The sequence below is a fragment of the Lutra lutra genome, chromosome 17 (genome assembly GCF_902655055.1).
Source record: "Lutra lutra chromosome 17, mLutLut1.2, whole genome shotgun sequence".
Classification (NCBI taxonomy): Eukaryota; Metazoa; Chordata; class Mammalia; order Carnivora; family Mustelidae; genus Lutra; species Lutra lutra.
This window is the reverse complement of record NC_062294.1, coordinates 50,046,582-50,323,504: the sequence shown is the minus strand read 5'-3', so window position 1 is coordinate 50,323,504 and position 276,923 is coordinate 50,046,582. Positions and strand designations below refer to the sequence as shown.

The 276,923-nt window shown below is 52.8% G+C and overlaps 14 protein-coding genes, 1 long non-coding RNA gene and 1 other non-coding gene across 27 annotated transcripts; 12 read left to right on the top strand and 4 right to left on the bottom strand.

Moving 5' to 3' along the window:
* Positions 1–7,317: 7,317 nt before the first annotated feature.
* Positions 7,318–7,421, top strand: LOC125090049 (U6 spliceosomal RNA). Its single transcript, XR_007124159.1, has one exon. It is a non-coding gene; the product is annotated as a U6 spliceosomal RNA (small nuclear RNA).
* Positions 7,422–22,955: 15,534 nt separating this feature from the next.
* PGLYRP1 (peptidoglycan recognition protein 1) lies at positions 22,956–27,016 on the top strand. Its single transcript, XM_047711531.1, has 3 exons — positions 22,956–23,426; positions 25,879–26,000; positions 26,768–27,016. The coding sequence occupies exons 1-3, from the start codon at positions 23,137–23,139 to the stop codon at positions 26,944–26,946; spliced, it is 591 nt and encodes a 196-aa protein (XP_047567487.1). The 5' UTR covers positions 22,956–23,136; the 3' UTR covers positions 26,947–27,016.
* Positions 27,017–27,515: 499 nt separating this feature from the next.
* Positions 27,516–50,407, bottom strand: CCDC61 (coiled-coil domain containing 61). Of its 5 annotated transcripts, none has more exons than XM_047711527.1 (14): positions 50,358–50,407; positions 43,285–43,443; positions 42,949–43,031; positions 38,169–38,326; positions 36,953–37,114; positions 30,771–30,981; positions 30,597–30,679; positions 29,773–29,942; positions 29,585–29,660; positions 29,116–29,258; positions 28,946–29,024; positions 28,715–28,769; positions 27,940–28,018; positions 27,516–27,840 (listed from the first exon to the last, which is right to left on the bottom strand). In XM_047711527.1, exons 2-14 carry the CDS (start codon positions 43,430–43,432, stop codon positions 27,743–27,745), a joined length of 1,545 nt encoding a protein of 514 aa, XP_047567483.1. In that variant the 5' UTR covers positions 43,433–43,443; positions 50,358–50,407; the 3' UTR covers positions 27,516–27,742. The 5 variants fall into 5 exon arrangements, with proteins under 5 accessions (XP_047567483.1, XP_047567484.1, XP_047567486.1 ...); XM_047711528.1 differs by lacking the exon at positions 50,358–50,407 and adding an exon at positions 50,321–50,341; XM_047711530.1 differs by lacking the exon at positions 50,358–50,407 and adding an exon at positions 46,629–49,387 and having other exon boundaries at positions 29,116–29,254; positions 29,584–29,660.
* A 14,348-nt stretch (positions 50,408–64,755) lies between these two features.
* On the top strand, positions 64,756–89,220 carry NOVA2 (NOVA alternative splicing regulator 2). The gene is made up of 4 exons (XM_047711998.1): positions 64,756–65,522; positions 74,207–74,350; positions 79,508–79,674; positions 87,719–89,220. The coding sequence occupies exons 1-4, from the start codon at positions 65,246–65,248 to the stop codon at positions 88,799–88,801; spliced, it is 1,671 nt and encodes a 556-aa protein (XP_047567954.1). The 5' UTR covers positions 64,756–65,245; the 3' UTR covers positions 88,802–89,220.
* Positions 89,221–118,521: 29,301 nt separating this feature from the next.
* Positions 118,522–118,938, top strand: NANOS2 (nanos C2HC-type zinc finger 2). The gene has a single exon (XM_047710284.1). The coding sequence runs from the start codon at positions 118,522–118,524 to the stop codon at positions 118,936–118,938; it is 417 nt and encodes a 138-aa protein (XP_047566240.1).
* Positions 118,939–129,747: 10,809 nt separating this feature from the next.
* MYPOP (Myb related transcription factor, partner of profilin) lies at positions 129,748–137,368 on the top strand. Of its 2 annotated transcripts, XM_047711555.1 has the most exons (3): positions 129,748–129,858; positions 130,603–131,154; positions 136,126–137,368. In XM_047711555.1, exons 2-3 carry the CDS (start codon positions 130,656–130,658, stop codon positions 136,758–136,760), a joined length of 1,134 nt encoding a protein of 377 aa, XP_047567511.1. In that variant the 5' UTR covers positions 129,748–129,858; positions 130,603–130,655; the 3' UTR covers positions 136,761–137,368. The 2 variants fall into 2 exon arrangements, with proteins under 2 accessions (XP_047567511.1, XP_047567510.1); XM_047711554.1 differs by having other exon boundaries at positions 129,765–131,154.
* A 2,955-nt stretch (positions 137,369–140,323) lies between these two features.
* On the top strand, positions 140,324–143,146 carry IRF2BP1 (interferon regulatory factor 2 binding protein 1). The gene has a single exon (XM_047711553.1). It carries the CDS (start codon positions 140,977–140,979, stop codon positions 142,729–142,731), a length of 1,755 nt encoding a protein of 584 aa, XP_047567509.1. The 5' UTR covers positions 140,324–140,976; the 3' UTR covers positions 142,732–143,146.
* Positions 143,147–150,713: 7,567 nt separating this feature from the next.
* FOXA3 (forkhead box A3) lies at positions 150,714–158,044 on the bottom strand. The gene is made up of 2 exons (XM_047712559.1): positions 157,814–158,044; positions 150,714–152,465 (listed from the first exon to the last, which is right to left on the bottom strand). Exons 1-2 carry the CDS (start codon positions 157,880–157,882, stop codon positions 151,479–151,481), a joined length of 1,056 nt encoding a protein of 351 aa, XP_047568515.1. The 5' UTR covers positions 157,883–158,044; the 3' UTR covers positions 150,714–151,478.
* Positions 158,045–158,794: 750 nt separating this feature from the next.
* On the top strand, positions 158,795–193,978 carry SYMPK (symplekin scaffold protein). Of its 3 annotated transcripts, XM_047711058.1 has the most exons (27): positions 158,795–158,946; positions 161,322–161,445; positions 161,591–161,656; positions 163,116–163,169; positions 163,260–163,333; positions 165,812–165,938; positions 166,851–167,100; positions 169,177–169,347; positions 170,572–170,811; positions 174,124–174,278; positions 177,186–177,336; positions 178,692–178,896; positions 179,734–179,884; positions 180,694–180,929; positions 181,797–181,878; positions 182,073–182,186; positions 183,242–183,389; positions 184,437–184,597; positions 185,954–186,062; positions 186,317–186,417; positions 187,013–187,103; positions 187,903–188,004; positions 191,594–191,781; positions 192,615–192,791; positions 192,963–193,058; positions 193,298–193,630; positions 193,802–193,978. In XM_047711058.1, the coding sequence occupies exons 2-27, from the start codon at positions 161,341–161,343 to the stop codon at positions 193,934–193,936; spliced, it is 3,822 nt and encodes a 1,273-aa protein (XP_047567014.1). In that variant the 5' UTR covers positions 158,795–158,946; positions 161,322–161,340; the 3' UTR covers positions 193,937–193,978. The 3 variants fall into 3 exon arrangements, with proteins under 3 accessions (XP_047567014.1, XP_047567015.1, XP_047567016.1); XM_047711059.1 differs by lacking the exon at positions 158,795–158,946 and having other exon boundaries at positions 161,373–161,445; positions 163,105–163,169; XM_047711060.1 differs by lacking the exons at positions 158,795–158,946; positions 161,322–161,445; positions 161,591–161,656; ... (3 more) ...; positions 166,851–167,100; positions 169,177–169,347 and adding an exon at positions 170,026–170,166.
* A 352-nt stretch (positions 193,979–194,330) lies between these two features.
* On the top strand, positions 194,331–213,204 carry RSPH6A (radial spoke head 6 homolog A). Of its 3 annotated transcripts, XM_047711062.1 has the most exons (7): positions 194,331–195,026; positions 198,303–198,540; positions 205,661–206,425; positions 207,649–207,793; positions 208,516–208,633; positions 212,590–212,858; positions 213,136–213,204. In XM_047711062.1, the coding sequence occupies exons 1-6, from the start codon at positions 194,350–194,352 to the stop codon at positions 212,825–212,827; spliced, it is 2,181 nt and encodes a 726-aa protein (XP_047567018.1). In that variant the 5' UTR covers positions 194,331–194,349; the 3' UTR covers positions 212,828–212,858; positions 213,136–213,204. The 3 variants fall into 3 exon arrangements, with proteins under 3 accessions (XP_047567018.1, XP_047567017.1, XP_047567019.1); XM_047711061.1 differs by lacking the exon at positions 213,136–213,204 and having other exon boundaries at positions 212,590–212,960; XM_047711063.1 differs by lacking the exons at positions 208,516–208,633; positions 213,136–213,204 and having other exon boundaries at positions 212,590–212,827.
* Positions 213,205–214,750: 1,546 nt separating this feature from the next.
* On the top strand, positions 214,751–222,005 carry DMWD (DM1 locus, WD repeat containing). Of its 2 annotated transcripts, XM_047710279.1 has the most exons (5): positions 214,751–215,275; positions 216,551–216,733; positions 218,903–220,195; positions 221,046–221,120; positions 221,456–222,005. In XM_047710279.1, exons 1-5 carry the CDS (start codon positions 214,835–214,837, stop codon positions 221,501–221,503), a joined length of 2,040 nt encoding a protein of 679 aa, XP_047566235.1. In that variant the 5' UTR covers positions 214,751–214,834; the 3' UTR covers positions 221,504–222,005. The 2 variants fall into 2 exon arrangements, with proteins under 2 accessions (XP_047566235.1, XP_047566236.1); XM_047710280.1 differs by lacking the exon at positions 221,046–221,120.
* Positions 222,006–222,901: 896 nt separating this feature from the next.
* Positions 222,902–233,687, top strand: DMPK (DM1 protein kinase). Its single transcript, XM_047710281.1, is given in 17 exon segments — positions 222,902–223,509; positions 225,793–225,884; positions 226,163–226,246; positions 226,337–226,432; positions 226,988–227,136; positions 227,465–227,558; positions 227,856–228,062; positions 228,146–228,394; positions 229,112–229,197; positions 230,675–230,786; positions 231,512–231,675; positions 231,766–231,863; positions 232,026–232,072; positions 232,365–232,382; positions 232,384–232,419; positions 232,422–232,454; positions 232,791–233,687. Coding segments are annotated over 17 exon segments (1,878 nt in total). The 5' UTR covers positions 222,902–223,349; the 3' UTR covers positions 232,944–233,687.
* LOC125088797 (uncharacterized) lies at positions 231,074–232,700 on the bottom strand. Of its 2 annotated transcripts, none has more exons than XR_007123789.1 (2): positions 232,511–232,700; positions 231,074–231,931 (listed from the first exon to the last, which is right to left on the bottom strand). It is a non-coding gene; the product is annotated as an uncharacterized LOC125088797 (long non-coding RNA). The 2 variants fall into 2 exon arrangements; XR_007123788.1 differs by having other exon boundaries at positions 231,074–231,820.
* Positions 233,688–234,480: 793 nt separating the features above from the next.
* SIX5 (SIX homeobox 5) lies at positions 234,481–238,687 on the top strand. Its single transcript, XM_047710278.1, is given in 4 exon segments — positions 234,481–235,371; positions 236,341–236,848; positions 236,851–237,154; positions 237,355–238,687. Coding segments are annotated over 4 exon segments (2,232 nt in total). The 5' UTR covers positions 234,481–234,568; the 3' UTR covers positions 237,972–238,687.
* Positions 238,688–239,124: 437 nt separating this feature from the next.
* MEIOSIN (meiosis initiator) lies at positions 239,125–259,787 on the bottom strand. Its single transcript, XM_047709363.1, is given in 19 exon segments — positions 239,125–239,357; positions 239,893–239,982; positions 240,690–240,832; positions 240,834–240,863; positions 240,866–240,903; positions 240,906–240,921; positions 241,005–241,073; positions 241,075–241,136; positions 241,139–241,177; positions 241,909–241,986; positions 242,325–242,480; positions 243,147–243,247; positions 244,044–244,152; positions 245,107–245,352; positions 246,180–246,314; positions 247,649–247,760; positions 252,115–252,205; positions 258,196–258,266; positions 259,549–259,787. Coding segments are annotated over 18 exon segments (1,755 nt in total). The 5' UTR covers positions 259,549–259,787; the 3' UTR covers positions 239,125–239,188.
* A 1,380-nt stretch (positions 259,788–261,167) lies between these two features.
* On the top strand, positions 261,168–276,316 carry FBXO46 (F-box protein 46). The gene is made up of 2 exons (XM_047711497.1): positions 261,168–261,258; positions 273,320–276,316. The coding sequence occupies exon 2, from the start codon at positions 273,398–273,400 to the stop codon at positions 275,216–275,218; it is 1,821 nt and encodes a 606-aa protein (XP_047567453.1). The 5' UTR covers positions 261,168–261,258; positions 273,320–273,397; the 3' UTR covers positions 275,219–276,316.
* Positions 276,317–276,923: the final 607 nt, after the last annotated feature.

Sequence of the window (276,923 nt, the reverse complement as noted above, 5' to 3'; positions counted from 1 at the left end):
TCTTTAACAACAACAAAAAAAGCTGCAGAAAGATAGGCAAAGAGGGGCACCTGGCTGGTTCAGTCTGTAGAGCTTGCAACTCTTAAGGATTTATTTCATTTATTTGTAAAAGAGAGAAAGAGCATGAATGTGTTAGGGGCGGGTTGGAGGACAGAGGGAGAGGATCTCAGGCAGATTCCGCACAGAGAGTGAAGTCTGACGCGGGCCTCGAGATCGCGACCCTGAGATCATGACCTTGAGGTGACGGCCCAAGCCAAAATCAAGAGTCCTATGCTTAACTGACTGAGGAAGGAAGGAAGGAAGGGAGGAAGGGAAGGATGGAGTGACAGGAGAGAAGAGTCACAGAGGATGGAAAGAGACAAAGCAATGAAAAATCCGGATGGAGAGAAAGGTGGGGGTTGGGGGCAGAGGAGACAGGAGCTTTCATTTTTAGCATCGGCAGTGGCTGGCCTGGGCTCTGGGGTGGGCCCTGGAACAAAGCTCTCTGTCCCCACTCCTTGCTGGGGACAGTCAGTAATAGGAATAGATATTCTCAGTCCAGGGGCCTGTTGCCCCTGACCACCTGCTCTATGCAGAGCTGACCGGACGGCCTTGCATTTGCTGCCTGCTGTAGTGGAGCTGGAACCCAGCACGACCCTCAGCCAAAATCCAGGAACGGAGGGAAGTTAGGTCCTTCCATCCTAATCACTAGTGAAATTGTCCCTAGATGAGGACCCACCTAGCTTGAGTGGGCCCTTAAGTCAGTCGGACAAAATGATGTAGGTCCCCAGAGCTCAGAGTTGACGGGCCTTCCCGAGCACCACCCTGATGGGCCCTGAGGCCAGCTGCGTCCGGGGATGCCTGAGCCGGTGGAAAGCCTTCCTCTTACAACACACACTGCCTCTAACCGCAGTCACAAAGAACTAGACTGTTTGTCTGGAGTCTTCCCAACAGTCTCCCAGGAGGAAAGCCATAGGCAAGACAGGCCATGCAGAGGCAGCCCTCCGCCCCCTAAAATGCACCACACACCCTTGTTCCAAAAACCAGCAAAGCAGGAGAACAATTAAGGAAAGAGTTCGGATCTGGTTACCTTATTCCAAACGCGGCAAGCAAAAAAAAACAACAACAAAAATTCTAGCAAGAAGGGTTCTTTGCAATTCCGCACATGATTCAGCATGACGTTCGTGTTCAGCCTTGATTTGGGGTGGTATCGTGATGAGAGAGCGCGTGGAGGGCTGTGGTCTCCAAAGCCTTTGGTGTGCCCCGCACGCCGGGTTATCCCAGGCTAGGCTGACCCCACGCTCCACTTTCAGCTGCTGCAGGAAACATCAGCTCCAGTCCCTCTGGCAAGCCGTTCTTCAGCTGGAAAGAGGAAGAAAGGCGCGTTTGAGACTAGGGATGACAAGCATCTAGGATAAGAGGTGGAGAGAGGGAGGATGAACCAGGGTGCCCTATCAGAAGACCCACGCATGGAAATTCCCTCCCCTGCTCTCTCCACTCCTGCCTCCAGCCCAGAGGCACCTGTCATTTCTTGGTGGCAGGAACAGACATAGAGTCAGAGGTCCCACTTGGCACCTTTTACCTCAAAGTCACCTTCCCCAAGAAAGCAACTATCTCAAGGCATGAGGCCAGAAACAGGACCAGTATTTGCGACAAAGGGCACTAGGGTCTTTTTGATATAGCCGTTCTCCGTGGTGGCATGGATCTAGTTCCCATACCTGGCTCTCTGGCATGGCCCAGGCCCAGAGTTCGAGGGGAAGCCTCAGCCTGAGCAGCTGGGGGCCCCAGGAAGCGCTAAACCTGGTTCCCAGTTGGGATCATATAGACGCCCACCCCACCGCCCCATGAATTGCTTCCTCCTGCCTCCTTATCCTCACCTAGACTCTGAGTCTCCACACAAGTGCAAGAGGACGCGGACCAACTTGTGGGACAGGAACCAGGTTGGCAATGGAGCCGATCTATTGTCGTTTCCTGCCTGGTGTAGGCTCTGCAGAGAGTTGGGCTTCTGGCTACAGTGTTAGTTTGAAGCAGATTCTTTGGGATCTGGTTCTGGCAGGAAGTGGGCAGTGTGCCCAGAGCTGGCCTTGGGCTCCCTGGGATCCTGAAAGAATCCCCAACTCCCAAGTCCATCTGAAGGGAACCAGATTGGACATGGGGAAAGCTCGTCTGAGCTCTCTGGAGGGTGGGAGGGGCTGGGATGGTGCACCCCATCAAGCTACAGCTGGTCCAAACAACTGTTCCAACCAAATGTTCCAGGGATCAAGTCTGCTCAACTGTCTCCGTTTCACCCCAGTAAACCCTATTATATATATATAATTATACATTATACATATATTATACATATACATTATACATATATTAAATATATATATAATATATACATTGAATGTGTATATATATATATATTCAATGATACCGGTATTTGCATCCACAAGCACATAGCATGACGAATGTGTTTAATTTGTGAGACACTCAGAACAATGCCCCCTGGTAAATATCCAAGTGTTTGCAAAACATTGGAAAGCAATCCTCTCAGGGATATAACTTTATATATCCTCTACATCAGTGAGGAGTCCAGATTTCAATCAGGATAAACACACTCGGAGCAATTCAGTTAGAAAAGGAATTTATCGAAAGGGTACAAGGGAACCCTAAGAATCAACTGGGAGCCTGGAAAAATGGGCACAGAGCCTAGCTGTCCTAGCTCTTTTCAAAACCATGCTATGGGGACACCTGGGTGGCTCAGTGGGTTAAGCCTCTGCCTTCGGCTCAGGTCATGATCTCAGGGTCCTGGGATGGAGCCCCTCATTGGGCTCTCTGCTCAGCGGGGAGCCTGCTTCCTCCTACTTGTGATCTCTGTCTATCAAATAAATAAATAAAAATCTTAAAAAAAAAAAAACAAAACAAGCTATGGATCAAAAACCGGGAATGACTGCTACCCCCAATGTATGTGCCTGAAACGGGGGTCTCACTGCAGTTGCTACCGCCCACCCCGCACCAGAAACACTGTGTTTTCTGGCCCCAGAGTGCTCTGCTCACCCACCAGAAACAGGGTCAGCTGCAGCCTTCATGTAACCAGAGAGACAGCAGCTCGGGGTGAACTCCTGGAACCCAGAGCTTTCCCAGGACCTGCTGACGTCAGGTGATACCTCAGATGTCTTCCAGGTGAGGAAATCCTGGAGAACATTGGAGCCTGGTCACAAATCTTGAGGGTCCCTCCCAAGCCACAGTGTTGACATTTTTTTTTTCAAGAACTATGATCTCCAATATGGGAGCCACTGGTCACAGCAGATTTTTAATCAGTTAAAATTAAATAAAATGTTGGGTTTATTTCCTCAATTTCCAGCACAATGGAGAATGTGTTTGCCATGGCAGAAAGTTCTGTTGGACGGTGCTGAACGAAATGCTTTGAGAGAAGAATTCAAAGAGCCTCTCAGTGATGAAGTGTATAAAACCAGCAAAATGAAGAAAGATTCCAATTTCCTAACTCTTGTGGGTTTTCTCCCACAATGTAACCCGCTGTGGTTGGGTTGCCTGGGCGGCTTGCCACTGCCTGGTGGGAATTGTCTTCTCCCAGAACATGTTCCTGGAAAGTCTCTGACTGTGCCCTTAGACACAAAATGGAAAATCTCAAAATGAAGTCTGCAAAAAGTCACCGAATCATGTACACTTGCAACTGGTAAACTTCATGACGTGTAAACTAGATCCCAATAAAGTTGTTCCAAAGTAGGATAAATTCTGTGCAAAAGACAAAATCACTTATGTAGAGTTTGTCTTTCTTTTTGTTTTTAAAGATTTTATTTTATTTATTTCTTTGAGATAGAGTGCACACAAGTATCAGGGAGGGGCAGAGGGAGAAGCAGGCTCCCCGCTGAGCAGGAAGACTGATACGGGGCTGGATCCCAGGGCCCTGGGGTCATGATCTGAGCCCAAGGCAGATGCTTAACAGACTGAGCCACCCAGGAGCCCTGAGTCTGTCTATCTTTCCCCGTGATGGCCAACAGCAGCACAGTACATATAAGGCTCTTCAGAAACGGCGAGGTAAAAATAAAGACAAACATGAAAAAACCACTTGTTAGAAACTAGGAAGGGACTGAGATGTTAACCTCACTGCATCCTGCCACATCCTACGGTTCCTCTCAGAAGACACAAGACTTCTGGGTCAGAAACAAAGGACAGATTTGCTTCCAGCAGTAGAGAGTAACCAGGTATCAGCATTTGCACCTGTCCCCTGAGCCACAGCACCTACAGGGCAAGGGAGGAGGTCCGGGGGACAGCAGCGCACACAGTGGGTTGCATTACAGGAGATGTACTTGTATCTTAAGTAAGGAAATCTGAATTTTTCATAAGGGGTGGTAAGCCTGCCTGGCTTTTGTCTTGGAAGATCTTACCACTATTACACAGGACACTAAACAAATCCATCCTCCCCCTGGAGGGAGATACTCCGTCTTATCTTTCAAGGCTCTTCACACTACAAATATTCTTTTTTTTTTAAGATTTTATTTATTTATTTGGCAGAGGGAGAGATCACAAGTAGGGAGAGAGGCAGGCGGGGGGGTGGGGTGGGGAGCAGGCTCCCTGCTGAGCAGAAAGCCCGATGTGGGGCTCAATCCCAGGACCCTGAGATCATGACCTGAGCCAAAGGCAGAGGTTTAACCCACTGAGCCACCCAGGCACCCCTCTTTTTTTTTTTTTAAGAAGTTTTCACACTACTTGAAAGGAACTTGGAAGAAAGAACAGTCAATACCTCCTGGCAAGACAGGCAAAAACGCAAGAGACGCACGGAGAATGGTCACCAACACCAACAAACAATATTAAAACAAAGAAACACCTACAGTAGTCTCCCCCCTTCCCTTATCCATGGTGGGCTATTTCCAAAATCCCCAGTGGATGCCTGAAACCGTGGATAGTATCTGATCCCATAAATACTATGTTTTTTCCTATAGGATACCATAGGTGTCCACAAATACCTATAACAAAGTGTAATTTATAAATCAGGCATAGTAATAGATTAACAGCAATAACTAATAATAAAAGGAGAATTATAATAATAAGCTGTACTAAAAGCTCTATGAGTGTGGACTCTCTCTCTCAAAATATCTTGGTGTAGTGTAGTGCACTCATCTTTCTGGGGATGACCCGGGAGGACGTGATGAGATGGAGTGAGCGGAGTGACAGGCATTAGGACACAGCATTAGGCTACTATCGACCTGGAGACAATCCTTCAGAATGAGGATTATCTGCCTCCCCCCCATGGCAGGTAAAGCGGGGACTGCTGTAAATAAACGAATTAAGAATAGGGAGCAGGCGTGTGGTCTGGGAAGTTGTTGTCTTTGCTAAGATGGTTGTGACAGCCCTGAGCAGGAGGGAAGACACTAGGATCACAGAAACGTGACCTGGTTTCCATCTTCAAGGTTGCTTAAAATCAGGGAGCGACTCCCCACCGTCTCTAGGATGAAACCCAACCCAGTCTGCCCAGCATGTCCAGCAAGGTCCTTCCTGATCTGCCCTGCTCGTTCTACAGCACCTTCTCCTCCAGCACTGCTGGCCTCTGCGATACACCCCAACACTCGCTCCCCATGGTTCCCCAAACAGGCTCCCAAACCTGGTTCACCCGGTTCACCTGTGGGTCTCTGTGGATCGTCCTCCTGGCCCTTCACAGGAGTCATTCAATTTTCTTGCAGGGCTTGGCTCAGGCCGCCCCTCCTCCCCACCCTCCCAGCACTGCCAATTCCACCCACTGATAATGGGGTGCATGGTGGCTTAGTGGGTTAAGCAACCAACTCTTTTATTTTATTGAGATTTTATTTATTTATTTGACAGCGATCACAAGCAGGCAGAGAGGCAGGCAGAGAGAGAGGAGGAAGCAGGCTCCCCGCCGAACAGAGAGCCTGATGCGGGGCTCGATCCCAGGACCCTGAGATCATGACCTGAGCTGAAGGCAGAGGCTTAACCCACTGAGCCACCCAGGTGCCCAGCAACCAACTCTTGATTTAGGTTCAGGCCAGGATCTCAGGAATCTGAGATGGGGCCCCTGCCTGGGGCTCCATGCTGGTATGGAGCCTGCTTAAGATTCTTTCTCTTCTTCTCCCTCTGCCCCGGCCCTTCCCACCCCAGCTCTGGAGCACTGGGCAGGCACTCGCTTGCTCTCTCTTAAAAAAAAAAAAACAAAAACAAAAACAAAACCCATAAATAAAAGCACCCATTCTTTCTGTCCCCCATAGCGCCCATGCTTATTAACACCATCACTGGCTTATGGGCCATGTGGAGACTGTCCAGCCCAGGCTCCTTTTAAATTTTCAAAGGCATGCGTAGATAGGGTAAAACTTCCAGCTGATGCTTTTTTAAAAATTAAAAATAAAAAATCGCACTCCGTTCCTTTGACCTTCCTCCCCATCAGCACTCCTGAGTCCCATGCTTTTACCAGTTTCTGGCAGTAGCCCCTTTGTGGTTTTAAATAATATGCTTGCAATTCTCTTTGATGATTTTAGGGACCCAACTGTACCATCTCCAAGCAGTGGGATTTTTTTTTGTCCAGTGACTTAACATTTCGGACCTTCGGTGTGCTCTTCGCATACAATGAAATAACCACACTTCCCCTGGCTGGTACTTATGTACAATATAAAGCAAATGCCGTTGTAATTATCACGGACACTGGAGACTCCAGCATACATGATCCTTGAGTCCATTTCTGGAAACATTTTGGATAGACATGTTTCAGGACATAAGAATTTGGACTCTATTTTTTTTAAGATTTTTTTTGGGGGGGGTAGCTGGCTTGGTGGCTGAGTCAGTGGAACGTCCGACTCCTGACCTCAGCTCAGGTCTTGATCTCAGAGTCCTGTGTTCAAGCCTCGTATTGGGCTCAAAACGTGGGACTTGAACTGACAACCTTACAAGACCAAGACTTGCATGCCGCCCAGACTGAACCAGTTGGGCGCTCCAGCTTTTGGGGGGGTTTCTACTGGCTGAATCTACCAGACTTGCTTCTTACTTGACAAGAGGTTTCATGAGGTTTCTATGAAGATAACTTAATTATAGGGACATTAATTCTTCTACTAGTAACTTTTATGATTTGGCTTTATAGTTGGTTATACTGTTTATCTATAGCGTTCTCCTTCCCAAGGCCAGGAATTCCTCCGTTGTAAGTTCAGAATTATGACTGAATTATTAATTCATTCATAAGCTAATTAATTTAGAAGACAAGAACCTTGTTCTTCAGGTCTGTGATCCCATCAGCGGAGGGGTGGGTGTGTCTCCAAGGTTGGGTCTCCTGTTGGGATGCCTTGGGCTTGAGGAACAGTGTGGAAATCTGCTATGCCAATACCAACCCACACAGTGCCTGCTGAGACAGCACATACAGTAAAACTGGAAGGATACAGAAATTAGCATGGCCCCTGTACAAGGAGGACACGCAAATCTGCAAAGCGCTCCCTTTTAAAACAAACAAACAAAAGCAGAAATATACACCAACCCACACAGACTTCTGCCAAATTAGGGGAGGAGGGCTCATATATATGCGAGCATCCTCAGACTCTAACAGCCCTCCAGGCTGTCTTAACTTGCTTCAAGTAACACATGCATTGTTTGCTGACTTAATGCCTTTGGTCTCTAACAGAATTAACTTGCCTTCTTTGAAATGTACAGACAACTGGCCTTGGGCAATAAGGGATCAGAACTTCCGCAGGCCACAGAGGTGGGCAGGTCCACTTGAAGTCCCCTGGGCTTTCTGACTCTCAAAACTCTTTTAGCAAATGAGTCTAAGGTCATGCACCACATTACCAACCCCCCTTTGCACATCTGTAAAACTTGTCCTCCTTGGCAGAAAGAACAGAATACTCTTGCACAACGACAGGGTATGAAAATATCAGACCTTCTTATGCACCCCACCCAAACCCAGGGCACCAAGGAACTGGAATTTCTGGAACAATCAATCTCCCAGCACAGAGATAACTCAGGAGCTGGCACCAGCCAGAAAGGTCACTGATCCCAGCACTTCCTTAACGGATTCAACCCCTTTGAAAAATCTCCAGGCCAGGCAGAAACTTTGGAGTTGGCCTTTGGACAAAAGCCCACCCTCTCCCCAGGTGGCCAGCCTCTTGAGTAAAGCTCCTCTCCCCAGTCAAAACTCATCTCTTGAGTACTGACCTTTCCAGGGAAAGGCTGCTGAACTTGGCTTTTAGGAACAAGACCACTCCTATTCAAAATTACTCAGGCACTTAGAGAGGAGAGAGAGGAGTCCCTCCCACCAACAATGCACTTTTACAAGGATGTGAATAAAGACTCTGCTTTCTCTTTCTCACGCCTTTCCCATCTTTTTCTTGTGCCGTGGGAATGAAGCCACCAGGAGACAGAGGGGCACAACTAGTAATAGCCCACGTACTTATCTCTTCACACAATTAACGTTCATGGTGACAGTAGAATCCTAGGAAGGAGCATGGATGGAATGTTCCTTTGGACAAGGCACTCTGTAGTCTGCCACCTTGCAGTCTGTTTTATGAACTCCGGAAGCCTATCCTGTGGTTGCCTATTCCTTTCTGGTTCACTCCAGTGGAGTTTCTGCAGCCCCCACTCTTCTTCTAGATCATTCTGCAGCTCCATCATTTCCCACAAATGAGTCTGAAGAAGACGCACAGGGTGGGTCTGGAGGTACCTTGCAGGGGAGGCGAGAACGGGGACCCCTTGAAGCCTCCAGGGCAGGGGAACATGGAAAGTCTAGAAAAAGTGGGCCTCTGGCCGGTGACTTGACAAGCGATCATTTCCAGGTGGGCTTTCCCTGGAGGCCTTCAGAGAAAGGCACTTGCCAGAGTCACCACTTTGAAAGTATCCGTGGTCATACTGACCCTGAGGTTTGGCAAGTGTGTCTATCAGAGTCCCAGGATAAAGACCCAGCCCCAGCTCTGTGGCTGCTCTGCCCACAGCTGCTCTGGAGCCGAGATTCGAGAACTATGGTGCCCAGGATCTTTGGTAAGGATCCACGGGGCACTCCCCGCAAGCTTCTGTCTTGTCGCATCCCGAATGGACCCCTGAACCTCAAACGTAATGCTCTCTCGCCTGCTCGGTTCTTGGCTTCCTGCTTGGTCAACAACCCCAGACCAGCTCTGGCTGCAGCTCAGTCTCCGCCTGATCAGCAACTATTAGACCTGACCCTTCCCGGAGCCCTTCCTGCCACCCTGAGTCCGTGTCAACATCCACTCTGAGCTGCGGCCCACGCTGAATGCAGCTCAGTGACGTCATCTGCTGTACCCCGGTGCTGACCGGATGCTTACGCTCTCTCCATCGCTCTCCTGTCCCTCTGCTCCTCAGCTGCTGCCTCCCATTCTGAACTCGTGAGCTCAGGCTCCGAAGGAATCGCAGGTGAGAGCAGGTGGAGTGTGGAGGGAGGAGATGGTACCGTGGATGGAGGTGGGTGTTAGGGTCCGTCATCAAAGGAGCGAGACTGATAAAAAGCGAAGGTCAAGCAAAGATTTATTTCCCGCCAAGCATCGAGAATCAAACTGACCGGTCAGGGCCGTCACTTGCAAAGAGGCGACCCCTCCCAGCCTCACAGACTAACTTTTATAGAGGTAGTTTCGCAGGGCTATACACAGGTGGCCAATGAGATTGCAACACACAGAGAAAACTGCACAGTCATGCTAGGTCTGCCACACACACACACAAAAAACTGCGAGGTAACACACGCGCGGCCAATTGAATTTCAATTTACCCTAGTAGATATATGCGCGCCCCATTGGTTGGATGTCTTCCCCTGGCCTGACCCGCCCTTGTATTAGATACTAGGCTTTGCAAGTAAGTTCCTCTCGCAGGGGCGGGGTCAATCTAAGTTCACTGCATAAACACGAAATGACTCCCTCTGGCTAACCAGGCCCTTACAGTGGGGGCTGCAGAGATCCTAGTCTCGTCCTTGGAGCCCATTCTCCAGTGACTCCCCCAGACGTAGGACTTTGGCTGTGCCAGCCAGCGCCCACGTGTGGGGACCAGATCTACAACCCCTTGCAGAAGTGCTGCGATGAGGAGACCATCCTGCCTTGAACCAGACCCACCTCTGTGGCCCCAACTGCAGCTTCTGGCCCTGCTTTGAGCTCTGGGGTCCTGAGTCCTTGGGATCTCAGGCCCAGGCTGTTGGGGCGCCTGGGTGGCTCAGTCTGTTAAGCGTCTGTCTTCAGCTGGGGTCATGATCGCAGGGTCCTGGGATCAAGCGCCACACAGGGCTCCCCGGTCAGCGGGAAGCCTGCTTGTGTTCCCTCTATCACTGTGTCTTTCTGTGTCAAATAAATAAATAAAATTTCAGGGGGGAAAGTACTAAAATAAAGGTTTTTCCTTTAAAATTATTTCATTATTAAACACCAAAGAGGAACTTCTGCTTCAAGAAAAATGGAGTAGGGGCACATGGGTGGCTCAGTGGGTTAAGCCTCTGCCTTCGGCTCAGGTCATGATCTCAGGGTCCTGGGATCAAGTCCCACATCGGGCTCTGTGCTTGGCAGGGAGCCTGCTTCCTCCTCTCTCTCTGCTAGCCTCTCTGCCTACTTGTGATCTCTCTCTGTCAAATAAATTAAAAAAAAGAAAAATGGAGTAGACACACTTTTCTCTATTGTTCTTGCCAGATAAAGCTAACAGTCCCAGACATTATACAGAAAGCAAACACAAGAAGACTCCAAAAGGCAGAGAGAAGAAGGTACGACACAATCATAAATTCTCCGGGCTTCCTTCAAGCATCATACGCCCCAGAGAGGTTACTGAAGAAGCCAGCAACCCAGAAATACCAATGAAAAGAGTCACATACTTTTGGCCAAAGAACTGGGGCCCTGCCCCTACCCAAGTAGCAAAGGCTAAGCAAAGAACCAAGAGTTTCATTTCACCTGCTTGTAAGAAGGAACCCCAACTCCCCCTCAGGGATTCTGTTGCACAATATGGAGGGGAAGGCCCCCACCCTGACAGTTATGGTGTCAGGATTTTATCTAATTTAACCAAAAAAAATTTAGATTCAGGTGACAGCTTGGTTGATTATAAGATTTTCCTAGCTTGCTCATCTGAAAATTGCTGGCGTCCTTAAAATGTATATTTGAGGGTTCCTGGGTGGCTCAGTTGCTAAGCGTCTGCCTTTGCCTCAGGTCATGATCCTATCGTCCTGGGATGGAGTCCTGCACTGGACTCCCTGCTCATCAGGAAGCCTGCTTCTCCCTCTCCCACTCCCACTGCCTGTTTTTCCTCCCTCGCTGTCTCTCTCTGTCAAATAAATAAATGAAATCTTTAAAAAATATTTAATTTTTAGAATTAGCTTCCTGCTGTTCCAACTGTATGAGGCTCCTGCTAGGACTTTGCAGACCCTGACATCATTGTAAATTTCGGGTAAGTCCATCCTGAATGTAAATTTCCGTAGTTCTGGAGCTGATGATTCTCTCCAGACAAGTTCTCTAAAAATATTTAACTTTACAAATCGGTTCTGTGTAGTGTGGATTTATTTAAATGCAAATATATCCAAGGGTATTTTGCTGTCTCATTTGACATTTCTTGTAACTTGTGAAATTGTCTAAGAAACCAAACGGGGCTTCATAATTTGTATATAACTCAAATGTTTTGGGTTTCATCACTGTATCTTCAACTATAAGGAAAAATGACTTTTAAAATTACATTCCTGGGGCATCTGGGTGGCTCAGTGGGTTAAGCCTCAGCCTTCGGCTCAGGTCATGATCTCAGAGTCCTGGGATCGAGCGAGCCCCACATCGGGCTTCCTGCTCAGTGGGGAGCCTGCTTCCTCCTCTCTCTCTACCTGCCTCTCTGCCTACTTGTGATCTCTCCCTCTGCCAAATAAATAAATAAAATCTTTAAAAAAATAAAATTACCTTCCTGGAGGGGTGCCTGGATGGCTCAGCTGCTGAAGCGTCCAGCTCTTAATCTTAGTTTTGTAAGTTCAAGCCCCACACTAGGCTCCATGCTGGGCGTGGAGCCTACCTTTAAAAAAAGAAAAAAAAAAGAATTATTAAACATTTTCTGAAGGCAGAAGTTTGGATAGGATCATTTGAATATAATTTTCCTTGGGTTTTGTCTTTTGGGCTTTTTTGGTAGGGGAGGAAGGGTCTGTGTTCCATAATTCCTGGTACCCTAACCACAAGCATGGTGGACCCATTGGTCACTCACCACTTGAGGAATTTTCCTTTGTTTTCTGATGATTTTTTTCTTAATATATAGCGAACTTTGCCAAGTACCTTTCTGTGTCTATTGAAATGACCATACAGGTTCTTCCTTACTCTGACGCCATGGCAAACTATACAGATCTTTTTTTTTTTTAATGATAAGTCATTGCACTTAACGTTATTTTCTTAGAAACCAAATCATCATATTCCTTGGTATTGTATCAATATCAGTTCAAATTAGAGGAAATACATGCCAATACCAGCTTCTGACAATAAAACTAAGGACATTTCAAGTCCCGAAGTCTGGCTACTTGAGGTCAGGAAATCATGGAAAAATTCCAAAGTATATTTTATCGTTCTGCACATTGAAGGAGGGCAGGAAAGACAGCGGTGTTCTCTTGTATCACAAGGTCACGTCTTCCCCTTTATTTCTAGAAGCACTAACTTGAAGAGGTCCTGGCACATTCCAGTTATAATAATTTTTCTCCCATGAACAATTGTCTCATATTTGCAGTATATTGAAAAAACTGTCATCTTGTAAGTCTTTTCTTTTCTTTTGAGTCTGAACCACTAAGACTCCCGGGTACTTTGGGAGAATCCTGATGGGTTGGGTGGCTTGCTGAATGCGTCAAAAATAAAATTTGCAGGGGCACCTGGGTGGCTCAGTGGGTTAAAGCCTCTGCCTTCAGCTCAGGTCATGGTCCCAGGGTCCTGGGATCGAGCCCCACATCAGGCTCTCTGCTTGACGGGGAGCCTGCTTCCTCCTCTCTCTCTGCCTGTCTCCTCTGCCTACTTGTGATCTCTGTCTGTCAAATAAATTAAAAAAAAATCTTTAAAAAAAAAATAAAATTTGCAGGGGCACCTGCTTGGCTCCGCCAGTGGAGCATGAGGCTCAATCTTGGGGTTCTAAGTTTGAGCCCCACATTGGTTGTAGAGATTACTTAAAAATATTTATTTTTTAAATCAAGTTTTGTACTCTGAAAATACTCTCAAATACATACGCACACCAGGGACATGGAGCTCAGATCTCTCTCACTGGATCTTTGACATCTGAGGAAACGTGTGTGATGGAAGTTGCACGTTAATTCTGGTTTGTTCCTTTTCCCTGAGTGGCTGGGCTTCCTTTTCCATGTTCTTTGTTGTTCTCTTGCTCTCTTTTCTCCCTTTGCTATTTTCTGCTGCCTCAGAACATCTGCTGGCCAGGCCAGTTCGCATCCTCTTGCCATGCCCTGGTACTTTCTTGCTATGTGTCTCTGTCACCTAATTCAGGAAACTGATGGGAAAAAGCCAAATTTGCGGAGATGTCAATCAACCACAGAAACCATCTGGAAGTCCAAAACCTAATGGCCCATTCCCCTCCTCCTCCTCCTTCTTTTCCTCCCCCACCTGCTGCCTCTCCTCCTCCTGCTCCTTCTCCCCACCCACCATCTCCTTCCTCCCCCCTCCTCCTTTTTTTAAAAAACGTTATCTCTACACCCAACATGGGGGTTCAAACTCACAACCCTGAGATCAAGAGTCACGTGTTCTGCTGACTGAGCCAGCCAGGCGCTGCATGACACACTCTTCTTAATAATAGTTTCCTGAGGGGCGCCTGGGTGGCTCAGTGGGTTAATAAGCCTCTGCCTTCGGCTCGGGTCGTGATCTCAGGGTCCTGGGATCGAGTCCCGCATTGGGCTCTCTGCTTGGCAGGGAGCCTGCTTTCTCCTCTCTCTCTCTCTGTCTGCCTCTCTGCCTACTTGTGATCTCTCTCTGTCAAATAAATAAATAAAATATTAAAAAAAAATAATAGTTTCCTGAACTTTCCTTACAGTTGCTGTCTCGTCCTTAAAACAGCTAGATCCCAGTTGTTTCAAAATGTTTTGTGCTGTGGCCACATTCCCACCTCACCCTGGGTCTCTACCCCTGTGAGTGCCTCTCCCTCTCAAGCAGCCCACTCTTCGTCATGCATCTGCTTAGGAACTGATGAACTATCAGCTCTGGTTGCAAAATTATGCAAAATTATGATGGCCAGGTGACTTCTGTCCTCTGCCAGATCTGCAACCTCAATCTCCTTAGGAACAAGAATCCTGCCTCGAAGCAGCTTTAAGCTTTAAGTCACTGACTCCCTGATGGCCAATGGGGAAAATCACAACTTGCCCTTCCCCTCCACTCTGCTTCGGGCGGCCCCGGACACAGGATACAAAGGCTCATGCTTCACCGACTGGGTTTTGAATGTTAAGCACACGCAGAGCTGCTGGGTTAAACCTCATTTGCTCTTGTTACATATTTGTTGGATTCTGTCTGCTTGTACTTTGTTAAAGCATTTTTGTATCCATGTTCTGTTTTTGTTTTTGTATTTTTTTAAGATTTTCTTTATTTGTCAGACAGAGAGAGCAATGGGGAGCAGGAGGTAGAGGGAGAAGCAGGCTCCCCTCTGAGCGGAACCCTAACCCAGGACCCCGGGATCATGACCTGAGCCGAAGACAGTCGCTTAACCGACTGAGCCCCCACTAGGCGTCCCATTGCCTCCATTTTCATGAGGGATATCGGTCTGTGATTTTTCTTTTTCTGGAATATCTTTCTTTCTGGCTTTGATATCAGGATTACACTGATGTCATAAATGAGTTAGGGAGTACTTCTTTCTTTGATTTTCAGAAAGAGTTTGTAGGAAACTGTCCTTTATTCCTTGAATGTTTGAATCCACCAATAGAACTGTCAGGCTCTGGGATTTCACTCTCCTTCACAGGTCGACGAATTATTCCATAATTGTTGCACAAAAATTGGCAGAAAGCTCAAAACGCCTGGGTCAGAGACAAAGGACTTTGGTATTCAGAGCGTATCAAAAGGAAGAGGATTAGCGTGTCCATATTGATGCATCTTCCCCCCCACCACCACCACCCCTGCAAGTACCATGGGGCACGCAGGGGGAGTCAGAGCCTGGCCTGCTTGCCTGCGGTCACATCACAACACGGAGCTTCAGGAATCTGAGCAGTAAGCAAGTCTCCTCTTTATCTGGGATGAAATGTTACCTTACCCTTCGGGGCTGCTGGCTGTAACCACGATCTTAAGAAATACATAAACAGCCATCTGAGCTTGGATTCCTTTCTCGCCCAACAAGAATGTTCAGGGATGCTCAGTTCCTTCTGTGGATTGCCTCTCTCTGGGGGCTCGAAAGGAGAATTCTTTCTGTGTGTTCTATTCGTTCTTTCAGCTTCTGGTGGAAGCTGGTAACTTTGGCTGTGCCTGCATTGTTCTAATCTCTGCCTCTGTCTCTGCACGGCTTTCCCTTCTGTCTCTAGTCAAACATCCCTCTCTTTCCCCCTTCTAAGTGTGATTGTATTTAGAGCCTACCTGGGTAATCCCGGATAATCTCCCCATCTCAAGACCCTGAGTATAATCACACCTGCAAAGATTTACGGGGGAGGGGGTCTTTTTGCCAAGTAAAGTAACACTCATAGGTTCCAGCATTAGGATGTGGGTTTCTTTGAGGAGGACCACTTTTCAGCCTACCACAGCCATTATATTACACAACCTTTCAAAGACACAATAAACACAACTGCCCTAATCGAGAGGTTGGAACAAGGAATTAGTAAAAATCTCTCTAATTTATGGGGCATCAAAGGGCAGAAGAATTTGGTAAGAGGGCTGATCTTAGGTGAGGCTCAGCAATATTATCACGGATACAGATTCTCTGTATCTTCTCTGCCTTCAGAAGAGCTGACCACACTAATTGTGGCTTCCCTCATGGTTGAAATCAGGTTTCCAGAAGTTTCCATGGGTATAGTTATAGACCTCCAAGAGGGTCTGCTATCTTTCACTCCCTCTCCCTCTCTGCTCCTCAGAATGACCTCTTAAAAATGCAAAGTGGTGGGCAGTGCCCAGCTGGCTCAGTTGCTGGAGCAGAGGTTTCCAGCCCCACAGTGGGTGTGGAGATTATTTAAAAATTAAAAAAATTTTTTTAATTAAAAATAAAAATGCAAAGTGGGTTAGCATCACTCCTTACATGCTCTTCCGTGGCTTCCCAGTGCTCACAGCACAAATCCAGGCCCTTACCAAGCCAGACAAGCCCCAGGAGAATCTGGTTCTACTGACCTGGCTCCCCACACACTCTGGTCCTTTCCAGTCCAGCAACAGCAACCTTCTTACAGCTCCAGAACATTACCCTGCAGCTTCTCTTCTCCACACCTCTACTCCGGCTGGTCCCTCTGACACAAAAGCTCTCTCTCTGGACCCTGGCTGATTGTGCCTATAGGTGCTGTGTGATCAACACGAAACTCAGTAACTCTGGGCTCTAGTTCTCCATGGCATGGTTGCCATTGCTCTTATTAGGAGCAAACCACTCCCTGGGACAGAGAGACCCCCAGGAAAATCACAGAACAGGACCCCTGAGAGGCTGAGGCTGTCTCCTTACTATTAAGATTGGGGAAGGGGTGCCTGGGTGGCTCAGTGGGTTAAAGCCTCTGCCTTTGGCTCAGGTCATGATCCCAGAGTCCTAGGATCAAGCCCCGCATTGGGCTCTTTGCTCGGCAGAGAGCCTGCTTGCTTCCCTTCCTCTCTCTGCCTGCCTCTCTGCCTACATGTGATCTATCTGTTAAATAAATGAAAGAAAGAAAGAAAGAAAGAAAGAAAGAAAGAAAGAAAGAAAGAAAGAAAGAAAGAAAGAAAGAAAGAAAGAAAGAAAGAAAGAAAGAAAGAAAGAAAGAAAGAAAGAAAGAAAGAAAGAAAGAAAGAAAGAAAGAAAGAAAGATTGGGGAAAAGCGCGCCAGGGAGGGCAGGGACAGCTGAAGACCGCGCGCCCTCTGGCGGTGGAAGGAGGGAACCGCGGAGAAGGATGCTTTTCCCCCTCGCCGAAACCAAGCCCAAGGTCAGAGTTGATGATGACGTTCTTTAGGGGCCTGCTACCTGCCAGGCCTAATGCTAGCCGCGCCACCCATGTGAAATATAGTATATCTGGAGTTATTTTAAATAGGAGTTTCTTTGTTTCTGTGTGTCTTCCCCACTAGAAAGTGCGTAAAGGGACGCCTGGTTTTGTTGTTGTTTTGGTTTGGTTTTGGTTTTGGTTTTTTTTAAAGATTTTATTTATTCATTTGACAGAGAGATGGGGAGCGGGGGAGCGGCAGGCAGAGGCAGAGGCAGAAGCAGGCTTCCCGCCCAGTGGGGAAGCTGACGCAGGGCTTGATCCCAGGACCATGGGATCACGACCCCAGCAGAAGACAGACGCTCAACCAACTGAGCCACCCAGGCACCCTGGGACTCCTGTTTTATTTACCATTGAATCCCCAGGACCTGCAATAGGTAGAACAGGGAGCCTGCTTCTCCCTCTGCCTGCCGGTCCCCCTGCTTGTACTCTCGTGCTCTCTTGCTCTCTCTCCTATGCTTTCTCTCTCTCTCTCTCTCTCTCTGGCAAATAAGTAAATAAATAAAAAATTTTTATTTATTTGACAGAGATCACAACTAGGCAGAGAGGTGGGGGGGGCGGTGACAGGCAGGCTCCCTGCTGAGCAGAGAGCCCAATGTGGGGCTCGATCCCAGGACCCTGAGACCATGACCTAAGCCAAAGGCAGAGGCTTAACCCACTGAGCCACCCAGGCGCCCCAAATAAAAATTTTTTAAATAAAAATAAAATCTTTTTTAAAAAAGAGGAACAACAAAAAAAAGGTATTAATCGCATGACTTAATGTCAACTGACTGAGAGATTCAACAAATGTGCGAGAAAGCTGTTTCCTTCCCCCTCCTCCCCTCCTCCCCTCCTCCCCTCCAATGGCCCTGAGTGAACCATGGTCTCTGGCAGGGGAAAAAAGATCCATTTTGAAAGTGCACAGTCACGCTTGGTGTGGACTGTTGCTTTGCACATAATTTTCTATGTTGTCTTTCTGAAGGTGTTTTTGCGAAGAGGCAAGACCGTATTTTGCCTAGCAGCTGTTTGCTTAATGTATAACTTTTCAGTATTTAGCAATAGGGTATGTAGATCGTCTATCTGTACTTTTTTAAAAGAAAGCCAGGGGAAGGGCAGAGAGAGGGAGGAGCAGACCTGCTGAGCATGGAAACCAAGGCGGGGCTCGATCCCAGGAGCCCAGAACCCAGGACCCTGAGACCATGACCTGAGCCAAAGGCAGAGCTTAACCCACTGAGCCACCTAAGTGCCCTGGGCCTCTATCTGTACTCTTATCCAGGAACATTCATCTGAGGGGCAGTCCTGATGCTTACGACAGCTCTCTGAGGGCAGAACTGTCTTTAAACACATTCACAGATGGAGAAGCTGAGGGTAGCTTCCAATGTGATCTTCACATGTATCTGCCACCCGCTGTATGCAAGGAACTGGGGATATAATAGTATGCAAAAGGGGGAAAATGATAGCCCCTTCCTTATCTTTAAGTCGGGTGATAACACGTCCTCAGTTGTTTGGGACAGTCCATGTTTGCCTGCTGACCCAGCAAAACTATCAGTAGATCCCTCGTTCTCAAGTGCCACGGTCTGGACTACTTATAGACCCCACTGTATACGAGAGACAGAAATTCATCAAAAAATTGCCCAGGTAAGTTAATAACTATGCTTGTGATAAACACGAAGGAAAGGAAATGATGTGGGGAAAGCAACTGGGGGAATTCGTCACCTCTGAGGAGGTGACACGGAAAGAAGAGTGATAGGATGGGACAAGTGAGGGGGGTAAACATTCCAGGCTTGGGAATGTCAAAGAAAAAAAAAGATTCTGCATTGTGTTTTAACTTTGTTTTTGCTACAATCAGCATTTAGTTTGACTTTCTCTCATTGTTGAGACGACAAAGAAAACCAGTGTTTTTTGCTAACTGCAAGAGAATCTGAGGAGTTTTTATAATGGCTGACTTAATTATAACAAGATCAAAGAAAAGCAGTTGATGAATTAAATATTGAAAAAAACCCAACTTCCTAAAGCATACAGGGAGTAGATCTAATTCCCTATTTAGAAAAATACACCAGTAATACAGTGTCAGGATTAAAGATAATACAACAATTACCCATTGAAACTCTTGCAAATGCTTACAAGGGTATGTCTCAATTTTAGGCTGACAAGAGACAGAATAAATAAAATTCTAACAAGGGAAGACTTCACACCACCTGGCTAACGATGCTGTTCATAGTACCGGCAAGCAGTCTGATGTGTAAATATCCCTGTCTTGTTACAAAACGCAAGCTGAATGTTTTGTCATCTTAAAGGTAAGGTACAAAGTTCCCGAATTTTTTAAGGTTCCTCTATTTAAAAGTTGTACACAGTGTGAAGAAAGTCCCCTGGGGACAGGGTATCAAAGTATCCTTAAAGGCAGCAAGAAGGGCAGGGAAGCTTGATGTCTCCAGAGTGAGCCAAGCGAGGTTAGGCTGATGTCAGGTCATGGTGAGGTGCTTGGGACTCATCCTAAGGTCATGAGAAGCCACAGAAAACTGTGACTCACTTTTGAGAGTGACCTGATCAGATTCAGAGCTGTGGTCTCACGGGAGCCAAGGTGCATGCTGGGAAGTCACCGAGGAGGTGGGAGCAAAATCCAGGGGCAAGACTATGGTGACTGGACCAAGGTGGGGAGAAGGGCAGTAGCCAGGACCAGCCTAATTCATAGGACATTTAGGAGATAACAGCAACATGACCTGGGGGTGACTGGATACTTATCAGTCATTCAGGATTTATTGAACACCTGCTATGTGCCGGCTGTTGTTCTGGGGGGCTGCTGGAAACAAGAGGAGACAGAGTAGAGGTTGGTCAAGGATGGTAAGCTCATGGGTGGCTTTTGTAACTGGAAGACCATCATAGCATCCCTTTAGACGGGGACTCTTGGAAGAGGGCTGATTACGGAGGAGCACATCCTAAACCATTCTGGGAACCTTGCATTTGAGTTCCCTGTGGGACACCCAATTAGCGATGTCAAGTAGGCAGGTGGATATACAGATGCAGACGTCATCTGAAAGCTCCAGAATGGACATAAAAAGTATGGAAGTCAGCTGCATTTCAGGGGCAGCTGAAGCCATCGCATAGATGAAATCGCCCAGTAGAACAAGTATAGGAAGATGGTCAAGGAAGGAAGACTGAGTCCAAAAGGGAGAGAAAAAGACCAGCTAGAGAAGCAGAAGGAAAATCAAGACAGTCTTGTGCCGCAGAGGCTGAGGAAAGTGAACGTTTCAAAAGGGGATGTGGTCGACTATGTCAAATGCTGCCTAATTGCCCAAGGGTGCTGATCTGGGTGCTGGATACATGGTGTATTCGTGGCGTGAAATTAACATAGTTCTTCACTCTATTAATTCTAATAACCCTATTTTAAAAGTACAATTTTCTATATGTATGTTTTCCCAGATCAGGAAATAGAGCTACATTGAAAATTTTTTTAAAGATTTTATTTATTCATTTATTTGACAGAGATCACAAGTTGGCAGAGAGGCAGGCAGAGGGAGAGAGGGGGAAGCAGGCTCCTTGCTGAGCAGAGAGCCCAGTGCGGGGCTGGATCCCAGGCCCCTGAGATCATGACCTGAGCCGAAGGCAGAGGCTTAACCCACTAGGCCACCCAGGCACCCCTTGATTTTGTTATTTAAAAAAATACATATAGGGGCACCTGGCTGGTTCAGTCGATAGGACATGAGGCTCTTGATCTTGGGGGTGTGGGTTCGAGCCCCATGTTGGGTGTAGGGATTCCTTAAAAATAAAAAAATCTTGAAAAAGGTAATAAAATACTTAAAAACTAAAATACACACACACACACACACACACACACACACACACACACGGTCTTATATATGTTTGTAGGAAGCAGACCATGGTCTAGAACTCCATCTCCGGGGTCCTAGAAGCCTGTGGCTAAACCCCAGCATTCCCGTCTTCTCCCCATACGTGATAACCTCTCTGGGCCTCAGTTTTCTTGACTGTAAAAGGGGTTAATTATAATATCTATCTCCCAGATCCGCTGGAAGAAAGTGAAGTGGAAAAAAATGCTTAGCGATGCCTGGTGGGCCAGTCCAGATCACAGAGGTAAGCATGCTCTTGGGACCACCGACAACACCATGGAGGAAATCCTACCACACTGTGAGTGAGCTCTGGCGGACAGAGCAGGAGGGGAGTGGCACACAGGGGATTAACATTTTGTATCAGTTTGACTGGTTACAGCCAGCATGGGTTACTTGTGTAATTTTTTTTTAAATCCACTAAAGTGGAAGGAAAGGAGGAAGAGCAAAGGAGGGAGTCAGCCCTGAACTTACCAGCTCTCTGAGAAGTGGTGGGAAAGGGGGCTTGGGCAGGACAGAGGCCCCACGACACCCCAACAGGTGATCTTAAGCCACCGAGTGGCCCTGGGCAAATGGCTGTTCTTCTCTCGACTTCAAAAGTCCCTTCTGGGCAGAATGGAGCTGCCAGCGTCACCCAATGCAAAACATGCTGCTGACTACCAAGAACAGGTTTGAGTTTGAGTCCCAGTGGCCCTTATGTGACACTAGGAGCCGGACCTCTTGTAAGGGCTCCACTCTTATCCACCCACTTGCTTCCTTAGTTCACATCAACCTTCTGAGTCAGGTACTTTACAGTATCCCCATTTCGTAGGTGGGGGAAACGGAGGCACAGAAAACTCACTTGCAGGAGCTCACACACCGAAATGTGGCCAGAATTCAAATGCAGGTTCTGAATCCAGCCTGTGGAACACCAAGCCCTCCTATGTCCCCCTCTCCCAGCCTCAGTTTATTCAGCTGCAAAATGGGCTTCTCGACACTCAACATCTTCAGTTCACTGTAAGGGTTAAATGACCACGGGACTGGGCTTAGGAGAAGTGTTTTTTAAAATGGGAGCTTTCCCTCTCTCTCTGCCTGCCTCTCTGCCTACTTGTGATCTCTGTCTGTCAAATAAATAAATAAAATCTTTAAAAAAAAATTAAAAAAATTAAAAAAAAAAAAGGGGGGCGCCTGGGTGGCTCAGTGGGTTAAAGCCTCTGCTTTCGGCTCAGGTCATGATCCCAGGGTCCTGGGATCGAGCCCCGCATCGGGCTCTCTGCTCAGCGGGGAGCCTGCTTCCTCCTCTCTCTCTGCCTGCCTCTCTGCCTACTTGTGATCTCTGTCTGTCAAATAAATAAATAAAATCTTTTTAAAAAAATAAATAAATAAATAAAATGGGAGCTTTGGGGGCGCCTGGGTGGCTCAGTGGGTTAAGCCTCTGCCTTCGCTCGGGTCATGATCTCAGGGTCCTGGGATCGAGCCCCACATCAGGCTCTCAGGGAGCCTGCTTCCCACCTGCTCCCCTCTCGTCCCACCTGCCTCTCTGCCTACTTGTGATCTCTGTTAAATAAATAAATAAAATCTTAAAATAAAATAAAATGGGAGCTTTTGATTCTTAAATACAGAGATTAAATGGGCAAGAGAAGGTTGGGGGGGTGGGATGTGGGTGAAAAAGACAAGAGGGATTAAGAGATACAAACTTCTAGTTATAAGTCACAGGGGTGAAAAGTACAGCTTAGGGAATGTGGTCAAGATTGTCATTGCATAGTTTGGGGACAGATGGGGGCCACACTTATCACCGGGAGCACTGAGTAAGGTACAGAACTGTCCAATCACTATGTTGTACACCTGAAACTAACATGTATCTTAATTGCACCTCAATTTTAAAAAAGAGGGGAGGGAGCCTTTGTTACCCAGGACCCTCCAGGAGGAAGACAAAGGCACACACAGGCCTCCAGCTCCTGTGTTAATGTTCCGGGTGAGTTATTCAAAGCCCCGCTCAGAAGAGAAACAAAGCTGGGCAGGGCGCCAGGCCCTTGCTCTTCCAGAAACCACAGGGCGAGGTGACCAGAGGCCTGTGCACCCCTCCCCACACTGCCCCTCAGCCGGGAGACAGGCCCCTTGGCTTTGCCACGGGCTCCCCACTTCCCCCACCTCACCACAAGACATCCTGTTGCGGCCAGAGAAGGTAGCGGAATCTGGGGTGTAGAGAGACCCGCCTGTTCCGCCAGGGTGTGAAGCAAGGCCCTCCCCGCTGCCCGGCCCCAGCAGATAAAGGTGGCCTGGGCCAGCCACGAGCTCCTAGCCGTGCCTGTGTGCCTCACCTGCCATGTCCGCCCCCTGTGTGCTGCTCACCTGGGCCCTCCTGGCTCTCTTTGGCCTCGGGCTCGGGGTGCCTGGAGAAGACCTCCCATGCTCCTGCTGCCCCATAGTGCCCCGGAGAGAGTGGAAGGCCCCGGTATCCAAGTGCGTGGATAAGTTGAAACTGCCCGCACGCTATGTGGTGGTGTCGCACACAGCCGGCAGCCCCTGCGACAGCCCGGCCTTGTGCCTGAACCAGGTCCAGAACGTGCACAACTACCACGCGGGGATGCTGAACTGGTGTGACGTGGGCTACAAGTGAGTGCGGAGCAGGGGCAAGGGCCTAGGCCAGGCCGGATGGAGGGAAAGGGGTGCAGGCGCGAGGGACCCGCCCTAGCCATCGGTTCTAGACTGCCCCTGGCTGACGGGCAGGCTTGCTTTCTCCCCAGGGCGGGCACATAAGACTGCATATGTGCGCGCTGCACTCAGGTGCTAAGAGGGGAAAGGGCTGAAGTCCACGCTCTGCTCCCCCTGTGGGAGGGAAAGCCTTTGCCAACACAAAAGAAACTGTCCTCTACACTGCAGTCATTTCATAAAGTCCGCCGCCTCTGCTGGGAGGCAGATAAGCAGGATGGTTCATCCCAGAGGACAGGGGATGGTGGCGGGGGGGGGGCGGGGGGGTGTCACCAACGCTTTCCCCATTTTGGTTTCCTCTCCCTTCTCTGCAAAGTCAGCTTGTGGCCCCCACTGGGTCACTAAATCAGCCAATACATACGTGCAAAGCCCTTAGGACACCACCTGGCATGCAGTACGAACCCCCAAGTTCATGGGCTCTTGCCCTTAGGCACTTACTATGTGCCAGGCCCTGCCCAGGTGCTGGGACAGGGGACACATAAACAGTGCGAATCTGGCCCAATGGGATTTAGAGACCAACAGGGAGGAACAAGTGGGAAACAAGCAAAGGCAACCAGATGAATTCAGCTGGTGACGGAAGCAATAAGGCAGGACGGGGAGTTGTGGGGGGAGACTGAGGTGGCTCTGGGATGGGGGGCAGCAGGAAGAGTGGTAAGCTGCAAGGTCCAGCAGGGGTAAAGGCTAACAGGACAAGTGAGAGGGTCATGCTTGGAGGACAGAGGTCAGGATGTCTGGAGGGAGCTGGGAAGAATGACATGAAACGAACAGGGAAGACCGGGTGGGCAGCGCCTTGTGGACCACCCTAAGAAAGACTGGAGCCATGGGAGGGGCGTGAGCCCGCTGGGTGTAAGAGCTCCCTCTGGCGGCTGTGGGGAGAACAGACTGCAGGTGGGTGACTGCAGAAACAGACTGCTAAGATCTCCATCTGGGGTCCGTGCTCCCCCCGCCCCCCCACCCCCCCACCCCCGCACTGCGCCGAATAACTTTGAACCCTACAGGTTCTCAGACCTTGGTAAGCAGCAGTCACGGTACTGGAAATCCAGGTTCCTGGCTTCCAATAGGGCTGGGGAAACCTGACATCACTGTAATTCTAGCCGACGAGGGTATCCCCAGCAACTCGGTTCAAGCTTTTACAATCCCAAGGCTCCATCTTCCAGGATTTGTCTCCAAGACTCAGGGGCTCCGATCCTAAGTGTTTCCATGAGGTAGTGAAAGCTTGGCTCCCCAGCCTCTGGCCTAAATCGCCTCACAGAAAAGCAGACTGAAGTCTGTTTCTCAGATTTTAGGATTTAGAGTCTGATCCCAACATTCTGGATCTCTCTTCCTGTCCCTTCACATTTTTTGGGTCTCAGTGTCTTTACTGAGAAAAAGGGCTCCTACTCGACCCAGCTGGTGGTGGTGCTGGAGGTTTAAACTAGACGCTTCCATTTCACAAACACACAGGGAGTCCCAATTGCCCGTGCCAGGTGCTGAGGCTGTGGCAAGGCCAAAAGCAGCCCAGTCCTGGGGGCCATCATCACCCTGGAATTTCTAGTCTCTCTGGAGCCAGATTCTTCTGCACCTGGCTTCCTGCATGGGAGGCTCAGGACCCAAAGATTCTGAACGTCCAACGTTCTTTACATCGTTGGTGACTGTGAGAGCTAGAGGTCGGAGGCAGCGATCTCGCAACTCCAAAATGCTGATCTTCTAGCTAATCCCAATGTGCCAAAATCAGACTCGTTCCATCAAGATGTGTCAGATGAGTCTTGAGGATCTGATGCCAGGACTGGAAACTTCCAAGAGCCAGATGCCAAGACTCCAGGGTCTGTATCTGGTTTTGATGCCAATCCTTGAGTCTCAGATCCTGTTACTCAGTGTACCCCAGCAGGGAACAGAAAGCAGGAAGCAGGCTGGGCCAAGGGAAGAGCTTCTCGGAGGAGAGTTCTGAGAGGCAGGGGTCTACGGGGCATGACCTTGGGGTTGACAGTGTATCTGCCTCAGAGGACTGCATGAGAGGACTCAGCAAATCAAGAGTTCAACAAATCCTCCTGGGGGGCTGGAGGAAGCAAGGAATCACCTGGGTGGGAGTCTCAGGGACCCAGATGAGAATTTGGACTCCCCTCTCTGGCTGTGTGATTGCAGGCAGATGTCCCTACCTCTCTGATTCTCCACCTGCAGAATGGGGGCGGTACTGGCTCATGGGTGGCTGTGAGGGTGTAGTGTGGTGCCTAGCATGTGGCAGGGGCCAGAGGCATTGGATTTCAGGAAAAGAGGGAGGTGTTGGGGGGAATCGTGGGTGAGTAGCATGGGGCAGAGGAGGAGGGGGGGAGGAGGCCCTCCCTTACTCATCAAGTCCACCCCCCTGCCACCCACACAGCTTCCTGATTGGAGAAGATGGACTCGTGTATGAAGGCCGGGGCTGGGACACCAAGGGCGACCACACAGGCAAGATCTGGAACCCTATCTCCATTGGCATCTCCTTCATGGGTAACTATATGGGTGAGTGTCCAGCTGCTGGCATGGCAGGCCGGCCTGGGATCTGGGGGATGTGGTCCTTGGGAAGTTCTGCCACCTCCAAGCTCTGTGACCTCGGGAAGTGAGTCGGCTTCTCCAAGCCTCACCATTTCTTTCGGAGAATGACCGTTTCTTTGCAACTGCGTGGTCTGGGCCAGGATGAGTTCATCTGTATAAAAGTTCTTCGGCCAGTCTGTGGCTCATAGAATATGAGCCTGAGACACAGCCACCGTCATGGGGAGGACCCAGAGGTCTGGGGACAGAGGAGGGAGGATAAGCTCTCATCTTGATATTTGCTGAGGGTTTAACCTGTACCAGGCACTGTTCTGTGAGGGCTTCACATAAAAAAACTCATTTTCGGGGCGCCTGGATGGCTCAGTGGATTAAAGCCTCTGCCTTCGGCTCAGGTCATGATCTCAGGGTCCTGGGATCGAGCCCCGCACCGGGCTCTCTGCTCAGCGGGGAGCCTGCTTCCCCCGACTCCCACTTCTCTCTGCCTGCCTCTCTTGTCTACTTGTGATCTTTAAAAAAAAAAACTCATTTTCTTGTCCCACAGCCCCATGGGCACATGCCATCACTCCCTCCTTTCGCCGATGAGGAAACTGAGGCACGGCAGGATTAAGTTCCTGCTAGGGGACTGGCAGACCCCGTTCTGGGCTAGTGGGGCAGGGTGCACAATTGGAACCACCGCCCCACACTACCTCTGCCCCTCAAGGAAGTCCCAGCCTAACTCCTGATTCTGTCTCCCCCAGAGCGGTCACCTCCACCCCGGGCCCTCAGGGCGGCCCAGAGTCTGCTGGCTTGTGGTGTGGCTCAGGGGAAGCTGAGCCCCAGCTATGAGGTCAAAGGACACCGGGATGTGCAGCGGACACTCTCTCCAGGTGACCAACTCTATGAGATCATCCGGACTTGGCCACACTACCACGAGTGAGACCCTGTCTACCTCCTCCACACCCAGAAACCCCACCACCGACCCTCCAATAAAGGTGCAGCTCAAACTGCGTTCCTGCGTCCCACCACATATCTCCCCTCCCTCTCGACCTCCCACAAGACCCCGAGCCATTCCCACCCACCCCAGGGCCCAGCACTCTGTCCTCGCTGGTGCTCAGAACCCAGAGGCCCCGACCCTGAACCAAGACCCCAGAGATCCCAGCTTGGAAGGAACATCACAGCTCAGAACCCAGAGGTCTCAGGTCAGAGCGCAGGAATCAGCACCAAGTTGGCCCAGATGTCACTGACGGCAGCTCAGGGGTCCCGTGGGACCGTGAACCATGCTCCACGACACCCCTCCTCTAGCACTCAGCCAAAGATACACTGTGCAACATCTCTGCTTGGACCCCTTTGGAGATGAGCTGCTCACTACCACCCTTCGTTACTTTAGAGAGTCAGCAAGTTTTTCCTGACTCTGAACCCAAAGTGCCTCCCAGAAAGACACCAGGCCCCATTTACAGCCACCACCCAATCCTCATGTCTTCCCCACTCCAGCCCACCCTTCAGTCATAAGCTGAAGGATCCCAAAGGCAAATACGTTTATTTACAAAATGCACATACCCTCCCTCCCAGCATGCAGTGCATGGGGGGGAAATCAAGGCTTCACACACCTGAAACCCCCTGTGAGCACCAGCAGGGGAGGAGCCTGAGCGGGGCTGGAAGGACACGCCCACCAGCGCCCCCACTGGGAATCCAGCAGGGGGTGGGGGATGGAGGGGTTGTACTCCCTGTGGGGGTCACGACCGTGTGTCCAGTCGGTTCATATATTCCTGCAAGGCCTTCAGGCGCGCGTCTATTTCGGCCATGTCCGCCGCCTGGTGGTCGGAGCTGTATTCTGTGAGAGCGGGTGTGGGTGCAGCGGCTGTGAGGGCCCAGCACGCTTCCCTTGGGCCCAGGGGGCTGGAGAGGGAGAGATGTGGAGTCCCGGGCTCACCTTTCATAGGGACCCAGCCTCCTGAACTGGTCAGGCGTCTCTGATGGTGGCCGCGTTCCAAAGGGGTGGACTTCTGCTGCTGGGGAAGACGGGAAGGAGGGGTTCGGTATCCTCCCTCCATTCCTGTCCCCCAGATCCCACTGGAAATTTTGAACCTAAGGGCCTCGAAGAACTGGGGCTGACACCGACTGGGCCCTTACTAGACTCAAAATCGCCTCCTGGTATCTCCACCGGAGCCCCCTGGGATGAAAATTACTACCATCCCCTTTGAACAGTTTACAAAACTGAGGCTAAGGGACACTTGGGTGGCTCAGTGGGTTAACGCCTCTGCCTTCTCAGGTCATGATCCCAGGGTCCTGGGATCAAGCCCCGCATTGTGCTCTCTGCTCAGCGGGGAGCCTGCTTCCCCCACCCCCTGCCTGCCTCTCTGCCTACTTGTGATCTGTGTCTGTCAAATAAATATATAAAATCTTAAATTTAAAAAAAAAAAAAAGCAAAGAAACTGATGATAAGAACTACCAGGAGTGACACAGGTGACAGGAAGGCAGGGCCATGTTTTAAGAGCTGGTCACTTGAGGCCAGGTGCCATCAGCGGGTATCATCTCCCCCACCCCAACTCCACACTCCCCTCCAATCCAATGGTCTCAAAACTTCTGCCTCCAGACGCATTTCAAAAGATCCCTCGGCAACCTGACTGCCCCAGAATGGGAATGATGGGCTTCTGGTGGTTTCCTGCTACCCCCACCTCCTTCAAGATCTGGGGAAAGACACTCACCATGTTGGGCCCACCCCAGGTTGTGGGGCTGGGAGGCTTCCCGCGGCGGCACAGGCTTGACAGGAAGAGAGTATTCAGGAACAGCAGGAGGAGCCTTGGGCACCTCCCACCTTGCCCACCTGGGTGGTTTCAAGGCTCTTGTCCCCATCACCCAATCTCCCCGCAAAAGGCTGTTTCCAGACTCCCCAAATTCCGTTTAGAAGCGGTCCTTTCCCTGGGCCCAAGTTTTACCCTCTAGGAAGGGATTCGGAGAAATCCTCCAACTCGCTGCAGGAGCTGGCGGACGAGCAGCGGCTGCGGAAACTGTCCACTAGAGCGGGGAGAGGAGAGTGAGCCTCCCGCGCTCGCCCGCCTGGGGCGCCCAGCCCGCCGGCCCGCCCCGCGCACTGCAGCCCAGTTACCCGAGGAGCTGCGGTTTCGAGAGCGGTGAGCTGCGTCCCCTCGGCCGCTCACGGCAGCGGGGGGCCGAGTCTGGCGAGACCAGGAGAGGGACGGACCGTCCCCGCTTCCTCCGCTGCCCAGTCGGTTCCGCTGCTGCTGCTGCCTAGGGAGCGGAGGAGGAGACACCACCTTGTGTGCCCAACTGATGCTAGGAATGGCGTCGCTGGGATCCTCTCTGGGTCACAGCCAGGGCCAGTTATCCCAGCTGACGTCACACAGGAAAGGGAAGGAAAAGGCATGCGGACACATAGACCTGGTGGCGGGGGTCAGGAGAGGAGGTGGAGGTCAGGTGGAAAGCAGGAGCAGGTAAAGGGAAGGGGAGAGATGGAGTGGGTGACAGATGATGGCGACAGATGGGAGACCGGATGGACAAGCGCACAGGCCCGGAGTCCAGGTAAAGGGACAGGTAAAGAGGAAATGGGCACTAACTTCATTTTGATCTCTCTCTGCTTCTTCTCTTTGGCTTTCACAAAGGCTGTAGGGTCGAAACGTGGCGCGCGACTACCTAGGATGGGGTGGGAGAGCGTGGAGAGAAGAGGATGGGGTCACAGGACCACGCCCCCACAGCGCCAGTCCACCCCCCACCCTCCCACTGGCAGGGCAGGCAGGGCAGAGACCTGTAGGCGAGGGTGAGGGGCGGGCAGGGCGGCCTCTACCCCGGGCCCCCCGGCCACTCTCCCGGGAAGAAGAGCGGGTCGCACCGCGACCACGCGATGTGGAGCGCTCCCGCGATGATGAAGCCCGATCCTCCCGCGCCCGGGGCGGCGGCACCGGCGGAGTCCGTCTCCTGCGGGCACAGGGCCCAGCGTCCGTTTCCCACCCACCAGCTCCTATGTCAACTCCTATCTCAAGCCTCTTCTCGGATCACACAATCTCCGAACCTTCAGGTCCATCCCCATCAATTAGACATTCACGCCCTTGCACAGACCCTCACAGATACCTTGTCCCAGGCTCCGCCCCTCTCGGAGCCACAGAGAACCCCCCCCTCCCAAAAGAACCTGTCATTTCCCTACATCCGAACAAACTCCCTTCACCGGACCCTTCTTCCTGAGGTCTCCCACAGCTCCCTAGAAATCCTTTCCAATACTCCACCAGCCATCCCAATAAATAACATCGCACATCAACCAGATCCCCACCAGCTGGGCCACGCCCTTTTGCTCCACAAGATCCATAGGTCCCACCCCTCCCCCCCTTATCTCCAGCCCCAGTCTCCTGACTGACCCTTCAAGCCCTGTCCATCTTGACAGTATCCAACTTTCCGCCCCATGCAGTCTATCAGATTCCTTCCAACCCTCTATCCCCCACTACTCTAAGCCTTCGTTTCACTCAGGCCCTGACCCTATGGCCTGGGCCCCGCCCTCCCACCCACAGACTCCATGCCTGCTCCCCAGGCCCCACCCATCCAGTCCCTGGCCCCGCCCCTCCAGACCTCCTCTCTCACCCCCTCTTGTACACAGCCAGCTCGGTGTTCACCGTCCTAAGCCGGGCGCGCAGGCTCCGCTCCGAAGCCTTCACCTCCTCGAGCTGCCAGAAGTGAACAGGGGCGTAGAGAACCACACTGAAGCCAAGGTCCAAACGCCACCGGTCACCCCTGCCGCCCGCCACACCCCCTCACCTCCTTGGCCAGGCGCCGGCAATCCTGGCTGCGGCGGCCGACCCCGCGGTGTCCGAGGCCCCGCTCTTGCCGCAGCTCCAGCTCCAGGCCCCGGACGAGCCCTCGCAGGGCCTCAGCCTCCTGGCGCGCTGCCCTCCCGGCCAGAGCCTCCTCGCGCGACTGGCCCAGTTGGGCCTCCAGTTCTCGCTTCTCAGATGCCAGGCGTGAAACCCTAGGGAAGACAAGGGGGAAGACAAGAGTAGGGAGGGGGACTTGCAGGATCCCATCATTGTCATTTCTCCATGGGGCTGGGCACGAACCACTTCACCTGCTCCACGAAGGTAGGCAGGTACCCCCACCACTCCAGCTGCCCCCAGGGTCCCATCATCTCTCCTTCGCCTCCCACATGAGGAACACCGCCACATCACTCCCACTCACCCCACCAGGAGAACACAGCCCTGTGAGTTCCAGTGCCAAAATAAGTCATTGATCTGTCCTTCTCTGTACCCTGAAAGCCTAGCCCTGAGGTAGGTCCTGACCTTGGACTTCCTCCAAGCCTCTCAGTCAGCTCACACTGCCTCCTACTCACCAGAAGACTCTTTATAAAATGCAAATCCAATGGGGCACCTGGGTGGCTCAGTTGGCTGGGCTTCCAATTCTTGATTTCCGCTCAGGTCATGACCTCAGGGTCCTGAGACTGAGCCCTGCATGGAGCCCCTCATCTGGCTCCACGCTCAGCCTAGGGTCTGCTTGTCCTTCTCCCTCCCCTGCTTGCACTCTCACAAGATCTCTCTCTCTCTAAAATAAATACATAAAATTTTATTTATTTATTTTTAATTTTAAAGATTTTATTTATTTATTTGACAGAGAGAGATCACAAGTAGGCAGAGAGGCAGGCAGAGAGAGAGGAGGAAGCAGGCTCCCTGCCAAGCAGAGAGCCCGATGCAGGACTCAATCCCAGGACCCTGAGATCATGACCTGAGCCGAAGGCAGAGGCTTAACCCACAGAACCACCCATGCTCCCATAAATAAAACTTTAAAGATGCAAATTCAATCAGGTCATTACTATGCTCAAAACCCTCCTTGAGAAAAAGACGTACACACAAGGCTATTCGTTGCAGAACTCTTTGTAATAGCAAAAAGAGTAGAAATAACCAAAATGTACACCAACAGAAAATAAGTTGAATTTCTACCGTATATCCACTCAATGTCCTAGCCAGTGCAATAAGGCAAGAAAAAGAAATCAAAGGGAAGGATTAAGGAAGAATGAAGAAAACAGTCATTTGCAGATGAAATGATTATAAGTACTGAAAATCAAAGGAAATCTATAAATAGTCAAGATCTCAGGGTCCTGGGATCCAGCCCCAGGGTTCCCTGCTCAGCAGGGAGTCTGCTTCTCCCTTTCCCACTCCCCCCCACTCCTGCTCTCTCTCTGTCTCTCAAATAACATCAACATGGTTTATATTTAAAGTAAAGAAACCATTAGCAAAATCATCCAAAGATGGAAAAATCTAACAAAATATAGACCTACATAAACACATAGGTATACTGTTTACATATTAGAATACATACTGGGGCGCCTGGGTGGCTCAGTGGGTTAAAGCCTCTGCTTTCGGCTCAGGTCATGATCCCAGGGTCCTGGGATCAAGCCCCATGTCAGGCTTTCTGCTCAGCAGGGAGCCTGCTTCCCCCTCTCTCTCTCTGCCTGCCTCTCTGCCTGCCTCTCTGCCTACTTGTGATCTCTCTCTGTCAAATAAATAAATAAAATCTTTAAAAAAAAAATGCTTTAGAATACATACTATTGGGGACCTGGGTGGCTCAGTTGGTTAAGTGACTGCCTTCAGCTCAGGTCATGATCCCAGAGTCCTGGGATTGAGTCCCGCATCAGGCTCCCTGCTCCATGGGGATTCTGCTTCTCCCTCTGACCTTCTCTCCTCTCATGCTCTCTCTCACTGTCTCTCTCTCAAATAAATAAATCAAATCTAAAAAAAAAAAAAGAAAAGAAAAGAATACACACTATTTATACAGATTTCAGCTTTTCAGCTTCCCCTAAATTATTCTATAGATTCAATGCAATACCAATAAAAATCCCAACAAGTTTTGGGGCACCTGGCTGGCTGAGTCAGTGGAGCATCCAACTCTTGGTCTTAGGGCCATGAGTTCAAGCCCCATGGGTATAGAGATTATTTAAAAAGAATAATATCTTAAGCCTATTATTAAAAAAAAATTCCAACAAGTTTTATGTTTTTGTATTGAAAAACCTATTGATTCTAAAATTCATAAAGAAATGTAAATTTCCAGGGCGCCTGGGTGGCCGGGAAGTCTGCTTTTCCCCCTGCTTATATTCCCACTTTCACTGTCTCTCTCTCTCTCTCTCTGTCAAATAAATAAAATCTTTTTTTTTTTAAGATTTTATTTATTTATTTGACAGACAGAGATCACAAGTAGGCAGAGAGAGAGTGGGAAAGCAGGCTCCCTGCTGAGCAGAGAGCCCAATGTGGGGATCGATTCCAGGACTCTGGGATCATGATCCGAGCCAAAGGCAGAGGCTTTTTTTGTTTGTTTTTTTAAAGATTTATTTATTTATTTATTTGACAGACAGACATCACAAGTAGGCAGAGAGGCAGGCAGAGAGGGAGGAGGAAGCAGGCTCCCCGCTGAGCACAGGGAGCCCGATGCGGGGCTCTATCCCAGGACCCCGGGATCATGACCTGAGCTAAAGGCAGAGGCTTTAACCCACTGGGCCACCCAGGCGCCCCAAATAAATAAAATCTTTAAAAAAAAAAAAAAAAAAAAGGAGTTTATCAAGTAAAGAAAAAAAGCAAGAGAGAGAAATGTAAATTTCCGGGAAGGCTGGGTGGCTCGGTTGAGTGTCTGCCTTTAGCTCAGGTCGTGATCCCAGGGTCCTGGGATCGAGCCCCACATTGGGCTCCTTGCTCAGCTAGAAGCTTGCTTCTTCCCTTACCTCTGCCGTCTATGCTCTCTTTCTCTCTCTGACAAATAAATAAAATCTTTTTTAAAAAATGTAAATTTCCAAAAATAACCAAGAAATATTCTTAAAATGGAAAAACAAAAGTCAGAAGACTTCCTCTACCTAGTATCAGCCTAATTATAAAGCTACAATAATTTTAATAGTGTGGTGGTGGCACAAGGACAGACAAAACAATGGACTACAGAGCCCAGAACCTCACCTGATGTGTGATACATATATAAACATTATTGGTGATAAAGGTGAAAATGGCTAGGGAGTAAGGAAAGGATACTCTTTTCAATAAATGTCATTGGGCTGATTGACTGGTCATGTGAAAAAAAACATGAAAGGACTCCTACCTCCCCCAAAATCAATTTCAGGTAGGTTGTAGACATAAATGTGAAAAGCAAAAGACAAAGAATTATAGAAGATGATACAGGACAACAGCTTCATGATACTGAGAGAAAAGGATTCTAAAAACAGACATAAAAATTACTAACTTCACAGAAAAAATTTATGAACTAGTCTACATAAATGAAGAACTACATAAAGGTGCCTGTTTATCAAAAGGCACTATTAAGAGAGTGAAAAGGCCAGCTACAGAGGGCAAGAAGGTTTCTGAAATACATAAAATTAACAAAGGGCTCATATCCTGACTATATAAAGAGTTCCTGGAAATCAATAAGAAATAGATGACAGCAGAAAAATAGGCAGCTCACAAAAGAGGAAGTCCAAATGGCTACTATTAAATATATGAAAAACTGGTCACTCTCACTGGTAATTAGCAAATGAAAAGTACCAAGGATGCTAGTCTGATGGAAACTTAATAAGAAGGAACCAAGTCTCCGCATCCAAACTCATCAGCCCCAACACCACCTGACAGTCAGCAAGCACACAGCACCATCACGGTTTCTTGCCAGAAACCTAAATCTGACGAGCCTATAGGTTTAACAACTACTTCACAGGAAATACAAGGGATGGGGAATGCATTAACCACAGAGACAGAATGAAGTATTTACAGAGGAGATACAATGTCTGGGATTTTCTTCTGAGGGAAAGGGGAGTACACAGATCAAACAAGATGGGCAAAATGTAGATAACCATTGAATTGGAGGCAAAGGACGTGGGCATCATACTATTGTTTACTTTTGTGTGTTCTTGGAATTTTTCCTAATAAAACACTTCTTGGTGCCTGGGTGGCTCTGTCAGTTAAGCGAATGCCTTCAGCTCAGGTCATGATCCCAGGGTTCTGGGATCCAGTCCTGCCTCAGGGAGCCCGCTTCTCCCTCTGCCTGCTGCTTCCCCACTTGTGCTCTCTCTGTGTGTCAAATAAATAAATAAAAATCTTAAAAAAACAAAAAAGTTCTTAAAATTTGTGGCTCCCCTATATTCTCCAAGGAGCTTCCCATTCAGCCCCACCTATATGATGTCCCCCTTCCCTTCCTCTCCCCCCACCTTCCCCTCCAGCCTAGCTTCTCTTTGCAGATACAAGTCTTCCTTCTGGAACACTCTCTCACCTTCAAACGTCACATCCCCTGCCCGTGGCCAGGCTAGGTCACGTCCCTCTCTTCTCTGCTTTTGTGGTTCTCTGTACATTTCCTTCCTAAAGCTGACATTTATCAGTGTGATTATCTGTTTTCTGTCTGGATCCTCACTCCAGCCGTCTGGTCACTGTGAGGGACCCGAGTTCTCCCGCCAGGCTGACTATGTTTGACTCTACCCCACTTATTACAAGCTGGGTGACCTTAGGCAGTTTGACCTCACATCTCTGCAAAGTGGGATGATAACAATAATAATTCCCACCTATAAGGTTGTAAGAATCTATGAAGAGTGCTTGGGACCATGTCTGACACTGAGTAAGGGCTCAAGAAGCATTAAGTAGGGCTGGGCAGCGTGCCTGGCACACAATACGAACCAGGAAAATGTCCGACGGATGAATGAATGAATTTGGAGTCTTCCGGAACTCCCTCACTCCAGTTAGGAAGAGGAAGTTGGGAAGAGGAAGATAAGAAGCCTTTGACCAGCTATAGGATCTCAAGCTACCCTTGCTAGTTCTGGCTGGTTCTGAAGGGCAAAGGGCACCACGCTGTGGCCAGTCTGGGAAACACATACATCCACACAAACCAGAGTCCTGAGGCTGAACTGAGGACAAAGCTTGTGCTGCTTCCCAGCAACGCACAGCCAATCTCTTCCAGGAGGACCCACAAGGCTCTCCAGCTCCGTAAGCTCCCACTCCTCCCCCGTCAGCCCCAACACTCAGTCCTGGCCCAGCGGCTAGCAGCTGCCAACAGAACAGATAGCAGCAGCTAAAGGAAACAAAGGGGGCTTGGTGCTGGCTGCCCGGATTCAAGGTCTAGCCTGGCCATACTACTCACTGTGACTGGGGCAAATTCTCTAATCTCTCTGGGCCTCCACGTTCCTCCCCAGCAAAACAGGGATAACAGCAATGCAAGGATTAAAGGAATGAAGTCATAAACCACTGAGCAGAATCCCTGGCACACAGTGAAACCCTCAATAAACGTTAGCTGCTGTAATAATTATTATTGTTATTTCTAAAAATATGGGGGCGCCTGGACGGCTCAGTCAGTGCCATGTCTGACTCTTGATCTCAGCTCAGGTCTTAATCTCAGACTTGTGAGTTCAAGCCCCATGTTGGGCTCCATGCTGCGTGTGGGACCTGACTTTAAAAAATAAAAAATAAAAAAGATAAACAAATAAATATACTATTTGCCCTACCCAATGGATGGGCCCCCCAAGTGGGGATGGAGTCCCTGATTCAGCATCCCACAAGGCACAGCACACGGTAGGTACTCAGTAAACATGCCAAAAAGACTTTGCTTTCTTCACTTTACTCTCCTAGTCCCCTTGTTCTCACCACATCCTACCAAATACAATGCCTTTGCGCATGTTGTTCCTTCTGCCTAGAACACCCTTCCCTTACTGGGCAGGCTCCAGTCTCCCCTCTGGGCTTCCCACGTTCCACCCACCGTGAATCGTAACTGTCTGCAGACAGAGCTATCTCCCCCCACTGGACTGGGAGTCCCAGGAGGGCAGGGCCAGGACTGTCTCCGTCATTGCTGTGTTCCCAGCACCACCCGGCCCGAGGCAGGCACAGAGGAGGGGCTCAGAATAAGTACCTGGTGAATGAGGGCCCACCACCCTCCCAGTAGCATGGAGCACGGGGCCCTGCGGCGCCCACCCAGCCCCAGCCGCCCTCCCCTCCCAGACTCACTGCTCCCTCAGGTGCCAGATCTCCGTCTCCCGCGTGTCCCGAGCATCCGGGCCGTCCAGCCCTCGAAGGCGGCCCAGCTCCTCCTTCAGTGAGCGGATGATGCCCTGCAGGACCACAGGGTCTGGCTTGCCCTGGTACGGGAGGGGCAGCGGGTAGTGAATCCTGGGGAGGATTAGAACCATGGCAGCTCAGAGGCCAAAAATCCACCCGAGGGCAACTACCAGAACCTGAGAGCCTTCGAGTATGAAAACCCCCAATTGCAAAAACCTCACATTCCTAGAGGCTTAAGTTCCCAATGCAGCTTCGAGCCCACTCCCTGCTCTCGCGCCCACTTGCCGGCCCGCAGACTCCCTTATCTAGCAGTCTTGGAACCACTGGCACAGACAGGCCTGGTGGAGTCTGAGCTGACTTCCCTGTCATTCACTGCTGATGGGGTGAACCTGCCGCCAAGCACAGTCCTAATTCAGATTCCACAGGGGTAGATTCTAAATGGCCCCACCTGTATCACCTCTTGGCTGAGGAAAGGTAAGTGACCTCAATCTACTGCCCCACCAGATGCTATGCATCTGGGACTGACAACCTCCCGCTAGAAAATCCAGGAGCTATTATCAGATGCAGCAGACACCATCCCCTGGCTCCCAAGGGCCATTTCTGGCACCCTTTTGCCTTGCTGCCTCCCAATATATAGGCTAAAAAAGCAAACTTATTATCCTAGCATCCCCTGCATGTGACTGCTTGTGGCCAGGTATTCAAGACCATTTCTGGCCAAATATTATAGGAAATCTGTTGGGCATCTTCTAAGAACACTTTTGCTTTCCTGATAAAAATGGTAGATGCCATAACAAGTACAGCCCCGTTCTCTTCCTCTTGCTTTGATATAGAATAAGTGCCTGGAGGGCCAGCAGCCATTTTGTGACCATGAAGAGGTAAGTCTGGAGGTCAAAAAGTCAACACATCAGGGATGACAAAAGGAAACAAAACAGCGGGAGCCTGAGTCCCTAATGAAACTTTTTGTGTCATAAACTATTGTTTGTTTCAAGCACTAATAATAGTTATTCTGCTATTTATAGCCCAACACAGTATTAAATGATACAAATCTCAACCCTGAAGATTCCAAAGGCAACACCCCCCGCCCTTGCCCTCAGGGGTTCCTGAGTTCTAACCACATCCCCACCTGCCCACCAGCCTGAGCCTAGAGCCAGTCCCTTATCCCCACCTGTCAAACTCCACAGAGTAGATGAGGATCAGGTAGCGCTTGGAGTTGAGCTGGGCCGATCTGGAGGCCAAGGGGCCTGGGCGGCCCCCCATCTTGCGATTCCGCAAGGACTCCAGATCTGTGTAGGTCAGTAGGTCAAGGGTGACCGACTCACTGCTCTGTTGGAAGAGGACGAGGACGGGAGGAAATGCTGGGAGACCCGACAAGGCCATACCCAGAGCACACAACCCACCTACCCGGGCCACACCCCATCCATTCTTTGGGCTCGCTGGGCTTTTCCTACACTGAGGAGGATGATCAAGATGGCCCTGCCTTAGGGCTGGCACAAGGATGTCAGAGGGAGAAACGGGAAAGAACCTAACTGCTCACCCATGGGAGACAGCTTAGTGCTGTGGCTCTCCAAGCACTGCCTGAAGACCCCTGGGGGTCCCTAAGACCCTTTCAGGGAATCCATGAGGTCAAAACAATTTCCATAATAATACTAAGATGTCATGTGCCTTTTTTTTGCTTTTCTGACATTTATACCAATGGTGCAAAACAATCGTGGGTAAAAGCGATGGTGCCCATTAGCACAAATCAAGCCAACGGCATCAATGTAGTAATAGTCACTGTATTCTCTGTTGCCCCGTAGTCCCAGTGGGGGGCCAGGAAGGAAGAAGAAAGGAACGAACATAACACAGGAAATCAAACCTAGAATGTTCTTCTTTTTTTTTTTTTTTTTAAAGATTTTGTTTATTTATTTGACATAGAGAGAGACCGCACAAGCAGGGGGAGCAGCAGGCAGAGAGAGAGGGAGAAGCAGGTTCCCCGCTGAGCAGAGAGCCCAATGTGGGGCTGGAGCCCAATGTGGAGCTCGATCCCAGGACCCTGGGATCATGATCTGAGCTGAAGGCAGACACTTAACCAACTGAGCCACCCTGGTGCCCCAAATCTAGAATGTTCTTGGTGAAGCAGTAAAAATCATTAATTTTATTGAATCTCCATCCTGGAGAACATGGCATTTTACTACTCTGTGACACGATGGGAAGCACACATTCTGTGGCATTCCAAAGTATGACAGTTGTCTCAGGAAGAACACTTCTGTAATCGAGCCTGGGTCTAAATTAGCCGCTTTTTCATGGAAAACTATTTTTACTTGAAACAACGACTGACAGACATAACTACAGTTATTCAGACTTGGGTGTCTGGCAGGCATTTTCTCAAAAATGAACAAAGTCAGCTTGTCACTTCAAGAAAAACAGCTACCGGTATTTGTTGCCAATGGTAAAATTCAAACTTCACAGCAAAAATTAGAATTTTGGAAAACTTGGATCTGACACTGGGTGCTTGATAGCTTCTTGATGTTGAAAGACTTCCCTGGTGAGATCAGGGAGGATATTAACAAATGTGACTTCCTGATACTGTATAAAAAAATGTGTCAACATTTGGAAGATCTATATAACTCAGTGAACCATAGTTTCTAAATGACCATCGCATGACATCATAAGATGGGTAAAAGATCCAAGTAAAGTTCAAGATACATCCATAGATTTTAATGTAACATGATCATGTTCATGGACAGGCTTTTGGACTCCACACTGCAACAAATCTTTAAGAAATTACCACCTGCCCACTTTTAGTATGTTAGCAAAGAAGGATTTGCACAATTCCCTGATTAAGGGGCTCCCTTTTCCAACTACATAGCTATGTGATGGAGATTTTTCTGCATATACTTCAACCAAAACAAATCACAACAGACTAAATGCAAAAGCACATGTAAGAATCTAGAAGTTGTTTTTTTTTTTTGTTTTTTTTTTTTTTTTAAAGATTTTATTTATTTATTTGACAGAGAGAGATCACAAGCAGGCAGAGAGGCAGGCAGAGAGACAGGAGGAAGCAGGCTCCCCGCTGAGCAGAGAGCCCGATGCGGGACTCGATCCCAGGACTCCGAGATCATGACCTGAGCCGAAGGCAGCGGCTTAACCCGCTGAGCCACCCAGGCGCCCCTAAGAATCTAGAAGTTTTGGAGGTCCCTGAGTGGCTCAGTCGGGTAAGTGTCTGGTTTTGGCTTAGATCATAATCTCTGAGTCCTGGGATTGAGCCCCACCTCAGGCTCCCTGCCTGCTTCCTCCCTCTCCCACTCCCTGTGGCTCCCCTGCTTGTACTCTCTTCTGTGTCTGTGTCTGTGTGTGCGCGCGCGCGCGCGCGCGCACACACACGTCAAATAAGTAAAAATCTTTTAAAAAAAAGGATCTAGTTTTCTATTAAGAAAGACATTAAAGAGATTTGCAGAAATGTAAAATAATGCTGTATTTCCCTCTAATTATTTTATTTTAGAAAATGTATTTTTGGGGTGCCTGGGTGGCTCAGTTGGTTGAGCGACTGCCTTCGGCTCAGGTCATGATCCTGGAGTCCAGGAATCGAGTCCCACATCAGACACCCTGCTCAGCAGGGGGTCTGCTTCTCCCTCTGACCTTCCCCCTCTCATGTTCCCTCACTCTTTCTCTCTCAAATAAATAAAATCTTTTAAAAAATAATGTATTTTTCTGGGGCGCCTGGGTAGCTCAGTGGGTTAAGCTTCTGCCTTCGGCTCAGGTCATGACCTCAGGGTCCTGGGATCGAGCCCCACATCAAGCTCTCTGCTTGGTGGGGAGCTGGCTTTCCCCCACTCTCTCTGCCTGCCTCTCTGCCTCCTTATGATCTGTCAAATAAATAAATAAAATCTTAAAAAAAAAAAAAAGAAAATGTATTTTTCATTAGAATGTTCTTTAATATGTAACTGGTTTATTATGGTGATTTTTAAGTGAATTCATAAATATCTTTAAGTTATTCTCAGTTTTAATTTATAAGACAACTTAATCTATAATATAGCAAATATTGATAGGTAAAGCCTACATAAACAAAAGCTCTTTGATGTCCTCAATAATTTTTTTTAAAAGATTTTATTTATTTATTTGAGAGAGAGAGACACAGCAAGAGAGAGAACACAGCAGGGGGAGCAGGAGAGGGAGAAGCAGGCTTCCCATGGAGCAAGGAGCCCAACATGTAACTTGATCCCAGGACCCTGGGATTATGACCTGAGCCGAAGGCAGATGCTTAATGACTGAGCCACCCAGGCGCCCCTTAACAATTTTTAAGAGCATAAAGAGATCATGACACCAAAAATCTTGAGAACCATTGGGTTAAACAAATCATGCCACCTGGGTATAACGGAATACTAAGCAACCACTAATAAGGATAACAAACTCAGAAATTGATGACAATAATAAAAAGACAGTATCGGGGCACCTGGGTGGCTCAGTGGGTTAAGCCTCTGCCTTCAGCTCAGGTCATGATCCCAGAGTCCTGGGATCAAACCTCACATCGGGCTCTCTGCTCAGCAGGGAGCCTGCTTCCCCCTCCCTCTCTGCTACTTGTGATCTCTGTCAAATAAATAAATAAAATCTTTAAAATAAAATAAAAAGACAGTATCTGTAAAACACTTACGAGCCAGACACCATTCTAAGCTTTTTATAAAGAGGTCATTAATCTTCACCACGTTGTGAAATAGGGACTACTGTTATCCCCACATTACAGTTAAGAAAATTAAGGCATGGGGTGCCCAGGCAGCTCAGTCAGTTAAGCATCTGACTCTTGACTTCAGCTCAGGTCATGATCTGAATTGAGCCCTACATTGGGCTCCACACTGAGTGTGGAGCCTGCTTACGATCCTTTCTCTCCCACTGCCCACCCCCCTTGCCCTTGTTTGTACACTCACTCTCTCTCTCTCTCAGAAAAAAAAAAAGAAAAGAAAAAGAAAGGGGGAAAAAAGAAAAGGAAAGGAAAGGAAAAAGAAAAGAAAAAAGAAAACTAAGGCTTGGAGGGGAAGTAACTGGCCCAAGGCTCCCAGCTAGTAAGTATCAGTGATGAGTATGAGTTCAGAATTCATGCTTGGCCATTATGCTACACTGCCTACACATGCTAAAATGTTAACAGTCTAAAGTAGGGGATAGACAGGATTATAAGAGACTGTCACTTTCTAACTCACACACTTTCACTGTCATAATTTTACGAGTGCAAATTCTCTCTATAATCAGAGAAATAATGTAGCTCATAGTTTTAAAATGATGTCTAAGTAGCATCCCTACCACTCTAACTTCCAGCCTGCTTTTTTTTTTCCTATTAATACTTTTAACTATTTGCCATTATAGATTTTTTCAACTTTTTGTTTCTCCCACTAGAATGTCAGCTTCATAAGGACAGGAATTTTGTCTCTTCTGTTCACTGCTATATCCCAATGTCTATCACAGTGCCTGGCACACTGTAGATACTCAGTAAAAATGACACGAATGAATACTTATATTCACTGATATGACCAAATGTTTATGAAATAATGTTGAAACTTTTAAAAACAGGTTAAAGAATACTTTGGGAAGTATATCCACTATAAAATTACACATCTACAAATACACACACATACACACACTTTCACAAGTAAACAAAGAAATAGAGAAATGGCTGGAGTGATTTTCACCAAAATATTAATAAAATATCATCAGGAATGAGTATTTGGAGTAAAGTGATTTTTACTTTCTTCCTTACATTTCTTTGTGACATGATTTTTACTTTCTTCTTTACATTTCTCTGTGACATGAATTTTCTACATGAGAGTATCTATCACTTACATTTGGGAATGAAAAAGATAGCCCTCTCCCTTTAAGGAAAGACAAGGTAGAGAGTCTTGCATATATCAGTTGGATATCTACCTCCCCAGGGATCCAGAACACAGAAACCTCCCCTGGCCCCCAGCCCTGGCCCCTACCTGGGTGAGAGCCGACTCTAGCATGTTGCAGAAGATGTTGAACTGTTTGAAGTTCCCCGTCTTGTGAGTCAGATCTTCGATGACTGGGTAGAGAGAAAAGTCCTTCCTGAAGTCTGACCACTTGCCCAGCCCAAGAGCAAAACATCCAAGCTTTTCAACTTTCTCCACCTCCCGTGCCTCTGGCCAGAGGGATGAGCCCTCCACTCCCTCCCCATGTTAGAGAGTCTCTGGTCAGGTAGAAGAGGCAGATGGGCAGGTTCCTGGTTGGCCTCATCTTCAGGGAGAAGGTGATCCTGAGGAAGGACAGGTGAACCCACCCCAGGCAGGCACACTCACAGCTGGCATCAAACTCGCCCCGCCACTGGTCAGCCGTCATCCGGTCCTCCACTTCCAGCTCTAGCACCTGCCCAGACACCACCACCCGCACGGCATGCTCCACACCCCGGAAGACGTAGTCCACCTGCAGGCCAGCTGGCTGGTCCATGGCCAGTGTCACTGAGGAGAGGGATGAGACAGAGACCCAGAGGGGCTGAGAGCCTGGGCTCCAAAGCTGGAAGGCCAGAATTCATATCCTGGCTCTGCCATTCACCAGCTTCGGCACCTTAGGAAAAAGACTCCCTCTCTGTGGCTCATTGTCCTCATCTGGAAAATGGGTATAATAATGGCATCGACCTCATAGAGCGGTCATGAGGATTAAACTGGACAATACACATAAAAGCATGTAGAACTGTGTCCATACCCAACACGTGCTAGCTAACAGAATACATGGTTTCTGACAAGAGAACCATGATTAACCAAGATTAACCATTATTAATCCTCATACTCATTATATATTAGTCATTCATTCATTCATTCATTCAAACATTTATGGAGAAAAATCAAGCTGCAAAGGGGGGCAGAGAGTACTGAGGTCAGGAAGGGCAGATTTTAAGTCAGGCGTCAGGGCCGGCCTCCCTGAGGAGGTAACCTATGGGCATATGGCTATCTAGCGAAAAGTGGTTCGAGAGAACAGCAGGACTGTATATTATCAATGACACACTTAAATCATGTCTAGTGAACTCATAATCAACTTTATTAATTGGTCTGTTCTAAGCTTAAGTCCCTTCTCTTAGCCAATGGGTTACCACTCGCTGTTAATTCTATGAGGTGGAAGAGAGGGGCAGATCTCTGCCTTCAGCCTGGATTTTAGGGGCTGATGCAGAATGAGAGGCCCGGGCTGCCTGAGTTCACGTGTAGCTTCAGCTATGTGCACATACGCAGGCAAGTTACCTCAACTCTCTTGGTGCCAGATTCCTTATCTTTAAAGTACATGCCATCCTGGGTGCTGGGGATATGATGACAAACCAGATTATGCCCCATTCTCAAGAGGGCAGCAACAGTCAGAGGTATAAAGATGTCTGAAAAAGGGAGGGGAAGTAGTGGAAAAAGGAGATGCTGGGGGTAAGGGTTGTTCTTTTAGCTAAGGTAGCCAGGGAAGGCCTCTCTGAGCAGAGGCCTGGAGAGGGGTAAGGCGATGGGTTATTATCTCGGAGAAGAGTATCCAGGCAAAGGGAACAGCCAGGCAAGAGCTCCAAGGTGGGATGTTCCTGATTTATTCCAAGAACAGCGAGGTCAGCATGAGGGAGGGACAGAGATGAGATCTAATGGGCCAGATGGCGCTCACACAGGCCTTTGTAAACCCACAGAAGGAGGACAGTGCTCATCTCCTTGGGCTGGTGTAAGGATTAAAAGAGTTAGTCATGTTAAAATCCTTGGACAAACTGAGCAATGTCCGACACACGGCAATCACTCATACGCATACTGGCATCATCATCATCATCATTATTTGTTGTTGTGTCTTGAAAGGCAGTACAGAAACAAGGCAAGCCCATTTTTCTTGCTGGTGGACAGATGGGGAAATTGAGGCTCAGCGGAGTCCCAAAGCTGCCCCCAGAACAGAGCTAGCCAGGGCTGCCCCAACCCAGATCATGGGGATCTCTCCAAAGCCTGGTCTCCTTCTCTCCCCTACATCCTTCGCTCCTCACACTTTCCCCAAGAACTCCTCCTAAAGGCTGATACAGAAAATATAATATTGTGAGGCCAGAAAATGATGAGCCCCAAAACTCTAATAAATCAGTGGTTTTTAACCTTTTAAGAGTCTTTGCACCTTTGATAGTCTAATGAGATCTCTGAACCCTCCCCAGATAAATGAATAGACCCATAATCCTTTTCAAGTAATTTCAGGGGCTCCCAGAACACCACCCCGAGGCCCATCTACAGATCCCCTCTCTCAAAAGCCCAAGGACAACCAACAAAGCCCCAGACATTCTGGTAGGCTCCTCTGTCTCTAGGCCTAAGCTCTTAAGTTTATTCGGGGGGGAGGGGTCTCTGGTCTTTGGAAGCGGCTGATGAAATCGAGACCTCTTCCCCTTGCAAATCCACTCTCACAATTAGCCACTCTCACAATTAGCCACTCTCACATTCCCTGGAGGCGCAGAGGTGGGGTTAATAATCTCTGACCTATGGGCCAACAAATGGCTACACGTTTCAATACATCCTTTCATTCATTCAATTCATTCAATTCATTCAATACATCCCCTGGTCCTCTGTGCGGGTGCCAGGCAGCGCTGGCCCCGCCCCACCGGGTGTCCTAGACCTCGCCCCCGACCCCGCCCCTCCAGCTCCGAGGGCCAATCAATGGTTGCGCCGTTCTGGTTACCAAGGCGTTGGAGGTACCCGCAGAACGCCTGAGGAGCCGCACAGCTTCACTTTCCCAATTCACCACCCCACTCGTGGTACCCAACTCCGGGGGGGTGACAGAGGAATAAAGGGGCCCGTTCCACCCCATCTCCACCACCAACCCACCCCTGCTCTCCTCCTTCCCCACTCCCCCGCATAAGCTCCCCATTCTCTTCCAGAGAATAGCAGCCCTTCACTAAATCACTGGGCCCTTCCGTATCCAACTGCCCTGATGTCATCCGCCTCCACCTCAGTCCCCAGATATTAAGCCCCTGAATATTCTCGCTGAATTCCATTGTCCCCTTACACACACCTGCCTCCCACACTTCCACAAACTTCGCCCGCTCCCCGCCCCTCATCCGTTCTTCTCTGCTGCTTGTGAGCGCCCAACAATTGCTGATGAAATAAACCCACACCCCTGCCCGCTCCCCGTCGCTCATGCCCCAGAGGGCCTGGAGATTCGGACTTCCCTCCCCTCCCCGCTGCAGAACCTCCCTCCTTACCTCCATATCTCAGCCTCACCCCTTCTACCACATTCGTGAAACCAGCCCTCTCCACTCCCTTCCCCAAGTCCCTTACTGCCATTCTGCTCTCCCAGATTGGGGGGGGGGGGGGCATTCCCCTTCTCCGTACAGCAGCCCCCATGTTCTCCAGGGGTTTCCCCATATTCTACCTAAATTTTGCTCCCTCCTATTTTTCCACCTGGATTCTGCAATATTTGCCCAATGTCCTACTCCACACTGGGGACCTACTCCATTTTCAGCCTGTCTTAGATTATCCCCACATTTCACCTGGATTCTGTTCCCTCCCCAATTCTATGTAAAACCTTCCCCCTCCCCAATATTTTCCACCTCTCTTCCCTGGAGAGCCTTCCCAGAACACCCCTCCTCATTCCCCCCCAATTTGGGGGGGGGTTCCCCAGGCCCCTCTCCCCTTCCAATCTCCCCACCATGTCCTTCTACCTGCATCCTCCGTCCTTGCTCTGTGACCAGTGGCCCATCCTGGTTGCTGGTTTGGTTCCAGTCCCAAGACTCTCCTAGCTCTTCGCCTCAGCTTCCAGACCCTGCATTCCAGGCCCCGCCCTCGCCAACCCGTGACGTCAGCCCTTCAACCTTGAGCGCTCTGCGTGCACACCCCAGCACCCCACTCTGGCCCACACACCTGACCCCATTTCTCGGGCCTCGTGACATCATGGCTTCAGCGCACACGCGCATATACGTACGCACACGCACGCAAGCACACACGCACAAGCACACTCAGCTTTCCGACCCTGGGGCCTTTCCCTCTCATCTTTCACTAAGGTGACTCCCCTCTCGGTTTCCAGGGTTACATCACTGTCCCTGGCTCCTCCTCCACCCAATAGCCTCCCTGGATATCTCCGATTTCACAGTCCTCGCCCTAGGGTGGAAGCTGAGAATCTTCCACGCTGGGCTCCCGCACTGTCTGCGGCAGCGTCTTCCGCCAACATCACATATTCCGGCCTGGCCAGGACCTAGCTGGCCTGTCCTACACAGTATATGCCCCCCAACACCTCTCATACACACACTGGCTTGGCCTGAGTGACTACTCCCCGCCAGGTGAGTTTTAGCTGGCTAGAATCCCCCTCCCTTCACCCTGCACTCCCCCAGAATACAGACAAGAGCCTTCCACCCTGTCCCCCTGGAATATATTAACACGAAAGCCTTTAAGAACTCCCCACAACCTGCCCCACCATAGTGCACACTGCAGCCCACTCCTCCCCCCGCCCCCAGAATATCCAAATACCCTCCCCTACCATTCCTCAAACGCTTTTTGCCTTAGATGAGGACTACACACACCCATCAGTGACTAGTCCTTAATTCTGCTCTCAGGTAGATGCTGTAACCATCCCCCATTTCACAAAGGATGAAACTGAGGTTTGCCTAGAACCCTGCAGTGAGGGGCTGGCACATTGGTTCCCCTCCCCATCACCCTTCTGTTTCCTCCCATAATTCTCTGCTGCTTTCCCTCCAGGCACCAATCCTTACGTGTGGCCTGGTACCTTAAGCATGACACACACTGCAGGACAGGGACTCCTGAGTTCAGCTCCTGCTCCTCCACTTACCCACAATATGGCCCAGGGCAAGGCACTTCGCCTCTCTGGGCCTTCTCCCATCAGTAAAGTGGAGATGATAAGAGCTCCCATCTCACATAGGATGATTGTGGAGATTAGAGTAATTAATACATGTACAGAGTTTCAAACAGTGCCTGGCACCCGGTCAACTGTCCACCATCTGTGCAACTAGCTGACGATTAGTTGACAGACCAGAAGCCCAAAAAGGCAGAGCCATTTTGATTGTTTTTGTACCTTCAGCACCCTGGGCCTGGCACGGATTGGGGACTACTTGTGAATTTATGCGACAGGCCAGGAAATGGGGTTCTAGGCACTGGATATACAGGCAAGGTCCTCTGCCCTCAGTTCATTGCTGTGTCACCAGGTCCCAGCTCCAATGTCCATTCCTGTCACATGCCCTCTCTGACTCCCAAGCTAGGTAAGGAACTGTCTCAATCACCAGTGTCCCCAGCACTGCCCAGTGGAGGGGTAGCCCCAGAGGGGGAGTTTAATGATGAAAGAGCTCCAGTCCAAGCTCCAAACTGGTCTGTTACTTCAAGTGAGGAATGCAGACCTTCAGCATGAACACGGGTGCTTGATAAAAATTAAAAATTAAAAAATGCAGGATCTTGGGCATGATCCCACATCTACAGAAGTAGAACTTCGGGGGGGGGGGCAGGAATCTGCATTTTCTACAAGATCCCCCGGCACTGAGATCTGAGAGCTTCTGCCCCTGGATACCACAGTCTGCCCAGTTTATTACCCCATCCTGACCCCACCACCCCACACAAGACTCTCCCAGCTCAACAACCCTGCCCTATACCACAGGGAGTCTCTCCTCCCCACCAAGAAATGGTGATGATGATGATATAAGTAACACTTTTTTAGGGCCCTATGGGCCCTTCCAGGGACTATATTCTCATTGAGTCAACACTCTAGTGGGGGTTGGGAATCTAAGAAGCCAGGGGATATAAACAAACCCTAATATAAGTTGGGTAAGTGGTGTTTAACTGAAGAAAACCAAAACCAGGTGATAAGAGGCCAGGGAGTAACAGGAGCTATTTCAGCTTGGGTGGTCAGCGAGGGCCGGTCTGTGGATATGACATTTGAACAGAGACCTGAAGGAAGTGAGGAAGAAGCCATGTAGACATCTAGACGGAACACTGTCCAGACAGAGGGCACAGCAAGGACATTCCCCAGCTGGGAAGGTATTTGCTTTGTCCGAAGAACAAGGAGGCCAGGGTGGCTGAAGCAGTGTCAACGAGGGAGAATGGCAGGAGTCTGAGGGCAGGCTGGAGGGAGAGCCGAATCAGGTGGTGTCCTGTGGGCTTGGCAAGGTCTTGTACTGTGCAAAGCAGAAGCAAGTGTGGGAGTGCCTGGACCAGGGAGCAACATGATCTGATTTTTGTTTCAACAGGAACCCCCGACTGTGGGCTCCAGGTGAGAGGCAAGGAGCCCAGAGAGGAGGCCACTGCAACAGACCAGGTAAGGGCAGGTGATGGCATGAATCAGAGCAGTAGCAAGGGAGGTGGTGAGATAGGGCCGGATTCTGGAAGTGTTCTGAAGATAGACGCATGAGATTTGCTGATTGGCAGATGACACGCAGGCAAGGGAAAAGCAGAGTCAAGGACAACTCCCAGGTTTTTGCCCTGAGTACCTGGAAGAATGGAAGTGCCATCAGCAGGGTTTGGAGGTTGAAAGGGGAAGCTACAGGTTTGGTTTGGGACAAGGTTTTAAAGCATGGATGTCAGTTGGACTTCTAAGTAGAGAAGAGTCGCCATTGGACTAATGAGTCTGGAGTTCAGAGGAGAGATCCAGACTGCAGACAGGCACCTGGGAGTTATCATTATATAAACAGCATGTGAGGACAAGAGACTGGGTGAGGACAGTAGGTGAGTGGTACAGAGAAGAGATGAAGTCATTCTAATGATGCTAAAGCTGAGGCACATAGGGTTAAAGAATTTGCCCGAAGCCACCCTGACATTCAGCGGCAGGGCCAGTGGCAAAGCCAGCATTTAAACTCAGGCAACCCAACTCCAGATCCCACAGTCTTAACCACCAGGAGGGGTGTTAGGAAGTTTAAGAGTCATTCATACAAAACCTGGCATATACTAAGCCCTAGATAAACGCTCCATGTATCATGTGACTTCACACCTCGCCAAAGCACACCTCCATCCTCGAAGTCCTCGTTCATTCTCTCCCTCCGCGTAGCTTCACCTGCCCTGCACCCAAATCAAGGCTTGTAACTCATCTCAAGGACCTCCGCTCCTCCACACCGCGCGAAAATAACCCCTCGCCTCAAACCCCCCACCCCCATTAAATCACAAGGCTATATTATAAGAGAATTTCTGTATTTGACCACCTGCTGTCTCCAGCTTTACACCTTTCCCATTAAAGACCCTCCTGTGAGAAACAAAACATGACCCCCCCCCAACTCAGACGCTGCCCTCTGCCTCACAAACCCTCGTCAAAGCGCCTACCCGTGTTAAACGTCACCCCCTCCCGATTCCTACACTGCGGGGTCAAGCTGCCCGCCGCAGCCCACCCTCCCCCCAAAGCATCCCCTCCCCCCAGGATCGCCACCTGGGCCCGCGCACCCGCCACTCTCGCCGCCTCTCACCTTCTCCACAGACACCCCTCCTCGCGAGCGGCTCAACTGCCGAAGCTCCAGCCCCGCCCCAGGATCCGGCCTTCTCGCTTCTGACTGGCCCTGGCTCACTCGCAGCCGAGTTCTCATTAGTCAAAACGGACGCCCGTCACTCCGTGTCCCGCCTCAGAGACGAACCCACCCTCCAAAGTTTGCCATTGGTCAACTCGGATGAGAGATTCCTAAATGGGCCTAGTCCTCAGTCTTCGCTCCAATCATTACTGGCTAATTCCTACTGCCAGTCATGCAAAGAGGGTTGTTCCTCGGAGGGAGGAGGAAATCCAGGAAGTAGCCCCTTGACTCCGCCCATCACCCCCTGCGCGGTCTCGACGCGCCCACGAGGAGGGGCGGGCTGGAGGAGAGTTGGGAGCACAAGCGCACTGGAAGGTCTCCGCTGCCGGTCGTCGGGGAGCTGCGGAGAATTCTTTGCGTAAAGTGGGGCAGGGGTTTATCGTTGCTCGCTCCGTTCCAAGCCAGCATTAAGCGCTTTGCAGGCCTTGGCTTATTGAAACTTAACAACAACTGCTGTGTAGGGGCTACTATCATCCCCATTTTGCTATTAAGGAAACAATCGCAAAGAGGTACAGCCAATGCCCAGGGATCGCACAGTTTGGGAACGTATTTCTATTCTGAGCCAATGAGTCATTAACGGGGCTGATAGAACTTGCGGAGTTTGGTGGGAGAGTAGGGGAAGGGGGCGTTCCTGAAGAAAAGAAACACAAAATTACTAACACAAAGTTGGAGTACGAGGGGTGCCTGGGTGGTTCAGTAGGTTAAGCGTCTCCCTTCAGCTCAGGTCATGGTCCCAGGATCTTGAGATCTAACCCCCCGATCGGGCTCCCTGATCACCTGGGAGTCCGCTTCTCCCTCTGCCCTTACCTCTGCTTGTGCTAGTGCTCGCGCGCTCTCAAATAAATAAAATCTTTAAAAAAAAAAAAATGTTGGGTATGAACGTGAAAACTTAGAATATGAAATAATAACAAATTACATATTTATTTAAAAGAGCTGACAAATACCACAAGCATTGCAAAATCCCCAAAGATAACGTAATGTTTTTATTAATTTACTGCCTGACACACCTCTTGTGGTAGTCACCTACTTTTTTGGCTGGATATACTTATTTCATAATGTCCTAGTCTGCAGAAAGAAGAGAAAAGTAAATGAACTTTCCTCTAGTATGCGCTTGGTGGAACTTTTTTTTTTAGTCCCCATAGTTTAGAAGAAGTTTCACCCTCACAAGTCAGAATTGGTGATGTCATCAAAACATTTTGGAAACTGGTAAAAACTTTCACAAAGCTTAGCTCACATTAGCTATGTTTTGGAAAATGTTTTTTGTGGACTAGCTTCTGGCTCAATCTTTTTTTTTTAAGATTTTATTTATTTGAGAGAGAGAGAGAATGAGTGTGGGGGCAGGGTGGGGGGGGCGGACAGGAGGGGCACAGGCAGAGAGAAAAGCAGACTCCCCTGCTGAGCAGAGAGCCCAATGTGGGACTTGATCCGCGCACCCTAGGATCATAGGATCATCACCTGAGTCAAAGGCAACCAACTGAGCCACCCAGGCACCCCTCACTCAGTCCTTTTAATTACTAACTCACCTCCACAGGTGCTTGTGGAGTAGGCCTCTGGAGCATAGGGTCATGCCACAATAGACTATGGGCCTTGTACCTACTCCGGTCACAGTAGGAGCATTCCTGGAATCCATTCCTAAAGCAGCACTGCTAGTTAGGCCATTTAAGTATATCTGAAAGTGGCTATGAACCACATCCCCATATCCCATGGAACCCAACCTAAATGTATCCTCAACTCACTTTCCCCTCCTCTAGATCCCACAAATGCTACTCTGGCACCACCCACGGTAAAGAGAAGTGCAACAGGGGGGAAGTAAAATTGCAAAGACAGTAGTCTTCACCAATTGCATTTAAAATATCCTCCTTTATGGGCGCCTGGGTGGCTCAGTGGGTTAAGCCGCTGCCTTCAGCTCAGGTCATGATCTCAGGGTCCTGGGATCGAGTCCCGCATCGGGCTCTCTGCTCAGAAGGGAGCCTGCTTTCTCCTCTCTCTCTGCCTGCCTCTCTGTCTACTTGTGATCTCTCTCTGTCAAATAAATAAAATAAAAAAATCTTACAAAAAAAAAAAAAAATAAAAAAAAAAATAAAATATCCTCCTTTTACAAATGTGATGAAGACCTCAGACCTTAGGAACACACTGAAGGATCTTTGCAAATCAGGGCCCTGAAGCTGGCATGAGCTTGGCTATCAACGCATCCTGAACATGTCATCGTGCACTTAAGTGTCCCTTGTGTGCCAAAGGCTATTACAAAACATCTTGCCCCAAAGCTTAAGTGCCAATCCTGCCATTGCCACCAACTGGTTGTGCGCCCCCCCCCACCTTGGATTAGAATCCAAGACACATTGGGGAAGAAAAAAAAAAAGGAATCCCAAAACATCCTCTCACCAGCTGTGGAAGCTTCCATAAGTCACTCCTCTTCCTCAAGCTTTGCTTTCTTCATTCATAAATGGAGTGCGATTCATTCCTTCATTCATCAAGCATTTACTGAGCATCTGCTATGCTCCGGGCACTTTTCTGGGTGTTGGGGTAGGTACATCAGTGAATAAGGAGAAAAAGTCCATGCTTCATGAAAGGGAAACAAAGAATTAAAATATAAACAAATGTATATATATGTCAGATTGTGGTAGATGTTATGGAGAAAATAAAGCAGAGTGAAGGGGATAGGGCAGCCAGAGGTGCCCCAGAGAAGGTGACTTAGAAGAGAGACCTGAAGAAAGTTAAGGAACCAGCCTTGCAGGTACAGGGGTAGAACATTCCAAGAAAAGCAAACAGTGAGTGCAAAAGCCTGGAGGTTGGAGCCTGCCTGATGCATTTCAAGAACAGTGAGGAGGGGCACCTGGCTGGCTTTTTGGTAGAGCATGTGGCTCTTGATCTCGGTGTCATGAGTTTGAGCCCCATGTTGGGGGTGGAGTTTACTTAAGAAAAAAAAAAATCAGGGAGGAAGTCAATACTGAATGGGAGTGTGGAATAAGACACCTGGGAGGGAGCCAGGGGCCAAGTCATGTAGGGTGTTGGAAGCCACCGTGAGGTCTCTGGGTTTTGTTCTGAAATGGGACCCACTGAAGGTTGAGGGCAGCAGGGACACTTTTTTACTCGTGTGTTAAGTGGTGAGGCTGGTGGCTGTGTTAAGAATAGGCTGTGAAGGGGCACCTGGGTGGTACAGTCGGTTGAGCGTCCAACTCTTGGTTTTGGCTCAGGTCATGATCTCATGGGTCATGAGACTGAGTCCTGAATCAGGCTCCGCTCTCAGCATGGAGCCTGCCTGAGTTTCTCTCTCCCTCTTCCTCTGCCCCTCCTCCTATCTCTCTCACTCTCTCTCAAATAAATCAATAAATCTTTTGTTAAAAAAAGAATCAGGGGTGCCTGGGTGGCTCAGTGGGTTAAGCTGCTGCCTTTGGCTCGGGTCACGATCTCAGGGTCCTGGGATCAAGCCCCGCATCAGGCTCCTTGCTCAGTGGGGAGCCTGCTTCTCTCTCTGCCTCTGCCTGCCTCTCTGCCTGCTTGTGCTCTCTCTCTGTCAAGTAAATAAATAAATAAAATCTTATAAAAAAAAAAGAATCAGCTATTAGAACAATTAGAGTGAAATAAAATAGTGCCACCTATGGAAAACATTTTGGCAGTTCCTCAAAAAGTTAAACGTAGGGTTACTGTCTGACCCAGCAATTCCACTCCTTGATGTTGACCTCAGAGTATGGAACACCGGTGTTCAAACAAATATTTGACATGAATGTTCACAGCATCCCATTCAAAATAGCTAAAAGGTGGCAACAACTCAAATGTCTCTCCATAGATGAGTGGATAAACAAGGTATGGTATATCTATGGCATGGAATATTATTCAGCCATAAAAAGGAATGGAGTATTGGTCCATACTACCACATGGAGGAACCTGGAAAACATGCTGAGTGAAAGAAGCCAGACACAAAGGTCACACATTGCGTGACTCTGTTCATATGAAATGTCCAGAGTAGGCAAATCCGTAGAGACAAAAGCAGATTAGTGGAGCCAAGGACTGGGGGTGGGGGTAGGGGTGGGAATGGGGGAGTCACCATTTGATGGGTGTGAGGTCTCCTTTGGGGATGATGAAAGTGTTTTGGAACTAAATGGAGATAATGCTTTCACAACACTGTGAATGTACTAGATGCCTCTGGCTTGTGCCCTTTAAAATGGTTAATATTTTTAAGCAAAAGATTAAAAAAAAAAAACATTCAAATGAGAGATGATGGCGGCTTTTATGAGGGTGGTAGCAGTGGAGGTGGGGAGATGTGGTTAGAATCTGCACATGTTCCGGAGGTAGAGCTGACAGAATTCGCTGATGGATTGGGTGTCAGGAGGGAGATAAAGAAACAAGTCAAAATGACTGTGAGGCTTTTTGATCTGAGGAGCTGCGAAGATGAAGTTTCCATTTATTGAGATTGGATGACTAGCAGGTGGGGGGCAGGGAGAAGGAGGGATCAGGAGTTTGGTTTTGGACACGATGGAGTACCCCACGGACTTCCAAGTGGAAGTGTTGAGAAGCTAAGTAAATATATGAGTCTGAATTCTGGGGTGAGGTCCAGCCTAGAGAGATCTATAAATTTGGGAGACCAAGAGAAGAAGACCAAGTGCTGAGCCCCAATGTTTAAAGATGGGCCCCTTGGGTGGCTCAGTTGGTTAGGCATCTGACTCTTGACTTTGGCTCGGGTCAGATCATGGTCTCCAGGTCGTGAGATCGAGCCCAACGTGGGGATCTGTGCTAGGTGTGAAGCCTGCTTGGCATTCTCTGTCTCCTTCCTCCTCTCTCTCTCCCTCCCCACCCCCAGCTCACAAAGAAACCACAGAGAAGGAGCAGACACTGAGATAGGATGGAAATCATGAATGTGGAGGGTCTTGGGAACCAAGGGAAGAAAATAAACCTAGGAAGAGGGTGTGGTTATCAGTGAGAAGACCCAAGCGGCATGAGGCAGGTCACTGGACTGTCGGGTTGAGCCACATGGAGGTCACTGGTAACCTCGAGAGTTGATTTGGCCAAGTTGTGAAGCCAAATTCTGGCTGGGGTGAGATATTAGTACAGATATCTCTCTCTCTCGCTCTCGCTCTCTCTTTTAGGGTTTTGCTATAATTCCATAAAGAACAGCAAAACACTGGAGCTGTAGTTAGATGAGGTTAATAAAGCATATTTGTAATAACACGTGTTTTATGCCAATGAGAGCGATCCAGAAGAGAGCAGACAATGGATGGTGCAGGAGAGAGAGAGAAGAATTGGTTAATTTATGTCCCTGAGCAGACAAGAGAGGATGGGATCTAGTGTCCACTGAGAGTGTCTCTGTATCTAATAGGAAGGAAGGCAGAGAATAGGGTCTCAGGTGCAGGTAGGAGGTAGCTGTCCTGGGAACGTTCTGATGGCTTCTCTTCTCTCTCTGAGAATGAAGCAGGGTCCAGGGTGAGAATAAGGAGTGTGGTAGGGCTCAAGGTTCAAGGGGAGGAGAAGGTGTGTAGTTATTCCAGGAGCGTGAGAGAGTGAATGGACAAGAGGAGGGCTTCCAGGCCATCCCTAGGCAGGTGATCACATAGCATGTGTTTGTGTCCAGCCACATTGAGCTGGTGCAGGCACAGAGTAGGCAGAGAGCTGGGTAAGAACTACCCACTGGTCTCATTCACATAAAAGCTGGGAACAAGACCTGGTGCCCAGGGAGTGCTAGAAAGGAGGACAACTTAATGGCTAGAAGTGCTCTGATTTGGGAAATAGAAGGGCTATGAAAAGGACAGGGACCAGGGTCTTGTTCAGTCCTATCTGTTTACAGATAGGGAAACAGAGGCCCAGGCAGGTCCAGGTTTCCCACACCTTAACATGATAATTTTTAAATTTTTTTAAAGATTTTGTTTATTTATTTGACAGAAATAGATTGAGAGAGAGAGAAAGAGCACAAGCAGGGGGAGTGGCAGGCAGAGGGAAGGGGAGAAGCAGGCTCCCTGCTGAGCAGGGAGCCCCATGTAGGACTCAATCCCAGAACCCTGAGATCATGACCTGAGCCACAGACAGATGCTTAACCCACTGAGCCACCCAGGAGCTTCTAGATTTTTTTTTAATGTGAGGTGCTATAATTATTATGCTCATAAAATGTCCCCAATAGAGGGGCGCCTGGGTGGCTCAGTGGGTTAAAGCCTCTGCCTTCGGCTCAGGTCATGATCTCAGGGTCCTGGGATCGAGCCCCGCATCAGGCTCTCTGCTCAACAGGGAACCTGCTTCCTCCTCTCTCCCTCTCTGCCTGCCTCTCTACCTACTTGTGATCTGTCTGTCAAATAAATAAATAAAATCTTTAAAAAAAATAAAAATAAATTGTCCCAATAGATAAACCCATGATCAGATTGACTGAGGTCATCAGCAAACGTAGCCCAAGCCGCCCTGGATTGTCCTGCTGGTTATTACAGCTGATTACATAGAGAAATCATTAAGCTGTAGGTGCTTTTCCTTTATGTCTCAGAGAGAGGCAGTGAGGTGGTTAATGAGCTTGTCTACCTGGGTTTGAATCCCAGCTCCGCTTCTTACAGTCTACTTCTCCCGGGTCTCAGGTTTCTTATCTGTAAAATGGGGATAATAACAGCAGATGGGCCTCGTAGGGATTTTTTTGGGGAGGAATGAATAGGTTACTACATGTAAATCTCCTAGCACAATGCCTGCCAGAGAGGAAACACCAAATAACCATGGGGATTATCATATCGTCAAATCCCTTTAACAATCTAAGAGAGAGGTACTATTATGATCCCTTTTTGACTGTGACAGGAACTAAAGTTTTAATGCTTGAATGGGTTAGTATTCAAAGCCTTACACACACACACACACACACACACACACACACACACGGCTGCACGTGTTTGTAATAATTCTGGGTGGAAAGGAAGAATAAAGAAGCCCAGGGAAGCTAAACTAATCTACATCAGTACATAAAGCAAATTTTTCACATTCACTAGATTGGCCAAAATTAGGTGGTCTTGGAACATCGAGTTCTGGAGAAGTATATGAAAGAACAGGTCATCTGGCACGGGTATAAATAGGGGCATCCCTGCTGGAGAGCAGTCTGGCATTCTCCGAGGAATTAAAGAGAAGGATGCCTGACAACCCAATTTCTCCACTCTCCAACAGGTCTGTACGTGAGGTACGTATGAGGATGTGAACTGAGTGCAGTTCGGAGGCAAAGGATTGGAGGGAATTTGATGTCCACATTGGAGGGAATTTTAGGGTTTGAGAAGCAGAATGTTGACTCTATGGTGGGATACCCCGCAGCCACAGAGAAGAGAAAGATTCGCACGTCACTGCACTGCTTAGTAAATGCCTAATGCTAAATGCTTTAAGATGCCAGCTGGCAATGATCCTATGAGAAAAGTGCCATATATATATATATATATATATATATATATATATATATATTTTTTTTTTTTTTTAAGAGGGAAGGAGATGGAGAGAGAGAATCTTAAGCAAGCTCCATGCCCAGCCCATGAGCCTGATGCGGGGCTCGATCCTACGACCCTGAGATCATGACCTGAGCCAAAATCAAGAGTTGGATGCCTAACCGACTGAACCACCCAGGCACCCTGAAGGTGCCATTATTTGACAACCTCCCATTCTTCCCAGAGAGGTTAAGAAACCCAGGACGCCTGGGTGGCTCAGTTGGTTGGACAACTGCCTTCGGCTCAGGTCATGATCCTGGAGTCCCAGGATCGAGTGCTGCATCGGACTCCCAGCTCCACGGGGAGTCTGCTTCTTTCTCTGACCTTCTCCTCGCTCATGTGCTCTCTCTCAAATAAATAAATAAAATCTTAAAAAAAAAAAAAAAGAGAGAAAGAAACTCCCCTGAAGGCATTCAGCTAGCAAGCAGCCTGGTGGGTTACTTAAACCCAGGCACCTCTCAGAATCCTTTCAAGACTCACTCATCCTGAGCTAGAAATAAGCATAGCCACACAGAGAGCTCTCCAAAAGCACAATGAAAGAAAGATAATGAGGTTTGTGGCCCAATGACACTGTTGCAAATTTAAAACACACACAAAGAAACTAACTGTAAGGATACACATGAATCTTAATAAAAGAACAGAAGAAGGATGGAGGCCAAAAATTAAGCACGCTAGAGTGGATGCCTATGGGAGGGGGGCAGATGAAAGGGGGAAATTTCTAAAATTAAATTCAATCAAAGATTATTGCACAGAATCAGTTCAAGTCTGTGCGCTTGTGGTACCAAAGTAGGGAAGCATGGAGACTCCCAGGGAGGGGGAGATGGCAGGGGAGGGGGTGGGGGGACACATGTACCTGGGAGAAACTTGGTCGGAGAAGAGGGACCAGCAAGAAACAGAGGCAGGGTGGTAAAGCTGTGATGAGGGTAACCCTGCAACCAGGCTGCCAAGGGTTCAAATCCCAACTCAACCCCGGGAATTCAAATTCCCTTTGGCTTTGTTTCCTGTATTTTTTTTTAAATAAGTAGTTCTTTATGATTTTTTAAAATTAACATATAATGTATTATTTGTTTCAGGGATATAGGTCTGTGATTTATCAGTCTTACACAATTCACAGCGCTCACCATACTTTTTTTTTTTTTTTAATGCCAACATGGGGTTTGAACTCACGACCCAGAGATCGAGTCACGTGCTCTAGCGACTGAGCCCTCCAGGCACCCACCTGCCCTTATATTTTTAAAGCCACACCCTCGAGAGAGGTAACATAGAAAGCCCCTCCCCCCCCACCCCCACAGAACTAAGGCAAGAAATCTATATTGCTCCTGGATGTTCTTACGGAAAGCCCATTTTTCTCTCTCTTGGATACAGCACAGTGTATCCTCTGACTTGCCTTTTAAAAGGCTGGCTCTGGCTGCTGTGGAAAGGGGGCAAGAGTAAAAGCGGGGAGCCCAGAAAGAGGCTCCCGTGAGAGAGTCTAGTCGGGACCCGTTGGGGGCCAGTACCTCGGTGGTGATGACAATTGGGGCAGGCGAGATGGGGTCAGATTGAGAATCTAAGATGGCAAAGGCTGATGGATTGGATGTAGGTGTGAGGGAAAGAGGGGGTGTCAAGGGCAAATGCAAGGTTTTTGGCCTGAGCGACAGGGAGAGTTTGGAATTTATCCCAGAGGCAGTCGGAAGTCATAGGAAGATGTTGAGCCTGGGGTGGGGGGGGGGGGGGGGGGGGGGAGGGGACTCGGTCAGATGCCATAATCACCAAGGAGGCAGCCAGGACTGGGAACACAGGCCTGGGAGACAGGCCATGAGGATGGATTCTAGCCCTGGCTCAGCCCCCAACTCACTGTGGGCTCCTGGGCAGGATAAAACTATTCTCTGGGCCTCCATTTCTCCAACCTACAAAGAGCCTGGTAGGAATAAAAGCCCCCTGAAAGCCCCCTCAGGGCAAGTATTTTTGGTCCAAGATTCTCTGACTCAAATATTCTCAGGATGAGATAAATACACAATCATTATTCAAGGACCAACCTCTTCTTTTGAATCCTCCTCCCCGAAATCCCCTTGGACGGGACACAGAATTTCTCTGGTCTGGGCAGGAGGGACATAACATCAGTGACAATGGCGGGTAGTATTTTTTGGGCATACATCCTGTGCCAAGGGCTGCCCACGCTCTGTCAACACTGAGATCAGACAGGAGCCCTGAGAGGTGGGTGCTTTATTATCCGCCCCTATTTGTTAAGTGGGGAAACTGAGGCTCTGAAGAGGTGAAATGATTTGTCCAAAGCCATGTAGGAGCACAAGGACTCCAGTGATGTCTCCCCACCTGCACAGCTACCTATCGCCCTGGTCCAGACAGCCACCAGCCCCGCTCACCTGGATAGTCAGAGTCACCTTCTCGCTGGGCTCCTTCTACCCTCCAACCCCCCCACCACATACCATGTTTTTCATACACAACTAGAAGGATCTGTGATAAAGCCAATGTCAACTCACATCCCTCCTCTACTCAAACCTCTCCCACAGTTGTCATCTCACTCTGAGTAAAAGCTAAGACTTCACAGTGGCCCTCAAGGCACCACACGGTCTGCTCCCTGCCTAACTGGCCTCATTCCTCCCACTCCCCCTCCCCCACTCTGCTCTAGCTTCCCTGGGCTCCTCTTTCTTCCGCCAACATGCCAGGTGCACTGCTGCCTCAGGGCCTTTGCACCTGCTCTTCTCTCTGCCTGGACCCCTCTTCTCCCAGAGACCCATATGGCCCACTCCCTCACCTCCTCCTCCTTCAGATCTCTGCTCAAATGCCACCTCCTCAATGAGGCCTCCCCTGTCCACTATATTTAAACCCAAAGCCCTATTCTCACCCTCTTGTGTTCTGGCCCCTCATCCCCCTTTCCGGATATATTTTCTCTACAGTCTTTATCATCTAACACACTATATATATATATTTTAACTTCTTTTGCATGTTGATTGTCTATTTCCCTAGTATGTGGATTATGAGGTCAGGAATTTGTGTCTCTTTTGTTCACTGCTGTATCTCCGGTGCCTAAAACAGTGCCCAACACATAGCACATGCTTGATAAATATTATCAAATGGATGAGTAAGGATTTGTCTTCAAGGCTGATGCTTATAACCACCATACATTGTGTTGAAAACACTGTGTTAACTCTTTACGTGTTGGCTTCTGATCACATCTCTCCATCTCTCCTGCCCCTGCTAGGGTCTGGACAAAGAGCCCCTTCCTCCCTGGAGTCTGTTCTAGCTCACTTCTTCCCCCCACATTGCCCTGTTGGTGCCCATGTCACTCCCCTGTGTAAACTCCTCCAATGACTCCAGGATTGCCTCTCATAACCACCACACCTGGGTTTTTCATACTGTTGGTCATACCAGTTAGGGGACTGTGAAATCAACCAACATTCTTCAGCAGAAAAGAATTGACCAGAATCTGTGCACAGAGTGTAGACGTAGTGCAGACATAGGTGAAGTATGATTTCATGAAACTTCTGTTTCAGTGTTGTATGCATTCATTTGTGATATAATATCTCTTATCGTGGTCAAAACAGTTTGCAAAATCCTGTACTCCATAGTCCGGACTCCTAAATCCCATGCACAGACAGGAGGGACACTATTGATACCAGTTCAGATTTCTCTCTTCGCTAGTGGGGACCCAAGCCAAGTGGTTTCACCTGGTTTGGTTCTTGGACTCCTTGCCACACCCTAACCACTGTTATGGTTCTCCATTGATAGATGATGAGATGAGGCTCAGACTGGGGAAAGCCCATGCCTGAGGTCACAGGGCTGGGAAGAAAAGCCGACCTCCCTCCTCAAACTGCCCACTTGCTGGTCTGCCCTGCCCCTCCCAATCCCCCCCCACCCCCATCTACATGGATGGCTCAGGTTTGCCACCCCGTCCTCAGCACCCCAGGTGCAAGGTGCCTCATAGAGCCTCAGCGGGCAGTACCATTTGAACTCCCATTTTGCAGGCAGGAATACTGAGGCTAACAAGCATTTCCAGGAATCCACCATTCTATCACTCCTTCTCCCAACTTCTTTAAGTGGCAGGAGAGAGAAACGGCTAAGGCCATGTCTTTGACTGCCTGGGTTCAAATCTCATGTTTCAACACCGTGTTATCTCGGGCAACCTCTCTGGGCCTCAGTTTCCTTTCCTGCAAAATGGGAATAATAATAGTACTTACCCATAAGGCCATGTTTAGGACTTCAGTAAGTTGGAATACATGCAAAGTTCTTTGATGATTTCCCTTTGCCGGGAATCATCCCCACAGCCCTATGCAATTAGATTTCTCTGTGCCCCCCAACATTGTTGTGGAGACCCAGAGGCCCTTGCCTGTGTTCCTACAGCTAGAAAATGGGAGGCTGAGAATTTGGATGCAGATCAGGCTGGGCTTTTAGCCACTGAGTCACAGTAGCCCTTGGGGTATTAGTCTCGACAGCAACAGCAGGAGCATTTTCCAAATTAAGGAACATGAAACTCAGAGAGGGTAAGGACGTGCCCAAGTCACACAGCGTGTTGTCAGAGCCAAGATTTAAACCCAGGTTTGTGTGTTTCCGGGGGCAGGCTGACCTTTGCCCCATGACCCCCCCCCAATAAAGCTCTGATGGAGCAGGAGGGAAAAAGCACATCGAGTGGTGCCTTTGCCTCAGCTTGGTCTGAGAGGGGGTCTTCTATCCTTGGCTCCAGCCTCTCCCTACCCACCCTAAGGTGACTGCTCCCCTGAAGACCTGGGGGTAGAGGTACTGGGGTGGCATGGATGATGGCCTCTGATTGGGGCCCTGCAATCCCCCAGGATTTGGTGCTTGGAAAGCTGACGTTAGGTTGCTATGGCAATGGGTTTGGGGCGGTTGCCATAGCAGCAGAACTAGCCTGGGTTTAAAAATATCTAGGAGGAGGTTTGTGTTTGTGTGTGAGTGTGAGTGCGTGACCAACCGTGCTGTCGTGTGTGTCCAAATGGGAGGGCTTTGGGGGGGGTGTTAGCTGGGGCTGCAGGCATGACTTGGGGGTGGGGGCTGACCAATACTGGGGATTTCCATGTGTGTTGAGTATGTCGCTGAGTGGCCTGTGAGGTCCCGTGTATTTTGTGCATTCGACTATGAGAGCCCTGGATCTGAATGTGTGTGATTATCCAGTTTGTGTAGAAGGCAGGATTGGGTCTGTTTGTCAGTCTACATATCGCATGTCACTAACATGTATGCCTTATGTAACATAGGCTGTTTATGTCTTAGGGCTTTGATCATGTACTTGTAACTTCTCAGGATATGTGTGGCCAAGTGTGGAGTTATTTTGGCTTTGAACATGTGCACCTGGGACATACTCGGGTATCAGATGTGTGTCTCTCTATTTTTGCATGAGAGCCTGTGATATATATGGTCCACATGACTGAATGTGCATTATGCATTATGGGTGACTCTGTGTGTTTGTGTGTGTGTGTGTGTGTGTGTGTGTGTGTGTACCTATCCCCATGACTCTTCTTCATATATCAGCCTATGCCTGTGTGAGACTGTTGAGTACACACCTGTGTGTCTGCAGGAGGGCTGGTGTGACTGCGCGTGTACTGGGGATGTGGAAATTCATGTCAAACTCTATGGATGTAGGGATATGTACCTGTGTGATGGAAGTATATGTGAATCAAAGGGTCTGAGGTGTGGAGCTCGGCCTGACCCGGGTGCCTCCCTGCATCTCTCTTGCCTCTTCCTTGTCTCCATAGCAACTAGCTCCTCAGTTCCCTCCAGGAAGACGGAGGGGGAGGATCCAGACTGCAGTGGACCACAACCCCCTCGAATCCCCCTTGGCTCTGGGGACAATGGGGGGGAGGGGACAGATGGGAGGCCACTTCATCCTCCCCAGGCCATCTGCTACCGTCCCCATCCTGGGGACCTGAGAACACGGCAAGGGAAGGGCAGAGTGGGATGGAGCAGAGGGAGGGCCCCCCAGCTGCCACAATTACCCCCACCTAAGCCCCCTCTGAGCCTAATCTTGTGTCTGGCTGACATAGGAAGAATCCTTGAAGACAAGGAATTCAGGGAGAACACTGAATATTAGCAATGATCCACTCCAAAGAAGGGCCCCCTACTTCAGGTTCTGAAATTAAGCTTGTCCTGAGTTCAAATCCCAGTTTCCTCTCTGCGGTCTACCTGTGTGCCCTTGGATGAGCCACACTCCATTTTCCTGAGCATCCACTTTGTTGTCTGAGAATCAGGTTTTCTTAATGACATGAATAGTAATACTTTGTCTATCTACAAGGGCCAAGACTGTTTTGTTCCCTCTTGTACCCCAGTGTTTGGGACAGTGTCTGACACTTAGTAGGGGGTTTGTAAGTGATGTTGATTGACCTGAGCACCACCTGGATGTTAAGCTCAGCTCTACACGGCTAACACAGGTATTCATTAAATTCAATTCCCTGAGCCCTTGCAGTAATCCTGTGTTGATTCTTCAAGAGATGAATGAAAGATTCGAGAGGGAATTTCCCAGCTGTCAGAGGTGGGAGACATGTGAAGTGAGATTTCTTATGGGGACCAAGTGACGTCACTGAGGCTCAGTTTCCTTCTCTGTAAAAGGGGATAGTAAGAGTACCAGACAGAGTCGATTGCTCTTGGAATTAAACGTGGTAAGGTTTGTGAAGCGCTTACTTGGAACCAGAGTTAGCACACAGTAAGTGCTCAATAAACGTACATTACAGGTGAGGGCTGAGGAAGGTGTAGATGAGCCCAGGGTCCTTCCTGTAGCCTGGGGGAGCCTGGTCCCTCTCCCAGCTGCGGGAAGGGGCGTGGTCAATTCAGGGGGCGTGGCCCGGGCTTCAAGGGAAGACCAATGGGGGCGCCGAAGGGCGCGGCCCTGCCCGGCATGGGCGTGGCCTTGATCGGGTGGGAGGGGCCAGGCCGCTGTGGGAGCCTCCGGGAAGAAGATGCTCGGGCCAGCAGCCACCGCCAGCCCTGCCGCCGCTGCTGCCCGCACCCACCGCCCCCCGGGTCCCCACTAGCGGCTGCCTCCGCCTCCCACCTCCGGTCCCGCTCCTCCGGCCCCCCGCCCCGAGCAGGGTCTGGGGGGCTCGGCCCTCCACCCGGGGGAGCAAAGAAGGGGGTCCGGACCCCCCCCCCTCAAGTGGCGCGGCCAGTCCCTGGCCTCGGTAATCTTGAGAGAGACCCCACCCTTCAGTTCTCTCCGGGCCGTATTGGGGACCCCCGCTTGCCCTCCCGTCCTGCTCACATCCGCTCTCCAGGCTCTGTCAGCCCCCCAGAACCAGCTCCCTCCCTTCTTCCCTCTCCAGGGTTCCCCCTCCCCCATCCCTCCGCCGCCGCCCCCTCCCCCTCCCACATCCCCTTCCCTCCCCCTCCCCCCCCCCCCCCCCGCCCCCCCCCCCCCCGACCATGAGGATGATGGCCGCCGGCGCGGTGCACGGCCTCTTCACGGCCTCCGCGGCCCCGCAGCCGCCGCCGCCCCCGCCGCCGCCGCCGCCGCAACCCCAGCCTCCCCAGCAGCCGTCGCCGCCGCCACAGCAGCCGCCGCCGCCGCCGCCGCAGCCGCCGCAGCAGCAGCAGCCGCCGCCCCAGGCCCCCCCCATGGAGCCCGAGGCCCCGGATTCCCGCAAGAGGCCCCTCGAAACGCCCCCCGAGGTGGTCTGCACCAAGCGCAGCAACACGGGAGGTGAGAAAGGGTTGCGACTCGGTGTGGGGGAGCGGGCAGGGGACCTCGCCTTTCTCCATCCTCCTCCCCCCGCCTTGGCAGGTGCAAGGGCTCTGGGGCGGGGAAGGGCGCCCCTCCCTAGACCCGGGAGCTGAGAGGGGCGTTGGGGAGGGGGCCGGACCCCCTCCCCCTCTCGCCGCTGCCCGGGGCTGGGAGCTTTGTCTGCGATGAGAGGGGATGGGGGGGGAGGGGGTGGTTAAGTGTCCTTGGGGGGCGCAAAGATGGGGGGCGTGGGTCCTTCTGGGCGGGCGTCTCTGTGTCCTTGAGGGGTGTGTGATGTGACCCTTTCGGGGCAGAGGTGTTCCCGGGCTGGCGTGTCCTGGGGGGGGGGGAGGGGAAGGAGTAGAGGAGGCCTGTGGACCTGGAGCTTCCCAGCCTCCCTCCCTGGGGATGTCCTGAGCAAGGGTTGTCCCAGAGGGAGGTGTGAGTGGGCCATGGGCGAGATTGTGCGTGGGGACAAGCTGGGTGGGTGTGTTGGGTGAGATGGAGGAATGGGTGGGTGTGTAAAGCTAGGTGGGAGAATGTGTAGCTGGGACAGGTGTGTGTGTATTTGTGTGTATGTGCGCGTGTGGGCCCTGTAAGGCCTGGATGTGTGACATTAAGGATCATGGATATGACAGGAAAGAAGATGTGTGTGCGTGTGTGTTAAGAGACAGGTTGAGATGAGGGGCTGGGCTCTGTGTTTGAGACCCTCAAAGGGGTACGTGTGGCAAGGGAAAAGTGTGTGCATGTCACCCTAGAGGGGGCTGTGGCAGTGTGACACATAAGTGAGAGGGTGTGTGTGACATGCAAGGGGGTGTGTGGGGGAAGCTGAATGGGCCAGCTTTGGGTGTGAGCCATGAGAGGCTGTGTGGATCAAGGAAGACAGTTTAGTGTGTGTGACACAGGCGTGTCTGGGGTGGGGTGGGACCAGGAGAAGCTGGCGAGGGTATGTGACAAGAAAAGGGTGTGGGTGTGACTCCAAAGAGGCTGTGGCTGGGTGTGACACATGGAGGTGTGCAACAGTGACATCAGAGGGGGCGTGTGCGACAAGGGAAGGTGGGTGTATGACGGGAGAGGTTAGGGGTCTGTGGGTGAGCTGCATGAGGGTGTGTAACAACGGAGGGGAAGGATAGCGCCGGTGTGACAAGGAATGTGTGTATATGACACCTAAAGGGTATGAAAAGGGAAGATGTGTGTGTGTGTGTGTGTGTGTGTGTGTGTGTCTGTCTGTCTGTCTGTAACAAGGGGAGAGGGCGTGTGTGAAATGGTTGAGTATGTAACTAGAGATGTGGGAATGTTTGTGTGAGAGAAACAAGGGATTGTGTGTGTACGTGTGTGATGTCTGAGCGTTTGACAACACAGAAGGTATACGTGTGTAAGACAGGAGGGCCCCCACTGTGTGTGTGATCTGAGGAAGTATGTGTACCAGAGAATAAAAGACAAGCGGGGCACTGTAGCGGGTGTCTCTTTGACCAGGGATTCAGGAAGGAGGTAGGGATTTTCAGAGTCTCAGAGCTCAGCCTCTTAACTCCCTGGATGGAGGGAGACCCCAGAGCAGACGAGCCCCTCCCTGCGGTCACCTTGGCCAAAATCTGCTTCCTCTGGCCTTTTCCTCCGGATGGGAGAGGAATGACCTGGGGCAGAGTGCATGCTCCCCACTCCGCCAGGCCCTGTAGTGGTCGGGTGGGGACCTCCCACCTCCTCCCCTCGATGGAACACAAGCCAAGTCTCTTTCCTCCATTCCAGCACCGCCCTCCCCCTCAACTCCTGCCCAGGTGGGACAGGAATCGGGGACCCCCCTGGCTGCCTGTGAGAGGGTGTCCAGCAGAAATTGAAGGAAAGGGAAGTTGGGGGAGGGGTGGGAGGGAGCTTCCTGTCCTTCTTCCTGCTCCCCCCACCCCCAGCACACACATGAATATGTCCCAGCCAACTTCCTTCCCTTCTTCCTGCCCCACTGCCATTCCCAGTGCTGGAGAGAATCAGGGACCCAGGCGGGGACCCAGGCGGTCCCTGGGCCTGACCTGGCAGCCCACCCCTGCCCCTGCTTGTGTGTGTGTGTTGGTGGTGGTGGGGCGTCTCATCCTTCTTTTAAAGGGGCTGAGGTGCTCCAAATCTGATTGCTATGGGCAGCACAACCTAACAATAGTGACAGTCAGGCCCAAGTACCTGGCACCTACTAGAAGTCAGGCTCTGAGATATGGGTTAATTTCCTAATACAACACTCTGGGGGAGAGTATTTGAGCTGCTTTTTCGCATGAGGAAAATAGGCTCAGCAAAATGAAGCCACTTTTGCCCAAAGTCACCCAGCTCATAAATTGGTGGAGCTGGGATCTATCCAACCCTGGGCCGTCTGGCTCCAGAGCTCATGTGCTTTAACCCTGGGCATCCTGCCTCCCTCAGCAGCAGGAAAAACTAGGATGAGCCCTAAGGGACCCTCCCCTCCGGGCTTTCCACCTCCCCTCCTGGTGACCTGTGGGGAAACTGAGTCTGGAGATGCAAAGGGACAGTCCTCCATTTACAGAGACACTCAGGAGACAGCGTTGGGCAAGGATACGGGATTTTCATCTCAAAATTGAGGGCTCCTTGCGATAATACTGTCATGACTGGGGGATGCTCCGTTAACCTCACCCCTTTCCTGAGCCTCAAGAGTCACCATCTGTCAAGTGGGAAAATCACAATAATCACAAGGATAATAGTAATAATCACTACCCGTATTATGGCTCTCTGCTTTATAGGCAGTAAGTCATGTAATTCTCCCCACACTCTGTGATGTAATAATTAACCACAATAAATTATAATAATGGCTAATATATACGGCCTGCAGAGTACCAGGAAGTCTTATGGAAAAGACTCTGTGCTCGGCACAGACCGATCACGTACTCCTTACAATTCTTGTATGTTCCCCTTCTTAACAGATGACACACTGAGGCACAGAGAGGCTAAGTAACTTGCCTGTGGTCAGTCAGCTATCAGAGGCAGAGCTGGGGTTTTGGACTTGGGAGACTGGCTTCATTATATGGGTAGACACTATAGTGAACCCCCATTTCTGGGTGAGGAAGCCGAGGCCCAGAGGGTTGGAGGGAGACTTCTGGAGATGTCATGACAAGTCATGGCAGACGGGACAGATCAAGCTTAGGCCCGCAGAGCCAGCCTGCCTGCCACTCCTTCCTGTTCTTGGGGGCTGAGAGAGGAGATGGGGGCTGTTCCCACTAACTACTGTGCTCCGGTACTGCCAGACGCCATTGTGGGGGAGACAAGGCACTTAAGGACAGGAGGACTGGGGAGGGGGCGGGGAGTTGAATGGAAACTCAGGTTAGGAACTCACTCATCAGAGAGACAAAGGGCTGTAGTCTAGCGGGACAATACCAAGCGATCCTCCCCACCCGCAGTACAGATGAAACTCTTCAAGGTGTTCCTTGCACATAGACACAGGCGCATGCGCACCAGTCTCTCTCTCACACACACACACATACACACACACACCTCCTTCCCCACCCCACCCCCCACCCCGAATGAGTTTCCGGCCCCCAGGTCTTGCTCCCAGCATCCTCGCTGTTTCGCATAAAAACAATGTCACCAAAGTTAAGAGCCCCAGAAGTGAGACCTTCCAGGGTCCATCTCATCACAGCCATGGGCTTGGTGTGGGACCTCAGGCAATTTATTTCACTGCCCCGAGCCTCAGTCTCCTTATCTGGAAAATGGGAGCCGTTAAGATCTGCTACTACCACTCCGGGCTTTTGTGTGGGTTAAATAGGACTGTATATATGATACACACCGCAAATCGTCAATACACGGTAGCTGTCCTTACTACGATGGGTGCCACCGAGAATGTCATCGGAGCCTGTGCGCTGTTGCGCTATCCTGCGGCGCTTCGCCCTGTGGAAATCATACCATCCACCTTTCTTTCACTCAGAGACGGTGTCACAGCTACGAAGACGGCATCACACCTTGGCATGCCGTTCCCCCTGCTTTGGTTGTATTGCATTTCTCACGGGAACGGGCAACACCGTCATTCACAGAGACTGCCTCACACACCTGCCGTCCCCGCCCTCCTGAGCGGTGCTGCTCCCCGCCACCGTGTCATCTTGTCTTCCACCAGCCACATCCCCACACGCTCCCACGACAGTGTCAACATCACACCCCCTCTGCCTCACACCTCCGTGGAACACATCGATACTTCCGCCCCCAACCCTCAAGCCAGAGCAGGTCCCATGAACTCGGCACCCCAACTTTGGTTTCCCCTAGACCTCCTGTCATTGAAAACAACACACCCCCCACCCCTTCAGCTCTCCCTTTGTCATTAGTGACCCCCCCCTTTAAAACCGCCTATCAGGGTCAATTCTCTGATAAAAAGTGTGACTCTTACCACACAGCACCCCAGATCTCTCAGGTAGGTCACCATTTTTTTAAAATTTTTTTAAAGATTTTATTCATTTATTTGACAGACAGAGATCACAGGTAGGCAGAGAGGCAGGCAGGGGGTGGGGGAGCAGGCTCTCTGCTGAGCAGAGAGCCCGATGCGGGGCTCGATCCCAGGACCCTGGGATCATGACCTGAGCCGAAGGCAGAAGCTTTAACCCACTGAGCCACCCAGGTGCCCCTAGGTCACCATTATTTAAGGAGAGAGGGGTATTGGTTGCTTTTTGGAAACTCCAGAAGCATTTCTGAAGAAGGTGGGCAAAACAGGGAGGGGAGGAACTAATAAAGAGAGGACTGCCCCTTCCCAAGGTGGGAATGCTTAAAGTTGTAGCAGGAGGAAAACCAGCAGGAGAGAAATGGGCACCTCTAGTTCTTCAGTCACGGTCAAGGGTAAAGGGGGCTGCCTGAACCCCAGCGGAAAAGCTAACGGGGTGGTGGTGGAAGTAGGTGGGTGTGGAGTTCTGGCATTTAGATCCTACTTCAGTAGAAGGAAGAAATTTTTCACAGGCAGAGCCTTGGTTTCTCAAACTGAGTGGGAGCATGTGAGGTCTGGGGGCTCCAGCTTCAGCTGAGGGTGCGTGTCTCCCCTTGCTGCAAGGCAGGCTGGAAAGAGAGGCCTGGCTTTTTGCTGGGGGACATGGGACTCACAGGGCGCATTAAAGGGGAGGGGGCAAGCATACTCCCAAATGGGAAAGACATGCAAAGGATTCTGAAGAGGATCAGAGGGGTCTGTTGGCCACAGTGGGGACTCCTGTCCTGTGTTCTGAGCTTCTGCAAGTGGGAGATCCCACCTAGTCATTCTCCATAGGAGGCTGGCCTCCAGTCGAGGCTCCTGGTTTATACTAGTCTGATACAGGGACCCTCAAGCACCCGGAAGGGGCTTCAGAGGATCCATGGACAGACTTTTTTTTTTTTTTTTAACCATTGTATGTTTATATTGTATGCTTTGGAGGGGAAAACATAACCAGCCTTCAGACTCTGAATATTAGCAGTGGTTTTTAAGTGTCCTCTTTAAAGAGATGCATTTACATTTTAAAAAGTGAGTGGACTTGGAGGAAATGGTCTGTGTCATGTTCCCTGCTGTGTCACCAGCACCTCAAACAAGGCCTGGCACAGAGTGGGTGCTCGGGAAGGATTTGTTGGAGGAAGGGAGGAAACAGTACTGAGGGGATACATCAAGGGCAAAGGCAAGAAGTGGCATGAGAAGGAAGAGAGTCAGAGAGATGAGGACAGGGTCTCGCTTCCATCAGTGAGAGCTCATTCCTCCTCCAAGAAGCAGAGAAAGGCCTGGGACATCCTCTAGGAAGGAAGTGATGAAGGAAGTGGGGTCTCCCCTCCTTCTCCCATCGCCCAGTGAAAACTTCAGGCCTCAGAGGCTCGTCTCCCCACTTGCAGAGCACTTATCCTGGGCCAGATGCCGTCAGAAGAACTTTGCTTGTGTTTCTGACATTGGTAAATGTCATGATGATAGTGGAGGTGATGATGGCTAAGGTTTCTTAAGTGTTGCACATGCCTGAGACTAGCCTAAGTACTTTATGGTTTATCACTTAATTTCTATAGTCCCGTGAGGTAGTGCTTTCATATCCCCATTTTGCCGATGAGAATACTGAGGCCTCACGAGGTGAGGTGGTTTGCCCAAGGCCCTGCGTCCCATCAGGGACAAAATTCACGCTCAGTCTAAGGCTGTTTCTGCTGTTGCATACAGAAATTCCTGGGGAAGGGGAAGACAGAGGGCACAGAAAATGGGGTGGGGATGTAATCCCAGTTTTCTTCGGAGTAGATGAATACCTTCTACCTTCAAGAAGGAAGTTGGGGAAGAGGCCCTGGCTGGAGAGAAGATAGGGGTTGAAGTTAAAGAAGGAAAAAGCGGTTAGAGTCCTTTGTGAGAACGCCCTCCCCGTCTTTCTGAGCCTTTCAGGGATGGAGGATTGGTCTCCGTCTCTGTGACAGGTTTAGGAGTGGGGGCAGGCTAGAGGCTGCCTCTGTGAGCCCAGGGAAGAAAGTGAATTCAGGGGGGGTCAGGATGATTGATGGGAAGGCACTCTGGGGGGCTAATTACTTAATAGGTTTAATGGTCTGATGAGGCAAGTTTAAGTGGATTGCCTTGGGCTTAGGGCAACCCCTTCATTCTGGACCCCCTCCCCATGCCTGTGAAACCACATCCAGTCTCTCGCCCCCACACCCCCATCTTAACACATCAGGGATCCCAGAACCTTCAATCTAAAGGGATCAGGCAGAGATGGGCAGGGCTTCTGCCCCCCCCCCCCGCCCTGCCCCCACTTTTACCAGAACAGTTTCTCTTTTATCTGCTCTGTGTGTTGGAGTTTCATGTGAGACATTGAAAATAGGTTTCCTTTGCTTAAAAGAAAAAAATTTTAAAAACCACTAGGGGATGTTTTAAGACCTTAAGCTTTGGAAGCAGAATGGCCTGGCTCCTCCCTTCCTTTCCCCAGTGTTTATTGCATGCCTACTGTGTGCTGGGCCATGGCATGAGTCCCTGGGACACAGGGGTGAGCTCCAGTGAACTTCTGTGGTACCTTGTTCTGAAGGCACAAAACGAACAGGAGAGGATCCGTCTCCTCCTCAGGGTTCCAGGAAAGCTTCCAAGAAGAAGCAACATTTGAGTGGGGACCTGAAGGACAAGAGGAATTTGCTGTGGGAGGGGAGTTCCAAGCAAAAGGAACATGCAAAGGCCCTGAGTTGGGTGGGAGGAGGGAATGTTTAAGGAATAAAGAGGAGGTAGGTCCGATGCACATCGAGGAAGATGAGGACGTGAACCTGGAAAGAAGATCAGGGCCAGGTCACAGAGGATCTAATACTGAGAAGACTCCAGAATTTCTACCCTATGAGAACTTAGGGACAGCAGTTGGGTTAGAAGGTAGAAGAGGTTAGGCATGTGCCTTGAGTGCATTAACAAAGCACTTTACACATGACCAAGAAAACTGGTCCCTAACAAAGAATTGCCACAGCCCCACAAGGGACCACTGGCACCACCTCACCACCCCGGGTCTTGGAGACTGTCCTTGAATGCATTGGTCTTCGGAAAGTGCTAAGCAAGTGAGGACCAAGAACAAAACAGAATTGCATTGGAATTTCAAACCAGTGACTTTCTTGGTGCCCTTGGGCAGCCGACCTTGGGTTGGTGCCTTCACCACCTGCATACCTCAGTTTCCTCCCACATAAAAATGGAGCTCATTATAACTTCTTCATTGGGAGTTGTAGGGAATGGTTGAGGTCAAGCTTGCAAAGCACTCAGCCCAGTACAGGGTCCATATTGAGTGCTGAGGGATCTTCTGGAAACCTAAGTCAGATCCTGCCCCTCCTCTGCTCAGAGCCATCTCTGGTTCCCATGGTCCCCATCTCATGTGGAGTAAAAACCGAAGAGCCTACCGTAGCCCCACCACTACCACCACCCCTCTCAGCCCCTCACCCCCTTCCACTCTTTACCTCTCTACCTCAGCCCCAGCTCCACTGGCTACCTCACCTTCCCTCAGACAACTCAGGTGCAGTCCCACCCCAGGGCCTTTGCACTTGCTCTCCCACGGAGGCACATGTTTCCATTCCCACCTCCACAGCCTGAAAAACAATCAGTCATAAGGGTTCAGAGCCTGGACTCTAAAGCCAGGTTACAAAGTACTGCTTTCATAGCATCAGTGTGAAAATTAAAAGAACTAGTATTTGTGTAGTACTTGGAACAGAGTCTAGTGTTTACTAGGTTCTGTAGAAGTGTTTGTTAAACAAAGAATGCCACATTCTTGGGGAGGGCTTTCCTGCCCACCGGATCTGACACTACAGCCCCTGCAATCCCCCTTCCCTTCTCCTGCCCCCTTTTGTGTTCTTGGTGCTGACCACCATCCGACATAAAGCATACTGTCTGTCTCCCCCTCCTTCTAGAAGAATGTAGCTGTGTGAGCTCTTGGCTGAATCACTGAAACTATCTCGGCCTTATTTGCCTCATTTGCCTGCGAAATCAGGGAGTTTGTCTGTTTTCCTCACGGCTGTTTCACTAGAACACTGCCAAGCGCGTGATAGCAGGTGCTCAGTAACTATCCGTGGAATGAGTGAATGAATGAGTGAGGGAATGAATGAAGATCATTATGTGTTTATTCTCCCTGCTGCTATTCTCATGGCCATTGCTCCTGTATGTTCCTGTGATGCCAGGGGTTTCCTATGACCACACCATGCTGAGGGGGAAGACCCCTTCCCCGGCCTCCCTTACCTCCCCTCCCCATGTGCCCCTGCAGAGGAAGGCGAATATTTCCTGAAGGTGCTGATCCCCAGCTACGCGGCAGGCTCCATCATTGGCAAGGGCGGGCAGACCATCGTGCAGCTGCAGAAGGAGACAGGAGCCACCATCAAGCTCTCTAAGTCCAAAGACTTCTATCCGGGTGAGCCCTGGCCCAGGACTCTGCCCTTGGCCTCCTGTCCCTCCCACCTGGGCCCTGGATAAGGGGGAAAGAGCTGCCCTTGGGGCAGTCATAGTGATGGGGCTCTCCCCTCCTCCTAAGGGGACAGAGCTGCCCTCAGCCCCAGGGGCCAGGCCTGAGCAGATGGGGGTGGGGGCAGGGCAAGACAATGGGCCTGTTGCATATTCATGAGCTCATTTGCATGATGTGCTGGCAGATGTGCCCCTTCCCACACACCTGCCTCTTTGGGTCAGTTGGAGTTGCTGGAGGGGGGTGGGCAGGGAGGCAGGTGTCAGGGTGTCCCATGGGGTTGGGGGGCCAGCCAGCTGTGTTGCACACTCCCCCCACACACATTTCTTTTCCCTCACTCTTTCCCTTTGGATTTCTCTGTTACCCCATCTTGCCCAGTTTGAGTCCCGCTGGTTTTCTCTATCTGTGTCATTCTTCCCTATGTCTCTCTCATTCTGTTTCCGACTTTCCCATCTCTTGCTCCCCGAGTCTCCGTTCCCATCCGCCTCTCTCTAGCTCCTCCTGCTCTCTTTTTGTTTCTATCTCTCTGATTCTGTTTGGCTGTCCCCCACCCCTCGTCCCCATCCGTCTGTCTTGTCCATCTCTGTTTTCCCTACTCTCTCCCTCCTCTATCTCCCCCTTCTCGTCTTCCCACCCCTCGCCCCATCTTTTTCTTGCCCTCCACCTCTCATTGTCTCATATTTTTCTTTCTCTTGCTCCTTAACCCTCTCTGGTCAGTCATTCACTCAGCCAATATCCAGTAGCACCCCCTAAATGATCTGCTGGATTGCCCCTCATTTCTTCCTGACTCTAGTCACCCACCTCTCCCTTCATGTTTCCTTCCCAGTCTCAACCCCCACATACTTTTTCTCTCCTTCCTCCAAACCAGCCCCTTTTCTGCCTCTCCTCCAGCTCTCTCTCTCCCGTGGCCATAACATTTCCAAGTCCCCTCCCTCCCTCTACTGTCCCCTGCTTTATCTGTCACCCCCTCTGGCTCCCCCTCCCAAGACCAGTGCCTGGGCTTTGACATCTAGGGATGTTCCCCGGGAAGGGCCCCCAGAATTGTATCTTTGGACCAGAGCTGATTCTAGTTCATCCTTAATCCCCTTGGATTTTTTAGGTCAAACACCAAAGCTGGAGCCCAGGGTCAGGACACATTCATATTTTCTCTCTCTCTCTCTCCCTCCTGCCTCCACCCACCCTGCTGCCCATCTCACTAAGCAGCTTTGGCAAGAGGTTTAGAGAACTGTCCAGAGAACCAGGCATACACCACCAGCCCTGCTTTCCTCTTCTACCCTGGCCCAGTTTCCCCCACACACCCCCTAGGCCACAAGATATGGATAAGACCTCTGCTTGGGGCATATATCCGAGGACACTTGGTTCCTTATGCTTGGATCACATTCTGTGACATGAAACACATCATCTCCTCCCAATTCAGTGACATACCCCACAAGCCAGGCATCTGAGAACCCCAGAGGATGGGACAGTCATTGGCTTTCTTGGGCCAAATACTATTCAAACAAGCAACATGAGCCAGCATTTCTCCCCAGCCCCAGGACGTGTCCAGCGCCCCCTCCCCACTGCTGACATGGAATTTTCAGATCATAAAGCTTGTACCACCTCATAGATGCAGGACGTGGCCCCACACATCCTAGTCCAGCCCCTAGGACTTCCCAGGACCCACAGGAACACAAGAAATGAGTGTGCTACCGGTTGAAAGGAAGAGCATCTTTCCCTCTGCTCCTGGCTAACACCCTTTCATTCATTTATTCAACCTACATTCTCTGATTACCTATTCTATGGACAGAGATGAGGACAGCAGTGACTGAGATATCCCCACCTTTCCCTCACAGATCTCACGGCCCAGTAGGGAAGACAGACTGAACACCAGCAATGACCCAGCATGGTCAGGGCTAGGACAGGGACGCCCAGAGAATGGTGGCAGCCCAGACAGGGGACCTGACCCAGCCTGGAAAGGTCAGGGAGGGCTTCCTGGAGGAGGGGCCCAGAACAATAAGTAAAAGTGAGCTAGATAAAAGCAGGGAAGAGCACTCCAGAAAGATGAACTAGCATGTTCAAAGGCTGGAGGGGGAGTTTGTTCACTGTGACTGAAGCAGACGGAGCAGATGAGAAATGACAATGGTGAAACACACACACAGATGGACACACACATACATGTGCATGCACACACAGACACACACACACACTCACTTGTGTCTACTACATGAAACAAAAACCTACCTGACCGTTATCCCCAAGAGAGGGGCAGAGCACAAAGGTTGTCCCCTCCTTGGTACAGGAAACGCCAAGCCCCAGACTATCCTTCTGGATCATTCATAGAGAAACTGAGACCCAGAAAGAAGCAGACATTTGCCCAAAGCCACACACAGACTTAAGTACACGCACTCAGATACCGTAGTGATTCCAAACTGCTTCTGATTTGGAGCATTTGCCTAAAGCTCTGTCCCCAGAAGAAAAGCACAGACACACAACACACACTTTTTTTAAAATTACTGATTTATAACATTGCCTTAAAGTACAAAATCTTGAGAGGTTACTTCATAAATCCATACATTACTCTTTTTTACTATCAAAAATACAATAGCAAAAACGGAGTCATCTTATGCCTTCTTCCTAACACACGCACAAGCACACACACAGTCTGCATAGCCCACATCGAACACAAGGGTGGCTCAGTGGTTAAAAGCTCAGACTCTGAAGCCAGATATCTGGGTTCGAGACCCTGAACTTTCACTACTGGCTGAGTGAACTTGAACAGATCCCAAACCTTCTCTGTGCCTCAGTGTCCTTAGCAGTAAATTGAGAATAATAATAGTGCCTACCTCCTACATGAAGTGCACAAATATATACGAAGTGCTCAGAATAGTGCCTAACGCTTGGTATTTTGTAAGCACCAGCTGTCATTATTGGACACTCTTTCAGGGGCTCACCGAGCCCTCCAAAGCCCTCATGGACCCCAGTTGAGAACTACAAAGGGTGGGAAATCCCAGTCTCCCTGAGCTGGAAGGGAGCCTCGCCAAAATGGAGAGCAGACCCATTTCAGCCAGGCTCTCCCTAGGGCCCCCCCCAGTTCCCACCCTGACCCACACCCTTTCCTATTTACACCCAGACGGAGGCAGCCTGCACGCTGACTCACCCTTGGCTCAGACCAGTCCATTGTTCTGGGGTTGGGGGGAATAAGTGAGGAACAGTGGCCCAGAGGAGATGGAGGTTATCAACTATCCAAGTGCCCCCCAAGACAGTGACACCCGGACACATGGATAGACGGGCATGCCAGGCTGAGAGGTGCCAGTGAGGGCTCAGGGTGGGGGCACCAACGTGCTGCACCAGAATGCCCACGGGAGACTGGACCCTCACCCCCAAATGTCCCAGACACTCAGGCACATGGAGCCTGGCGCGGGCTCAAGACCTTTTATAGACCCAGGGAGCTAACTGGTCCCTACAGGCAGTCCCACCAGAGAGAGAGAGACAGACAGACACCCACTCCACACAGCAAAATTGCACAGCTCATTCAGGCGCACACACTTTCACACCAGCCGGTCACAGTAGAGCTGTCTTTGTCTGGTGGTAATGCATACAGACACACACAAATACACACACACACATCAGTCCTCCTGTCATACTGACACTTGAGTCTACTTTTCCGTCTCTCTCTCTCTCTCTCTCTCGCTCACATTGACACACACCAGTGATAGAACCTTGTCTGTCTGTCTCCTACACACAGGCTCACGCACATAGACACGCATACCACACACCGGCACCCAGATAATCTTTCGAACACCAAAAGGTGTCTCATGGTTTCTTTGCTGCCAACACTCACGCTGACATCCAGTCTCAAAGTGATAGTCATTCATCATACAGCATCAGCGCGGCTTCCTGAGATCCTTTGTTTCTTTCTCTCAAACTCTCCTGGACAAGCAGGAGAATGGTACATACAAATGGTACATACATAACCTGGAACATCGCAGTGATACCCAAAGTCTTTCCCATGAACAAGAGTGCACACATGGTTACTGGATTCACTGTGTTGTGCTGTCGGTTTACAACTCAGTCTCTCCCACTCTTTCTCTTATACACATACACAGCTAAAGACAACTGAACCATTCCAGCCCAGGTATACACATGCATGGACACCTGCTCATACACACACACACACACACACACACACACACACCACTCACCCAAACAGCTGCACAGATATATTTGCACTGGTCAGCTTGTCACCCAGAGTCTCTATCCCACACACATATCCCAACATCACCCAGAGTTGGTTTCTCTGCTCCCTGCTGCCTCTCTACCTCTAGTACACACACATACACACGCAGAGTTAGGATGCCTAGGTTAGAACCACAGCCAAAATCTAGACACTCTCCAGCAAAGGCATCCACCCCACTCTCCTTTCTCCATCCCTGAGCCCTACCCTTCCATAAGTTGCCTCTGCTCTCCCCTGTCCATACCCTTGCCCTCCCCCACCCTTCAGCCCTCCATCTGGTGGGTCCAGGCGGGCACTCTGGCCTCTCTTCTGCCTCCCCCATCCCCCAGCCCTTCCCCATCCTCTCCAAAAGCCCAGAGGCCTTCGCTGCAGGCTTTCAGGGGTTGCTACGGCAACGGGGCTTCGTCCCTCGTCCCCCTGGGGGTGGGCTGAGGACCCGGCCAGCTAGACCGATAAGGGAGTTCCAGTTACTGTGGCAACCGTTGCAGGCCTGAGCTCTAGGCTTCTGGGGTGGGGGGGGGAGGTAGTGAGTGAATGGTTGCCAGAGCAACCAGGAGCCGGCAAGGACTGGGAAGAGGCAGCTGAGCCCTGTCTTCCCTGCCCAGGGCTGCTGTGGGCATCGCAAAGCACTTAAGCATCATTCTTCCAACTCCTGGGGTTGTTTTGGGGGAGGGACATGAAGTGCAGATTATAAAACAGGCATTCCACTCACTTTCCCAGCTACCCATCATGGCCTGGGAGTCCATGCCAACTTCCCCAGGCTTACCATGTGACCTGGGCCCGGTTAGGTCTACTTTCTAGATCTAGGTTTCTCTTTCCATTAAATGGGGCCTGTCTCCCAGGAATCTTCCCATTCCTGTGTGATGAGGGTGCCCTCTCTCTCCCTTGCTCAACAGGAACCACAGAACGAGTATGCCTGGTACAGGGCACAGCAGAGGCCTTGAATGCTGTGCACAGCTTTATTGCTGAGAAGGTCCGAGAAATCCCACAAGCAATGACCAAGCCTGAGGTGGTCAACATCCTTCAACCCCAAACCACGATGAACCCCGACAGAGCCAAGCAGGTCAGCAGGGGCAAAGACTGGGTTTCTGTAAAGCCGGTGAGGTTCAGGAGAAGACACTTCTCCCATATCACTGGATTACTGTGGGAGTTGAATGGGATAATGCCGATAAGATATTTGTCAAGCAAATACATGGTAGTAATTAGTCGTATTATTAGGGAGTCAGCCTAGGGACTCCAACCTCTTAGAGTGGGCTTGATGCAGAGACGGAGTGAAGGTCTGGTAGAATTTGCCCTAGACGCCGCCCCACTGGCGCCCCCGCCCCAACACCTTATCCCTCCTTCCTGGGATTCTCTAGACCCTTTCCTTCCTTCCACCTCATCCCATTGTCTCCCAGAGCAACCTGCCTCCCACTTCCTGTTCTCACCGGAAGTGACTTCATTGACAACCCATCCACATCCAGAAAAGTTTAGAAATGGCCTCATACTCCCTCTCTCCATTAATTATTGTATGGTGTAGCCACCATTTGGGAGAAATGGGTATTTTGCTAGCGAGAGAGGGGGCCGGTCCCTCTCCTACACAGCCCTCTCTAGGAGGGATGGAAGGAGGAGGACAGCGCCTCTTGGTTGCCTCAGTTACGGGGAAGCGGTGGCGGAGGGGCGTGGTAGGGAGCGGACCAATCAGTACCCCGGCCTCGCTGGTTGCCATGACCACGGTGTTCTCCGGGCAGGTGGGCTTGCTGCAAAGCCCCTGGCGTGGTCCTGGGTGGGTAGGAGGCGGAGGGCAGGGGAACTGCGCACACTCCCCGTTTTCTCCCCCCTTACCCACTCCAGATACTTGCAAACATGATGCAGAGGGGCAAGAGCCCCTGGCAGGAGGGCAGGGCCCTTGTGAGGGTTCCTTAACTTCTGCCTAGAACCAAAGACCAGAGAGAGACCCTCGGTAAAAGGAATCCGGAATTCTTGGGAATTCAGTTACCCTGAGATGGGAGAAACCACGGACCTGAGTTCCCCCAAGCTCCTGGGGAAAGGGTGGGCGGAAAGCCCTGGAAGAATGCTGCCAAGCGAATCATTCCCAAAAAAGACTTCGGGATTGGGGCTTGGAGAGTGGCTGCTGTCCTTGGTGCTGAAGCGGCTCTGCCGGGTCTCTCCCGAATCCCTTCCCACCAGCAGGCCACGCCGTTTACGCGGTGGCAAGGATATCGCCTTTTTCCTCCACCTTGGTCGCGGCCACAAAGGGCTCAGAGTTCATGAAGAGTCTGCACATGTTTCAGGGAAAATGGGGTCAACACCGTCTGCACCTGATCCTTTCACCCCTCCCCTAATCCACAGAAACTCTGAGATAGTGGAATCGAAAGGTTATAGGACCAGGATTTTTCCTCTTCTTATTCATTACTTAGGGGGTTCTAAAGAATGAAAGAGATAATGGCTGAAGGCTCTGGAGTCAGATGTTGAGTTGAATCTTAGTCTGATAACTTATTTCTTTACCTGTGCAACCTTGAATAAGTGACTTGATTTCTCCATGCCTCATTTTTCTCATCTGCAAAATGAGATTCATTATGGCACCTACTTAAGGGCAGTGATCAGTGTTCACTGTTGTTTAAAAAGCACTTAGCATGTATTCCTAATTCATAGAAAGTTCTCAAAAAATGTTAACTGCTGATATTATTATGGGATTTTTAAGTCAGGAGATGGGTCTACTCTCTTTCTACATTGGATTTGCTGTGTTATTCTGGGTTCCTTTCCCTTCCGTAAGCCTCAGTTTCCTTTCTTTACAGTGTGGAAGCTGGGCCAAACCAGGGATTATAAATTGAAATGCCTCCAAGATTCAGCCAGGGAACATAAAGAATTGAGGACTCTGGCCTCACCAGAGAGATATGATGCTATCCCTAAAGGGGGCAGCTGCTATTCAACTCAATTCTTCCCCTTTGGGAATGTAGACAAAGTGTTGCCACATCTCACAAATTTTTCAGAAGAAGCCAGAAATATTTGAAATCAACTGATTTTTAAAGGTTGGCTCAACCTTAAAACCACTATGTGGCTGTGGGCTACCTGCGGCTCAAGGACCACCAGTTTGCCACCTCTTGGTTATACCAGTGGTTCTCAGCCTTGGCTGGTATCTGAATCATCTAGGTGGCTTAGAATCCAGAATTCTTGGTTCCCAGCCTAGAGCCACTGAATTGGAATTTCTGGGGTGAAGGCTTGGAAATCTGAACATAGATTCTGGACTGGGATCAGATCCTGGCTCTATTACTATCTGTGTGACCTTGAGCAAGTTACTTAACCTCTCTTGCTTCTGTTTTCCAAGCCATAAAACGTGATAATAATAGTGTCTGCCTAGTTCTTGTAAGGTTGCTGTAGAGATTAAGTAAGTGACTATATGAAAGTGTTTACCAAAGGGTCTTCCATTTGGAAGGACTGTTAGCTTTAAAATTATTATTCTACTATTACTATTTGAAAATCTCCACAGACTTGCAAATCAGGGGAACAGATGTTCTCTGAGGTCTTTCTGGCCCTAAAACTCCTACAATTCTATGGCTCTGTGATTTCAAGATTTTTGATGTACATTATTCTAAGACTCTACTGTTCTGACTGATGTCCTGGCACACATAGGATTCTATGAAACTGCACCTGTGATCTCTCTGAGATGCTGTGGTTCTGCCACCTGGGCCCATCATGAAGACAGTTAACCATTTGCCGAGGGCTTCCCACGTGACAGGCACTCCAGTCATTGAATATTCCCAATGGTTGTATGGAGTAGCTGTGGTTATATCTGTGTTGGAGGACAGGAAATGAGGCACAGAAAGGTGAAAGCATTTGCTCTCACCATTTCTTGGTGAATAGTTAATTCATCCTTTCTTTTTTCCTCTGAATGCTGTATCATACTAAATGCCTTTTGATTGTTAGGTCTGGTTCTAACCTCTTGACTTGTCAGACTCTTTTTCTGATGATTTTTTTGAATATATAAATTGAGATATTAAAAAAATTGAGATATAATTCCCATACTGTATAGTTCACCATTTTAAAGTATACCATTTAGTGCTGTTTAATATATTCACAAAGTTGTGCACTGATCACCTAATGTAATTCCAAAACATTTTCACCACTCCAAAAAGAAGCCTTATATGCTTTGGCAGTCACTGTTCATTGTCCCAGCTCCCCCCTCCTATCCCTTCCAACCACTAACCTATTTTTGGTGTCTATGGATTTGCCTATTCTGGATGTTTTATATAAATTGAATGACATAACACATGGCCTTTTGTGTCTGGCTTCTTTCCCTTAGCATACTGCTTTCAAGATTAATCCGTACTGTAACGTATATCAAAACCTCATTCCTTTTTATGGCCAAATAGTATCCCATTGTACTCATGTATCACATTTTGTTTGTCTCAGTTGATAGTCATTTGGGTTGTTTCTTTTAGCGATTATGAAGAACACTGCTATGAACATATGTGTGGGTATGGTTTTCAGTTCTTTGGAGCATATACCTATGGATGGAATTGGGTCAGATGATAGATCTAACCTTTCGAAGAATTGTCAGACTATTTTGTAAAACAACTATACCACAGATGTGAGATTTAAATCCAGGTCAGCCCATGGAGGGAACAATGACAACAACCATTTCTTGAGCATCTACTATGAGCACATATTACCTGGACACTCACATGGCACCGTACACTCAGCACATAGTAGGTGCTCAAAAAATGTTGCTTGTTTGATTAATGGATAATGATCTGCCTGCCCATAAGGACCAAGCAGAAACATAGCTAAGGGGCACTGGTCCCTGAATCAAGCTCATCATTTCATGAATGATCTCAGTTAAGCTTCATAATAAATCTGTGGAGGAGGGATGGATAGCCCCATTTTATAGATGAGAAACCTGAGTCTCAAAGAGGTTAGGTCACTTGCCCAGCATCAGTGGTGGAGCCAAGATTTCCAACCTGAGCAAATGTCTCGAGAGTCCAAGGCATTCACACAGTCTTTGCTGAATGCATACCAGGCATTCCCTAGGCACCGAGAACCCAGTAGTAAACAATACAGACAAAAATCTCTACCCTTGTAGATCTAACATTCTTTCATGTGGAAACCGAAAGCAAGCAAGCAAATAAAAAAGTCAGAGAGTGAAAAGTGCTATGACAAAAGACAAAGCAGAAAAAAGAGGGGGAAAGAGTCCTGGGGTATTTTTTTTCTCCTTTTTATTTTGAAAATGTTGAAGAATAATGCAATGAACTCTCTATACACTGCCCTTAGACTCAGTAAGCGTTAACATTTACACACATGAACACACACAAGCACTTGTTGGCTTTATTTGCTTGGTTGTTGGGTGGTTTGTTTGTTTTTGCTGATCCAGTTGAAAATAAGTATAGACCTCATGACTCTTCATCCCTAAGTTCTTGAGCATGTGTCTCCCAAGTCTAAGGATGTGTCCTGTGTTATGTTACTGTTATCGCACCTACAAAAATTAACACCAATCCCATGCTCTCGGTTAGTAAAAAGTTCACATTAACATTGTTCCAAAATATGTTATGTCTATAAAGTATTTTCCTATCCAAAATTCAGTATTCCTGCATTGCATTGAGTTGTTATAACTTATTAGTCTTTTTAAATCTAGAATAGTCTACTATACATGTATTTTTAAAGATTTTTTTTAAAGTAATCTCTACACCTAACATGGGGCTCAAACTTACAACCCCAGGATCAAGAGTTACACAACATTCTACTGACTGAGCCAGCCAGGCACCCCATCTACTATGTATTTTGAAGATAGAGTCAACAGAATTGCTGGTTGGATGCTGAGTGGCAGGGAAAGAGAGGACTTCTAAGTCTTGAGTCTGAGAAGGGAAAGGGTGCATTTTCCACATACTGAAATGAGGAAGACCATGGCAGAAACACATCTGAGCAGATGAGGTGTTCTACTTTGGATTTTAAGTTTGAGGTGTCCATTCGACATCATTCCAGAGATATGAGGTTAGCAATTGGATACAAGTCTGGAGGTGTCTCTGCTAGGGACATAAAATAAGCAAATAAATAAGCATCAATAATTGGGGTGGTAAGGCCTCTTTTTGCCTTAGTGCAAAGACCTGAATGATGAGGTGAGCCTCCTTTTCTGGGAAGGAGCATTCTAGGTGAGGGCATAGCAGGTGCAAAGGCCCTGAATCTGGACGAAGCTTGCAACTTGTAGAAACAGCAGGGAGCCTAGTATGCCTGCCATGGAGTCATCAAGAGGGAGGGAGGGAAAAGTCGAACTCAGATCAACAAAGAACAGAGCAAGTAGAGCAGTGCTTCTCAGGCTTGTCAAACCCCATGTCCTCTTTCTCCTACAAATATTTTCCCAGCCCTCTTTCCTCTGAAATTACACACACACACACACACACACACACACACACTCAGTTCAGTACATGGAAAGCACATATAATGTAGATGCATTACCTATCTAAATCCCTTAAGATTTTCAACAGTTTTATTAAGATATTAATTCACATACCTACAATTCACCCACTGAAAGCATGCAGTTCAAAGTTTTTATTACATTCAGAATTGTGCATCCATGCCCACGATCAATTTTAGAACATTTCATTTCCTCATAAAGAAACCTTGATCCCCTTAGCTATCACTCCTCAATCCCCACAGCTCAGCACCAGCCCCCAGCCCTAAGCCACCACTAATCTACTTTCTGTCTCTATAGATTTCCCTGTTCTGAACATCCATATAAACGGAATCCTACAATATATGGTCTTTTGTGTCTGGCTTCATTCACACAGCATGTTTTCTAGCTTCAACCATGTTGTAGCCTGGATCAGTACTTTGTTCATTTAAATTGATTGCCAAGGAATATTCCATGGTATGCGTGTATAATTTCTTTATCCCGTAAGACTTTTTTACATAAAGGAGAAATGAAAGGAAGGTGATGTGTTATGAAATGAGATGAATTTTAATAGGTAAATGTTACATGTTACTACAGCAGAAGTAGTGCCATAGTCAGCTGCTCGCACCTAACACAGTCCTAGACAGTGACAAACACAAGTGACGCAGGGTGTCTTATCAGAGATGCAAATAAGACACATGGCATTACTACTGTTGTCATGGTTGTTTTTTTTTTTTTTTTTTAAACAATGAACCAGTCTTGGTAAATTTCAGAACAAAACGAAGTACAATCTTCCCTTCCTTGACAGGTTAGTTGCATTCCTGGAAATTTCAGTAGCTCTTAACCACGTGGGAAAAAGAAAATACTAGGTACTTATATGGATCGTGGGGTTCAGGTCTGGGCTCTGAGTTTTATAAACGGACTTTTTGCCAACACGAATGTCCAGGGAGTCACTTAAAAAGTCATACGGGCGGACGATTGGTCGGTTGGATGTTGTAAAGAACTGACATCCAAGGCCCAGCCCCACAGAGTGCCCGCATCTGCCCCCTCAGTCGTCATGATAACCAGAAGCGCTCCCACAAATTTCTCAAAACAACCCTGGGGTCCGGCTCAGAGGCAGAGAGGGGCTTTAGTGGGTAGAACCAGCAGGTGTGAGAGGACTGAGCAAGAGGAACCTATGTGTAGAAGTGCTCTTGGATATGCCAAAAGAGACTTTTGGTTTTGAAAGCTCCCCCTCCCCCACCCCCAGAATTAAGATAGATCAGATTTGGGGCGCCTGGGTGGCTCAGTGGATTAAAGCCTCTGCTTTCGGCTCAGGTCATTATCCCAGGGTCCTGGGATCAAGCCCCGCATCGGGCTCTCTGCTCAGCAGAGAGCCTGCTCCCCGCCGCCCCGCCTGCCTCTCTGCCTACCTGTGATCTCTGTCTGTCAAATAAATGAATAAAATCTTAAAAAAAAAAAAAGATCAGATTTGCAGTGGCAAAAGATGGGCTTTTCTGCACCCGAGAAGGGGACCACTGTATTTAAGTGCCCGATCATCTCAGATGTGAGGTTTACCTTCATTTTACAGCTAGGACAACTGCATTTGATTGCTAGGGCAGCCGTAACAACGGACCACAGACCGGGTGGCTTAAGCAACAGAAATTCATTTTCTCAATAGTTCCGGAGGCTGGAAGTCTGAGATCTGGGGCAGGGCTGGTTTCTTCCGAGGCCTCTCTCCTGGGCTGGGAGATGGTTGTCCTCTTCTCCACATTCTCACACCGTCTTTCCTCTGTGTGTGCCTGTGTCCCAATCTCTCCTTCTTATAAGGACATCATTCCTTTTGGATTAGGGCCCACCCCAATAACCTCACTTAACCTTCATTGCCTCTTTAAAGACCCTCCGTCCAAATGCAGTCACATCCTGAGGTACAGGGGAGGGGTGGATCAGACTGCAGCATCTGAATGTCGGGGGCAACAATCTGACCCATAACAAAACGAGGGTTAAGCGCAGTGACCTTGCCAGTAGGGTGGGAAACACCACGGAGCAGGAATCCAAGAGGCGGGATTGCAGCTTCTCCACAATCTGGGTAACCCTGGGGCGAGTCCCTTCCTCTCCTAGGTCGCAAGTGACTCCTCTGTAAAATGAGACTTAATGAGTCCTTTTCTGGGGCTGGGAGTCAGAGTGTTTAATATTTCTAGAAGGTGTGAACACCAGTGCAAGCTGGGAGCACCCGCTGTCCTGGAGGGCACCCACTGGGTCAGCCATTAAGTTTTTAAGGTGCTGGAGGGAAGGGAAATCCCAGGGGTCCCAGGGACACAGGACAGGGTGCCTGAGAACCTACCAAGAGGACTTGGAGTACTAGCTCTTTTTTTTTTTTTTAACCAACCAATATAAAAGTATTTCGCTATTTTTTTTTAAAGATTTTTTTATTTATTTATTTGTCATAGAGAGAGAAGCGAGAGTGAGCACAGGCAGACAGAGTGGCAGGCAGAGGCAGAGGGAGAAGCAGGCTCGCTGCCAAGCAAGGAGCCCGATGTGGGACTCGATCCCAGGACGCTGGGATCATGACCTGAGCCGAAGGCAGCTGCTTAACCAACTGAGCCACCCAGGCGTCCCATCGCTATTTTTTCAACGGTGCACAGCGGGCCTGATATGGGCCAGGGGAGAGCGGGGGCGAGTGAAGAGTGCAAGGCCTTGCCTAACGTTAAGGTTCAGTCTCCACTCACCGTCCTAAAGACCCTCCCTCTCGCCCCACACGCAGGCCAAGCTGATCGTCCCCAACAGCACCGCCGGCCTGATCATCGGCAAAGGGGGCGCCACCGTGAAAGCCGTGATGGAACAGTCGGGTGCCTGGGTGCAGCTGTCCCAGAAGCCGGAGGGCATCAACCTTCAGGAGCGCGTGGTGACCGTCAGCGGCGAGCCGGAGCAGGTGCACAAGGCCGTGAGCGCCATCGTGCAGAAGGTACAGGAAGACCCCCAGAGCAGCAGCTGCCTCAACATCAGCTACGCCAACGTGGCTGGCCCCGTGGCCAACTCCAACCCCACCGGCTCACCGTACGCCAGCCCCGCCGACGTGCTGCCCGCCGCCGCCGCCGCCTCGGCCGCTGCCGCCTCGGGCCTGCTGGGCCCCGCGGGGCTGGCGGGCGTGGGCGCCTTTCCGGCCGCCCTGCCTGCCTTCTCAGGCACCGACCTGCTGGCCATCAGCACGGCGCTTAACACGCTGGCCAGTTACGGCTACAACACCAACTCCCTCGGCCTGGGCCTCAACTCGGCCGCGGCCTCCGGGGTCCTGGCCGCCGTGGCCGCCGGTGCCAACCCCGCCGCCGCCGCTGCAGCCAACCTCCTGGCGTCCTACGCGGGGGAGGCCGGGGCGGGGCCCGCCGGAGGGGCCGCCCCGCCTCCGCCCCCGCCCCCCGGAGCCCTGGGGTCCTTCGCCTTGGCCGCAGCCGCCAACGGCTACCTCGGGGCCGGAGCGGGCGGCGGGGCGGGCGGCGGGGGTGGCCCGCTGGTGGCCGCCGCAGCTGCAGCCGGGGCCGCCGGGGGCTTCCTGACGGCGGAGAAGTTGGCAGCCGAGAGTGCCAAGGAGCTGGTGGAGATTGCGGTGCCTGAGAACCTGGTGGGGGCCATCCTGGGCAAAGGGGGCAAGACGTTGGTGGAGTACCAGGAGCTGACAGGCGCGCGCATCCAGATCTCCAAGAAGGGAGAGTTCCTGCCTGGCACGCGGAACCGGCGGGTCACCATCACGGGCAGCCCTGCGGCCACACAAGCCGCTCAATACCTCATCAGCCAGCGGGTCACCTACGAGCAGGGAGTGAGGGCCTCAAACCCCCAGAAAGTGGGATGAGGCCTGTGGTGTGTGCTCCCACCCTCCTCCCGGCCCCTTCTCCTCCTCTTCCTTCTCCTCCCCTCCCCCACCCCACCCCTAACTCCTGACCTCAGCTCGGGTGTAGTCCTGCTCCTCTTGGGACGGGGCTGGGGTAGGCCTGACTGCACCCCCCCCCCTGGTAGTCATAGGCAGGATTGAGTGATGGCTGGGGATGGGGCCCAGAAGCCCCCTCCCCCAGCTCTGAACTGACCCCCTTCTTCCTTGGCTGGGCCTGACCCTCCTCTCCCAGGGCCCGGGTCTGTGTGATATCTGTATATATTGCATTTTGTTGATTTTAATAGAAAACAAAGTGTTATTTTCTCTTTCTTTCCCTCCTTTTTTTTTCTTTCTTTTTTTTTCTTTTCTCCCCTCTCCACACCCCGCCTTTTTTTCTCTTTTTTTCTTTCTTTCTTTCCTTTTTTTTTTTTTTTGTTGGTGAGGATTTTACCCCCCTTTGTAAGTTTTTGTTTTCATATGGGAGGAGGGGAGGGAGCCTCTGGGCTGCCTAGAATGAGGGGCCTCCCCCAAACAACACCCCACCTCTCCTGCTTTCATTTCTGGATCTGAGAGAAGGGACGGGAATAGAGGTAGCTGAGGAGTCTGAGCTGAAATGGGGTATCTGGAGCAGGGACCCCAGAGTTCCCAGATTTTCTCAGCGACTCTACCCCTATTGGAGTTGCCCCTCCTAGGTGGGACTGTTCACTGTTTTGTTGTCAGGTCCTATGGGGGAAGGGGGTGCAGTGCTGCTGGGAATGAGGCCAGCTCTGGGATTGGTCCAGTCGTGTGGGCAAGACTCTTGTGAGAGGCTGGAACAACTTCCTGGGGCATCTTCTGTGGTTTTACCTAGAGTAATGGGAATGAAGGTCCCTGTTGGGATATCACTGAGTCAAGTATTTTCTGGGGTGCTGCTGGTACTCCTTATGATGTCACAGGAAGTAGTTCCCCAGAGGTCACTTCCTGTGATGACAGGACAGACAGGTACTTCCCATGATGTCTCAGTGGGCATCCCTTGAGGGTTACTTCAGTGACATCATGGGGGCATGTACTTCCTGTGGCAGCTCCAGGTTATTTCCTGTGATGTCATTGGGATGGAGCATGCACTTCCTGGATTGGGCCATGGCCAGTCACTGACACTCCTTCTCTACCCACACCCCTCCTCCGTGGGTCTTGGCCTGGGGGTCTGCCTAGGAGGAGAATAAGGGGTGGGACTTGGATCCTATCTGGAGAACTCTAAGGAAAAAGACCCGATATTGTCAGGGTCATCTCTACCCAAATACACCAAGTCTGTGAACTCACCTGACAGGGAGGGGTGGGAGATGGAGCTAGTGAAAACTGTTAAAGACCCCCCCATTCCCACCCCCGCCTTTTGTGTGCATGCTTGTGTCTGCGTGGCTTTGTTTCATTGAGTCTGGTGAGCCGAATGTGTGGTGGCTTGGTCGGGCCACCATGACCCAGTGTAGGGTTCAGTGAGCCACGGTAGGGTCCCTGGAGCACGAATGCTTCATGTGGTCTAATAGATTAAGTTGGCTTGTGGTTTCCAGCAAGCTGGAGTACTTTGGTAGTATCGGAGGGATCAGAAAGTTTCGGTGCTCTTGCGATGGGCCTTGAGGAGCTAGAATATTATGACAGAGTCTGCTAAGCGAGGCAGCCCTGAGAGTTGGTTTGGGAGTGGCTCCCTGAGCACTGTGACTGTGGTCAGCTCTAAGGCCTTGTTGGCAGGCTGAGATTTCAGGGCCTGACAACCCTATGGACTTAGGATAGCTGAGACCCACCTCTACCCTCATCCATCTCCCCCTCCCCCTTTAGAGACCACCTCCACTTCCTCCAACCCAAAGCAGGGACTCCAGTGCCCTGGTTCCATCATCAGCATCTCTGGGGGAGGGGCACCCCATGCCCATCCTCTCCCCCATTTGTTCCCCTCCTAGGTCTTCCAGACCCTTCTCTACTCCATGGCTTTGGGGGAATCAGGCCTCCTCGTCTCTCTCCCACAAAGAGAGAGAAGAAAAGCCAGAGACAATTCCCACCCCTAAAGCCTGGGAGACCCCTGCCCCTCGCTAGAGAGCCACCCCCAAATCAAAATGTGAAAATCCCTAGAAAGCAATAGCCTTCAAGGTACCTTGCACTGAATTTCCCACCCTGGCCCTTCCACCTGATGGGAGGCTGTAGCTGGGCACTAGGGTGACTTTTTCCATGCCCTCTTCATCTCCAGGGTGGGGGGCAGGCCCCATTTCCCCATCCCCCATCTCCCATCGCTGCTGCCCCCACCCCTAATCTCCAGACTGAACCCAGATGGAGATTCGAGTGCCAAAACAATTCTTGATGTAACTTTGTACATATCTTCTGCAGGGGGGGGGAAGCTTTTGGGGTTGGAGGTGGAGGTGGCCCTGGGGGCCGCTGCTCCCCTCTGCCTCTCAGAAGACCCTATGGTATTTCACAGTCTCTCCACCCACCTTGGGTGCAGTGTCTAGCTGGGATATCCCCTCTACAGCCCCCCAGGCCCCGATGAGGAGAGGAAGGAGCCAGGGAGAAGTAAAACACGGTCTGGGAGTGGGGAGGTGGGATTTGAAGGCATTCATTTGCATATCATTTGCATCCTCAGCTGCCCTGGTCTGTCCTATGCTTTCTATAGCCCCATTCATGGGAGTCTGGGTCCCCATCGGAGGGACCCAGTACTCCTCTCACACAGACACGTCTCTGGAGGCTGGGCCTCCCGAAAACTGTTCCCTCGGGGTATCTGTGTGACAACCCCCTCCCTATTCACATTTCTCGGGGACCCCCTACCCCACCAGCCAGGACTATCTGAAAGGTAGTTTGCTAGCTCAGTGAGCTAGTTTGCTCACCAGGTTGGTGAGTGGAGAGCCACACACCTTTCCCTGTTTTTATCCTAGGAAACTCACTCTACCATCTTTCCTGTCCCTTGAAAGTCTCTTCTGCATTCTGACCTCAATCTTTTGCGCTGCAGTATGTTCAGAGAGGACACAGATGTGGGGTCAGGGATGGGGATCATTGAAAAACCCACCGCCTCTTTTCCCCCCTCTACCCTGTTAGCAGTCAGATCTCAGAGACTCTGAGTGGTCTCCTTGCCCCCTGCTCTTCAGCACCCAGTAGGTGCTTAATAAGTGTTTGCTGCATTGAATTGTCTCCCTGTTCTTTCCCATTTGCCCTCCAGCTCCTAACATCTTCCTCTTGAGTCTCCCTCTCTCTCTTCTTCTCTCTTTTTCTTTCTCAGGCTCCCTATGGCTTTCTACTTTCTCTCCTTGTGGCTCCCATTGTCACCTGTCCTGTCTCTACCTTTGTCTGTCTTTTCCCCTCTTCTCACCCCTCTTAAATCTCTTTCCTCCTCCCACCTTCCCACTGATTAAAAAAAAAGTGCCAAACTTCCTTGGAACTGAGCCGCTCTGGGGGGTGGGGTGGGAGAGGGAACCTCAGATAGAGGGGAGGAAATGGGACCATCCCTCTCTGAGGAGGCCCCTAAGAGGCATTGAAAAAGTCTGTGGACACTTAGCTAAATTGGGTCCCCCTTCCTCACCCCTCCCACCCTGAGTTTTTCTTAGAATCTTTGTAAGAAAAAAAAAAAAAAAAGACAGAAAAAAACTCCCCTTAAACTAATCCCTAACCTTTTGGACAGCCCCCCCCCCCCCCCCCGCCCAATTCCACCAGCTGGGGAGAACCCCACTTGCCTCCTTCGGGCAAATCTGTAGAAATTGGGGAGGGGGAGACAAGCCCAGCCCCTCTTCTGCTGGCCCCAGGGATGGTGTCAGCTGGATTCCAGAGAAGGACCTCAAAGCACTTATGAGAAGGAGGGGTTCAATGTGCCAAATTCACCTCTTTCATCCCCCCTCTCCGGGGGCTCTGAGCCAACTGCCCCAGCCACCTTCTTCTGCCCTGTCCCAACCATCTCTCCATGGGCAAGGAGACTTCACTGCAATAATTATTAGGGGATTAGAAGGTGAAGATCGTTCCATCTTTATCTGCCCTAACTCCTGCCCTGGACTTGTAGGTGGGAATTATTATGGGTACCCCAAGTGGAGTTTGGTAAGAGTTGACTTATAGTCGGTTGGGGACCTATACTTGGAAGGATATGGTACCACTTTCCTCAGTGGTATTTCTTCCCCCCCTTCTTAGTCCCCAAGTCCGTCAATACCCCATCTTTCTGTTTCTCTTGCCTAGTCCTTCATCCCAACCCCCTCCTTATTTTGTTTCTGATTGGTGGCTAACTGTGGAAAGTGAGGGAATCCCCCTGCATTCATTATTGCTGTTGCAAGACCAGGATTTGAGGTCGTGATGCGCTGAGCGGTGGTAAAAAAGTATTAACCAAGAGTGGCGACGAGGGTGGCAATTTGGGCGTCCAGGCTGCTGATTGGGTGCACACCTCTCGCGACAGCCAGGCAGGCCTTCGCGCTGTTTGCCACGCACCCGCCCCGCGGACTTTGAACTCCGAGGCCGGCTGTCGCGAAAGCCTGAACCGGATGTAACGACGGGGAGAACGGGATCGCGACGCCCAAGTTGGGGCTCTGAGGGCCGGGGACACAAGTTTACGGCTCTCGTGGAGTCGCGACACCCAGCCCTGCTATCCGATCCCTCGCCACTGCAATCAGCTGTCTGGACGCCGTGGTTGAGAGACTTGTCTCTGTGGCGCCGCTGCTGGTGTGTGTAAGGTCCGTCTCGGTGCCCTCTGCCAGTCGCGTTGGGGATTGCTGGGTGGCAGGGAGGGAGATGGGGAACGTCTCTGGGTAGGCTCGGTGGGGGTGGGGGCTGCTGGTATTTAACCCCCTCTCAGCCAGTCCAGGACACTCTTGTCTCCCAGAGATAATGGGGGGGGGACCGCTTAATCCCCCTCCCCCCAGCCCTTTCCTCCTCCCTACCCGCTCCACCCCCCCCCCCAAAACCACCAACCTCTCATCTTCTAAGTGACTCCATCACCACCGGCCACCGGGACCTGCGGCCTCATTGCTCCAGCCCGCCCCACTCGACCGTCAGACTCGCTCATCGAACTCTTTTTGATTAACCCTTTCTGTGTTCATCCCACGGAAAACTGTGTGTCCGGCGAGGGGGAGGGGGTAGGCGAGGGGCAGTAGCTACCTTTCCTCCATCTCCTCCCACCGCCCATGCCTCCCCACCCTCACCCTATCCCATGCCCTACCCCCATCCCTCACCCCTAGGGTCCTCCCCGCTCTGGGGAGAGTGACCTTTATAAATATCTCAGCTGTTTGGCTTTGTCCCTTTCAAAGGCGGGGCCAGGGGCGTGGCCTCCTGCCAGCGGAGCGCTCACTCTGACCCCACTCCTTTCTGTGCCCCCACCACTCACTCCCCACCCCTTCATTGTAAATAGTCACTTTTGTACTGGGTTTGAGCCAGGGGACGTGGGGAGTCATTTTTTTTTTTTTTTCCCTTTGTGTTGGCATCTCAGGCCTCTGGAGGCATGGCCCACATCCCGGTTACATTTGGGAGAATCCCAGCGTGTGTCCTCTTACCTGTCTCCAGGGCTAAGGATTTCAATATATCAGTATTACTCCTAGAGCGATGCGGTGACAGGTGGCAGGGAGGTGGGAGAGGCGCGGAAAAGGGGTAGTCTGACAGGAACGTCTCAGTTGTCCCCATCTACGAAATGGGTTCGCCCTCCGGGTTTCCTGAGGAGCCTCAGTGAGATAATGGTGGAGTTAGACTCTCTCTGACCCCTTTCTCTGTTTGGGGCAGCCGGGGTAGGAGAGTTGGGGGAGGGCATGACTGTTTTTGGACAACTGACTGCTAAGTCCTTATTGGGACCTTAAGCTTGCCTCTCCCAGGCTTATTTTCTCTCTTGGAAAATGGGGGGCTTGGAGGATCTGTAAGGTCCCTTGGGCATCCCCAATCCTTAGATTAACAGCCCAAGCCCAGAGCTGGCCCGCTGCCTGCTGCCCCGCCCTGACATTCCATTTCTTGGGCCCAGACCATCCGCCATGTGGCCATGCCTCCAGTGCCTCCATTCAACCCCCTCTAACTGATTCCTTCCATCCTCTGCGACCAGAGACGCCGCCCACCCCCACCCCACCCCCCACCCCACCACCTCCAGAAGCTCCTGGCTGGGGCCCGCTGCCGTCTCCTCTCCCCCCTCCGCACATTGCCATGCCTGGGCCACGCCCCCACCCCCCCACCCCCAGTGTCCGTCGTGTGACCTAGTGCACCATGTATTAGCTTCCATGGCCCCCACCCTGGCCCCCACCACACCCCTCCCCCCCTCCCTCGGCGACTTCACCTTTTTTTGCCGCGATAAACGCCATCTCAGCATCTGTGTCTAATGTTGTCTTTTTTGCTTGACATCACACACTCCTTCTTAACCCATCCCCTTCCCTCTCCCTCTTCCCTGCACCTTCACCCTCATCCTAAATTCTTGCCCCCCTCTCCCTCTGGGCTCTTGGGTATCTAGGGGAGGGGGTGGGGGGACCACTGAGGATGGGCCCAGGATTGGGAAGGAGGGGAAGGGTGGATTATTCTCTCTGGACTGGGTGAGCACCCAGAGGAAGTGTGTCCGAGGGAAGCAAGGCTCCAGGTTTAGCTGGGGGTTGAGGGGGGCGCTCAGTGTCCAATCAGGAGGGTCGATGCCGCCATCGCCACCACATATACTTGGCACCACAGTCCCACAAACGCACCCCTGGACCCACGTACACACACACACACACACACACACACACACACACAGAATTGCAAATGCACAACCACAACTAGAGTCAGGATAGCCTCGGGTTTCCCTTTTGGAATCAGGTAAGATCGAGATTCAGATCACAGTGCTGCTCCAGAACCCTGGGAATTTGCCCCTCAGTGCCTCTGTCTCCCTATGTATACAAAGGAAATGTTTTTAATGGTATTTCTATAATTCATGCTAGGATCCAGTACAACACCCACTTAAAAAAAAAATAGTGAGCACATACAAGGTGTCAGGCACCTTTCTCGGTGCTGGAGGTAAAGCCGTTAACGAAACAGACCCCCAAAATCTCTGTCTTCATGGAACATATATTCTCCTGAAATCTGGAAATTCTTCTTTGGCACATGGAACTAAACACAATTCAGACATTGCAAACAATCGGCCAGCAGGCCTATCTGGGGCACACGTGATCTCGTTTGACCTGAACAGCGTTTTGTGTGAATTTGGTGCCAGCAGTTAAGCCTCGGGAGACTTCTGAAAATGTGGGTTGCGAGACCCTCTTGAGAAATCCGATGTGGCATCTCTGGGTGGCCAGAACTGGCTGGAGCAGGCCAGGCTCTCCCCATCAGCCAAGGCAGACAACCTCAGGCCCTCCCCACCCTCCACTACTTTTTTGTGTTATGTGCCCCTCCCTGGACACATTTCAGTTCACGACCCTGTGGTCAGGGTTTAATATGAATGTCCTTACATTGTGGAGGAGTCAGGGATGGCTGGGCAGGTGACGACGTGCCAAAGAGGAGGGAGAATGGCACGTGAGATAGAGAGACCGTTTTAGGTTCTGCTGTGACCTGGGCATCTCGTTTCCTCTCTCTGGGTCTCAGTCTTCATGTATGGAAAAGACCCTCCAAAGCTGTACTTAACCTTCTGGAATATTCCAGGAGGATTCCACGAGTGCCTCACCCCATCAGTGCCTGACACAGAAGAGATGCTCAGCGCGTGGTGATCACTGTGGAGACCCCTCTGACTGAAACCTAATAATAAAATAACTCTAGGGAAGGACAGAAACCAAGGGAGAAGGGACAGAGCAGGGACAAAGTGAGAAAGAGACAGGGGTGGGAATGAAGAGAGTAGCAGACATGGAGAAGGGTCCTCAACTGCTTGGGGTGTGTCCTTTTTTTGTTCATCCACTCATTCATTCATTCATTCATTTGTTCAACAGACATTTATCGAGCACTCCCTATGTTCTCAGGCCTAGGGACATGGCAACAGCCACAAGTCACCGCTCCCATGTTGCCAGCCCAAAAGCTGTTATCTCCAACTCTTAGTGCATAGTAGATGCTCAAAAGTCTACCATTCCCTGCACCCCAGGCAACTCTGGTCCTTGCCTGCAGGCCCTCAAGTTTTGCCTGGGGTTCAGAAATATTGCCAAGACCAGCCATTTCCCAGCAAAATAGAGGAATTTTCCACCAGGAAGCAGGGAACTTAGAAGGGATTTCGGGGTGGGGTGGGGTCTCTATTTTGCTGTGTGACTTTGGGAAACTCTCTGACCTCTCTGACCCAGGAGGTGGAAAGGAAAGGAGATGAGATCGGGATGCAGGTGAGTAATGGGGGATTCCTAACTCCCTGAAAGCCTCTAAACCTTGTCCTCTGGTGGGGGCAGGGTGGGCTTCAGGGGTGGGGGGCCTCGATGAGAAGAGAGATGAAGAAAGAAGATGGAGGAGTTGCCTGGAGGAGGGAGATGGCCCTAGAGACAGGGCTCGGATGGGAGGACAGAGGGAAGAGGGGGCCTAGGTGGGGGGATAGGGTCTTCAGGAGTGGCTCTGAGAGGCCACCACACATCAGAGAAAGGTCACCTGGAGAGAACAGAGAAGGTAGAGGCAGACTGGGACAGAGGGAAAGACAAGCACAAAGAGGAGACAAAAAAGGCAGAAACAAAACAGAGATGGGGATAGGATGGCCTAACGTAGCAAATAAAAATACAGTATGTTCAGTGGGATTTGAATTTCATATTTTAAAAAAAATTTCTTAAGTGTAAATACGTCCCATGCAATATTGGAGCCGTACTTACACTAAATATTAGCTGTCACTTCTCTAAAATCCAAATGTAACAGAGCATTCTGTATTTTATCTGGCAACTCTAGAAGGAAGAGAAGAAAGACATCTGAGGGGCAACAGTGAATTCAGGACAAGTAGTTAGAGAAGCCGGGTTATCCGAGTCCACTACCTGGAATCCTAGATCCGGTCTGCCTGGCTCACTGCCCCGTCCCTCCCCTGGGTCCCCATCTCTCTGCCCCTGGGTCCACCTCTCTTTGCCTCAGTCTCCCTCTCTTGCAGACCTTCTCTCTGTTCCCTCCACCCCTCTTGGTCACTCAGTCATCCTCTAAGTTCAGGAATTGGCCTCAGTCCTCAAAGGTGGCTGAATCACCACTGTCACTTCTGCCCAAGTCAAGTGGGCTGGTCTTCAGGCGCAAGGCCCAAGAGGCGAGTGGCAAGCAGGTGGGGAGTCCATTCAGAGACACTGCGCTTTCTTCAGTTAGGGCTGTTGAAGGTTGGGGCTGGGAATAAGCATGGGGGGAAACATGAGACATTCTATTGGAAAAACGCTCCATCAGCAGGCTAGGCTTTGGTGAGTCTGGCAAGTCAGTAGCCTTCACAGGCCCCCTCCAACCTCTGGCCTCCAACTCTGCCTTCTGGAGAAGTTTAGTCTCTAAAGGATCCTCTCCACCAACACTCCCACGCCAACATTCTGGGGAGAGCTCTGGGACACTGTTTCTGCCCCCCTCCCTATCCTTGCCTCTGCTCCTCTCTGCCTCAGTTTACCTTCTGTATTTCTCTGGGTGTCTGTGTCACCCCATCTCCCTCCTTCTATCACTCTTTTTCTCCCCCTCCCCTTAAAAAAATCATCATCTCATTGTATCCCTGCAGGGCTCTGTCTCTCTCCTTGTCCCCGCTGGAGGTGGAATCTCTCCGATTTTCTGTTTCTGTCCGCCTCTGCATCTCTTTCTCCCTCTCTGTGTACCCAGTATTGCTCAGTGGCGTGAACAAAATCCAGTCTGGCCAGTGTAAACAGAAAAGGACTTATGAAGGGACACAGAGCCTGTCTGAGCCTTCAAGGCACCCCCAAATCCACCCTCCAGAAATATCCGCCCGGGAACTGCCGCTCCTCCAGCGCGATCAGGAAGCCTACCGCTGGCTCCGCAATCGCACCAGCTCTGAGAAATCCCCAAGCATGGCAGCGGCCTCGCGGCTACCTCCCTCCCCGCTGACTTGAGTTAGAAATTCAAGCTTCCCGCGAAGGCATCTGATTGGTGGAACCTAAACCTCCTTCCGGAACCCCACCTCAAGGCATTCTGGGAGGTGTAGTTTTTGGCTTGCCAGTCTGTGCAGTCACCGGAAAGTGCTACGCGAGAGCGAATAGACGCTAGGCTATTGATGTTGGGGGGCGGGTCCCGTTTTCTCTCTATTATTGCACACACTCGTCCTCTGTCCACCTCTGTTTCTGTGTGCCTGTGCTTCTCACGTTGGGTCTTTCTGTTTGTCTCTATTTTTCTCTTCTTTGCCTCTTTTTTCGCGGGCCAGCTGTATTTTAGTCCTTCCATCTCTATGGCCTCCTCTCTCCTTCGTCGCCACTGGCTGTACCGAGCGAGCCCCACGGTGTTCCTGCCTCATCCCCACCCCTATCCCCAGTTCCAGCTCCAGTGTGAGGGGAGTCTCCTTCTTAGCCTTCACCCCATTCTCAGCTGAACTGGAGGCTCAGAGCCTTAAGGGGGGGGGGGAAATATGGGTGCCCCTGGTTCCACGGACAAACTAGGAAGAGAACCCAGGCTTTCGCGCTTCTTAGCGGCTCTCACTGCAGGTGGACATGAGCCAAAAGCTTAGTGAGTTCCTGGTCAGCTGAAAAGTGGTCACAGGGGCTTGGGGACAGAGCCACGCCCTCTGTTGACCAGGTGTAACTGAACACTCAACTTGCTTTTGTGGAAGCTGTGGCCACTGCCACCCCCCGCCTCTTCACTCTTCTTCCTCTTACCCAATCATCTTAGAACTACAGGGAAATGGAGCTGCATCCTTCTCAGGAAGTACATGGTCATTCAAAATATTCATTAAGCGTCTACTATGTGCCAGGCAGTGTTCTAGACATTGAGTAACAAAAGAGACAATTTTCCCTATCCTGGGGAGCTTGTGCTCCATGGGAGGAAATGGACAGTAAACAAGATAAGTAAACCGCACACTACACTAGATGATAATACATGTCATGAAGAAAAATGAGGCTGAGAAAGAAAACAGAATTCTGGAAGAGAGAGGCACTGCAATTTTCAATAAGCTGAATGGGAAGACTTTACTGGAAATGTGACATGTGAGTAAAGACCTGAAGGAGAGTTGGGGGTGGGCATGTGGATATCTGGGGAAGGAGCATTCCAGGCAGAGAAAACATCAAATGCAAAGAGCCTGGGGTGGGATGTGCCTGGAGTATGTGTGGACTAGCAAGGAGGCCAGGGTGGCTGGAACACAGTGAGCGAGGAAAGGGTGGGAGGAAATGAGGTCAGATAGGAAACAAAGGGGGCCATTTTATTTAGAATCTTGGGGGCCAATATGGGACTTTGACTTTTACTCCTAGTGAGATGGAAGCCATGGGAGTGTTCTGAGCAAAGAGATGTGAGCTGACTCGGGTTTTAACAAGATCCCTTTGGGCTGAGGGCTAGAAGAGTGGGATGAACATAGAGCCTGGGGGAGGGTGACTGCAGCAGACCAGGAAGAAGATGATGGTAGCCAGACCTGGTGATGGTGGAGGTGGAGAGGGATGGTCGGACACTGATAGAATGTGAAAGTAGCACCCTCAGAACTGACTGACAGACTGGACGTGGGGAGTAAAAGAGGAAGAAGAGTCAGGGATGACTCCAAGTCACGTGAAACTCTTAGAACTGGTGTTTGGTTCCAATTAGGATTAGAAATTAAGGATCAAGCTAAGGTTAAGATTAAGGATCAGTAGCAATCAGTATTGGTGGAGTTTCGTTTGAGGTTTGAAGACAAGGTTAAGATTCAGGTAAAGGTGACAATTAGCGCTGGTGTTCAGGTTATGGCCGTGGTTGGGGTTAGGGCTAGGTACCTGGGACCTGGATAAAGATTGGGTATAGAGTTAAGACACCTAGACTCAAAATCAAAGCTAGGATTATACCTAAAATCAGGGCTGGATTTGGATCTTAGGACTGCATTGGGGCTGATGCTGGGATCAAGGTCTCAGGACCAGGGTTAAGGTTTAGACTTGTGATATAAGTGGGTCATAATAATCAAACTTACAGTTAAGGGTTGCATCAGAGCCAAGGCGATTAGAAAGAGAATTAGGCCAAGACAGGGGTGGCCCTAAGGACAAAGTTGAAGTTAGGTTATAACAGAAACAGAACTAGGAATTTACCGGAGGTCAGAGTCAGGTAGGTCAAAGGTAGAGACTAAAATTGGGGTAAGATTACCTTTAAATGTTGACTCAGTTTTTGGCAGGATGTGGGTTGGGTCCTAATATGAGAGGACATTGTCCCACCACTGGAGATGGATGTGAGTTGAAAATTTAGGAATTTTAGCGTGGTCTTGTCAGCTTTCTATATGGGAAGGAAGGGTGGGCATGGTATGAGGTAAGGTAGTTTTAGCTGCTATAACAAATAAACCCTGACATCTCAGTGGCTTAGGACAATAGTCGGTTAGCTCCTGCTCACACAACAGTACAATGCGGGCCTACAGCAGGTGTCCATTTATGGGCTCCACCATCACCGGGAAGGGGAAGGTGCAGAAGCCTTTCTAACTTCTTTCTGTCGCTTCTGCCAGTCTTCCATTCACGAACAGTAGTCACTTGGCCCTTACCAGTGATACAAAAGGGGAATCTGGGAGGAGAAGAATGGATTACAGCCCTGGAATTGATGGGCAGAGATATCCATGGACAATCTTCAGCCTGGCGTTGGAGGGCTGAGAAGGGATATAGCCAAAAGTCCAGATAGATGGCAGAGATTGAGAAGGCAGAGAAACTCAGAAACAGAGAAATGGACGGAGACCACAGAGAGGAGTGGAGAAGTCAGAGAGAGGGACAAGAGACTTAGATCGGACAAGAGACTTAGTGACACAAAAGAGAGGGTAGCTAGAGAGATGGGGGATAGAGACCCAGAGTGAGGGAGACAGAGATCAAGAGGAGTGAGTAGAGACCCAGAGAAAGAGAAAAAGAGAACTGAAAATAGAGAAATCCAGACAGGATGGCTGGGGACAAAACCCAGAAGCCCCCTCCTCACCTTTCCTAGAGCCACCCTTCCCCCCTCTCTTCACTCAGTGAGGCATGACCCCCACTCTGGGTCGTTCCCAAGTGATAGCTATATGTAGCTCATTTGTTGATTTTAGTAAATGAAGTGTCATTTTCCCCTTTTTCTTTCTTTCTTTTTTTTTAAGTTTTGTATCTTAGAGGCAAGAGGGAGCCTACCCAATTCTGACCACCCCTCTTTAAAAACAAAACGAAACAATCATAACGCTTTCCTCTCTTGCTATAGATTCCAGAGATTGGGTGGAACTTTGAAGATGAAGGTAGAAAACAAGTGGCCTTTGGTGAGGGGTATCCCCACATCACCCTAGGTGCCTTTGGCTCTCTTCTCCCCACCGGAAGACTGATCCCTGGAGAGGTTTTTGGAGATACAGATCACTTACGGACAAAGAGGGGGTGGGCAGAGGTCTCTCGGTTCCACTGCTGCCTACACCCCAAGGCCCAGAGATTCATGTGTCCCTAGGGCAAGATGTACTTCGCCACCCTCCCATGGCAAGAACTTTTTGAGGGCAAATAAAGTCTCCAGGACCCACACCCCTCCACAATCTAGTGACTGCTCAAGGCCTAAGGCATTTGGGGGGGGCGGGACCAGGTGGGGGAGAAGGCGTGGCTAGAGCGGGAAGGGAGGAAGGCGTGGTAAAGTGTGGGAGGGTTTGTGCACACCTAGACCTGGAATTGACAGGTGGGCGTGGCTTCACGGCTTCCTGCCTGGGATTGGAGGGCTGAGGGGTGACGGGGGTGGTTGGGCGTGGCTAAGGAAGGCCGGCCTCCCAGACAGGGGAGGTAGCTCTGGCTTGTAGTCCTGGGGTTGCTAGGCTGCGGAGAGGGAGTGGTTCTGGAACCCGGGTTCGCGCCGGGGTCTGAGAGTGGATGCCAGGGGTAACCTTGTAACTAGCCACGGGAACAGAAGATCCGGAAAGTATCGATGTAGCTCCTCCAAGCGCTCAGGAATACACGGGATGGTAACAATAACACCCAGGGGACGCACAGTGAAGCTGATGGAATGTCACCCCGCACACGGTGCTGAATGACACACTAGACCGAATAGGCTGCCCTTGAGGAGCCTCCCCGCCGCCTCCCCGTTGCAGGTTGGCCCCGTGGCACCTGACATGCACCATCTCCTTGAATCCTCCCTCACAAGGCCTTATGAGATAGAAACTGTGATTATCTCCATTTTACAGACAAGGAAAAGGAGGCACAGAGACGCTAAGTAACTTGCCCGAAATCGTCTAGCTAGTGAGCGGTGAGCGGGAGTTGAAGCCACGAAACCTCCTTCCCGAGCCTATGCTCTGATTTACTAAGACTCAAATACTCCCACGGACTCCGGGAGCAGACACAAGGTAACAAACAGCAAATGTACACAACGCACACCCTGACTGGATGATCCTCTCCCCGCCTTGCCCACCGCGCCAGCCGTGGGACTCCACAGCTCAGCCTCCCCGCATTCCAAGCCTCGGGTCCTCCCCAGACCCAACAATGACACCCCTTGCTTTTGTCCAGCCTTCCCGGCATATCTAAGGTTAAATAACCAAAGTTTCTAGCCACTGAGCCCGAGACCTTTGGAAAGACCTAGCATGGACTTCAGGGTGTCCTTGACCCCTGAGATTGGGTTAACTTGGAGGGAGTCTTCGCCTAATAGCTAAGAAGAGAGAGACACCCTTCCTTTGTCATTGACTGCCTATGGGATCGTGGGAATGGCTGTCTCTAGTTCTCTTTTTTCCCATATACATAATGGGGATCATCAAGGACCTTCCTTCTGGGATTGCTGCAAAGACTGAGTTATGTTTAGAGCACTTAGAACACAGCCTGATTCAGACTAAGGGCTCTTCAGACTAAGGGTGCTAGTTATTAGTAGATGTGAGTCTCAATTTATCAGTTTATCTGTCTGGGGGGCTTGGCATGGACCAAATGGACGTCTGAACCCTCTGAAACGGTGCACAAAATGGCATGCATTTACTTACAGCTTTTATTAGATTTCCCCAGTGGGTCCCCCCAGATGGTAAGAGAATCCACAGAAAGGCACAAAGAGATGTCTTTCTCCATAGCAAGGGACCCCTAATCACATCACTCTCTGCTTATAACCCCTACCCTGACCCCAGGCTTTCCATGTAAAAGCCACACTACCCAACATGGTCTGCAGAGTCCCACTCCACTGGCCAACTCATCAGGCCGATTTTGAGGGGACCTGGATTCAGCCTGGCCTGGCTCTCCTTCCCCCTACCCCCATTCCTGGTCCTCTCTCTGCTCATCAACACACCAAATGCTGCCTTGCCTCAGGGACCTTTTAGATTTGCTTTTCGTCTTCTTTTCAACTCAACATCCTACCTAAAATAGCCACACAGCTCACCTCACCCCATCCCAGAGTCTCTAACCAGTATCCTATTTTAGATTATAGCACAGAACGCCATTCATTCATTGATTTCAATATGTCTTTTAAAAGTGTACGTGCCAGGTGCTGATCGAGGCAACAGACACAACAGTAAACAAGACGGCCATTGCCTTCACCGGGGCTCACACTCTGAACCTCTTAAGTATTTGCTTATTTGCTGCTCTGTTGTCTTCCTCCCCCACCCCACCCCCAAATAAAATGTTTACTCCCTGACAGCAAGGAGAATTCCGGTCTCCAGCTCTTTTTAAAATGTTAAAATGTATCCTAAGCCAGATCTCCACATTGTCTCAAAGTGTCATTCCCGACATAACTTGGTAATTCCAAAGAGGAGAAGGCACCTACACATGGGGAGATGTGAACAGCACCTTAACCAAGGGATGGAACTCTGCATCACTGATAATGCCACAAACAAAGGTCAAATGCCCCCACATGCCACCACTCCCCACATAGAAGGACAGGATAGCACCTTTGCCCGATTGCCTGAAATGCACACATCTAATCATAAGGAAATATCAGACAAACCCAAATTGAGGGACACTCTACCAAACACCCAGTCTATTTTTTTTTTTTAATCTCAATCTCATGGGAAAGAAAAAAGGTAGGGGACTGTTCTAGATTAAAGGAAATGGAACAGATGTTATCACTAAATGTAGCATGGATCCTGGTTGAGAAAAATGAACCCCACAGGTGTAAAAGACATTACTGAAATGATTAGGAAAATTTGAGTATCTATATTTGATAATAGTACTCTATTTATATTCTAAGTTCCCAGAATTGGATAACCGTATTATGGTTGTTTAGGAGAAAGTACTTCCTGTTAGGAAATATGTGCATGCTGAAATATGTACTAGAGTAAGTCATGAATGATGTCTGGAACTAACTCTCAAAAAACAAACAAACAAACAAACAAACAAATATATATCATATATATATTTGAACATTTGAATTTTAAACACATGAACTTTTTATAGTATTGGGTGCCTACTTGGCGCAGTTGGTGGCGCATGTGTGACTCTTGATCTTGGGGTTGTGGGTTCGAGCTCCACGTTGGGTGTAGAGATTCCTTAAAAATAAAATCTTTCTTGGGACACCTGGGTGGCTCAGCTGGTTAAGCCTCTGCCTTCAGCTCAGGTCATGATCCTGGAGTCCTGGGATCGAGTCCCACATCGGGCTCCCTGCTGAGTGGAGAGTCTGCTTCTCCCGCTGACCCTCCCCCCTCTTGTGCTCTCTCTCTCATTCTCTCTCAAATAAATAAATAAAATCTTTTAAAAAAAATAAAAATTAAAAAATTAAATCTTTCTTTAAAAGAGAATATTTGATAGTATTAAGAAATTATGATTATGGAGCACCTGGGTGGCTCAGTGGGTTAAAGCCTCTACCTTCAGCTCAGGTCATGATCCCAGGGTCCTGGGATGGAGCCCCACATCATCAGGCTCTTTGCTCAGCGGGGAGGTTGCTTCCTCCTCTCTCTCTGCCTGCCTCTCTGTCTACTTGTGATCTCTGTCTGTCAAATAAATAAATATTTAAAAAAAAAAAAAGAAAGAAAGAAATTATGATTAATATTTAGGTATCATACCGTATTGCTATACTTTAAATCTTAGAATTACATACTCTAGCATATGTGATTGAAATGATATTATGGCCGGGGTTTGTTTTAAATAATTGAAGAGAGGCGCTTAGGTGTCTCAAGTGGTTAAGCATCTGACTTGATTTTTAGCTCAGGTCATGATCTCAGGGTCTGGAGTGAGGCTCCACTCAGTGGCCAGTCTGCTCGATATTCTTTCCCTCTCCCTCTGCCCCTCCCCTGATTGTGTGCACACACTCTCTTTCTCCCACTCAAAAATAAATGAGTGGATCTTTAAATAATCTAACGGATGCCAGAGGCATGGTGGGAACAGGCATGAAAGAAAAATGGCCACGTGTCAGGAACAGCGAAGGCGGGTGATGGGTCTGTGGCTTCACTAAACCGTGTTTTCTACTTGTGTGTGTGTGTTAATCTGCTCAGGCTGCTATGGCAAAATACCCTAGCCTGGGTGGCTTCAATAATGGAAATATGTTTTCTCACAGTTCTGGAAGTCCGAGACCAGGGTTCCATCCAGTCTGGTTTCTGGTGAGAGCTCTCTTCCCGCCTTGGAGACAGTGCCTTCTCTCCTTCTCACGGCGTCCTTATGTGGCCTTTCCTATGTGCTGGTGGGGACGGAGAAAGAGACAGAAACAGAGAGAATGTGTGCTTTCATGTCTCTTTCTCTCTAAGGATACCGATTTCATCAGATTGGGCCCCGCTCTTATGTTCTCATTTAACCCTAATTACTTCCCCAATGACTCCCTCACCAAATGCCATATGAATGGGGCAGGAAGGGAACAACAATTTAGCCCATGACAGTGTATGTATGAAATTTTCCATAATAAAAAGTTCTTGGGGAGAATTCTCAAATGCCAGTGTGCACCAGAATCACCCAGAGTGCTGGTTTAAAATACAGCTACTAGGGTGCCTGGGTGGCTCGGTGGGTTATGTGTCTGACTTTGGCTCAGGTTATGATCTCAGGGTCCAGGGATGGAGTCCCTCTCCAACCGCACTGGGCTCCCAGCTCAGCCGGGCGTCTACTTCTCCCTCTCCCTCTGCCCCTCCCTTTACCCTCCCCCTGCTTGTGCTTTCTCTGTCTCTCAAATAAATAAATAAATCCTAAAAAGGGGGGGAGGCTTTTTATTTATTTTTATTTTTTTTTAAAGATTTTATTTATTTATTTGACAGACAGAGATCACAAGTAGGCAGAGAGGCAGGCAGAGAGAGAGGAAGGGAAGCAGGCTCCCTGCCGAGCAGAGAGCCCGATGCGGGACTCGATTCCAGGACCCTGAGATCATGACCTGAGCCGAAGGCAGCGGCTCAACCCACTGAGCCACCCAGGCGCCCGGGGGAGGCTTTTTAAAACATCGCTAAAATACAATGATCACACCTAAAAAATTTTTTAGAAAAATTCCTAATATCACTTGATATAACTGCCATGTCTCCACAGCATGTTTGGACCTTTGAGAAGAGTTTTTTAAAGTTTCTTCTTCTTTTTTTTTTTTTTCTGTAGTAATCTCTCCATCCAATGTGGGGCTCGAACTCAGGACCCTGAAATCAAGGGTAACATGTTCCTCCTAGTGAGCAGCCAGGCACCCCAAGGAGCTTTTAGTTTTACGGTGAAGAATTTTTCGTGGTGGGAGATGAGGCCAACAACTACGGACTGTTCCATCTCCTGAAAACTTAAAGTTGTCCGAGAAAAGACGTGTAATTATAGCATACTAGAAGGCTCAGCTGGGGACAGGGTTTTACCTATTCATAATAATATAGGCATGGATATTGATCTAATAATAAATTGGGAAGCAATTCCACAATGAGGAAGGAGAGAGCGAGTGCCTTAAGGGGAGGGGGTCTTTGTGTAAGAAACTCCATCACCTTCCACAGTGGAAGTCAAAGGATAATGTGAAATCGAAAAATAAGTAGCAATTTAAACACATTATCTAGAATCCTGGAGTAAAACACCAAAAGAAGGGGTGACAAGAGTTCAAAGTGGTTGGGTAAGAATAAAAAGTAAATTTTAAAAAATTATTGACATAAAGCACACCAGGGGTCCTTATTGTGGAGCGTCCGTAGAGCCTCTCCGAAGGGTGGGGGTCCTTAAGCCGTAGGGTTGTGTGTTTGTGTACGTTTTGTTCAAAGAAGCGGGATGCTGGACTCTGGAAGGGGAAGGGTTCTCTGAGATGAGGCAGCACGGGGTGGGGAGAGGCAAGGCCGTCAGGATTTGTGAAGAGCCCAATTCATGTTCAGGGGACCCTTATCCTCACCTCACCCCACCCCCAAGGAAGCTCAGGACCCCCCAGGGAAGGCCAGACTAGGGTCCCAAAAGGAAGAAGAGGGCACATTCTGTTCAGTTCATTTGAGTGGTTGTAATTTACAAGGGTGTAACTAACCCCCAATGGATGGTGCATACCCTGGGGCAGGTAATGTGGTGAACAGTGGCCTCTCCAGGCTGGGAACTGTGAGGAGGGGAAATGGGGGGCAGCGGGAGGTGGGGTGGGAAGATGTTGGCTGAATCCAATGGGAAGCCAGATCCCATTGATGCAGAGACAGAGCTGGGAAGAAAAGGGCAGGCAGGTGTGGAAGCTAATGGAAGCCACCAACAGCGAGGAGCGGAGGGACAGAACTGTAGGTCAAATTCCATTCTTAATCAGAAGGGAGGGTGGTGATACCAGGCTCTTGGTTCGGGACAAACCTCTCCCCTGCATCCTGGGCAGATCCCCCTCATCTCTTCCCCGCCCCTCCCCAAGTGTTTCTCTCTCCTCACCACCCCTGCCCCACCTTCTGAAAATGCTTCTCCAGTGAGGAGGGTGGTTCCTGGAAAGAGCAAAGCAGCCACACTGGACCAGAGAATACAAACAGGTAATCAACATAAGAAAAGATGCTCAGTGGGTTTAGCATCTGCCTTCAGCACAGGTCATGATCCCAGGGTCCTGGGATAGAGACCCACATCGGGCTCTCTGTTCAGTGGAGAATCTATTTCTCCCTCTCGCTCTGCTTGCTTGTGTGCTCTCTCTGTGTCTAATAAATAAAATCTTTAAAAAACAAACAACAAGTAATCAACCTAAGAAAAGACGCTCAGGGGTACCTGGGTGGATCGGTCAGTTAAGTGTACCACTCTTGGTTTTAACTCAGGTCATCTCAGGGTCCTGAGATAGAGCTTCATATTGGGCTCCACACTCAGCGTGGAGTCTGCTTGGGATTCTCTCTCCCTCTCGCTCTGCCCCTCTCCCCACTCATGCTCTCTCTCTCTCTCTCTCTTTCTCTCAAATCAATCAATAAATCTTTTTTTAAAGATTTTATTTATTTATTTGACAGACAGAGATCACAAGTAGGCAGAGAGGCAGGCTGGGCAGGAGGTGGGGAAGCAGGCTCCCTGCTGAGCAGAGAGCCTGATGCGGGGCTCAATCCCAGGACCCTGGGATCATGACATGAGCCGAAGGCAGAGGCTTTAACCCACTGAGCCACCCAGGCGCCCCTCAATAAATAAATCTTTAACAACAACAACAAAAAAAGACATTCACCTTAGTGAGCTTGAACATGAGAACGAAACCAGGAAGGAACTTTAGGAAAGGTGCGGACATGGAGAAGTTGTAGTCTGGCCATCTTCTTAAAGATAATAGGTTGGCAAGTTTAGTTTTCTCTGCTTTGGATACTGGCAGGCTGAATTATTTGTGTCAACTCTCGCACTTAACACAAGGGAAATGCTGGCTACCTATATTTTCCCATCTCAGAAGCAGTGAAGAGAAAACAGTTTGGCCATTTGTTGTAACACGAATCAGGCATTTACCAGGGAACCCAGCAATCACACGATGGGTGCTTTCCCAGAGAAATGAAAATACATGTTCACACATACAACGGGCCCATCAATGGTTATGGTAGCTTTATCCAAACAGCCAAAAATCAAAAGCAATCTGGGTATCTTCCAGCAGGTGAACAGTTAAGCACGTTGTGATACTCCCAGCCCATGGAGGACAACTCAGCAATAAAATCGAATGAACTCTTGGCACATATAACAGCTTGGATGAATTTCCAGAGAAGTATGCTGGTGGGGAAAAAAAAAGCCAAGCCCAAGAGGCTGCACACTGTATTATTCTATTTCCGTAACATTCTTGAAATGAAAAGAATCATAGAAATAGACACTAGAATATGTTGCCAGGGATTAAGAAGACGGTAAAAGCCAGGAAGAGGAGTGAGCGTGTTTATAAAAGGGCAATCAGGTGATCCTTGGGGTGATGGAAATGTTCTGTATCTTTTTTTTTAAAAGATTTTATTTATTTATTTGACAAAGATCACAAATAGGCAGAGCAGCAGGCAAAGTGAGAGGGGGAAGCAGGCTCCCTGCTGAGCAGAGAGCCCGACATGGGGCTCTATTCCAGGACACTGAGATCATGACCTGAGCCGAAGGCAGAAGCTTAACCCACTGAGCCACCCAGGCACCCCAAGAAATGTTCCATATCTTGATAATGGTGGTAGATAATGCAAACCTACACGTTATAAAACCACATGGAACTAAACGCACACACACACAGATGAGTTCAAGTAAATGCAAAATCTGGACATGATCAGGGAGGAGATTATATCAATGTCTACATCCTGGTATTATGTTATTGTTTTGTAAAATATTATCATTTAGGCAAGCTGAGTTAGGAATACACGGGATCTCTATTATTTCTTATGACTGAGTGGGGACTCTACAGTTTATCTTAAAATAAAAAGTCTCATTTTCAGGATACCTGGGGGCTCAGTTGGTGAAGTGTCTGCCTTCAACTGAGGTCATGACAGTGATCACAGGAAGTAGCAGAGCTGGGATTCAAGCCTATGACTCCAGAGCGCATTCTCCCTCCACGTCAACTCAACAAAGGTGCGGGTATGGGGAGTTGTGAAGATCCATTACATTCATTCACCTATCTCTACTGTCCATGATGTACCAAGCCTGGGAATACTAGAGAGACTACTAACCAGATGCTGCCCTGTGAGGTTTACGCTCTAGTAAAACCAGCTAATGTTAAACTAGATGATCAACAGGGTAATGACAGAGTAATTTGAGGGTGAGACAGAGGACCTGGGGGTGAGAGGGTGAGCTCTAGTGAAAGCATGGCCAGGGAAAGCTAATTTGGGCTTGGGCCAAGAGTTGGATGGAGCTAAGGAGCCAGCCTTACCAAAATTAATAAAAGGGAAAGAAGAAAGGCTCAGGAAAGGAGAAGCAGCAAGTGCAAAGGCCCTGTGGCATATCTGAGGGTCAGAAAGGAGGCTTGGATGGCAGGGAAGAGATAGAAGATGAGGTCAGAGAGATCACAGTGGAGGCTTTGGGTGCCAGAGGGGAATGTGGACATGGCATTTAGGGACCTGTAGGTCATGGCTAAATTTTGGGACTGTATTCTGAGATTCACAGAGAATGAGAGATTTGAAGCAGGAGTGACACAACTTGATTTGCATTTTAGAATCCTTTTTCCGGGGTTACCTGGGTGGCTCAGTGGGTTAAAGCCTCTGCCTCTGGCTTAGGTGGTGACCCCAGGGTCCTGGGATCAAGCCCAGCATCAGGCTCTCTGCTCGGCAGGGAGCCTGCTTCCCTTCCTCTCTGTCTGCCTGCCTCTCTGCCTACCTGTGATCTTGGTCTGTCAAATAAATAAATAAAATCTTTATAAAGAAACCTTTTTCTGCTGCTATGTGATATTCAACTTCTAACTGCTTCCTTCCCCTTCTTCTCTGCCCACACCTGTCCAAGCCACCATCATCCCTCCCATAAGCTGGAACAGAGCTCCTGGCTTCTATCCTCAACTCTCATAGTCTTTTCCCCTATCCAGCAGCCAGATGGATCCCTTAGATCTTGAATCTAAGCAGACCCTTCTCTGCTCAGAAAACCCCATCTTCCCTGGCTCCCCCCTCATTCAGAGCATGAGGCAGATTTCTTAACAGTAGCCCACAGGGTCCTGCATCATCTCTCACCTCCCCCCCCACCCCGACATGTTCCTTAAATACCTAAGGCGTGCTCTGACCTCAGGGCTTTTGCCCTGGCTCTTCCTTCCGCTTGAGACAATCTTCCCCACATGTCTATAAGAGACAATTTCCCCACATATCCTCTCTTAACTTCTCCAAGAGACCTTCCCTGACCACTCTCTATTTCCCTACCCTCTTTATTTTTTTTCTCTGTAGTATATAACCTTACCCAGTAAATTTCTATCATTTGTTTGTCTTGTTATCTATATAAAATTCCGCTCCATGAAGTCAAGCATTTCTGTATGTTTTGTTCCTCACTGTATCTTCAGCACCTAGAACAGTGCCAGACACACATTGAGTAATCAGTAAATATTTGCAGAATGAATGAGCAAATATTCTCCCCGTGTCTCTATACCTCTGCGTCGCATTCCTCAGTAAATCTTTAGTGAGGGAATAAAATTAAATATAATGGCTAAAGCTCACCTTGGACATCCCTCTGCTAATGACTTTACCTGTGTTGTCAGCAGCCATCCTCAGAATAACCCCTTAACAGGATCCCCCTTGCCGTGATCCCCCTTTTGGTTAAATGGAGGAGACAGTCCAGAGAGGTGACATTACTTGCTCAAAACCACACAGCTGGGAGTGGCAGTGCCAAGATTTCCCGCCAGGCACAACAGAGATCTTGACGACAATGACCGTGACTTCCTCGGTCCTGGGGGAGTCTCTCACCTCCCTGTCTTTCTTTTCTCTTTCTTTTTTTTTTTTTTTTTTAAGATTTTATTTATTTATTTATTTGTTTATTTATTTATTTGAGAGATAGAGCATGAGCAGGGGGAGGGACAGGGGAAGAGGGGCAGGGGAAAGGGGCAAGCACACTCCACTATTGGGCTGGGAGCCAGGTGGAGTTCGGGGCTCCCTGTGCAAGCTCAAAGCCAGGCAGGCTCAATGTCAGGACTCGGAGATCACGACCTGATCCGAAGTCAGACGCTTAACCGCTTAACCGACTGAGCCACCCAGGTGCCCCCTCGCTTCCCCATCTTGGCCTCTGCATAAGCATGCCTTACAGTCCCTCTGGGAATCTGGACTGCCTCTCTATGTTTGCCTCCCCCACTTTCTCTGGGTCCCCCTCCTCCTGACTCACCCTTGCCCCGCCCCGCCCCTCTCAGGACTTCCAGGCACCAGGCAGAGAGGGAAACTCACCAGTAAACAAGGCAGCCTTGCAGTCTGGAGACTGGAGCGGCCATGGTGGGGGTGGAGGTTGTGAGGGAGTAAACACGAGGGCTGATGAATTTCTCATCAGTATCATCTCTGCCTTTCCCTCAGTACACAGCCCCAACCACTCCAGGGAAGAAGGCTCGTCTGAGGAGGGATGTCTTTCAGTTACTGATCCAGTGAAACACCACCAGGAGGTGGAGGAAGGGTAGACATGGCCGTAATAACAAAGTCCTAGAAAAAAACGACTGGGGATGGGGGATGGGGGTGGGGCATGGGATAAGCCATAAAGGGGGGAAAAAAAACACAAAAAGTCTTGTGAGCAACAGAATCGGAGAGTTTCCAGACAGTAGGTGCCATTATTATTATTTTTTTTTAGATTTTATTTATTTATTTGACAGAGATTACAAGCAGGCAGAGAGACAGTCAGAGAGAGGAGGAAGCAGGCTCCCCGCTGAGCAGAGAGCCCCATGCGATGCGGGGCTCGATCCCAGGACCCTGGGATCATGACCCGAGCTGAAGGCAGAGGCTTTAACCCACTGAGCCACCCAGGCGCCCCGAGTAGGTGCCATTATTAAAGGCAGTCATGGAACCTTGAAAACTCCACCCGTCCATAGTCACCCTCACGCACGCAGAGGATCCCACCGCCCCAGCGACCAGCACTGGGTCCACACGCAAGGACTCACACCTGCTGAGCGAAAGGTCCCGACTGTGATGACTTTGTGGAAAGCACTTAGCCCAGAGACCCCCATACTCGTCCTGGTCCCTCCCTCCAGGAGCCTCATTCTTCTGTGTGGTAGATTCCTGTCTCTTCTGCCTTCAAGAAGGTACATCCCTGTCTGGCAGGTTTCATGTGTTCACTCTGTGAAAACCTATGAGACTCAGCTACCCCCATCCTTCCCAGTTTCCCACCTCATCCTACAGTTCCCACACCTGGCAAGTCCCACCTTGCCTCCTGCTTTTTTGGGGGGCGGTGGGAGGTGGGAGTAGAGAGAGAGAGAGAGAGAGAATCTTAAGCAGGTTCCATGCCCAGCATAGAGACCTACACAGGGTTTGATCCCATGACCCTGAGATCGTGACTGAGCCAAAATCAACAGTCAGACACTTAACTGAGGGAGCCACCCAGGCGCCCCACCCCTGCTCTCTGCTAACCACTGTTGCAGACTTTCACCGGAAATGGGAGGATGTCCTGAATTCGGCTCCAGCCTACCCTCACTGTCCATATAACCTTGCACAAACCCCTCCAGCCCTCTGAGCTTCCCATGGCTCATCTGATATGTGCGGTTTTTAATGCATTGTACAGGGTCTGGGTAGGGCATAATTCTGACCCAAAGAAGATGCTCAGGAAATAAGGGCCCTTAAAATTATCACCTTAACTGTGTCTTAATTATCTTAGCTAATATTTAATAAACTCATCCAATGAACCAGGCCTACGTTCTGGGACAGGTGATGACACCATTCTCTCTTGACAGAGGGGAAACCAAGGCTAGGAGATGTTAGGTAATAAGCCCGCTCAGCTAGCAGGTGGTGGAACCAAGCTAGACTCCGGGACTGATTAACGAGCATTTACCCATGATGCTGTCCACCAACTAACCTGGGGTGTTTTGTTCTCGAGTCACCCCACTGCCTGACCCAAGGACACCCCCCCACACTCTAGAACAGAGAGTTCTAGACTCACTTCTTCAGGGAGGTGAACCAGCAGAAAACTTCACAGTCAACCATATGACCAGGGAGGTCCTTTTATTTATAAATTTCCAGATAGTGCTTGGTGTGCACATGAATCCAGGGATCTTGGCCAGGAACCATGGCTTGAAGAACTGAATTCTTGAATCCTTCCCATCCAGAGGCCTATTTCCACATCAGCAAAATAAGAAAGTGGGGCGAACTAGACTAGATAGTCTGGAAGACTCTCTGAAGCTCTTGGATGCATTCATTTATTCATTCATTGTGCTGACTAGTATTTATTGAGGCAGTATAGGGCAGTGGTTAAAGGCAAAGACTTTGGACTCTGGCACACCCAGGTTGGAATCCCCAATCTGCTGCCTGCCACCTGTGTGACGGTAGACAAGTCACCTAACCTCTCTGAGCATCAGCTGCCACCTTTGCAAATCATGACTAATAATAGCACTTACCTGAAGAAAGGGATGAGGGTTAAGTGACTCTAGTTGTGTATGGTGCCTTGTGGGGATAGCCTCAGCTCTCGCCTCAGGGCCTCACAGTCCAGAGGGGAAGACAGACCAATCCCCGACTCAGAGTGGACAGGACTGGCATGTGGTCACCTAGAGAAGTTGACCCAGGGGTTCAGCCTGAAGGTCTAGAGGGCTTCCTGGAGGAGGAGACATTAGAGCTGAACAGTGACAGCCATTGTAACCACTCAAGATACAGGAGTCACCCATGTGAAAAGTTATTATTGGTCCATGGACATTTAGAGCAAGGAAACAGAATGTGGTCTGGAGGGCCACACCACCTCCATCCATTCATTCATCTTTTTCTTTGTTTAAGATTCTATGTATGTTTTAAGTAATCTCTACACCCAACATGGGGCTTGAACTCACAGCCCCAAGAGTTGCCCACTCCATGGACTGAGCCAGCCAGGCGCCCCCATTCATTCATCTTGTTAATATCCCCTGCTCTGCGCAATGCCCAGCCCTGTGCTGGGCAATGCTGGGGACACGTCAGTGCCCAAGACAGCCCTGATCCTACCCCCAGGGCTCATGGATTACCACTGAGGACAGATATCAAACAAGTCATTATCCAAAGCATTACTTCAGAAAGGAAATTGCAGAAAGCTAGGAAATCGTATGGCACGAAAACTTTTCCTGTGATATACATGAATTTCTTCCCTTTGTTGCCTCCCAACCATGAGCCCATCCACAGAAAAAAACACATTCACTCAATAAGCATTTATTAAGTTCTTTCTGAAAGCATAACGTGTTGTTTCCCATTGGGGATTTTTAACACACTTTGTTCAGACTTTGCTTCCTGAGCAAACTGAGACAATGTGAGGTGATGGGGACAGCCCCACTGCCCCTACCCAATCAGCAGCAAACAGAAGAGCATCCTAAAATACATTTCTCCTATGTCCCTCCCCTGATTATAGCCTTCAATGTCTCCCTATTGCTCTGAAAGCAAAGACCAATGGACTAACTTTGACCTCTATCTTATTCTGTAAGACCCAATACTTGCTTTATCAAACATTTTGAAATGTCTCTTTAATATTCTAAAATTAGGGGTACCTGGGTGTCTCAGTTGGTTCAGCATCTGCCTTGGGCTCAAGTCATGATCTTGGGGTCCTGAGATCAAATCCTGAGACGGCTCCCTGCTCAGTGGGGAGTCTGTTTCTCCCTCTCCCTCTGTGATCTCTCTCTCTCTATCTCTGTCTCTCTGACAAATAAACAAATTCTTTTAGAATAAAAATTAATAATAATAGGGCACCTGGGTGGCTTAGTTGGTTAAGCGTTTGCCTTCTGCTCAGGCCGTGATCTCAGCATCCTGGGACTGAGTCCCACATCAGGCTCTCTGCTCAGCAGGGAGTCCTGCTTCTCCTTCTCGCTCTCCCTCTGTGCTCTCCTGCTCTCAAATAAATAAATAATCTTACAAAGTAAAATAATAATAATAATAACAATATTCTGAAATTAAACTCACAGGTAATACAGACCACCAACACACAGGTTTTATTTTTAAAAAGTAATATCGTGTCCTGAGTTACAAAAGGGAAATAGAAGACAGCCATTCATGATAAAATAATAATCTATTTTCATGTATGAATGCTCAGAGAAGGCCAATCTAAAACACATCTCATTAGGCAGATACTAGCATCTCTGTGGAGACTCCCACAAATGAGACAGGGACAACTGTGTGTTGTTTGGACAGTTGCCACAGTCAGCATAGCCTGGGGTGGCGGGGCTTCTAGAAATAGTGAACAGCTCTGAATAACAACGTGCACAGTGGTTGCGTTCCAGGAAAAGTCAGTGTATCCGAAAATACCGTAAGAGCACTAGCATTTATATGCAAAACACAGCTAGGTTCTAGACTCAGATCATCACAAATGCATTTTTCTACATATATGGGTGTCCAGTGGGGACACTGGATGGTAACGTGGGGCCCAAGATGGATCTTGGTCATGTGGATCGTGGAGTTCTCCGGCATCTGCGGTCCCTGCCCCCTAAATCCAGTCACTGCCAATGACTGTGACAAACCCAGAGGGCTTTGCCGAAACATCCCCCAAAAGCAATCTATGATCTGACGGCTTCCAGCCCGCACACGCAGGGTTGGCTTATCTTGGATCCTTGCTCTGTTCTGTCCACCCCACCGCCCTTGCTGTCCCCCAACTTCAGGGTTCCATATCTTGTGTCCCTCTTTCTGGAAGGTTCTTCTTTGTGGTCTCACCTTCCAGGCCATTACCCAGCCCCGTCTCCCTCAGAGCACCCTGTTTATAGGTAACCGGGTGTCTTGGGGTCTTCTGTTTTCTAATTTGCTGGCTGTTCCCCTCAATGGGCTGGTAGCTCGTGAAACGGGCGCCAGATTCGCTGTGGTCACTGGTGAGTGTCCAGCATTCAATGACATAAGGAGCCTCAGTGACTCTGCCCTGAGTGGTCAAGGCGACAGATGAGGCTAGTGGAGGAAGAACTCCTGGAATAGGGTGTGGGCAGGAGGCAAGCTTTTTCTTGGCCCCTGAGGTCAGGGAGGAAGTGGGACAACACACAGGGTCAAAGCGGGGCGTTCTAAGTGAGACCGTGTCAGGCCATGGTCCTCTGCTACCTCTAAGATCAACTCCCAGTATTTCTAGAGTCAGATTGGGCGTGAATTCCAGCTGTGCCACTCCCCTGCTGAGCAACCTTACGTACATTCCTTAACCTCTCTGAGCCACACGTCCGTCTCCGTAAAACGCAAGCGATAATGCCCACCTCCCTGAGTGGTCATAAGGCTGACATCATGGGGATCTCACAGATCGCACAGATCTCATTTCTGGAACGTAGATCTCGTTTATACAGCATCGAACACCGTAGTGTGATTCAACAAATATGCTGAATATTTGGCTCCCAGTTCAGGACCTGGGTCAAAGGCCCAGCTCTGTCACTTGCACGCTCTGTGACTCCAGGCCAGTGAGTATCCCTCTCTGAGCTTCAAGCAACTCATCTATCACTGGGGGCTCGTAACTGTGTTTCCCACATAAACGCTGTGAGAATGAGACCAGATCGCGCAGGTAACTGCTGTGCAGCACAGTGTCTGGCCCGGGGTAAGGACCCATTATCATCATCAGGAATGGCTCTGGAGTATCTGGAGGCCCGTAGCCTCGGACTAAGGGAGGATAGGGGGCAAGGGTGTATTTGCACACATGGAGCTATATGGAATGGGTAGGGAAACTGAGGCCCAGAGAAAGGAAGGGCTTTTCCAGGAGTCGCAGAGGCAGAGCAATGACCACAGAGAAGGGGAAGGGCCTCCTTCCCCCTCTCGGTGGGGGATTACAGCCGGATGAGGAGCAGGACTGTGGGCAGGGAGTGGGCCCTTTAAATCCTAAGCTCCACCTTTGTTTAGAAGGGTCTTTGGGGGAGTATAAAAGGGGGGTGCAGTTCCTCTCTGCTCCAAAAAATCACCTGCTGCTCTTGCCCAACGGCCCCCAAGCCCTGGCTTCTCTCTAGCCGCCCCCCTCTTCCCGCCCCCCCTCCCCCGCCTGGGAGCCATGCAGCTGCCGCCCTTTGACATGTGGAAGGACTACTTCAACCTGAGCCAGGTGCTGTTGGCCCTGATCCAGAGCGGGGGGCAAAGGCCCGAGGCCCAGGGGAATGGGGACCCGAGGCCCGGGCCCTCTCTGGGGCTGGAGCAGGGCGTGGGAGGGCCAGGGGCTGGCAGAGGTCTGGCCACCCTGTGTAATTTCTGCAAGCACAACGGGGAATCACGGCACGTCTACTCCTCACACCAGCTGAAGACCCCAGAGGGCGTGGTGGTGTGCCCTATTCTGCGGCATTATGTGTGTCCCCTGTGCGGGGCCACCGGGGGCCAGGCCCACACGCTCAAGTACTGCCCACTCAACGGCGGCCAGCAGTCTCTCTACCGCCGCAGCGGGCGCAATTCGGCCGGCCGCAAGGTCAAGCGCTGAGGACACAAGGTGCCCACCCCGCAGCAGCCCCCCGATCCTCCTGGTCTAGTCCCCGCCAAGTCCCCGGACCCTCCCCGCCAACTCCCCCAGCCCTTGGGAGCTTCTGGCTCCCAGAGCTCCGTCCCTGCTGGATCCTGAAACACTGGAGACTACTGGGGAACCAGGCCAGCTCTGCCCCCCCCCCCGGGGGACCTCACAGGCCTTAGAGTTCTGAACTGGGGGTGTCTGTGGATTCTGGGTGCAGCAGGACTGCACGGCCTTGGGGCTCCTTCTGGGCCCCCCATTCAAGGCTCTTTTCGTCTTTCCCGGGCTGCTGGGCATGCGAGCACTGCCTGCCCCCTTGACTTCTCAGCCCCGTGGTTCCATTCCTTCTGGAATTCCTGGACCAGTGGACCTACAGGACCCAGCGTGCTCTCCCAGGCCCGCCCTTAGAATTTGGAGAGAGTGAGCAAGACTGGCTTGGATGCTCCAGCTGAGAACTTCCAAGATGGGATTCTGACGCGAAACCTGCCTTGTCCACCTTCTTAAGCTACCTGTAGACCCACCGGTTTCATCACAGACCTCCCTGGACTGTTCCTTCCCTGCCCCAGCAGCCCATTCCATCAGGAGCTGGGAAAGGGAGGGGACATGATGCAGTGGGGGGGGGGGTGCGGGGGAGGGACCTGGTATTCCAAGGCTTCTCTGGGAGTGGAGAACCTTGGGGTGTGCGGACAGCCCTCAGCTCCCCCTGGTCGACCTTCTTGTTGATTCTGTTTCACTGTACTCTCATCCCCAACCGCAAGTCACCGCTGGGCGGTTCCCAAGCAGGAGGAGGGCATCTCTCCACTGCCTCCCTTCCACCTTTCAAATCCTCATGGCTTGTTAAAGGTCTTTTTTTTCCCCCTCCCATTTTTTCCCCATCCTCCAACACTTAATCCACGAAGCTCCGATAAAAAAGGGGTTTTAGTGCCCACTTGAGAAAGGCAACTGCCTCGGTTTTCTTTTAGGGGAAATGAAAAGAAAGAGCTCCAGTCAGATTGTAAGTTGCTCATTTTTTGGCTCAGGGCTGGGGGCCTGGTGTTCAGTTCTGGTGAATAAAGAGCGTTTCTGGTTGTCTTTGAAATCACTCTGGTTCTGTCTTCTCCCCTGGAGACTGGGGGAGGGAGCCACGTTTGCCCCAGTAGGGAGGCAGAACAGGAAAGGGTCCTGGGTTCCTCGCACGATATGCACCCCCCTTCGCGTTCCCTGACACAGGTCACCTAGGGACTGGTCCCCACGTCCAAGCCTCCACCTTATCCTCAGATTCCTTTTCCATGCCTTTCCTGGGGCTCTGTCCAGGGGTCCCCCTCCCTCCCCGCTAGACCACAGGTCTTCCAGGACCAACCTGATGGGAGTTCTTTTTTGTTTGTTTGTTCGTCTTGTTTTAAAGATTTTACTTATCAAAGAGCGCACAAGCAGGGGGAGCAGCAGGCAGAGGGAGAAGCAGGCTCCCCCATGTGGGACTCCATCCGAGGACCCCAGGACCACAACCCGAGCCAAAGGCAGGCGCCTAACCAACTGAGCCACCCAGGCATCCCCTTGATGGTAGTTCTTAAACTTCAGCTCCCAGATCACCTTTGGAGAGGTGATGGGAAAAAATGATCCTCGGCCCCTTGAAAATCCACATATGCACAAGTCATCTGAGGGTTTCTTTTATCCCAGCAGGCCACAAATACTTATTGATCGCTTACCTTGTGCCAGGCATCTTTCGAGGAACTGGTGGGTACAGCAGGGAACAAAGATGACATGTGAGCAAAATCCAAACGAAACGAGGCAAGCAGAGACTATCTGGAAGAACGGCATTCCGGGCAGAGAGGACAGCAGATTCAAAGGCCCTGCGGTGGCGGGAGGCCGGCTGAGTCATAAGAGTGAAGGTCAGAGAGTCACATGGGAAGGGCAGTTGAGAATCTTGCAGACCCTGGTTCTGCAAGTTCTCTGGTGAGAACTTGACCTTTATGCCCCCCCAACCCGCCCCCCCCCCCGCCCCAGACCATGATGTGCACCATGGGCCCCTTCGTATGTACCTTAGTCACACAGAGACCAGAGATCCCAGTTTAGGACCTCGCAAAAACACAGCTCTGCGCACAACAGAGACCACCCCCCAAGTTAAATTAAACAATAGATAAAAAGAGGACTGACTCCCCAACCCCAGAGCTGTGGCATGTCCCTGACAGCAGGGTGAGCCCCAGAGGAAGAGGGAGCTGCATCGGGCAGGAAGGTGATGGCCTTTCAGATGGGGCTATGGAGGAGAGCCTTGTAGTTTATAATAAAGGGACCACGTCTGACAAAGTGTGGGCAGCAGGTGTGGAAAGGGAGAAAGGGTGTTGCGCACCGTACTTGGGGACATTACAAAGGGTTGGGGGGACACTTTAGACCCGGAGAAGTGAGAGGGAAAGATGCTGAGGTGGGTCTGGAGTGTGGAGCGTAGGAGGTTCTTGGGGACAGCCACAAGTGCTTCACAAGGGGACGCATCCCGGAAGCTTCTAGACACCTGCGATGGGGCTCAGAGGAGACGGCTGGAGACAAGCAGTGGTTGTCAAGTGTGTGGGTTGTTGGTTTTGTTTTGTTTTGTTTTTTTGAATGAGTTAAGTCATTTATGCAACACATAATTAAGTGGCATGGTAGCTGACAGAAGGTGGGACACTAAAGAAGTCAAGGGAACAACAGACCCTGAACCCCATCTCCTCCAGCTCCTCGCACCTGTAGAGGTCCGTGCACCTGTGTGCAAGGTTCCCTTACCAGCGGCTTCTCATGACCTCCACACCGGACCGAGACCCAACTCCCCACTCAGCCCAGACCCTCCACGAGTTACCACATCCCGGCTGCATCCCCGGGATGCCCAGGGGAAGGGAGAGGTCTGGGTGACATGCAGGTGTCTGCTGCAGGTTCCGGTTGGGGGTACAGGGTCAGTTAGGACATGGTGAGCATAAAGTCCTCAATCAGTGTTATGAGTTGAATTCTGTCCATCCCCCAAAAAGATATGTTGAAGTCCTAACCCCCAGTACTTCAGAATGGGACCCTCTTTGGACATAGGGTCGTGGGAGATGAAATCAGTTAAGATGAGGTCATATGGGAGTAGGGGGCGCTCTTAACCCAACATGACTGGTGTAATTATAAGCAGAGGGAAGCGGCACCTGGGTGGCTCAGTCGGTTAAGCATCTGCCTTCGGCTCAGGTCATGATCCTGGGGTCCTGGGGTCGAGCCCAGAATCATGGGTCTCCCTGCTCTGCAGAGAGGCTGCTTCCCCCTCTGCCTCCGTCCCTCTCGCCGCTCATGTGCTCTCCTCCTTGGTCTCTCGATCTCTCAAATAAGTAAATAAGCTCTTTAAAAAAAAGACCCAGGGCAGCCAGAGGCCGCAAGAAACAAGGAAGGATCCTCTTCTGGAGCCTTCAGGAGAGCAACATTGCCGCAGCTTGGTTTCAGGATTTCTAGCCGCCAGAACTGGGTGAGTATATTGGTATTGTTTTAAGACACCCACTTTGTGGTATTGTGACAGCTGCCTTTGGAAACTGAGGCAGGCATCCCTGAGAAACTAATACACGGGGCATCCCGGGGAGGCATCCAGAATGCTCTTTACACATGGGGGCGGGGGGGCTGGGTTGAGAGGGGAGCTGGGTCTAAATCAGCTCGTGAGAAGGCTGGAGACAGGGAGCCGTGGGCGGAAGTGAGGCTTAGGGAGCTCTGCACGTATGGGTAAGTTGAGGCAGGACGCAAGCAGGCTGGCATCTTCCCGCACCTCCCCCGCCCCCATGAACACAGAGGCAAGGCAGGTAGGCAGATGGATAGCTCATGAGGCAGCCTCTTGGGCTCAGATCAGGCAGACAAGGGGCTGGGTGGGCTGGGAGGGCCACCAGAAATGTCTGCGCAAGGGTGTTGTGGGGCCACTCTGCTCCTTCTTTAACAGAACAGAGGAGGAGACAGAGGCCGCCCTCCATGCAGAGAAGCGAATGCTTGGAAGTGACCTCCTCCCTCCAGATCCACTCTGGGCTTAGGAGCGGCCATTCTGCACCCACTTAGTGCTGGGGAAGGAAAATCAGATCTACTCAAGATTGATCTAGAAGCCCACAGAGTTCCCACTGTGTCCCCAAAGCTTGCAAGCCTAAGACTGAATCCCTGAACCTCAGCTTCCCACTGTGCGCAGTTGTGTGGGTCTTGAAAAATGAATCTGTGCATCTGCGGAGGTCCAAGTGTCCTGGTGAGGCGTGCCTAGAAGTTAAAGCTGATTTCCACTGTTGACCAGAATCGGGGCCATTCTAGAGGATTTTTTCTTTTTCTTTTTTTTTTTTTTTTTGAAGATTTTATTTATTTATTTTACAGAGAGAGAGAGCATGCACAAGCAGGGGGAGCAGCAGAGGAAGAAGAAGTAGGCTTCCCACTGAGCAGGGAGCCTGATATGGGGCTGGATCCCAGGACCCCAGGATCATGACCTGAGCCAAAGGCAGATGCTTAACCCACTGAGCCACCCAGGCATCCCCATTCTGGAGGATTTCTTACGAAGCAGAGGAAAAGGTAGGTCCATTAACTAACGTCTTTTTAACTTTAATCTGTATTGGGCACGCCAAGAGTTTCACTTTTTAGGTTTCTCATCCTGTTGCTTTCTGTCTTTCAGTCTGTCCTTTTGGTATCCTCCCTCCCTTCCTCTCTTTATCTTTCTTTTCTTCCCTCTCCTCTCCCACCATTCCTTCCTTCCCTCTCCTAGTCATTCTGACAAATGCGAACTTTTCTCCCAGATTCCACCCTCACCATGTACCACTACCAATGAAATACCTGCTTAGATGTTTCATCACGTCCGAAACAGAAATCCTGTCTACTCTACCCTCAGAATACACCCAGAATCTGACCATCTCCCCCCAGCCCACTACTACCTACCTGATCCCCACCACAACTTCTCACCAGGACTGAGGCAGTCACCTCCTCGCTGGTGTCCCTGCTTGTGCTCTTGGCCTCCTACAGTATATTTCAAAACCCAACAAAAGTGATCCCATTAAAACACAAGTCTACTCGTGCTCCTCCTCAGCTCAGAGCCCTCCTGTGGTCCCTGTCTCCCTAAGTAAAAGCCCAAGTTGTGGCCTCTCTCTCTGACCTCTTCTCCCACCCGCTCTTTCCTTGCTGCTCCTTGAATGCTCCAGGAACATTCCTGCCTCAGGGCCTTTGCACCTACCCTTCCCCTCCTTGGATTGCCCTTGCCCCAGATAGCCACGTGGCTTCCTTCCTTGCTTCCTATAGTTCTTTGCTTATATGTAACCTTCTCTGTGAGGCCTTCCCATCCTCACACTCTTGATCTTTCTTACCCTGTTCTCCTTCTCTTTCCTCCTTAAGGCCTCCCACCATCTAGCATACTTTACTGTTTATTTATTGATTATGTCTGTGGTTACGGTGGTCATTTTGATGTGTCAGCTTGGTGAGGCTACAGTCCCCAGTATTAAAGCACTAATCCTGGTGTCACCATGAAAGTATTCTGTAGATGCGATTTAAAGTCTATATTTAGTTCACTTTAAGTAAGGAAGATTATCCTGGATAATCGGGGTGGGCCTGATCCAATTAGTTGACAGGTTTAAAGAACAGAGCTGAGACTTCCTCTCCTAAATTCCCATTGCTTTCACTTTTCATGGTAAACCACAATGAGAAGTTCATTTTGCATCTTGATTCAACACACACACACACACACACACACACACACACACACACACACAGACTCGGCACACACTCAGGACAAAAGATTCACAAAATAATGATCTTAGTAATATTAACAGAACAATTATTACCTACCAGGAGCTACTCAGTTACTTGATTCCTATTGAAACGTCACAGTTCAATGAGGTAGATTCTGGGGTCAATCCCTACTTTTCCTCTCCAGAAAGAAGAGGTACTGTGCTGTACTTCATATAACACAGTCCGATTTTTTCCGATTTTGTTTTATTTCATGTCTTTAACGCTTGTCACAACCCATTAAGTATTTTTCAGGACCCAAAGTTAAGCCTTAGAAAGACTTCCCTGATCTGCCCCCATCCCAGGCCCTTGCTCTCTAACCTCCTATACCCACACCTGCAGAGCTCCACATGCCTCACCTCTGCCCATGGCTCCCTGTCTTCAGCCTTTTCATGAGCTCCAGACCTGATTTAGATGCAACTCCCCCCAACTCAGTCTTCTGTGGGGCCACAAGCATCCCGGATGCCTCCTGTGGGTGCCCAGCATGTGAGTTTTCCCCTGGTTGTCATAACCAACGGCCACAAACCAGTGACTTAACATACAAAGGTACTATCCCGGTTCTGGAGGCTACAGATCCAAAATCAAGGTGTTGGCTCTAGGGAGGATCCTTCCTTGCCACTTGCAGCCTCTGGCTGCCCCGGCCCTCCCTTGGTCAATCTCTGTCTCTGTCTTCCCTCTGTGTACCTCTTTTCCTCTTCCTGTAAGGACACCAGTCATGTTGGGTTAAGAGAGCCCCCTACTCCCGTATGACCTCATCTTAACTGATTCCATCTCCAATGACCCTATGTCCAAAGAAGGTCACATTCTGAAGTCTTAGAGGTTAGGACTTCAACATATCTTTTTTTGCGGGGGGGAATTCAACCCATAATACTTATTGAGCGCCTTATACTTACCATGTCCTAACTGACTCCATACAACTGGAACCTGGATCAGAATACTTGCTGTCACCTAGAGGGCTCCCCTGTCCTCCCCAGACTGACAGTCACACGCCCTGTACATACTACCTCTCAAATGTCTTCATTTGTCTCTGCCTAGTCTCCCCCATCCCTCTTCCTCTTCTGTCCCAGATTTCTCCTTTGAGTCTAGCCAGTAATCTTCCCCCTTCCCATCTATTGTCTATACAACAGTGGGGCAGGGAGGCCAGGTGTCTTTCTAAAGCACAAATCAGACCCTGTCCTTCCTTGCTCAGAACCCACTGCCCGTAGGATTGTATTCAAGCTCCTTAATGTTGCCCATAAGGTCCAGCATGAGCTGCCCCTGACCCCTGGACCCCTACCCATCATGGGGCACATGGTAGGACCTCATACAAAACCAGGCCTGGTGAAAGTCGCCTTGTTACCCACTGTGAACCTGCACACACTCAGAGTAATGTAATTAGAGAAAAACCCAACTCACTTCAATTTCAAAGCCAATGACCTTGAATGATTGGGTCTATTTGTCTACATTTCCCTGGCCACTCATTCACTATCTCAGGGATTTCTCCTGTGTCTTCCCTAACCTCAGGATCTTTCTCTCACCTCAGACCCTGCTTCCTACTCTCCTGAGACAACCTAAGGAACAGAAGAGAACATTCATATGTTCCTAACATCACATCTTGTCTCCTGCCTGCCTCCGTGTCCTCCCCATCCCGCTGTTTTCTGTAGTTAAACAGCTCTTGACCCTTAGGCCACCCTCTACTCCTGCCCTGGGTCCCACTTACTGTGTCTATTCAAGGACATGGCTCCAGACACTGTCCCCTCCCTCATCGGCACCATCAATCTCCCCTCTTCTGAATTATCGTGAATCGGCACACAACATACTATTACAACTCTTATCTTAAATAGGACTCCAGGACTTCTTCCAGATACACCCCTTTGCTGGGCAAGAAAGGACCATCTACACTGGCTCTCTCCAAGTCCTCTCAATCAATCAATCAATCAATCAATCTTTTTTTTTTAAGGTTTTTCTTTTTTTTTAAGGTTTTATTTATCTATTTGTGAGAGAGAGAGAGAGAGAGAATGCGTGGGGGAAGGGGTGGAGGCAGAGGGAGAAGCAGACTCCCCAAAGAGCAGGGAACCAGACAGAGGGATGTTGGGCTTGATCCCAGGACCCTGGGATCATGACCTGAGCAGAAGGCAGATGCTTAACGAACTGAGTCACACAGGCACTCTAATAAGCCCTCTCCTGAACCCATCCAATCAGACTACTGCCTCCAAGACATCACTAAAACTGCCCTCTTCAAGATTACTAATGACTTTCATATTGCTGGTCCCAATGGTCAGTTCTCAGGTTCACTGGACTTGGCCTCTAGGCAGCATTTGGCCTCATTAATTCTTCCTTCATCCTTGATTTGCCCCCTGCACTTGGCCTCCAGGACAGCAGACAGCCCTGGTTCTCCTCTCATTTCACTGAATGCACCTGCTCAACCTCCTTTGCCGATGTCAGCCGTCTACCCTGGAGTGCCCCAGCCCCAGACTGTCATCTACAGTTGCTCCCTCTTTAACCTTGCCTATTCTTAGGGATCTACATGTCATTTAATCACTGACAACTCCTAAAGTTATAGCTCAAACCTGAACCTCTCCCCTGAAGTCCAGTCTCAAATATCCAATTGCCTGACATTGGTACTTGGTGGAGTAAAGGGCACCTCAGGTTTGGGCAAACTTGAACTCTTTAAGATTTTATTTATTTATTTGTCAGAGAGAAAGAGAGAGCGCACAAGCAGGGGGAGAGGCAGACAGAGAGAGAAGCGGGTTCCCCAATGAGCAGGGAGCCCAATGTGGGACTCGATCCCAGGACTCAGGATCACGACCTGAGCTGAAGGCAGACACTTAACTGACTGAGCCACCCAGGCAGCCCTTCCCGCCCTTTTAAAAAATATTTTATTTATTTATTAGAAAGAGAGAGAAATCACATGAGCAGGGGGAGCACAGAGGGAGAAGCAGACTCCCTGCGGAACTCCATCTAGGGACTCCAGGTTCCTCACCTGAGCGGAAGGTAGCTCAACCACCTGAGCCACCTAGGGAACCCTAAACTTGAACTCTGGATCCCCTTGCAGCCCTGCCCTTCTTTGCTTCTGGTAGCTCCAACCTTCCTTGCTTTGGACAAAGATGTTGGGGTCATCCTGAACTTTCTTTCTCGAAGTTTCTGTACCCCGTTATCTTCATTTCACCTCCACAGCTAATACCCTGACTGGAATCACCACCTGTCTCCTGAACCACCTCTCTCCACAACTCAAGGGGCACCCAGCTTCCACCCTGGCTTCCTAAACCCAGTTCTCCAGAGGAATCCTCCTAAAACCAGAATGGTCGGATCATGCCCTTCCTTTGCACAGGGGCCCTCCTGTGACTCTCACTCATGTAAAGGCCAGCCTCCTTACAGGGATCCATGAGACCTGTGCCATCTACTTCCCTTCCTTCCCTCCTCACTGGCCTCCTCCACGGTCCTGGAACACAGGAGGCAGTGTCCTGCTTCTCGCTGCACTTGCTCCCTCACCTCTTTTGTGTGTCTACTCAAATGTCATCTTCTCAGGGAGGGCTCCCCTAACCACCTTATTTTTTTAAAGATTTTATTTACTTATTTGACAGAGACAGAGGGAGAGAGGGAACATATCAAAGGGAGTGGGAGGAGGAGAAGCAGGCTTCCCGCAGGGCAAGGAGCCCCAATGCAGGGCTGGATCCCAGGACCCCAGGATCATGACCTGAGCCAAAGGCAGGTGCTTAACCGACTGAGCCACCCAGGCGCCCCACCCCATCTTATTTTAAAATTACAAACATACACATGAGCACCATACCCCCCAACCCCGTTTCCTACCTCCATTTTTTCCCATAATACTCATCACCTCCTCACTTAGGTATCTTATTTTGCATATTAACTGTTACTCCCGACTAAAATGTGAGCTCCATAAAGGTATAGATTTTTGTCTTTTGTATTCACTGCACTTGGAACCAAGGTGCTTAATAACTATTTGTTGACTAGATGAATGAAATACCGATTCTTTTTTTTTTAAAGATTTTATTTATTTATTTGACAGACAGAGATCACAAGTAGGCAGAGAGGCAGGCAGAGAGAGAGAGAGGAGGAAGCAGAGAGCCCGATGCGGGGCTCGATCCCAGCCAGGCTCGATCCCAGCCAGGCTCGATCCCAGCCAGGCTCGATCCCAGCCAGGCTCGATCCCAGCCAGGCTCGATCCCAGGACCCTGGGATCATGACCTGAGCCGAAGGCAGAGGCTTTAACCCACTGAGCCACCCAGGCGCCCCTGAAATACCGATTCTTGAATGACCTTGAGAACTCCTGCAGGATGCAAAACAAATTTCTCGGCCGGACTTAACTCCATCATGCTTTCTTCCAGCTCACACAACCCGTGTTCTAGATTCACTCCTGCCTCCGCGCATTTGCTTAAAGTCATACCTGCGCCAGGATCACCCTCCCCACTCGCCAGACTCTCCCTCTAAATTCTCCCTCCCCGTGCCATGACGTCAGTGTGTGGACAGGGGGCCCCCCCAGGCACGGTTGGAAGGTTGACGGGTTGCCATGGTTACTGCACCCGCCTGAGGTGGAATATCCCCAGGGTGCCCCGCCCCAACGGTTGGCGGATCCAGAGCAGCTCCGCGCTGGGGCAGGTTTGAGCCGGCGGCAATCAGGTTTTCGTACGCCCCCACCCCACCCACACAGTTGTCATGGAAACGGAGCGCTCGCCTCCAGCGCCGTCTCCCTCCCCACTCTCCTAGGAAAAGGCACCCAAGCAGGGTAAGAGCGCTGGGTTAGGCAGGAAGACTGTCAGAAAGGCGAGGACGGCGCTCGATCTCAGCGATCTCTCCATCATTTCTCCCACCACCTCCGAGGACTGCTACGCCTGCGCGGGGACAGAGCCCCGGGTACCAAAGCTAGCGGGAGAGCCAGGGACGCGCATGCGTACACAGACTTTTCCGCGTACGCCGCTGAGGCATCAAGAAGCTCCGCGACCTAACGCCTGCGCATCTAAGCTCCGCTCGAGGAGGCCGGAGGAAGGCAATTCTGCGCTTGCGCCGTGGGAGGGGCGTGAAACTCTAGCGGTAAGGGCGTTGGGGGCTGACTGGCGCTAGGTGCGCCTGCGCTGTGGCTCTCGGGGCGGCCGGGGGCGGGGCCCAGAGGGGGAAGAGAGAGGAGGGGGGAGGAAAGAGGCCGCAGAAGCCCGAGCCTTGACCGACGGGCAGGCGGGGGCTGCGGCGGCGCCGGTGAGTGACCCGCGGCCGGACTCGGTCCCTACCCTCCATGACCCTCACTCTTCCTGGAGTCCCCCACCGCCTCCGTTGTCCCCTCTTACTCCCGGACCGCATTACCCCCAGAGCTCCTCTTAATTCCTGGCAATCCCCAGAGCCCCCACAATCCCCGCAGACCCTAATCCCTCGTATTTTATAGTCCCAGCTCCTTCACTGTCCTAACAGCCCCCAGCTCACCGTTGTTCCCGGGCATCCCTTCTGAGGACCCCTTCTCAGACCGTTCTTACGTCCTATTGCCCCGGAACCCCCAGAGCGCTCCTCTGCTCCAGATCCCCCCTTCCTGCTGCATCTCTCCTTCAGCATCTCCTTACCCCCATCACCCCCATGCTTCTTCGACCCCGAGACACCCCCATTCTCCCTCCATTTCGCATCTTCCTATGCCCCCATTCTCCTCTAACTCCTGCAGACACCCCCTCTTTCGCTTTTCCTCATTTCCCTCCACCCCTCCAGACCCTCCCCCAATTTCCGCCAACTCCTCGGCGTGGCACTTTGCACCGCGCGAGGCACCAGGGAAGCGCCCAGCGGGTGTCAGCTATTATTAGGCACTCTGAATGTCCCGCGTGGCCCGTCGCCCCCAGCCACGCTTCACTCCAACCTCTGGCCCCGGGGACAGAGGAGGCGGTGTCGGGGCGGCCGGGGTGGGGCGGGCGGCGCGCGGACGCCGAGCCCCCGCCAGCGCCGTGCGCCCTGTGCCTGCAGCGCCGGCGCCCCCCCATGCGCCAAGCGGCCGGACGGCGGCGTCGGGGGGCGCCATGGCCTCGGCGGCGGCGGGCGAAGCGGAAGAGACCACCCGGCTGCGCAAGCCGCGCTTCTCGTTCGAGGAGAACCAGATCTTGATCCGCGAGGTGCGCGCCCACTACCCGCAGCTCTATGGCGCGCAAAGCCGTCGGGTGAGCGTGGCTGAGCGGCGGCGTGTGTGGGACGGCATCGCCGCCAAGATCAACGGCATCACCAGCTGGAAGCGCACCGGCCAGGAGGTCCAAAAGCGCTGGAATGACTTCAAGCGCCGCACCAAGGAGAAGCTGGCCCGAGTGCCGCACTCCACGCAGGGCGCCGGGCCTGCCGCCGAGGACGCCTTCTCCGCGGAGGAGGAGACCATTTTTGCCATCCTGGGGCCGGGCGTGGCGGGGCCAGGAGCTGGTGCAGGGGCCGAGCAGACCTCTGGGGCCGCTTCCTCACAGCCGCCAGCCCCAAGTGCCGGCGCCCAACGCCACGTGTTGTCTGAGGACCGCAGGGAAGACCGACGGGCAGGTGAGTTCATCCAGCCTCACCGTAGCCAGAGCAGATGGTCACCAAGTCAGGTGTGTTCTGGGCACTGTTCCGAACCCTCTCCGTGGCTCATCACAACCTCCCTTACAACCCTGTGAGGTGGGTGCTGTGATTATGCCCATTTTAAATCTGGGGAAACTGAGGCTCAGAAAAGTGAAGTGACTCACCCAAAGTCCCACAGCTCATGACTGTCAGAGTCAGGAACAGAACCCAGACCTAGGAGGCCTGGCTCCAGAGTCCACACCTGGGATTATCAGCACACACACAAGAATTCATTGAAGGCAATGTAAGGTGGTGACAATGGAGACAGGCTATCTGGGCTCCTGTCACAACTTTGCCACTCAGCTGTGTCATTTTGGGTAAGTTCCTGTGGCTCAGTTTCCACCTCTGTAAAATGGGGTTGAAAAAAATAGTCCCCACCTCAAAAGCTTGCTGCAAAGATTAAAGGAGTTAATACGTGTAAATTGCTTAATACATCTCCTGGACACTCACTTTTAGCTCTTGATAGGATTATCAGTGCTGGAAGGTAGGAACTATTTTACAATTTTATAAATCAGAGACTCAGGTTTGGTAACTTTCCCAAGGTCATGCCATGAGTAGGGCAGGTGTGCAGAGCAGAGTGCACAGACGCCCACTTAGCCTCAACTTTGGGTTATTCTTTCTCCTACAGCTATTTACCGAACACCTACCCTATGCTGGGCAGTGTTGGGGAAACAGTGGTGACTGAGACATCCCCAGCCCTGCCCTCCTGGGGCTGAGCTGTGGGAGTGTGGAAGGGGCACGTGACCCAGGCTGGGAGGTCAAGGAAGGCTTCCTGGAGGAGGCCACATCAGAGGCACAGAGCAAGAATGAGGAGCTGAAGAAGTGTTCCTGGTAGAAGGAACAGCATGTACAGTGGCTTTGAGACAAGAAGGCTTAGCCTGTTTAGAAACTGAGAAGTTTCCAAGTTAAGGGAATGGGAAAGTAAAAAGACTGAAGAAAGGAAATGTTTTGAGATGGGGTCGGAGAGGTCAGCAAAGGCCAGACCAGGTAGTGCCTTTCAGGCTGAGGTGAGGAATTCCATCCTAAGTGCTAGAAGGAGTCACTGGAAGGTTTTGAGGAAGGGAAGGATGTGGAAGTGATCAAACAAGTTCAGGATAATGTGACTCAGAGAGGTTTGTTCACCTACCCAAGGTCACACAGCAAGTAAGTAGTAGCACTGGGTCTCAAATACAGGTTGTGTCCAATTCATAGCGCATGCACTTAACCACTGGGCTAGATTGCCTGGCAATCACAGCAACAATTAATATTGACTGGGAGTTAATGGGTATGCCAGAATTAGATCACATGCGGTGTGTAAGTGAAGGTCATCACTTTGGACTTTATCTTCAGGGCACTGGGGAGGCCTGAAAGCGTCCTCGGCAGGAGAGAGACACAATTGCTTGGGACCCTTGTTCTCAATAGAAATCTCAAACCCCATTGTTTCTGTGAAATGCCCACGTTGAACCAGAGCAGAGATGGCAAACTTATTTTTCCAAGAGTTGCACAACTATTTTATTCATTCATTAAGTCAGCATATATTTATTGAGCACCTCTTTTGAGGCAGGCACAGTGATAGATGCTGGGAATACTGTGGAGAGAAAGACAATGGAGCTGGCTTTCCAGTTATTGGAGACAAACCAGAACAAGTAGCCCCCAAACAGATCATACACCAAGAGGTGATAAGAACTAAGGAGAAAAATAAAGCACATTAAAAGCATAGTGAGTGGGGCGCCTGGGTGGCTCAGTGGGTTAAGCCGCTGCCTTCGGCTCGGGTCGTGATCTCAGGGTCCTGGGATCGAGTCCCACATTGGGCTCTCTGCTCAGCAAGAAGCCTGCTTCCCTCTCTCTCTCTCTGCCTTCCTCTCCATCTGCTTGTGATCTCTCTCTGTCAAATAAATAAATAAAATCTTTAAAAATAAATAAATAAAAGCATAGTGAGTGATGGAAGGGGCCCGGTAGTCAGGGAGGGCATCCCAGAGAAGGTGGAATCTGAGCAGAGACCGGAATAGAATAAGTGAGTCAGTCGGATATCTGGGAGAACAGCACTTCAGCTAGAAGAAGCCACACATGCAAAGGCCCTGGGGCAGCGATGGGCTAAAGCACCCTTGATTGGGACCTCATATGGAGATTAGCCACTGTGTAAACTCATAAAAGAGGAACTGCTCTGACTGCAGGACTGGAACAGGGTCTGGGGCAGCCTGAGGCATCTCTGTTGACACTAGAGGGAGACCTAAGGATAATTTCCCTCGGACCTAATATTTGAAAAATAAATAAATAAATAAAATAACAGTAACGGCATTGAAGATGGCCTCATTCCTGTGCCTGGGGTGATTCAGCTAATCCCCTTGATGGCCCTCAGGGAGATGTTCTGTTAATTGGGTCACTTGGTCCTTTGCCCCCACACACACCTATTTACAGGTGGGGAAACTAAGGCCCAAAGTTTGCAGATAAATGATTTTAAATCTTGTGGTGGCCCTTCTATGATCTCTGTGGACATGACAGCTGGGCAACTTTCTGTCGTTCAGTAGACTAGAAGAGCGGTATTTCAGAGTGGCAACAGTGCCCACACCCCTCATGACGGGGACTCAATACCCTTGGGCCCAGAGCCCTGTCCAAGGAGTAGTTAAAAGCATGGGTTCCATCTGGGTTCAAATCCCTCTTCTCCCATTCACCAGCACTGTGATATCTCTCTGGGCCTCAGGTCTCCTCATCTGTAAAATGGGCAAATAATAACAGCACCTACCCCCAGAGAATGGCTAAGAGGACACATTGCAAGAACATAGGAGGAAAGGTTAGCTGCTTCACCCTGGGGCCGAGCCAGCAAAGAGTCTAACAAGCATTAGCGCTGGTTATCACCTCTCTCCCCGCCTCCCCCTGCCTGGCTGGCCCAGGGAGGCTGGTGCCCCAGCATTTAAGGCTTGAGGTGGTGGGCTGTTGCTGGGACAAGAGAGTAGGGAGATCTGATCTGGCCTTGGAGCAGGAGGCAGGCTTCCCCAAGGAAAGAGTCTCTGAGCTGGCCAAGGGGCCGTGCAAGGGGTGGGGTACTCCTGGTGGAGGGAACTGCATGTTCCTTGGCTGGCCCTGAGCCAAGGAAGAGGGACAGAAAGGGTAAAAGCTGAGGCCTTGCAGGCTTTGGGAGGGGCTGGCCTGTGTCTCCTGTGGGTGCTGGGAAGCCGTGGGAGGGTTGCGGCAAGGACCTGGGGCCCAGGGCCCCAGTCAGGGCTAACTCCCTGGAAGCCACAGTTCTTTTTTCATTAAAGAAAAAATTTTGTGCTGGACATTGTTCTAGGCGCTGGGTAAACAGCGGTGAACATAACAAAGCCCTGCCTGATGGAGCTGACATCAGGAGGAGGAGACAACAAACACAGAACGACCCCATGCCAGGTGGAGATAAGTGGTATAAAAGAAATCAGGTAGGGTTAGGAGAGAGAAAAGGACAGAGACGGGAGCCACTGTAGATAGCAGGTCACAGAGGGTCTTCCCAAGGAGGCCATATTTAAGCAGAGATGCCAAGGGAGGGAGCCAGCTAGGTGTCTGGGGAAAGAGCTTTCCAGGCCAAGGAACAGCAAGTGCAAAGGCCCTGAGGCAGGGGCAGATCTGCTGTGTTTGTGGACCACCAATAAGAAGGCCAATGCAGCTGGAGCCTCCTGAATGAGATACAAAGGGGAAGAGTACAGATGAGGTCAGGGAGGTAGTGGGGCAAATTGTGGAGACCCTTTGGCGGTGGGGGGGGGCAAGGGTTTTGATTTTATGTGAGAGATGAGAGCCCCAGGCAGCTTTTGAGCAGAGAAAGACCACATGTGACTTGTGTTGTTTACACATCTTGATTGAGATAAAATTCCCATACTGTATAGCTCCCCCCATTTAAAGTGGACAATGCAGGAGCTTTTAGCGCATTCCTGGAGTTGTACAACCGTTCACTACCATCAATTTGAGAACATTTTCATCACTCTGAAAAGAAACCCCCGCACCTCTTAGCCATCACCCCCCGCTCTGGGCAGCTCCAAGCGACCACTCATCTACTCTTTGTCTCTTGTAGACTTGCCTCTTTGGGACATTTCATATAAACGGATCAGAAACCAGGTGGTCCTCTGTGGGTAGCATAAATGACATGTTATTTTGGTGGGACCTCAACCGTCCAAGTGGGACATGCCGGGTGGTTGAACCAGGAGGGGCTGTGGAGGTAGAGGAGGGCAGAACAAACAGGTTGGATGTTGAAAATAGTCTGAAGGCAGAGCCAGTGACATTTGCACACAGAAGGTGTCTTGGGGGAGAAGAGAAGTGAAAGTGTTGGCCCAGGGTGGCAGGAAAGACAGAGGGGCCATCAGCCCATGGGGAGAGGCGGGATGGGGGAGGACCAGGAGCTCAGCTTTGGGCCAGAGAGTGTGAGCCATTGCTAGGTGATGGAGGGGGCACGCAAGGACACAACTGGAGGAGAAGTTTCCAGCGGGGCTGGGAAACCTGGGAGCCTCTGTTGGCAGACTCTGTTCAAGTTCATGAGCATGAATGAAATCTCAGGTGAGAGGAGCCAGGAATAGAAGGCAACAGGCTTGGGTTTGAACTGGTACAGACCACAGCTGAAATAGAACTCCTCCCACCTGATTGGACAGAGCCCAGCAATGCGGCCTGAGAGGTGTACGATGGGGGAGTGGGGGTGGGGCGGGGGGTTCCAGAGTGTTCAGAGCCTTCTAGAATGTTGGTTCTGCCTGGCTCCGCAGGGGACCTCCAGGACCCCGGTTCCACTAAGGCCGGCATCGGCCTTCAGGTGGTTGTTAAATACGTTTGACTCTATCCCCTTTGTTCTCCTCCAAGGCACGATCTGACTCGGGTTTTGGAAAGATGGCTCTGGGACCAGGATGTGTGGGAAGTGGAAAGGGGAAATCAAGACAGCATGGGGGAGTCACCATCACCTACCTCTCTCTCTCTCCACAGATACACCAGCCCACAGCAAGGGGGGCTCCAGCAGCCCTGAGCAGTGGGCCCGGCCCTCCTGCAGTCCCCAGGAAGGGGGCTGCCCGCCACCCAAGGAGCGTGAGTCCCCGCCCCCTCCAGTCCTGCAGACGGTCCAGCTGCCCCGTTTGGCCTTGTCTCCACCGCCCCCAGCCCCTCCTCCACTGCCACCACCCACGCCCTCGGCCCCAGACCCCTCCCTGGACTTCCTGCGGGCTCAGCAGGAGACTGCCAACGCCATCCGGGAGCTGGCTGGCACCCTTCAGCAGGGACTGGCCAAACTGAGTGAGGCCCTCAGCGCCCTACTGCCCCTTCTGCCGGGAACCGCAGTGGACAGGCTGCCCCCACCCCCGCCCCCACCCCCACCCCCAGCCCCCAGGCCTCTCCTGCCCCCTCCTACCCCCAAAGCCGAGATCACTCCGGAGCCAGTGTCCGTGGTAGCTGCTGTGGTGGACGGAGCGGTGGTCGCAGCCAGGGGGGTGATCATCGCCCCTAGGAGCGAGGAGGGGGTCCCCCGGCCACCCCCAGCCCCGCTTCCTCCCCACGACTCACCCCCACACAAGAGGAGGAAAGGTTTCCCTACACGGAAGAGGAGGGGGCGTTGGAAATCTCCGTGAAATCTGCCGTTCGGTTTGAGCTCCTCTCGCTCCTCCTGGCTGCACCTCCTCCCCCCAGCTTAGCCCAGTGGAGGAGGGCGATGCATCTTCCCCATCTCAGCTGCCCCCGGGCTCCCCTGCTGCAGGGGCACGAGCACCCCACTCCCTCTACTAGTTAGTGCCTGATTCTCAGGGGACCTCACTGATGGGTGCCCCGGCCCTTTCTCCAGTACAGCGCTGTCTGCCTGGCTGCTTCCCCAAACCCTAACTTCTAAGCCATGGATTTTACCTTATTGCCCTTCGTGGGTTGCGGAGGGAATCCCTCGGGTCTGCACATACCCCCTTCCCTAACAACTCCTGGTCTTGACTTGAAGAGAATTGACCCGAAGGGGCCTCCTCGCTTCCCGGATCCAGACTTTGGAGGGGCTGGGAGTCTCGAGACAGATCAGAATATGGATGACAAAGGATACAGCAGTCTGTACCCTAGGGAGAGGGGGGTGGAGTTCTCACTGGGGAGGTACAGGTTGGGCCCTTTGCCTCCCATTGCGCTCTCTGACCTCCAGAGCTCAACCCCCTCCTTTCTCCTCAGTGGTGACAAGATGCGAATAAACTTATTTTTAATACAACTACTTTGGGCTCTGAGACAGGCCTGGGGGTTTCTGCACTTACACCTGCCCCCACTCCTCTGTGGACAGGGGATGTCCCGTTGAACTTGGAGGCTGGTGGTTTTCCAGTCCCCCCCACCCCGCCTTTTCCCCTTTCTTTCCTTAAACCCATCAAATCCTGTGTTCAAATCTTATTCCTACTTACCCATCCTTCAGAAATTAACCTAAGTGTCCTCTCCTCCAGGGGAACTTTCTGGATTTCCTCCTCCAGGCTAGAATGGGCCTGCCTAGATTTTTTTCTAGCGTCCTGTGGTCCCTAAATGAGCACATGCCTTTATCTCTTTAAAGCTGGTCCCCCCCATTCACCCACCCTTCCCCAGTTTCATGAAGGCAAGAGCCGGTTTTTGGGTTTTTGGTTTTTGGTTTTTTTTTTACTCCTAAACCTGCTGCAAAGCGTAGTCGCAAAGTGGCTAATAATCACCATGTCCCCATCTGATTCAGTCAGACGGGGCCCAACCCCTGGCACTACCCTGGCCAGCTGTGTGGTTCTTCTTTTTCCTCATCTGTAAAATGGGTATAAAAAATGGAGGGGTCCACAAGAGCTCCATTCTGTTTTCATCCTTCAGGTCTCAGCTCAAATACCACCTCCTCAGTAAAGTCTTTCCTGGCACTTCCTCTCACCCAGCATTAGGGGAAAAACATAGTTAAATACTACTTGAGTAAGTATTGAGACATCTGCCTCCCATCACCGGGATGAGCCCCGTCAGGGGAAGGCCTGAGTCTAGCTAGATCAGTGCTGTGTTCTCAGCATCGCCCAGCACAGGAGGAGAGTTAATGAGCAGCTTAAAAACAGTCTCCATGTGTGGTGCTCCTTTTCTGGGCCAGGCACCATGCTAAACATTTATATGCATGTTTTCATTTTAACTTGAGGCTGCCCAGTGAAATGCAGACTCTAGTCGGGGGGGTCTATGTTTTTTTTCCTGAGTTTAGAGACTTACACTAAACTTGTCAGGGGCCAATCGCAATTCAGCTGACCTGAAGCTGGACCCCAGCCAGAACTCTAGACCTCACCCCCCGCAACTAGTTTTTACTGAAGAATTGCTTAAAGGCAATTTTCGGTGATATGTGAATGGCTGCTTTTACTTTTTAAGATTTTATGTATTTATTTGAGAGCCAGTACAGGCTGGGTGAGGGGTAGAGGGAGAAGCAGGCTCCCTGCTGAGCAAGGAGCCTGATGTGGCTCCTTGATCCCAAGGATCATGACCTGACCCAAAGGCAGACGCTTAAACAACTGAGCCACCCATGTCCATATGGATGGCCTTTTTAATAGCTCTTACGTGGTATTAAACGATTAAAATGTAGCTAGTTCCCCCCAAAAAACCTGCACTTCTGCCCATAATACAGACATACCGCGTTTTATTGTGCTTTCCTTTAAGATGCTGCATTTTTTCCCCCTCCAAGTTGAAGGTTTGTGGCAACCCTACATCAAGCAAGTCTGTCGGGGCCATTTTTCCAGCAGTTGCTCATTTTGTGTATCTGTGTCCCATTTTGGTAATTCGTGCAGTATTTCCAACTTTTGCATTATTATTACATTTGCTATGGCGCTCTGGGATCACTGACCTCAGAGCTCAGATGATGGTTAGCATTTTTTAGCAATAAAATATTTTTAAATTCAAGCCTATACATTGTTTCTTTGGACATGGTAGCATAGTGTAAACTTTTAGATACATTGGAAAAACCAAAAAGTTCATTTGACTTGTTCTATTGTGATATTTGCTTTATTGCTAGGTTTGCTGTATTGGGGTAGTCTGGAAAGAGCCCACAGTATTTCCGAGGTATGCCTGTATTGCTTAGGATGAGGCAAAAGTAGATAGTCTTTTTTTTTCTCTCTCTCTCTCTCTTTCTTCTTCTTCTTCTTCTTCTTCTTCTTTTTTTTTTTTTTTTTGTTAAGGGAGTCAATTTCCAGAAAATAATACAGATGTTAAGCGAAATTGTGAAGCTGACAGCGGTGTTTGGATAACAAAATCAGCAGCTAGGATTGCACCGGGATGTGGGAGAGGGAGTAGTCCGATTAGTTTGAAAGCCACTAATGAATGCAAGTCTGACAAGTCATTCAAATATTTTTGAGTTATCACGGACCCAGGCTTAAGAGAGAGGAAGAGGGTGATGGGAGTTAGAACCTGGAGACTTGTCCCTCCCTCCCTCCCTCCTCTTCCAGCTTGACTCGCACTGTTCCCGATGCTGGGAAGAAATCCCTCCCCGGGGGCGGGATGGGGTGGGGGTATCCCCAAAGCCTGGTTGGTCCGATCAGGTAGTAAGCACTGGAGGTTGGAGAAAAACTACTCCCTACAACTCTTGCTGACCATCCTCGGCCTCCCTCCCTTCCCCCAAATTAGCGGTCAGTAGAGGGTGAGGATTCCCTTAACGCAGTGCTCCCCCAAAAACCTAAAACCCCCAGACATTGAGCCGGGTGTAGGAGACAGCGGCAATCTGGAAGGCCTCCCCCCGCCTCCCAGGCAGCGGAAGTGCGTCAGTTTGTCCTCCCGGCAGAGCAGTTTGGGAATTGTAGTGAAGTGGCAGTGGGGAGCTGGGGAGAAACACAGTGTAACCCTTTGTAGACCAGAGCGCGCCGGCAGAGATGGAACAGAGTTCGAGAGCGTTGGACCACTCTCTTTAATAGATGAGGCAACTGTGGCAGAGGCCTGGAGCAGAGGCGTTCGTTCTTCCTCTTTCTCCGGCTGCTTCCGGCCCCATGATACGCAACATTGGAGGCAAACGGGGTGCCAAGCAGAACCCTCCCTCTCCCAGTTGCCAGCTTTCCGTCCCCTACCCTGAAACCATCCAATCAGGGCCTCTCCTCCCCGCCCCAGGAGCTGCTGCGTCCTTAACCAGACATTGGCCCACCTTTGATGGGCGGGGAATTGAGCCTCAGAAAGAGCAAGACTTTTGCCTAAAGCTGCACAGCAAGTCAGAACAGAAACTAGACGCCCGGAATCATGTCCATTTCCTACCATTTCTGAATCCATGATAGCTGTGACCATTCATAACTCATCCCCGCCCCCAAGCCCTGTGCCCGAGCTTCTCCGAGCGCGTGGAACTCTCTGCCTCGCCGAGATGAATCGTAGGGTTCGCGCGTCGGAGAGGCTACCAGCCCAGCTCTCCGCCGCCAGCCGTCCCCTTTAAGAATCGGGCCCGGCGGGACTACGTTTCCCAGAAGGCTTTGCCGGCGCGTTATGTAACTTTCCCTGCGAAGCGGCCTCTGGGGCAGAAGGAGGTGGAGGCGGCGGCGGCCGTTGCAGCGGCGGCGGCGGCGGCGGGATCGGCGGGAGCCCGAGGCGGCGGCGCCCGCGGCCCATTCCGGGGCCCGAGCTGTGCGCCTCGGCCCGGAGACCAGACCGGGCAGGGGCGCCGAAGTGCCTCTAACAGGCTTTTCAAGGAGGCGGGAGTGAGGAAAAAGGCTTAGGGCCCAGGGGGCGGGGAAGGGGGGCCGGGCCTGGATCGGCGGGGAGGCCGAGTCGGAGGCCTGACTGTGGATTGCGCGGTCCCGGAGACACGAATCGAACGTCTGCGGCGCGGATCGAACGTCGGCGGCGGGTGGAACGCCGGGGCTCAGCGGCGCGCGCGCGGGGGTCATGGCGTCCGTGGCGGCGTCCCGCCGCCAGTGGTGCTACCTGTGCGACCTGCCCAAGATGCCGTGGGCCATGGTGTGGGACTTCAGCGAGGCAGTGTGTCGCGGCTGCGTGAACTTCGAGGGTGCGGATCGCATCGAGCTGCTCATCGACGCTGCCCGCCAACTCAAGCGCAGCCACGTGCTCCCCGAGGGCCGCTCTCCCGGGCCCCCCGCCCTCAAGCACCCGACCACTAAGGACCTGGCTGCGGCCTCTGCCCAGGGGCCTCAGTTACCGCCTCCACAGGCCCAGCCCCAGCCGTCAGGAACAGGCGGTGGTATCTCTGGCCCGGACCGCTATGACAGAGCCACATCGTCGGGCCGCCTCCCCCTGCCCTCTCCCGCCCTGGAGTACACCCTGGGGTCTCGCCTGGCTAATGGGCTGGGCCGCGAGGAGGCCGTGGCGGAGGGGGCGCGGAGGGCCCTGCTTGGCTCCATGCCCAGCTTGGTGCCCCCCGGGCTGCTGGCAGCTGCGGTATCTGGCCTGGGAAGCCGAGGCCTGACGCTGGCACCCGGCTTGAGTCCTGCCCGTCCGGCTTTTGGCTCCGATTTCGAGAAGGAGAAGCAGCAGAGGAATGCGGACTGTCTGGCAGAACTGAACGAGGCCATGCGTGGCCGGGCGGAGGAGTGGCACGGGCGCCCCAAAGCTGTGCGGGAACAGCTGCTGGCATTGTCGGCCTGTGCCCCCTTCAATGTCCGCTTCAAGAAGGATCATGGGCTGGTGGGACGGGTGTTCGCTTTTGATGCTACTGCCCGCCCGCCGGGCTATGAGTTCGAGCTGAAGCTTTTTACCGAATACCCCTGTGGCTCTGGCAACGTGTATGCAGGAGTCCTGGCCGTGGCTCGCCAGATGTTTCATGATGCCCTGAGGGAGCCGGGCAAGGCTCTGGCCTCATCAGGCTTCAAGTACCTCGAATATGAACGGAGGCACGGCTCAGGGGAATGGCGCCAGCTGGGGGAGTTGCTAACCGACGGTGTCCGCAGTTTCCGAGAGCCAGCTCCCGCAGAGGCCCTGCCCCAGCAGTATCCAGAGGCAGCCCCTGCAGCTCTCTGTGGTCCACCCCCGCGAGCCCCGTCCCGGAACCTGGCGCCCACGCCACGCCGTCGCAAGGCATCCCCCGAGCCCGAGGGTGAGGCGGCTGGGAAGATGACCACCGAGGAACAGCAGCAGCGGCACTGGGTAGCCCCGGGTGGCCCGTACTCCGCCGACGCCCCTGGGGTGCCCTCACCCATCGCCGCCCTGAAGAACGTGGCGGAGGCCCTGGGCCACTCCCCCAAGGACCCTGGCGGGGGTGGGGGCCCTGTGCGTGCCGGGGGTGCCAGCCCCGCAGCCTCGTCCACAGCCCAGCCTCCTGCCCAGCATCGTCTTGTGGCCCGCAACGGTGAGGCGGAAGTCAGCCCCACCGCAGGGGCAGAAGCTGTTAGCGGGGGTGGTGGCGGCACCGGGGCGACCCCTGGGGCACCCCTGTGCTGTACCCTGTGCCGGGAGCGGCTGGAAGATACCCACTTCGTCCAGTGCCCCTCAGTGCCCGGACACAAGTTCTGTTTTCCCTGCTCACGGGAATTCATCAAGGCACAGGGCCCTGCTGGGGAGGTGTACTGCCCCAGTGGAGACAAGTGCCCCCTGGTGGGCTCCTCTGTCCCCTGGGCCTTCATGCAGGGCGAGATCGCCACTATCCTTGCTGGAGACATCAAGGTTAAGAAAGAACGGGACCCCTAGGCCACCACTGCCACCAGTCTACTGCCTCCCACCCCTTTGCTACCCACCGCTGCTGCGGATAAATTATTCCCTCCCCCGCCCAGCCCAGTGCTACCCCCACTTGTGTACATACCCCCTTCCTCATCCCAGATGAGTCCCCTGGGGTAGATGCATTGAGGGTGGGGGGAGAAAGCTTGTGGCTTCTGTTCGAGGGGCTGTGTGGGGTCCCTTGGCCCCTCCAGTTTTCCTCTCCCCTCCTTGGCTTGGCTTTGCTGCTGCTTGTAGTTGGGGGAGAGGTGCCCCCCTCCTCCTTGAGAAGGGGCCTCCTGAAATCTCGCTCTTTATAAACCAAGCAAAAGCATTTTATTGCCCCCCTTCTCCCGCCCCCTTTTCCTCCTTCAATAAACCGAAAGATGGGGTTTTTTTTTTCCTTCTTGGTCCTAGTTGTGTGAGATGCTGCGCCCCCTCTGGGACCGAACTGATCCCTGCAGGAAAGGACTTTGCGTTGTAGCCTCCAGGTGGCGCCCTTCCTTCAGGCGGGCCGTTGGCTGTTTTTAGGCATGCCGGCCATTCCTCAAGCGTTCTAGCCGTCTGCCCGTTTTCCAGATGACAGAACTGAGGCTCAGCCAGAGCCAAGCTCGGGAAGGAGGTTTCCCTTCTGGTCCAGCCCCTGTGTCTACCCAAGATGTGGGGGACTCAGCGCCCTCGAGGGGAGGGGAAGGAGGCATCAGGAGGCTTCCAAGAAGGGATGGGCAGTGAGTTCTTGCTCAGAAGGCAGAACATTAAAGCTGCATTTCTTAGAGGGACTGCCCTACAAGAGAGGAAATTCACCTCCATGGGGTACACTAACAGAATCCCTGGAAACAAGGTGACTGCTTCCTGCCTCTGGTGGTGCCCTGAACTGCCCTCCTCGCGTCCATCTAGGGAGACCAGTCTCAACGGTGGCCATCTAGGACACCAGGACTGGCAGGGTAAAAGGCACAGCCCCCGCGGCCGCCTCTGATGTGTGCGGCCTTGTCCCGCACCTGTCCCGATGGGCTGATCATTAACCAGGACTTCCTGCTCTCTGGCGTCAAGGGGCGGGACCTGAGCAGGCTGCGGCAAAGCAGGGGTTAAGGGGAGGGGGCTGCCCCAAGGGCTCAGCCCCCACCACTGCGGTCTCCCTCTGCTACCCCAAAGTGGAGGTTGCGGAGAAGGGGGAATGTGGGGTGCCATGGCAAATGGATGGAAAGATGGGGAGTGAGCCGCAGCACTGTCCTGAGACTCCAGGTTGCCCCAGATCTCAGAAACCTAGGTGTTTTGTTACCTAAATCTGGAAGACCCTAAAGTCTTGGCCCATCTTCTCAGCTATACACGTGTCCCACACCTATCTTGCAGACCCACATGCCTCAAATCCCAAATATCAGAGACCCCCGGGGACTTTGGGTCTGGAGGACCTGCCACTCTTAAACCCCCAATTCTTGGGCTGGGGAGGGGAGGGGTCCCATCCCCTCCTCCACCCCCCCACCCCCGGCATCAGGTCTCAGGTGTTCTGTCACCCCTGGTACTGCCAGCCTGAGCCCTGGGCAGGGCTGGGAAAACCACCCCTGATTAAATATACCAGGCGATAAGCCTGGGGCAAGGGAGACGCTGGATGGGGCTCCAGGCCTGGCAGCCCATCCTGAGGCTAGCCTGTGACCTCCCTTCCCCCAGCTCTGCAATCCCCTCCCCCCCCCATACCACTGGGTAGTTCCCCTTTCCCCTCCTCCATCCCCAGGACAAGACGCCTCCAGACAGTGGGGTCCCCCGTGAGGGCTGAAGAGCTGCGGAGGACACCTGGTCCTTTAAGAACAGCTGGTGGGGGGGGTGGGCAGAGGAGTCACCCCCAGCCTGGCCGGTGTGTATTCTAGATAGAGGTTGAGTTAACCATTAACAGAGCAGACAGCCTGACCGGTGTGGGTGTGAGGGGCTGGCTCAGTCCCCTTTCCTACCACCCCACCACCACCGTGCCAGGGTGGGGCCAGAGTGGAGGGCTTCTGGATTGATGGGGGTGATCAATGAGTAGGTGAAGAGACTTCCAGAAAGGAGAAATGGAGAGATGGGAAACAACAGAGGTGGAGAGGGAGGTAGAAAGAGACCAGCTCACTGGAAGAAGACAGAGACCCAGAGAGAGGGGCAAGAGAGCTCAGAGACCCACTGAGATGGGGGAGATGAGGTAGACACAGAGAGACCGACAGACATTCAGAAAAGACTTAAGTAGAGAAATTCCCAGATATGTTCAGAGAGACTGAGATACACAGATGACATGCCAAGAATAGGGACCTTGAAGGAGGGAGAGAGAAGAGATGGAAATTCAGAGAGAGAGGACTTGAGAGGGGGAGAAAGGTGGAGAGACTTAAATCAGGGAAAGGTATAGGTTTGAACTAGAGTTAAGACCTCTTCAAACTCAAGTTCTATGAGACTGAAGGAGAGAATGGAGATCTGTAAAGAAAGGCAAGGCTGGGTTTCTCTTGATCGCTTGGTCCCCAAGACAAGGCCTGGTTCATTCCCACTTGTCCTACACACGTCTCAGCTGAGCTGACACCTCCTCCAGGAAGGCCTCCTTAACCTCCCAGGCTGCATCAGTTGCCATTTCTGGGCTCTCACAGACCCTGCACATTCTGTATCATCATTGGGGAATGGACTGTCAGCCCCACGAGGGCAGGGCCAAGGCTGTCTCAGTGACCACTACGAACCTGGCATTACCTAGCACAGAGTTTAAAGGGTGGATAGATTAATGTGCTCCTTTCCTTTAAGAAATATTTATTCAGCATCCTCTGTGGGACAAGCAGTGTGCTGGGTGCAATGGACAGAGCAGGGAGCAGAATGCAGCCCTTCCTCTCACGGAGCTGACATTTGGGTAGGAGAGACAGATCCATAAAATGTGACAGCCATGGAACGGTAAGTCCTAAGAAAAAAGAGTAAACCAGGGGAAGTGGCTAGAGAGTGACGGAGGTTGCTGCTGTAAAGAAGGAGGTAGAGAAGGGTTTGCTGAGGAGCAGACAGAAAACTAAAAGAAATGAGGGAGTAAGCCAGAAGAAATCCGGGGCAATGGCACATGCAAAGGAACTGAGGCGGGAGCCTGCTTAGTTTGTTCCAGAAGCAGCCAGGTGGCCAGTGCCAGTGTAGCAAAGAGGAGGGGTGTGAGAATGAGGTCAGACTGGCTGGCTCGGTCGGCAGAGTGTGCGACTTTTGATATCAGGGTGGTAGGTTCGAGTCCCATGTTGGGTGTAGAGATGACTTAAAAAGAAGATTAAAAAAAAAAAAGAATGAGGTCAGAGTGATGGTGGGGGAGACTTGGGGGCCCCGTAGGCCATGATAAGGCTTCAGATTCTATTTTCATGAGGACGGATGGAGGGTTTCAAGCACTGGGTAAAGAGACGGAGGAAATGAGACAGAAGTGGCCCAGAATCAGCCGGGATGGACAGCATCTCATTGCTCTGTGTCTGGGGCTTTGCGGACAGCCTCGCACATATGCCCAACAACAGTATGCAGTGTGGGGACAAGTGAATAAGCCCCAGGCCAACAGAGAAGAAGTCAGAATGACATTAGATGGGTGGACAGACTCCCAGGCAAAAGCCAGGTGAGGACCCGGGGACGCCCAGGGACAACAGACGCAGACAGCAGACAGCAGCTGGCTGAGAAGTCCCATTTCTTCCCCACCCAGAAAGCTTCCCCAGAGCTGGAAAAGTCCCCAGGCCCCCCTGCCCGCCTCGCCCGTGGCGTGCCCACTCACACCTCAGGCAAAGGAAGCTGGCAGGCCCCACAGGAACCTTTCTGTGGGGCAGGGGGGAGTGGAGGCGGGCGGGTGGCAGGGACGAAGGGAGAGGAGTGGCGGGCAGGCAGGCAGCGGGCAGCGGCTATACAAAGGCCCCAGTGTCTGCCCCTCCTGCCCCCGGGTACAGATATAAATAATATGTACATCTACATTTATATATATACCAGCGGGCTGGGGAGCAGGGGGTGGGGGCCACACACTTCCCTAAGGGCCCGGGGATGGCAGAAGTCTGATCCTGCAGGGGGCTGGGGGTGCTCCGAGACACACGGAGAGTGGCCAAGCCTGACAGACGCAGGCTGAGAGGGACACAGGGAATGAAGGGAAGAGAGAGAAACTTAAAAAGCACGAAAGAGCTCCAGAAAGACGGGCAGACAGAGACCCAGAGTCAGACCAGGAAGAGGGGGAAATGACACTTCACTGAGCGAGAACAGAGAAGGGGGGAGGTAGAGGGACAGTGACAGAATGGAGACGAGGGTCATTCCAGAGAAAGGCAAAGCTGCAGAGTAACTCAGGAGAGAGGAGGTAAGGACAGAAAGGAACAGAGAGAGGCCAGGAGACACCCAAAAAGAGAGAGAGAAAGAGAAGCAGATGGACAAACAGGGCCGGGCCAGGGCTGGGGGCTCTGGGATGCTTGTGACCGTGGCGGAGGGGTGGGCCAGAGCACGCCTCCAGTGTGGGGGCAGCACCTGCGGGGGCTTTGGGGCACAGCCCAGTCCGGGGCAGGCTGAGGGGCAGGGAGCAGAGGGGAGGGAGGTGGCCCTTGGGTTCCGGATCTCAGTGTTTACCTGTGGCAGGCATTGCAAACAGGCACCCAGCCTGGCCCATGGCAGGCGAGGGTGGGCCGGGCTGGGCCCCCGCCCTGGCACCAGTGGGCCCGACACGCCCACCTGTGGCCTGGGCGGTGAGTAACACATACGGTGACACTGGGTAGCTGGTGACACATAGGGGAACAGACATGGTGACAAACAGGGACAGATATAGGCAGACCCAGAGTGACAGAGACATAAACAGACCCACCGAACCCGGGGACAGAGTCACCGGAACAGAGCCAGTGACAGACACACACCAAGGACAGACATCAGGCTACGAGGACAGGCCAACAGGAGGCAAGGCACAGAGATCCAAGGACAAAACACAAACAGTGACAGAGAGGACACAGTGACAGACTGGCAGATGCAACACACACGGATACGAGGACCAGAGACACATCACGGGTAACACAGAAGACTGTGGCCCTGGGATCCCAACACACTGACACCAAGCTAGATGTGTGACAACCAGTGACATGGACACACACTCAGACACACTTGTAACCCTCACCCGCCCAGGACTGCTGGCTTCTCCTGGGAATGCTTCTCTCCTCCTGGAACAGGTCATGGCGGGGAATGGGGCTGACTCTGAGAGAGGGCTTAGGACCCCAGGGCCCCACGGTGCGGTCACCGCTCTCATTTTCCCCAAACACCATGGTGGTTAAGGGCACTGACTCTGGGCCAGACTGCCCGGGGTTCAAGTCCTTGGTCCCTCCCCCCCCACCCCCGCTCCAACACTATCCCTGTGATTTGACAAGTAGCTTTACCTCATCCTGCCTCAGTTTCACCAATAATAAAATGGGGGGGGGCGGGAAGGATTGGGTCAATCTTTTCTATCAAGTGCTCACACAATGCCAGACAGAGGATAAGCCCTAAAAGCCACTATTAGCATTTCTCTTTCCAGCATTGTTATCACATGCCTTCTGATGTCATGGGACCTCTGTCCACAGCTAGGACGCTACCTTGGCCCTCTGTTTCTCCACCCGTGGGCCCCTCCCTTGGACCATGTCTCCTCAGGCCCGCCAGGCTCTGTCCAGCTTCACCCAACCCAAGGCCGGCTTCTCTGTGTCCCCATGGCTATCCCTCCATTCACGATCCCTGGCACCCTCATGTCTGTCCATGCGCCCCACGTCTGACCGTGGTACTTTTCCACGCTGGACATCAGCCGGCTGTCCCTGGGGTGGGGGGTGACACCTGCCCACGCCAGCCGAGCTGGTGGCCACCAGACACCCTGACGGATGGCCCCACCCTCCCTCCAGGACCCTACAACAACACCCGCCCCTCCGGCCACCTGAGGTCCCTACTGGGGCGGCCTGAGGCCCAAGCCTGGGGACAGGAAGCCCCAGGCCTGGCTGCCCTGAAAGCCTCTTTCAGCCTGGGCCTCCTCCCGCCACCACCGGCTCCTCCTGCAGAATAATATTTGGGCTGTTGGCCGGGGGGCGGGGGCCAGATCCGGAGGCCGCCTGGGAGAAGCCAGAAACCGCAGGGCTTCCTGCCTCAGGCCGGCCGACTCAGGGAGAGACCCCCAGGCCCGAGGGAGGGGGGCAGGCGCCCGGGGAGACTGAGGGCCTTTCTCTCGGCCCCAGTTGTTTTTTCCAGGAACCAGGAGGAATTCCCCGGCCTGCCCAGGACAGCGAGGCCGGTGGGATGGCTGACGGCTGACAGGGAGCCAGCAAGGCAGGGGGCGGGGGGGGGGGGGGTGGCGGTGACACGCAGCCGGCAGGGCGGGCACCCGGACAGAAATAGAGGGCCTGGCCTTCGAAGTGGCAGGTAGAGGCAGAAACTCTGGGAGCTGGAGAACAGAGAAGGAGGAGCAAGGCCAGACATCCAACGTAGTTAGGGTGAGGGGGGAGGGAGAACCCAGAAGGGAGTCACAGTCCCCAAGTAGGGGACAGAGACATTCAGAGCCCAGATAGGGGACAGAGACATTCAGAGCCCAGAGACAGGAGGAAAGGATAGAGTCAACACAAGGGAGTGAATGAGAGAGAAAGCCCAAGGCGGACCGTGTAAGAGGTAGGCTACAGAGGATGAGCAAAGGTTTTCAAAAAAGCCAGGAGGAGACAAAAGCTCAGAGAGAGGACTAAGGACAGAGTGTCCCAGAGAGATGACATTTAGGAGACAGAAAGACACACAGAAACTGGGGGAGACATCTCTCACACACACACATAAACAGGCAGCCCTTGGTCTGATGAACAAATTAATTAGCTGCTAGAGAATAAAAGACCAAGAAAAGCAAACCCCAAATAAGGAAAAGACAAAATGAGACCAAGCCCACCCAGCTGCCCTAACTTGGCTGAGTGACCCTGGCCCAGTCCCTTTCCCTCCTGAGCCTCGGCTTCTGGTCATTGTCTCCCCCGCCCCTCCCGGAGCCATGCGCTCAGAACATCTGAGCTACTGACCTGACTCAGAGCTTAGAGAGAGCCCCAGAGGAACAGAGACACCCAGACACTAACCCTAGGGGCCCACAGCCCCCCAAGGAGGACGGAGCTCTTTCCCCACACACCTGCCTGCTGAAGTGACTACCGACCCCCCATGCAGAGGTGACAGGCATAACACCCAAGCGCGGACAGACCCTTTGAAACACTTGAAACATACAGGCGGATACTGACTAACAGAGGTGCACACAGAACACACAGTGACAAGCAGGCTTGCAACATGGATCGAGCCCCACACAGACCCCTTGAGGTGGTGGGTATGCAGACAGATGGACATGAAGACCTGTGCCTAACAGTGGCAGACCCACCAGGACCCAGGGGTAGGAGGACAAAGAGAACCACACACACGAAACCGTAAGACATCCCAGGACACCGATAGGTAGCAAGCACCCAGAATGTGGAACAAACCCACAGAATAGAGGGATACAAACCAGAGGGAACAATGGGAGGGCCACAGAGACCCCAGCGGGCACAGTGATATCCTATGACCCATGGAGGCCCAGTCCCCCCAACACACACACACACACACACACACACACACACACACACACACACACAGAGGCACACCATCTCCTTCAATTAACACCTTGTTTGTGCCTTCCCCTCCTCCCCAGCTTAACCAAAAATCGAGCAGCCCCTGGGCTCCTTGGGCCTCAGAGTTAAAGGTGTGTGTCTGGGGAGTGGGGGTAGGGGGATGGCCTTGGCCCCTGCAGAGCCACCTCCCCCTGCCCTGGCCCCAGAGCTGCAGGGGCTGCTATCTGTGAGCAAACTGTCCTTGGGGTCAGGGACAGCAAAGAGCCAAAGGTCAGGTCGATGCCTCCCCCAACCCCTCCCCCAGAGGCAGCCAGCTCTTGGGGGTGGGCGGGAGAGGGGACAGGGGACAGGGACATGGCAATTCAGGTGTTGAAGCCCCATAGGGCCCGCCCTCCAAAGAAAAGAGACATTCCGTGAGAGGCAGAAACAGTGCCTTTAATGGTCCAACACAGGCAGTATCCCGCTTCCCAGGCAAGAACCAGACTTCAGTAGAAATTCCCCATACCCTAGCCAGTCCTTTCTGGTTTCCCCTGGACCAGAGGGGGGAATGGGCTCCAGAAAAAACCAAGGAGTAGCCTCACCTCCATCCCTCACTCAACTCACACCAAAGAGACGGTGATGACAATGGCCAACCCAGGGGCTGTGGCAGCTGTCACGGTGCACAACGGTACACTGTTTATGTCAGCCAACCAAGATGGTGGCCATCATAGCACCCAACGTGCCCAAAAAAAGATGTTATGCAGGATGATGGCCAACTGGCCCTCCAGTATGCCAAGAAGTCAACCAAAAAAGAAGTGATCACAGCATCCAACGGGCCAAAGAAGATGTCACTGGAATAGTATCACCATCCCATCCAAAGGGTCAGCCAAGAGGATGTCCATCACCATGTCCAAAGGGCCAACTGAGATGTCATCCCAGGTAGCAGCCATCAGAGCACCCAATGGATGGACTAATAACATCAATCAAAATGGCAGTCTTGGTAGAACCCAGTGGGCCCACCAAGATGTCAATGGCAGTTATCACAGTACCCAAAGGATGGATCCGGTGCCCTCAGACACTGCAGCCACCACAGTAATAGACCAAACAAGATGGTAACTGACGGGGCGAGCCAAGTGTGACCGGGAGGATCAGGCCCCAAGTGCCCAATGGTGTGAGCTATAGCCATACCCCACCCACCATGCTCCCACACCCCCGCTAGGACGCGTTAAGCAGAGAGCGGGAATAGACACCCTGGTAGTAGACCCCAGGCTCCCCACTCTCCACCCCATAGCCCCCAAACCCCATGTCCAGCTTAGGAGGTGCTGGCGTCTGTTCTGACATCAGGTTGTTGATGGAGAAAGGGTGATTGAAATTGTAGGAGGCGTCAAGCTTCAGCTCCCCGGGGAGCTCCAGGCCAGTGAAGTAGGGTGAGGAGGAAGGGGGTGAACCACAGTCCAGAGCCCCCACATCTTCCCCGGCCTGGGCCTCTGGCTCAGGGGCTGGAGGCTGGGGCTGCGGGGGAGAGGTGACCGTAGCAGCAGGGGCGGCGGCTGAAGCAGCCGGCCCTGCACTGTTCCTGGGGGTGGAGGTCCCGCCAGCCCCCTTCTTCACCTTCTCCTCCAGCTTGAAGCGCTTCTGGCGACGCAGGTAGCAGCCGTTCTCAAACATGTTCCCTGAGCTGGGGTGCAGGGCCCAGTAGGAGCCCTTGCCCGGCTTGTCTGGGGAGCGCGCCACCTTGACGAAGCAGTCGTTGAAAGACAGGGAGTGGCGGATGGAGTTCTGCCAGCGCTGCTGGTTCTCCCGGTAGTAGGGGAAGAGGTCCATGATCCACTGGTAGATCTCGCTCAGGGTCAGCATCTTGCCCGGTGCCTGCTGGATGGCCATGGTGATGAGCGAGATGTAGGAATACGGCGGCTTGGCGTGGGCCAGCGGCCGCCGGTAGCCTTTCGGCATCTCCTTCCCGTGCACCAGCCCGGGGCCCGGACCCCCGTACCCTGAGCCGCTGCCTCCGCTGCCGCCGCCGGCCCCCAGGCCCGGGAAGGTGGGCCCCAGGGGTGCTGCGGGCGCTGGGGGCGCCAGGGGTCCTGAGGGCAGCGGAGAGGCAGGGAGCCCTCCAGGGGGGTAGGGAGCGCTCAGAGGATTCAGGCTCATGTAGGAGTTGAGGGGGGCCATGGTGGGCACTGGGGTCACTGGCGAGTAGACCTGCAAGGAGAGAAAAAGAGATGGGGGGGAGGTCAGTGAGTCGCCACTCTGCTGATCAGCAAAGGGTCGCCAGTGTGTCCGCCACTGTGTGTCAGTCCATCTGTCTGTCTTGCCCCTTCTACAAGTCCCCTCCCCCATCCTTACTGGTGTCCGCAGATGCCTGTCTCTAGAAGTCTCTCTCTCTTCCCCATACTAATGTACCCCCACCCCAACTTCATCTTCCATCCCCCAAGCTCCCTATACTGCAGTTCATGCTTTAGGTGGTTCTCTAAGTGGGGGTCCGGGGCACCCTGGGGAGTCTCCGAGACCCTTTCAGGGTGTCCAGGAGGTCAGAACTATTTGCCTGTAATGCTAGGAAATTACTAGCCTTTTTCACTGTGTCTCAGGAGTTACAGTGGACTTCTCCAGAGGCCACCGGACACGGGACATGGCAACAGGCCAAATGTAGAACCTGCCATAAGAATCCCGCTGTCTCCTATTGAACCAGACACTGAAGAGATTTGCCAAAAGTGTAACAGTGCCACTCCCCACACTAAAGGTTTTGAAATATAGTTATTCTATTTTACTTTTTTTTTTTTTTTTAAATAGGCTCCACGCCCAACATGGGGCTTGAACTCACGACCCTGAGATAAAGAGTTGCCTGCTCTACCAACTGAACCAGCCAGGGGCCCCTGGAAATATAGTTATGAATAAAAACACAGTATTTATGCTAAAAAACTGTTAGTTTTATTAACCCAAGGGCGCCTGGGTGGCTCAGTCGGTTAAGCGTCTGCCTTCAGCTCAGGTCATGATCCCCGGCTCCCTGCTCAGTGGCGAAGTCTGCTTCTTCCTCTCCCTCTCCCCACCCCAACCCGGCAACCCCGACCCGGCAACCCCCACCCGGCTCATGCTCTCAATCTCTGTCTCTGTCTCTCTCTCAAATAAATAAAATCTTAAAATTAATTAATCTGTATTTTCGGGGTGCCTGGGTGGCTCAGTGGGTTAAGCCTCTGCCTTCAGCTCAGGTCATGATCTCAGGGTCCTGGGATCGAGCACCGCATCGGGCTCTCTGCTCAGCGGGGAGCCTGCTTCCCCCCCATCTCTCTGCCTGCCTCTCTGCCTACTTGTGATCTCTCTCTGTCAAATAAATAAATAAAATCTTAAAAAAAAAAAGAGGTCCTGAAACCAAAAAAATCAAAAATTCCTCACTTATCTAACCATACCCTCTATTTGGGTACGCTCTATCACCCTGTCAGGTTATAGAATCACAGCTATCAGAGGCCAAAAATTTTTCAGGATGAGGGGAGGAGGGCACCTGGCTGGCTCAGTCAGAAGAACCCACGACTCTTGATCTCGGGGTCATGAGTTTGAGCCCCATGTTGGGTGGAAAGGTTACTTAAATAAATAAAACTTAAAGAAAAATTTTTTTAATGTTTCAGTATCAGAAATCACACGTCTCAGCTTCATCTACATCATCTCTTTCCCATATATCATTACATCTAAGGCATTGCTATTTGTAAGCTGTAATGTTATTTTAAGTACCAGTAAGAATGATACCAGTAAGGAGGGCAAAAAAAAACAGCCAGTCCTAGACACCATTGATTGTAAAACCCATGCCATTTTCAGAAATGTTCTAATGAAAGACGTGCATCTTAGCTCAATGAAATACAGTAGACATGGCTAGGTCTCTGTAAGTAACCCACTCTCTCTTTCATCCATTCAACAAATATCTATATGGTCCCCCTACGTAGTGCCAAGCACTGCTCCGAGCACTTCACAGGAAAAGGTCTCCATTTCAAACTTTACAACCGCGCTGTGACGACACGCACTGTATAACTGAGCAAGCTGGGGCCTAGAGAGGTTGTCCAGGGTCACACAGTAAGAAAGGGGCAGAACTGGGATTCGGATGTAGGCAGTCTGACTCCAGACCAGGGCTCTGGATCACAAAACAAAAGCAAGACAGAAACAGCGATCCTCACAGACCTGACAGTCTAGCAGGAAATGAACGAGAGAAAATGCGGAGAACAGAAAGCATGACGGGTGGTGATTTCTCCCTCGCTGTGGTGTTTACCTGTTCAGCCCACTGTCCACCATCCCTTCTCCCTCAGTCCGACAATGGCTCCCCCCACCCCTCCCCTCCCCCTCAGTGTGCCCTGCTCCCTCCCCACGCGGGGGGTACAGCTATCTTTCCAGCAGGAGCCACCTTTGCTGTGGGTCAGCGGGTTCTGTCTTGTCCCCTGTCACTGTAAGGATCTGCAGGTCCCAAGGTCGTGAGAGAGAAGGGAATGGCCGGGGTCACTCAGAGACTCAGGGACAGGTAGCAACCAACTCTCATCTGAGTGCAGGCAGAGAAACTCTTCTCTCTCACGCACTTTTCTTTCATCTCCCGTCTCTGAATCTCCCATCTGTTTCCGTGTGTACCTAACTGTCCACCTCCTTCCCTGTTTCAGTACCTCCCTGCTCCTCCTCTCTACTCCCAGTCTCCATCCAAGCTTCCTCTCCGCCATCCCTGTCTCTCCCTGTCTCTTTCTTGCCCCTCTGTCTTCCCCTCCTTCTCCTGTTTCTCTCTCCTCTTTCCCCAATCCCCCTCCCCAGTCTTTCCCTCCTTGTGACTCTCCCCAACCCCTTCTCTCTCCCCCCACCCTATCTCTCTCTGCCCCACTCCTGGGCCACGTCTCTTTCCCCTCAGCACATATCTGTCCCTCTATCTCATTGCTTCAGCATCATCCTCCCAGAAGCCTCCCATTGAAACTGGAGTCACAGGTACCCCTTCTCCATGCATTGGTGTCCCCACCACCACCTTGGCTGATTCTACCCGCTCCCCAGGATAAGGGAAGTGCGTCCTTCAGAGCTGAAGGAAGGCAATAGACTCAGAGAGCTCCTAAATCCCTCTGCGACCCCCACTCCAATTCTTCAACTCCATGAGGCTCCACTGGATCGAAGAGGAAGATTGATTGGGACCCCAGGACTCTCCTTTTCTGAGTCCCCACCCACCCGGAAGTCCTCCTTGAGGTCTGACCTCAAGCACTCCAGCTGCCCTAATCCACCCTTGGCTTTCCCACGCCCCAGGGCTGGGATGAACCCCCAGTGTCCGGGTGTGAGCCGGATCTCCCCTGCCAGGGCGGGGCAGAGATTGGGGGGAAGCCCTCAGGGACCGGCACCCCCATCCCAGGAGGCTGGAATTTCTCTCTCTTCACTTCCTTATTGTCTCTGGGGGGAGGGTGTGACAGGGAGCACAGGAAGGCCATGTGAAGCCAGAAGCCTAGTTTCTAGTCCCAGTCCCAGTCCAGATCCTCCAGCAGCTCCCCCTTCCCCACACATACACACTTGGAGTGGCTGCTGAGTTCCCATCTCTAAATGGGGGGGGAGAACTTGGACCAGCTGATCTGTGAAAACTGGAGGTCAGTGGGGACACCCCAGGGTGCTAACTTTCCAATTTCCTTCCCGACAGGGAGCCTGACCGGGGGTGTCAATCACCCCAGCAGGAGGGTGCTGTGAGCAAGAAGCAGTTTGGGGACCCTCTTAGTTCTTAGTTGCTGAATGAGTGCAGATATTTCTTTCCCTATTGTTCTGACCCGGGGGGAGGAGGTGGCTCAGTGCATGGGAAGGCTGGGGACACAGTATTTCCATTTCCGGCCCCCTATATGTTAACTCTTCCAAAATATGCCCCCAAATGCTAATCATCTCTAGACTGTCCCTCAATTTCTGACAGTTTCCACACAAGTTCTTAAACTTCAGACTGTGCCCTCATAGCAACTCCTCCATTCTAGACCAATACAACTTTCTTCTTAAAGATGTGCCCCCCCCCCCCCCCCCCCGCAAACATAGATCTGTAGTTGGGCCTTCTTCAATCATGTCCCTAGACTCTGAACTCTCTCTGCTGGGGCACCCCCCCACCCCCACCCCCTTGCCACCCGCCACTACCTGCGAGCGCCTCCACTTCCCACCGGTTCTCTGCCTTCCCTATTGTACAAGTGACACCTCCAACTCTCAGCACTCCCAGTCCCTTCCCTGGTCAGCCTGCCCCATCCCACGTGTACCTCACACCTCCACAGCCCCAAGACTGGCCCCTCCTGGGCACTCTGCCAAGCCCTGCAGTCCTGGGGAACCAGGAGTCCCAGCCCAAGCTTCAAACCCCAGACCCAGAATTCAGGCATGGTGGGGCGCCTTGTAAACCCCCAGATCTCAGAATCCTTGGAGATCTCACACATTCCAGTCCCTCTGCGACCTGAAACCCAAAGTCTCCTTCCAGGTTAAGAACCCAAATGTCCGGACCCCCATAACCCTCCTACTGGGACCCCTCCCTCTGCCATTTCACAATCTTGACTATGGAAAGAACAAGCTAAAGAGGAGCACTTGCAGTAGTGGGAATGGGAGTTAGACTTGGGGAAGGACTTTCCCTCGGCGGAGGTAAGGGAATTAAGATACACCCTGCCCCCTACTCCAAGGGCAGCCTTGTCAGAGATGGGACAAGTGAGGACATTAGCAATTACTGGAGATTACTGGAAGGCAGGGGTGTGAAATCTGAAACCCTCCAGCCTCCGAGTATCCCTGCTGAGGGTCTCTAAAAACAATTAAACCACTGAAGTTCGGTCAGGAGGGGTAAGGGTCATGAATAGAGATGGGGGGCGGAGGCTGACCCCTCTCCTGACAATGCCGTTGCTCACATCTGCTCTCAGGTTCCCAACTCTGACCCCATCTGGGCCCCCATCTCTCTGAGCCCCAACTCTCACCCACCTGTTATTCCAGGCTCCCAAACCATGTTTCATCTCTGAGCACCTCCATCTCTTAACTTTGAGCACCAATCCCTATTTCTGACTCTAAGATCATCACCCCGGAGATGCTTACCACACAACCCCAACACTGATTTCTACCCCAGAAGCCCCATCTTTAACTATATTCCACCCCTGAGCTCCCACCTCAGACTTTCCTTAATGGTGAACCTTTTCTCCCATCTCTCAGCTCCGGCCTCCCCCCCCCACCCCAACCCGCTTTGGAACCCCACCTCCTAATCCCCCAGCTCTGTCCCCTATCCTGGAACTCGGATTTCTATCTTTGTTTTTGTTTTGTTTTTCATTTTAATCCCTTGGATTTTGGGTCCCCAGCACCCAGTCTTCACGTTTAAACTATGAGCTGCCCCTTGCCTAAATTTTTCCGTTTGAACGTTCGCTCCAACCAGCCTAAACCGCACTCCCACGCCTCGTCCCCCATCCCGGACTCCTACACCTGGTCTGCAAGTCTGTAGTTCCTCCGCTCCTCAACTGTAGTTGGGGCCCCCATTGGATCCCACACCCCATCCTTGCCCCCATTCACTCTCGCACCCTGATTCATGCCCCCCACTTCCCGCTCCGCCATCCCCGAGGACACACCTCGCCCGCCTCCGGGTAGTAGCTCCACTCGGCCAGGTCATGGGCCTCCATCTTCACCGAGCCCAGCATCCCCCGGGCCTGCGCCCCCTCCCGCCCCCGCTCCGGCCCGGGGGGAACCGAGCGCTTCAGATCTCTCAGCCCGCACGGCCCGAGTTGCGACCGGTGCCCGCCCGTCCGACCGCCCGGGGTCCCAGCCGTCCTGGGCGCCGCGGGAGGCGGCCACGCTTTATAGCTGGGACACCCCCACCCCCCGCCCTCGCACGTCCCGGGCTCCCCTCCCGCCTCCCCGAGGGCGGCGCGCTCGGACTGGGGCGCCCCCTGCGGGATTAAGCGGAGACAGACCTCAGGCGCCGGGAGCCGCAGCCCGGGGCCACGACAGCTGGAGGTGGCTGAAGAGAGGGAGCGACGGGTGCGCAACACTGCCGAGGCTAAAGGCCCCGAGGGCAGAACTCTGGGGCTCTTCTACCCCAGCGGGCTTCATCTTCTCGACAGGAGAGGGCGAATGGCCAGAGCCCAGCATGACCGCGGCGGAGGAGAAGGGCCTCAGAGCGCTGTGGACTCCGGAGGTCAGTATATGCTACCATAAGGACTGTAAGAGACCCTCGAACCCACGTTCCCATTGGACGGACTGGAAGACTGAAGCTTCCGACAGCTGGAAAGGCTCCAGACTGCGTAAACGGTCAGGACCTAAGGTGGACGGGATCGAGGACTCTGCTTAGACTCCACTGGGGCAACAGACCACCTCCAGGTCCTCGGAGCTTTGCCGCCCGGACTCTCCGCCCGCTCTAACACCAGCCGTCCAGGACTCAGAACTACCAAGAACTCCATTTCCCAGAAGCCTCTACCTCCCTTTCCGTCCAATGCCTCCGCTAAGGGACTACATTTCCCTTAAGGCATGGCAATCAAAAGCCGGAAGTGAAGGACGCCCCGGCGTCGTCTGGGGGAGGGTGGAAGACCTCTCGCGTTGCAGGAGGTAGGGGCGGGGTCGGCCCGCAGTGTGGACTCCATTTCCCGGCGGCCCTGTGTGCGCGGCGCGTGCGCAGTGTCCCGGCGGCGAACGGAAGATGGCGACGGCGGCGTCTGTGAGGAGGCGCTGCTGAGGGGGCGCGAGGGGGACGGAGGCCGGCGCCGCGGTGAGCGGGGGGTGGAGTGGGGGCCCGGGAACGAAGGGAGGAGGGACCCTGAGGCGGCAGGGGCGCTGGCCGGCGGGTTGGGGCGCTGCGAGGAAAGAGGAGCAGTGACGTTCGGGACCCCAGTTTCTTCCCCAGCTCAGGACCCACCCGTGGCTCTCCAGTGCCCTCAGGGCAAAGTTCCAACGTGGCCCCTAAGGCGCGTCCGCCCCTCCGGCCCCGGCTCGGCCTCTCTGCTCGTTCCCCACTTCGCACAGCTGCACTGGCCTTCCGGTTCCTCAAACTCGCCATGCGCCTTCCCGCCTCAGGATTTTTGCACATGCTGTCCCCTTTGCCCGCAACATCCTTTTACCCATTCTGCCTGGCTAACTCCCATTCATCTTTCGGGTCTGTGCATCAACGTCACTTCCTCCGCGAAGGCCTGCTTTCCCGCCTTCCGTCCCGAAATCCGCCTGTTAAACCCTCTCATAGGTCCCTGTTCCTTTCCTTCGTGTCACATGTGGTCTGATTTATCATTGGACCTTTATTTGTGGGGTTTTTCGATTAGATCCTTGGCCGTGAGGTCCACGGAGACAGGGACTTAGAGTATGTGTTCCCAGCACAGCGCTGGTCGCACTGAAGATGCCCGGTTAATGTTCGTTGCATGAATGAAAGATACTCCTGGGGTTACTTCCTATATGAGGGGAGTCGTCATACTTCCAGGTGGGAGTGGGGCAGTGGGACTCCATAAGGAATACACCAGGAGGGAAGGGGAAACAGTGATGGTTGGTAATAGCAAAAAGACTGCAAGCACCCCCAGATGTTCTTCAGTAGGGAGGCTGGCAGAAAAAAGCTGATAATACCTACATAATAAAATACTATTCAACTATTAAAGGGGGGCTGGGGGGAGGGAATGAAGAAAATGTCTCTACATTGATATAGAGAGTGGGCTCCAGAAAATATTAAGTGAAAACAAACCAAAGAGAAGGCGGTGCTAATTATGTGCTCCCTTTTTACTAATCATATGCTTCCCTTTTTACAAAGGAAAGGAAATGTGCATACTTTTTTTTTTTTTGAAGGATAAACCGGAAAGTAGAAGAGGAAGAACATAGGGTTAAAAAAATAAAAAAGGTAGATTTCAATCTGTTATTGTCATGGAAAGAGTGGAAAGGTTGGAAAAGTTCATCATGAAAAGGTTCATTATGTTCTGATAAGGGACTGCGGTGTGCTGGTTGTCAGGTGACTGTGCCCCTTGGCTTGCTTGAACAGACCTGTCCTGGAGAAGGAGTGCCTTTCAGAGAGGCAGGACTGCCTAGTGGTGAGGAGGATAGACTCTGCAGTCATACTGCTGGGTCTGTGTCTTAGAAGCTGTGAGCCTTGGGTCAAGTGACTTTACCTCCCTTACCTTCAAATTTCCTCATTTGTAAAAAGGAGATTAAAAATAGTAACTGCCTCAAACAGTTGGTGTTGGGAGCTTTTTTTTTTTTTTTTTTTAAGATTTATTTATTTGACAGACAGAAATCACAAGTAGGCAGAGAGGCAGGCAGAGAGAGAGGAGGAAGCGGGCTCCCTGCTGAGCAGAGAGCCCGATGTGGGGCTCGATCCCAGGACCCTGGGATCATGACCTGAGCCAAAGGCAGAGGCTTTAACCCACTGAGCCACCCAGGCGCCCCGGTGTTGGGAGCTTTAAATAAGTTAACATGTGTGTTAGAATTGTGCCTCGCACATAAATATTAGCTATAATTTTTCAAGCGTCTTAGAGCCACAGCGTGGGGATACTAAGTCCAGTGATTGGGGAAGCCCTTTGGCATTCATTCAGATATTTACTGAGCACTTACTCGGTGCCAGGCGCTGTTCCATGCTGGAAATCTAGAAAGTGAACAGACACACGCAAATCCTGGCCTCCACAGAGCTTATAAATCTGTAGTGTGCTGATGGTAATAAATGCTGTGCAGAAAAATAGAGTAACACAGATGGAGAGGGAGAAGGAATTGACGTTTGAAATAGGGTAGTGGAAAAAAGAAAAAGAAAGAAATAGGGTAGTGAGGGAAAAGCTTGAACGCAGAGACCCGAGAGCAAAGTGAGGGCAGAGGTAGAAGGGGCCACTCATACAAGGTCATTCAGCAGATGTTTGTGGTCAGCCTGCTTTAGGCAAAGTCCTGGAGGTGAGGCCTGGCACTCCACAAGGGACTGCCTCCAACCTGGGAGACGTGTCTCTCCCAAATCATAACCCCTATGTACACACACAGTCTGAGATAGCCTTGATGGGAGAGGGCGTTCAGAAGACCGAACAGGGACAGGACAGAATGGAAAGGAGGGTTGCTCCCTTTGTGGACAGCAGGTGAAGGTCCAACCTATCCACAGGGTCCCAGAGCTTGATCGATCCTCTTTTTCTCCAGGAAGTACCGGACAACAGCCATGGCAGGCAGCAGTGGCGACAGTGTCACCAGGCGGAGCGTGGCATCACAGTTCTTCACACAAGAGGAGGGGCCAGGCATCGATGGCATGACCACCTCAGAGAGAGTGAGCATGGAGAGAAGGGCTTAGAATGGGGAGGCACAGCCCCTGTCTTTAGGGCAGTCCACCCCCAGGAGCGGAGCTCAGAGAGTACCAAAGGGGCTGGGCTGGTAAAGCTAGCACCATCCCCTGCCTCTCTTCCTTCTTCCAGGTGGTGGATCTCCTGAACCAGGCAGCACTAATCACCAATGATTCAAAGATCACAGTACTCAAGCAGGTGAGGGGCTGGGGTGATGCCAGGCTAAGCAGCACAAGGGGAGGGGCTGGGAACATGTGAAAAAGAAGACATTGGTCTGACACCAATGTCCCCATTTAGGCATTTAGGATATGCTTGCTGTTGGGGCGCCTGGGTGGCTCATTGGGTCCTGGGATCGAGCCCCGCATCGGGCTCTCTGCTCGGCAGGGAGCCTGCTTCCTCCTCTCTCTCTGCCTGCCTCTCTGCCTCTGTCTGTCAAATAAATAAATAAAATCTTAAAAAAAAAAAAAAAAAAGGGATATGCTTGCTGTGGTGCCCAGTGCTGTACAGGCATGCTCTCTTTTAATTCTCACAAAAGCTCTGGGTAATTTGGTCCCCAGTTTCCTCAGAAAGAAGCGGAGTTTCAGAACTTAAAATAATGAGCCTCAGATCAGTCTGCTAGGAGCCGGCTGAACTGGGACTTGCATGCTGGATTCCAGCTCCAAATGCTCTGCTCTTCATCCTTGTATTTCCTCTCTGCCAGGTTCCTGTCTAGCAGGGAAGACGTTCAGGCCACCAGACAGTGGAAACAGAGGGGGCAGGGCAGGGTGGGTTGGAGGAACCCAGCTTGCTGAGGAGCCTCGAGGGGCCTGCTGAACCAGCCTGTGGGTGGGAAGTCCGGGAGGGCTTTCCGGAAGAGGGCACGTGGGAGCGGAGACCTAGAGGATGAGGAGAGAAACAGGCTAAGTGATAGAGGGAGAGTGTCTCAAGTGAAGTGGAGGGTACAATAGGTTATACAGAGGCAAAAGAAGACAGGAAGAATTGGAGGGGAGGGGCCGGGTATGGTTAAGACCGGGAGGCAGGTGAAGTTCAGGGTTGGAGGGGGTCCAGTTGTGTGGGTGAGAACCTTAGTTCTGCTGCTTGCTTCATGTGTACAGTGTGTAGCCTTGGATGGCTGACTCAGCCTCTTAGCAGTGGGAGCCAGGCCAGTGCTGGCACTGGGCTTCTGTGAGAATGTCTGTGGGAAGGGCTTATTCCAAAGAACCTGGCAAGTCCAAGGACATCAGGAAATAGGTTCTCACTGTCACGAAATGCCTGATGAATTGTGGCAGTGTGATTGGGGAGTAGAAACAGGAGGAGAGTGGAGAGAGTTGATGGAGGAGCCTCGAAGGAATTCCGGCAGCATTCCCCACTTCTTTAGCCTCCGTCGTGTGTCTTGTGCTCCCTACCGACCAGGACCTTATGCCTTATAGGATCTTCTTATTAAAGCTTCACAAGAGCCCTATGAGTTGGTGTTTATGATCCTCATTTTGTAGAGGAGCAAACAAAGTCGGGGGAATCCACTTGCCCAGGCCATGGTTGGGAGTAGCAGAGCTAGGATTTGAACTGAATTTATCTGCTGCCTGCCTCCATGCTGTTTCTCTTACACGCTCCTGTCTGAACTGATTGGAGCCTGCTTTTATATGTGTGGCCCTCCTCCTCATCCCCAGTGTCCTTCTAGGTCCAGGAACTGATCATCAACAAAGATCCTACACTACTAGACAACTTCCTGGATGTGAGTGACCCGTGGGAGAGAAAGGGTGTGGGTATAGGGTTAAGGGGATGGATCCTGGTACGGCCCTGACCACCTTCTTGATGTTGGCAGGAGATCATCGCTTTCCAAGCGGACAAGTCGATCGAAGTGCGCAAATTTGTCATTGGCTTCATCGAGGAGGCATGGTACGGGGTGGCGCAGGGAGCCTCTGGGAGCACCCCGGTAGAGATAGCCTCTTCCGCTCCCCACCTGGCCCTTCTCTCTGCTTCTCGGGTCCATTTTTCCCTCCCATGCACTCTGATTCCTCAGCAAATACTTAATAAGGTCAAAGTCCTAGAGTCATTCATGATGGCTCTACTTTTCCCACACTTCACGTCTACGTCATCAGTAAGGACTCTCAGCTCTACCTTCAAAATCTGAACAGCATCTGGGCATTTTTCAACCACTTCCTTTGCTATTAGGCTGCTCCAAGTCACCATTACCTCCCACCTAGGTGGCTCCAGTGGCCTTCTGTCTGATTCTCCTGCTTTCCTGCTTCCCCTCCCTCTCTTCTGTTTAATTGAAGTAAATTCACATACCATAAAATTAACTATTTTTAGGTAAACAATTCACTGATCTTTAGCACATTCACCCATCTAGTTCCAACACATTTTTAAACTCCCCAAAGGAAGTACCAGAGCGGTGCCCTGCTTCCTCTCACACAGTAGCCAGAGTGATCCTGCTAAAATGTAAACCAGCTCTCGGTGCTCCCCTGCTCTCAGAACTCCACTGGCCCACTGGGTCACTTAGATCGAGACCCAGACTCCTCCCCTTAATCCCGTCTTCTCCTGGTGCCTTCCCTGATCTTTATTGACACCCTCCAGCCTCCCTATTGTTCTCAAAACCTGCTGTGCCCGCAAGGGATGCTCACCCCCAGGGAGCCCCCCGGCTCCCTCCTTCACTTCTCTCTGGTCTTCCTCAGCCGGCCTCTCCTGGCCCTGCCAGTGCAGCCCCCCACCACTGGCACCCCCTCTGCACTGTCTTCTCTTCCCCACAAAAATGTCAGCTCCACGAGGGCAGGCCTTCTCTGTATGGCAGACTGCTATATCCCCATGCCCAGGACAGTGTTGGCACGGAGGAAGCACTGAATACATATTTGTTGAACAAGAATTGAACTGGAGGAATGACTATGTGGGATGCTTACTCTGCCATGTGCTCTGTTAAGTCCCCACCTCTCTCTCCACCTGTAACCTTTACAGCGGCCTTGGTAATGGAGGCTTTGTTATCCTTTTAAGGAAAGGGAAACTGAGGCTCAGAATGATGAAGTGATTTGTTCAGGCTGAGTCATTTGTTCATTCAGCATTTATCGGATGCTTTGTGACTCAGAGGAAGTGAAATAGCCCCTAATTAGTGACTGTTTTCTCTTTGTCGGGCACTGTACTAAATACTTTACCTAGTTTGTTATGTATTTCGATCTTCAAAAATAACACGATGGATTAGTTTTGTGGCCCATTTATAGGAAGACAAAACTGTGACTCAGAGAGGTGAAGTGAGTTTCTTAAGGCCACACGACCAGTATGTGGCAGGGCTGTAATTTTAACCCATATCTAACGCCATTGCCCAAATTCATAATCTTCACTTTTTACTGGGAGAATTTATGGTAAATTTCAATATGCATTCAACAGGTGTGTGCCAGGCATTTGTGTCTTAGGCTCTAGGAATACAGCAGTGACTAAATACAAATACTGCTTCTGATTTCACATAGCTGGCAGTTGAGTTTCATTTTTTCTTTAAGATTTATTTTTTAGAGCATGCGTGCACGCGAGCTGGGTTGGGGGGCAGGGGAGAGAGAGAGAGAATCTCAAACAGACTTCTTCCTGAGCACAGAGCCTGAGTCGGGGCTCAATCCCATGACCCCAAGATCGTGATCTGAGCCAAAATCAAGAGGCGGCCACTTAACGAACTGAGCCATCCAGGTGCCCTGAGTTCCGTATTTTTTGGCTGATTAGCTTAATATTTAACTTCAGATTGTAGAATGTTGTAAAAATTATATTCACGATCTGAGGTCTAGGTGTGGTCTTGAATTTTTTAAATTCATCAAATATGTATTTCATTCTTCAACAAAAAAACAAGACTCTGCTCGTATGACTAGAAAGGGTCCCCCGCTTTCAGAGCCCTCAGACTGAGGTAAACAAATGAGTGAACAAAACTGGGGATTCCATAAAACAAAGTGCCGGAAAGTAATAAAAAGTTTTTATTTCCGAATGCTTTCTATACCATTCTAAGTACTTTACAAGTATTATTGCCGTGTTCACAACAAGCTATGAGGGAAGTACTATCCTAAATGAGACAGTTGGCTTGTCCAGATTCCCACAGTTGTCTGGCTGTGCTGCCCCTGAGAACAGCTCAGCTGTTCTCCTGGGAACAGCTGGGTGAAAGAGTGAAAGAGTAGGCATTGCAGGGCTAACCCAGAGAGAGGGATCATGGGTGGCTATATCCGAAGGTGCCAAGCATTATTCTTGGTTTCCGGACATGTTGACAAACAAGACAGAGGCAGTCCCTGACTCCCTCCCCGCCCCAGTCTCCTGACAACACCTGACCTCGATTTCCCTTTCCTCATCGACCCCAGGCTTCTGTCACATACCCCAAGACCACACCTTGACCTTTTTTCTTTATCCCCCCAGCAAACGAGACATTGAGTTACTGCTGAAACTGATTGCAAACCTCAACATGCTCTTGAGGGACGAGAATGTGAATGTGGTGAAGAAGGCCATCCTCACCATGACCCAGCTCTACAAGGTGGCCCTGCAGGTAGGCGCTCCCTCCCACCCGGGGGCATCCTGATCTCACAGGTCTCATTTACAGCTTCGTTGGGACACGGGGGCAGGTCAGTTAAACCAGGGACAGATCAGACTCTTTACAGGCAAGACATGCTATTGATCTATGGGAACAGGCGACAAGGGATCTAATTTCTTTTTTTTTTTTTTTTTTTTTTAAAGATTTTATTTATTTATTTGACAGAGAGAAATCACAAGTAAGCAGAGAGGCAGGCAGAGAGAGAGGAGGAGGCAGGCTCCCCGCTGAGCAGAAAGCCCGATGCGGGGCTCGAACCCAGGACCTGGGATCATGACCTGAGCCGAAGGCAGCGGCTTAACCCACTGAGCCACCCAGGCGCCCCAAGGGATCTAATTTCTTAACAGGGAATCGCCATCCATCCATCCATCCGTACACTCAAGTGCTGCACAAACATTCCCTGAGTACTTCCTCTGTGACTCAGATGGGTTGGGTCCTGCCTTTAAGGTGCTCATGGCCCAGTGAGGGAGGGAGATGCTTATCAAAGAATCACAGAAATTTTCATTTGGCACCAAGGTCAGTGCTATAAGGAAAAGCATGCATTGGTGAGGTGTTCATTAGCATTAATGAAATAAATGAATCCATTTACTCTTGGCCACCACGTTGTGAGGGCAGTATTGTTATTCCTGTGTCTTAAGATTTGAGCCTTTTCACTCTGGGTTGTCGCTGTCTGTGAACCTCATGAAGGCAGAACCTGACCTGGGTCTTATCTCCAGTGTCATCTAGCACGGGGTCTGGGGCAGAGCTGTAGCTCAGTACATTTCCCAAATGAATTTATTCATCATCTTCATGGGTCTCTGGGTAGTGATGGAGTTGGCAGTCGATGTCTTGTCCCTTTCTCTGTCTCCGTTCCTCCCTGGCCCCTCGCAGTGGATGGTAAAGTCACGAGTCATCAGTGAGCTCCAAGAGGCCTGCTGGGACATGGTGTCTGCCATGGCTGCGGACATCATTCTGCTGCTGGATTCTGACAATGACGGCATCCGCACCCACGCCATCAAGTTTGTGGAGGGCCTCATTGTCACCTTGTCACCCCGCATGGCTGACTCGGAGGTGCCCCGACGCCAGGAGCATGACATCAGCTTAGACCGCATCCCTCGTGACCACCCATATATCCAATACAGTGAGTATCCATCAGCTCGTCCCGTCTGTCAGTCACAAACTACACTGACTCCCTTCCTCCCCCTTTTCTTTCTCAGTTTTTCATTTCTGGAGACAGTGTAAGACATTGATTAAGAGAGGCGCCTGGGGGGCTCAGTCGATTGAGAATCTGACTCTTGGTTTTGGCTCAGGTCATGATCTCAGGGTCAAGCCGATCGGGTTCTGTGCTGAGCAGAGTCAACTTGAGAGTCTTTCCCCTCCTCTCTCTCTCCCCTCCTCTACTCCTCCTGCCCTAGATGTGTGTGCACCCACACACACTTTTTTTTTTTAATCAAATAAATAAATAAAATCTTAAAAAAAAAAAAAAAAGACATTGGTTAAGAGCTCTGATGCCAGGTTCCAATCCCAGCTTCACCACTTAAAATGTGAACTTGGGCAAGTTACTTCTGAGTTTCATTTCCTTTTTTATAAAGCGGAGCTGTAGTAGTACCCCTTTCATGGGTTTGTCGTGAGGTTCCATGAGGATGTGAGCACTTAGTAAATGGTAGCTAATTTTAAGTGGGTTTTTTTTGTTTGTTTGTTTGTTTTAAGATTTATTTCTCTATTTGAGAGAGAGAGAGAGCATGAGTGGGAGGAAGGGCAGAGGGAGAGAATCTTCAAACCAGCTCCTCACTGAGCAGAGCCCACAGTGGGACTGTCTCATGACCCATGAGATTAAGACCCCAGCCAAAACCAAGAGTTGGACACTTAAGAACTGAGCCACCGGGCACCTGGGTGGCTCAGTGGGTTAAGCCTCTGCCTTCGGCTCAGGTCATGATCTCAGGGTCCTAGGATCAAGTTCCGCATCGGGGACTCTGCTCGACAGGGAGCCTGCTTCCTCCTCTCTCTGTCTATCTCTGCCTGCCTCTCTGCCTACTTGTGATCTCTCTCTGTCAAATAAATAAATGAAGTCTTTAAAAAAAACAAAAAAACAAAAAAAACTGAGCCACCCAGGTGCCCCATTTAAAAAAAAAAATCTTTATTATTTTTATTTATTTATTTATTTAGAGAGACAGAGCATGTGCAGGTAGGGCTGCACAGAGAGAAGAGGGAGAAAGAGAATCTTAGGCAGGCTCCACACCCAGCGCGGAGCCCAGGGCAGGGCTCAGTCTTACGACCCCGAGATCATGACCCAAGCCAAAATTAGGAGTCACCCAGGCGCCCCTTAACCGTTTTCTCAATTGCAAATTATAAGCATGGGTCATGTACACTAGTGAGGTATCAAGCAAAACATAACAGAGGGGTATAAAGGAAAAATACCACTCCCCAGTTCTGCTTCCCAGAGATAAATACTACTAAGAGTATGTTTCTTTCCAGACCTTTCTTCTTCAGAAATGGACATTTTATATAGATATATATATATATATAGATATATATATATATATCACCCCATTTTATATATATATATACATACATATATATATATATATATATATGACCCCAGGATCACGACCTGAGCTGAAGGCAGATGCTTATATGACTGAGCCACCCAGACACCCCCTCCAGTGTATTTTTTCATAGAAAGTGTCAAGGAAGGTATCCACCAGAGTTATTAAAGGTTAACTTTTGGGGACCAGATCACAGAGAGTGGTGGTACAAAGGACTGAGTGCTTTGTCTGTGTGTACATACACATTTTTACATAGTTAAAGTTTTACCTCAACATCGCACATATCATCAGATTCCTATAGTTGGATATTTAAAATCATTTCTAGTCGTTCCCTGCTGGAATTCTCATGCTCTGAGCATCATCTCCAATTTTTTCTGTTCCTTTCTTTTTCCCTTAAGTAAGCTCCACACCTAATGTGGGACTTGAATTCATGACTCTGAGATTAAGAGTTGCATGTTCTACTGACTGAACCAGCCAGGTGCCCCTAAATTTTTATACTCATTAATAGTCTGCCTCATAGGATTCCTCAACCACTAAATTTTCTGGGTTTTTTTCAGCCCTTCCGAGCCATCATGTGTAAGAATCTTTCTCCTTTTGGCGCCAAAGGCTGCTCTTTCCAGAGGCCAGGGAGAAAGGCCCCTGCTAACTGGTACTCTTCTCTCCCTCATTAGATGTGCTGTGGGAAGAAGGCAAGGCAGCCTTGGAGCAGCTGCTCAAGTTCATGGTGCACCCCGCCATCTCCTCCATCAACCTGACCACAGCGCTGGGCTCCCTTGCCAACATCGCCCGCCAGAGGCCCATGTTCATGTCAGAGGTGATCCAGGCCTATGAAACCCTGCATGGTAGGTTGGTCCCCTCCCCTCCTGCTCTCCACTGGCCAGTCTGCTCTGTCCTGAAAAAATGTGAGCCTGATAGTGGGTCCATGAGGGATTCATCCATCTAGTAGGTCTAGACACCGGAAGCATTCTCTGGATTAGACAGGAATCTTTTGGTTGCGTGTGACAGCTGTTTCAATGCTAACTTTAATATTAAGGTATGTGTGGATGAAATGACATGATGTCTGTGGAATACTTTTAAGATATTCCAGCCTTCCCCCCTCCAACATTCCAACAACAAAATTAGCAGGAAGGAAAGTGTTGGGTACCTGGTGATTTGTAACAGTCTTTTCTCTACTTTCATACATGTGTGAAAACTGAAATGTCCAGGCTTGAGGTGTGAATATGAACAGATTGTGGATCTGTCTCCATTTCTTGGCTCTTAATTTCTCCTTGTTGGCTTTTTTGTTCTGTGTCTCTTTCCTTGAGATAGCAAAGATGGCCCCTGATGGCTCCAGGCTTCCATTCTGTCTACTTGGCAACCCCAGGGGACAGAGTGTTTCCTTCCCCATCATTCCAGCAAAAGTCCAAAGACTGATGCCCATTGTTCCTGATTGGCTGAGAAGACATTGATAGCCTATCTCTGGACCAATCACAGTGGCCAAGGGATTGCATTGTTCTGACTGGCCTGAGTCTGTTGCCCACTTGAACTGAGAATGGAGCCAGGGTGGTTCCCTCAAAGGAAAATGGGATCATTGTTGGCTGAGGAAGGAGGGAAGGATGCTGGGCAGGCAAAATTACAGGCATCCCCTTTCTCTGTGGAACAGGGAAGGCTTGTTCATCAAGGTGACTGTTAGACATGGGACAGTCATTCTGGTGGCAGGACCAACAAGGCGCACTGTTGCGGGGATCAGTTGGGGGATTGTGGAGGTGACGATGGTGATGATAGCCTTCCCCAAGGGAGGCACACTAGAATTTCCAGACCAGAGATAGGGGTGATGAGCCTTTACATTTAATTAAAAGAAGGGTGAGCCTCCTCTTTGTTTTAAGGTTGACTAATCCTGATGGAAGCCTCTTGAGGGTTTTAAGCATCAGCTTGTACAGGGGAAGGCTACACAGTAGATCCGAGAGCAAAGGAAATTTTCTAGGAGGTGCCTGCAGCCACCCCCCTTGCTGGGGCTTGGGCAGTGAGACGAGCAGGGCACCCTGGGCTGTGTGCACAGAACAAAGCTTCCACTTCTTTCCTCACAGCCAACCTGCCCCCGACGCTGGCCAAATCTCAGGTGAGCAGTGTGCGCAAGAACCTCAAGCTGCACCTGCTGAGTGTCCTGAAGCACCCAGCCTCCCTGGAGTTTCAGGCCCAGATCACCACCCTGCTGGTGGACCTGGGCACGCCCCAGGCCGAGATCGCCCGCAACATGCCCAGCGGCAAGGACGCCCGCAAGCGGCCCCGAGACGACTCGGATTCCACACTCAAGAAGATGAAGCTGGGTGAGCTGAGGGGCTGGGCCAGGCCTGGCCAGAGGCGGTGGCAAGGAATGACCCCATTCACTTACATTAAACTATGACTTTCATTTGTATTAGTTAATAGTATTTTGCAAATTACAGTGTAAGCATATGACGTAGCAGATGATATCAGAATTATTGAAATGTGTAATACACACGTAATTATGAATTACTTGAATCGTGCAGAAAGGAATGGAATGAAGAGTCTCCCTCTTATTCCTGTCCCCAAAAATAACCACTCCCTAAGTATTAACCCTTATGTTTTCTTTCAGAAGTACCTGAGTTCTCATTTCCTTTATTTCCTTTATAATTGGAGTTTCTTTCTGAAGTAATTTCTTATTTATGTATTTATTTATTTTAGAGACGGGGCTGGTACAGGGCTGGGGGAGGGGCAGGAGGAGACGGAGAGAAGAGAGAGAGAGAGAACCCTCAGGCAGACTCCCCACTGAGTGCAGAGCTAGATGCAAGGCCTGATCTAACAACCCGGGGATGACAACAACTGAGCCACCCAGGCACCCCTCTGCTGCATCCTTTTAACGGTGGTATAATAGTCTCTAGTGCTTGTGGGTCGCTTCAACCAGTCCTCCTGGTGATGGACATTTGTGCAGATATTTTTTTTTTTTAAGTGTAGAGATTGCTATAGTGTGAGAGTCTTGAGTGCCTGTCCACTTACAAGACAGGTTCCTAGTAGCGGGATTGGTGCATTTATTTTTTTTTTTTTTTTTTAATTTTTTTTCGGGATTGGTACATTTAAAGCTGTTTTTTTGCCCTCCAGTGTTACTGTTTCCTCAAACTTTTTATTCTGAAGTAACTTTGGACATGCAGACGAGCCACAGGAATAGTCCAGAAAGCTCCTGCACCCCTCACACGGTGCACTCAGTTCTTGCACCTCCTTCGCCTCCCTAATCCATCCCGCAGCCTTCCTCTGCCTCGTGACCTTGCCGTTGTGAAGAGCCCAGACCGCCTTCGGGTCCAATGTCCCTCTCTTTGGGCTCATCTGCTCTGGCCTGCTGACTGCATCCAGGTTCTGCACTTGGGGCAGGGACACTGCAGAGTTGATGCTCCGACCGTCTCCGTGGGGTGTCAGGGAGCCATACGATACCGATTTGTCCCCTTACTGGTGATGGGAGCGTCGATCACTTGGTTGAAATAGTGCCTCCCAGGTTTCTCTGGTATCAAGTGCACTTTTCCCCATTGTAAATCCTAAGTTGAGGAAGACACTGGTACTGTGTAAAACTACCTGTTCCCCTTCAAGGTTTGACCCGGTGATTTTATTTTTTTTTATTTTTTAATTAATTAATTTTTTTTTAAAGATTTTATTTATTTATTTGACAGAGAGAGATCACAAGTAGGCAGAGAGGCAGGCAGAGAGAGAGAGGAGGAGGCAGGCTCCCTGCTGAGCAGAGAGCCCGATGTGGGGCTTGATCCCAGGACACTGGGACCATGACCTGAGCCGAAGGCAGAGGCTTTAACCCACTGAGCCACCCAGGCGCCCCGACCCGGTGATTTTAACGTCTGCTATTGCTCTAATGATTGTGAGAAGCTTTCCTTCTGTGTTTATCAGTCAGCATTCTGTTAGGAAGAGCTTTCTTCTCCCTACTACATTATCCGCTGCGCTCGTGGATTCTCACACTCTCCGGGCTATGATCCATTACTCTCGGTACTCATTTTGTGCCTCACACTGCCTCGTATTGAGCCAGGGGAGCCTTTGAGCTGGCTCTGATGACCCCTTGGTGTGTCCCGTAAGTTATGTTGAGCAGTTTTTACTTTCTGGCACAACATGATGTTCTGGACTCCCCTTGTACTTTCCTTACCCCAGCCTTGGAAGCAGCCTTTTCTCTAAGGAGCCCTGGTTTCTTTTAAGCAGGCAGAAGTTTCAGAAACTGAGATCTGAGTGCTGAATGTGCCCATTGCTACTGTGTGCATGGACATCCTTTTTTTTTTAAGATTTTATTTATTTATTTGACAGAGAGCACAAGTGGCAGAGGCAGGCAGAGAGAGAGGGGAGCAGGCTCCCTCTTGAGCAGAGAGCCCGATGCGGGGCTTGGTCCCAGGACCCTGAGATCATGACCTGAGCTGAAGGCAGAGGCTTTAACCCACTGAGCCACCCAGGCACCCATGCATGGACATTCTTGGTAGCTGTTGCCAAACTGTTCTCCAAAGAACCCGCATCACCATGCAGTGTGTGAATGCCCGTTACCCCACTCTTCCCAGCCCTGGGTGCTCCCTAAAACCTTTGGGTATAAATGGTATCCCTGGTTTAGATTCGCTTTCTTGCACATGTTGCAGTCAGTCTGTGTGTGTGTCATTTTACATTTATTAGCCATTTGCATGTCTGCGAAGTGTCCGTTCTGTTCAGCCTTTCGTAGCTGACTTGTGTGTGCCCTTGTTCTTGGTTAACACCGAGTGTCAGCTTTCTGTTATGTGCGCTGCAAACTTTTTTAAGAGACTGAATAACATGGGTGCCTGGCTGGTTCAGTCAGTAGAGGATGAGATTCTTGATCGTGAAGTCATGAGTTCAAGCCCCACACTGGGCCTGAAGCCTACTTAAAAACAAAGAAAAAAAAAAACCTATGGCACCATATTTCTGCCATCATCTACTTAAATCATCACCCTATTAAATATTCCAGCTTCAAAAAAAAAAAAAAATCCGGCTTCAGGGAACATCTCTGTACGTGAAGGTTTTTCTCTGTACATTGTACCTTCACTATACATTTATATGAATTAAGTGTTTAGGGTCAATATCTAGAAGTAGATTTGCTGGGTCAAAAGGTGCATACATTTAAAAGTTGGCACTATAGTCAAATTGCCCTTCTAGAAGGCCATACCAGTTCACATCTGCACAGTCCATACCCCTACTAACAGCTGTCGCTACCAGCCTTTTTATTTTTTTGTCAGTCATGTAGGTAAAAAGACTATCTTATTAGGTTGTCTTTATGTTTTTGTGATTCCTGGTGAGGTTGAGCCTATTTCAGAGATAGAGGTTTTTAAACAATAAAGCTCAGAGAAATGACTACTTAACCTTTTCACCTTCATGGAGTTTAGTGTCATCAGCCAGGCTGGTGTGGCTTATTCCCATTTTGCAGATGAGGAGAACGGGGCACAGACAGGCAGGTCTTTTCCCCAAGGTCACGCGGTGCTTTGATGGCAGAGTTCGGCTGCAGCCCGGCTCTTCGCCCACTGTACTCTGCTGCTTGCTAGGGCCGCCTGGATGCAGGGACCCTACTGGGCTCCCTGGGAGGGAGAGGGCCTGTTGCTCACTCTGTCACCAGCATCTTGTCTCCTTTTCTCTCCCAGAGCCCAACCTGGGGGAAGACGATGAGGACAAGGACTTGGAGCCAGGCCCGTCGGGAACCTCTAAGGCCTCAGCCCAGATCTCAGGCCAGTCAGACACAGACATCACAGCCGAGTTCCTGCAGCCCTTGCTGACACCTGACAATGTGGCCAATCTGGTGAGGATGAATGCGGGCCATTTCCCACAGGGCAGGAAGGAAGGGTTTCCCATCCTTTTCCTACCCTTCACTCCACACTGCCCACCTCTTCCAGATGGTATTAGTCCCAGCACACCACTCTGGTCTCGGTGTTGGGATGGTGTGGTCCAGTGGGCCCTCTTTATCTTGGATGGACCTTTTCTCTGATCTTTAGTCCTTTAGGAGATCCCTTGTCACCAACCCCTGAACTGTCCCTCTTTGGATAGTCTGAGTCCCCGTCCAAACCCCACCCCTCTCCTCTCCTTTGAAGGGAGGGTAGAGTAACTGGAGAGCAGACCGCACAACTTACTTGCTAAGTGATGTGGGATTAGCATGGGTGGGGTGAGATGGCCCCCTTTTTCCTTAGATTCTCAAAGATAATCCTGCTCTACAGTGAAAGAAACACTGGTTCGAGCTGATGGTGTGGGTGGCGGGGGGTATCTCCCATCGGTCCTCAGGCTGTAGCAGCGCCCAGGCCTTTCCATTGGGTGCTCATGACAGTGCCTCTTCCCATGCTCACCATCGGTCTTCTCCGCCTTCCCTTCTCTCTGCCTAGAGGCTCCACGGGCCTTAGTTCTTGGGAGAAGGAAGTGGGGTTTTTGTCACAAGGGTAGCAAGAGGGAGTTTTCTGTCCCACTCAGATCTCTTTGGTGAGCTCCAGGCTTGGAAACATGTCTGCCTCTTACATTGTTCTCCCCTTGGAAGTTCCGTGGGCACCGCAGACTCATTATGTCAAAATAAACCTGTGGAATTTCTCCCCGTGCTCCTCTGCAGGCTGTCAGTGTCCTGTGTTCTTGGCACGCCTGCCTCCCAGTTCCCGACCCACAGACCTGGAGTTAAGCTCTTTGCCTCCCTGCCAGGCCTTCCCCTCTTCTCCGTCTCCCCTGGCCCCCGCCCGGCCCCGGCTCTGCCTGTCCACCCTGGCTCTGGCTTCCATTCCCTTGCGGTGGCCAGAAGTACAGCTTGTGAAGCTTTCCTGCTCCAGCCCTGCCGTGGCTCTTTGTTTCCTTCCAGAACCAGTTTGAATACAGCTTGCTGAGGCCCTGTCTGGGGCTTCCGTTAACTTACCATACCTGGTCTGTCCTCTTCACGCTCTTTGAATTATTGGCCTAAAGTTTTTCACAGGATTCTTTTTTATCTTTATAATACCTGCTGTCTGCTTAGTAACGTGCAGCTTTTTTGTCTCTAGCATTGGGTCCTTCACTCCTTTTTTTGTTGTTCAGTCTCACCATCCATTTGTTTGGTTTTGGTCATTCCAAAGAACTGGCTCCGAAGTTTCACTGGTACTCTTTTATAACCTTTTCTGTTTGTTTTTTTTTTTTTTTTTTTTTAAAGATTTATTTATTTATTTATTTGACAGAGAGAGAGAGAGAGAGATCACAAGTAGATGGAGAGGCAGGCAGAGAGAGAGAGGGAAGCAGGCTCCCTGCTGAGCAGAGAGCCCAATGCGGGACTCGATCCCCAGACCCTGAGATCATGACCTGAGCCGAAGGCAGTGGCTTAACCCACTGAGCCACCCAGGCGCCCCTGTTGTTGTTTTTTTTTTTTCCCTGTTGTTGTTTTTTTAAGATTTTATTTATTTATTTGACAGAGAGAGAGAGCACAAGCAGGGGGAGAGACAGAGGGAGAGGGAGAAGCAGGTTCCCTGCTGAACAGGCAGCCCGATGTGAGACTCAATCCCAGGACCCTGGGATCATGACCCAAGCTGAAGGCTCTACCGACTGAGCCACCCGGGCGCCCCACCTTTTCCATTTTATTTCTGTTGTCTTTATTCTTTTTTTTTTTTTTAAGATTTTATTTATTTATTTGATAGGCAGAGATCTCAAGTAGACAGAGAGAGAGAGGAGGAAGCAGGCTTCTCGGATGTGGGGCTCGATCCCAGGACCCTGAGATCATGACCTGAGCCGAAGGCAGAGGCTTTAACCCACTGAGCCACCCAGGCACCCCTGTTGTCTTTATTCTTCCCTGCTGCTTTCTTTGAATATTTTACCCTAGCATTTTTTTTTCTTTTTTTTAAAGATTTTATTTATTTGACAGAGAGAAACCACAAGTAAGCAGAGAGGCAGGCAGAGAGAGAGGAGGAAGCAGGCTCCCCGCTGAGCAGAAAGCCCGATGCGGGGCTCGAACCCAGGACCTGGGATCATGACCTGAGCCGAAGGCAGCGGCCCAACCCACTGAGCCACCCAGGCGCCCCTACCCTAGCATTTTATGTTAAATGTTTCGCTTAATAGTTTTCAGCAGTCTTTTCCAATGTAAGCATTTAAGGATCTGATTTTCCACATAAGAACCATTTTAGTAGCATCCTACACATTTTGATTTGTAGTGATTTCATTCTCTCTGTGTTCTAATTATTTCCTTATTTCATATATATATATTTAAACATCTAAGCGTGTAGGGAGTTGGAAATGACGTTCTGTTGCCAATTCCTGACAAAACTGGATGAGTTCTTATTAAGATACCGATTTTTTTTTTTTTTTAAGCCTGTTTCTGGTTCATAGGACCCTTCACTGAATTTAGGATCTCTGGGCAGGGTTCTCCTGCTGCTCAGCCTTCCTCCGTGCTGCTGCTCTGTCTGGAATCCATACCCCGCTTCCCCTGCGTCAGCCTGACACTGGCCCTCCTCTCAGTTCTCAGCCAGGCTGCTACTTCCCCAGGGAGCCAGAGCCACACCCTCCTGACTTGTCTCCTGCCCCTTTTACTTCCCGGTCTCGTGCACCGCACTGCACCACTGTTCGTTCCCTCTCTGACTTCCCCAGGAGTCTGAGCCCCATGGCAGCAGGCCCAGGGCTCTCTGAGTCACTGCCCTGTCCCCAGCCTTGGCCTGGGCGTGGAACAGAGGCTTGTTGAGTCTATGAGTAAGGAAGGGCTCCTCTCCTGGCCATCTTGCAGGTCCTCATCAGCATGGTGTATCTGCCTGAGGCCATGCCCGCCTCTTTCCAAGCCATCTATACCCCAGTGGAGTCAGCAGGCACTGAAGCCCAGATCAAGCACCTGGCTCGGCTCATGGCCACACAGATGACAGCTGCAGGACTAGGGCCAGGTGAGTGTCCTGCGGCGCTGACCCAGGCCAAGGCTTGGCACTGTGGCTGCTGGGTTCCCCTTCCTGGAAGAGCGCCTCTTACCATGGTACAAATGAAACTCACGTGAGGTGGTAGGTGTAAACAGTTACAGGTCCCATACACTGAGTGCTTCGTAATTTCAGGCCCTGGACTTTGAATGCGGTGGACCTAGATTTGAGGTCTCAGTTGAATCAGACTGCCTCAGCCACTCAGTAGCAGTGTGACCTTGGTCAGGTTACTGAACCTCTCTGACTTGGGTTTTCCTGCGTTAACAGTACTAGTGAGATATAAACTATGTACAGAGAAACACAACTCTTAACTGTACATCTTCGTGAATTTTCACAAAGTGAACACACCCGTGTAGCCAGCACCCAGATGGAGATATAGACCATTTCCTCCAGAACATTCCTTCTTGCCCCTATCCAGTCAGCACGGATGGCATCCCACCTCCTGAGAGAATCACTTTTCTGATTTCTGTCTCTATAGATTCATTTTTCTGGTCCTGAACTTCATATAAATGGGATCCTAGAGAGTCTGGCTTCTTTGGCTCAGCCTAAGTGTTTTTTGTTTGTTTAAGATTTTTTTTTTTTAATTTATTTTACCAGCGGGTTCGGGGGAGCACATGAGTGCATGAGCAGGGGAAGAGGCAGAGAGGGAAGCAGGCTCCCCGCTGAGCAGGGAACCCAATTTGGGGCTTGATCCCAGGACCCTGGGATCTCGACCTGAGCGGAAGGCAGATGCTTAACCAACTGAGCCCCTCAGGTGCCCCTCAGCATAAGTTTTTGAGAATCCTCTGTGTTGTGTGAACCACTATTGCTCAGTAGTATTTCCTTACACAAACAGGCCGTTGTCTGTTTATCCACACACACCCCTGTTGATGGATCTGTGGCTTGTGTCCAGTCTTTGACCATTGTGAATGAAGCTGTACAAGGGTTTTGGGGGGTTTGTTTGGGCTTGGGGGGTTGTTGGTCTTTTTGTTTTTATTTGTTTGGTTTACATACAGACGTTTTGGTGTACACATGCCCTCATTTATCTTGAGTATATACTAACGAGGGGATTGTTGGGTCATAGGTTAGGGTGTATTCAGTGCTCTTAGAAGCTGCTCATCAGTGTTCCAACGTGGCTGTGCCATTTGCTACCCCCACCCACGGTAAACAGCACATCTAGTTTGAGCCTTGATTGTATGCAAAGTGGGGATAAAAAGTGTGCCTGTTTCAGAACAACATTTTGCAGATCGAGATGGGCTTTGTGTGTACAAGGCTTGCGCACAGAAGGTCCCTGGAGGGGAGCAGGGGTGTGTGGCGTTCCTGGAGCCCATTTGCTCCCTCCCCCTCAGGTGTGGAGCAGACCAAACAGTGCAAGGAGGAGCCCAAGGAGGAGAAGGCGGTGAAGCCAGAGAGCGTCCTGATCAAGCGGCGTCTGTCAGCCCAGGGCCAGGCCATCTCGGTGGTGGGCTCCCTGGGCGCCATGTCTGCTCTTGAGGAGGAGGCGCCCCAGGCCAAGAGGAGGCCGGAGCCCATCATCCCTGTCACACAGCCCCGGTGAGTCCCCCGTGCATGCACGGGGGTGTGCACGCGTGTTAAAGGCATACCGACAAAGACAGGTGGGGCTGGACAAGGGTCTGATTCCAGAGTCAATGCCGCCATAACCGCCAAGCCTTAATGGTTGTTTTCTTTCACATAAAATGCCCCCTTCCTTCCTTCTGTCTAAAGCTGGGATGACAGAATCTGTCTCTGAGGATCAAGGGAGAGTTAAATGAGTTCACAGTGATAGATCATTAAATTAGATAACTCCTGGGGTTGGAAGTGAATTTGATACAAAGTATTTAGCATGATTCCTAACATGTTGTAAGTGCTACTGGTCGTTATCCTCCTCTTCATTATTACCCCCCTACAGACAAAAAAAAAAATCCAGCCAGTCTCTGCCCACACCCTCCCAAGACCTGCTGTCCGAGCAGTGCCTGATTCACCCTTCAGGCTCTCCATCCCCCTTGCTCCTTCCTCCAATCTCACTGGCCCCTTGGTTCTCCATGAGCAGCCAGGCAGGCCCCCACTGGAAGGCCTTTGCCCTTCCTATTCTTTCCACCGGGAAAGCTCATCCTCCAGATCTCCGTGCGGCTCCTCCTCTTGCTTCATTCAGCTCTGCACTCGCGCAGAGCCGCCGCAGAGAAGCATTCCCTGAGACATGCTTTACAGAAACAGAATGGCACCGTGTTCTGTCTCGTTGCCCTGCGCCCTGCCATGCCTGAGTCATAGGAGGGTTAGAAAGGCAGTATGGTAGGGGGTAGGGATGGGGGTCTCTGTATGGCCTGGGGTGAGCCTGGGCTCCAGAAAGCATGTTCTGAGTCACCATGACCCTGTCCCTGCTCTCCCACGTAGGCTGGCTGGCGCTGGTGGCCGCAAGAAAATCTTCCGCCTGAGCGATGTGCTGAAGCCCCTGACAGATGCCCAAGTGGAGGCTATGAAGCTGGGCGCCGTGAAGCGGATCTTACGGGCGGAGAAGGCTGTGGCCTGCAGCGGGGCGGCCCAGGTGTGCCCCTGTCTCCCCTGCCCATGCTTCCCGGCCCACTCCCCACAGTCCTGCCTCACAGCCCAGGGATGAGACGGCCCCGGCCTCCCTGGCTCCAGGTCCCAGCCGGGCTGCCCACCAGCCCTCCCTGCCTCTCTTCTGTCCTCCTGCCAACGGAGGCGGCGACAGCAGCTCTGCACAGGGATGAGGAGGAAGAAATGCGTGGACACACATGGCTGTCGCTCAGCACAGAGCTGGCCTCCTGGGAGGGCCCTGCGAGCGAGGGCTGTTGCTGGGTTCTTTCTCACTGGTGGTTCATAGTGCTCTTCTTGTTACTGCTGACGTTTAGACGGACCAGGTCTAAATCCTAATTCTGCCACACGCTGGCATGGTAACCTCAGCCAAGCGGCTTTTCCCCCACTTTTTTGAAAGTGTAATTTCAATTAACCAAGAAGTACAGAAAAGTACTCTCTGTTAAAAAGATATTTCTAGGCCATAGAGGTACCATAAGTCTTCCTTGGCCCCCACCCATGTCCCATTCCCTGCTCCAAGGGGACCAGTGAACAAAGTAGGGGAAGTCTTCAGGGTCTTTCTCTGTGTACTTAAGTATGTGGGTACTACTTTCACAGACTCAGTTTTGTTCTGTGACGATTGATCCCCCCCACACAAACGAGACCTACAGTTAGAAGGTTCTCAGCTTGCCTTCCTTGCTTAACACCGGGTCTGCAGTGGGGGGGTCCCTGAGCCTGGGCAGGAAGACTTGCAAGGCACGATCTCGAGGTGCCTGGGATTGCCTCCCACACCCACACGTACCTCCACTCTCCTGTCAGGTGCGCATAAAGATCCTGGCCAGTCTGGTGACGCAGTTTGATTCGGGCCTGAAGGCTGAGGTCCTGTCCTTCATTCTGGAGGATGTGCGGGCTCGCCTGGACTTGGCCTTCGCCTGGCTCTACCAGGAGTACAACGCCTACCTGGCAGCCGGTGCCTCGGGCACCCTGGACAAGTACGAGGACTGCCTCATCCGCCTGCTCTCCGGCCTGCAGGAGAAGCCAGACCAAAAGGATGGGTGAGAGGGACTGCCTTCTACCCTCCTGTGTCCGGCCTTGCTATTGTAGTTTCCGATCACCTCTTTCCTCCCCACCCAAGGCCTCGTGCCCGTCCCCCGAGACTCCCTGCTCTCCCTGCTCTCTGGAGACACTTGTAAGGCAGATTCCAGGTGGGCTCTGGGGCCTGCTCTGTCGCGTGCCTCTGCGCCTCCGCTCTCACGGATAACTGTCTGCCTTACAGGCTTGTTTCGGAGGTTGACTTCTCTCTGCCCCATCTCTCACCCGAATTGCTCCTGGAACTTCCTCCTTGTTCTCAACCTCCTGCTGATCCATTCTCCACACAGCAGTCTGGGTGACCTTTTAGAATATTAATAGTCTTGTTACCCACTAAAAACCTTCCTTGATTCGCCATCGCTCTTGCGATAAAATGCAGCCCTTTTTTGTGCCCTGAGACCAGTGTAACCCAATTCCTACCAACCTCTTTGCCTTCTTATTCTGCCCCTCTGCTCCTCACTGCCCCCAGACTTTAGCCACGCTGGCCTTCTGTCTTCTGACCACTGAATGTGCCAAGTTCAGGGCTTGGCAGGCCATTTTTGGCCACCACATCTGAAGAGCAGTACCCTTCCCCACTCCCTGTCATTCTCTTCCATTACTGTAGTAAATGAGTAAAGTTAGGAATCCCCGTTTGACAAAGTGGAGAGCTGAGCTTCGGAGAGGTAAAGTCTCCACCTCGGTCAGCCGACTGGCTGCATTTGAACTGGCTCTGTTTACCTCCAAAGCTCTGTCACCAGTTGAGCAAACTGTGAGGGGCAGCCCTGCCAGCCCCAAGCTCCAGCAGGACTGGAAGCTTCTGCCCGCAGCATTCCCTCACTCTTCCTCCCTGGCAGGATCTTCACTAAAGTTGTGCTGGAGGCGCCACTGATCACGGAGAGCGCCCTGGAGGTGATTCGAAAGTACTGTGAGGACGAGGTGAGAACAGCCCGACTGTCCCCTCAGCCCCCTGGGGCCTGTGCTGGGGGCCTGAGGAGCCCACAGGCTGGGCCTTGTGGCAAGGGATTCTGGGAGGGTCCTGTCCTATTGTCCGATCTGAGGGAGGCAAGGGAGACCTCCCAGGGGCACCCTGCAGGTGCGCTGAGTGCTGGTGTCCCTCCTTTCTGCCACAGAGTCGTACGTACCTGGGCATGTCCACTCTTCGAGACCTGATCTTCAAGCGGCCGTCCCGCCAGTTCCAGTACCTGCATGTTCTGCTAGACCTCAGCTCCCACGAGAAGGACAAGGTGATCCCCTGCCACCCTGCACTGGGCCGCGCTCTGCCCTTCTCTGCCCTTCGTCTGCCCCGAGCACCTACCCCAGCCTCTTCCACATGCCCCCGAACATCCTCTCTGGGTCTGACGTACTCCCTCTAGTAGTGTGGTGGTGGTGGTGGGCATGTTGTCATTTCTGGTGACACAAAGCTGCCTAGACTATACACATGCATATACGTTCACTCAGCCCTCCAGGAAGGGCATTCGCATTCTCCCTCCTACTCCACGCATGTTGGGGAGCCTCTGTGCGGCCTGCTGCTGTGCCGGAACCTGGAGGGGGCTGACAGGAGAGCAGCCATGTGGCCTATCAGTGAGCAGTGGGGACACAGCCAGCCCGTGGAATAGAGCAGCACGAAGCTGTGGGAGCCCTGGAGAGGGCCCTGACCTACCTGATGGGGGGATGGGAAGGATGGGGTTTAAGGAAGCCTTCTGAAGGAGGGGGCAGGTGAGCCAAGACCTGAAATAGGAGTAGAGGGTGTGACTGAACAGTGGGAAGTAGGTGTGCTTACATGTGATTGAGAGGGCCCTAGTCCCAGCCCTGCCAAGTGTTTTGCTGCCTCCTCTCTTGGTGTCTTGTGTCCATTCATTCAGCAGACCCTCACTGCAGACTCTGGCTTGGCCCTTTGGTGCTGCTGGGGACACAGCAGTGCCCAGGAACAGTCCCTGTTTTCAGGGCTCCCAGCCGGTGATGTCTGAGTAAAATGGGGTAGAGCCAGTGACAGGCATTCTGGGCAGTGGGAACCTTTCATGCCAAGTCTCAAAGCCAAGGAGAATGCTGTCGCTTTGGAGGAACTAAAGAAAACTCTTTCCAGTTGGAACGTAGCAAGGCAGGAGGGATAGGCTTGAGCAGGTCGGTGGAGAGGTGTGGTGCAAGCTCTGACTTGGGCCAGGAAACCTCTCCCCCAAGTGCACATGTGACTCAGGTAGACCAGGCCTGTCTCAGTCTTGGGCTTGTTTTCCCATTGGTCCTGCCAAGCTCCGAACGGTGGTCTCCCCGTTCCACCATCTTGCCCGCCCTCTCTCTTCAGGTGCGCTCCCAGGCCCTGCTGTTCATCAAGCGCATGTATGAGAAGGAACAGCTGCGAGAGTATGTGGAGAAATTTGCCCTCAACTACCTGCAGCTCCTGGTCCACCCCAACCCGCCATCCGTGCTGTTCGGAGCCGACAAGGATACAGGTCTGGCGCAGCTTCATCAGATGAATACTGAGCGTCCTCTGGATCCCAGGCTCCCGGCCAGGCCCTGGGAATGGAACTGGTTTGAAGCTGGGCCCTGCTCAGCCTCCTAGGGAAGACAGCCAGGCAGTAATGACCAGAGTGAGCAGGCCTGGGGGCTGCGAGAGTCCAGAGAGGAGTCTCACCCCAGCCCCGGGGTCAGGGAGAGCATCCTGGAGCAGGGGGCGGAGGGCTGAGAGCCAGAGGACAAGGAGAGCTAGCCAGCGACGGGGCACCAGGAAGGGCCAGGTGTAGACCCATTCCTTGGACAAAGCCCCAGGTCCCTCAGAATTACAGGTGGGAAGACCCAGGTCCCAGGGGAGCAGACCATTAAACTGGAAGGTTCCAGGGCCTCTGGCTGGCTCAGTGGAACATGCAGTTCTTGATCTGGGGGTCATGAGTTTAAGCCCCATGTTGGGCATGGAGCTTACAAAAACCTGGAAGATGTAGGCTATGACAGAAAGCACGGGATCTTCAGGAGCCCTGGCACAGCCTAGGTGCCCGGAAGATCTCCCAGGAGAGACCCCAGAGGATGAGGAGATACAGAGAAGGGAGTTGGGCGGCAGCGTTCAGGCAAAGGAGTGATGTGTGCAAGGGGACCTGTGCCAGCTCTGGGGGGCACTGTCAGAAGGAGGCTGTTGCTGGAGCACGGAGCCCTGGGGAGCAGGCAACATACAGCATCTGGCAAGTAGAGCCAAGGTAGGCGCTGGGGATTTATCCCGGCACAGGGTAGTTGTGGGAACACAGAGCCGGAGAAGGGCAAGCTTAGAACTTTCCTTTGGAAAGATCCCTCTGGCTGCCCTGTGGATTGAGATCAGAGACGAGGTGGGACTTCAGTGCAGAGGCTTCCAAAAGGGGAGCAGTCCTGGTCCCTCGCCATTGCCCTGATGCTTGGCTTCCTGCCCTAGAACAGTTCCCTTCTGTGCCTGCCCCCAAAAGAAGGGACAGACAATGAGGGTGGGAGACGCAGGGAGGAGAGTGGTCCCTGATCCCCACCCCCTGCCCTATCAGAGGTGGCGGCGCCCTGGACCGAGGAGACCGTAAAGCAGTGTCTGTACCTCTACCTGGCTCTCCTGCCTCAGAACCACAAGCTCATCCACGAACTGGCGGCCGTGTACACGGAGGCCATCGCCGACATCAAGCGGACGGTGCTGAGGGTCATCGAGCAGCCGGTGAGGCCCCTGAGCCCACCAGGCTCTGCCCACCCGTGGGCAGGGTTGAGGCCCCAAGTCCAGCCCTTCCCCTGGTATCTCCACCTCGGCGAGGGCTCAGCACCAATGGCGGGCGCCCTGGGTCCTGCCGCTCTGGAGCTTGTGGGTGGTCCGCCTGCCCCGTCTGCCAGAGAAAGGACAGCAGGGTCGCCCTGCAGTTATGAGGCTGGAGCAGGGCAGACCCGGGTCCACATCCTGCCTCTCTGACCCCCCTTCCGTAAAAACGGGGGGTGATCCCGTCCCCGCGGCTTGCTGCAGGGACTACAGGAGCTCGTGCACGTACATGTCTGTGTCACTGTCACCGGCTAGGAGCTGGCCTTCCCTTGGCTGGCCAATGGGCATCTTTAGTGGTCATTACACAAGTCCCGCCCGCTCCTCTCTCTGGAGCCACAAGATCACCCACATGAGAAGCAGCGGGCCCCTGAAATTCAGACTATCCTTCCAGTCTGCAGCTAGATCAGAAGCCACTTTTTTATATCTCTCTGCCCCTGCTTTATTACAGAAAATCTCCAGCAGAAAAGGAGTGTGGTAGGCTCAGACCCAAATACCCGCCCCCCACATTCAGCAGTGTCCTCCCCCAGTTTTCAGAGTGAGCCCACCAGACGGTGAGCTCCCAGAGGGCAAAGACTGCCAGCTCCACGGACCATTATAAACGTTTATGGCAGAGGAAGGCCTGAGCCCTCATACCCAGCCCAGTGCTCCCTGCATTGGTTGCCCACTGAGAGGGCCAGGCTGCACGCGCAGGCCGAGTCCTGATCCGAGCAAGCCGCCATGCGGGGCACTGGCTGCCGCTTAAACCTTCAGAAGCCTGAAAAGTCTTTACCGAGGAACTGGAGGGCAGGCTGGGCATCAGAGGTCAGGTTAGGTCAGAGGTGACGGGAAGGGCCTGGCTGCTCAGTAGGTAGCCAGCACTGGCGAAGGCTTGGGAGCTACAGCGAGTCTGTACCCTGTGAGTGGGGGTAGGGGAGGGCCCCATACTGCCGCCCTGCCCCCTCCCACCTTCCCCACATTTCTCCCAGGTCTCTGAACTCCGTCACCAATTCTGTTGTCCCCCAGGTTCACTGCGGTGTAACGCACACAGGCTGTGTTCCCATGAGGTTTCAAAACCAGTATCTGGGGGGGGGGGGGTGTATTGCAGGAGGACGACCACAGAACATTAGTTAACATCCGTTGCCTCACATTGTTTGTTTTTTCTCTGGTGACAAGAACTTTTAAGATCTCTTTGTCCAATTCGTGCCCCAGAGTCCCATCATCCACCCCCCCCCGCCCATGTCACCCAGCCCCTTCCCCAGCCTGCCATCCCTTCTCTCCCTCTAGATCCGAGGAATGGGCATGAACTCACCAGAGCTGCTCCTGCTGGTAGAAAACTGTCCCAAGGGGGCAGAGACACTGGTCACACGATGTCTGCACAGCCTCACGGACAAAGGTGCCCCCGGGACCCCCACTTCTCAGCCTTTTCCTCTACGTCCCAGACCTTCCTCATGGGCCCTTCCCAAGACCTGGCCCTCAGAGCTGCTGGCTGTATTGCTAAATGCATTCGAGAAACCAGGGGCCAGCGTTTCCTGCTCTGAAGCGGAGCTGGCCCTCCCCTCCCCTTGCCCACAGCCACTGCCATTTCTCCTTCCTCTCGGGGCTCCCCCTCACCCCACCTGTGCCCCCTGCTTACTCTTTTGCCTACAGTCCCGCCCTCCCCAGAGCTGGTGAAGCGGGTCCGGGATCTCTACCACAAGCGATTGCCAGATGTCCGCTTCCTCATCCCTGTGCTCAATGGACTGGAGAAGGTACGGAGCTGGATGTCGGGATGCCGCCCGACAAAGACGGGCAGGGCAGGGGTGGGGAGGAGGTAGGCATCCAGGTGCCCACGTCAGACACTTGCGAGCCCTGGGAAGGGCTTCGGGGCAGTCTCAGCTCTGCTTTCTCCTCTGAGACCTCAGGCAAGCCACCCCCTTCTCTGCTCCTCGGTCTTATCTGTCAAATGAGGATCACAGTGACACACGTGCACACACACACACACACACACACGCTGGTCCAAAGGCCTGACTGTTCCCCCGCCAGGCTGTGGGGCCCTGGTGAGCCTCAGTCTTCTCCTGTGGTAAAAGGGGATGACAATGACACCCTCCGCCTGCAGGGGCCATCAGGGGGCATGTGGCACAAGGAAGGCTCGGATGGGGAGTGACGAGGCTGGGACTGAGCCAGGCCCAGTGACTCAAGGAGAAAGCTCAACCCCAAGGGACCAGAGGGAGCAAGAGGAAGGAAGTGTCTGAGGGCACGGCAAGGCTGGAGCTTCTCCTTGCCTCATCCCAGGGCAAGCACCTGGGATGCCGGTGCTCTCTGACCTACCGCACCTTCCCCCCCCCCCCCCCCCCCCCCCCGCAGAAGGAAGTGATCCAGGCCCTGCCAAAGCTCATCAAACTCAACCCCATTGTGGTGAAAGAGGTCTTCAACCGCCTGCTAGGCACCCAGCATGGTAGGTGGTGTCTTCGATGGGGTCAAAAGAAGCAAAAGAGAACTTTCAACCTAGAAAAACAGCCCAGTGACCTAGGATGGAACCCTCACTCTCACCCCGGGGGCTCGTGGTGTTAGCGAGGGAGTGGAGGCTGGCCGTTGCACCCATAATATGATCGATCGATTGATTTTTTTTAAATGCTTATTTATTAGAGAGAGAGTGCACAAGTAGACAGGGTGGCAGGCAGAGAGACAGGGAGAAGCAGGCTCTCTGCTGAGCAGTGAGCCCGATGCGGGGCTCAATCCAAGACACTGGGATCATGACCTGAGTCAAAGACGCTTAACGACTGAGCCACCCAGGCGCCCCCATAACATTGATTTAAAACCCCCACCCAAGAGTGTCTGGGACCCCCCCCCCAAACCACACCAGCAGAGCGCTGTCTCCCCTAGCTGCCCACGGGCAGCGTTGCCTCTAAGCGCGGTCATCGAGTGCATGGCCTGGCCCATCTGTGCTGTGCAGGGGTCCTGCCCTTCTGGGGGCACAGCCCAGGGAGGAGGGAGAGGAGCTGCTGGAGCACATCAGCTATTGCCCTAGAAGTGTAGGAACCCCGTGTAGGGAAGGAGGAAAGCAAGGTGAAGGCTTCCCGGAAGGGGTGGCATTCAGTTGTTTCTTTGTCGTCCCCTGCCCCAGCCCTCTGTCCTCCCAGTCCCATCAACGCAGAGGGTGCCTCATACTCGTCACACTCCCCTAGTCTAGGGGACCCAGACACACCTCTTAGGTGCCACCCTGTCTCCTTCCCCTTCCCGCTCCCTCCCTACAGGCGAAGGGAACTCGGCCTTGTCCCCGCTGAACCCTGGAGAGCTGCTGATCGCACTGCACAACATCGACTCGGTCAAGTGTGACATGAAGTCCATCATCAAAGGTGAGGCACTCCCCCCCATTCCCCCCAAGTGGCCTGGCTGCTGCGGACCCAGGGAGGAACCTCAGTCACTCACATGTCCCCGCTGGAGTCTGCCACGCTGGAGATTGTGCCACCTGCAACCCCATCTCCGCTCTGGACACCTACCCTCATTCCTTTGCCTTCCCTCCCTCCTCTTTCCTCCCTCCCTCCGTCCAAGGAACTGGTGCATCTGTTATGCACTGGCCCAGAGTAGTCCTCAAGAAAGGTGAGGGCCCCCTCCCTCCCCAGCCCTGGCTCGAGGAATGAAGGAAGCAGAGCCCTCGGCCGAACAGGGGGCAGAGGAACGGCCAGCAGAGCAGATGGAGCCGTTGTCGGACCAGGAGTAGATGCCGAGTCCAGTCCGGGCTCCAGTTGAGGCAGGAGAAGGTGCCTCCAGGGCAGGGGGTTGGGGACACACTGGCCGGCTCCCCTCAACCTGCAGTTACCTGATAGCTGCCGGCACCACTTCCCGAGCACTTACACTGAGCCAGGCTCCCCCGAGTGCCTTTCAGGCCGGCCTGCCGACACACGCCAGCTGTTACCTGGTGAGTATGCGACTTTCGTCTTCTAGACGAGGAAGTGAAGGTTCCAGAGAGATTGAGGAACTTGCTCAGGGCCGTACACAAGCTAAGCGGTTTAGTGGAGCCACACAGAATCTGAAGCCCGCTAGACCCGGTTGGAACCCAGTTCTGCCAGTTCTGCCCACCTGTGGCACCCTGGGTCCCAGTGCTGCCACCTCCCATAGGAGGACTTCTCCCTGTCAGCTCTCCTCGGCACTGCCCCCGCTCCTCCCTGAGGGAAGTTTCTGGCCCAGAGTCATGTTCTCCCACCAAGATGGAAGCCTTTACTGTCGCTCCCCTCTACTCAGACCCCATCCTTCGATTCCTTGTCTCTCCTTTAAGAGCGGGGAGAGGGTCCCCCCCACCCCCGCCAACCACCACCACTTAGCTTCTCGTCTAGCCTAAACTGGCTCCTCCCGTGACTACTTATTTCCTGGCCTTCCTCAGCAAGTTCTCTCAGGATCTTTGAGATTGAGAGAGGAGCTTATGGAAGTCTAAAATTCACGCTATAGCTGAGGAGGAGCTAAGGCCTCTGGTGAAAGAACAGTAACGTGAAAAGGATCTCGAAGCTGAGCATCCAGAAGTGGCCTTTTTATTTCATTTCATTTTATTTTACTTTTTTTTACGTTTATTTGTTTATTTAAGTAATCTCTACATCCAAGGTAGGGCTCGAACTCATGACCCCAAGATCAAGAGTCACATGCTCCTCCGATTGAGCCAGCCAGGCGCCCCCAGAAGTGGCCCTTTTACAGGCTGTAGCCCCTTTGATGATGTCAGGGAAGTGTGGGCCCCTTCCCGACGAGGACAGACTCACACAGTTTTGCGTACAATTTGAGGGGATTCACAGACCGTACCACCCCACTAAGTCCGTTTGCAAGCCCAGATTAAGTCCGAGGAAGGAAGAGCCTTGCCACAGGTCACTCAGGTGGGCAGTGGCCAGGTCCCTGGAGATGTCGTCAAGGCCTGGCCTTTAGAAGCCCACCTGTTTCTGCAAGCCCAGGCCTACGCACAGCCTCCGTGCCTCTGAGCTCCTAGCAACCTTCCAGCCGCTCTCCCTACCTGCTGTTTGTCCCCAGCACCTGAGCTAGCAGTTCCCAGAGTGCGTTTCTCCACTGAGGCACTAGTGGTTGTCCTGGTTGCACTAGGAACACCATTCAACCCTAAGCTCCGGATCCAAGTCCAGTCCTGTTCTGTGCACCGTTGGATCCCCCATACCTGATAGTACCAGCATTCTCTTCTCCTTTAAAAGCCACCCTCTTTCTGTAACGAGTTTTTCTATAATGGGACCTGACCCCCGCGGTCTGGTGCGGCAGTTAAAGAAAACTCACTGAGCGCCTGTGCTCAGTCCTGTGCTGGACAGTGCTGGGGACCCAGCAGGGATGTGGACAGCCCTGATCCTGCCCTCCAGGGCTCACGGTCCCTCCTCAGTTGATGAAAGCCCACAGTGAGCAGGGCTGGCACGGGGGAGCCTCAAGAGGACACCTGAGCTGAAACCACAGAGGGATGAGTTGGGGTGAGGTAGCAGGGGAGACACTGATCCCAGAGAAAGGAAGAATATTTGCAGAGGCCAAGAGATGTGCTGGCATGGTCTGGTTCTGGAACTGCAGAGGTGAGGCTGACGAGACCTTGTGGTTTAGGGGAAGGGGCCTGGTCAGGAGAGGTCAGACCATAAGCGTTAAGAACACCATGCCTGGGCCCCACCCACACGGGGTCTTCTAGGCCCCAGTAGGAGATTGGACTTTATATCTTGAGGACCCCTGGGAGGTGTGGGGTCAGGCTGAGCTTCTGAAAGGACTTTTCCTCAGCTTGCTATGAAGGGTAGAGTAGAAGGCCCAGGGGGAGACTGGGGCAGAGGGGGAGGAGAGGAAAAGGGGTTTGGCTGTGGACCCTTTTAGGTAGAGGAGGCAGGAACCAGCCACTAACTAGAAGGGAGGAAGAGGAACTTTCTTGGTTTCTGGTAGGTTCACTCTGGCTTCTGCACTGTCCTTACCTTCTTCCGCTTTCCTCTGCTCCTTTGGCCTAGATACCTGCCCTACCCTACTCTCGTCTCCTTCCTGCCTGTGTTCCTGTAATGCCTCCATCCTTCCCCTGTTCCTTATAGGAGCCCCCCTCATTCCTTATAGGCACCCACCCCTGTTCTCCATTAGCCTCTCAAGGATTGGGGGCCTCTCTTCTGGCTCAATAAAGACTTCCTGGTTGACAGACTCACATGGCAAGTGGTGTTTGGGGAAGAAGGGGTTCAGAGGCAGTTCCTGGGGTCTCCCCATTAGCACAATGAATTGGAGCACCGCCGATCCCACTGATTTTGGGGGTACCACTACCCACTCCCCAGGGAACAGACCCCAAGTCCTGTCCTGGCCCTCTTGCCTTCGTGGATGCCCCTGTCGTGCCAGCCCTTCCTGGGCCTTTCCTGGCACTGGGTGTTGAGCTGGGGAGCACCTCGTCAGCCCACGCTTCCTCCTTTTGCTCCCTTACTCTGTGCACTGTGCTTCGCACATGCCCTCGTGCCTGGTGTCCCTCCAGCACCAGCACAGATCCTTATGCTCTGATCAGGACTGGGAGGGGGCAGTCCCTTGACCGGTCTGCTGGTAGAGGGCATCTCTGGTCTCCTGCGGGGGGGTCTTACGGAAGTCAAAGCTGCCTTCCCTCTCTGGGACAGATGGGAAGGGCAAGCCAGAAAGGGCCCCCAGGCATTGGCAACCTGTCTCTCCTGCCTCAGCCTTTCCATGGGCTGTACCCAAAGAAAAAGGGCCACGGTCTGCCCACTCTGCCCAGCCTGGGGCTTCCAGCAGCTGGACATGTCTTCCCTTGGACCAACACCCCGGGCTACAGAATCCCCTGAGAGCCCTGCTGGGTGAGGAAGTCTCCCCTCCAGAGCTTCTGGAATGAGGGCTAGGTCTCCACTCATGGGGGCAGATTAATGGGGCTGAGGCTCTCTAAGGGTGGTGGGGCTCCCGCCTTTTCGGGGGAGCTGGGCAAAGAGGACAGGCCCACTCTCCGCCTCCTCGCAGCCACCAACCTGTGCTTTGCGGAACGGAACGTGTACACGTCGGAGGTGCTGGCCGTGGTGATGCAGCAGCTGATGGAGCAGAGCCCCCTGCCCATGCTGCTCATGAGGACCGTCATCCAGTCTCTGACCATGTACCCCCGCCTGGGGGGCTTCGTCATGAACATCCTGTCCCGCCTCATCATGAAGCAGGTAACCCGCCCCCAGCTGCCCCAGTCCTGCAGGCAGTGGGCTGCAGCAGGACACACTGAAGACAGATCGGAGGCAGGACCCGGGGCTTTTCCAGCCCACTGGCCGCCCACCCTGCACAGGGAGGCAGGATGAGGAGAGCACACTCTAGACCCGCCAGCCCCTTTGCCCTGCCCTAGGCCAAGGACAGTACAGCCCAACAGGGGTCGCTGCGTGGGCTCCAGGACGGCAGTGTGATGCGTGAGGGCAGCTGGGGGCCAGGAACAGCTGGTGGTAGGCTTCACAGGGTGGGCGTCCCAGGAGAGACATGGTTCCCCTTGCCGCCACCTCTGCACCCAGCCATAATACATGCTGGAGCTGAAAGGGAGGCCCATTTCTCAAGAGAAGCTAGAAATACCATGATGAAATTTAAAAACCAAACAAACCATTCACAAGCTCTCAGACTAGATTGAGCCCACTGGTTGCCACCCTGCAGCATCCAGCTTAGAGGCGAGATGCAGGTCCGGACAGCCCTGGGTTCAAACCCTGGTTCTGCCCCATGGTCCCCGCCTGACTATGGACGAGCCCCTGCACCTCCCTGGGCCTCATCTGTTTAGCAGGGCTGACGTTGCCCCTCGAAGCTGCTGCAGGAGTGAGATGAGACTCTGCTCATGTGAACGGTGGGGGGGGTGCGGGGACGGGATCCAGAACTGGAGGGCCAGAGGTCAGGGCTGTGGGTAGCTCAGAGGACTGTGTTGGCTGGCAAGGATTTGGGCCCCATCTTGGTAAGGTCTTCCTGTTTCTGGGGTGACTGCCTGAGCACCCGCTCAGGACCGCTCCCTCCCTGCCCCGTTCAGGTGTGGAAGTACCCCAAGGTGTGGGAGGGCTTCATCAAGTGCTGTCAACGCACCAAGCCCCAGAGTTTCCAGGTCATCCTGCAGTTGCCACCCCAGCAGCTGGGCGCCGTCTTTGACAAGTGCCCAGAGCTCCGGGAGCCCCTGCTGGCCCACGTCCGATCCTTCACCCCCCACCAGGTACCCCAGGGTGTGGGATGGGTGACCCCATGGGTTCAGCCCTGGAGGACTGGATGGGGGTGAGCAGAGGGGAGCCCTGCACTGTCGCAGAAGCTCAGGGGCTCTGGGAGGGTCCACTAGGGGTCTTGGGTCCAAGCACTCCATAGAGCCCCCAACCTGCTCTTCCCCTAGCAAGCACACATCCCCAACTCCATCATGACCATCCTGGAGGCCAGTGGCAAGCAGGAGCCAGAGGCCAAGGAAGTGCCTGCAGGGCCCCTGGAAGAGGTGAGGGCCCACAGCTCCCTAACCCCCAAGCCAGCAAGGCCCATCCTGTTCCCCCCACCCCAGCCACCTCTGTCTGGTGGAGGCTCCTGCTGAAAGGGATGGGAGGTGGAACAGTTGCCCCTTACATACTCCCCATGCCCACCCTGCTGGCTCCTTGCCACCATCCTCTAACAGCAGCCTATGACCTGGTCCCCCCTCCCCCCCGCGCTGAGTTTCCGTGTGCCCTTCACCACCCCCAGGACGACCTGGAGCCCTTGGCCCTGGCCCCGGCACCCGCCCCCCGGCCCCCTCAGGACCTCATTGGCCTGCGGCTGGCCCAGGAGAAAGCCTTAAAGCGTCAGCTGGAGGAGGAACAGAAGCTGAAGCCGGGAGGAGTGGGAGCCCCCTCGTCGTCGTCGTCGTCGTCCTCTTCCTCCACCCGGCCAGGCCCTCCCCAGCCCGAAGAAGCCATAGATTTCCGGGAGGAGGGGCCTGAGTGTGAGACCCCGGCCATCTTCATCAGCATGGATGACGACTCGGGGTTGACCGAGGCCGCACTCCTGGACTCTAGTCTTGAGGGGCCCCTACCTAAGGTAGGGATGACAACCTCAAAGCAGCCAAGGAAGAAGACAAGTAGGGCCCCCGGATAGAGGGTGTATGCCAAGTGCCCAGGGTCGGGGGGAGAGGGGTACAGCCGGAAGGAAGCATGGAGGTAGGACCACGCTACGCTATCCTTGACCTGCTCCCCCTTCTCCTGTCACCAGGAGGCAGCGGGCGGGTTGACCTCAAAGGAGGAGCGCAGTCCCCAGACCCTCACCCCTGCCGGAGAAGACACCATGAAGACCCCCAGCCCTGCCACCGAGGAATCCGGGGAACCCGAGACCAAGGGGAACAGCTGACCGGGCTTGGTGGGGAAGAGGCGTGGGGCTGGGAGCTCGGGAAGGGCGGGGCGGGGCCTAGCCGCAGGGGCTTTGCCTTTAAAATTAAAAAGATCGCGGGTCTGGGGCGTGGATGCAGTCTCTCGTCTCTACCTGCGTGTCAGCTGTGGGACTGCCCCGTGTGGAGTGAACGCCCCCAGGTGCTGGCTGGAAGACTGGCAGGCCCTGGGGCTGGGGGGCCGCGCCTGCGCAGAAGTCAGGTCCTTGGCCGGGCGTCCCCGCGCGCCCTTCCCTGGTAACGGCCCGCCCCTCCCTCCTTAGAAACCGGCGCGGAGGGCGCAGAGGTTACCCGGCCTGTGCCGGCAGGCGAGCGACTAAGCTGGCCTCCCTGTCTGCAGGCCTTCCTTCTGGAGGTCTGCGACCTCTTCTGAACTATGGGGGACCCACCGCCCGACCCTGAGCCCCATCCCCAGCAACCCTCAAGTCGAAGGAGTTCCCAGGTGCCCCAGCGGCGCAGTCGGGAGCTCAGTCTACCCCAGACCAGCATCTCCGAGGAGGTGCCCCAGACGCCATTTGATGGCCCGGCCATGCAGAGCAGTCAAGGGATCCTGGCGAGCCAGACCAACCTCCAGGACTGGTCATCAGGGCCCCCCCTGACCGCACAGGAGAACTTGGCGATGTTTCCCACTGAGGAAGCCCAGCTGGGTGGTGTAGAGTACCCATCCCTGAATATGGGCTTTCCTTCCGAGTTACAGCCCCAACCTTACCTGGAAGAAGGCGGGATGCAGGCTGCCCGAAACGTCAGCCTAATGCTGCAGCAACTACAGCAGGGCCAAGGCAGCCTCTTCCAGCAACTGGACTCTGCCTACCTGGAGACGCAGCCCGACTACCTGGGCCAGTTCAACATGTACCAGGGAGAAGATCTACAGTTCGACCAGGGTGTCCCGCATGGGCCTTACGTGAGGGATGACCCCACCCTCCAGTACTCGCCCTCGGAGCTGGGCTTCATGCCCTTCAGTGCGGAGGTGCCTGAGCCAGAGCCTCGGGAGCTGGCGGTACAGAATGCCAAGGCCTACCTGCTGCAGACCAGCGCCGGCTGCAGCCTCAGCCTGTGAGAAGGGGCTCTCGAGTGGGGAGGGAGCGGGACTCAGGCAGGGAGAGGCCCCATCCAGCTAAGGCTCTGCCTCAGATCCAGGGGTCTCTTCTGTCAGACGGGATCACCCATCATGGGTAACCAGTCCCTGCTCTAGGGGCATCTGACTCAGACTAGCAGTTGGGATGAAACTAGTAATAGTTAACATTTTTTTTAAAGGCTTTATTTATTTGAGAGAGAGAGCATGAGAGGGGAGAGGTCAGAGGGAGAAGCAGACTCCCTGCCAAGCAGGGAGCCTGATGTGGGACTCGATCCCGGGACTCCAGGATCATGACATGAGCCAAAGGCAGTCAATTAACCAACCGAGCCACCCAGCCGCCCCGTAATAGTTAACATTTACTTACCAGATGTTGTGCCACCATCCAGATGTTAACATCCAGTTCTCACAGCTGAGATTAGCACACCTACTGTCCCTGTTTCACAGAGGATGAAACTGAGACAGAGAAGTTAGGTCCCATAGCCCAGATGATAACAGTTGGATGCAGCAGATGTGTGTGATTTGGGTCCTGAGGCCCCATTCTCCACTCAACTTTTCTGCCTGGGGAAGGCACTTGCCAAGGCTGCTTAGCTGTAGTCAGTACACTTCTCAGTCCCCATTATGTCGTGGTGAAATTTACATTCTAGTTGGGAGAATGGACAATAAATATAACAAATGCTAGGTGATGATAGGAGCTAAAGCTGGAGAGGTGCCAGGATGGCTCAGTCGGTTAAGCGCCTGCCTTCGGCTCAGGTCATGATCCAGGAGTCCTGGGATCAGGCTCTCTGCTTAGCGGAGAGTCTGCTTCTCCCTCTCCCTCTGCTACTCTGTTTATCTCTCTTTGTGTGTCAAATAAAATCTTAAAAAAAAAAAAAAAAAAAAAAAAAAAAGCTAAGGGGGAAAGTAAGGCAGAGTGAGGAGGGGTTAGGGAGTACCAGTTAAACAGCATGAGGTTAAGGAAGGCCTCTGAGGAGGTGACATTTGATCAGGGACCTGAAGCAGATGAGGGAGAGCACCTTGGAGGTAACTGGAGGTACAGTGGTTTAGGTATAGGACACAGCATGTTTAAAGGCTTTAAGGTTTGCAGTATTTGAGGAACAGCAAGGAGGGTGGTAGGACTGGAACCAGGGGAGAAAGGGGGAGGAGACAAGTCTGGAGAAATAACAGATGTTGCTCAAGTACAAAACTAACCCTATTCCTCCCATGGCCTATCTTGCCATGGCTCCCCAGTGCCCTCAGGAGTAGGTTCATGCTTCTCACAACAGCCGTTCAGCCCCTACTGGCTCTCTAAACTTCATCTCTAGTTAGCTCCCTATCCAGGCTCCTAGAGTCTAATCAAAATTAACCTCTAGCTCTTTTCAATGGTTCCCAGCCTCAGGAACTTCAAGGTCTCCTATTGAAAAGCCAAGGCCAAAGTCTGACTTCTTACCCTTCCCAATTCAGTGATGGCTCTCCAGCACACCCCGGACTGCCACCAAACGGTTTCCATCCAGCAGAGGGTTACACATACATGCTTTGAAATTAGACCAACCTGGTTTCAAGTCCTGGCTGTGCCACCACTCTGTGACATCATGACCTCAACTCTTCTAAGTCTCTGTTTCCTCATCTGGAGAGTAGGGATCACGAATGTTCCCCAGATGTGTGACTGGGGTGAGAATCCAGCACAACTCTCAAGTGCCCAGCATAGTCGGGGGCTCAGGTACAAAGAAGCCATTACGGCCATGACCCCACCTCCTTTCTCCCCCTATAACCCTTCTCCCCTCTTCCACCGCAGCCACTCTGACGTCTTCAGTGTTCCTCCAACACACCAGACACACCCGCAGCTCAGGGCCTCTGCTCATCATTCCCAATCACATCACCTGCACACCATGGCACTTTCCCTTCCTCCTTTCCCTTCTTTTTCGAGTCAGATTGCATTGGCTGAGACCTCCAGTGCGATCCCCTTTATACAATTATAAAAAATTACCTTCTATTCCTAGTTTGCTAGGGTTTTTAAAAATCATAAATGGCTGTTGAATATTCTCAATTTCTCTGCACCGGTTGAGGTGATCATATATATATGTGTCATATATATATAATCATATATATATATATATGAAATTTAATATTTATTTATTTTAGAGAGCGTCCACAAGTGGGGGCAGGGACTGAGGGAGAGAATCCCAAGCAGACTCCCTGCTGAGTAGGAAGCCTGATGTGGAACTCAATCTCATGATCCTTGAGATCATGACCTGAACTGAAACCATGAGTCAGACGCTTAACTGACTGAGGCACCCTGGTGCCCCAACTTACATATATATATATTTTAACATATCAGCCCAGTCCTGTTAGTAGCCCAGTTTAATTGTAGTGTGTCATCTTTCTGAGAGCAACTTTTTGCTGGGTGCCATTTAGCTTAGGACCTCAGCATCTATAATTCATTTTTTTAAAAGATTCTATTTATTTATTTGACAGAGATCACAAGTAGGCAGAGAGGCAGGCAGAGAGAGGTGGAGGCAAGCTCCCCACCGAGCAGAGAGCCCGATGCAGGGCTCGATCCCAGGACCCTGGGATCATGACCTGAGCTGAAGGCAGAGGCTTAACCCACTGAGCCACCCAGGCGCCCCTATAATTCATTTTTTAAAAGATTTTCTTTTACTTCAGGGAGAGCCAGAGAGAGAGCACAGGCAGAGGGAGCAGCAGAGGGAGAGGGAGAAGCAGGGGGCTTAACCCCAAGGCCCTGGGATTGTGACCTGAGCCGAAGGCAGATGCTTAACCGGCTGAGCCACGTAGGCACCCCTGTAGCATCTGTATTTCTAAGCAAGTTTGGCATGGAATGTTCTTATCTCCTAGTTTCCTTGAGTTATGTCAACATTCTGTTAGACTCATGAAATGTCTCAGGGTCTATCCAGCAGTTGTTCCCTCTGACTGAAACACCCCCAATATCTGTATGGTTTCCTTCACATCATTCAGATCTCAGCCTAGATGTCCCCTTGGTGTGACCTTCCCTGGCCTCCCTATTTAAAATTGGGAGCCATCTTCTATCCCTGGCATTCCCAGTGCCCATTCCCTGCTTTGTCTTCATAGAAAGACACACGATATATTTCTGCCTATTTGGTTAATGTCTGCTTCCATCATCAGAATATCTCCTCCATGGGGGCAGGGACATTTTCTCTATGGGGTCCCCAGTGCCAGGCTCAGGGCCGGGCACACAACAACAACTCACTGAGCTGAGCGAGTAATGTCTCCCACTTCCCACTCCCTCCCTGGGGAGGCAGGTATGAGCACCTGGTGAACTTGCTGACCAAGATCCTGAACCAGCGGCCGGAGGACCCCTTGTCCATCCTGGAGTCACTGAACCGCACCACGCAATGGGAGTGGTTCCACCCCAAGCTGGACACCATGCGGGACGACCCTGAGATGGAGCACACCTATGAGATGGCCGAGAGGCAGAAGGGGCTATTCCTTCGGAGCAGCGCGGGAGGTGAGGGCGAGCAGGAGATGGAGGAGGAGGTGGTAAGTGAGCCGGTAGGAGGGGTGCGCAGCGGGACCCGCAGTGGCCCAGCCCAGGTTTATGCACGGCCTGTGCTTAGGTCTGGAACGGAGGGAATGCACAGTGTGACCCAGCAACACAAACAATTTCAGTTTCGTGTGTGCACGGGCCGGAGGGGGCCAGAAACGGTCACAGAGGGCTTTGAATGCCGGGCCAAGGGGCTCAGGCTTTCTCCTGAGATGCCTGGAGTGCCCTGAAGTGTTTGAAGCAGAAGGTCTAGTTGGCCCTCTGCACTCCTATGGCTACATGGAGGTGGAGCTGGTCTCTCTCACCATCCTCTACTCCTTCCTCCCGAAAATAATTCTGGTTTGCAGATATTTTCTGTGAAACCCATTGCCTCCTGGAGTCTCTCAACGCTGACGTGCTCCCTAGTCCCCGAACTCAGTTTCCCCTTTCGTTAAGTTGAGACCCTCTAAGAACTCTTCCACTCTTGACCCCTTAACATTTCACTGTCCTCAGAATATTTAATTCCACGATTGTTTCCAGAATTGGACAATGGCAGAAAATTCAAGGAAAGTGCTCTTTCACTCATTCAAGAAACATTTGTTGAGAACTGTTTATGATCATTCTGACATCTTCCAGGCCCCTGCTAAAAGATTGAAGAGCTCTCATTCTGTCCCTAAAACAACCCTGCGAGGCAAGTGCCACCTACTATTTATAGAGGAAAGACGCCGGCTTGGAGGGCACGAAGGTGGGAAGTACCAGGGACTGCATTAGGAAGGCAGGACCGTGATCTCCAAAGCCCTTACTATATACAACCTTTGACTCATCTGCAGACGCTCTTGCTCTGTGCTCACTTCTGTCTACACTTCTGAGACTCCAGGATTCTGACGATAGTGGGGTGGGATGGTGAGAGAATGGAGGAACGACAATCTGACGGAGGAATGCGCCAATGTGACCAAAGCGCAGGTGGAAATCCCTAGGCTTGGGCACGAAGTTCTACCCGGGAATATGGGCTTGAATTTCAGATCCAGTTTCTCCTCAGGAGGCCCCACCCACTTAGAACTGCGCGGTTCCTCCCCTACCCCCAGGTCTTGCCTACGCCTAATTCACGTTCCTCAAGGACCCGCCTCCTTTGCTCCTAGAGGCCCCGCCCTCTTAGAACGCAGCGGCACTCGAGGCTCCGCCCCCTTGGAATTCTATTGGTCATGAGACTCCGCCCCTTCGAACGCCTGGTCCCTCAAGGCCCCACCCCCTTAAAAACTTGGAGCGGGAATTTTTTTTTTTTTTAAAGATTTTATTTATTTAGGGGCGCCTGGGTGGCTCAGTGGGATAAGCCGCTGCCTTCGGCTCAGGTCATGATCTCAGAGTCCTGGGATCGAGCCCCGCATCGGGCTCTCTGCTCAGCAGGGAGCCTGCTTCCTCCTCTCTCTCTGCCTGCCTCTCTGCCTGCTTGTGATCTCTCTGTCAAATAAATAAATAAAATCTTAAAAAAAAAAAAAGATTTTATTTATTTATTTGACAGAGAGATCACAAGTAGATGGAGAGGCAGGCAGAGAGAGAGAGGGGGAAGCAGGCTCCCTGCTGAGCAGAGAGCCCGACGCGGGACTCGATCCCAGGACCCTGAGATCATGACCTGAGCCGGAGGCAGCGGCTTAACCCACTGAGCCACCCAGGCGCCCTGGAGCGGGAATTCTTAATGGGAGGTCTGCAAACCGGCAAAATTGTGGGCGTTTGTGGCCTGTGCAGACTTAAAGAAAGAAGAGACTTAAAGAAATCCGTGATTCAGCTTTTCGTATTTATTTTTCTGACAGGAGATGAGGCTCTCATTTCCCTTTTTCTATTTCTTCTAAGTCGCTGACCATGATCCCAACAACCCTTGTGGGAAAATGCATCCTTTCCTTAAGCCCTCCTTTGAAATGCCATCTCTGTGATTTATTTACACCTGTATGGACTCGACCTGTTTGTGGATTCTCTATTCTTCACCTTCGCTCTGTGGATGGTTTTTTGCTTTAGAAATCTCCTGCCCGCTTGCGTACAACCTCCGCATAGCAGGTTCGGCTGTTTGATAGCAGAGAGCTCCCCGGCTCCGGGCCTCTGTTTCATAAAGGAGGCTAACTATTCTTGCATTTATAAGTTCAGACTAACTTGGGGCGCGCTCAGCGTGGAACCTGCTTGGGGTTCTCTCTCTCCCTCTGTCCCTCCCACCACTTGTTCTCTCACACTCTCTCTCAAAATAAATAAATAATACCTTTTAAAAAAATAATTTCAGACTAACCTTAGTATTACTGCATCACATTCCAAAAACCAACAATTTCCTGTACTTGTTTCCTGCACAGATCACATTAAAGCAAGAAATAGATGATGTTGCAGAATTGGGAAACAAGTGCTTAAAATGAGAGAGAAGGTTTTCTCACACCTGATATCCAGGTGCAAGCAGTCCACAGCTGACAAGGCGGCTCCCCCTGGGAAGGGGCACTGAAGGCTGTCTTCTCCCCCATTCCCAACTGCCTTCCCTGTTTCTGTACCAAGAGAACAGTTTTCAGTATCGTAGAAGCCCTGGGTATAAATCCCATCTCTGGCCAACGCAGTCAGTCAGGCTTGCTTTTGGGTGCAAATGCTTAATTAAAGTGGACCAAACATTTCAGCAAGACGTTTAATTACTTCTCTTGGCCAAGAGTGGGCAGAGTTGGGGCATCTTCTCTGTGAGATCATGAAGAATTCCGGCTCTTTCCTCCTCTCTGCTTGGTCCACGTTTGGTCCTTGAGCTCATCACTTAATGTTCAGAAAATGGTTGTGGCGGCTTCAGACATCATATCCTCGCACCAGTGCCCCAAAAAGGGAGAAAGGGAGCTTCTCTTTGTGTGTCTCCCCTTTTTGAAAAGAAACTGGGGGGCGGTGCCTGGCTGGCTAGTCAGAGGAGCCTACAACTTGATCTCAGGGCTGTGAGTTTGAGCCCCATGTTGCAGGTAGAAATTACTAAAAAAATAAGTAAACTAGGGACCCCTGGGTGGCCCAGTTGGTTAAGTGTTGACTCTTGTTTTGGTTCAAGGTCATGATCTCATGGTCATGGGATTGAGCTTCCGGTTGAGCTCCATGCTCAACTCAGTCTGCTTGAGATTCTCTCTCCCTCTCCCTCTGCCCTTCTGCTCATGCTCTTTCCCTAAAATTAAAAAACAAAAAACAAAACCCTTTAGGGGCACCTGGGTGGCTCAGTCAGTTAAGCATCTGCCTTCTGCTCAGGTCATGATCTCAGGTCCTGGGATGGAGCCCCACATTGGGCTCTCTGCTCAGCAGGGAGCCTGTTTCCCCTCTTTCTCTGCCTGCCTCTTGGCCTACTTGTGATCTCTTTCTCTGTGTCAAACAAATAAAATCTTTAAAAAAGCAAATAAACAAATTTTTAAAAATAAGAATTAAAAATGAAGTTTTAAAATCGAGAGTAGAAGTTTCCCGGAAGCCTCTCAGAAGACCTCTGCTTGCATCTTATTGGCCAGATTGAGTCACCTGACCATCCCTGGCTGCAAGGGAGGCTGGGAAAGTGACCTGGGAGCAACAGAAAAGGGGCTTGCAGATGGTGCTGGCTCAGCCGGCTGGCAGGCCTGACCCACCCTTTCTGAGTCAAGGGCAGAGATGTGGCTGGGCCTCTGGCAGAGCTTCAGAGATCCCAGTGCCCATCCTTCACCTCTGCCCCCCTCCTCCCGGCCCCCTGTACCTTGCAGCATACAGCTGTGCCATAGCACCTGAATTCACTTTTTAAAACCTCCATCCAGTTGTCCCTATGAAATCATTTCTCCCAGACCACAGATGGGATCTTCCTGGAACCTGGGAGGAAGAAAAGAAGAAAGAATCTGGCCACAGAATCTGGGTTCAAACCCAGTGATACCAAAGGAGTAATTTCTAGACAAGGGGAATGCTAGCTGTACTTTTTCTCCAACTCAGTCACACATTACAGGTGGGGAAAAGTGGTAGGGAGAGAAGCAGAGTCTGATCTGTCCTTTCAGGTCAGTTTTCCACTCTTGCTCCAATCAACAGCGCCAGGATGGAGGCATAATCATTTACACATGGCTAGAGAGGATACTTCATTGCTATGTGGATGGGAGGGGGATTCGCAGAAAGAGGGTGATGGCCACTGGCTCATGGGCCAAGCACACACTCCCAAGAGAGTTTCCTACGCTTATTCCTGTATCTTCCTTCCCGCCAGCAAAGTGTCTTAGAATTAAGTTTGATTCAGCCCTCCCTGACTTGCTGGTGTCCACATCTATTAGGAAAACAAGCTTTCGCATCATGTTCATGACTGAGGGAAAGTACCAGAACATTGGGGTGTGCCCCATTAAGCTGAGATAACAAACAGCACCACAATCTCTGTGGCTTCAAAGGACACAGCTTAGTTCTCACTCACATCGCCTGCCCATGCAGAGCTGGCCAAAGGTTTCTGCGCATCAGCTGCTTGAGAACGCAGGGCAGTGGGGTTTGCATTGTGCCACAGGCTTCCACCGTTGCAGTGGGGAGAAAGAGAGCATATCAAACCCCACATTGGTTCTTATAGCTTCTGCCTGGCTGTGACAGGTGTCCCTGTCACTGCTGTTTCAAGAAACCAGAGCAAGTGACACAGCCCCTCCTGAGTGCAATGGAGGTGGGGGATGGGTGGGAGCGTGTCATTCTTCTTTGGGGAGGGACTTCAAACATTTGCGAACAACAGTATGCCTGTTTCCATCAGGATGTTCGTCACCAAATCTTTCGCAGCAACTGGTGTGATTGAAACATCACCACCATCGTATTTACACCAGCCATCTGTTCTGGATCGTTCCTCCAAAAATTCTAATACAGGGAGAAGTATCACTCACCCAGGTCCTGCAGAACGGGAACTTATCTGGAAGGAGGGTCACTGTAGATTTAATTAGTTAAGGTGGGGTCATTCTGGAATAGGTGAGCCCCTAGTCCAATAGGACTAGTGTTACTGTGGAGACAAAGTCTCAGTCATCTGCCGTGTGGCTCCCACATTTAACCTGTTTTACCTTCAGCCACTTGGACCTGTATTTGTCTCTTGTTGCTGCTCTAACAAACTTCGTGGCTTAGGACAACAGAACGTTCCACCTTAGAGTTCTGGAGGTCCGAGGTCCACTTCGACTTGGTGTTGCCAAGGCTAAAGTCAAGGTTGGCAGGGTTGCCCTCCTAATGGAGGCTCTTGAAGAGAGACCATCTCCTAGCCTTTTCCAGCTTCTAGAAGCAGCACACGTTCCTCCATCCTGGGTCTGTCTCCAGCTTCAAAGCCAGCAGCGCAACACCTTCAATCTCTCAGTCTGATTTCTGCTTCTATCGTCACATCCTCTCTGACCCTCCCGCCTTCCTCTTTCACCTATCAAGACCCTTGTGATTACATTGGACCAACCCGGATCATCCAGGAAGATGTCCCCATCTCCGGATCCTTAATTTAATCACACCTGCAAGTCATGTTTGCCGTGTAAGATCTAACGAAGTCACCGGTGCAGGGATGGGGGCCTGGACAACTTTGGGGGAAATCATTATTCTACTTACCATACCCCTCTCTCTCCATTCTGATTTCAAATCCTGGCAGGAGAGCATGTGGTTTGGGCAATGTGTTTTCCTGGACCTGTCATGTTGGTCAAGGGCATGTCAAGGGCTGATCTCATGACGAAGGACCTCACGTATTTTGTACTCTGATATATCTCAGTGCCTGCCCTAGCCTGGGACTGGCATCCACTGCGTCTTTATTTTTTTTTTAAGATTTTATTTATTTATTTGAGAGAGAGACAGTGAGAGAGAGCATGATCGAGGAGAAGGTCAGAGGGAGAAGCAGACTTCCTGTGGAGCTGGGAGCCCGGTGTGGGACTCGATCCCAGGACTGTGGAATCATGACCTGAGCCGAAGGCAGTTGTCCAACCAACTGAGCCACCCAGGTGTCCCTATTTTTTTTTATTTTTTTATAAAGATTTTATTTATTTGTTTAAGAGAGAGCGCGTGTGCATAGAGGGAAGAGCAGAGGGAGAGGGACAAACAGACTCGGAGCTGAGCATGGAGCCCCACGTGGGGCTGGATCCCAGGACCCCAAGATCATAACGAAAGCCGAAACCAAGAATCAGATACTCAACTGACTAAGCCACCCAGGCACCCCTCCCACTGAGTCTTTTTTTTTTAATATTTTATTTATCTGACAGAGAGAGAGATCACAAGTAGGCAGAGAGGCAGGCAGAGAGAGAGGGGAAAGCAGGCTCCCCACTGAACAGAGAGCCCGATAAGGGGCTCGATCCCAGGACCCTGGGATCATAACCTAAGCCGAAGGCAGAGGCTTTAACCCACTGAGCCACCCAGGCGCCCCCCCACCACTGAGTCTTTAATAAAGATGTCTGAACTGACTAATGAAAAATTACTGGGTTCAGCCTTGTGGCCCATGTGGTTGTGGGGGTAGCTGGGCTCAAACCTCACTGTATTCTAGTCTCAGCCCTCGACTTGCTTGTTCTTACTCCCTTTCTGCCCTCCCCAGTCTCTCTGTCTCCCCCTCTGTCTCCCTGAACAAAGTAGATGGTGAAGGAGTCAGTGAGGGCAAGACTTATCACTGCCATCCTCCAACATCACTGATTCCTGGGTTCAAGACCTGCCTCTTCCCTTAATTTGCTATATGATTGGGGTATCTGTTAGGGGTGCATTTGGGTGCAAGTAACAGAAAACATGACTAAAAGTGGCCTCTTTCTTCCATAGAACAAGAAGGCCGGGGAGGTAAGGCAGCTCCGTGATGCCACTGGGGACAAGTGGTTTCCACCTTTCAGCTCTACCATCATTAGGATATGGGATTTTTTGTTTCCCCATGGTCCCAAAATAGCTGCTGTGCCTCCAGATCTCACACCCCATTCCAGGCGAAAGAAGAGGGAAGGATGAAGGAGCAACGGATTTTCTCCTAGTGGTTTATTGTTGCTGTTGTTCCTGTTGTTGCTGTTGTTTTGCCTTTTCTCTTCCTATAACGGACATCCTCCCCAAGGACTTGCCCCTACATCTATCTCACTGACCAGCAGTGGTCACGTGAGCAGCTGGGTTACAGAACAGTTCACTTCTCTGGATTTTAGAAGAGTCAGGCTAGGGAGCAGGGCTTCAGCCTTCCTCCCTCTGCCCTCCACCCCACCCCCGCAGGCTGAGACAGCAGTGCCCAACATCATGGAGACGGCCTTCTACTTCGAACAGGCTGGTGTGGGCCTGAGCTCCGATGAGAGTTTCCGCATCTTCATGGCCCTGAAGCAGCTGGTAGAGCAGCAGCCCATCCACACCTGCCGCTTCTGGGGCAAGATCCTGGGACTCAGCCGCAGCTACCTGGTGGCGGAGGTGGAGTTCCGGGAGGGGGAGGAGGAGGGGGAGGAGGAGGAGGTGGAGGAGATGATGGAGGGCGGGGAGGGCCTGGACCCGCACGATGAGGAGGAGGGCGAGGAGGACGAGGAGAAGGTCACCGACGTGATCCCCAAGCCCATGTGGAGGCCACCACCCATCGTCCCCAAGGAGGAGAGCCGCTCGGGCACCAACAAGTACTTGTATTTCGTGTGCAATGAGCCAGGCCGGCCGTGGACGCGGCTGCCACACGTCACGCCCCTCCAGATCGTGCAGGCCCGCAAGATCAAGAAGTTCTTCACGGGCTACCTGGACGCCCCCATCATCAGCTTCCCGCCCTTCCCCGGCAACGAGGCCAACTACCTGCGGGCCCAGATCGCCCGCATCTCAGCCGCCACGCACATCAGCCCGCTCGGCTTCTACCAGTTCAGCGAGGAAGAGGGAGATGAGGAGGAGGAGGGTGGCTCGGGGCGCGACTCCTACGAGGAGAACCCTGACTTTGAGGGTATCCCGGTGCTCGAGCTGGTGGACTCCATGGCAAACTGGGTGCATCATACACAGCACATTCTGCCGCAGGTGAGTCCCGGGGACCCAAGCCTCTCCCTTCCCGCCCCCCAGACCCCGACTCCAACCTCCTCCCCTAACCCCCCCTCTAGAGCAGGGCACCCTTGTTTTATTTGTGGCCTGTGTCTCCTGTCGGTGCCCCTGTCAGAAACCTTCTGGGATGACACATCTGCCTTCAGCTCAGGTCATGATCCAGGGTCCTGGGATCCAGCCTGGCATCGGCATTGGGCTCCCTGCTCAGCGGGAAGCCCGCTTCTCCCTCTCCCACTCCCCCTGCCTGTGTTCCCTCTCTTGCTGTGTCTCTCTGCCAAATAAATAAATAAAATTAAAAAAAAAAAAGAAAAGAAAAGAAAAAGAAACCTTCTGGGACCAGGCACATCTTGGTGGCCTGCGTTTTTCAGATTTTACAAAAAGGTGACACAGCGCACATACTACTGTCCTCCAAGTCTTTACTTCTGCTGCAAAACTGAACAGCCGCTCATGAGTTCAGGCCGGGCTTTCTGCCAAAGGGTGCAGGAAAGCAACTCTTGGTTTTCACAGCTTTTCAGGTTTGGGAATTATGGATAAGAAACCGAGGACCCGCCTTTCCGGAATGCCAGACGAGTCGGACTTTATATTCATTCCTTTTCATTCATTCATTTGTTCGTTCAACGAAACTTTATTGACCCCAGCGATGTTTTATTGAACCCGAATAACTCCTTTTGAAATCGTTATAACGGCTGCTCCTATCTCATTCTGGAGGCAACTGAAGTCAGCTCTATAGATCAGCCCTCTAGTGCCTCATGGACCCCAACAGCAGTCCAATGAGAGAGGTCCCCATGACATCCCCATTTCACAGAGGAGCAAACAGAGGATCATATGGGCTGCTGAATGTCAGCTCCACAGGCAGAGGTTTCGGGGGGGGGGGCGGTCTCTTCTCTCAAGGATCCCCAGCACCTACCTGTATATACTCAGCACTCATTAAATGCACGATAAATGAATGAATCAATGCCCAGATGGGCACCACATAGCTAGCGGGTGGCAGGAGTCTCCGCCTCACCACTACAGTTCCCTCAGCCTGTCCTCCTCCCCTGACCTCTGTGACTAACCCTGTCCTCCTGCCCATCCCTGGTTGCCGAGGACAGGGCCAATGCCCGGTGTCCTTCCTGGCCCCTCACCTCCTCCCAGAGTGCAAGCCAGGCTCTGTCCACCAGGGGTGTTGACTGACCTCCCCCTTTCCCCGCTCTTACCCCTAGGGCCGCTGCACCTGGGTGAACCCTTTGCAGAAGCTGGAAGAGGAAGAGGAGCTAGGGGAGGAGGAAGAGAAGGCGGATGAGGGGATGGAGGAGATGGAGCAGGAGGTCGGACCCCCACTGCTGACCCCGCTCTCAGAAGATGCAGGTAACAGGTCTTACTGGCCTGCCAGGCCAGGTGGGGCCTGGCGAGAAAGTGGGGGGGACAGCAAGACTGCAGGGGGCATCTCTCTGAACCTCACTGGTTCTCTCCTCTATAACACGGGCCTGATTACAGCGCCTCCCTTGCGGGGTTATGGGGACACATCTGTCTTGTGATGGCACATGGCGATGTCCTGGATGGGGGGGATATGAACTTTCGAGTCCCGTGTGGATTTGGGGAGAGAGAGAGAGTTAGAGAGGCTTTCCACAAAGGAACCAGGACCCAAGCTGGATTTTGGAAGACTGGAGAGGAATTTCCTGAGGTCAGAGCCTCAGGCACGTGTAGGAAGAGACAAGGAGAGGCTGAGAGTGGGTGAGTGGACAGAACCCAAATTTGAACCCAGATTTCCAGGAGCCCAGGGCTTGAACTGTGCCCTCTGCACCCTGGTCCAGACCAATAGCCAGCCTGGAAGGGACATCATAGCAGCTCCTGCAAGGCAGGTGAGATAAGGATACCCACTTCTTAGGTGCGGTCACTGAGGCTCGGACAGGTGCAGTGGCTAACTGGGGCCACACAGCGAGAAAGTGATCTAGAGCCGGCCACAGTTCCCTCCATGCCCCTCCCTGTCCTCCTCCTCTGCTCTATCCCCTCTTTCTGTTTCCCCTCCAGGGGAGGGAGCAGGGCTGGAGGGAGCTCTGACCGCCCTGTTGCTCTCCACTCCCCTGCAGAAATCATGCACGTCTCTCCCTGGACCGCCCGTCTGTCCTGCAGCCTCTGCCCGCAGTACTCCGTGGCCGTTGTGCGCTCCAACCTTTGGCCAGGGGCCTATGCCTACGCCAGTGGCAAGTAGGTCTTCTTCTAGTCCCTTCCAGCAGAGAAATCCAAGGGCAGGGGGCAGTGTGGAGATCAGAAGACCCCCTTCAGGAAGCTCCCAGGGCCTACCTCCACACTCAGCTCCAGGAATTCCATTGGGGCTAAAATGAGAAATCCTGGACAAGGAGTGTGAGCCCCTCGGATAAGAGAATAGAGGATCAGAGAGGAGAAGGAACTGACTCGGTCACACAACATATGCAGGATTCAAACTTGGATCTCTGGCCTCCCTGCCTAGGCTTCTCAGCTATATGGGTCACAGAGCCAGACAGGACTCAGGGGTCCACCTTGAGGTGGCCCTCACAGGGGCAGAGTCTTGTGTCTGGGGGACCTAACTCCTCCTCTGGGCCCCCTAGACCGTTCTTTCTATGGGGCAGAAGTCTTCCCCACCAGTTGCTCCAAAAGATCTGCAGGTCGAAGTCACTCCTGCATTTTCCCACCCGCAGCTACACGCTCACTGAGATGCTCGCTGCACACCTACTACACGCTGAGAGTCCCTCAGTCTCTCCCACCAGGCGCATCCCAGCCTTTCTGCTTAGGGGCTCAGGGAGTGCCCTTCGCCGCCAAGGGGCGGGTGCATTTACTGCCTCTGTCCACCAGGTGGCATGAGAAGTTGTCATAGGTTTTCCTGTTGCATCTCCGGTAAACCTGGACTGTGTTGGATCCCATGATGAGGTTTCACGTAATCTTGATACTTTACGTTCTTGGCAATTTTTTCCGCCTCCAGAAACAGGGAAGAGTCTCGCTTGCTTGCTTTCGCCAATCCCCTTCTTCTGGCCACACCCTTATTTGCCAACATCTTTCTTTCCTTTTTTTTTTTTTTTTTAAGATTTTATTTATTTATTTGACAGAGACACAGAGAGACAGGGAACAAAAGCAGGGGAAGTGGGAGAGAGAGAAGCAGGTTTCCTGCTGCGCAGAGAGCCCCACACAGGACTGATCCCAGGCCCGTGGAATCACGACCTGAGCTGAAAGCAGACACATTAACAACTGAGCCACCCAGAAGTCCCTAAGGTTTTATTTTTTAAAGATTTCATTTATTAGGGCGCCTGGGTGGCTCAGTGGGTTAAGCCTCTGCCTTTGGCTCAGGTCATGATCCCAGGGTCCTGGGATCGAGCTCCACATCAGGCTCTCTGCTCCACGGGGAGCCCGCTTCCTCCTTTCTCTCTCTGCCTGCCTCTCTGCCTACTTGTGATCTCTGTCTGTCAAATAAATAAGTGAAATCTTAAAAAAAAAAAAAAAGATTTCATTTATTTATTGGAGAGAGCTTGAGCATGACACAGAGAGAGAAAGGGATAGAGCAAGAGCAGGGGCACGGGGAGAGGGAGAAGCAGACTCCCCATGGAGCCAGGAGCCCGATGTGGGGCTCGATCTCAGGACCCTGGGATCATGACCTAGAGGCAGATGCTTAACCAACTGAGCCACCCAGGCCCCTCTAAGATTTTATTCTTAAGTGATCTCAACACCCAACACAGGGCTCGAACTCACAACCCCTTGATCAAAAGTCACACGCTCCATCAACTGAGCCAGTCAGGCACCCTGCCAACATCTTTCTGAAAGCAAAAGATCCAAATTTGGAACTCCACTCATCCAGCCATCCTTCAACCATCCACCCACCACTCAATCATCCATGTGTCTTCCTTTTTTTTTTTTTCCTTTATAAAAGACTCTTGGATGTCCTTGTCTGCCAGCTGTATGCTAGGTCCCAGGCCCTTTATTGAAAAGGCGATGTGGATCCTGCCCCTGAGAGCAGACAGAGGAAGTGCCGACATTAATCATATAGCACCCCTCCCCCCAGCCAAAAAATACCCTGTTACACTAGGGACAGACAGTTCAGCGACCAATTGCAGCTCCAAAGTCTTATCTTAAGGGGGTCAAAATAGGGTTCCTGGGAAGAGGGATCTTTACGTGAAATCTCTAGGGGAAAGAGAGAAGTAACAGGGGGAAACACAGGTAGAGAACATTCTAGACCAGAGCTTCCCAGACGTGGGTGCACAGGACCCCAGGGATCTGGTTAAGGGCAGGTTCCGGCGGCATGGGAGCGGGGTTGGGGCCCAAGAGTCCATCTTCCTAGCAAGCTCAACTGCCCTGGTGAGGCTTCCAAGGAGGCGGCATGTTTGAAGGCTCCCAAGGAATTCCTGGAGGAAAACAGTTGTCTCAGGAACAGCAAGGCTGGGATACAGGGCCAAGCCTCAGAGCCCCCATGGCAAACTCTGCATCCCTCTTCCTTCCCCCTGGATTCTCCTCTCTGCCTCTCTCCCTGCCTCCCAGTCCCCCTCCTTTGCTCCCATTTCCTCCTCTAGTTAAAATTCTGGGAACAGGCTTGGACCCGACCAGTTATGTTCTTGTTTATTACCAGTCGCCTCCTCCTAGAATGTAGGCACCACCACAGGGATTCTTGTTTAATGTGTTTTCTGCTGGGTCCCCACATCCAGACCAGCGCTGTCCAACACAAATGAAATACGAGCCACCTGCATCATTTTAAACTTTCTTTTCTCTTTAACTTCTTCAAGAACTTTTTTTAACTCTTTAAAGTTTTTTATTTTTTTGAAAATTTTCTACTACTAGCTATGTCCAAGAGTAAAAACAGGTAAAATTCATTTTAATAATTTATTTTATTTCACCCTAAATATCCTAAATGTTATTATCACAATGTGAAAGCAACAACGTAAAAATCAACCAGCTATTTTATATTCTGTCTTTTATCTTCATACCACGACTTCAGAATCTGGTGTGAAGTTGACACTTACAGCACACATTCCGTTTGAAGCTACCTTGTCCTCAGAAGTACTTGGCCTGTATTCAGATCTCACAAAATTTGTAGCTGAGAAAGTAGATTCATGTACCCGAGTTGTCCCGGACCTGCTTAGACATTTTCCAGTAACCAAACTGAGTATCAGTTTTATTGCTTAAATTTAAATTCATTGCAATGCAATAAAATCCACTCCGACAACGGCAAGGACACACATTCTCCTCAAAGTGTTCACGGAACAGGCCCCAGGACTAGACCATATACCAGGCCATGAAACAAGTTTAAATAAATGTACCCAGATATTGATGGTCCAAAATATGTTCTCTGGCCATACTGGAATGAAATTAGGAATCAGGGATGTCTGGGTGGCTCAGTGGGTTAAGCATCTGCCTTTGGCTCAGATCATGATCCCACGGTCCTGGGATCGAGCCCCACGTTGGGCTCCCTGATCAGTGGGGAGTCTGCTTCTCCCTCTCCCTCTCCCTCTGCCTACTGCTCCCCCTGCTTGTGCTCTCTCTCATCCTCTGACAAACAAATAAACAAATAAAATCATTTTAAAGAGATTTTATTTATTTATTTGACAGAGAGAGATCACAAGTAGGCAGAGAGGCAGGCAGAGAGTGGGGGCAAAGCAGGCTCCCCACTGAGCAGAGAGCCTGATGTGGGGCTCAATCCCAGGACCCTGGGATCATGACCTGAGCTGAAGGCAGAGGCTTAACCCACTGGGCCACCCAGGCGCCCCAACAAATAAAATCTTAAAAAAAAAAAAGAAATTAGAAATCAAAAACAGAAGGAATTTGGGAGAATTTCCCAGATATGCAGAAATTACCACACTCCTAAATAACCAAGGGGGCCGAAGAAGAAATTGTGGGTGAAACTGGAAAATCAAATATTAATTAGAAACTCAGCTCTGGTCCCACTGGCCACGTGTCAAGTGCCCAGGGGTTCCACTTGATGTTACAGAGGGCAACTCTAGGCACACCTGGCACTTTTAGGAGACAGATGTTCAATAACGACTGAAGAACACACAGAGAAACCCCGTGGGCACAGATGACCCCACCAGCCACTGCTCCGCAGTTGGCTGTGCCCAAACTGGGTCCCATCTCCAGTAAAAGCCCGGGCTGGGTCTTCAAGGCCTTCAAGGGAGGGAGGATTTCCCAGTATCTCTCTGACTCTCCAGGAAGTTTGAGAACATCTACATTGGCTGGGGCCACAAGTACAGTCCCGAGAACTTCAACCCACCCCTGCCAGCCCCTATTCAGCATGAGTACCCCAGCAGCCCTGACGTCATGGAGATGAGTGACCCCACAGTGGAGGAGGAACAGGCCCTCAAGGCAGCCCAGGAGCAGGCCCTGGCGGCAGCAGAGGAAGAGGAGGAAGATGAGGAGGAAGACGAGGATGAGGACCTGGATGACTGAAGGGGGGCCCCTAGCCCCGTCCCCCGAGCAGGTAGATAGCAGGTTTCCCCTTATACATAGTGAGTGATGGGTTGTTTTGTTCACAGTTGGTTTGCTTTCTGCCCCCGGAGGGGGGCAGAAGATAACTGCTCTAAATAAAGAGGAAGATAACTGCTCTAAATAAAATTTCCCCATGGCTTATGGCCGCCGAGGTCTTCATTCTTTTGTTGACATGGCCTCCCAAGTCAGGGCTGTTGGGCTCTGCTGGGAACAGACATTGCCCAGCATCGTGTCTCCTATCTGTGTCATTTATTCCTTCATCTGGACAGCAAATGACTACTGAAGTGCCTTCTGTTGGCCCAGCCCTGCACTGGGGACACAGAGGTGGCCAAGCAGCCCCAGCTCTGCTTTCCCGGGGCTCACTCTCTATGGGAGAGACAGACACATCCTCGGCAGTGACAACCCAGACGGGGAAGCCCCGAGGATGGACAGAGCTCCTGAACTGACTCTTAAAGGGTCCAGAACAGAGCGGGGAAGGGCATTCCAAGCAGAGGTAATGGCATGTGCAAAGACCCAAGGGCAAAAAAGCGTTGTGTCGAGGTAGTTTCCTGAATCTCCATGTTTAGGACATGGTGTGAGGAGTGAGTGGTGAGGGATGAGGTTGGAAAGAAAGACTGGCAGGAGCAGATCACTCAGGGCTTGACTTTGCTGTGAGAGCAGTAGGGAGCCACAGATGGCCTTGGAGCAAGGGAAGGCTCCACTCACATTCATGCTTTAGAAAGACCTCTCTAGATGCCAAATGGAGTGTACATGGTGGGGTGGGATGGGAGTCCAAGGGAGCAGAGATAAGGGTAATGCTGAGAGGGCCCCAGGAGGACAGGAGGATTTTGGACCAGGGCTATGCAGAGAAAGAGACTGAAAAAGAGGACTTCACTTGACAGAATGCAAAAAACTTGGGGACTGGAAGCAGGGATGAAGGGAGACGATGCAGATCTAGGGAGACCCTAAGTTCTGCAGCCTGGATGACTGGGGGGATTGGGAGCGTGAGCTCTAAGATGAGAACACAGGAGAGGAGCAGGATTTGGAGGAAGATGTCAGTTTCATGGTAAGACTTGTCGAGTGTGAGATGCCTCTGAGACATTCCGGTGAGAAATCTGAGAGACCACTGAGAATGGGTCTAAGAAGTTCTGTGATGGGGGCAGGGTGGCTTCAGCAGAAGTGAGGGGCAGTGGCAATCAACAGGGGCTCCTGGGATCAGCAATAGCTTTTAGATTACTAGTGGATCATTGGGACACTGCGGGCATTGTGGGGATCAATGAAATTCTGGAATCATAAGAGGGTGTTGGAGGACCAAGTGAGACTGTTGAAGACAGTGAAGTCATGGAGATACATACTGTGGGTTGGTGGGAAATGTGGAAATGTTTAGGGTTAACGTTAATCGGTAGTGGGTCGGATGAAGTCCTTGGAATTCTATGGAGACGATGGAGATCTGCGGGATCTGGGGGGATCATCAAGGATGGGGGAGGAGTGTCTGGAGATGCCATAGCCCGTCACGGATTTTAAGACGTCAGTGGGAAACACTGGAGGTCAGGAAAGTGTATGTTGGGAGTCTAAGGAGGCGCTGGAATCACTGGGGTCATCTGTGACGTGATGGTTATGAACCAGGCCTTCTCTTGAGGGTCCCTCCGTTGCTAGGCAAACCGTTCCCAGGGCACCGTTGCTAGGGATTTGGGCTTTTTCCACGACCCCGCCCATCTCCCTCTGGGCCGCGCCCTCAGCCAACCACACGCCGGTCGCTGGCACAGAGGCCACGCCCATCTGTCGGCCCGCCCCCAGCCCCAGAACCGTTACCAGAGCGACCGCTGGAGCTCATCCCGCCTCCCGACCCTGTTGCCAATCGAAGAGGCGTCGCCTGGGTGACCACCCCACCCCTTCCGGCGCGGGCCCGAGGCTTCCGGCAGGGGGCCCGGCGGCAAGCGGCGGTCGGGCAGCGGCGGGGCCGGGGCCTGGGGGGGGGGGGCGCCCAAGATGGCGGCGGGCGGCGCGGAGGGCGGCTCGGGCCCCGGCACCGCCATGGGGGACTGTGCGGAAATCAAGTCACAGTTCCGCACCCGCGAGGGCTTCTACAAGCTGCTCCCCGGCGATGGCGCCGCTCGCAGGTCGGGTCCGGCTTCCGCCCAGACCCCGGCGCCGCCCCAGCCGCCGCAGCCCCCGCCCGGCCCTGCTTCCTCCTCCGGCTCCGGCGCCGCGGGCTCCGCTCCGTCCCCACCGCCTGCAGGCCCGGGACCAGGGCCCGCGCTGCCCGCCGTGCGCCTCAGCCTCGTGCGCCTCGGGGAGCCCGACGGCGCCGGGACCGGGGAGCCGCCCGCCACGCCCGCGGGGCTGGGTGCCGGAGGAGACCGCGTCTGCTTCAACTTGGGCCGCGAGCTGTATTTCTATCCGGGCTGCTGCCGCCGCGGGAGCCAACGGGTGAGCGGCCTGCATCGTTGTGGCCTCGGTGCTGGCAGAGAGGATAGGGCCCCCCTGAGGTGATCCAGAAGTGATAGAAGGGTTCCCGAATGGATTTGGGGTTCTGAGATGGGCATCCTCGATGTGACGGACATCCCAGGGGGAAGGGTGCCCAGAAGTAATGCAGAATTCTAAAGGGGGGGTCTGGGAGGGCCTCCAGGGTGCTGGCCCTCCTAGAGGTGATGGAGAATCTTGAGGTCATGCTGGATCCCCAGGTTATGCTTGGGGGTTCTGGAGTGGTATTTTGGGGAGATTCTGAGATGCCATGGGACCCTCCGTGGTTCTGGGTGGTAGGGAATCTGCGCGTGGTGGAGAATCCCTAGGCGATGCAGGCTTGCAAGTGATGGAGAACCCCCCGGGGTGTTGCAAGTCTGGAGGTGGTGTGGGGGCTCAGGGGGATCTTGAGACTTTGAGAGCCCAGAGGTGAGGATGATTGTGGAATTGATGGGGCACTTAGAGGTGATAGAGATCCCGCAGGCATATGAAGTCTTAAGGAACACTGGGGTTCTGGGGATCATGAGGGACCTGGAGGGAATGAGAATCTCTGAGCTGATGGGGAGCTGGAGGTGATAAGAGCCCAAAGGGGACATCCTCAGGTGTAATGGGTATTTCTAGAGCGATGTAGGTCCCAGAGGGGATGAGACCCTTGAAGGTTATGGTGGTGCCCAAAAGTGATGGGGAGACCCTGAGAGCCCAGAGGTGGTGAAGGACCAAAAATGTGGGGGACCACGAGGTTTAATGTATCCATGAACTATGGTGGGGGTCCTGAAATTTAGGGACTCCAAAGTAAAGAGAATTCTGGGATGTTGGGTGTTAGAGTCCTGGGGATTTGCGTAACCCTGCGTTTGGGGGAGCTTGGAATATTGAGGTGCCAAGATCCAGGGCGAGTTCCTGAGTCTGTGAGCCAGGACTGGAAAGAAATTAGAGCTCAGGGACTGTGGGGACCCCAAGCCTTGATACTGCAGACAAGGGTGTCCCTAAAGTTAGGAAGTCCGACTCTGGGGGGAGGCACTGTGGCCTCATGTGGGGTGGAGGGGGGGCACCTTCCTGTCTGTTTTTTCTTTACTGGGTCTGTGATTGGGTCCTCCTTCCTGTGGTTGCCCACTCCCCCATCCATCTACCCACTTCCCTTTGGGATTTAACCCTCCTTCCTTTTAGTGGTTTCCCCCAACCTCAACACCCTCTTCCTTCCTCTCAGTGGTAGGAGCTATTAACTCCTTTTCTCACACTGCTCAGTCCATTGACCTCAACAAGCCGATTGACAAGCGGATCTACAAGGGCACCCAGCCCACCTGCCATGACTTCAACCAGTTCACTGCTGCCACAGAGACCATCTCCCTGCTGGTGGGGTTCTCCGCCGGCCAGGTGCAGTACCTGGATCTCATCAAGAAGGACACCAGCAAGCTATTCAATGAAGAGGTGATTATGGGCCTAGAACAGCTCCCCCCTCCCACTCACCACCTGCACACCATTGCCGTGAGACTGCAGCTGCCTGGGGAGCAGTGGAGGCCTGAGAGGGGCAGGAGACAGGAGAGAGGGGGACAGACTAATGGATATATGGCTGGGGTCTCAGACAGTAGCTAGTGGGGTATCAGCTCATAAAGACAGCTGTGCCTCCCATGTTCGGGGCCTCTGTTGTTAGCCCTGTGCCGAACACTTTGCTCCTTGCGTTTTCCTCCATGGGTTAGGGATTGTGGTGCCCATGTTGCAAGGGAGACAACTGAGGCTAGTCCCTGGTTGGGACTTGTTTGAAGCCAGAGCCCTTGATCTTCACATTCTGGGCCTGTGAGCATCAGATTGAGATCATTGGTGCGCCTTTGAGTCACTGTATGGTTTTGGGGAGGTGACTGTCCCTCCTGAGCCTCACTTTTACTTCTCTGCAAAATGGGATTGTCATCCCTGCCTCATGGGACCATTATTACGAAATCGGATGTGGAAATGGCTTAGTCCTGGCTAGACCTGTGCCAGAGGACATGGCAAGGAACAACCTTACCCATGGGCGGAGGCCGCTCTTATCCTTTGGCTTTTTCTCTCTGTTCGGAGGAAGTGTTCCACATACACAGAATGCGTGAATGGCAGAGGGGAGCGAGGGTAACAACAGTGAATGGATTAAAAATTCACCAGCTCATCCATTCACAAAATACGGATTGAGCATTTGGTCTGTGCCAGGCGTTCTAAGCACCAGGGATCTCACATCTTAGCAGAACAGACAGAGGTCCGTCCCTTTGTGGAGCCTTCATCATCTAGCTCGGGGAGCAGACAGTTATCAAATAAGTATGCTGCATGTCAGAAGGTGGTGAGTGCCACAGAGAAGAATCCAGCAGGGAAGGGGGATGCAGAGTGTGTGGTGGGGTTTAAAATTAAGTAGGCTGGTCGGGGAAGGCGTCACTGAGGGGGGGTGACATTGAAATAAAGACCTGAAGGAGGCAAGCAAGTTATCAGGGGAGGACATTCTTTTTTTTTTTTTTTTTTTAAAGATTTTATTTATTTATTTGACAGACAGAGATCACAGGTAGGCAGAGAAGCAGGCAGTGAGAGAGGGTGAATCAGGCTCCCCGCTGAGCAGAGAGCCCGATGGCGGGGCTTGATCCCAGGACCCTGGGATCATGACCTGAGCCAAAGGCAGAGGCTTCAACCCACTGAGCCACCCAGGCGCCCCAGGGGAGGACATTCTGAGTAAAGGGAACAGCTAGGACAAAAGCCCAGAAGCAGGAGAGCAGAAGGACTGTGTGGCCAGAGCAGTTACTGAGGGGGAGTGTGGGAGATGGGTCCCAAGAAATAACTGGGAGGCATCAGCCCCTGGAGGGGCTGGAAGCTCATGGTAAAGACTTCAGCTTTCAGAGCATTTCTCGACCAGGGTTCCTCTCAGCCAGAGAACACAGAGATGATGTGATTCTTTTCCAGCTTCTCTCCAAGAATGAGAAGCAACTGAGATGCCCGGGGAAGAAGTTAATTCAATGTGTACAGTGAGTGCCAGGGGGATTCAGGGCTCAGTTCTCTCTGGAACCCTGCTTGAGAAGGGCTGCCATGCTGTGGGGTTCGTTGGGAGAGGAGGGCAGGTTCTAGGTATCAGCAAAGAATTGGTTCTGAGTTGCGAGGGGGAAAGGAGCAGAGGCGCATGTGCAGCTGGCAGGACAGGGCTGTCCCTCGTGTGTCGAGGAAATCGTTTCCAGGCACCTGCTGTGTGCACAGGTCTATGCTCTGGGGTTAGAGCAGTGAACCACGTAGACGAGTTTCGCTTCCCTGGGGGAGCGGATGTTCTGTGAATCATTCTCTTGTGAAGCCTGAGGCAGTAAAGACAGAGGAGACGGTTAGACAGGTGAGGAGAGTTCTCTGAAAGGCAGGACTGTCCCCTTGCCAGAGACTGGACACCAAGGCTCCATGGAGCTCCCCGGGGCTGCCTCACAGGCCGCCCTTCTTCCTTTGCATCCCTGTGGCCCGCTGTCCGGCCCTTACCCTCGAGGGCGGGTGGGGGGGGCTGCCCGAGGAGGTCAGGGCCGCGTCTGAGGGCCGTTTCGGGGAACTGGCTCGGGGAGGAGGTTGGCCAGGAACGGGCCGCCTCCCCCAGCCCCCGTTCTGTCCCGGCAGCGGCTGATCGACAAGACAAAGGTGACCTACCTGAAGTGGCTGCCCGAGTCCGAGAGCCTGTTCCTGGCCTCGCACGCCAGCGGCCACCTGTACCTGTACAACGTCAGCCACCCGTGCGCCTCGGCCCCGCCCCAGTACAGCCTGCTGAAGCAGGGCGAGGGCTTCGCCGTCTATGCCGCCAAGAGCAAGGCGCCCCGCAACCCGCTGGCCAAGTGGGCTGTGGGTGAGGGGCCCCTCAACGAGTTCGCCTTCTCGCCCGATGGCCGGCACCTGGCCTGTGTCAGCCAGGACGGCTGCCTGCGCGTCTTCCACTTCGACTCCATGCTCCTGCGCGGGCTCATGAAGAGCTACTTTGGGGGCCTGCTGTGTGTGTGCTGGAGCCCCGACGGCCGCTACGTCGTGACAGGTGGCGAAGATGACCTGGTCACCGTGTGGTCCTTCACCGAGGGCCGTGTGGTGGCCCGGGGCCACGGCCACAAGTCCTGGGTCAACGCCGTGGCCTTTGACCCCTACACCACGAGGGCCGAGGAGGCGGCCGCAGCCAGTGGTGATGGGGAGCGGAGCGGAGAGGAGGAGGAGGAAGAGGAGCAGCCTGATGCGGGGGGCACAGGCTCCGGCGGGGGAGCCCCCCTCTCCCCACTGCCCAAAGCCAGCCCCATCACCTACCGCTTCGGCTCAGCCGGCCAGGACACGCAGTTCTGCCTGTGGGACCTCACCGAAGACGTGCTTTACCCCCACCCGCCCCTGGCCCGCACCCGCACCCTCCCTGGCACGCCTGGCACCACGCCCCCCGCTGCCAGCAGCTCCCGGGGCGGCGAGCCTGGCCCCGGCCCCGGCCCCCTGCCCCGCTCCCTGTCTCGCTCCAACAGCCTCCCGCACCCGGCAGGCAGTGGCAAGGCCGGAGGCCCGGGTGCCGCAGCTGAGCCGGGCACACCGTTCAGCATCGGCCGCTTTGCCACGCTCACACTGCAGGAGCGGCGGGACCGGGGGTCAGAGAAAGAGCACAAGCGCTACCACAGCCTGGGCAACATCAGCCGGGGGGGCGGCGGCGGCGGGGGCGGGGGGGGCGGCGGGGATAAGCCCAGCGGCCCTGCTCCCCGCAGCCGGTTGGACCCAGCCAAGGTGCTGGGCACCGCACTGTGCCCGCGCATCCACGAGGTGCCCCTGCTCGAGCCCCTGGTGTGCAAGAAGATCGCCCAGGAGCGGCTCACGGTCCTCCTCTTCCTGGAGGACTGCATCATCACCGCCTGCCAGGAGGGCCTCATCTGTACCTGGGCCCGGCCGGGCAAGGCGGTGAGTGGCCCCACGCCAGCCTCCCCACGGCCCAGGGAGAGGCGGGCGTCAGCAGGAGGGTTTGTCCCAGTCATAGCCTTTAGTCCTGTGGGAAAGGGGAAGCCAGGGAAATCTTAGCGTCCCAGAGCAAGACTTCTCAGATCTTAAGAGTACCGGGCTTCTAGAACTCTCTAGAACTCTCTGTGGCAGCAGAGAGAGAGGGTTGGGTGGAAGAGACAGCTGGGAGTGCTGAGGACCGTGGCCAGCTAGCTGAAGGGCGGCCAGTGGGCCCAGCATACTCAGACCTTATCACTTGTCACTCGAAGCCAAATCTGGGCTTCTAAGGGGCATAAGGATTTGTGAGTTGTGAAACCCTTTGAATAATGCGGGTCAAATTCTGTGGGCAACACTGAGCCTGTGGGCCCGCCTTCTGGCCTGGATCTCAGACTCTGGATCTGAGCCCACCTCTAGAGTCCCAGCTTTTGGAATCCCAGCTTGGGTTCCGGGGCTGCTCCCTGTGCGACCTTGGGCAAGTTCCCACTCTTTGCTGACCCCTTGAAGGCGGGTGGGAGGTGGATGGGTCCAACTCCTGGGATAGCTGTGGGGTTCAGGAAGGGCCCGGTGGGGAAGATCCCAGTGCAGGGAGCGTGGGCCTAGCCCCTTCCATCTTTGGAGCTCTTGTCTTTAGAGGGCTCAACTCCATGGGGTTTGGGCTTATGTGCCCGGGATGCTAGGTCTAAGGCCCAGGGAGGGAGTGGTTTTAGAACTATAGGGTCTCGAATCCTTAGAACATCCTAACAGTCTCAGAGGCAGGGTCTTTGGGATTTGGGGAGTCTGACGAGTCCTGAAAGAGACCCCTCTATCTCCCTAGTTCACAGACGAGGAGGCGGAGGCCCAGACAGGGGAAGGAAGTTGGCCCAGGTCACCCAGCAAGTCAGTGGTAGAGGTAGGATTGCCCCTGAGTTCTCTCCCCCTCACCTCCCCAGTCAGAAAGGACCCCCGAGTTCCCCCCCATCCTCTCCACCCTTACCCCCCTCTCTGTGCTCAGGACCACCGGAGGACTTTAACTGTGGTCCAGGAGTGCCGCCTGCAGGGCTGGGGATGCTAGCGGGACTGGGACCTAGAGCAGCGGCCTCTGTCTGGGGGGCTCTGGGGTGGACTGAAGGGCAAGGCCAGGGTGGCAGCCGCCTTGGGGGACTCCAGGCAGGCTTCCTCCCCAAGGGACAGGTGGAAGCCCCAGGCAGCCTCTAACCCTCCTGTCTCCTCTGTCCTCTTCCCCAGGGCATCTCCTCCCAACCAGGCAACTCCCCGAGCGGCACAGTGGTGTGAAGCCACGGATGTCGGGGTTCCCAGCCCCCACGCTCCCTGCCTCCTAGCCGTATCCCTCCCGCTGACCTCACGGATCAACGTATTAACAAGACTGACCATGGCGGAGGGAATGCTCCCGTCCCTTGCCCTGTACAGATTTGGGGGGGCAGAGGGTCTCCCAGACCGGCCCAGACACTCGGGGGATGTAGTGGCCCATGCGGCCTCAGCCTTGTCCCCACCCACTGCCAAGTACAATGACCCCTTCCTCTGAAACATCAGTGTTCGCCTCATCCCTGTCCCCAGCATGTGACTGGTTGCTCCTGGGGGAGAGACTCCCTGCCCATAAGCTCTGCGGTGTGCCCCTTGTCCTGGGGGCAGGGCCTGGGTGGCCCACCCCTCCCCTGGCCTCCACCCTGCCCTTGCTGTTGTTCGTGCTTTTGAAGAGTGTTAAATTATGGAAGCCCCTCCGGGGCCCTCCCTGTCCCCCAGGACCTCTTATTTATACTAAAGTTCCCTGTTTTCACAGCGTCTCTGTTCCCTTCCGGGAGGTGTGGAGGGAGTGTGTGTGCCTTTTTGCTGCAGTCCTAGAATCCAGCTACTTCCACCAAAGGAAGAGTTTGGCCCTGCCTCTCCCTGACCCGGTCCCCTCCCTGCTCTGTTCTCACCACAGGAGGAGCTGAAGGCCTGAGGAGGAACTCAGGGCGCACAGCGGCCGGGCCGGCCCCCCTGCCTGCCAGCCCTCCAGCCCTGAGCCCCGGGCCCCCAAACTCTCGAGGAGAAAGGGCCGCCAGGGCCCCCTTCCCAGTTTGAAAGTGCTCGAACTATCCAGATCAGATTTGGAGGGGGGCTGCCCGGATGGGTCCCCAGGTAGCTCCTGAGGTGCTCAGAGTGTGCCCCAAGTCTTGGCCTCCTGGTGCCTCAGTGCTCCTGGCTCGCAGGGTGCCAGTTGGAGACCACGGTTTCCTCCAGGAGCGGGAGTGCTGTCCGCCCCTGCCGGGAACAACGAAAATCCCTCCTGGCTGGCTCTCCGGAGCTGCAGGGAGGGGTGTCTTCCCGCTCTGCCCTCCACCCCCCGAAATGTTTCTGTTTCTAATCCTGGCCTGGGCAGGAATGTGGCTGTGTGGCCAGGTCCAGGGAGCTATTCTGGGGGCTCCTTTGCCTCCCCCAGGCTTTGGCCAGTGGGTCACCCCCGGTCCTGGCTCCTGAGGGCCTCCCTTCCCAATTCTCTCACCACCCCTTCCCCACCTCCTGCCAAAAAAAAAAAAAAAAAACAAAAAAAACCAGTCAGTGTAAAGCAGAGGCCCTGAGGGCTAAATTTAAACTGTCCCAAAGTCTGAATCCCTGGCTGAGTCACCCTTGAAGCTGCACTGGCCTCCTGCACCCCCCCAGTCCTACCCCCTTTCCTTCCTCCCCCACCCCAATTCCAGGGCTTGAGAGGGGTGTTACCCGATCATTCTGAACCTCAGTTGGCCCCCTCGGGATGGGAGGGCTCATCTTTGGCCTCTGCCACACCTGTAGCTCCCTCTGGGCTCCGCCTTTTTGGGGGGCAGGCGTGGTGCGAGAGTTGGGATTCTCCATCCCCCCATCTCACACTGAGTAGTCCTGAGGGGCCCTGGTAGGAGGGAGTTGGGGGGCCTGGCTCTGGAGGGGTTAAGGCCGGGAGGCGGGAGAGGGCTGGACCGAGGGGTGGAGAGAAGGGGAGGAGGCCTCAGCAGAGAGAGAAGTGGCCAGAGAGGCCCAGGGGACAGCCAGGGACAGGCAGACATGCAGCCAGAGCCCCAAGGCCTGGACAGGGGCTGCCGGGCCCCGTGACGGGAGGACCCCGAGCCCCTGGCCCGGGGAGGGGCCATGGTGCTGCCTGTCCAACATGTCAGCCGAGGTGCGGCTGAGCCGGCTCCAGCAGCTGGTGCTGGACCCTGGCTTCCTGGGGCTGGAGCCCCTGCTCGACCTTCTCCTGGGCGTCCACCAGGAGCTGGGGGCCTCCGACCTGGCCCAGGACAAGTATGTGGCCGACTTCTTACAGTGGGGTGAGTGCCTGCCTGCATGCGTGCCCCAGATTGAGGGGTGGGGAGGGCAAGGCAGAGGCTGGAGATGAGGAGAGTTGGGGGCAAGGTAGATGTGGGAGAGCCTCCCACTCAGGAGCCCGAAACTTGGTCCTGGGTCCTAGGGTGCCATGCCCCTACCCCTGAGCCACCCTGGCAGTGCAGGCCGGGCTCAGCAGAGGGTAGCACAGGCATGGCTTAAGAGCTGGGAGCTGTGGTAGGCTGGACTGGACACAGCTTCCCATGGTCCTGCTGTACCCCCTCCTCAAGGTCTAGGCCTAGGGACATGCTGGGAGCCCCGTGTCCTGGGACCACCCTCACACATGCCAAAATGGGCCCCATGGCTCTCCATCCTGGTCTCCCAGAGCACAGGGACAGGCAGAAGGGACAACATGGGGCAGCTGCCAGGGGTGCGGCCAGTGGGCAGGTGTTCGGCGCCAGCCTCTCCAGCTGCCGCAACAGGTGCCCAGGCCCTGGGGGAGAACCAGCTCTGCAGACAGGCACCACCCAGCACCCCTCCACCCCCTGGATGCCAGGGGAACAATTTAGAGTTCTCCTGGGTGTGCCCATTTTCTAGGATCTGGCCACCCCCCTTCCCAGCCCTGGTCCATCTAGTCTGCATGGGGCAGACTTGACTCCCCTCCAGCTCCCCAGGTCCCTCTTCTCATGACTTCTGACCTTCCGGCTCTTGCACAAAGTCCCTTCTGGCCAGGTCTTCCCCTGGAGACCAGTCTGGAAGGCAGATGCTTCCACCTCAGCCTCTGGCCTTGTCTGCCTCTCTCTTGGTTTTCTCTCTCACTGACACCCTGCCACTCCGTCCCTGCAATGGCTTGTCCCTCAGTGGCTTGCGCTTGGTCGCTGGGTCATTGGTCACTAGTTTCTGTCACTCTGCCTCCCCCTCTCCTCCATTTCTCGTGTTCATCTCTTTCTGACCCAGGCCTCACTCCTGTCCCTCCCATTTCACAGATAGGAAGGTGGAGACCAAAGGCCAGGCCACTCAGCCCCTGGGAGAACTTTCTCCCCGCCTCCCCCGGGCCCTTAATAACTCTCTGGGCCCTGATTTTGCAGAGTGGGAAGTTCAGCTGGCTGGGTAAACTGAGCCTAGAGCTGGGGGGCAGGGGTCTGGCTCTCCTGTAAGGAGCACTCCTTTTGTGGCCTGAGCAGTATTCTGCGGCCCCTCCCCTGCCAGGCCGCTGGGGCGGGGGAGGGGACCTGGGTTCCTGCTGCCTTAAAAGGGCTCAACGTCTTGGCTCTCTCCTCCCTCCCCTGTCCTGGGCCCTGGCTGGTTCTTCCCTGCCGGCCCCGCTCTCCCCGAAACTCGTGGGGGTCCGTCTCTCGCTGCCTTAGCCCACTTTACCTCCCCTTACTCTCACTTGAACCCATCCCTCTCTCCGTGTTGCCTCCCAAGTCCCCAGCGTCCTCCACTTCCCAGGCCTCCCTCTCCCTGTGCCTCCCTGTGCATTCCCTCCGCTAGGCCCTTCCCCTCCCAACCTGCCCTCTTTAACATTCCTAGCTGTAGGGCTGGGCCAGACTCTTCACGCATCTGAGCCATGACCTCCCCACCCATAAATGAGGGGTGACTGAAAGAACCCTCTTCCCCGAGTTGAGGACAGAGCGGCGAGTACACTAGAGCCTGGAATTTGGATCCACGCTGGCTTTGTCTTCCTCTCCTGTTCCCTCTGGGGGCCCCATCCCCAAATCCAGTGTTTCCCAAAGTGTGGTCCAAAGCCACCAGCATCTAAACCTGGAGGTGCTGGACTAAACTGAGCGTTCCAGGACGGGATCTGAGATGGTCTGAGAAGCCTGGGGTGGGCCTGGCAGGCATTCCCACTGCCAGCCGGAGGACGGGTGAGGCCCGAAGCTCGGGGTGGGGGGGGGGGGGCCTAAGGACGGGGCCTCACCTCATCTTCTGTTCTCCAGAGCCTCCCTTTCCCAGAGCCCGCCCTCTCCACCTGCACCCACTAGAGCCCTCTGGCTCAGTGTCCTTCTTTAAAAGGGGTTCCTCAAGCATCCCACCTTTTTTTCTCTAGGAGGGGAGTTCAGGGGTCCCCAGAACTTCTCACAATGTTTTTGTGGGGAAGCCTTTGGGAGGCTGACAGTCCTAGGAGAGAGAGAAGAGGAGAGAACAAGGGACAGAGGAGACCGTGGGACAGAGACCGGGGGCTGGGGGTGGGGTGGGGGGAGACTGAGCGGCAGAGGGTGGGACTTCCTCCTGTCTCTAGTGTCAGTCCCAGTTACCCTCGGTTCTCACCTCCCCCTGCCCCCCAGTGGAGCCCATCGCGGCGAGGCTTAAGGAGGCCCGTCTGCAGAGGGATGACTTCGAGATTCTGAAGGTGATCGGACGCGGGGCGTTCAGCGAGGTGAGCCTTGAGCGGCGGCTGCAGCTAGCCGGAACAGGGGACGCGACTTTTCGTGCAGTGGGCGGGACCCAAGGGTTTGGGGCGGGACCTTAGAAATTGATGAATGACTGAGTTGAGAAAGCCTGCACCAGTCGGGCGGGAGCGGGGCTTGAGGGCGCTGGGCGTGGCGTTAATAGTGGGGCGGTGCCACGAGCGTGTTAGGGGTGGAGTCCAATCTGGGCCAGCCCCCGTGTTTCCCCTGCCATCTCCGCCCCCGGTCACCCCGTTTCGGCCTTCAGGTGGCGGTGGTGAAGATGAAGCAGACGGGCCAGGTGTATGCCATGAAGATCATGAATAAATGGGACATGCTGAAGAGGGGCGAGGTGAGGGCCGGGGCCGGAGGTGCAGGGTGCTAGGGTTACCCACCCCCGCTCCGGCCCCCGGCCGCTTCAGTACCTCTGGGGGCCCCGCAGGTGTCGTGCTTCCGCGAAGAGAGGGATGTGTTGGTGAACGGGGACCGGCGCTGGATCACAGAGCTGCACTTCGCTTTCCAGGATGAGAACTACTTGGTGAGCCCCAGACCCGGGAGGACTAGGGAGACAGACTCCGACCCCGAGGCTGTCAGTGAACGTCGCGGGGTCAGGGGGAAGTTCTAGGCTTGGGGAGCTGCCTTGAAATGGCAGCAGCGTCTCTGGGTGTGGTAGGAATTGGTCTTCCTTTCCCGGGATGGAAGATGTCCCTCACCGCTCTTTTCCCAGGCTGATTCCAGAGGACCCTGTAAAGATGCCACCATCGCGGGTGGGGTGGGATCTTTCACCTGGACTGCGATAGCTCTCTACAATCTATCAGGGGGCCCCTGGGCAGGGTATTTAGACTGTGTACTTTGGGCACTGGGAGCTCTCTGGGCTCTCTTTTCCCTTCTCTCTTTGGTTTTGGGGAGGAGTGTCTCTGGTTTGGCCTGGGAGATCTCTCAGGCTCTCCTTGGGCTGGGACTACGGGGCCTCTGCCCAGGGATGGGGCATTTGCGGACAAAGACATAGTCTTTGTCCCGGGCTATCAACAGTCAGCGACGAGGGGTGTGACTGACTACCCCCCGCCCCCCGCCATGTCGCGCCCCCTGCCAGTACCTGGTCATGGAGTACTACGTGGGCGGGGACCTGCTAACGCTGCTGAGCAAGTTTGGGGAGCGGATCCCCGCAGAAATGGCGCGCTTCTACCTGGCTGAGATTGTCATGGCCATAGACTCGGTACACCGGCTGGGCTACGTACACAGGTGGGCGCAGCGGGGGCTGAGGCCGGGGGCTGAGGCCGGGGCCCAGAGAAGAAAAGCAAAAGTTGCACCCAGGCAGGGAGCAGGGTACCTCTAAGGTTGGACCCCAGAGGGGGCGAGGCCGGGAGAGGGACCTCACTGGTGGGGGCCACTGGGGACAGGGCCAGAGGAGTGGGGTTCAGATTTCAGAATCCACTAAGGGGGAGCCGCAATTGGAGAGCATGGTGCCTAAGAGGGTGGGACCCGAGGCCGTGCTGCCAGGAGGGGTGGAGCCTGGTGTGATGAATGGAAGGAGGCTCACTTATTCCACTTGCCCCTTCCGTTTGCGCAGAGACATCAAACCGGACAACATCCTACTGGACCGCTGCGGTCACATCCGTTTGGCCGACTTCGGCTCCTGCCTCAAGTTGCGGGCAGACGGAACGGTGAGCGGTGCGGTGCGACGCTTTGGGCATCTCGGTCCACCAAAGAGGAGTGGGGTCAGATGGGGGGACCGAAAGTGCAGTGTGGCGGCGGGGCTGAGGCGCACAGGTAGAGTTAGGGTGAGGGCACGACCAGATTTGGAGAGGGAAAGAGGAGGAGGGCACCCACGCCTAAATTTGTGAGTGGCTTGAGGTTAGCACAGGAGAGGGGAGGACTACGCCTTCGGGGCGTGGTTGAGAGGGGCGGGGCCAGAGCCCGGAGGGGCGGGGCCGAGCCCAACTCTGCGCCTTTTGGCTCAGGTGCGGTCACTGGTTGCTGTGGGCACGCCGGACTACTTGTCCCCCGAGATCCTGCAGGCGGTGGGCGGCGGGCCCGGGATGGGCAGCTACGGACCCGAGTGTGACTGGTGGGCGCTGGGAGTGTTCGCCTATGAGATGTTCTACGGGCAGACGCCCTTCTACGCCGACTCCACGGCTGAGACCTACGGCAAGATCGTGCACTACAAGGTGAGCCCGGCCAGAGGAAGCCCTGGTCTCCCTCACACATCCTGCCCGGCTGACATCCCCCGTCCTCCCTCTCCCTCGGGCAGGAGCACCTGTCTCTACCACTGGCCGATGGAGGGGTCCCTGAGGAGGCTCGAGACCTCATCCAGCAGCTGCTGTGTCCCCCTGAGATGCGGCTGGGCCGGGACGGAGCAGGTGATTTCCAGAATCATCCTTTTTTCTTTGGCCTTGACTGGGACGGTCTCCGAGACAGCGTGCCCCCTTTTACGCCGGATTTTGAGGGTGCCACTGACACGTGCAACTTCGATGTGGTGGAAGACGGGCTCACTGCCATGGTGAGCGGGGGCGGGGTAGGTACCTGCGACCACTGCTGGGCAGAGGGTATCCCACCACCCCAACCCCTCATCCATAAAGTTGGGCTTAGAATAGTACCCATTTCCTGGGGTCTTGAAATCATTCCTCGTGCACGTGCTCTATGCCCCCCCCCCCCCCCCCAGTGCTGGGAACCCAGTGGTGACCTGGACTCACAATCCAGTGGGGGAACACAGACTGGTCCCCAGACGACTCCCCAGAGAGTTCGGAGATGAGACTGGGAGGACCGGGGTGGGGCTCTTGACCCAGCATGGAAAATCTTGGAGCGCTGCCTGGAGGAGGCGCTATTTGAGCTGAGGCCTGGAGGATTAAGAAGTGAGAGGCAGGAAAGCACAGTGGTGTGAAGGAATCTCTTTTAGGCCACCTCTGTCTCAACTGTGACACAGGCTGTCCTGAGCGCATGTTCAGCCTGGGTGCCCTTGTGCCAGGTGCTGCTGGGGACACACAGGGACCAAGCCAGCTCCAGCCCCTGGCCTCTTGCCCTCATCCACTTACAGCCCTGGAGAAGTATGTAATTATAGCGTGGGGAGTGCCCCAAGGGGAACCGCAGGATACAATGAAAGAAGATGAGGGAGGGGCCACTTGAGATAGTGGGAGCAGGTATTTAAGCACAGACTGGGAAGGGCCCAGGGACCAGCCCCGAGGAGCACAGGTCACCCACATCTGTTTCTCTTGTATAGGAGACGCTGTCGGACATGCGGGAAGCCATGCCACTGGGGGTCCACCTGCCCTTTGTGGGCTACTCCTACTCCTGCATGGCCCTCAGGTAGGCGTGGCCCCAGGGCAGCCTGTGAGTAGGCCGCAGGTGCCAGCCTCCAGAGGCCCAGGGAGGGGCACCCAGTCGTATTGCAGGATTAATCTTGGAACTTTCCTGCCTTGGGACCACAGACTATTAGGATTCCAGAGATGTAGGACCTTAAAATCTCAGGCCATAAGTACTGTGAAATTTTAGATTCAGTTTTAAAACCTCAGAGCCAGACTTGGCCTTCCAGAATCTTCCAACCTTCCACTTTCAGATTTCTAGTATAGTCATGGGACCTCTGAATCTTAGAAAATAAGTTTAGAATTTCTAAATTGATCTTAAAAGAATACAAACTTACTGAATCACTCTTATAACCACAAAGCCTTTTAAATACATTAATTATACAAACAGTACTTTGCTTGTCACAGGTAAATTAGAAAATGCGGACAAGGAAAAGGAAGCCCAACATCAGGGACGGTCCCTAGCTCATATATGCGCGCCCACATACTTGACAACTGTGAGAACATGACGTGGACTAACCTGTTTAGTTACTGGACAATGTATCGCAAATGCCATTTCCTTTTCTTTAAATTATTTTTTAAAATTTAAAAAGATTTTATTTATTAGAGACAGAGCGTGCACAAGCACAAGAAGCTGGGGGGGGCGGGCAGAGCGAGAGGGACAAGGAGACTTCCCACTGAGCAGGAAGCCCCATGTGGGGCTTGAACCCAGGACTCTGAGATCATGACCTGAGCGGAAGGCAGAGGCTTAACCGACTGAGCCACCCAGGCACCCCACAAATGCCAATTCTTACCATGAATGAACAACAGCCTGAGCCACAGAGCAGTGTGCTCCTCACTGGGCGTGTCGGGACCCAGCTGTCCATCTCTGTTGTAACCCAGGCTGGATGAACAGCTGCGGCGGGTCAGGCTCGCCCAGGCTCACCAGGCCCTTCCAACCAGTTTCCATGAGACGGAGTGTTGGGTTGGAGGGGACATCCACTTTTATGGCAATTTCACATTCCCAGGGAGGGCGTGACCCCGTCCCACCAGCTGGGGATGGCAGGGGCGCTGATGACCAGAATCACAGTCCTGGGATCCCACACCCAGTCTCAAGACCGTATCTTTGGAGGTGGCTAGAGTCGGGTGGGGCACTCCTCACTGTCCTGACATCCTAAGGAGAGGGGTCTGCAAAGGTCACATGGAGAGGGAGGACATAAGCAGGCCCCAGAGCATGGGTGTCTGGATCCCAGGATCTTCCAGAAGGTGCAGAGGCCGGCTCCCAGGGCCATGAGGCCATGCGAAGGGCAGGCGTTTACTAACAAGAAGGGGACCTGTCACACCAACCTGGCAGTTACTTCCCTTCTCTCTGCCCTTCCCCTCCTCACACTAGGGGGTCTTCAGGGTCTGGCTCTCCCATGACCACAGGAGAGGAAGTCCTGGCTCTAAACGCAAGGGACGGGGCCCAGCTCTCCCTCCCCTTGCCCTGCTCCTCTCCCCAGGGACGAGGAGGTCCCAGGCCCCACAGCCATGGAACTGGAGGCCGAGCCATTGCCTGAGCCACCTGTGCAAGCAGCCAGCCCGGAGCCCACCGTGCCCCCACCGGAGGAAACAGTGAGTCTTTGGAGGAGAAGGTCAGGCACAAAGGGGAGAGAAACGCAAGGGCTTCTGGGATCTTGTGTGCTGTGGAGTGCTAAGCTCTCTGGGAGCTCACTTGACAGAAAGGGACAGAAAACAAAGTAGAGACAAAATTACTTCAGTCAGAAATGATCCCTATGAAGAAATGAAAACAGGCCATTGTGTTTGGGAGGGGAGGACTCTGGAGAGGGGCAAGCCCAAGAGGAGGAGGAGGAGGAGAACAAGGAGGACCATCCCTGGGAAGAAAAGTACCTACTGGTCAATTCAAGGCAAAGGTTTATTCTGGAAAAGGAAAGGAGGGCGGTAAGGCTGATTTACTTATTCCAGGAGGAGGGGCGTGGAGAATGAGGGGAGAGGAGACTGAGGCCAACAGGAAACCAGCCAAACAGGGAGGCAGGCCTTCCCCTGAGGGCGCTGAGGGGCTGGAGAGGAGGAGAGGGACGTGGTCAAACTGGGTGTGGGTGGTAGGAACAGCCCTTTGGTTCCAGCGTGGAAGAGTCCAGACCAAAGGCAGGAGACCAGGACAGGGGCTGGGGTTAGTTAGGGAAGGAGATCTGGGTCACTGCACGAGCTGGGAGGATTCCCAGAGATCTAGAGGACAAGGAGAGGGGCGTCCCCAGCCTTGAACCTGGGCGCAGGTCTTGGGCCCAGCAGGAGCCCCGAGCAGCCCTAAGCGCAGTTCCGCACAGTCCCGCCCGCAGGCTGAAGCGGCGATTCCGGAAGCCATTCCAGCCTCGGCGGAGGCCCAGGAGGCCCGGATGACGCTGCGGGAGCTCCAGGAGGCCCTGGAGGAGGAGGTGCTTACTCGGCAGAGCCTGAGCCGGGAGCTGGAGGCCATCCGCACAGCTAACCAGAACTTTGCCAGGTCGGGGTCGGGGCGCCCGGGTCCGTCCCTGCCGTCTGCAGCCAGTCTCGCTCGAGCCCGGGAGGGCTCACGGTCTTCTGCTCCCCGCAGTCAGCTCCGTGAGGCCGAGGCCCGGAACCGAGACCTGGAGGCGCACGTCCGGCAGCTGCAGGAGCAGATGGAGCTGCTGCAGGCCCGGGGAGATGCAGGCGAGTCCCTCATGCGTCCCCTTTCCCGAGGGCGACGGGGGGAGGTGGGCCGCGGCGTGTGTGGACACCTGGGGGCGGGCGAGGGGCCCAGGCTGGGGCACGCCGCGCCACCGCCCTCCTCCGTCCCTCCACGCGCCCTATGCCTCTCTCTTCTCCTTCCAGCTGTCACGGGGGTCCCCAGTCCCCGGGCCACGGATCTACCTTCCCATGTAAGACCCCTCTTTTTCCCCTGTATCAAGCCTTTTAGCCCCTCTGCAGACCCCGCCCCGTCTCCCCGCCCACATTCAGGGATCACCCTAACTCTTGGGGGTTCCAGACAGCAAACACCCTCCATTCAGCCCCACGTCTACCAGATACCCCTCGGTCCAGGCCTCTAACCACATTCCGTCTAGGCTCTCCCTCGATTCCTTCCCCGACTCCCTCCGCTGTCTCTCGCCCCCTGCTGAGGGCGGCCGGGCCGGGCTGGGCTCCGATCGGGTCACCTGTCCCTTCTCTCTCCAGCTAGATGGCCCCCCGGCCGTGGCTCTGGGCCAATGCCCGCTGGTGGGGCCAGGCCCCATGCACCGCCGCCACCTGCTGCTCCCTGCCAGGGTACGTCCGGCTGCTCACGCCCGCCCGCCGCCGCGCCCCCTCCTCGCTCCACGTACCCCCAGGCCGCCTCTGCTTAGCTGCGCCTGTGTCGCGCGGGGCCCGCAGCGGGGAGGGAGGATGCCCGGGCAGCCAATCAGCAAGGCCGCTAGGAAGCCTCCAGTGGCGAGTTCGGACAAGACTCGAGGCTTGCCAGCGGACCAACCGCCGCTGCCCGCGGGGGCGGGGCAGAGTGCCAGAGAGGATGGCGGACCCACCTATGGGAGTAGGCGTGGCGAGTCCCAGGAACCAATTGGTGTGCCGTGTCGCGGGGACCTGATCCCGCCCTCTTGTCCGCAGGTCCCTAAGCCTGACCTATCGGAGGCGCGTTCCCTGCTCCTGTTCGCCGTTGCTCTGGCTGCTGCCGCCGCCTTGGGCTGCACTGGGTTGGTGGCCTACGCCGAACATCTCGTCCCGGTCTGGCGCCACCCAGGAGCCGCCTTCGCCCCCTGAACCCTAGAACCCCAAGCCGGAGGGTTGGGTGACCTGGGCCATCGCCCAGAAGCCGCTCCCACCGCCTCCGCGTTCACAACGCTCCAAGCGTGGGTCTCCACCCCAGCTCCAGCCCTGTGATCCGGGCCCGCCCCCTGGCGGCCGGGGAGGGAGGAGCCGGGCCCGCGGTCGGAGCACGGCGATCCGGGAAGGCTTGTAACCGGGGGGAATCGCAGACCACTTCCTTCCTGCGGCCTGGCTGAGGCCCCGACATGGATGGGCAAACTGCCATCTAGAGAAGGCAGCAGGGCCAGGGCTCGGCCATCAGTTTATCACCCTCCCCGCCTCCCCACTGCCCCTACCCCGCCCCCATCGGTTCGCAGACCACACATCCTTCTGCATGAGGCCCCGCTATCCCGGGAACGTCCTCTTCCCGCGGCGAACGTCTAGTGCGAGCTCCGCCCGCCCGCTCTCTCGGGAACCTTGTGCTTTTGCCAGCCCCGCTCTTTCGGGGACTCCCGCGCCCTCCTCACGTGAGCTGCTCTCGGAGCCACTGCAGGCTCCGCCCGCCTCGGCAGTTTGGGTATTTATTGACCTGTCCTCCGACCCGCTGACAGGCTCCAGGACCCCAGCGCCCTAATCCACGTTTTGGATGCACTGAGACCCCGACATTCCTCAGTATTTATTGTCTCTCCCCACCTAGGACCCCACCCCCGATCCTCGCGAATAAAAGGCCCTCCCGTCTGCCCAAAGCTGGGAACTCCAGGGTGTCCGCTCTCTCTGCGTTGTAGGAAGGCGGCTGCTCAGGGGGCCAATCGGAAGGCGAGTGGGGGCGGCCAATGGCCTGGCGGGAAGCTAGCGGGCCGCAGAGCTGACGAATCAGGGCTGGGGTGGGGGTGGGGACGCCGGGAGGCGTGACCTCGGCACCGGGCCAATAGGAGATGGCTAGCGAGCCACCAGGAGGCACCGCCCCCTGTCCAGCTGTGGCCCAGCTGTGCCACCCGCTCGCCGGGAAGAAGGGGGCTGGGCCCGCAGCGCGCGCGGCCATCCTCCTACCACTGCGCCTGCGCTGGCCACGCGCCTCCGTTCCAGAGACTTGCTCAAGAAAAGTTGCTGCAAACTTTCTAGCCCATTTCCCCCGCCCCTTCTCCCGGCCAGACCCGCCCCCCTGCGGAGCCGGGAATTCCGAGGGGCGGAGCGCAGGCGGAGATGGGGAGTGGGGGGGCCTTCAGAGGACTCTGGAGACGGAGGCGTGCAGAAGCTTAGTCTCCGGGCGGAGGTGGCTTCGCGCCCTCAGCCCTCCCGGACGGCCCGTTACCTTCTCCGTTGTCCCGATGGGGAAACTGAGGCCCTGAGCCTGAGGCACACGCGGGGGGAGGCAAAAAAGCGCGGCCTGAGGCGGAGGGAAAACAAAAGGAGAATCACGGACAGACGGGGAGGGAGGCGGGCACTCACACAGACACTGGGACCGAGACCCAAGTGGAAAGCTGGGCCTGGCATTGCTGGGGGAGACGCGGGGTCGGCGCGGGGGAGAAGATCGGGAAGCGCGAAGGGGAGGGCGGAAAGGGGGGACGGGCTGGGGAGGGGGTTGGGGAAAGCCCGAGGGAGGAGGAGAAGGAGGGAGGAACTTCCCAAAGTTGCAAAACATGGCTACCTTGCCTGCGGAGCCGAGCGCGGGGCCGGCGGCCGGGGGGGAGGCGGTGGCGGCGGCGGCGGCGACCGAAGAAGAGGAGGAGGAAGCGCGCCAGCTCCTGCAGACTTTGCAGGCGGCCGAGGGTGAGGCGGCGGCCGCGGCCGGGGCCGGGGCGGGCGAAGCGGCGTCGGGAGCGGAGGGCCCGGGATCCCCGGGCGTCCCCGGGTCGCTCCCCGAGGCCGCTGCCGAGCCGCCCACGGGCCTCCGCTTCTCGCCGGAGCAGGTGGCGTGCGTTTGCGAGGCGCTGCTACAGGCGGGCCACGCCGGCCGCTTGAGCCGCTTCCTGGGCGCACTGCCCCCGGCCGAGCGCCTACGTGGCAGCGATCCGGTGCTGCGCGCTCGGGCCCTGGTGGCTTTCCAGCGGGGAGAGTACGCCGAGCTCTACCGGCTGCTCGAGAGCCGCCCCTTCCCCGCCGCCCACCACGCCTTTCTGCAGGACCTCTACCTGCGCGCGCGCTACCACGAGGCCGAGCGGGCCCGCGGCCGCGCGCTGGGCGCAGTGGACAAGTACCGTCTGCGCAAGAAGTTCCCGCTTCCCAAGACCATATGGGACGGCGAGGAGACCGTCTACTGCTTCAAGGAGCGCTCCCGCGCCGCGCTCAAGGCCTGCTATCGCGGCAACCGCTACCCTACGCCGGACGAGAAGCGCCGCCTGGCCACGCTCACCGGCCTCTCGCTCACGCAGGTCAGCAACTGGTTCAAGAACCGGCGACAGCGCGATCGGACCGGGGGCGGCGGCGGCGCGCCTTGCAAGAGGTGAGGGGAACCCGGGCGGCGCAAGTCCTGCTTTCCCGGGGACGTGGTACCCACCGGCCTCCCTCTCCCCCATGCCCATGGCCGGAGTCAGCGCGCCGAGCTCCTGGGACACCTCCTGCTCACACCGTCAGGTGCCCCCCCCTCCCCAGGGCGCGGGGAATACGTGTGGACGGAACAGGCATACGGCCCCGGCCCTGCCCCCGACCCCGCTGCTCCTGTCGCGGAGGTTGGGAGACCTCAACCCTCTGCACCACCCGGAGCTCCGTCCCCAGTCCCATCCGCGTTCGTGGCTGGGGGGAGGCAGTGAGAAAATGGGGGGCTGTGGAAAGGGGGACCGGCCCTTGTCTACCCACCCCGCACGGGCCTTTCCCTGGCTGTGTCTTTTCCTCACCCCCCCACCCCCCTCTCGGGGCCCAAACAGCGTGGTCCGTCGTCTGTCTTTGTTGTGAAACGTGAACCTTCCCCAGCTCCGGTTTCCCTGTAACCCAAGCCCTTCCCCTCCCACCCTGCGCGCCGGCCTCTCACTCCCTTTTCTGACGCCCGGCAGGGGTTGGGGCGGGGGAGAGGCCCCGGGACGTGAGCAGGCTGCTGCCTCTCCACTCCGGGAAGACGCTGGGCTGCTTTCAGCCCGACCCAGGGGACCCAGGGGACGCTGTGCTGCCCAGTGCTCAGCCTCTGGGGCCCGGAGGCCAAGGGGCTGGGAGAGGAGGGCCTCCTCCCTCCGATGGGGCCAGCTTTAGCTTTTATGGAGAGGTATCAATGCTGGACTTGCAGAGGCTCCGTCCTTGGGGGTCCTTGAGTGGTCTCAGGAGGTGTTATAGTCCACCCTCCCGCTTTCTGCTGCAAAAGTTTGGGCTGGGGCAAGGTGGGGAGGGTGCAGTCTGCCGGCGCCCCTGCAGGCGTCTTGCTGGCGGCCAGTGGGGAAACGGGGCGTCCAGGGCTTCAGCTCACAGCCCTTTCTCTGGCCAGCGAGTCTGACGGGAACCCCACCACCGAGGACGAGTCCAGCCGCAGTCCCGAGGACCTGGAGAGGGGGGCGGCTCCGGTGCTTGCAGAGGCCCCAGCCCAGGGCTCTATATTTCTGGCCGGGGCCGCCCCTCCCGCGCCCTGCCCCGCCTCCTCCTCCATCCTGGTGAACGGGAGCTTCCTGGCCGCCGGCAGCTCTCCCGCGGTGCTCCTCAACGGCAGCCCGGTCATCATCAACAGCCTGGCCCTGGGGGAGGCCTCCAGCCTGGGCCCCCTGCTGCTCACGGGTGGCAGTGGCGCCCCTCCACCGCAGCAGCCCGCGCCCCAGGGGGCCAGCGAGGGCAAGACCTCCCTAGTCCTGGACCCTCAGACCGGGGAGGTGCGGCTAGAGGAGGCTCAGCCCGAGGCCGACACCGCTGAGACCAAGGAAGCCCAGGTGGCTGCCTCCGGGCCGGCTGGAGAGGAGGCTGCTGGGCCTCTGCCCCAGGTGGTGCCCGGCCCCCCCACCGGCCGCCCCCCTTTCCTCTGCCCCCAGGACCCGTGCCCTCTGTGGCTTCTCCGCAGGTGGTGCCCCTTTCCCCACCCCCTGGGTACCCTGCAGGCCTGGGCCCCACATCCCCACTGCTGAATCTGCCCCAGGTGGTGCCCACCTCGCAGGTGGTGACCCTGCCCCAGGCTGTGGGGCCGCTGCAGCTGTTAGCCGCTGGGCCAGGCAGCCCCGTGAAGGTGGCAGCCGCCGCGAGCCCTGCCAACGTGCACCTGATAAACTCCGGGGTGGGCGTGACGGCCCTGCAGCTGCCCTCGGCCACTGCCCCAGGTACCTCCCGCCTTGCTGATGTGGGGGCGGGGAGGCTGGGAGGTTGGGCAGCCCATCCCTGGCACAACCCGAACCTCCAGAGCCAGTCGGCTGGCCTGAGGCTCCGGCCATGCAGACACAGCCCCCCGACCCCGATCTCCCTGCGGGCCCTGTGGAACACCAGCTTCACCCCGCGCCTGGCCCATCTCTCATCCCCACAGGAAACTTTCTCCTGGCCAACCCCGTGTCCGGCAGCCCCATCGTGACGGGTGTGGCCGTGCAGCAGGGCAAGATCATCCTCACGGCCACCTTCCCCACCAGCATGCTGGTCTCCCAGGTCCTGCCGCCTGCCCCCAGCCTGGCCCTGCCCCTGAAGCCAGACCCGGCCATCTCACTGCCCGAGGGAGCCCTACCGGTGGCCCCCAGCCCCGCGCTCTCGGACATCCATGCCCTGGGCCCACTGTCTGCACCGCAGCCGCCACCACCGCCTGTCCCTGCTGCCGCCGCCGCTACCAGCCTGCCCTTCTCCCCAGATTCCTCCGGCCTCCTGCCTGGCTTCCCGGCGCCCCCGCCCGAAGGGCTCATGCTGTCACCCGCAGCCATGCCCATCTGGCCCGCGGGACTGGAACTGAGCACAGGCCCGGAAGGGCTGCTGGAAGCCGAGAAAGGGCTGGGGACACAGGCCTCCCACACCGTGCTGAGGCTGCCAGACCCCGACCCCGAGGGTCTGCTCCTGGGGTCCACGGCAGGCGGTGAGGCCGACGAGGGGCTGGAAGCCGAGCCCAAGGTTCTGACCCAGCTGCAGTCGGTGCCTGTGGAAGAGCCTCTGGAGCTGTGAACCCCCCCACGCAGCCCCCCGGGCCTCATCGCCTCTGCTGCCAATGGTGCTCGAGATCCAGGACCGCCTGGGCCGAGGGGCTGCTCACACACCATCGCTGTGAGCCCAAGATTCTACCCACGGCGTCCACCCCCGTCCCAGGCTGCGTAACCTCTCCGAGCCCTGGAGGTGCCAGGGGGACTCGCCCCTGTCCGCTCCCGTCCAGGAACACCGTCCTCTGGATCGGGGCCCTCTGTTACAGCCCTCTCCTTGCTCTGTGTGCCCAGATACGCATGGAGGTTTGGGGGTCCTGACTTGGGGCTGCCACCCCCAACCTGGTACTAGCTGTGAGCCGAAAGCTCGGCCACGTGGCTGATTTCCAGCCCCCTGAGCTCTCCCCCTGTCACTCCCTCAAACACTATTAATAGCTCCGCTGACGTCCAGTGTTCTCAGAACCACTTGGAGTCGGAGGGTGGAGGCCGGGCGGTCCTGTGCCCCACACCGATGGAGCCTCGGGGCTGGGCCCTTCCTGCTGAGAAGGGAGGCAGGTGCTGGGAGGCCTGGGGAAGACCCCCTCCCCGGACTAGAGCCCTCATTCTCACATCCGGCCCCAGACCAAAGATCCCTTCACCCCTGGGGCAACCCTGACCCCTGTATCTAGTTTGTATCAAATCTTTATTTTTCTAGGACATGTTACGCCTCCATTTCAATTAAAATAAAGTTAACAGACAACTAGACCCTCCAGAGGTGTGAGCTACCTTCTGCGTTACTTGCCCGAAGGAAACACTGAGCCAGAAAAAAGCCTGACCTGAGATTCTGGTTTTCTGGCCACCTCGGGGCCAGAGGTGGAGGTCAGCTCCTCGAGGCCGCTTGGGAAGGTGTGCTTTCGCCAGGGCAGGCCCTGGGGCCTCCAGATGGTGCAGGAGGAGCCCCCACCCAGGGAGGAAGCAGGGGACCAAAGGAGCCTGCCTTTCTTTCTTGCTGGTAACAAGGTCCCACTTTATTTTGTTGCAAACAATAAATAATCTATAAATAGAACAGGGGACGGAGGAGTGGGTGAGGTAAGAACAGGGTTGAAACCACCGGGTCCTGGGGTGGCCGGCGGAAGGGCAGAGCGAGCCCCTTGTCCCGTAAACCGCACCTTAACTGCCTTTCACTCAAGGCTCCCCTCCTCCCACCCCGCGGCTCTGGGAGGGGTGAGGCCCAGGAGGGAGGAGGGGTGCAGCAGGGTTACCCTCTCAGTGGTGCTGAGGGGGCAGCAGAGGGGCCAGGTCTGGGGAACGGTGGGCCTTCTCCGCCAGCAGCTGGTAGAAGGGCTTGGGGGTCCCCCAGTCCTCGTCCTCGCTGCTGGAGCTATCCTGCTTCACGATCCGGTTGTGCTGGAGGCTAAACCTGCGGGCTTTGATGCTGGGGGAGAAGGGGCCACTGGCGGTCACGCCTTCCCTGCCCCCCGGGGCGGCCGTCTCCCCCCACCACCACCCCAGAGCCCAGAGGCCCCCGTCTGTACAGGGGGGCCGGGCCCCACGCTCCTGTGAGATCTGTTAAGAAGTGCGCACGTGGGCTGTGTGTCTCAGGGGCCAATGAGAGAGGAGCAGGTGGCAGCTCTGAGCAGGTGTGGGGAGGAAGAAGGGGGGCGGGGAGGGGAGTGGGAGTAACAGGGAAATAAGACCCGGCGGTGTCCTGCTCTGAGAAACTTCCCGTAGCAGGAAGGGCAAAGGGGGTCTAAACCTAGAATTGGGCTATTTGCCCTTCTAAGCTCCCCAGGTCGAGCTCCCGACCTCTGTCACCCCCAACTATCTCATAAGAGTGGCAACACCCAAGTCTCCCACCCCAACAATAAACTCCAACCTGTTTCCAATACCATGAAAATCAGAGCAGGTGACCAGAGCCCGGGGGCCCCGCTGCCCACCCCCCCCCCGCCCCCTAGGCAGGGGCTCCTCACCAGTATGGTCTCCGCTCCTGCTGGGTCATCACCCGCCACAGCTGGGCCAGCTCCTTGGTGGCGGCCGTGGAAGCGGTCCCGGGACAGGCTCTGTGACAGGAGGGAGGAGGTGAGGAGAGGGCAGTCCGTTCGGGCAAAGGCTGCCCGTCTGGCCACAGGAGGCTCCCCTGTCCTCTCAGGGCCTCGGTTTCCCCGCCTGAGAACTCGGATCTTTTCTACCCATTTTGGCCTGTAGGGCCTCAGGATACACCCTCTGGAGCCCGGGTGTCAAAGAAGGGAGCTGGACGGACGGGTTGTCGGGAAGGGGACACTGAATCTCGGGACCCGGAGGGGACCCCTGTCTTCCAGTCCGGACACCAACTCTTCAGGTCTTGCCCGACCTATCAAGTCAGCCCCAAGAACTTTGGCGGGAGACGAGGAGCTCTCCTCCCCCAGGGTCGCTGGACCCAAGCCCTGGGGGTGACCCTTCACCAACCCCACCCCACGTGCTTGAGGACAAAGCCAACCCAGAAGAGCAGGGCAGAGAGACGGGCCCATGGCCAGGCGCCATGGTCTGAGCCCCTGGGCCCAGCCCCCCCGAAGGCCGTCGACGTCCTCCCCTCTCAGGCTATCGGAGCCGCTTTCCTTTTTCCTTAAGTCTGAGTGGGTTTTGTTGCGTATAATTCTCGGGGCTGACCAATGCAAGGGGACCAGGTAAGATGCTGGGGGACCAAGCTCTTGGTGGGGGCGGCGGGGGGGGGCGGGCGGTGACAGTGAAGGTTGGGCCCCACCCAGGGCCCAGAGGGACCCTCACCCACCGGATATACTGCTTCCGGTTCATCCTGCAGAACATGATAAAGCCGTTGACGCACTTTTTCTTCGTCTGGGTCGGGCAGGGGGCTTTCTTGTTTTCCTTGGGCTTCGAGGGGCCCTTCCTGACCTTCCTCCCAGCCACAGGCAAGGCTGGCGGCCCGCCGCGTGGGAGTCCACGTGTTAGTTCCCCGTCCTCGTCGCTGGAGGACGGCGGGCCCTTGGGTTGGCCTGAGCGTCCTGGTCGGGGTCGTGGGGGTTGGGGAGGTGAGCGTGGGCAGGAGGCGGGGGACCCACCTGGCCACCAGCTGTCCCGCCCTCACCTTCTGCCGCCTCCACACTGACTCCGCCTCCGAGCCCTCCCAGCTGGAGCTGGAGCTGGAGCCTGACCAGCGCCTTGCTGTTCTCGCTCAGCGACAGGTAGCAGTGGTCCAGCGACACGGAGGACTGGCAAGGCTGTGGGAGTCCGCGGGGTCTTCGGGGGCGCTGGGGGCGTCTCCTGGTGGGTGAAGGGGAAAGACGAGAGACGTGTGGGGAGACCACAGCGTCCCTTCATGTCCCCACTCACCGGTCACCAGAGCTCGAATTTAAGACAACCTCGTCAAACAGCCCCTGGACGTCCATGCAAGTGTCCCTAGGGCCCCCACAATGGGTCGGCGGGGACGGGGGGGCGTGGCTGGGGCTCAGGGCTCACTGCCCTCCTCCCTGTTCCGGGCCAGTAGCTCTTAATATCACCGGGTCAGCAGCCGTGACGTCCCCGTCAAGTGGTAACTTCTCTGAGCACCAAGTTCACCTAGAGTGCGGGGGTCACGCCACATGCCTCATGGGGCGGAGAAGCACCCAGCACCCTGCCCAGCGCCTCCTCAGAGCTCTGCCGAGAGGGGCTATTTTTGTTTCTGCCGCAGATTCAGGCCCTGGTTGGAGGAGCTGGTGGAGGTGGAGGCCCATTCGTGTCGGGACCCGAGCTGGGGCTGCCCCTTGGTCCGCTGGGCGGTGAGCCCCCCGGGGGGAGGGCAGCGGCGACAGGTGAGCCCCGGGAGGGAGGCTCTTTGCCACTGAGCGTTTCTGGGCTCATTCTGCTGTTTTCAGTGAGTGTCTGGAAGGACGAGCAGACGGACAGTGAGCGGGTCGGGGTGGGGGGAAGGCGTGCCCGCCCGCTCGCAGGGACAGGGGAGAGTCCATGAAGCAGGAAAGCAGTGTGTGTGGAACGAAGGGCGGACCGGCTGCCTACCTCGTCCTGGAGTGCCTCAAGCACGCCTTCAGTAGGCAAAGACTCGGCATCCAGGAACACGTCCTCGAAGAGAGCTGTCAGGGAGGGAGAGCGGGCAGTGGCTGGAGCAGAAAGGCCTCCCTCCTGCTGGCCCAGGTGGCCCCAGTGCCCTTCTCCAGGTCTCTGCTTTGGGATCTCCTGTCCCAGGACCAAATTTGGCTCATGAGCCAGCGCCCCTGGGTCACCTCCATGCTGAGCAGAGGGGGTGGGTCCCTGACATGTGCTCCAGGAGCCTCCCCCTCACGGTGCTGGCCTGGGGCTGCCTCCGCCCACCCCAGGGCACCAGGACGGCTGAGCCAGGGCGGCACACTTGGGGGTATCATTCATATGTTCCTGAATAGACCAAGCATCGGGTCCGGCCCCAGGAGCTCACCTTGGGTCAGGAACTCCGTGCCATCCCCCAGGATCTGCTCTGGAGGCAGCTTTCCTGGGGAGCTGAAGAGGGAGGGGCTGAGTCCTAGGATTGCACTCGGGTGGCCTGACACGGTTGCAGTTGTGATCTGGGGAAGCCCTAAGGCCAGCGGGCTCCCTGGAAAGGAAGCATCAGGCTTGAGGACGTGTCAGAAATGACTGTCTCGGGCACCTGGGTGGCTCAGTGGGTTAAGCTGCTGCCTTTGGCTCGGGTCATGATCTCAGGGTCCTGGGATCGAGCCCCGCATCGGGTTCTCTGCTCAGCAGGGAGACGGCTTCCCTCTCTCTCTGTCTACCTCAATATTACTGTGATCTCTCTCTGTCAAATAATAAACAAAATTAAAAGAAAAAAGAATGACTGTCTCTCCCAGCAGCGCAGTGGTGGCATTGAGATGGTGTTAGATGCGGCGGAAGGGTGACTCTGTGGACCACTCATTTTGAGGGCTTTGTAAAGGAAAAGAAGAGACGTGATGCCTGGCGTCACGTCAAGGACGAATGAAGACAGAAAAATCAGTGTCTGCTCTGCTACATCTGACATACTGACTGTAGCTCCCTGGAGCTCTGTGTTAAGAAAGATTCTGAGGCAGCGTCTGGGCTCCACAGAAGGAGTGATGGTTGGCCAGCACCGTCTGCGGCGGCGACGGCCAGCCGCTCACACAGCCCTGTGCTAGGCACACCTCGAGTCCCTGTCCTTCTTTCCTCCCACCACAGGGCTGCTCAGAGGGAAGTGAGCAGGAAAGGCCCCACACCAGCCTACAAGGAGGAGACAAGGAATTTCAGTCACCAGGGGGGCTGCCCTCCGGGGTCCAGGCAGGAAGCCAAGGGTCAGCATCTGGGGACTCCTTGTCCAGATCCTCACTGGAATCGTAGAACACCAGCTTCTGCCTGCGAGAGATGGCATTCGAGAGGCAGACCGGGAGCCCTGGGCCAGGAACTGCTCTATGGCCCCAGGCCCAGCCGTTACCCCCAGCGTGTCTTGGTGTGGCCTGCTGGGGTTGCTCTGTGCTGGCTGCTGGGAGGGGGGTGCTGGGGGGGCGGTGGAAAGCTCAGCTGAGACGCCTGCCCTCAAGGGGGTTCGGGCTGGGGAGGAGAGGCACAGGCTAGGGGTTGCAGGGCTGTGACGGGCCGTGTTCCAGGAGGACCACACTGAGCTCAGCCTGAAGGGTGGAGGTCTTCTTGGGGGACGAGGGAGACAGGCTTGCCAGGAAGAGGGATCAGGGGGAAAATTCCGGAGGGCACAAGGCCATGGCTCCCGAGGAGCGGCGAAGCTGTGATGGTGTTTCAGGTCAGGTGGGGTTGGGGCAGGGGAGGGGGCTGTCAAGATGAGTCGGGGCCAGAGAAGCTCTCGGGTGCTGACTGAGGTACGGGGGCTCCATCCCACGGGCATGAAGGGAGGCCTAAAAGCCATGAACTGACGTGACCGAGGTCCGGGGCTAGAAAAGACACTCTGGCAGCTAGGGAGGACAGGCTGGAGGGGTGACACCGGAGGCAGGGAGGCCAGTAGGGGGACCACAGCCCTGGGCCAGCAGCCCCAAAGCTAGGCTCTGCTGGTCCTGTGGTACCCTCTCCGCAGACACCGGCGCCGATGTCCATTGACCTCATTTCTCACCACCCACCCCTCAGTCATGCCAGACTGGACCCCCCCAGCCTCCCCCACTCAGAGCCTTTGGGGTTCCCTTACCTGGGACAGGGCTGGGTCCTGTTGAGAAAGTGGATCCGCTCAGCCCCTTGCTGGGCCTTGAAGGCTTGGTAGAGCCCATCACCCTGGGCACTGGCTCGGCAACAGCACCCTGGGGGGAAGGGAGGGCAAGTCAGGATGCTTACTCCTGTGGCTGGAATGAATCCTGATACCCGGATGGAGAGGAGCCCCGGTCTGCCACGGCCTCTCTCTCTCACATCCTTGAAAGACCTTGGGCTGCGGGGCCTCTGCATGAGACTATGGGGTGCTCTGAATGACCCCATCGGTTTCTGGAACCCCACATCCCTCTCAGAAGCTATCAGGGAGCTCAAATCCTGAATACTGTCGAGGAAGCTGACGAGAGCAAACAAGTACGGGGAGCTCGCCCTGCTGGCACGGTTTGGGGCTGTTTGTATACGAGTCAGTAGCCCTTGGCCAGAGGGTACCGTGATTACGCCTATTTTACAGCTAAGCAAACTGAGACCCTGAGATACCAAATAACTCCCCCGAGGTCACACAACTAGCGGAAAAGCCGAAAAGCCCTCCCTTTCCAGGTGGGGCGGGTGCTTCCTCTGGGCCCCCACGGCCTGCTGGGCGACCGCGGGAAGCCTGGGTCTCTCTGCTCCTTCACTGGACTGTGGCAGCAGTACTGGCACATGGCCTCGCCCCGAGACGCCCGGGAAGCAGGGACCAGACGAACAGATGGGGGCAGGATGGCTCAGGGCCTCCCTCGCCCGCCAGCTACCCCCATCTCACTCGGTGCTCTACTGGGTGCATCACCACGCCTTTTCAAGGTGGCCCAGGGATGGGAGTCACAGGAGCCATTGCCTGTCTTCCCCCGGTTCTGTGACCCACAGCCTCGCACCAGAGCCACGATGACGCTGCAGCACCCTGCCACCCACAACGGGACCTAAAAGGAGGATGGTGACGATGGGAAGGAGGCCCAAGACAGCGTCCCTTTTGCCTACGGCGGAGGCCCCAGCTACTGGGCCCAGGCTGGGGACGCTGCGGGTGCCTGCCAAGGAGTGGAGAAGGGACCAAGTTAACGGCGAGGGAAGACAGCGACCTGAGCAGTCACAATGGCTGCTGTTCTCAGCCATGTCCAGCAGCGTCAGCTGGGACCGTCCTCCCTTCCTGTCACCTTGAGGCAGCGATGATGCAACTTTGGGGTGACAGCAGGAGCTGGCATGTCTTGAAGGGGTGGCAGTCCCCCCCATGTTCCTTCCTTGCTGCTCTGGAGACAGGGCCACCCACTTCTTGAGCTTGTCCAGGCCCAGACAGCGGCGTGGGTTCTGGGCCCGGCTCTGGCGTTCTGGGGGAGCAGAGAGACGAGCGTCAGAGGGGGCAGCACATGGCTGGGGAGGAGGGCCTCTTTGCTCTGGGCCCCACCGGGCCTGGTCGCTCACCAGCCCTTCCCTGGTAAGCCTGGATCCTCAGCAAGAGATCACCTCAGCCGAGGCTCCCTGCCCCTGCCCACACGTTCGAGTCATCTTGGGAGCTCTGGGAAAGATACTGATGCCCAGGTTGCACCCCAGGCCCCTGGAACGTGACTTTCTGGGTGTGAGGCTCAGGCATAGGCATTTTTCACAGTCCCCTGGATGATTCAGGAGGTACGCAGCCAGGACTGGAAAGCACTGATTAGGTACAACTCCCATTTTAAAGATGGGGCAACTGAGGCCTACAGAAGCGAAGGGACACATGGCGAGTTAGCAGCAGGGCGGAGGCTGGCCTGGAGATGCTTGCTGTCCACACGTGGGTCCTTTCACCAGCCCGTGCTCCCTGATGCTCTGGCCCGGGACTGATGACAGTAAATGGTAACAGCATCTCCTCTCACGGAGCCCTGACCGGGAGCCTCTCCGCTCAGCGTTGCCGCGGGGTATGCGCGCAGGCTCCCAATCCTGAACACCAGCCTGTGGTCCAGCCCCGGACGCTGAGGCTCAGAGCAGGAGAGCAACCATGCCAGTCCTCAGGGCTAGGGAGAGAGGGACCAAGGCCTGGGACTTTGGACAAAGTAAGTCTCACTGTAAAGCGTGGTCAGGGGCTCTGGGTAGCTGCCTGGGCTGCCCTGGAGTGAGAATGGCTCTGGAGAAGGAACTTCGCTCCCACAGGACCTGGCTTCTTGTTCCGCCTGGCTCATACCTGACAATCCAGTGGGTTTCTTCTTGCGGGGTTTCCGACAGGCTCCCTGAAGACAGGACTTGAGAGAATGCGGGGAACTCGAGGGGGTGGAGTGTCTCCGCCGTGCAGGGCCTGAGCCCCAGTTCCGACCCAGCCCTGGATAGGGCGGAAAAGTCAGGTCAGATGCCCGCACTTCCCAATCGTGGGCAGAGGGCTAAGGGGGCAGACACAGTCCCCAAGATGACTTTACAGATGTGGCAACTGAGCTCCCGGAGGAGCCTGGGCTGGTCTGAGGTCACATTGCCAGGCGGCAGAGGTTCCCTGGCGAAAACTCAGGTTCCCCCAGGGCCATCTGGGGTCCGCCAAGAAGGAAGACAGACTCAAAGCTTTCCCAAATGCTTTCCCCACCATCATCCCATCCCAAACCAATTCCTCCTCCTACTGTCCTCAGGGCAGCAAGGGCTCCACGGTCCATCCTGGCTCACCCAGGGGCCTCTCCATCAGGCCTCTCAGTTCTCCATCCTCAATGTCATCCAAAGGTACCACTTCTGTCCCGAGCCTCACCCTCCATGCGAGACCGGCCTGCCTCCGGTCCAGATCCCTCCTAAAGGCCTCCTCACTGACCTCCCTGACTCGTTTCTCCCTTAATAACCAATTCCGCTCACTAGACACCAGGCATCTCTTTCTTAAAAAATACCTGATCATAGCTTTCCCCGGCTTTTTAAAGTCCTTCGGGAATTCTCACCTTCATCTCCCTCCTTAGCCAAGCCCTGAGCTGTGGAAAATCCACATCTAATTCCGACCCTCCAAAAACTTAACAATGAATAGGCTACTGTTGATGAGAATCCTTACCAATAACACAAACGGGCGATTAGCCTGTATTTTGGATATCCCGTGTTATATACTGTATTCTTACAGTCAAGTAAGCTAGAGAAAAGCAAGGGTTGAAAGCATAAGGAACAGAAAAGACATTTACAGGACTGTACTGGATTTATCTAAGAACCACCGCGTGTAACTTGGGCCCATGCAGCTCAAGCCTGTGTTCTTCCAGGGTCACGCGTACTAGTATCGGCTTCATTGTGCAGTTGAGCAAACTGAGGCACGGGGAGGTTAAGGTCTTAAGACACGCATCTGCGTCAGGATCTGGTTCGCAAGCCTGCACACGTCGAGCTGATGTTACGTGGTCCCTCCGTGCACATGGGCTGCCGGCCTGCCCTAGACATTCCACGCGCGTCTTCCCATGCTGGCGTACTCCTGCTCACGGCGCCTCCTGCCTGCCGGGGCTCCCTCGGGCTACCATCCGCCCTGGCCCATCTCGAGGCCCCAGACACCCTGCTCGGAGTTAACAGCATCAGGCCCTTCTCTCTGTCTCTGTCCGCTCTGCCAGGCTCTGAGATCCCCAGGACTGGGGTTCATCGGTGTCACTTGGTGTCTGATGGCTCTCCCTTGGTGGAGAGCAGACCCTGGGAATGGTGACTGAATTTACTTACCCCGGAGTCCGCCTTCCCTATCGGTGGTGTGGAATTTGAGCAAGGTCTTGGCCACATCAATGCTTCTCTGGAGGTGCTGGATGTAATGCAGGACATGCAGCAGAATCTCCTTCTGCCCCCAAAAGAAAGACAGGGCTAAGCACAGGAATGGGGGCCCAAGACCATGCGAGGCTGTGGGGGACCAGAGACAGAAAGGCTGCAGGAGCCCGTTCCTCAGCCTGATAATCCTTCCAGCGGCAGAGAGATTCCTAGTCTGTTTAGACCTTGCTGCAGCTCAGGAAGAAGTCTGTTGCAGCTAAAGAAACCGAGGCTTAGAGTGCTAGCGTGACTTGCTAAGGTTAGAGAGGAAGTGGCAGAACTGAGATCTGAACTCAGGTCTGCCTGCCTCCTGGCCTAGTTTTTCAACACACACTGGATTCCCACCCCTGGCCCTTTGCACAGGCTGTATTCTCTATCTGCAAAGCCCTCCTCTTCCCTCTTCAGACTCCCACACTAGCTTCTCCTCCCCTGAGCCTTAGCCCAGTGGTCTCCCCTTCCAGAAGCTTTCCCACCTCCCTGAGTCAGATGTCCCTCTCAGCACCCTTGCAATGTCCTGGCCTAATGACCTGTTCATGAGTTATTCTCTCTCATTGACCTTGAACTAGTTTGAGAGTAGAGCCTGTGGCTAAGTGATTTCTGTATCTCGCTCTCCTAGAATCAAGAGGTAGCTTAGCCCCTGATCACTGAAGAATCATCTCCGTAGCATGGAGCACAATGCCTTCTGCCCAGCAGGCCACCAAGTACCAGGTCTGTATCGCAGACACAAAGCTAAATGAGACTTCTACCCACTGAGGGCCAGGGACATAGGGGTGAACCAGACATACCTTTGTTTACCTTCATGGAATTTTTAATCTAGTGAGGACAGCGGCCCTTAATAAACTCATAAGTCATATAGAATTATCAACGGTGCGGCCAACATTATGAATAAGAACGTAACAAGAGTTTCTGAAATTGGACTTGAGTGTCTGGAAAGACCTCCAGCATTTTTTTTTTTTAAAGATTTTATTTATTTGAGGGAGAGAAAGAGCACAATGCGGGGACCAGCAGAGAGAGAGAGAGACAAGCAGACTCCTTGCTGAGCAGGAAGCCTGATGTGGGCTCGATTCCAGAACCCTAGGATCATGCGCTGAGCCAAAGGCAGCTGCTTAACCGACTGAGTCACCAAGGTGCCCAGCATTTATTGTGTTTAAAGATTTATTTATTTTAGAGATGGGGAAGGGGCAGAGGGAGAAAGAGAGAATCCAAGCAGACCCTCCGCTGAGCCTGGAGCCCAACCTGCGGCTCGATCTCACGACCCTGAGATCAGACCTGAGCTGAAACCAAGAGTTGGACGCTTAACCGACTGCGCCACCCAGGGGCCCCCAGGCCTCCAGCATTTAAGCAGAGACCTGAAGAATGACAGGAATTAGGGGCGCCTGGGTGGCTCAGTGGGTTGAAGCCTCTGCCTTTGGCTCAGATCATGATCCCAGGGTCCTGGGATCAAGCCCCACATCGGGCTCTCTGCTCAGCCGGCAGCCTGCTTTCTCCTCTCTCTCCACCCGCCTCTCTGCCTACTTGTGATCTCTGTCAAATAAATAACTAAAATCTTAAAAAAAAAAAAAAAAGAATGACAGGAATTAGCCTGGTGAAGAGGTAAGGAAGAGCACCAGTATTTCTTGGATTGAACTAGATCCCTAGAACATCAATAAAACGGTTAGCAGTAATCTTCCGAACCCTAGGTCAGGAAACATGGTCCCACAAAGGGGCTTGTGTGAAACTTCCATAAACTCGAGTCCCAACGGTCGCTGAAACGATGTGACCTGATCCATGGAAGGGAGCTATAATCTAACTAAGGAATGTGACAGAAGCAGGAGACTTTGGAAGGACCTGGATCCAACCCGCCACTTCCTGGCTGTGTATCGGGAGCAGGCTGTTTTATCTCTTTGAGCCTCAGTTTTCTCATCTGGGCAATGGGAGTGAGGTCATTCAGTGAGGCTCACCGGATTATCTTTAGGACGGAATAAAGGAGCGTGTGTGAAATCGCCCAGCACAGGTCCTGGTACGCTAGTTTCCTAATAAATACTTTGTCGATAATCGAACGAGAGTGCTTTCAAGGTTCTCAAAGGACTAAATGAGGCCCTTTTCTAACTTGGAGAACTGGATGGTGTGTTCACAAGAGCAAATCTTTTATCTCTAACCCCAGGCTTGGCCTGCGATCGGCACTCACGGCACTGAGTGTTCGTAAACTGTCAAGTGATTTGAAATGTGATTAGTAGGAGCGTAAATGTTTTATGCAGAAGGCCATCGGGCATCATCTCAGAGTCCAAGACCAAAGGTTTGGGAAGGTTAGCTTGGGGGCTATGCCAGAGGTTCAGATCCCAGAGACCTTCTGAAGGCAAGATCGACAGGTCCCACGACTGTCTGAGCTGAGGCGATTCATTCATTCGCTCACTCATTCATTCATTCGACAAACACCTGTTGAGTGCTCAGTGACCAAGTGGCTGAGGATGTGGGCCTTTGGAGTGGGACGGATCCGAACCAGCCGTGTCCTTCTGGGCAGCAGGACCCCTCTCCTCGCAGTAGAGAATGGTCAGATAGAGAAGCCACAGGACCACACGGGCCAGGAGGCACTTCGTGAGTCAGGACTGCGAGGAAGGACGCCCCAGACCTAAGCCGCACCCCAAATCTCAAACACAGGAAAGGCAATACTTAATAGCTCAGTTCATTCATGGAGCATCAGACGGAGCACATCACCCAGCCCTGTGACAAGTTGTGGTGATGCCCTCCAGGCAGGTGTGTTGAGGGGGAGCCTGGGGACTGGCAGGGACACACGTTGTCCGTGGAGCAGGAGACCTAGACTGAACCCAAGGAAGGATGAAGGGGGTGGAAGAGGGTCCTTAAGACTTCAGAGGATCAATGGTCACTAAAGCAGCCTGAGGCCTGGAGAGAATTCCACGAGATGTCGTCATGCGGTCATGCATGAAATGTCACCTGTCACTGGAATCTACTGTCACTCCTTCGGGGCTGGGACTGTCTCCCAGTCGTCTCCACCCCTCCACCTCCCAGGAGTGGATCTCAGTATCTATGCACACTACATATGGATGTTTGAGGACAGAGGGGGCCTGCGAACATGTTGCCAAATATGTCAAAGGGGACTCAGCAGGTGTGACTGGAGTGGCCCACTGGGGTCCCAGGGGTCCTTACAAACGGGAGGTAGGAGGATCGAAGGCAGGGAAGGCAAGGTGAGGATGGAGAGAGCCTGGAAGGTGCGCCACTGCTGGCCTTGAAGGGGCCGTGAGCCGAAGAACACAGTCGGCTTCTAGAAGTTGGCAAAGGGAAAGGAGACAGATTCTCCCTGGGAGCCTCCGAGAAGGAGCCTGTGGCCGATTTTGGACCGAGGCCCTCCACACCGTGTGCGAATAAATTCGTGTTGTTTCAAGCAACTGGGTTTGTGGCCCTTTGCTAGAGAGGCCACAGGAAGGTAGGACACAGCGTCGACGGCCACGAGGTGCTTGGAGAATTAACGTGACCTGGTGATCGATGGAAGGTGGGAGGCCCCAAGGAGGTAGGGTTAGGATCTGCACCCAAAGGTCTGGATCTTACCCCAACACCCACTCTTCTGAGCCTCTTGGAAGGCAAGTAGCACGTTCTAGCTGGGGGTCAGTCATTCCTGTGTTCGAATCTTTATTGTCCTGACCACATTCCGAGTTCCCAGGGGATGTGGAGCTCAGGTTCCTTTGCCTCCCCTCGTTGTAACCAGAACAGTTTCTGCCATCCAGCCATCTTTCCAGAACTGGCTGATGAATGAGTGGATACGTGAGGGAATGAGAGGAACTACAGCAAGAAAACAGCACCTTCAGGATCTCTGAGTCCCTTAATAAGTTGTTGCCACTGGCGGGTGCGAGGCGGCAGCTCAGCACGTGTCCCCTGGGGACGCGAAGAGCAGATTTAGCTCTTGCTACCTCGAGGAGATGCCCCAGGACACAGGACAAGGGACTCAGGGAGGGAAGTGACATTTCCTCGAGGACCATCATGGCTAGTGTGTCGTTTGAGCCTCTCAATATCTCTGGGTAGCAGATGTTATTTTTTCTCGGATTACAGCTGAGAAATGGGATGTCTGAGAGGCCGAGAGGCCGAGAGCCCTGCCCAGAGTCCTGCCGTTTCGGGGCTGATGGGCTTGAACCAAGGGCTGTTTGATTCACCAAAGTGATGACCTTTACCTGGCTCCTTGCCCATTTCCCCCCATCCAATTACCCCTGCCCCTTTGCAAGAAAGGATCCCCCAGGCTTCTTGTGATGGGATCACAGAAAGGCCCACGCAAGGCAGGACCATGCCCATCTCGGTGTTGTCACTGCAAGGGTCTGTGTGGGGGCCCCAGGACAAGGGAAGGTTACTGAGGTTTTCAGATCTGCCTCCCACATCTGCCTCCTCTCCCTGCAACCCCATACCTTGGTGAGTTTCTTGGTGCCCGTCTTCAGGGCCACAGGCAACAGCAATGCCAACTCATGGAGTTTGCTGGTGTGATTCTTCCTCTGCCTCCTGTTTGGGGCCAAGAGCTGGTGTTGGTTAGGATGTTGGCACCTGACCCCCAAACCACCCATCTCTGTGTTCCCCAACTCTGAGAGGCTCCCCACCCCACGCCCCCCAGACAGAATCCTGGGCATTGTACGTTCCCATCAGATCTTTCTCATTCCCCTTCCAGTCCCTTCTCTCCAGCCCTAGACCCTGCCCCAGTCCACGTGTAGACGTTCTCCTTGCCTTCCCAGCCTCCCCCCATCCTCCTCCAGTCCATCCTGTCTACAAGTGTCAGGGTGAGCTTTCTGCAACACGGATCTGGCCACAGTTTTCTCATCTGGGCAATGGGACTGAGGATATTCATTGAGGCTCAGAGGTTTAACATAGGACTGAACACACCAGTGTGTGTGCGATCGCCAGCACAGAGCCTGATACTCTAGTTGTCTAGTAAGTGCTTCAAACCTCTCGACGTCATCCCATTATTAAGGACCAAGTTGAAAACCTTAACCCGGCTTATAATGGTCCTCAGGCCCTGGCCCGGCTGACCATTCTGGTCTCAGCCCTTACGGGACAGGGGAGGCACCTCGGCTAAGGGCCCTCAGCCCCTTGCTCATGCATTTCTCTGAGCTCTGCTCCAAGCTGAGAGCTGGGGGGCGGACGGGACAGGCGGGTACTGTGTCTCTAGCATCCAGACAGGGTCTGGCACACCATGGGAACTCAGTGCTTATTTCGTAAATAAATAAATGAGGGCACAACAGAAGCTGACTGCTGGGCGGACACATAACTTCCAGGGTCGAATCCCTGCATTTCTAATGCATAATATACTCTTGCACACGCATAAACCTCCACCTCTCTCTCGGCAGATGGGGACACAAAGACATTGGAGTCTCTCTCCCAGATTCTGCACCATTTGTCACGACTCACACGACTCCTTTGGGAATGCCTGGACACCCCCTCTCTACCATTCCTTGTCTCGCCTCCCTTCAGGGCTCAGTACAATTGCCACCTGCCCCAGGAAGCCTCTGGTGACCTCCTTTGCCTTCCTTCCCTGCTCTGATCAGCTAAAACACGTTTTCACCCGCAGCCTGGCCATGCCCCCAAACACTCCCGTGATTACAGACAGGTGTTTAGTTCCTACTCAAACACAAGCTGACCCTACACTGGACACCAGAGAAGGAGAGGGAAACTACTGTCACTGCCCTGGAGGAGATGGGGGAGCAGGGTGGGAGATGCACTTATCTCCCTAACCAAACCCTGAAGTCCTCAAAGAATCATTCTCATTCACTCATTCACCAATTTCTTATTTTATTTATTTATTTATTTATTTATTTGATTTTATTTTTTAAAGATTCTATTTGAGAGAGAGAGAGAGACAACAAGAGAGGGAACACAAGCAGGGGCAGTGGGAGAGGGAGAAGCGAGCTTCCCGCTGAGCAGGGAGCCTGACAAGGGTCTCGAACCCAGGACCCTAGGATCATGTCCTGAGCCGAAGGCAGATGCCTAATGACTAAGCCACCCAGAAACCCCTACTTTTTAAATTATTTATTTATTTATTTGACAGAGAGAGAGAGAGAGGCACAATGAGAAAGGGAACACAAGCAGGGGGAGCGGGAGAGAGAGAAACAGGCCTCCTGCCAAGCAGAGAGCCCAATGTAGGGCTCAATCCCAGGACCCTGGGATAATGACCTGAGCCAAAGGCAGATGCTTTAACAACTGAGCCACCCAGGCGCCCCTCATTCAGCTATTACTTATTGAGCATCTACGATGGGCTGGGAATAGTGTTAGGTGATAGGGATAAAAGTATAAAAATCAAAATACAGCGCCTTCTAGAGCTCAAAGGACCGTCAGGGGTAAAGTCATTAATCAGATTGTCACACAAACAAACATAAAATTCCATTTAGGACCAGAATGGGCTATATAATTTGCTGGGGAGGGAAGCCTTGCAAATGAAAATGTGGGGCCCCCTTTTTAAAAATTAAGGATTTCAAGGGGATGAGAGCGGGGCATTAAACCAAGCATCGGGCTCTTCTAAACACAGGGCTGTGTAACTGCAGGAATTTGCACGCCCAAAGAGCTGGTCCTGATGGAGACAAAGAAGGCTGCTAGAAACAGGTGGCTTTGATCTAATCTACAACGTTTTCCCTGAGGAAGTAAACCTGGCCGGAACTGGTTCTGAAGGATGAGTGGAAACACATAGGTGAAGATGGAACAAGCACATTTCCGATAGAGGGGACATGTGCAAAGGCCCTGTGGCACGAGGAAGCATGAGAACTCAAAGGAACTAAAGCTGCCCTGTCTGGTGCACAGAAGGCAAGGAGTCTTATGGCGTGAGACAAGGCTGAAAAAGATAGGGGCCAGATGAGGCAAGATCTCAAAGGCTTGTAGTACAGAAGAGTTTTTCCCCTTTATCTGAAGACCAGCAGGAAGCCATTAAAGGGCTTTATGTAGAGGAGGATACCATTCGTGCAACCTCTCGAAAATACCATGAATATATTTGTCAGCTGGATGAAGGAATTAAAAAAAAAAAATCTCTTGTCTCCAGTTACCTCTTGGTAGAAACTATAACTTCGAGGGACAAGGATGTTGGGGTTCCATCTTTGGAGGAAAACTGGGGTAGGCTGACCTCTAACGTCCTGTCTAGCCCTGATATTTACTTTTTGCATACCGCTTCCCTTTTGTTCTAGAAGGACTCCTGGAACCCCCAGCGAGAAACAACGCAGAAAGCAAGGAAGAAAAAAGTGTCTGGTCCTATTTAAGCTCACGGTGTGACCTGACCATGGCTGAGGAAAAGAATTTTGTATCATCTGTAGTCACTGGGTGTTTACTCTGGGTTTTGCAAAGCACTGAGAGCCTTCTGTGTCCAAACACAGAAGGGGAAAAAATTTGGTGGGAGGAAAACAGTGACGACGAGACATCACAAAATCTTGACATCTCCTGGGCAGTAGTCCTGAATAGGTGGGACTTGGGATGTGCTCCCGGGGCCTCTGGGAGCTGGGCACTTCCTCCCAAGACTGCCCTTTTTCTTGCTGGATGGTTTTAGTTTGGGACAAGTTCTTTTCTGTAATTTTCACCCACTAACCCCAGCTCTGCCCTCTGGGTCTTCAGGGAACAGGCCAGCTCCAGCCACACATGTCCTTTTTCTGTTTCTCTAAACTGCCAAGTTTCTTTCTGCCTTAGGGCCTTTCCTATTCCTTCCACCTGGAATGTTCTTTTGCCCTGATTGTTGTATGGCTGGTTTTTCCATTGCCATTCAGCACGGAGCTTAAATGTAACCTCCTTAGCGAGGACTTTCCTGACCAACTGATCTAGCTAAGCATATTCTTGGTCACATCCTCCTATCATTTATCAGAATCTGAAATCTTCTTTCTTTATTATCAACACCAGCAGAGATTTTTGTCTATTTGATTAATGGTTATATCCCAGACTGACTTATCCATTACGTGCAGTAAGCACAGTGCCCATGTCTGGTGCCTCTTTTAAGGGCTCCTGAAAATGTCTTAATTTCATTTTCTTTTTTAAGATTTTAGTTTTAAGTCAGCTCTACACCCAATGTGGGGCTCGAACTCACAACCCAGAGATCAAGAGTCATGTGCTCCACTGCCTGAGTCGGCCAGGTGCCCTAAAAATGTTTTAATTTCTCTTAAAAGCTACGTCAATGTTGTTGTAAACTATAATTTTAAGTATGTTTTTAATGGGGGCGGCTGAGTGGCTCAGTGGATTAAGGCCTCTGCCTTCAGCTCGGGTCATGATCCCAGGGTCCTGGGACTGAGCCCTGTGTTGGTCTCCCTGCTTGGCTGGGAGCCTGCTTCTCCCTCTGCCTCTGCCCTTCCTCCCTGCTTGTGCTCTCTTTCTTTCAAATAAATAAATAAAATCTTTAAACAAACAAACAAACAAACAAACAAAGCTTAAAAAAAAAATGGAGGAAGGGGCCCAAGAAGGAAAAATTGCCTGGGGCCTAAGCAAGTCATATGTGGCCCTGGCTCTATCCTTAGCTCCTAGAATAATGATCAGCACTTAGTAAGTGTTCAACAAAAAATTGTTGATTTTATGAATGCTCTTGTGTTCTGATGGTCTCAGCCTTTGAAATGGCAAATGATTCTAATTCCCGAGTTTCCTCTTCTCTGAGCCAGTCAGCCTAAACTCTCCCTAGTTCTTTTATTTTACAGGAGCTAGAAGAGCCTGTCCAAATTTCTCGTATTAGATATAGGAAAAGCAAGGCCCAGGCCCTAATTTGCTTTGACATGTGCAGAGATTTAAGAGTAAGAGCTGCCCCAAAGTGGGACAAAGCAGGGGGCTATCCCAACAGGCAGCCTCATGGTTGGTCTTAAGCTCCAGCTTTTGAATAAGGCAGACCTGGGTCAGAAACCCAGCTCTGCCATTTGCTGCGTGACTCTGGACACATGTTTTCATTTCTTTGAGGCTGTTTTTAACCCATTGATAGAATAGAAGTGGCCAGAAAGTTTGATCTTGTCTGGAAAGGTCTTGTCTGGAAAGACCTGGCACACTGAGAGTACTTAAAAAATGTTAAAGACAAAGTGGACAGTCGTTTGTCAGAATTTTTTAGGGATAAGGGATGTTGAAGAATGGGGTCGAAGTATTATATTAGCTAACTATGGTTGATAAAGCTGTCGCTTTTGGTTGACAGACATGTCATCCCCCTTGCCTGGTAATACTTTCCTTTGGGGCCACCCCTCCCCGACTCTCCTTCCATGAGGTTCAGAGAGGTCGACCCCAACCTCCCCTTCCACTAGCAGCACAGAACTAAGGTCCAGCTAAGAAGAGTCACAGTGATTGGTTCAGGATTGGGGTCATAACCCAGGTTTGGCCAATCAGAATCAATGCTCCCAGAAAAAGGCCCTCTGCTGTGCCTGTCAGGCTAGCAGGATGTTGCTTTGGAGCTGCTGGGAGCCATCTTGCCCTCACAAAGGGAGAGCCTGCTTGAGGAGGAAGCCAATGTAGGGCAACAGCAGAGCCCAGAGAGGCAGGTTCCTGGCAACATCATTTAATCCTCACCTGGAACCAGCCAACCCTGATGCCTCTGAATTTTTGGATTAAAGGACCCAATGAATCTCCTTTTATGCCTAAGCTGGTTTTAGCTAGGTTTCTGTTCATTGCAACTAAGAGTTTTTATCAATACGATACAACCCCTCCACACACACATCTAGAAAGGGGGGGAAGACCCTCCCCAACACTGTTGGTGACCTCTGGGATTCCAGGAGGAATGGGCAGTGGGATGGGCATTCTTCATTTTATTCATGGTGTTCCTTCTGAGCACAGTACCTAGGTAGAGAATCTGAACAAAGCAGATGCTTAATTTTGGAGTTAATAAATGAATGAATAGGGGTGCCTGGGTGGCTCAGTTGTTAAGCATCTGCCTTTGGCTCAGGTCATGATCCCGGGGTCCTGGGATCGAGCCCTGTGTCGGGCTCCCTGCTCGGGGGTAGGTCTGCTTCTCCCTCTCCCACTCCCCCTGCTTGTGTTCCCTCTCTCACTGTCTCTCTCTGTATCAAATAAATAAATAAAATCTTTTTTTAAAAAATGAATAAAGAGCTGGATGGACAGTAAATCATTCGGGAAGATAGTGAGGATAAGATGAACTTTGGCTCCCTTTTCTTTATCCAGGCTGGGGGTGAGGGCGGGGAATCTGATAGGACCTTCAGTCTCCTATGAACATCCCCTCGTAGGAGATTCCTGACACTTGGTGGTTGCTTGATGGATGAACGAATACACAAATAGAAGAAAGGAAGGCAGGGCATTGACAAAGCTCCAAATGTCACAGCCTGCAAGGCCTCTGAGGTGATCTTTGGCAACCACTTCAGAATTCTCTCATCTTGAAAATGGCGGTAATATTCGCACCTACTTCCTTGTGGAGGTGTAAAGATTAAACGCTATTGTACAAACAAAAGGGCTTAGCAAAGAATCTGACAAACAGTAAGTGCTCAGTAAACGTTATTGTTATTATGCCACCAGAGTGGCCAAAGCCGGAATGGAGATAGGCAGGGATGAGCCCTTACCTGTCACTGGAACCCAGGGAACTGGCTCTGGGCCATCCAAGGGAATACAAGTGTCTGCTGGAACCCCACATCTGCAAAGAGGGAAAAAGAAAGAATTATTACTGTGACCTCTGAGATTCCAGGAGGAATGGGCCACATGGTGGTAGCCTTCATTTTCCCTATGTTGTTCCTTTGAGCACTCAGAGATCCCTGGAGTCCCCCACCACCCCCCACAAATATGGGCCCAGAGACCAAATTCAAACCCCCAAACTCTAAACTGAAGTCCATGAATACCAAGTTGTAAATCTGGGCCAAGTTGTGATCTGCACCTAAAACTAAAAGCAGCAAATTCCCAAACTTTAACTTCAGAGTTTGGGTCTTAATAGTGAGATGTCAGACCATCAGTGAAAACTGGTTTGAGATCTCTAAACTGCGATGTTAGGACACCGAAACTACGACTTTAAACTCCCACAGTGAGGATGTCCTCCCAAACCTAAAAACCCTCAACTCTAATACTGAGATACTCTAGACCCCCAAACTGTCCACTTCTGAACTCCAAAGGCAACCCACTCCCAATCCCATTAAGACCATAGACCACAAACTTTAACAGAGAACCCAAACCCTAAAGAAACCCAAGCCCCCCCCAAAGCAAACGACAGTCTCCCAAATTGACCTCAGATCCAAAAGCAAAGAACTCTAGATGGTCGGATGGTCACTTCAGACCATCCGATTGTGACCCCCCCCAACCCTACAGTTGAGATCTCACATGTGAGTCCCAAAATTGAAGGCCCAAACTCAACGTGGGGACTCCAGGCCCTAAAATTTAATCCTCAAAGTCCCAAATTGTGACTCCAGACCCTAACTCTCGTACCTCATACTCTATACTGAGATTGTGGACGCTGAGTCTATACTGAGGCTTCAAACCTCCCAAATCAGACCCCAGGCCCCCAAATGATACTTCAGAATTCAAAACTAAGAGTTCCAGATCCTAAAATCAGGATCTTCAGATTCCAACAGGAAAACTTCCAGTCACAAACCCCAACACCTTCAGATTCCAATACTAGTTGTATCTAGATACAAAGCCAGAGACCCCACAGCTTGTGACCCCCAAAACCCCAACACTATTCAGACAGAGCCTTCCCTGTCTCAAACTTGAGCCTGGATCCCAAAACCTAGGCCCAGCCTCAAATCCAAACTCCAGCTCAGCTGCCCCCGGCCTGCCTCGCTCCGAGCACCCCGGCATGCCTGCCTTCCTGTCCCCCTGAAACTCCCGGAGGGAGACCGCGACCACAGAGTGCTGCTCCTGAGCGGACCCCAGGCTCCCCTCTGGCGAGCTGTCCCCTGCCCCGTTCCCGGACGGCCTCCAGCACCCGCCTCAGGACGTGCAAAATGGCGTGAGGCCCCCCTTCTGGTTTCACGCCAGCTCCACACTCAGGAGCCTGATCAGACAGTGTCTCGCGCCTGTCCCGGGAGGCTGGCCGCGCGCGCGAGCCCCAGGCCGGCCCCGGCCACTGCGTTCCCCACCCGGCCGTGGGGTGGGCGCGAATCCCCTTGGAATGAGGCTCCTTGCGGGTGGCCTGTGGAGGGGAGCAAAAGTGAGCTCCTGAGGCCAGGCCACGCCCCCACCAGTTCCCGCCAAGGTGTGCTGGGCGCGAGACTGGAGAGGGGAAACGGCAGGGTGCAAGTGGCCGTGCGCAAGCGCGCCTGGAGAAGGGCCCTGGCTTCTAGCTCAGCACGAGCTTGGCCTCGCGCCTCCTGACAAAGCCTTTGCTGGAGCGCGCCAAAGTGCCGACCAATCAGCCCTCAGCCAGCTCCCCGCCTTTTCAGCCGGCCACGCCCCCGCCTAGCCCCGCCCCCACCCCACCGCTCCTGCCGACCAGGGCTCGGGGATCCTAATGAGGAGGCGGGGTCTCCCCAACTGCCAGTTCTTAGGAGGAAAGAGAGATTTGGTCAGTCTCCTTTCTGGCCCTCTTGCCCCCTTCCCTCTTCAGTGCATATCTAATGAGGGCCTACCTTGTGCCAAGGATCATGCTGGAAGTTGACAATTCACCGCGGGCTTCCCAGTGCAGTCGGGAAGGCTCACAGACCTTAAGAACCTAGTGAAGCAGGGTCTTTACATTAAAGAGCCATAAGTTAAGAAAAGATTCAAAGAGGAGGGCCATTGGATTGGCCCTTAGCAGCAGGTGCCCTCACGACGATCTATGTTCCTTGATAGAGCAAATGCTCTGTTTTCGAAAGCTCTTTCTCAGGGCCAATGAGGGAGGACTGGGAAATACAGCTTAATGGGAAGCGATCTACCGACTTAGTGGAGAGTAGAGGCCCTCACGCCCAACACACTTCAGTTCAAATCACTTTCTTGCTGTGTTGCCGTGGAGAAGAGGTTTCATCTCTTTTTGCCTTAACTTTTACAAGTTTGGGGTAATACTTGGGTTGCCTGCGGGGTGTCTGGCGTAATATTACACAACACCTATTTACACTGTTCTGGGTGCTCGAATGAGATACACAAAGGTGCCTGTCCTCGCGAAGCCTCAATGATGCTGAATGGTTCCTAGTTCATGGGGCTTTCCTCCCTCCTAAAGCTTAATTTTCTCATTTGTAAATTAGAGGAGGTGATAGTAAGAAAACGGGAGAAGAGATGGAAAAATGTTTGAGAAAGTACAAGGTACTGTTTATTTTTATGTTAATGAGCATACGGAAATCGATAAACTTGCTCCTTCCCAACTCTTCACCCTTCACAATCGTCTCTTGGCAATTTGCTCAGTCTCTTTCCAAGGGCCCCAGGCCAAAATGGAGGAGCCTGGACTCCATCTCCCAGTGCTCCTGGCGGGGGGCGCTCTCTGCGCCTGCGCTGCAAAGAGCCCTCTCTGCCTCTTGGGAATTAGAGTCGTTCTTGTGCTCAGCCCGCCCAGCTTGCTCCTTTTCCCCACCTCAAGCGTGATCACGCTGCCTTCTGGGAGGTGTAGTCCGTGGCCGCTCGGACTCCAATTCCCAGCAGGCTTCGGGGCGGGAACCCGGAAGGGGAGGCTGGAGAGGAGCGAGTGGGGGAAACCCGCGTAGCCGAGAGAGCTGCGGCGCGGAGAGATGGTGAGAACCCCGAGTCGGGGCTGGGGGCTCTTGAAAGCTGGGGCGGGGGTTCGGGACCGGGTGGCGAGAAGGATGAGGCTGGGGCTAAAAAAGGGGCTGGACGACGAGAGATCGCTTTGGGGAGGGGTTCGGGAGGAATGGGAGCCGGAGGGAGTAGTAGAAGAATGGGGGCTGGGAGGGGTCTTGGAGGTGGAGAGGGAGTCGAGCTTTGGGATTGATTATAAGGGAACTCAGAGCTGGGGAAGGGAGTCCTGAGTTGGAGAACGGGCTGGGCGTCCCGGCAGAGGCCCTGAAGGGAGCAGTTTCGGGGCGGGTAGCCTGGGGGATGCGGAAAGGAATGGGGGTCAGGGCTAGATGAATGAGGGGGTCTGTAGGCTCCGAAGGAGAGATCCGCTGTGGATGCAGTGGGTTAGGGCCTCCAGATCATATTGGGGGCAGGAGGGCAAGCTGAGGTGTTGGGAGAGAGAAATCAATGGTAGAGTGGTGTGTTGGTTAGGCTGCTGTACTGAGGGTGGGGTGGGGAGCGTGGCTTAAGACGCCTGGGTGAGAGATAGTTTGTGCCTACACCAGCGAGAGACTCCCGAGAAACTGGACAGTCACAGAACTGTAGGATAAGATGGCCAGAAGGGGCCTTAGAGAGAACCTTTTGCACTCTCATTTCTCTAGTAGGATCTCGAAAAGTGTAGTGCGTTCTCTGTGTTTTGGCAGTCCAGCGTTCAGATCAATTAATCTGTCTCTCCTTTGTGACCTGGGCAAGTCTCCCTTCTCTAAAACTTCGTGCCCTTATCTGTGTTGTGGGAACAGCTTGCCACTGAGAAGAGGGGAGGCTCCTGAACGTTGTTACCCTCCCTTGCAGTAAGTCCGTGGTAGGTCTTGGAGCTGTTGGTGGGAAGTTCCCCATCCCAGGAATGTGACTGGGTCACAGGTGCTAATGGATTCGCTTCTTATCAGTCCAACCCCAGGGGCGTTTTTCTCAAAAACCTGCTACTGATCTAGGCACACCCCAGCTAAGAAGCAGGCAGGGGCTCCCCGCAGTGGATTACAGCTAACACTTACTCTTTGGGAAGTGTCTGGCCCTTTTCTTAACTCTGCCAGCATGTTAACTCATTTAATTCTGACAACACCCCTAAGGTGTAGGTGGGGTTATCTCCATTCTACCCAAAGGAAGCAGAGCCCCAGAGAATTTAAGCAACTTTCCCAGGGTCATCCAGCATTAAGTGGTTAGATTCAGGATTCCAACCTAGGCATAGCAGCCCAGAATCTGCTTTCACCACTGATTTTTGCCCCCTGTCATGTACTGAAATACAGTGTTATGAGAAGGGCGGGGACTCCAGAACAGAAGCAGTCTTCAGTTGGAATTTTAGCCCTGCCATTGTCGTGTGACCTTGGGCAAGTCTTTGGGCCTCTCCTTTGCTGTAAAATGGGCTCAGTAACCCCGGGAATGTTAGAGCGTTCAGGGAAGTAAGCACGTAAAGTTCTTGGAGTAAGTGCTTAATACACACGAATTGTCATTTTTTTGAACAGAGTGGGAAACAGACTTGAGAGAGAACGCAGAAGACAGGGACCACCAGTGAGGGAGACATCAGCCAGGCTCCCTCCTTTTCCTTCTCCCGCAGTCTGCCCCCATATCTGCTTTTTCTTGTTTCCCACCCTCTACCCGTGGGGTTCCAAGTCCAAGGGTGACTCCCCAACGGGGTGCTCAGAAACTCAATCTGTCCCCATCTCCATCTCCATTCTGATCCCCAGCCAGATATAAATAATTCACTTGTTAATTCCCAGCCTGGCCCAACTCCAGGGTATTTCAGTGATAGGAATATTTCTGACAACTGTGTTTTTTTCCCTCCAACCTTTTTGGTTATTCCAGCCTCCCTGGCACTTGGGCAAACTTTGTAATTCATCTTGAAACACTTTGGGTTCATTTGTTGTGAGGCTTCCTGAGTTTATCACAGAAATTCTCTGGCGGTGATAGGAAAGCTTATGGTTAAAAGCACTGGCCTCAGATAGGCTCAGGTTCCGATCCCTACTTCTGCTGCTGTGTGTCCTTGGCCAAGCTGTGTTCCCTCTCTGGCCCTGGAGTTCTCTTGTGCAAAATGGGGCCGCTTTCCAACCATGGGGCGGTTGTAAAGAGTTGATGAGGTAGCACTTGTAAAATGTGTAGTGCCTACAAAACTCTGTGTGTCTGAGGTCTTTTTATGATTTTTATTTTCTTAAGAAAAACCCTGGAGCATGTGCTTTGGGACCAAACTCCCATATTTGAATCCTGCTCATTGCATGCTAGCTGTATGACTCTAGGCAAGTCATTTAACCCTCTGGACCTCAGTTTCCTCTTCTGGAAAATGGGGGTGTATTCTTCGAGTGGTCTGCGATGTTGTTAGAGCGCCTGCTGTGTGCAGACTGACACCCTGCCCTTGGGGAGCTTGTCGTCGTTGCAAGGCATCGGGACTCATTTTTCCATTTTCCGGGTTCGGGTTTTCTCTTCCTGATTCATTTGCAGCCCCTTATGCTAGCTTTGCCTGCTTCTCATTGTGTCATTAACTTCAGGGGTCTTTAACACTTTGTCTTCAGCACTTGGTGAATCGTCTGAAAACCTCTTGGTTTGGGGGAGAGTTGGCCAGCCTCTCACTCATCCCTGTGCCTGTATGTCACAGCTGGGTCCCCTGAGGTCATGTGACACTCCCCCCCCCCCCGCCCCCGTTCCTCTATTTGTCTGTCTTAGAAAATGTGTCCGCTTTCCAAGTCATTTTGCCTTTCCTTGACATCTTTCATATGTTTCCAGCCTGTGCTTGTCCGAAGCTTACTCATACAACATGATATTTTTACCATTTCTAATGGGGGTATTTCTAGCAGCTCTGCCACTGCTGTCTGATTCCTAAAGCCGCAAGTTTTCTGAAAGGCTTGGCTTGTCACCTGCCCCGTGACGCCATCCTGACCCCTCAATTAAGATGAGAACCTCCACTTCCACTCCCGGTCCCCTTAACTTGCTACATTCGTTTCCCCATAACACTTGCCACCTTGGAACTCACTCTATTTTTACTGTCCCTGTCTCCAATTAGGATGTCAGCCTCTCAAAGGCGAGGATTTCTGTTTCCTTCTCTTCTCCACCACCCCCCTGCCACCACCCCCACCCCCGCCGTGCCCGGAACAAGGGCCTGGTGCACAGTAGCTGCTCTGTAAATATCTGTTTAATAGTTGAGACCCAGTACGCAACAATAACAAAGGAATGACCGTGCTCTGACTATCATGAGGGACCAGGGTCAGTTTCCTTCCAGAATATGAAGTGAAGAGGGACGAAGTCTTTGGTTTAGTCCCCTTCCCTTAATAAGCCCAGAGCCAGAATACTGAGCCTCTTCTTGGTACCTAGCTGACATTGAGTACTCTGCTGGGTTGATCTCTGACTCATCAGGCAGCGTGTGGGTGGGTACTGTTATGATCTACATTTTACAGTGGAGGAAACTGAGGCACCAGGGGTTAAGCACCCTACCTACGGATGCACCCCCCAAAAGTGGGAAAGCTAGGGTGTCTGCGGGCCCTGCCTGGATTCTGTCTGCATCCCGGATCTCTAGATCTGAGGATTTGGATGATTCCTGCTGTTAGAGCGAGCTGTTGGAAAGGAAGATTTGAGAGGAAGAGAGAGGGCGGCCAAAAATCCAAGGGAGGGATGAATCAAGATCGTGGACCAAGTGGGGATAGGGGCGGGGCTCAAGAGAGTGGGGGTTAGAAGGAGCAGGGCCAGGAACAGAGCCCTGGTATCCTGCCACCGATTCTTGTGTGGCCATGACCACAGACCAGTGCATTCCCTGAGTACCTCTTCTGTGCCCAGCCTGTGCTGGCTTGACCCTGACTGTGGGATGGAGGCGAGGGGAACCAGGCATCTACTTTTTATTCTCTATCTTCTTTCTTTGCTTTATTCTGCTATGGACATCGTTTCCAACTTTTTTTTTTTTTTTTTTTTTTTTTAAGATTTTATTTATTTGGGGCGCCTAGGTGGCTCGGAGGGTTAAAGCCTCTGCCTTCATCTCGGGTCATGATCCCAGGGTCCTGGGATCGAGCCCCACATTGGGCTCTCTGCTCAGCAGGGAGCCTGCTTCCTCCTCTCTCTCTGCCTGCCTCTCTGCCTACTTGTGATCTCTCTCTCTCTCAAGTAAATAAATAAATAAAATATATATATTTTTTTAAAGATTTTATTTATTTATTTGTCAGAGAGAGGGAGGGAGAGAGAGCAAGCACAGGCAGACAGAATGGCAGGCAGAGGCAGAGGGAGAAGCAGGCTCCCTGATGAGCAAGGAGCCCGATGTGGGACTCGATCCCAGGACGCCGGGATCATGACCTGAGCCGAAGGCAGCTGCTTAACCAACTGAGCCACCCAGGCGTCCCAATAAATAAAAATATTTTTAAGAAAAATATTTCATTTACTTATTTGAGAGAGAGAGAGAGAGCATGCGAGAACGGGGGAGGGGCAGAAGGAGAGAGAGAATCCCAGGCAGACTCTATCTCAGGACCCTGAGATCCCGAGCCAAAATCAAGAGTCAGAAACTCAGCTGAGCCACCCAGGCGCCCCTTGGTTCTACCTTCTTAGGGTGCATGCTTAACTTGTTCATTGTTAGCCTCTCTTTTTTCTTTATGCATCTGTGGAAACAGGTTCTCCCTAGACCTACTACAGGCTGTGCTCCCAGGCTCTCCCTTTACCTGCATCTGGGGATTCTTTTTTTTTTTTTTTTAAGATTTTATTTACTTATTTGACAGACAGAGATCACAAGTAGGCAGAGAGAGAGGGGGAAGCAGGCTCCCCACCAAGCAGAGAGCTCGATGCGGGGCTTGATCCCAAGACCCTGAGATCATGACCTGAGCTGAAGGCAGAGGCTTGACCCACTGAGCCACCCAGGCGCCCCTGGGGATTCCTTTTGCCGGTCTTCTGGGCTAGACTATTCTCTTTGATCTGATAGCTCCCTTTCTCTTCACTCACTGCTCCATTCTGGTGAAGCGGATCCTCCAGTAGCTTCCCGAGAAGGATTCCCGGACATGTATTCTTGTTTTCACAAACTCGCGCCTCTCACGGAAAGGTTTTAAGCAGGGGAGATGTGGTCTGATTTATGTTTGGAGCCATCTCTCCGGCTACCATGGAAAGGATGCAGCCGGGAGAGCTGAACTAGGCCAGTGAGCCAAGTGCGGAGGCTGGAGCAGCTGTGCCTTTGAGGAGAGGTCCCAGCCTTCCAGAAACCCACAGCGTGGAGGGGAAGGTAGGCACTCACCCAGGTCATTGTCATTCAGCAGTGAGGAGGCCTCAGGAGAAAGAGATCCCCAATAGCTTGGGAGGACCCTGGAGGAGGCACCAACCCGCCTCGGTCCTGGGAGCAGGAATTCCATCCTTGAACTTGGCTGGAACCAGCCAACTTTTCCCAAGAGGTCCCCAGTAGCACATGTAAAGATGGACCCCCGTAGCACATGTAAAGTCGGGCAGTGTGGTGGTATTAGGAGTCTGTTCAAACAAACACATGTTGCACACCTCCTATGGGCTAGGGCAGTCCTTCTCAGATGTGCATGCGAATCCGCCAGAGAGCTGCGGAAGTGTCTGTTCCGCACGAGAGACCACATTCCTAACACACTCCCGGGGCCTCCTGCCTGGTGCTGCTCTAAAAGCTGGGGATCCCGCAGGTAAATGAAATAGGGAAAAACAAACAAACAAACAAAAAATGGTCTCGGGAGAGGAAAGTGACAAGAAACGTTATCAACAAAGTTTCTAGTGTATTAGATAGGGCTGTGTGCTAAGGAAAAAAAAATAAATCGGGAAGAGAAAGGCGAGCATCTGTGGCTCAGTGAGGGGCACTGGCCTGCCCATGTTTGAGGACCCAGTAAGATGATCCGCACAAAAGTACCACTCAGGGACTACAGCTGATGCTTCAGGAACTCCTGCTGCAAAGCCGGGTCTGAGGGCACTCACTTCGCCATCCCAGTGCCTCCACATCCTTGAAATGAGCTTAAGAATAGTGAGATGATGTGACAGTTCAATGAGTTAATATTCACAAAATGCCTTGAGCAAAGCCTGGTTCCCAAGCGTGATGCTTGGGTGAGCACAGTCCGTGATCAGTTTCTCTTTTAATATATTCATGCGGGTCATGATGGTTTATTTGGATGTCTGCCCTCTTTCTCCTCCTGGTGAGCTCAGTGTCATCTCTGTGAGCCTGGTGACCAGGTCTGGGCCAGCAGGCAAGAGGACCTTCAAATGTCAGATAAGGGGTATAAACCGGATTCTCGAATGGTTGGGGGCAGCCCCACCGAGTGTCAAGCCTGTGGTTGGGTTCCTTACTGTTCAACCCACCTCTTAGAGAGAGATACATTGCAGTTTCCCATCACAGTTGTGGATTTGCCAAAGTGTTGGCCATTCTGTGGTTTTTTTGCTTTACATATTTTGAGATCATCTTGTTAGCACATGTTGAGAATTTTTGTATATGATTGGTCAGTTGTTTCATTAGCATCTTTGTGCCTTCTAATACCCTTTGCTTTTGTCAGCTGTTACTTTTTTTTTTTTTTTTTTTAAGATTTTATTTTGAGGGATGCCTGGGTGGCTCAGTCACTAAATGTCTGCCTTTTGGCTCAGTTAGGATCCCAGGGTCCTGGGATCGAGTCCCATGTCAGGCTCCTTGCTCAGCGGGGAGCCTGCTTCTCCCTCTGCCTGCTGCTCCCTCTGCTTGCATGCGCTCTCTCTCTCTGACAAATGAATAAATAAAAGCTTAAAGAAAAAAAAGATTTTATTTTGAGTCATCTGCACACTCAATGTGGGGCTCGAACCCACAACCTGAGGTCATGCTCTACCAACTGAAACAGCCAAGTGCTCCCCCCATTGTTTGTTTTTTTTTATTTATTTGACAGATCACAAGTAGGCAGAGAGGCAGGCAGAGCGGGGGGCGGGGAAGCACGCTCCCTGCTGAGCAGAGAGCTCCACGCGGGGCTCGATCCCAGGACCCTGAGACCATGACCCAAGCTGAAGGCAGAGGCTTTAACCCACTGAGCCACCCAGGCGCCCCTCCATTGTTTGTTTGTTTGTTTGTTTGTTTAAAGATTTTTATTTATTCATTTGACAGAGAGAAATCACAAGTAGGCAGAGAGGCAGGCAGAGAGAGAGGAGGAAGCAGGCTCCCTGCTGAGCAGAAAGCCCGACGTGGGGCTCGAACCCAGGACCTGGGATCATGACCTGAGCCGAAGGCAGCGGCTTAACCCACTGAGCCACCCAGGCGCCCCGTTTGTTTGTTTTTTTTAAATGATAATTGTCTCTCTTCTCTTCTGTCTCTTGGTACATATTTGTCTGGTCTTTTCCTATTTTTAAAAAATTTTCAGTCCCTCTGGGTCGTGATGTTTTACGACATCTTCACGACATCTTACGACATCTGGATCTTCGCAGAGCATTCCCTGAAAGGTGACCTAGTGGAGGGATTAGTGTATGGGAAGTTAGAAAATACTGCCCTGGCGACCTACGACCCAGACAGAAGCCGGGTGTGAAACAGTTTACCCGGCCAGGTCCCAGGTCTCAGAAAGTTTAGGACTTGTTGCTCCAGGGGAGGGAGCTTTGATGCCTCCACTCCGTCCCATGCTGGGCGGGGCTGCTGGGACATCATGATGACCCTGATTGTTCTGGCCCTTCTAGGTCCACTGTCCCATTGAGGAGACAGATCAGTGGGCAGGGCTGGGACTCGGAAACTCAGAGGTCCTCCTCTGGGCAGGTGGCAGGTTTCCAGAAAGGGAACTCGGGCAAGCCCTCTCTAATGTTAAAGTTATGTTCGAGCAAAGACACAAATGAAATAAGGAACTGAGCCATGTGGAGATCTGAGGGGAAAGCTTTCCAGTTAGTGGGAACAGCAAATGCAAAGACCACAAAAGGAAGGAGGTTGGTTGGTGACTCTAGAGGAATAAAAAGCCGGGAGGCCAATGGAGGAGCCCAGAGATGGAGTCTGACCCAGGCTGTGGGGAGATCAGCTTCTTGGAGGAGGGAACAGCTGAGGTAGGGCGCCATACAGTGTTTAGCAAAGCAACAACAGAGCACAGCAGTCTGAATCAGATTCCTTGGATTCACATCTCTGCTCCAACTCACACCCATTCTCTGTGGGCAGCCTGTCCTGCTTCAGTTCCTTTGTCCCTACAATGGAGAGGATAATAGCTTCTGCTGAGGATGGGACAGGGCCTAAGTACTCTAACTACTCTCTGTGCCAGATCTGGTGCCCATCTGGGCCCACTGAGGGTGTGGAGGAGTGGCGAGGGCGGAGGGCTGGGTACCTGGGCTTTTTCCCAAAGGCACTGGGGAGTCATGGTAGGTTTTGAACAGGGTAGGGAGAGGGTCAGGTTTGTGCTTTAAGAAAACCTTTCTTGGCTGTGACCTGCAGGATGGTTAGAAGCAGGCAAGGCTGGGGCGGGCTGGTGGGGAGACAGGTGACGCCTGCCCTGGAGCCCCCTTTGGGTGTCTCTAGAATCTGCCCGGCATTGAAAGGATCTAGACAGCGCTGTTCAGTAGAAATACAAAGCAAGCCGTATGTGTAATTTAAAATCTTACGGTAGCCACATTTTAAAAAGTCAAGAGATGAAGTTAATTTTAAGTATTTTATTTAACTAAATTATATCCCCAGTATTATCATTTTAACAGGTAATTAATATTTAAAAAGCATTGTCGGGGTATTTGATATTCTTTTCTTGTACTAAGTCTGAGTCGGATTTGGGGCTCATGGTTGGAAAAGGCTGAATGTAAAGGTGCGTTTGGCCATACAGCCTGAGCCTTGAATGCCAAGCCCAGACGCTGAACGCAGTGTGGAGGGAGTCGACGCGGGGTCTGCCATTTGTTTTTCAAGGATGAAGTGATCCTGCTGTCCATTTGACCCCCGCAGGGAATCTTGGTCTTCAGGGTTCCCAACCAAACCTGGACGCTTATCTTTCTGCTTGTTTCCTTCCGCCCTCAAAAGCGTCTCAATCCCGGAGCTGCCTGGCCCTTTAAATCTCAACTGTCAATCAGGGCTCCTGTTTAGAGGGAACGTCGTTTAATAAACCTCTTCTTGATACCTCGGCCTCGTCCGGGCCTTGTTCCTCCGTTTTAGCTAGGAGTTGGGAATTGTTTCACGCTCTCTTACACGCCACTGTTTCCACACCCCCTTCACCTCTCGCCTACTCCTCCCTCTTTCGAAGGTAGGCCCCTTCGCCAAGGCATTCCTTATATGGGCACGGCCCCGAACGGTAGCCGCTCATTGGCTGGGGGCGTCACGCGCGGGTCTGTCAACAAAGGGGCGGAGGAAAACTCGTCGCGCGCCTACCCGCGCGAAGTCTGGAGGGAAGGAGTGAGGGGGCGGACCCTCTTCTCTCGAGCGCATGCGTGTGTGTTGCCACCCTCTCCCACCGCTGGGGGGGCGGGGCTCACCGGTGAGGGTACTTTGGGGGCGTGTCTAGGTTTCGCGGGTCTTCTGAGTAGGTTGGCGGGTTGGGGGGCAGTTACAAAATCGAGGGGCTCCCTTTGCAGCTAAGCGGTATTTGGGGGCTTGAAGTATTTGCGTGGGTGTCCGGGATACTTGGGGTTCCCTTGAGCTTAGGGGGAGCCTTGGGGCTTGGGTTTGGGTTCTTTTGTAATCTGTAAGTTTCTGTTGTATTGTAGGGGTCTCCTTTGCGGTTGGGGATGTTTGGTGGTTATGTGATTTGGGCAGCTAGCTCATGGGCAGACATAAAAGCAAACTAAAGAATCCAGGAGTGTCAAGTCTGGAGCCAGAGTGCCTGGGCTTTCGCCTTTATCTAGTCCTTCCTGTCTGACCCGTGATTTGGGGTTAAACCTTTCTGTGTCTCAAATCTGGACACTGGGACTAAGATACTACCTGCTTCAAGGAGACTGGGGAGGATTAGCAGGGATTTTTAGAACAGTACCTAATAAGCTGCAGTGAGCAATGCAGTAATTCTGCACATTGCCATTGATGAGGATTCTTTAGGAGTGTTTGGGGGGGGCGTTTTGGGCTTCGATAAAGACATGGTTTGGAATTAGTCTTATGTGCTAAGGAGCTTTTACGTTTTGTGAGTTATGTGGGGTTTGTTTTTTGTTTTGTGTTTGTTTTTTTGGAGGGGGGCTTCTCTTAGGACATACGTGTGGAGATTTAGAAAGTGTTTGAAGAGGAGTGTAGGATTTCAGGAAACTGGTCTTTTGGGGCATGTGTGAGGTTGGGAGACTGCATTGTATGTTGGAGTTCTTGGTAGACTTGGGATTTGGGAGGCGTTCCTTGAGATTGGGGCCTTCTGTTGGAGGGGATATTAATAGGTTTGGAAGTTTAAACTAGGATTTGAAAGGGTCTAGGTATTTCAAGGAGGGCATTTATCTTCTGGAGATAAGGGTAGGAACTAATTGGAGGATTTCAGGCGGTAGCCAAGTTGTAGAGAGATAGTAACTACAGAAAACCGCTTTTGCTGTGTTTGTGTCTATTCCTGGGCATTTAGATGTGTTGGTGGATGGTAAACTTAGCCATCAATAGGTGGGATCAGTATATACTGCAGGGGTAAACAGACTTTTACTATAAAGGGCCAGATAATGAGTATTTTAGGCTTTGCAAGGCCATACATCCTCTGTTGCAACTATTCTGCCATTGTAGCTTGAAAGCAGCTGTAAATAGATGAGCACACGTTTCAGTAAAACTTTATTGGCAAAGACAAGCAGTGGGCCATAGTTTGCTGACCGCGGATCTATGGCCATGTGGAAGATTTGAGGTTTGGAGGGTATTTTTGTTTGAAGATGCCTGGAGGGAGATGGGCCCAGGAAATGATGCAGATGGAGGACTATGCTGCCTGTTAGTCCTGCACTGGAAAGTGGTCATGTCATACTCATTAGCAGAATTGCCTCCAGATTAGGTCACGCACAGTCGTTGCAAAATAAAATGATCATTGTTAAGAGAGCCCTGAACTGAAGAGTCCTGAAACCAAGTTTCAGGGCCTGGTTTTATGATAAGTAACCCTTCCCCACTCGATCTACCTGCGGGCAACTTGAAGAGGAAACTAGATGAGAACAGGCCTTCTTATCCCACAGGTCTGTGCCGGTGCTACGGGAATTCATTACCTACACAGTCTTGTGCAAGTGGGTGCAATTCTCAGGGAGCCCTGGGACTCAAGCAAAGTGAAGAGCCGATTTCTTTTTTCTTTTTTCAAGATTTTATTTATTTATTTATTTTAGAGAGCACCAGACAGAGCGCATGAGCGGGAGGGGGGGGTGGAGCAGAGGGAAAGGGAAAAGCAGACTCCATACTGAGTGCAGAGCCTGATGCAGGGCTCGATCCCACGACCCTGAGATCCCAACCTGAGCCGAAACCAAGAGTCGGATGCTCAACCGTCTGAGCCACCCAGGCACCCCAAAGAGCCGGTTTCTTAAGGGCCTGGCTGGCTCTGACCTCAAATTTTCTTCCCCTGCCCAGCCTACCTCATTCCTTCCTCCGTGGGCTCAAGTAGCCATAGCTGTGGGCAGGGCTGGGAATTCTTGTCTTTTCAGGAACAGGCTACTGGGTGCGCAAATGGAAGGAGGACGAACTGTCTGTCATTTGGTACTTTCACTTAAGTTCAGGGTTATGGCAGCAGAAGGCCCCTGGATCATAAGGCATTTGGACCGTGGAGTATGACCTGCAGGGTTGGAACAAGCTGCCAGCTTCAGTTACATTCTGGGTGTTTTATTTATTTACTTAAAGATTTTATTTATTTAGAAAGAGAGTGAGCACAGGCTCAAGCCAGCAGGGGAGAAACAGATGGGGAGGGAGACAACCTCAAGCAGACTCCATGCTGGGTGAGGGGCCTGCCATGGGGCTCGATCTCTTGACCCTGAGATCATGACCTGAGCCGAAACCAAGAGTCGGACCCTCAACCCACTGCGCCACCCAGGCACTGCTGTTCTAAGTGTTTAAAAACCAGCCCTTGTTCCCTCTGCCCTCCACTTGCTTACCTGTGTGGTGGGTCACCAATAGAGTTCTTAGTGGGCTCATTTGGCCTGTCCCCTCAGAAGCTGAGGTTGGGGCGGGAGGAGGAGGGCAGGCTCTTCCCCCCAGCTCCCCAACCTCCTCTTCCCTGTCTCCAGGTGGCCCGCGGAGCCTTCCTTGACCATCCAGGGCCTGAAATGCGGTGAACGCCTGCCTGTCTGCTACTGCTCCCCAGGATGGACCGTGGCAGCCTCCTACCCTTCCAGCTGTGGTGCCCCCGACCCTTTGGCACCTACTCACAGAACCAGCCACGCCCGCCTACCGCAGCCCTCAAGCCGTCAGCCTGCCCAGAGCCTGGCAGCGGGGGTGAGCCAGACCACGGGCCTGCCCACTCCGAGAACACCCCACCAGCCTTGGCCACAGAGACCCCTGCCTCCCAGCCGGCCCCTCTCCTCTCAGCAGCAGCTGCTGGTGATGAGGGGCGAGTCCTGCTGGACACATGGTATGTCATCAAGCCCGGGAATACAAAGGAGAAGGTGGCCTTCTTTGTGGCCCACCAATGTGGTGGGGGCAGCCGGGCCAGCTCCATGAAGGTCAAGGGGCACTGGGGCAGTGACAGCTCCAAGGCCAAGCGGAGGAGGCGCTGTCTTGAGCCTACAAAGGCTCCCCCGGACCCAGGGGGCCCAGAGGCACCCCCTGCCGCTGAGGGGGCCCCAGCCTTGGCTGGCGAAGACGTAGACCTGCTCTCTGTGGCAGAGATGGTGGCACTGGTGGAACAGCGGGCCGCCCTGGCTTTGCAGAACTACCCGCGTCCGGGCACCCCGGCGCCTGTGGTCTTCGTGTCAGCTGAGCAGGGTGGGCCTGCCAAGGGGCTGGGGTCTGAACGGCGCTCCGGTGGCGGGGACTGCAGCCGGGTAGCCGAGGCGGTGGCCCACTTCGAGGCCCAGCGGGACAGCCCTCCAGCCAAAGGCCTCCGCAAAGAGGAGAGGCCTGGGCCGGGCCCCGGGGAGGTACGCATCGCCTTCCGTATCTCCAACGGCCGAGAGCCCCGCACCCCTGACGGCAGCTTGTCCAATGGGAGCGGGGGCCGGCCGGGTTGTGCCTACCCGGGCAGCCCAGGCCCCGGGGCCCGGGCCAAGGACAAGATCACCTGCGACCTGTACCAGCTCATCAGCCCCTCCCGGGATGCCCTCCCCAGCAACGTGGAGTTCCTCCTGGCTCGGGCGGATGAGGCCAGCGAGGGGGAGACGCCCGTCCCTGCCAGGCCTGAGGACACTCCACCGGCCCCCCCTCCGCCCCCTGCCCGGGACTGCGGAGCCTCAGGCTTCCACGTGGATGTGGTGGTGACGGGGGTGGTGGATGAGTGCATCTTCTTTGGCAAGGATGGCACCAAGAATGTGAAAGAGGAGACGGTGTGCCTGACGGTCAGCCCCGAGGAGCCGCCCCCACCCGGCCAGCTCTTCTTCCTCCAGTCCCGCAGTCCAGACGGGCCCCCCGAGCCCCCCCCGGCCGACTCCCCGGCCACCGCGCCGGGCCCGGACGATGCCGAGGGGACCGCAGACACGTCCCTGTGCCGCCTGTACCGGCACGTGTCCCACGACTTCCTGGAGATCCGCTTCAAGATCCAGCGGCTGCTGGAGCCGCGACAGTACATGCTGCTGCTGCCCGAGCACGTGCTGGTGAAGATCTTCAGCTTCCTGCCCACACGGGCCCTGGCGGCCCTCAAGTGCACCTGCCACCACTTCAAGGGTATCATCGAGGCGTTTGGCGTGCGGGCCACAGACTCGCGCTGGAGCCGCGACCCACTCTATCGTGATGACCCTTGCAAGCAGTGCCGCAAGAGATACGAGAAGGGGGACGTGTCGCTCTGCCGCTGGCACCCCAAGCCCTACCACCATGACCTGCCTTATGGACGTTCCTACTGGATGTGCTGCCGCCGAGCTGACCGCGAGACTCCGGGCTGCCGCCTGGGTCTGCACGATAACAACTGGGTGCTGCCCTGCAACGGGCCGGGTGGCGGTGGCGGGGGCCGGCCTGGCCGCGAGGAAGGGAGGTGAAGCCGGGGAAGGGGGGGGGGAGAGCCCACCATGCCCGCCCCTCCCCCTTCCCCCCCCCCCCCCCCGGGAGCCAAGGGCCAGGTCCGGGTCACCAGCCCGTCCCCCCAGTGCAGGCAGCGTTGATCCCCCTCCGGAACTGAGATGGGGTTCAGGGGGATGATCGAGAAAGCACTCTGATCCACTGACCCCTGTTGGTTTTCTACTTTTCAGACCCAGGGCCGCAGACCCTCGAGTAGGGTGGTTTTTTTAATCAGCATCTCAACTTCTCCATTCAGCCCCCAACCCTCTCCCTGCCCTCTACATCCCAGGGACCCACCAGCAGGGAGCAGAAGGCAGCTAATTTTGGTACTCCGCAAGGGTTCCCCCATTCTGGCCCCCTTCCGCCCCCTCCTTCCTCCGCCCCCAGCCCCCTGCCCACCCCAGTTCTTTGTCTCTGGAGCTGTGTTCTGAGAGGCTGCAGGGCGCAAGGCTGTTACCGCCTCTGACCTGCCACACCAGGGCTCATCTCCTCTTTAGGAACTGGGGGCCAGTGAGATCGCAGATCCGAGGTGACACTTTTCGTGGCAGCCTGCCATTTCTAGATGTTTTCCCCCACTAAGACAATAAAAATCACTGTTTTCTCCTTAACCTAAAGCTACCGGTTTCTTCACTTCCCCTGAAGGGGAGGAGAACGATGACAACAAAAAGTAGAAGTATAAAGGTTCCCCTCCTCCCCTTACTGAAGCTGTTGCCATCACTTCTCTCCCCCTCCCCTCCTCCAAAAAGCTGTGAAGCCCTTTGCCTCGCTCTTGACAGCGTCGGGGGCCGGTGGGCAGGGGGCGGAAATTTGAATTTTGAATTTCTGGATTGTGTTTCCTTCTACTCTGGGTACTCGTTCAAGTATTGGGGTCTCTGCAGCCCCGGCCATATGTGTTTCTTTAGAATCCTTTGGTCGACGGGAGACCTTGGTTTTTCAGGCAGTTTGGGCTGGAGTATTTTCGTTTGTTCTGTTTGGGGTTTTTTTGTTTTCTTCATCCTTGTGGTTCTGGAAGCTTCTGGTGTGTGGCATCTGACCAGTTTTGAATTGGTCCTTTCTATAAAATCAATATTTATAAGGCTGGGCCCAGACTGGTTTGTGTGTTGTTCAGGGAGGGGGTTGGGGCGAGAAGGGAGCCACGGAGCACTGCATGGTGAGCCCGAAGAGATGGGGAGAAGGATCCTTCGCCAAGTCCCTTAGCTTGAGATTATTTTTGACTCTTCATCTGTGTCGTTTTGGATTCAAAAATCTCAAAATAGTAGTAGCTTAAACAAGATAGTTTTCATTTCTTTAGAAATCCCGAGTGGGTAGATAATGGTGGCCTTGACGTCCTCAGGAACCCAGGCTGCTTCTGGCTCCCCGTCCTTTGGCCGTGGACCTGCTAGAATTCTGACCATCACCAATTTGCAGGAAGAGAAGGCTCCTGCCTCCCATAAGTATTATACTCTACTTACATGTACATCTCACTGGTCCGAGCCTCAGCCACATCGAGCGGCTGCCAGGGAGACTGGGACATGTGGTTTTACAGCTGAGCACATTATGCCTAACAAAAAAAAACTTACTAAAGATCTCTATAATTAAAGCCTCAAAACAGTCAATTAGTTACTAAATAAAAAAGGGGGAATTAAGTCATTTTTAAAAATTCAAGTATAAAGGAATAGGGAAGAATGAATGGTGAGAGGTCATTAA

What these genes read in the sequence shown, in the direction of transcription:
- MYPOP (XM_047711554.1), top strand. Translation starts at nt 130,455, where the DNA reads ATGTCCCGCGTGGCCCGTCGCCCCCAGCCACGCTTCACTCCAACCTCT. An exon ending in CAGGGAAGACCGACGGGCAG is followed by an intron (nt 131,155 to 136,125) that starts GTGAGTTCATCC and finishes CTCTCTCCACAG; the next exon opens with ATACACCAGCCCACAGCAAG.
- DMWD (XM_047710279.1), top strand. Translation starts at nt 214,835, where the DNA reads ATGGCGGCGGGCGGCGCGGAGGGCGGCTCGGGCCCCGGCACCGCCATG. An exon ending in GCCGCCGCGGGAGCCAACGG is followed by an intron (nt 215,276 to 216,550) that starts GTGAGCGGCCTG and finishes CACACTGCTCAG; the next exon opens with TCCATTGACCTCAACAAGCC. An exon ending in GGGCCCGGCCGGGCAAGGCG is followed by an intron (nt 220,196 to 221,045) that starts GTGAGTGGCCCC and finishes CTATCTCCCTAG; the next exon opens with TTCACAGACGAGGAGGCGGA.
- NOVA2 (XM_047711998.1), top strand. Translation starts at nt 65,246, where the DNA reads ATGAGGATGATGGCCGCCGGCGCGGTGCACGGCCTCTTCACGGCCTCC. An exon ending in CAAGCGCAGCAACACGGGAG is followed by an intron (nt 65,523 to 74,206) that starts GTGAGAAAGGGT and finishes GTGCCCCTGCAG; the next exon opens with AGGAAGGCGAATATTTCCTG. An exon ending in ACCCCGACAGAGCCAAGCAG is followed by an intron (nt 79,675 to 87,718) that starts GTCAGCAGGGGC and finishes CCCCACACGCAG; the next exon opens with GCCAAGCTGATCGTCCCCAA.
- FOXA3 (XM_047712559.1), bottom strand. Translation starts at nt 157,882, where the DNA reads ATGCTGGGCTCGGTGAAGATGGAGGCCCATGACCTGGCCGAGTGGAGC. An exon ending in ACTACCCGGAGGCGGGCGAG is followed by an intron (nt 152,466 to 157,813) that starts GTGTGTCCTCGG and finishes CTCTCCTTGCAG; the next exon opens with GTCTACTCGCCAGTGACCCC.
- RSPH6A (XM_047711062.1), top strand. Translation starts at nt 194,350, where the DNA reads ATGGGGGACCCACCGCCCGACCCTGAGCCCCATCCCCAGCAACCCTCA. An exon ending in AGGAGATGGAGGAGGAGGTG is followed by an intron (nt 198,541 to 205,660) that starts GTAAGTGAGCCG and finishes CCACCCCCGCAG; the next exon opens with GCTGAGACAGCAGTGCCCAA. An exon ending in CCCGCTCTCAGAAGATGCAG is followed by an intron (nt 207,794 to 208,515) that starts GTAACAGGTCTT and finishes ACTCCCCTGCAG; the next exon opens with AAATCATGCACGTCTCTCCC.
- IRF2BP1 (XM_047711553.1), top strand. Translation starts at nt 140,977, where the DNA reads ATGGCGTCCGTGGCGGCGTCCCGCCGCCAGTGGTGCTACCTGTGCGAC.
- FBXO46 (XM_047711497.1), top strand. Translation starts at nt 273,398, where the DNA reads ATGGACCGTGGCAGCCTCCTACCCTTCCAGCTGTGGTGCCCCCGACCC.
- SYMPK (XM_047711058.1), top strand. Translation starts at nt 161,341, where the DNA reads ATGGCAGGCAGCAGTGGCGACAGTGTCACCAGGCGGAGCGTGGCATCA. An exon ending in GGCCTATGAAACCCTGCATG is followed by an intron (nt 169,348 to 170,571) that starts GTAGGTTGGTCC and finishes CTTTCCTCACAG; the next exon opens with CCAACCTGCCCCCGACGCTG. An exon ending in TGCTCAATGGACTGGAGAAG is followed by an intron (nt 186,418 to 187,012) that starts GTACGGAGCTGG and finishes CCCCCCCCGCAG; the next exon opens with AAGGAAGTGATCCAGGCCCT.
- NANOS2 (XM_047710284.1), top strand. Translation starts at nt 118,522, where the DNA reads ATGCAGCTGCCGCCCTTTGACATGTGGAAGGACTACTTCAACCTGAGC.
- PGLYRP1 (XM_047711531.1), top strand. Translation starts at nt 23,137, where the DNA reads ATGTCCGCCCCCTGTGTGCTGCTCACCTGGGCCCTCCTGGCTCTCTTT. An exon ending in TGGTGTGACGTGGGCTACAA is followed by an intron (nt 23,427 to 25,878) that starts GTGAGTGCGGAG and finishes CCACCCACACAG; the next exon opens with CTTCCTGATTGGAGAAGATG. An exon ending in CTTCATGGGTAACTATATGG is followed by an intron (nt 26,001 to 26,767) that starts GTGAGTGTCCAG and finishes TGTCTCCCCCAG; the next exon opens with AGCGGTCACCTCCACCCCGG.
- CCDC61 (XM_047711527.1), bottom strand. Translation starts at nt 43,432, where the DNA reads ATGGACCAGCCAGCTGGCCTGCAGGTGGACTACGTCTTCCGGGGTGTG. An exon ending in TAGAGTCGGCTCTCACCCAG is followed by an intron (nt 38,327 to 42,948) that starts GTAGGGGCCAGG and finishes CTCTTCCAACAG; the next exon opens with AGCAGTGAGTCGGTCACCCT. An exon ending in TCCGAATCCCTTCCTAGAGG is followed by an intron (nt 28,770 to 28,945) that starts GTAAAACTTGGG and finishes CTTCCTGTCAAG; the next exon opens with CCTGTGCCGCCGCGGGAAGC.